The sequence below is a fragment of the Dipodomys spectabilis genome, unplaced genomic scaffold, assembly GCF_019054845.1.
Source record: "Dipodomys spectabilis isolate Male_0828 unplaced genomic scaffold, ASM1905484v1 ptg000067l, whole genome shotgun sequence".
NCBI classification, from domain to species: domain Eukaryota; kingdom Metazoa; phylum Chordata; class Mammalia; order Rodentia; family Heteromyidae; genus Dipodomys; species Dipodomys spectabilis.
In genome coordinates, this window is record NW_024870744.1 from 4,258,778 (window position 1) to 4,466,161 (window position 207,384).

Sequence of the window (207,384 nt, forward strand, 5' to 3'; positions counted from 1 at the left end):
AAGAGAATTCCGGAGTCAGAGGGCAGGGCGGCTGTAAGCCTCTCCATCCCCGGCCCTGCTCTGGCCTTGCTCCCGCCGACTCCCACCTTCTTTCCCACACCGTGTGGAGCCCCGTGCCGTGGGAAGGCGCGGGCCTTGGCCTCCCAGAGCTCCAGGCCCTGCTTGCCTGCCCTGCCCTGGAGGATGTGGGGCAGCCTCCAGTCCAGCACCCCCGGGCCTGGCCTACACCAGCCAAGCCGAGAGGGGCACGCAGGCAGCTGTGAGTGAGTGGATGAATGAATGACTCGCTGACATTCACATCCAGCAGTCCAGGGAGTGCTGTGTGACAGGGGCAGCTTGTCACTGCTGGGGAGCAGAAGTGAGGATGGGACAGGGATGCTGCCCCCTGACTCTGCCACCAAAGGTCACTCGGTCCCAGCAAACACCTTTCCTGCAGAAGCATCATTCCTACCTGGAATTTCCAGTCTGAACAAAGAACAGCAAAGTATTTAGCGTATTGGTTATCGAGTGCTGCGTAACAAATTGCCCCTAATATGTAACAGCTGAAGGCAATAAACCTGTATGGCCTCACCCTGTTTATGGAGGTTGGGAATCCAGGAACACTGCGGCCGGTGACTCTTGCTCAGGGCTCCTTGGAGGGCTCTACAGTCAGATGTCAACGGAGGTGCATCTGTCAGCCCTCCTGGAGCCGGAAGCTCCACTTCCAGGATGGCGCACTCATCTGGCTGTTTGGTTCATGATGTTTGCTATAGGGAAGCTTCAGTCTCCTCACCGCATGGCCACAACCTCCTCCCGAGAGAGCAATCCTTCTGAGAGGAAGAAGACAGAAGTCAGGATCGTTCTTGAGCTCTTCTCGGGAGTCACAGTCCAACGTACCCATCTCGTGCCGTCCGTTAGAGGTGAGCCCCACACACAGGCCACACTGGAGGAGGTAAGCTTGCTCTGGTGTGTGTGTGCGCGCGCGCGCATGCCAGGCCCAGGTGCTATCCCTTAGCTTTTTGCTCCAGGCTGGCAGACCAGCCACCTTGGGCTTTTTGCTGTTAATTGAAGGTAAGGCTCTTGGACTTTTCTTCCTGGGCTAACTTTGAACCTTGCTGGGCACCAACAGGCACCTAGGTGGAAAAGGGGGTGAATTTGACTTATCACATTTCTTGTGACTGTCCAGCACATAGGGCCCTCTCTGCCCCTAGGGCACCATCAAAGGGCATTTCCTAACCAAATCTGCCTCCCTGTTACAGCCCCGATTCTCATCCTCAACAGTACAAAGCCCAGAGAACAATCAGGTTAGCACCAGCCCCAGCCAAGCCCACCTACCCCTCCTTCCAGGCCAGGGGTCTCCTGTCTCTGCCACCTCCTCTCTACATCGCCCCCTGTTGGGCGTTCACAGCACTGCAGCCATTTCTATAACCTGCTCAGCATGGCCGTCCTGTCCCCTGCTGAGGCCTGAGGCCACCTTGCCCGTCCACTGCCAGGACATGGCCAGATCCCTGTATGGCCCCAAGGAGCTGACCAGTCTCGCAAAGACCTCTCAGTCCCACTGCGGCTTCTGGAGTCCCGGTGTGGTGTGAGTGCTCGGTGAGAATGCAGGGCACCAACGCGGAAGTGATGGAGCCTGGGGAGACATCATCACCATCACCATCACCACCACCATCATCGTCATCACCATCTTCATCATCACCATCACCACCACCATCATCGTCATCACCATCTTCATCATCACCATCACCACCACCATCATCGTCATCACCATCTTCATCATCACCATCACCACCACCATCATCGTCATCACCATCTTCATCATCACCATCACCACCACCATCATCGTCATCACCATCTTCATCATCACCATCACCACCACCATCATCATCACCATCATCACCACCATCATCACCACCACCACCATCACCATCACCACCACCATCATCGTCATCACCATCTTCATCATCACCATCATCATCACCATCACCACCACCATCATCACCACCATCATCTTCACCATCATCACCACCATCTTCATCATCACCATCATTATCACCATCACCATCATCATCACCATCATCATCATCACCATCATCGTCATCACCATCATCATCACCATCATCACCACCATCACCACCACCATCACCACCATCATCGTCATCACCATCTTCATCATCACCATCATCATCACCATCACCACCACCATCATCTTCACCATCACCACCACCATCATCTTCACCATCATCACCACCATCATCATCACCATCATTATCACCATCATCATCACCATCATCACCACCATCATCATCACCATCATTATCACCATCATCATCACCATCACCATCATCACCACTGTCTTCATCATCACCATTATTATCACCATCATCATTATTGCCACCACCATCATCATCATCATCACCATTGTCACCGCCATCATCACCCCTGTCTTTGCCACCACTGTCACCATCACCGATCATCACCATGACCACCACAGTCACCGATCATTACCCTACCATGTCACCACACCACGCCACCAGCACCCTGTTATTAGTATGGCTACCATCCACATTACCACTTCTGCTACTTCTGGGGACTGGGGCACCTCCTGGGCCTCTACCCCTCCTCGGCCTCCTCCCTTCCATGGTGTCAGGCAAGGCTTGGCAGTGAAGGGGACTGCTCCCCGGCTCCACGCAGAGCTCTGGGCATAGAGCCCCACAGCCCAGGGCTCCCCTGGTCCCCTCCAGGACACCCCCCTCCCGTGCCCGGTCACCCCAGGCCCCAGCTCCAACCTGCTGTCCCCTGGGGCATCGCTGCTGTTGGCTTTCTCCTTGGGCACTCACCTTAATGCCACACCCTGATGCTGGGGGTGGTGTCAGGAGGAGAGCAGGGCCCCCAGAGCGCCCCCCAGATCACGGCAGCGGCTCTGCCCTGCCTGGAGCTTCGTGTCGGAGCCTCCGCTCAGAGCAGACAGCCATGCTTAATCATGTCCCGGACTGGTGGCCGCCCCCACCGGGCCGGGCAGTGCCACCGGGAGCTGATCCCCATGCGGCCGGCCCCCATGTCCCCAGACAAGGCAGCTGGCGATGGAGGAGATTCACGGAAGGGGCGAGGCGGGGAGAGAGGCTCATCAGCCGTCCTGATTGTAATTGTCCAAAGGTGCTGGCCTTTGTCGTACACATGCCTCCGGACCGGGCCTGCCGCGCGGCTCTGCGCTCGGCGGGGGCCTCTCCCTGCTGGGACTGTGCTGGGCAATGTTCTTTCAACAGAACTCTATTTAAATTCACATTTCCATCATCCCCCAGAGGAGCGGGGCGGGAGCCGAGCTGCGTGGTATAAGCCGGGGAAAGGATTAGATGGGGTGGGTGTTATTTTTCCTTTTATTTTTCCCTCAGCCATAGAGATGGGGTGGTGGGGGTCTGTGCTAGCATCCTTCCCTCTCAGGATGGGGAGAGCTACGAGAGGCCGTCTAGATGGGAAACTGAGGCCCACGGGAGTGGTAGGGCCTCCGTGTGCCTGGCTGGGCCTCCCTTTCCTGGTGCCTTCTCTAACACGCCGTGGGACAGGTGTGGAGGAGGCCGAGGGGAGAGGGAGGTGGGACAGGGCTGGGGGGGGGGATTTGAGGCCCAGAGCTGGGGTTTGGCCTCTCCTGCTTGGCTAGTTGGCTCTAAGTTTCCTCTAAGCCAAGGATCCAGAGCGGCAGAGGTCCCCAGAGACCACCTCCCTTCCCCGTGTGTCCCCTGTGTCCCGGCGGGCGGGCACGGCCTTGAGCTCAGAGACCTCATTTCCTCTGGAACCGCACTGTGTCCTCCACGAGGCCCCTGGGGCTGGCCGAGGCCGTGGCTTCTGGGGGTGGAGGGGCAGGCGCTGGCTGGTCATCAGGCCGGTGATCAATCTGCCAGGCCGGGCTGGGCGGGCGGGAGGCGGCGGTGGAGAGGAAGCGAGCGCCTTGGACAGGAAGCTCCTGCTTTCGCCGCACCGGGGATGTTGGAAGAGGCATCTGGTTCTGTTTTTCAATCTCTCCAGCAACAGCTTGGTGCTGCGGAGGGGGCTGTAGCCCAGCTGGATCCCCTTGGCCGAGCTCTGGGGCTGCCATGACAGCCAGGTGAGTGTGGGGTTCCCGTTCCCCCCACGACGCAGCCAGGGCCAGCCGCGGCGGTGTGGAGCTCGGGGGGCTGGCTGACCCCCGCAAGGGTGCTCATCCTGGACCAGAGGACCCGCGGCCTCTCCTGGAGGCTCACAGAAGCTCTGCCTGTGCAGACGAGCGGGCAGCCCGTTCAGCACGGCCCTGCCCTGTGTCTCTGCCGGCCAAGTTCTCCTCGGGCCACCGCTGCGGGGAGTCCTGGTGGGCTCAGGGAGGCAGAATCGCCTCGGGTTACACAGCATCACCAGACTGCCACCGCCATTACCACCACCACCACCATTGCCACCAGCACCTACCACCACCACCACCAGCACCACCACCATCACCACCTCCACCGCCATCACCACCACCACCATCACCACTACCACCATCACCACCACCATCACCACCACCACCACCACCATCACCACCACCACCATCACCACTACCACCATCACCACCACCATCACCACCACCACCACCACCATCACCACCACTACCATCACCACCACCATCACCACCACCAACACCACCATCACCACCACCACCACCATCACCATCACCACCACCATCATCACCATCACCACCACCACCATCACCACCACCACCATCACCATCACCATCATTACCACCACCACCACCACCATCATCACCATCACCACTAACACCACCACCACCACCACCACTACCACCATCACCACCACCACCACCATCACCACCACTACCACCATCACCACCACTACCATCACCACCACCATCACCACCACCAATACCACCATCACCACCATCACCACCACCACCACCATCACCATCACCACCACCATCACCATCACCACCACCACCATCACCACCACCACCACCACCACCACCACCATCACCACCACCACCACCACCATCACCATCACCACCACCATCATCACCACCACCACCATCACCACCACCACCATCACCACCACCACCATCACCATCACTACCATCACCACCACCATCACTACCACCACCATCACCACCATCACCACCACCACCACCACTACCACCACCACCATCGCCACCACCACCACCACCACCATCACCACCACCACCATCACCACCACCATCACCACCACCACCATCACCACCACCATCACCACCACCACCATCGCCACCACCACCACCATCACCACCACCACCACCACCACCACTACCACCACCACCACCACCACCACCAACACCACCATCACCACCATCGCCACCACCACCACCATCGCCACCACCACCACCATCACCACCACCACCATCACCACCACCACCACCATCACTACCATCACCATCACCACCATCACCACCATCACCACCACCACCACCACCATCACCACCACCACCAACAACAACACCATCACCACCACCACCACCACCATCACCACCACCACCATCACCACCACCACCACCACCATCACCATCACTACCATCACCACCATCACCACCATCACCATCACCATCACCACCATCACCACCAACACCACCACCACTACCACCATCACCACCACCACCATCACCACCACCACCACCATCACCACCACCACCACCACCACCACCACCACCACCACCACCATCACCACCACCACCACCACCATCACCACCACCACCACCACCACCACCACCACCACCATCACCACCACCACCATCACCACCACCACCACCACCACCACCACCACCACCACCATCAACACCACTACCACACCTCCCCACCACTTTTACACAAAGCCTTTATGCCCCTGTTCTCGCTCCTCAGTGCCCTCTCCACAGACCATCACAGACCCCCCTCACCCACCCACCCGGCCGGCCCAGGGCAGGCCCCTGGGCAGTGCCACTGAGCTTAACCTCCCCACCTAGCTCACGGGCTGAGCGTTAATTCCTTGATTACCAGATTCCAAAGCCATCCCAGCTCGGCCCACCTGTGGGGCCTGATTATAAAGCAGGTGCCTATTTTTGGCCCAGATTTGCTGCTGGAGGCCCCCAGTTGCCACTCTCCCCATAAATGATTGACGTCAGAGCCAGAGGGCTCACCGGGGCCCTGCACACAATGCATGGAGGACAGAATGCCCCGCAGTCCTCCCATCTCTGGCTCCAGCTCAGCGGGGTGAAATGATGGTGCTCCAGGCAGGAGCTGGGCCGGGGAGGGGTAGGCTGGGGATGTGCTGGATATGGACGGGCAGGGGCCCTGGCATCTTTCCCCAGAGCCCAAATACCCCACCCCTGAGCAGGGGATGGGTTCCAGAGAGGATCAGGGTGAAGAGAAGGTTCTAGAAGGTTCTTTAGCAACCTCCATGTAGGGCTAAAAACATGGGTGTAAACTGGGCAGACAAAAGCGTCTCCTGTGAGTCTTTCCAAGCCCCTGAGACTGCAGCCCAGGGGATGGGGCTCTGGGAGACAGGGTGGACGCACTTGCCTTGCTTCCTGCAGGGGCCAGCACCGGACCGGCCAGCCAGCCCCTGCGGGAGTAGGGGCAGCGTCAACCCCAAAAGGAAGATGGCAGCAAGCTGTGGAGGTGAGCTCTGGCAACCCCAAGCCCTGAAGCAAGAAGGCCCACGCGGGGTCCGCGGGACAGGCCTCCACCTGCCTCGTGGTGGTCACCAAGCAGGTGTTTTTGTGTTGTTTTTTGCTGTCAGTCATGGGGCTTGAACTCTGGGCCTGGGCCCTGTCCCTCAGCTCTTCTGCTTGAGGCGAGCACTCAACCACTTGAGCCACAGCGCCACTTCCGGTTTTCTGGGGGTTCATTGGAGATAAGAGTCTCACGGACTTTTCCTGCCCAGGCTGACTTTGAACCGCGATCCTCAGATCTTAGCCTCCTAAGTAGCTTGGATGACAGGTGTGAGACACTGGCGCTGGGCTTCCAAGCAGGTTTTGAACCCTGGCCCCAGAAGCCAGCAATTGGGGTCTTACCCCCACACTCCCCTTCAGCCCCCAGGCCACACAGCCCAAGGGCACAGCGGACATGGCCAGACATCCCCCCCCCAACTCCCCACTCCTCAGATTCTGGGTGCTATCTCCAGCCCTGAGAATCTCCTAAGCCCAGAGTCTCTGACTGCAGCATGTTCGAATGGGGACACCACAGGATGGTGGGGAGAATATTGTTCTAAGAAGAGAGATAACAAATGGCAGAGGAATGGAAAGTGCTTCCCACTCATGAGGCTGAGTCCTTGGTGCCATCTTGGAGGGCGGTGTGGGTGGTCTGCTGGGGTGGAGACATGGATGGGGCTGGGGAGACATCGAGGCTGCCAAGACGCTGCACCCCCTCCCCAAGGCAGGACACGCTGCTCCGGAGGTGACCAGCCCCCTCCACCATGCCTTCTCCTGAGGCCTGCCAGCCTGGGCCTGGCTGCTACAGTTGGAGACTTCTGCCTGGAGCTATGCTGTCCACAGCCAGCAAAGAAGCTGTCTGAGTTTGACTTTAATTGCTCCTGGTGGAACATCAGAGAGCCTCTGGGTTGGGGGCCGGTTCTAGGAGGGTCTGGGGGAGGGGGCACTGCTGGCCTTTCAATTCCTCCCTGAGCCCTCTTGCCTTCAGGCTCCCCCAAAGTCACCCCACAGATCCTGCGGCTGCAGACACATTTTTAAGCAGCCGAGGCAGATGGGGGAAAACACTGGGCCCCGCATAGCGCCTTCAGACCTGGTGATTCCCAGCGGCCCAGCCCCGCGTGGCCCGGCCCGGGGTTCTGCGGGTTCCTAGTGGTGAGGGCAGAGCCAGTGAGCAGGTGTCAGCAGACCAAAGTGACCAGAGGAAGGGGTGGCGGGTTGACCGCAGGCTCTTCTCCTGCCTTGGGACACTAGGGTGACACAGCATTACGTAGGGGTTCAGGGACGGGGGGCGGCACTCATGTGGGGGGTGTGGGAGTGTGGGAGTGGCTTGTGTTGCAGGGCTTTAGAGGGCTTGGAGCCCTTGGAGATGCCCTCAGCGGTGGAAGGTGGGAGAGGTCAGGGAGGGGCTGCACCGAGCCGGGAGCCAAGCCTGGACCACCGAGCTGGGAATGGGTTTGGGAGAGGTAGGCACCAAGGAGGTCTGAGCATGGCCACAAGGGGGCGCTGCCCGCCTCAGCAGGGAGGCCTGGGGGGAGCGGGGACCCCACGCGAGGCCGATCTGGAATCCTGGGCTGGGCAGGCTTTGAAATGCCCCGTGGGGGGGTGGATTGAGAAGACAAGGGGACACCAGAGTGTGGGCGCGACCCCCTGGGCTGCCGGCACCACCTAGGGCAGTGTCTAAGGGCCGTGCGCCGCATGGACATCGTGTAACCCAGGACCAGGCCGCGGTGGGGAGCACTCAGGGATGGGGGCATCCACTGTCCAGTAGCTTCAGCAGGACACCACAAGAGCTGGTGGTGGCAACAAGCCCTCAGGGCCCCCCTGGAGGTATCGGGATGACCGAGAACAGAATGGAGCTGAAGTCTTGCAGCCAGAGGTCCTGGGCAGCACAGGACGCTTCCTTCTCCTGCCTGATGAGGCTTAGACCTTAGAACCACCCGCTGCGGCCACCGTGGTCACCGTGGTCACCATGGCCAGAGCCTGGCAGCCTCTCCCCCGTGCTGACCATGAGCCCTTCCTGTCTCCCAGTGACCCCAGGGTCAGGGGCCTCCTTGTCCCAGAGCCCCAGGGTGGGGGCAGACAGAGTCCCTCCTCCATCCTGGCTGTCTGCAGGAGGCACCCCTGCCATGGGTCTGGGGAAGCGGAGGGGGCAGTGGGGGGCAGCCTGAGCTGTCCCTGGGAGGGGGTGGGGAGCAAGGCGGGGGCGGGGGGCTCTTGGAAGGGGTCCTGGCAGCCCGAATCACAGCTGGACAGACATCCTCACACTATGAATCATGAAAGCGCATGCCGGGCTCTGGAAGATGCTCAGAACACCAAGTTGTCGCAGAGACGCAGAGATGGGTCTGCACATGGAGGAGGCAGGCGGCTGCTGCGCGGGGCTGGGGCTGGGGCTGGCCCAGCTGGGGCTGGGGCTGGGGCTGGGGCTGGCCCAGCTGGGGCTGGGGCTGGGGCTGGGGCTGGCCCAGTTGGGGCTGGGGCTGGGGCTGGGGCTGGGGCTGGGGCCGGCCGGGCTGGGGCTGGGGCGGGCCGCGCAGGGCAGCGGGCCGGCGGCCTCTGGGGGGCTGTCTGCGATGTCTTTAAGGATGCTTTGTTAAGCGTCATTAAATATGCATTGGCCCCCATTAAACTTTAATGACCCACTTTGAGGTGTCACATTTTTCACCTCCTTCTGGGATGGGGGAGGGGACACAGAGCTCCAAGGCTGGCACGGGGAGGCTGGGTCAGCGTGCCCAGGCCCAGGTAAAGCCAGCCTCCTGCTTCTGTGGGGCCATTGGCTGGAGGGTCACGCCCTCTCTGTCACACCCGTCCAATATCTAGAAAGGGCCCAACAGTCTCTTGGACCTTGCATATTCCTATCTGGATTCTTTCCACAACCCCTTAAAAATACAAGCATCAGGTTTGGGAAGGTGGCTTCGTGGTAGAGTGCTTTGCCTCGCATGCATGAGGCCCTGGGTTCAATTCCTCAGTACTACATATACAGAAAAAGCCTGGAAGTGGTGCTATGGCTCAAGTGGTAGAAAGCTAGTCTTGAGCAAAAAAAGCTCAGCAACTGACAGAAGAAGATGAGGAAGAGGAGGAGGAGGAGGAAGAAGAGGAGGAGGAGAAGGAAGAAGAAGAGGAGGAGGAGAAGGAATGAGCATCATTCTTTGCTCAGAGTTGAACAAAAGATTTGGCCAGAGTGCTACCGTTTGCTAACGTGAGGTAGACGACCTGAGAAACTACACACCCGAGCGTCCCTGGCTCCGTGGAAGACAGGAGTGTGTCAAGAGTCTCTGCTCTGCCTGACTGGCAGACTCTGCTGTCAGGGAGCCCGGCACCCAAAGTTGTCAAAGGAATACACAGATCAAGGCCAAGTTGTGTTGCTCAGCCCTCTGTGCATCCTCCTGGATTCTTGAAAACACTGGATTCTTGAAAACACCTTGAGAAACACACTCAGCTGTCCAAAGGACTCCGGACAACTACAGCGCAAGGGAGATTTGAATGGCGGTCCTGTGGACTGGGCTTCTGTCCAATGGCCGGTGCACACTCTGAGATGTCAGCAAGCAACGTGGGGATCCCCCTCCCCAGTTCCTCACTGGTCCGAGCCCTGTGGGGTTCACAGTCCCTCCCAGATGTCACCTAAGTTAGGATCCTTTCCATTGGGTAATTCTAGTACATGTGCCTTGAGGTTAGTTGAATTTTAGAAGTGAGCTATTTTTATTTATCATTGTTTGCCAGTCCTGGGGCTTGAATTTAGGGCCTGGGTGCTGTCCCTGAGATTTTGTGCTCAAGGGAAGTCTCTGCCACTTTGAGCCACAGTGTTACTTCTGGCTCTTTGGTGGTTAATTGGAGATAAGAGTCTCGTATGTTCCTGCTCAGGCAGGTTTCAAGCCGGATCCTCAGATCTCATCCTTCTGAATAGCTAGGGTTACAGGTATGAGCCATGGGTGCTGGGCTTAGGAGTGAGCTATTGCTGCCTCCACCATTTTTGCTCATTTGTGGGGGGAGAGCTGTTCTGGGTGTGTGCTTTCTGAGACACACGCACTTTCTACCCACTTCCCATTCTCCGCTGGCTAGGCTTCTCCTTTTAATCCATCCTGTTTGTTTATAGGATTTCAGTGCAGAAATGTCCAAGTTGCTATGCAAACAAGTTACTGATGGTTTTCCACTCAGGGTCAAAGGCTCATCTTGAAAATGAACTAGCATTTCTGGCTAACATCCTTAGCCAGAAAGAAAATGTAAGTCAAGCTGGGTACCCGTGGATCATACCTGTCATCCTAGCTACTCAGGAGGCTGAGATCTGAGGATTGTAATTCAAAGCCAGCTGAGGCAGAAATGTTCGTGAAACTCTTATCTCCAATTAACACCAGAATATTGGAAGTGGCGCTGTGGCTCAAGTGGTAGAGCGCTTGCCTTGAGCTGAAGAGCTGAGGGACAGTGCCCAGGCCCAGAGTTCAGACCCCATGACTGACAAAAAAAAGCCTATATATGTATACATATACATACATATATACATATATATACATACATATAGACATATTATATATGCACACACTTTTTTTGTAAAAGGAGGAGAGGAAGAGACTATAAAAGAGGCAGTGAACTTGTTCAAAGTACCCAGTCTATTATGAGAATTCTACTTTTCACAGTGAAACCCCTTGTATAGTAATATAGGCTAATGGAAATGACTTGATGTCTAACACAACCCAGCGAAAATCTTGACAAGCAATTTAATAGCTAGATGATTAATATCCAGAATATACAAAGGACAATATATGTATGTATGATATAACAAGAAAGACAGGTAACCCCAATTAATAAATAGTCCATGCAAGTCAGACAGATAGTTCTTAGAAGAAATACAAGCACTAATAGACACATGAAGAAATGCTCAACATCCTTAGCCAGAAAGAAAATGTAAGTCAAGCTGGGTACCCGTGGATCATACCTGTCATCCTAGCTACTCAGGAGGCTGAGATCTGAGGATTGTAATTCAAAGCCAGCTGAGGCAGAAATGTTCGTGAAACTCTTATCTCCAATTAACACCAGAATATTGGAAGTGGCGCTGTGGCTCAAGTGGTAGAGCGCTTGCCTTGAGCTGAAGAGCTGAGGGACAGTGCCCAGGCCCATAGTTCAGACCCCATGACTGACAAAAAAAAGCCTATATATGTATACATATACATACATATATACATATATATACATACATATAGACATATTATATATGCACACACTTTTTTTGTAAAAGGAGGAGAGGAAGAGACTATAAAAGAGGCAGTGAACTTGTTCAAAGTACCCAGTCTATTATGAGAATTCTACTTTTCACAGTGAAACCCCTTGTATAGTAATATAGGCTAATGGAAAACAATGAGGGGCTGGGAAGGTGGCTCAGTGGTAGAGCACTTGCCTTGCATGCATGAGGTCCTGGGTTCGATTCCTCAGCACTACATAAGCAAAAAGAAAAAAGCCAGAAGTGGTGCTGTGGCTCAAGTGGTAGAGCACTCGCCTTGAGCTGAAGAGCTGAGGGACAGCGCCCAGGCCCAGAGTTCAGGCCCCACGACCGACCCCCCCCCAAAAAAAAGAAAGAAAACAATGAAACCAAAAGAAGCTATAGCCCAAGCCACAGTGAGGCCAACAGCAGCCTCCCAACAACTCCCGGCCGGCAGGAGGGGGAGGACGGGGGGAGGCAGCCCCCTGTACCTCAGGCGGTGAATGTGAGCCAGTACGACCAGAGCTCCCCTCCGAGTGCACACCCAAAGCGCATGCAAGACTGTGCACTCCAATGCCACAGCCATGGCCAAACCACATGTCTGTCCATGGCGAACGGACAAGCAAAATGCAGAGGACAGTAGAGGCGAAGCAGTTCTGAGGAATGGTGTGTAGTGTGGTGGCGTTTCTAGGAAGTGTCCAGAGCAGGCAAATCCTTAGAGAGAATCGTTAGTGGTTCTCAGGGATGGACAGATGGACAGATGGACGGGCAGACAGATGGATGGGCGGGTGGGCCGGCGGAGGAGTGGGGGAGGCTGACTGTTCAATTGGTCTCCTTGGGGTGATGAGAAAGTTCTGGATGTAGGCAAAAGTAATGGTTGCAAAATACTGAGTACTCTAAAGGTCCATGCATCATAGACTGTAAAATGGCTGCATTTATCATGCTGACAGCAGTAATGAAATATTACAGATAAAATAAGCTATTATTTTATATAATCAAACGGTATATCCCAGCTTATGCAATCAGAATCTATTGTGAGAAACTGAGAAGCGTGTGTGTGTGTGTGTGTGTGTGTGTGTGTGTGGGTGTGGGTGTGTGTGTGTGTGTGTGTGGGTGTGGGTGTGGGTGTGTGTGGGTGTGTGGGTGTGTGTGTGTGTGGGTGTGTGTGGGTGTGTGTGTGGGGGGGGGTGGGTGTGTGTGTGTGTCCGTGCTGGGGTATAAACTCAGGGCCTGGGCACTGTCCCTTAGCTTTTTTGCTCAAGGCTAGTGCTCTACCACTTGAGTCACAGCTCCACTTCTGGCTTTTTGGTAGCTAATTGGAGGTAAGAGTCTCACAGACTTTCCTGACTCAGTGGGCTTTGAACCATGATCCTCAGATCTCAACCTCCTGAGTAGCTAGGATTACAGGTGTGAGCCACCAGCACCTGCCTATGGAAACTGGATTTTTGTCTCCTGGGTAACTCTGGTGTATAGCCAGCCACGGATGCTGCCCAATGGGGTGGCGGCCAGGTGGAGGGGAAGGTCGGGGTATGGAGATGGGACAAGTTAGGCTGAAAATGCTCCCCCCCTCGGGGGCAGCCACTGGCTTTGGGTAGGGGGTCAAAATAGAGCATCATGGGTACTGGACAGGCCTGGGCTGCTGTACTGGGCCAGCAGACTCCCGAGGGGTGAGCACCCTAGGGTTCCACGCCCGCCGTGACAGAGGTTGTGTGGTTCCAGGGGTGCGAGAAGCCTGCAGTTCAGTGATGGCGGGCGACGGGAAGGATGGCAAACTGAAAGAGCTGGCCACACCTCATTACAGATTTTTGGTTATTAATAATTTACCACAGCCAGACATTGGACCAGACAAGTCACACACGTGAATTGTGAATTGAAGGCTCCAGGAAGAGGAGGAGAGAGGAAAGAGGGAGGGAGGGCTCCCTGCCTGAATGGGAGCCTTTCCCCATTCTTAACAAGGACAGGGCCGCCTCTGAGGCGCGCCCAGGGTATTGGAAGTGTGGGTTTCAGAGTTGAGTGAACGCTGGGAGCTAGTTGCTCTCATCTGTCATCCTAGCTACTTGGGAGGCTGAGATTTGAGGATTGTGCTTCAAAGCCAGCCCAGGAAAGGAGATGATATGAAATGCTTAACTCCAGTTAAGCTGGCAAAATGCCAGCAATAGAGGTGCATCTCACGTGGTAGAGTGCCAACCTTGAGCAAAAAAAGAAACTTAGGGAGAGTGTAAGACTGAGTTCAAGTCCCCGTATCAGAAAAATGATAGTAAACAGAAAGGCTGGCCCCGCTACATGAGGGGAGTCCATCTTGGGAGCTTGCTGGTGGGCACAGTGTCCCTTCTCTACACAGCACCCTGAGGACAGGGGCGTGGCTTCCGAGGGAAGGGCGTGGCTTCTGAGGGAAGGGCGTGGCTTCCGATGGAAGGGCGTGGCTTCTGAGGGAAGGGCGTGGCTTCCGAGGGAAGGGCAGAGGCTGCCTTGGCCTAGCCTGATCGGAGCAGGCATAAGAAAGGTGGCACCGATCCCTCAGCCCCTCTCACCCCAGCTCAGAGAAGCTTCTGGAAGAAGCTTGGCTCGCAGGTGCCTCCCAGGCCTACTGCCCTCCCAGGGCCTTGGTCTCTCTTTCCCTTCCACAGACCATCATGCAGCCTGGCTGGTTAAACGCTATTATTTCTCAGAACCTTTGTCTTTGAAATCTCAGCAGATGGACGAGCCCGGGCCAGCGCTGTGGGCTGCCGGGAACGCACAACCCTGTCCTCACTCCGCAGATGTCAGACCTGAGGGCCCCAGGCTGCTGCAGCCGGCCACGGTGTCATTGCCTGCCATGGTGGCCGGCGGGGTGGAGCCATCCCTGCCTGGGTGGGAAGGTTGGGCAGGGAGAGGGTTGCTGAGCCCACCACAAGGCTAGAATCTGGTGTGCCAGCCATCCAGGGCTGAATTTCCTCCAGATTGTGCCAAGCAGAAGAGGAATTAGCTTGGCTCTGTGGGTACCTGGGGGTAAACTGAGGCACTACAGCATCCAGCAAGGCTAACACAACACGGCACAGAGGGCTTTCCTTCGTGAGGGCAGCCCAGCCTGTCCCCTGCAGCATTCCCCCTCCCGGCTTGGTCTCCTGAGTATCTGAGGAACAGGGTTCGAAACCAGGCTGAGAAGGAAAAGTCCATGAGACTCTTACCTCCAACGAACCACCAAAAAGCAGGAAGTGGAGCTGTGGTGCAAGTGGTAGGGCACCGGCCTTGAGCACAAAAGCTCAGAGAGAACACCCAGGCCCTGAGGTCCAGCCCCAGGACTGGCATAGACCTTTTAGCAGCACAAGCTGGGTGAGGACCCCAGCGTCTGATCTTCACACTTGCCGCCTGTCCATCTGTCCAGCTGTCCTGCTGTGGCTCTGGGAACCAGGCTGACAACAGCCCTGCTGCTCAGAGCAGAATCAGAGGCCCCCGTGCCATGCTTTCCACCCCTCACCCTGGCCTCATGTCTTGCCGGCTGACACACATCACTCATTCACACCGAGAGAGCCGGGAACCCTGAGGGAGGTTCCGTGAGCCCCACTCTGTCAGGTACGGCGAGGTGAATCAGAACAGGAGGAGACCACCCCTTGGGGCTCTATGCTGGCCTTCCCTCCCTTGCCCCCTCCCCCAGGACCCCAGCTCAGTCCCTGCCCACCACAGGCCAGGCCAGGCCAGCCACCGAATCTCCTTAAATCAACTCAGTGTTTCCTGGTGGCTTCTTTGTCCCACCCTGGGAGCAGGGCCCTAATTCAGAGGCCTCCACTCATCCCTCCCTGCTTGGAACTGGGCCTGCGGGCGCCTGCATAGCTCATGCTGCCCCAGGCACCCAGTCCCTTTGCATGAATAATCCATGAGATGCCAGGGCCGTATTTTCCACCGCGAGACCACATCACAGAGCACAGAGTAAGACAGAGATCGTCATAAAACATGCAGCGCATGCATGCGTGTCTGCATGCATGTTTGTGTGGGCCTCCTGGCTCATCCATGCTCTCTCTCCTCTCTGGTCCTGCCAGGATGGGGTTTGTAAGCCCTACGGGGTGCAGGCTCAGCTAGGCCTCAGAAGCCACACAGTGGGACTCAGCCTCCTGCAGGAAAGAATCCTCAAAGCTGCCCTGGGCTCCTGTGCGCTTGAAATGGAAGATGAAGTGCTCTGCTCTGCCTGCTCTGCTCTGCTCCCCAGATTCTGCCCCCCCCACCCACCAAATATACCTTTATTTATTTATTTGTTTATTTATTTTGTCAGTTGTGGGGCTTGAACTTGAGGCCTGAACATACTCTCTGAGCTTTGTTCAATCCCCACAACTTCCGGTTTTCAGGTGGTTCATTGGACAAAAGAGTTTCACGGACTCTCCTGCCTGGGCTGGATTTGAACCACAGTCCTCAGATCTCAGTGTAGCTGGGATGACAGGCGAGAGCCACAGGGACCTGGCCAAAGGCAGCTTCTGTCACCAGGGGGAAATCCCAGCAAGATGACATCTGTCAACCAGAGGGCCAGCAAGACCACCTTCCTGCCACAGCGCCAGCTCTGGGGTGGAAGCCCCGGTTGCAGGCGGGCGCATCGGTCCGCTGGCCGCAGAAAGCGACCAGGCCCGCTCAGCTCCCTGCTGAGGAGCTCATGGAGCACGGAGTGAGTGAAATCCTCTCTGCTGTGCAAAAGCTCAGTCACGCTGCCTCCTCTGCTGCCTCCTGTGCTACTGGTGGCTCAGTCTGCCCGAGCCGGCATGGCGCCCCTGGCCCTGGGGTTCTGGGAGCACCCCCACCCTGGCTTCTTCCAGGGCAGTGGCCATGTTTTCCTCCCCACCACACCATCGTCTTTGCGGTGACCTCAGAGCTGTCCCAAAGCCCTGGGAGGTGCAGAGAATGCAATCAGCTGTCATTAAATGTTCTTAGCTTCTCCTCGTTTCTCCCGGCTGGGAAAGGAATTTGGAGGGTGCAGGGCAGAAGGAAGCAGTAAACGGATTAGCTGAAGCCAATCAAGTGGAGGAGGTTGGGTGGGGGCCTGGGGTTGGCCAGTAGGCAGGGAGGAGGGAGGGCTTGGGGCCAGGAGCCCCTTCCCTACTGTAAACTGGGCTCCATGCCCACCCTCCAGGCAGTGGCTGGCAATGAGGGTAGGGGTGGGGGGCTGGCCGGGCCACAGTGGCTGTGGGAGCCAGCCGGGGAGGTAGAATGCATTGCATGGTACGTTAGCATCTTTCAGCCCCAAGATGGCTTAGAAGGAAACGTAAATGTGTTTGGGAGAATGGAGATGGTAACACGGGAAGGCCCGTGTCTCCGTGTACACGCTGAGTGCTGAAGGCGTCTGTATAGCCCGGGAGCCTTGCTGGTGGTGCCTGGTCAGCCTGGGGAGCCCGGAGCTCTGCTTACTCTTGCTGTGGATGTGGGATTTTGAGCTGTGTTCTGTAGTTCCTATTTGTGAATGCGGCAAAAGACATTCCTTATGCCAGGGAGAGGCTGTTTCCTCTGTTGGGCCCTTGAAGTACCTAAAAAGAAATCCAGATATATTTTTGTTTATTTGTGCAGTTTAACGTGTTTAAAGAAGCTTGATGAACCAGTTGGGCAAACAGGACTGAACAATTAACTATTCCTCAAAAGGGATTGTGACAATGACGCCGGTGGCTCTCGCCTGTCATCCTCGATACTTGAGAGATGGAGATTTGAGGATCCAGGCTCAAAGTCAGCCCACGCAGGAACATCTGTAAGACAGATCTCCAACTAGCCAGTGAAAAGCCGCAAGTGGAAGTGTGGCTGAAGCAGTAGAGCACCAGCCTGGAGTAAAAAAGCCATGCAAGAGAGTGAGGGTCTGGCACACCTATAAAAAATTATCCAGGCGATGGAGTTGGACCTTGGGCCAGGCTGGGCACAAAGATGGAGCAAGGTAGGGCCTGGAGCATTGATGAAGAGGCTGTATAGGAGCTGGGCACTGGTAGCTCACATCTATAATCCCAACTACTCAGGAGGCTGAGATCTGAGGATCCCAGTTCAAAATCAGACCAGGCAGGAAAGTTTGTAAGATTCTTTTTTCTTGGGGGGGGGGGGTCTGGTTGTGGGGCCTGAACTCTGGGCCTGGACGCTGTCCCTCAGCTCTTCACCTCAAGGCTAGCGCTCTACCACTTGAGCCACAGCGCCACTTCCGGCTTTTTTGTTATGTGGTGCTGAGGAATGGAACCCAGGGCCTCAGGCATGCAAGGCAAGTGCTCTACCACTGAGCCACCTTCCCAGCCCGTTTGTAAGATTCTTATCTCACCAGGCACCAGGTGTGGCTCACGCTTATTGCCCTAGCTACTCAGCAGACTGAGATCTGAGGATCGAGGTTCAAAGCCAGCCTGGGTAGGAAAGTCCTGAGACTCTTATCTCTAATTAACCACCAGAAAACTGGAAGTGACAGCGCTGTGACTCAAGCAGTGGAGCGCTCGCCTTGAGCTGAAGAGCGCAGGGACAGCGCTCAGGCCCAGAGTTCAAGCCCCAGGACTGAAAGAGAGAAAGAAAAAAAAAAGATTCTTATTTCCAGTTAATCAACAAAAAGCCAGAAGTTGTCTCATGGCTCAATTAGAGCACTAGAGCCTGGAGCAAAAAGAGCTCAAAGACAGCACCCAGGCCCTGAGTTCAAACCCCAAGATGGGCAGAGAGAGAGAGAGACAGAGAGAGAGGGACAGACAGACAAACAGACAGACAGCAGAGAGAGAGAGAGAGAGAGAGAGAATGCATGGTGGGAAGAGGCCCTCTCTCCTTGTCAGGCCGACACCTCCAGCCCACCACACTAGCACTGACTGAGGTCTAAGGACCCCCCCGGCCTGATCTGCAGCATGGGGACTATGTGGCTGCAGGGTCCCCTCAGTGCGGGCTGCATAAACCGGCCTCCATTGCCCCCCACGCCTCCAGGCCTGGCCCGGCCCGGGGTGCCCTGGCAGCGACCCACGCCTTCTAACTGGTCCCGCAGGAATGAGGGTAATTCGGTCTCTGCCTTTCCCCCCCGCCGCCCGCGCCTCTGAATCTTTCATCTTGACTGCTGACTGTATCAAAATTCCCGTGGTAATTGGATCAGGTGTAGCGTTTCCCATGAAGATATTAAATCAGGCCTTCTGCCCGCGTCCACAACGATCCGTTTCAGAATATAAAGACGCGGGAGATGGCATTACCCAAGGTATTTTTCCTCCTCTAAACTTTCTCCCCCCCCCCACCCCCCCATCCCCATCTTAATCACAGCAGCTCTTTATTTGTTGCCAAATAAATTGGGTCGTCCTCCCCCCCCCCCCCCGCCCCCAGCATGCTGCCCAAGGAAAGCGAAGACTCTTGTGGGTGGAAGGGGAGAGGCCCCCGCTCAGTGGTCCAGCAGGGAGAGGGCTCAGCCAGCCACAGCCCCGCTTCGTCCTTTCTGGATAGCGAAGATGGAGGTTGGGGCCCATGGGGCACCCATGGGGTGGAAGCGTTGGTCAGCCAAGCTGGCCCCTGTGGCCTGTCCTGACACCCAGGGGTGGAGAGAAGTTCGCAGGTGCTGGTCACCAGGTGCCAGTGGCTCACCCTTGTCCCCTCAGCTACTTAGGAGCCTGAGATCTGAGAGTCACGGTTGCAAGAGACTCTTATCTCCAATTAACCGGCCAAAAGCTGGAAGGGGAGATGTGGCTCAAGGGGTAGAGCACCAGCCTTGAGCCAATGGAAAGCCCGAGGCCCTGAGTTCAAGACCCAGACCAACACACACACACACACACACACACACATACACAGAGAACCAAAACAGAGAGATGTTTGGTTGAGAGAGAGGGAAGGGAGACTATGAAGGGGCATCAGAGTTGACAAAGCCACTGTCACTTGGAGACCGGGGAGTGGTGGCTCAGCATTAGCTAAATGCCACCGTGTGTACTCTAAAAGTGGCTCCTCTCATGCCACTGAAGGACGGAGTGGCTCTTCCCGGCATGCCAGCTTGCCCGACTTACCAGGCTGACATCTCACAACCACCCAGGCACTGACTCCGAGGAGGGGACCCCAGGTAACAGGGAGAGAGATGGAGGGGGAAGGAGCAGGTGCGAGAGTCCTCGATGCAACATGTCACAGCCACGTTGAAGAAGAACAAAATCGCAGTCGCGGGTGGAGTGAGGCACACAGCCCTCCCACGACCTACAATAGTTTGGCCGTAGGCCGGAGACACATGAGCCTGCTGGTTTGTGGCAGTGCTGGGGCTGGAACTCAGGATCTACACTTACTAGACAGGTGCTCTACCACCTGAGCCATGCCTCTAACCCTTTTTTTCTTTTTTTTTCTCCTGCCAGTACTAGGGGCTTGAACTCAGGGCCTAGCTCTTGCTTGGCCTCACTTCCAGCCTCCTCAGTAGCTAGGATTATAGGCATAAGCCACGAGCACCTACCACATGGGTTATTATAAGGTGAGGTCTTGCTTAATACCCAAGCTAGTCTAGACTGCAATCCTCCTATTTGTGTTTCCTGTGTCCCTAGGACGACAGACATGTGCCACCTGAGATTTAGTCTCCTCCATGCCTGATCACCTTAAACTGCAACCCCTAGTCTCCCCCCTCTCCCTCCCCCTCCCCCTCCCTCTCCTTCCTCTCTCCTTTTCCCCCTCTTCCTCCTCCTGCTCCTCCTCCTTCTTCTTTTTTTTTTTGGGGTCCAGTCGTGGGGCCTGAACTCTGGGCCTGGGCGCTGTCCCTCAGCAATTCAGCTCAAGGCTAGCGCTCTACCACTTGAGCCACAGCGCCACTTCTGGCTTTTTTTTCTCTGCTTATGTGGTGCTGAGGAATCGAACCCAGGGCCTCAAGCATGCAAGGCGAGCGCTCTACCACTGAGCCACCTTCCCAACCCTCCTCCTTCTTCTTCTCCCTCTGCTTCTGCTGCTTCTTCTTCCCAGTCCTGGGGTTTAACTGAGGGCCTGGGCACTGTTCCTGAGCCTCTTTTGCTCAAGATTAGCGCTCTTTCATTTGAACCACAGCTCCACTTCTGGCCTTTTGGTGTTAATGGGAGATAAAAAGTCTCAATGATCTTCCTACCTGGGCTTGGCTTGGAACTGAGACCTTCAGATTTCCTTCTTCTTCTTCTTTTTGTGCCAGTCCTGAGGCTTGAACTCAGGGCTTGGGTGCTGGCCCTGAGCTTCTTTTTTTTTTGGTCTGATGGTGGGGCCTGAACTCTGGGCCTGAGCGCTGTCCCTCAGCTCTTCAGCTCAAGGCTAGCACTCTACCACTTGAGCCACAGTACCACTTCCGGCTTTTTTATTTTCTGCTTATGTGGTGCTGAGGAATCGAACCCAGGGCCTCATGCATGCAAGGCAAGCACTCTACCACTGAGCCACCTTCCCAGCCCCTGAGCTTCTTTTTGCTAAAGTCTAGTGCTCTACCACTTGAGCCACAGCACCACTTCTGACTTTTTCTGAGTAATTTATGGCAGAGAAAGAGTCTCCTGGATTTGCTGTCCAGGCTGGCTTCCACTACGATCCACTGCGATCCTCAGATCTCAGCCTCCCGAGGAGCTAGGATTATAGGTGTGAGTCACTGGCACCCAGCCTTTCTTCTTTATAACTGAGTTCTCTGAGGGGCTTTGTCACAGGGTCAGAGAGCTGTCTCAGTGAGTGGTGGCTGGCACCACTCCTACCCCAAACACAGAGCAGCTGACAGAGGTGGCGGCTCCAGCCAGATCACAGTGTGGTCAGTGAGCAGAGTCCTTTCCTGGACGTCCTGTCACACCAGCCCCTCTGGCCTCTTCTCTGGTCCCTGGTCTCACCGAGTGGGCCAGCCCAGGCACGCAGATGCCTGTCTCCGCGGGAACAGGTGGTCTGGGGGGGTGGTGGTTATTTATTGGGGGGGGCGCCCTGCGTGTCGGGGGGCGGGGCTGGTGAGCAGCGTCGAGGGACTGGCTTCTGATTATAACTTCATCACGGGCACTGGCAACTCGGGAGGTACTGATATTTATGGAATAAATACAGTGCGATTTATGGCCGTATCTCCCTCTGATGTCCCATCTGATATGCAATTCAATTTCTTTTATTGTTTTTGGGCCTTTGCCACAGAGGAGAATGCATAAATAAATAAATATATGGGCAAATGGCAGCCGGCAGGCCAGGCCGGAGCTGCCAGCCGGGCGTCTCTTACACCCTATTAGACCCATCGATCACTCGTGATGAAGCCGGAGCCTGTCCCCCCACCGGGATGGGCAGCAGGCGGACTGGTCACTCCCTGTTATTTAGGGGCCTCTGTTGGCAGGCCGCCCTGCCTGTCCTCTGCCTGCCATGATGTGCCCGCTCTGTCCCTCACTCCCTCTGCCCAAGGCCCAGGAAGGGGGGGCATGGCCTCTGCCACCTGCCTGACTTTCCCCTTCCTGCTCCGAGACCACGCCTCCAGCCATCGGCTCTGCTTGGGAGCACAACCACACCTTCAGAATGAAGTGCAAAGCCAGGTGCTGGCGCCTCACGCCTGTCATCCTAGCTACTCAGGAGGCTGAGATCTGAGGATTGTGGTTTGAAGCCAGCCTGGGTAGGAAAGTCTCTGAGATTCCTATCTCCAGTTAACCAGCAAAAAAAAAAAAAAAAAGTGGGAAGTAGAAGCATTACTCAAGTGGTAGAGTACCAGCCTTGAGCGAAAAAGCCAAGCGAGAGCTCCCAGCCCTGAGTTCAAGCACCAGTACCTCCCTAATGCGATGTTGTGTGTGTGTGTGTGTGTGTGTGTGTGTGCGTGCGCGCGCGTGCGCACACATGCATGTCGTGAGCTCAGATCCTAAGCTGCTTTCATTAAGGCTGGAGTGCTACCAATTGAGCCTCAGCTTCTTGTAGCTAATTGGAGATAAGTCTCACAGACTTCCCCGTCTGGCTTTGAACCATTGTCTTAGATCTCAGCCTCTGAGTAGCTAGGCTTATGGGCGTGAGCCGTCCGCATCCCTGCCCTATGTCGTGTCTTAAAGACAGATCTGATGACTTTGTGTAGGGGGTCCCAGTGGCCCATTCATGGGGGTGAGGCCGAGGGGCCCAGGTCCTCCAACCCCGCTGGCCCCGCCTCGCCCGCCCCCTGGCTCCCCCGCTGGCCCCGCCACGCCCGCCCCCTGGTTCCCCAGGCCCAGGCCCAGACCCCCGCCCTGGGGTTTCCTTTTCTGAGCTCGTCGCCGTGTCTCTCTGGCAGCGCCGGAAGGCGGGCATCCATTTCCCGTGGCCGAGCCCATGAGTGACGCAGGGAAGGCCGACGGGGCCCGGGGTCCCAGGTGAGAGTCCGCCTTTCCTTGACATTTGTAAAGTTCACCTTCTCCAAAGAAAGCCACGTGAAGGGAGAGGCACACTCCATGCTCATACATCACTTCCTGTCGTGAGCCCGCCCCTCCGCTCCTGCCCTGGCCTGCACTTCCCCCAGAGGGCAGGAGCCAGGCGCCTGGCTGCTTCTTGCTCTTGGGGGAGGGCAGAAGGGAGTCTAACCCTCTCCCCACTGGGGGGGGGGGGCAGAAGGGAGTCTAACCCTCTCCCCACTGGGGGGGGGGGGCAGAAGGGAGTCTAACCCTCTCCCCGCTGAGGGAGGGGGGTCAGAAGTCCAGTGCTTATGGTGATCCCAGGTGTCCTGGCCATGCAAAATGTGGTCTATGTGGACCTAGAATCTTCTGGGCGACTGACGGACCTCACAGGAACTATGCAGAACATTGGGTGTCAGAGGTAATGGCCGTGGGAACGAGCAGGGGCCAGGTGGGGATCCCGCTTGCTGGAGAGAGGATTGCCTAGGCCCCCAGGACCAGATGGGCCTCAGGGGCTTTCCTCTGACCCCACCCACACACTGTTCCTTGTACAGGTGGGAAACTGTGGCCCAGAGAGGGAGAGGAACTTGCCTAAGGACACACAGTACAGAGGCCTGAGGCCTGCAGCCTCCATCTCCCAGGTGATTGCTGGTCAGCAGACTGTCCATCTGCCTTCCCCATACCTGTACCCCTATCTCCAGGTGGGGTCCCCTGCCACCTTCCCCCATCCCAGCACCCCCCCAGTCTCGCTGTGAGCTCCCCTTGCCTGCCCACCGCACCGCCCCTCTGTTCCTCACTCGCCTCCCTCTGAGCCTTCCACAGGCTGTTCCCTCCGCCTGCCATGCTCTTCCCGTCTTCTCATCCTCCAGGGCTCTACGGAGACTCCTCCGCTTCCAGGAAGCCCTCCCAGATCTCTCCACCTGGGCCAGGCACTTCCTCTTCACTGTCACCCTCTATGCTGACTCTGATTCCCCTGCCTCACCGCGCCCGGCGCAGGGGTCACTTGCCCACCATTCATCCCTCTGCCCCCTGTGCCAGAAAATGCCTGGCTCCGAGACGGACGGGTGGAGGGAGGGATGAAGTGTCCCCCTCACCGGTGCGGCCCTGGCCTCTTCACCCCCATGAGGGCCTTCCTGGACCCCACCCCTCCTTGACTCCAAGTACTGCGCAGCAGACTCCTGAGGTCCAGTCCTAGCTGGGGCTGGGGCAGCAGAGGGGCTCACACATGTGCTGGACGGAGCGGTGACCGCCCCAGGCCAGCCCTGTCCCTCGGCCTGTCTGAACGTGTTACCTCCCAGGAAGGAGAAGCTCGGGGAAGCTTCCATCAGCAGTCACCTTCTGTCAGTGTGTCCCTCGCCTGCCTCCCGTGTCTCCGGTCTCCTCTAGCAGGGCTGGAGCCCACACCTGCCCCCTGGTGGCTCCCTGAGTGATCTGTCCACGCCTAGTCCCTCCTTTCCTTCCTGGTCCTTTCTGGGCCCAGACACCCCAGGGTCTGAGGCCTGCTTTGTTGTTCCCGGGGGGGCCCCCACATCTGGGACAGAGCCCAGCCAACTTCCTGTCCTGCGGGGCTGGTGGCATCCTCCCACTTGTCAGAAGGGCAGACTGAGCCCCATATAGGGAAACTGAGTCACAGCCTCCCCCCCCCCCACTTCCCCCTCCTCCGAAAAGCCACAGTGACTCAGGGCCCTGCCCTGGGCTGGGGCGGGCTGCTTTCCCCCTCTGTGGTGCCACCCCCACCTCTAGGCTCCACCTTCCCCCCCCCCCCTCCCCGCCCCAGAGGAGCTGTCAGGAGGGATCAGCAGGCCCTGGCCCATCTCCCCAGATTTAATTAACAGGCCTTTCATCTCTGTCCTGCAGGAATTAGCTATCTTCTGTCTCCTTAATTAACGTTCATTAAGCAAATCAGAACAACAGGGATTTTCTCTGTCCTCCTTGCAGGGAAGGTTTTAACCCTTCATAGGTGGGCTTTTGAGAGGAGAGCCCAAGAGGCCAGAGCACTGCCCAGGCAGAGGCTCCAGGCAAAACAAGACCTGTGCCCCACCCACTAGCTGCTCCATGCTGGCCCCCTGGCCTCCACACACAGCATTTTTTTGTTGTTGTTGGTCCTGGGACTTGAACTCAGGGCCTAGGCACTGTTCTTGAGCTTCTTTTGCTCAAGGCTAGCCACAGCACCACTTCCAGCTTTTCTGCGCATGTGGTACTGAGGAATCAAACCCAGGTAGGTAAACACTCTACCACTAAGCCACATTCCCAGCCCACCATCTCTCTCTCTTTTTTTTTTTTTATTTGTTTGTTTGTTTTGTTTTGTTGCTGGTCATGGGGCCTGAACTCTGGGCCTGGGTGCTGTCCCTCAGCTCTTCAGCTCAAGGCTAGTGCTCTACAACTGGAGCCACAGCGCCACTTCCGGCTTTTTCTGTTTATGTGGTGCTGAGGAATCGAACCCAGGGCCTCATGCTTGCAAGGCAAGCACTCTACCACTGAGCTACCTTCCCAGCCCCCCCCCTTTTTTTTTTAATGCCAGTTCTGGGGCTTGAACTCAGAGCGTGGGGCCTGGGTGTTATCTCTGAGCTTTTTGGCTCAAGGCAGATGCTCTACCACTTGAGCCAGAACTCTGCTTCTGTTTGGCTTTTTTGGTGCTTTCCTGCCTGGGCTGGAATTACACCATGATCCTCAGCTCTCAGCCTTCTGAGTAGCTAGGATGACAGGTGTGAGCCCACAGCGTCCGGCAGATGCTGGTGCTGTCCACCACGGGGCTGTTGAGCACACGGTCATATAAATGGTTGTACAAACCACTCTCCCTCCCAAGGCCTCAGTTTCCCCATTGATACAGGGCACCCTGGGCCCAGAGACACTGACAGCCAATCCTCCTGGAAGTGTGGGAGGTGTTTCTCTGCCAAGTCCTCACAGAGGATGGACGGATGGAAGTCGCCCAGCCTTCCACACACCTGCCCCAAGCTCCCTGGGGAAGAGTTGGGTCCCAGCTCTACCATCTGCCCCACAGAGGCCTCCCCTGGCTGAGGCCTCCCTGGCCCGGCCTGGGAGTGCAGGCTGGGCTCTCCAGGACAAGTGGGCTTGAGTGGAGGAATCGAGAAGGAGTGGAAAACCTGGCTCTCATCCTGGCTCTGCGCTCCCACCCCCACCCCAGCCCGTGGGGTCTTGGGTGTCCCTCCCCCTCAGGGCTCCCATCAACCAGCCATGCGCAGCCCCTGCTGGGATCCCGTATGGGGAAAGGGCTGGCAGGGGTCAGGTGTGCCTGAGCTCCGTGGTCCACTCTCCAGGCTGGTGGTCCAAGCTGGAAGGGGCGGCACCTGAATGCCAAGGGCTTTGTTGTACCTCCAGGCCCATCTTTCCTGTCAGTGCCGCTCTGGGACACGTCCTTGTCCACCAGGGGGCGTGAGAGGCCAGGCCCTGCAGTGAGTCCCCTAGGGGACCGGAGCAGCTGTACTTGGAGCCCAGAGTGAGACTAACCTGTCCCCCCCCCCCCCCCACACACACACACCAGTCTCCATCGTGCAGCCCCTGCAGCTCCTCTGCAGGACCAAGCCCAGCTCACTGCTAGGAGGCCACACCCCACCACACCCCACGCTGTCGGACTGCACCCTGCTCCAGCCAGGCCTGCAGGCCCGCTCCCCGCCAGCCCTACCAGGATACAACACACTAGCCTACTCACTCACTCCCCGGGCCCGGGCAAGCTCTCTGACTCCTGCCAAGATCCCCATTTCTCTGGACAACGCTGACAACTCAGCGCAAAGGCCGCCTCTTCTGAGAAGCCCCCTCTGACTCTCCAGGGCCAGCCTCTCACTCTGTGTGTTACCCGCTGTCAGCCGGCTCCGCCATGCACCCTGGGAATTGGGCTGGGAGATCTCACTGCCTTACACCCACCAAGCAAGCATGGTTTACCGTGCAGTGCACACGGAAAAGCCTATGACCAGGGTCCAGTCTTAGGAACAGGTAGGACCAACTGGGGCTGTCACCAGGCTCTTTGCTAGCACCTTCTCCCTCCATCTGGGCTACGGGCTTGTAAGCAGACAGCAGGACCTTGCTAGAGTCTCGGTGAACATCTGCCCGCCCTGGGTCAGGCGCTTGATGCTCAGGTATTTCCATCAGAAGGTGGTGAATACAGAGCATTATAATGTGCTCAAGCACTATTGGCCTTGAACTCTCCTGCCTGCCAGTGATCCAGGACGCCGCTGCTCCTGTTGCCTGCCACACAGAGAAAGAAGCACACGGGGGACCCCCTCCTTCGCTGTCACCTCCCACGTGCCAAAGGGGCAGAGGTGCCCTCCTCCCGCCAGCCCCCCCACCTTCTAAATCTCAGGGAAGGCCATCCAACTGGCAGGCCTGTTTTGCAGCTTGGGGCCTGGCAGCAGAGGCAGCTGGGAGGAGTGGCTGTCAGGAGCAGCCTCCACCACACAGGGCAACGCATCAGGGAGGTGGAACCGAGGCTGTGAGCCCGGGTTGGTTTGTGACCGAGGACTCTTGTGTCACACCGCGTGAGTTCCTCTCAGGCAAATCCATGGGAAGAAAAAAAAAAGCCTTGTAGAATCAAGATGACCAATTAATTTCCTCAAGCTGAGTTCTTGATTGGAAATTATTAAAGGTATATGGGATGGAGTGAAGGGTGTGCTTTGCCTTGTCCCAGTGAGAATGAGCAGAACAAAGCTCACCCTTCTGCTCCATCCACATGGCCCTGTGCCCTGGGCTTTCCCATGAGCCCTGCTCACACTCACGCTGCTCACCCCTGCCACGAGGTTCTCAATACAGGGGAAACTTTTTTTTTCTTCTTTTTTCTCCTTCCTTCCTTTCTTTCTGTTGTGGGACTTGAACTCTGGGCCTGGGCGCTGTCCCTCAGCTCTTCAGCTCAAGGCGGGTGCTCTACCTCTTGAGCCACAACACCACTTCCCTTTTTCTGGTGGTTAATTGGAGATAAAGAGTCTTGTGAACTTTCTTTCCCCAGGCTGGCTTTGAACCGTGATCCTCAGATCTCAGCCTCGTGAGCAACTAGGATTACAGGTGTGAGCCATGGTGCCCAGCTACCCTTCCCCCCCCCCCCAAGAGTTATTTGGCTATTGATGACCTCATTCCTGGACCACACAGAATTATCACTACATGCAGTTGGCATGGGCAGCCAGTGAGAAGCGTGTACATCTATCTGGTCATGTGCCAAACGATGCTTCCAGCGTTACATAGCCCCCCACTCCGATAAATCTTTCCCAGGCACACAGATGTTGCACGTTGGGACAGCCATCATCAGGGGCACCAGAGTCGGATGGAAGCACCATAGTGGCCCTTCAGGGTTGGGGGGAAGAGCAGGAAGGCCTCCCCAAAGTGATGGGTTTTTGTTTTTGATGGAACTTGGGATTTGAACACAGGCTTCCTACTTGTCAGGTTGGTACTCTGCCACCTGAGCCATACCGTCAGCCCTGCTTTTTGCTGGTTATTTTGAAGATAGGGTCTCTTGGGCTTTTCTGACCTCCAACCCTTATCCTCTGAATTTCAGTCACCTGAAGAGCCGTGATTACAGGCGTGAGTCACCAGGGCACTCACTACTTCCCAGGTGTCATCTGTGCACTGTCAGATGTCTGCTTGTCCAAATTCTAGGTTTTAATCTAGGTGCCTGCTACCAAGCACTGGTGGCTCATGCCTGTCATTCTAGCTATAGGAGGCTGGGATCTGAGGCTCAAGGTTCAAAGCCAGCCCAGGCAGGAAAGCCCGTGAGACTCTTATCTCCAATGAATCACTGAAAAGCTGGAAAGCTGGAGCTGAAGATCAAGTGGTAGGCCAGCCTTGAACAAAAAAGCTCAGGAACAGAGCCCAGGCCCTGAGTTCAAGCACACACATGATCTCTTGGTTTGGGGAACAAAAAGATGCCAGCAGCCAGACCTCTTGGGGGTTACCAGAGACCTTGACTAGGAGGCACTTTGGGTAAGGATGCATTCTTCCTTCCTTCCTTTCTTTCGGTTGTGGGACTTGAACTCTGAGCCTGGGCACTGTCCATCAGCTCTTCAGCTCAAGGCTAAGTGTTCCACCACTTGAGCCACAGCACCACTTCCTGTTTTCTGAGTGGTTTATTGGAGCTAAGAGTCTCACCAACTTTCTTGCCTGGGCTGGCTTTGAACCATGATCCCCAGATCTCAGCCTCCTGAGCAGCCCGCGAACTGGGGGCCCGGCCCCGGAGGGCGTTTTCTGCCCCCACTTTCCACGGTCTGGGGGGCGGGGGGAGGAGGAGGCGGGGAAGGAGGAGGAGGGCGGTCAGTCCTGGGCTCGTCTGCCGGCTGGGGGTGAGCGCGAGGGGCCGGCGCTGTCCGGGCGCGGGGTGCTGGCGGCGGCGCGGGTCCCTCCTCCAGCCCGGCGCTCCCCGCCCCGCGGGCTCGGGCAGTCGGTCCGCGCGCACAGGGCGGGGCCGGGCAGAGCGCAGGGCGCTGGGGCAGGGGCCGGGGCGGCGGAGCGCAGGGCGGCGGAGCGCAGGGCGGCGGAGCGCAGGGCGGCGGAGCGCAGGGCGGCGGAGCGCAGGGCGGCGGAGCGCAGGGCGGCGGAGCGCAGGGCGGCGGAGCGCAGGGCGCTGGGGCAGGGGCCGGGCGGAGCGCAGGGCGGCGGAGCGCAGGGCGGCGGGGCCGGGGCCGGGCAGCGTGGCCATGGCCACCCCCGCGGCGGCGTTGGCGCTGCTGCTGGGGCTGCTGGCGCGGGCGGCCCCGGGCGCGGGCGCGGGCCCCGGCGCGTGCTACGACGGCGCGGGGCGGGCGCGGCGCTGCGTGCCCGAGTTCGAGAACGCGGCGTTCGGGCGGCGCGCGCAGGCCTCGCGCACGTGCGGCCGGCCGCCCGAGGACTTCTGCCCGCAGGTGCGCGCGGGCGGCGCGGGGCCGCCGTGCCAGCGCTGCGACGCCGCCGACCCGCGCCGCCACCACAACGCCTCGCTGCTCACCGACTTCCACAGCCCCGACGACAGCACCTGGTGGCAGAGCCCCACCATGGCCCGCGGGGTGCAGTACCCCCACTCCGTCAACCTCACCCTGCGCCTGGGTAAGCTCGGGGCTGCGGCCCGGATCACGGCGGTCGCGCCGAGCGCGGGCCGGGGGAGGCCGGGGGCGGCGAGGACTCCGCCGCGCACCCCCGGGGGCTCCGCGAGGCCGGCCGGCGCCAGGCGCCACGGGTCGGCCGCCCCGGGCAGCAGGGGTGGCGGCCAGCCTGCCGTGACCGCCTCCGCCCGGCCTCATGGCCCGAGCCTCCCACGGCCTCCGCCCGGCCCCCCACGACCCCGCCCCAGGGCTCCCTCCCCGCCCCTGCGCCCCTGCGCCCTGCGCCGCCCTGCTGTCCCTTCTCTTCAACCTAAGACCTCCCAACGTCTTGACAAGTCTTGGAGGTGGGGGAGGGAGGGAGGGCCGGGGCTTGAACTCACGCCTTGTAGTCTTGCTTGGCGGCATCATCTCCTCCTCCTCCTCCTCCTCCTCCTCCCCCCCTCCTCCTCCCCCCTCCTCCATTTTCCTCCTTCTCCTCCTCTTCCTCCTCCTCCCCCCCTCCTCCTACTTCTCCCCCTCCTCCTCCTCCTCCATTTTCCTCCTCCTCTTCCTTCTCCTCCCCCTCCCTCCTCCTCCTCCCCCTTCCCTGCCAATCCTGGGGCTTGAACTCAGGGCCTGGGCACTGTCCCTGAGCCTTTCTATTCTATGCTCAAGGCTAGCGCTCTACCACTTGAGCCACAGCGCCCCTTCCGGCTTTTTCTGTGTATGTGTTACTGAGGAATCCAACCCAGGGCTTCCTGCATGCTAGGCAAGCACTCTACCACTGAGCCACCTTCCCAGCCCTCCTCCCCTTCCTCCCTGCCAGTCCTGGGGCTTGAACTTAGGGTCTGAGCGCTGTCCTGAGCTTCTTTTGCTCAAGGCTATCACTCTACCACCTGAGCCACAGTGCCACTTCCGGTCTTTTTCTGTTTAGGTGGTACTGAGGAATCAAACCCAGGGCTTCGTGCATGCGAGGCAAGCACTCTACCTCTTCCTCCTCCTCCTTCTCTTCTTCCTCCTCCTCCTTCCCCTTCTCTCCTTCCTCTTCTTTTTGTGCTCAAGGCGGGCACTCCGCCATTTGAGCCATACCTCCACCTCCATGTTTTTGCTGGTTGAGATAAGAGACTCTCAGATTCTTCTGGCCCAGGCTGGCTCTGAGATCTTCAGATCTCAGCCTCCTGAGGAGCCCAGGATTTCAGGCAGGAGCCACTGGCTCTCAGCTAATTCTTCAGTATTCTTATAACTCGTTTTGGCTGCTAAACCGTCTGACCTGAGGTTATTTATAGAGCTTGTTTATCCTGTCTATATTCACACATTTTGCTAGGGAAATGTCAGTTGAATACAGCCTACCACCCTGGAAAGAATGAATGGGATAACACAATATATAACCCAAGGCCTGCTACCCATCTGAATTCCAGAACACACCCAGCGCCAGTGAGCTTGAATACGAGACGGTGGAGCCGCCATGTCTGCATTTTTTTTTTTCAGATGAAAAATGTGGGGCTCTGAGAGGTTAAGTGCTTTGCTCCTAGGCGCACAGCTGTTGAATGACAGTCTGGATGCGGACGGGAGAGCTCATCAAGGCCAAGGCATAAGGAAGGAGTGGAAAGGGTGAGGGAGGAAGTCGGTGCGGAGGGCGCTGGGCCGACCCCTCAGCAGAGTAGGCACATGCTGGCTGTCCCCCAAAAACTCACTTTCCAAGAACCGCAAGGTGGGGTGAAGGCCTCTGGTCAGGCTGGACGCCAGTGGAGCCAGGCGGGGCTGGCGGGACCCCAAGGCCACAGGGGGAGGGGTATGGGCAGGGAGGGAGGGAGGCTGTGGGGTGAAAAGTGGCACAGGAGCCCATGGAATCAGACGCCAAGGAGGTGTCTGGGCCCGGGCACAGACAAGGGGGCAGCCGTGCGCCCACCCTGTGTGCCCTAGCCCACCCGCCTTCACCCATCCCAGGCACCAGGCACGAGAGAGGGAGGCCGGAAGTAACTGTGCACTGAACAGAGGACAAAGGAATGGATGGGTGGATGGATTACTGAATGAATGAACAAGGGCTAGCCACTGTCTGGGCATGACGGTGGAGCCTGCCTCAGTCTCCGTGTCTGTAGCATCGTCCCTTCCCTGGGGACAGTGATGCTGCTCCAGGAGCTGAGGTGTGGCGGGACGCCGGTGTTTGTGCTCAGAGTCCCTGGCTGAGTGCGGCTCGGGCTGGCACTCCTGGTTGTGCCGTAGGGAGTTGAAAATGTTGGCCCTGCCAGGCCCCAGTGGCTCACACCTGTCATCCTAGCTCCTCAAGAGGCTGAGATCTGAGGATCAAGGTTCAAAGCCAGCCCAAGCAGGAAAGTCTGTGAGCTGCTTATCTCCAGTTAACCAACAGAAAAAAAAACCAGAAATGGTAGAGCGTTCACCTTGCGCACAGAAGCTCAGGGACAGTACCTAGGCCTTGAGTTTAAGCCCTACAACCAAAGAGTGGGAGGGGCAGAGAAAGAAGGAAGGAAGGAAGGAAGGAAGGGGAAAATGCCAGCTTGCGTCAGGGCCCTGGTGACACAAGATGGGCCCTGGGAGTCACTGCAGCATCAAGTCTGGCTTGTTCCAGGGTCCACAGGACTTAGACTGGCTGCAGGCTACTGTGGATTGCATGGTTTGGGGTTCCTTAACCACTAGCCTGTGGCCTAGGGGGCCTCTGCTCAGTCCTCAGGTCACCCCTGCTTTCCCGGCCCCCTCCTTGGGGTCTCCTGGGAGGGGCCCAGGGTCCCGTGAAGGGAGTGGGGTGAAGGGCAGGAGAGGAAGAGGCCTCTGGTCAGGCTGGGATGGAGGTCGCCGCTTTCCCAGCCCCCTGGAGCTCCTGACATCTGTTCCAGATCCCGGGCTTCAGCTGAGCCTTCCTGTCTGGGATGAAAGGCCGCAGCGGGGTCTGGCGGCTCCCAGCCCTCCACAGGGCCTAGCAAAGCCGCCAGGGCTGGGGCCGGAGGGCAGGGGTGGGAGGGAGAGGGGAGTGGAGGGGGGTGAGGCAGGGGCGGCCGTGGGGTAGACACTCACAATCATCCAAGGGACAGAACCATGCTGTTTGCTTGCTGGGACAGCAGCCCAACCTGTCAGCTTCGGTGCTTATACAGGTGGAGAAACTGAGGCTCTGGGGATGAGATCAGCAGTCGGGGGGGTGCAGGGCTCCTGGGTCAGGCTGGTCTGAGCTTTCCTGCTTCTTCCCTGCGAAGAGCTCTGGTCTCTTAGGCTCTTTTATATATTTATTTGGGTGCTGATCCCAGGGCTTGAACTCAGGACCTAGGCACTATTTCTAATCATCTTTCGCTCAAGGCTAGGGCTCTGCCACTTGAGCCACAGCTCCACTTTGGCTTTTTTTGGTAGTGTATTGGAGATGAGCGTCTCGCAGACTTTCCTGCCCGGGCTGGCTTTGAACCGCGATTCTCAGATCTCAGCCTCCTGAGTAGCTAGGAGGACAGGCGTGAGCCACCGGCGCCTGCTTTTACGGTGGCTCTCAGGGCTCAGAGTCCCCTCCTTCCCTCAGTGACCTGAGAAGAACACCCAAATGAGTTCTGAGCCCCCCCCCCCCCCCGGCCTAACTCCGACCTGGGGTGGGGCCGTGAGCCGTCCAGGGCCCGAGGCCACCTGCGGACCAGGACGGCCTGAGGCTTGGGCTCTGCGGGCACACGTCGGGGTTCGCCAGCCTTGTTGGGGGCTCTCGCTGAGGCCTGTGGCAGATCAGGGCTGAGAAAAGAGGCCACGAGGCCACTCAGGGACCCACAGGGTCCTGTGGCCCCCGCGGAGGGAACGAGAAGACAATGGTAACCAGCCACAGCGCGGAGCCAGGTCTGGGTGGGCTGGATGTCCGGGAGACACTGCCGGCCTGGGAGGAACCGGGGACCAGCTGGGTCTCCTGAGCTTTGGCTCCATTGTGCTTTCCTGTGGGTGGGCAGCCATGTTTGCCTTGGCTGGGGCTGGAGCTGGGGGGGGGGGGGTCAACTCCTCTTTCTTTCTCCCTGGGGACTCTGGCTGGAACACTGGGGCCCAGACAGGTCAAGGGTCAAGGCAACAGCCTCGGGCAGCCTCCACCCACCCCCAGAAGTGGGCTCCAGGAGTCCCTGGAGCCAGCCGGCCTTGACTCCCTACTCCGGAGGGCCGTCCAGGGCTGGCCCAGCAGGAGCCGGGATTGGATGGTGTTGCCCGTCTGGGCCTCAGGGTCACCCCCATCCACCTCACCTCTGTTCCAGCCGCAGCCCCTGCCCGGAGCAGGCCCCAGCTCTAGACCCTCACTCTGCACGAGCCCCCGCACATGCTTTCCCTGCTGCTGACTCGCCTCCTCTCCCAGCCTGATAGCCCCTGCGGCGTGCCAGTGCTCGACCAAGCCCCAGGCCCAGGCAGAGGACACGCCGCTGTCTGCCCGCCATTCCAGGAAGCCCTCGGCCTCCGAGACTGAGCAGAGGGCTGCCCTCGCCTCCCACGGCCGCCCCCACCCTCCAACCTCCTCCTTCAAGGCCCTGAGGTTTGCTTCTCCATCCTCCAGCTCCCAGCTTGTGGGACTGTTTACACGGCTGCCCCCCAAAAGTCAGCCCAGGGCCCCCTGCACAGGTTGCTGGAGCAGCAGAGAAAAGGGAATCACGGCTCCAGTTCAGCCCGGAGCCTGGTGCTGTTCAAAGCACTTTGTGGGTATTTGCATATGTGTGTGTGTGTGTGTGTGTATTAGCAATCCTGAGATTTGAACTCAGAGCCTTGTGCTTGCTGGGCGGGCACTCTACCACTGCAGCCACATTCCTTGCCCTTTTTTTGTTTTTGTTTCCCTTTGTCATTTTTCAAATAAGGTCTCATGTTTTCACCCAGGCCAGCCTGGATCTCAATTTTTTAATTTAATTTTACTTTTTGCCAGTCGTGGGGCCTGAACTCTGGGCCTGGGCGCTGTCCCTCAGCAATTCAGCTCAAGGCTAGCACTCTACCACTTGAGCCACAGCGCCACTTCCAGCTTTTTTCTTTTTGCTTATGTGGTGCTGAGGAATTGAACCCAGGGCCTCATGCATGCAAGGCAAGCGCTCTACCACTGAACCACCTTCCCAGCCCCTTTTCTTTTTTTTTTTTCTTTTCTTTTCTTCCTTCCTTTCTTTCTTTTTTGTCAGTTGTAGGGCTTGAACTCTGGGCTTGGGTGCTGTCCCCGCACTCTTCAGCTCAAGGCAAGTTCTCTACTGCTTGAGCCACAGCGCCACTTCTGTTTTTTTAGTGGTTTATTGAAGAGAAGACTCTTACGAGGACTTTTCTGCCTGGGCTGGCTTTGAACCATGATCCTTACATCTCAGCCTCCTTAGTAGCCAGGATTACAGGCATGAACCACCAGCGCCCAGCTGGACCTCAGTTCTCTTATGGATGAATACCTAGTAGCTAGAATAACAGGTGTGAACCACTATACCCAGCTTTTTATTGGTTGAGATGGGTTTTGCTAATTTCTTGCTTAGGCTTGAACCACTATCCCCTGCTTGTGTGAGCCTCCAAGCATCTTTCTTCCCTCTTCTCTCAGCGGAAGCAGGAATTCATGTCAACACCTGCTTTAGCTCCATGACTCCAGAATCTACCAGGTTGCTAGCTCAGTCTCTGGAACCTTCTTTTCACTTGCCCTTCCCCATGGGCTCCTTGGCCTTTTATCTATTATTGATATTCACTTATGATTTATAGGTAATGGCCCTGAGTGCCCACTTCCTCCCTTTGCAAACTTGTGGTCTGTATAATTCCCTAATTGGTGCAGAGCTTGGAATTCTTCTTACCACAAAGCCCCAGGTATCCATCCGCCAGGGAAATGTGTTTATTCTCTCCAGGTTAGGCAGTGGACTTGACCTTCATTCTCATTGGGGGATCCCATGTGATCTGGGGATGGAGGATCCCCACTGGGCCCAGGCCTGGTACTGCCAGGCTTGGGGGGCCTTTGGCCTCTACTCTTGGGGACACCCCCCCCCAGCTCTTCACCTGCATCCAAAGCTGGGATGGGGAAACAAGGCCAGGACTCGGCGTGATCTGCCACGGGCTGGTTCTAATGCCCAATGGGCGGCAGCCTGGCCCACAAGACCCCCCTCCCCCACCCCAGCTCTCTTCCCCAGATGGCTCCAATTAAAGGGCTTTTGTTTTGTTTCCATTTTCCCAAAATAAGCCTCCAGTTTGGAGCTCCCTGGGCTTGGTGAGTGCCGGATGTGGGCTGGAGTGGTTTTATGAGCATGCCTGGGTGGATCCTGACAGGCTTCGGGACCCAGCTGGTGGGGGGCCAGGTGACAGGGCTTTGGTGCTGCTGAGCCTCCGTGGGCATGGATGACCCAGGAGGTGAATGCTGGGAGCAGCAGGCTGCCCCGCCCCGACTCCAGAGAAGTCCCTTCTATCTGGAGACCCTGGCAAGGCAGCTGGCTCCATGCTGCAACTTTGGGGGCTTGAGGTCAAGTGGGGACTCAGCTATTTTCTCTCTCTCTCTCTCTCTCTCTCTCGTTGAACCCAGGGCCTGCCCTATGTTAGGCAGTGCTCTACCACTTGAACTACGCCCCTCTCCCCCCCCCCCAGCCCTTTGAGTTCTGCTGAGATGGGGCCCTCCCTAACTTTACTAGGCTTGCCTGGAACCCCCATCTCCTGTCTCCATCTCCCAAGCAGCTGGAATCACAGGCATGTGTGGCCCCGCCTGGCTGAGCCTCAGCTGTTTCTGCATGGAGTCTGGGGATCTTTTCTCTTTTCTCCTTCCCAAGCTTTACATTCCCCATCTGTGAAACGCGTTGTGGCTCTGCCTGGGTCTCTGGTGGGCAGCGCACAGAAAGCACTCAGCAGCTGCTGGACACACAGTAGGTACTCAGCCCCACGGGGTGAATCGGGATGCTTGGGAGCCAAGTAAATGCGGAACAGTGTTCCAGGCAGAGGATGGAACAGCATACTGGATGTTAGGAGGGGAGGAGGAAATGCCCAAGCAGCAGCATTCCGCACTTAGCAATCAAGAGGGGTGATGGATGACTCTTTGGACCAGGCTTCCTGCCCCGACACACTTGTCTGCCTTATTCTCGTGGCTTATTGGCCCCTGGAGTTTGTGGGGGGTCAGGGCTATGGCTGTGGATTTGATCCTCACCGTTTAGAAGTTGAGGTGGCTTACTGGTGGCTCAGGCCTGTAATCCTAGCTACTTAGGAAGCTGAGATCTAAGGATCACGGTTCAAAGCCAGCAGGGAAGTCCGTGAGACTTGAACCTCCGATGAACCACCAAAAAGTTGGCAGTGGAGCTGTGCTCAAGTGGTACAGTGCTAGCCTTGAGTGAAAAGGCTGAGGGACAGAGTTCAAGCCTCAGGATTGGCACAAAAGGTGATAGATGGATAGATAGATAGATAGATAGATAGATAGATAGATAGATAGATAGATAGATGGATGGATGTGGGCTGTTTCCTCTCTCATCCTCTGGCAGAAACTTCTGCAGACTTCTGCATTATCTGAGCCCCGGGTGCAGCCTTCTTGACCCTTCTAATCCCAACGAACCATGGCCCCGGGGCACTGTGATGTCTCTGCGTCTCCCTTACCCCCCTGGCGTGGCAAGGAAGGAGAAGGAGAAGCAGTAACGATTGCCAGCGCGTGATGGGCTTTGTTCGCATGAAACCCGGTGACAGCCTTTTTCCAACAGTGCCTCTCGCTGCCAACTACCTTTTAAGTGGCTGCCAGCTCCCGCCCCAGAGGTGTCTGGCTGTTGTGTGTTTACCACACAGTACATCCCAGCCAACTTCCTGCAGCCTGTGCTGGCAGCTTCCGAGAGGCACGTCTGGGCACCCTGATCCCGCACTGTGGGTGTCACATGCTTCCTTTTAGAACACTAGGAGCCAGGGTGCCAAAGCTATGCTTCCAGAACTCCAAAAAACATCTTAAAACAGAACATGGCAAGGCGGATGCCTTTTTTTTTTTTTAATTATTTTGTAAAATTGTGTTTTCTCCAGATTTAAATTAGAACAAGCTTCTTGAGAGAAAATTGGGGAAAATACAGAAAAACTGCAAAGGGAGGAGAAGCTGCTGCCGGCCCTGACGGATAAACACACTACCCACTGGAGGGCTCGCATTTCCCTTATCCTTTTTTAAACTAAATCAGACATTTATTTCCCAAAAAATACTCTTTCGAACTTTTGTTTCTCTCAAGTTTTAATGACTAGTGACTTTCAAATGCTAAAAATAAAATCAAGCTTCATTAGCTTTGAACTTGAACTCAGGGCCTTGCTTGTGCTAGCCACTCACTCAACTACTTTTCTACCACTTTGTTCTAGTTCGTTTTCAGGTAGGGTCCATACTCCCTCCCCCTTGCCCTTGGGAGCCTGGACCTGACACTCTGTGTAGCTGATACTGTAGGTGTGAGCCACCACAGCTGGCTTATGAAATGGAGTTTTGTTAACTTTTGGCAATCCTCCAGATCTCTGTCTCCCAAGTAGCCAGGATTACAGGCATGAGCCACTATGCTCAGCTGACTTCTTAGGGATCTGGAAATATACAATCCGTATTCTACACATAGAATCCTGTCCTTTTCTTTTTTTCTCTCAACGTTTGACTGCAGCTTTTCTCATATAGTGAACTGTCTTGGTGGCTTCAGGAATTGTGAGAATTTATATCCTGTCATTTCTTCAGCTTTTCCCACACGGTCCTAATTTTTCCTTGGGTACACAGCGTCTTGTGTAGTTCTCGTGTGAATCCCCCCAGGCAAGGCTCCTCTATCCAAGGCTGGGAAGGCTTTTGTGACTTCTCGTCCACGACACCAAGCAGCCTCCCTAAAGGACCAATAGATTTATGTGTCTACCCTTGCTCTTTTATTGTGGTCAAATGCACCCACAGTCTCCCAGACCCCTTTTAAGTTGGCATTCGGTGCCATGGAGCACATTCGTGTTGTGCAACCTTGGCTGCCCTCCAGCCACAGGGCTTTGCCTCTTGAGAAATGGAAATCTGCCCCCTCTAAACACTGACTCCTGTGGAGGGTCTCCAGGGAGACTCTGTGGCCACTATCAGCCACCTCCATCCCCCTAAAGTTTCGTCCTGACCCCCTAGGCCCTGGCAACCACTAGGTCACTTTTGTGGTCCTTAGTGACTCTGTCCTGGCATTCAGTGTGGCCATGAATGGCCGTGTGGTCTCTGGTTGGCTTTTGCCTTGCCAGAATGCTTTCTTCCGAAGCCTGAGAAATAAGGTGGGGGGCGAGGGGAGGGGGAGTTTCTGGCTGTGGCCACAAAGGACTGTAGGTGGGTAGGGGGCCCCGGCTTTGGCCACAAAGGACTATGGGTAGGGGGCCCTGACTGTGGCCACAAAGGACTGTGGGTAGGGGGCTATGCAAGATCCCTTTCCCTGCGGTGGCTGAGCTGCTGTTTAATGTGTGGAAGGCTGCACTGGACGCTGTGATGCTGGTCTAGACCTGTGTTGGGAAATCTGTATCCAGAAAGAAGTTAGAAGCTTGGGAAGATGAGGGGTACAGAGATTTTTGTTAGGGCTGGGGAAGCATGGTGAGGGGTCCGTGGTCATTGTAAGGGAGTCCGGGTAAAGGCACAGGTAGAAGGGTGGGCTTGGTTGGGCTGTGGTAAAAGACAACTTTCTAAAGGTAGAACAGCTTTTCCCACATGTGATCACATCCCATTGCTAGAGATATTTGGCAGTACCAAGGCTCTTTACTCTAGGCTGGCACACTACCACTTGAGACCCTAGCTCTTAAGAGCCACGCCCCTGGCTCTGAGGACACGCCCCTAACACTTGAGCCACGCCCCTACCTCTTAGGGCACGCCTCTAACGCTTGAGCCACGCCCCTAGCTCCTAAGCTGCTCTATCTTGTCCACTGGTACTTGAGCTATGCCCTTGCGCTACGAGATTCATGCCCCTGAGCAGTAAGCCACGCCCACGACACTTAAGCCACACCCTGACACTCGAGCCACGCCCCACGCGATTAAGCCACGCCCCGTGGGCCACGCCCACTGGAGCTCCTTGGGCAGAAAGCAGAGGCTGCGGTGTGGTGCCATGCGGGTTCCACGCGGTGTCGCCGGGCTGTGCCAGCTCCCAGCTGGCCTCACCAGCCCGCGGCCGCGCCTGAGCTCCTGGCAGCCTCCCATCGCGCTGCCCTGGGTCCGGGATGGCCGCTTGCCCTTCCTTCCGTAACATGGGCCCGCACCCCCTGGTCGCAGGGAAGGCCTACGAGATCACCTACGTGAGGCTCAAGTTCCACACCAGCCGCCCCGAGAGCTTCGCCATCTACAAGCGCAGCCGCGCGGGCGGCCCCTGGGAGCCCTACCAGTACTACAGCGCCTCCTGCCAGAGGACCTACGGCCGGCCCGAGGGCCAGCGCCTGCAGCCCGGCCAGGACGAGCGCGTGGCCTTCTGCACCTCCGAGTTCAGCGACATCTCCCCGCTCAGCGGCGGCAACGTGGCCTTCTCCACCCTGGAGGGCCGGCCCAGCGCCTACAACTTCGAGGAGAGCCCGGGGCTGCAGGTCAGAGAGGCGGCCTTGGGGGTGGCCAGGGCCGGGTGGCCGGGCTGGGGACAGCCAGAGAGTCAACCCTGGCAGGACCCCCGAGCCCTGATGATCTCACGGTTTGCATGCCTCAGGCCTTCCAGGCTTAAATCTTCTCCGAATGGTTAGTCGTGGATAGATGGAAGCGAGCAGGTGTGGTGGTTGGTGCATGACTGTAATCCCAGCACTCACTGGGGAAGCTGAGGCAGAAGGATTTCCTGTCAGGGCTGGTTTCCAGTCTCCGTCCTCACATCTCAGCCTCTTGACTAGCTAGGGTTACAGGGGTGAGCCACCGGCACCGGCCTAAATCTGGGAGACTTATCTCTCATTAATCAGCAAAAGGCTAAAAATGGAGCTATGGCTCAAGTAGTAGAGGGCTATCCATGAGTGAAAAAGCTAAAGGACAGTGCTCAGGCTCCAGTATCAGCCCAAAAGAAGAGAGAGGAGAGAGGGAGGAGGGAGAGAGACTGCTTCAAGGGCTGATCAGGCAAGGAGGTGTGCCTTTCCCCAGCTCCCTTGGCTTCTCTTTACATGGGGGGAGTGGGAAGAAGGCCTAGACCCCTCCCCCAGCTGGAACTGTTTCTAGAACTTTCTGCAGTGGGACAGCAGTGGGACAGCCTCCATGTGCCTTCTGGGCTTTTAGGAGGGTCAGCTGGCAAGGACCAAAGCCATCAAGTCATGCAATGAAGGACTCGTAGTTATAGAGTACGTGGAAGGGGACTGGCTTGCTGAATTTACCATCTGACTTTGTTTTCCTGATATCTCACAGCAGTAGGCACCTGCGGCTTACTAAGAGAGCCGCACAGCTGCACAGAGTAGAAGGGGGCTTGTCTCCACTTTGGGGTTTTGGCAGTACTGAGATTTGAACTCAGAACCTGATTGGTAGGCAGATGCTCTACTGCTCAGCCACGACCCCCCCAGCCCTCAATACCACTTTGGAGATCAGCTCTGGTCCTCATGATAGCAGTATGGGTCCCCCCCTAAACACCCCCCCAAGCCCCAAACCCTGGGTTTGTGGCCTTGGGTTTGGGTCCAGACAGGCCTCAGTCACACGGTCAGAGCCTCCAGCTGGGACATCAAGTGGTTCACATTCTCTGGGCGACACTGCTGCACAGAGGTCCGGGACGACTCTTGGAGGTGGGGGCTTCCAGGCTGGGGGCTGCTGCGAGGTAAAGCCCTCACACAGCATGCAGGGGACGCTGGGCTGACCGAAGTGCTGCAGAAAGCCAAATGGAATGTGCCAGTGTCACCCGCAGCTTCTCGGCGAGAACCTGCACTTACCCGCTCTCCCAAGGTGCCGTGACCTTTGCAGAGCCGGCCTTGGGTGAGCGCAGGAGTGACAGCCGCACAGGGCTGCGCGCAAAGCCCGGCCAGGCCTGCGTCATGCTGCGATGAGAAGACAGACTGGGCCAGGAGCTCATTTTCTGTTCTGATGGCCTGATTGCTTAGCCAGGGGCTCCTGGGCTGAATTAAAATGCTGATTAATATTCAGCCGGAGCTGGCTCTGATTATAACAGCAGGCGGATGGAAATGTCAGCCTGCACGTGGGCCCTCACTTCCTCACCACGCTCTTCCACGAGGAAGTGGCTCAGCCAGCCCTCAGCAAGTATTTACCAAATACCTGGTGTGTGCCAGGCAGCGCTGGGTGCGGGAGGCGGCCGCGGTCCGAACAAGGGCTCCAAGGCCTCCCTGGGCCAGGCTTGCCTGCTGCTGAGACACCTGGGCCACGGCCCTCGGAGCAATGAGGGTGTGGGCCCCAGAGGTTGGAGATCGCAGCTCCCCTACTGCTTCCCGGAGCAGGTGGCAGGCCTTGCTGGCGTCACCACCCCCCCTCACCACCCTGCACCCTCTCTGTCTGCACACTGTCCCTGTCCCAGCTCACTGCTGGGGAAAGAGAGGCACCAAGACATGGAACCACATCCCCAAAGTGGCAAGCAGCCCCTCCCAGGCCAGCATGACCCAGAGGCCTGGTTCCTTGCAACCGGGAGCCCACCCCAGGGACACCAGGCTGGCAGCAGAGCCTGGGGCACCTGCTGAGGGCACCGGGTCCTGTTCCCCTAGGACTGGGTCACCAGCACGGAGCTCCTCATCTCCCTAGACCGGCTCAACACATTTGGGGATGACATATTCAAGGACCCCAAGGTTCTCCAGTCCTACTACTATGCAGTGTCTGACTTCTCCGTGGGCGGCAGGTAATCTGGGTGGAACCCAGGAGTGGGGTGGAGTCTGGGCGGAGGGCGGGGCAGATGGGGGCGGAGCCCAGAGCGGAAGGAATAGCTGATGGCCCAGCCAGAGCTGGAGAGGCAAGACCCTGGTCCTCAGCTCCCAGCGTCTTTCTGCCTTCCCAGCCCACCGCCACTGAGTTCCCCTGTCTGTTCCCACACTGAGCCTCACCCAACGCAGGGGGCCCTTGTGCCTTCTCTTCCCTCTGCCTAGGGGTCCTTCCTCCTCCTGGATCTCTTAGCCCCAGAGCTAGCCACCAGCAGTCACTCTGTCCCCCTCCTGGGGTCTCAGACCATCTCTGCAGGGAATCCAAGGGCCCTATGGTAGATGATCTCTCCATGGTCTACTGTGGCCAAGAAGTGGGGGAGGGGGGAGGGTCCCTTCTGTCTCTGGGCTCCCAGAGCCTGGTTGGAGCAGTGGAAAGAAACAGGCAAGGCGGAGGCTCAGTTTTCTTCTTGAAAGGTGAAAAGACCATGTTCCCACCCCAGGTCCAGTAGGGCAGCCTGCAGGAATCCAGTTGCTCCCAATAAACCCATCAGTACCCCCCACCCCCACCCCAGTACTAAAGGACAGGAAGAGCCCGCACCAGTGACTCATGCCTGTAATCCTAGCTAAACTGTGAGACTCTTTTTTTGGGGGGGGGGTTTGGTTGTGGGGCCTGAATTCTGGGCCTGGGCGCTGTCCCTCAGCTTTTCAGCTCAAGGCTAGCGCTCTACCACTTGAGCCACAGTGCCACTTCCGGCTTTTTTCTTTTTTCTTATGTGGTGCTGAGGAATCGAGCCCAGGGCCTCATGCATGCAAGGCAAGTGCTTTACCACTGAGCCACCTTCCCATCTCCAATGAACCAGCAAAAAGCTGGAAGTAGAGCTGTGGCTCAAGGGGTAGAGCACTAGCCTTGATCAAAAAAGCTCAGGGTCAGCACCCAAGTCCTGAGTGTAAGCTCCAGAACAGGTGTGCACGCATGCATGCACACATGCACACACATACACACACACAAGACAGAAGAAGATCAGCATTCCAAAGCCAGGGAACAGCTCTACAGAAGTGCTGGAACGGGGTGGGGGAGACTATAAGGGGTCCAGGCAAAGCCCCAGCCGGTGGGAGACCAGGCTGGAGAGAGGGCCAGGGCCACAGGTTCCAAGGGTTCCTCTCCTGTGGTCAGTGAGAAGCTGAGACACGCAGCCTTGGCCAGCCACGGGAGAGTCAGCTTGGGCCATGGGGGTGTGTGTGTGTGGCCCTGAGAGCAGTTCAAGACAGAAAAGCAGCCTGTCGTGGGGCGGGGGGGGGGGGGGTGGCAGGTAGGCAGTGAGACAATGCCCAACCATGGACTCAGGACGCTGAGAGGTGGGGAGAGGCTGTGGCCCCGCTGCTGTCCCAGCCCCGGTGGACCTCGCTGGAGCGGGCTCTGCGAGGATGGCGAGGCCTTGATCCCCAGCGCCTGAGAACATCTGGGCCCCAGCTGCCGGGACCAGACCACCCTCAGACCACAGCTGGTGGGAAGTCCGTGCCCCGAGCTGGAGGCCACAGGGGCCACTCCGGACGGGGATGGCGGCCAAGGAGGGCCAGGCTGTGCCGCGCATGCCGTGTCACCGCCACATTCCTGCCCCACTCCACCCGTTGCTTCATCCTGCAGGTGACGGGGACACAGACCAGGGTTGCCCTCAAAAGCACAGATTTAATAGGTACCAGTGACTCACCCCTGGAATCCTAGCTGCCCAGGAGGCTGAGATCTGAGGATCACGGTTCAAAGCCAGCCCAAGCAGGGAAATCTGTCTTTTTTTTTTTTTTTGGCAGTCGTGGGGCCTGAACTCTGGGCCTGGGTGCTATCTCTCAGCTCTTCAGCTCTACCACTTGAACCACCGCGCCACTTCTGGCTTTTTCTGCTTATGTGGTGCTGAGGAATCAAATCCAGGGCCTCATGCATGCAAGGCCTGAGCTCTACCACTGAGCCACCTTTCCAGCCCTCCGTGAGACTCTTACTCCAATAAACCACCGGAAAACCAGAAGTGGCGCTGTGACTGAAGTGGTAGAGCGCTAGCCTTAACCTGAAGAGCTCAGGGACAACGCCCAGGCCCAGAGTTCAAGTCCCACAACCAACAAAAAAAAACAACAAAACAGAGACTCTGAGGATTTGGGATAGGATGGGAAATGTTCCCTGTACAGGCTACCTCTGTGTGTGCACACATGTGTGTATGCGCGTGCACACACATGTGCATGTGTGCCCAATCTGGGGCTTGAACTTGAGGCCTAAGTGCTATTCATGAGCTCTTTGGCTCAAGCTACCACTTGAGCCACAGCTACTTCTGACTTTTTGTGGTTAATTGGAGATAAGGACTTTTCCTAACCTGTGCTGGCTTTGAACCCTGATCCTCATGTCTCAGTCTCTTGAGCAGCTAGGATTACAGGTGTGAGCAAGCTCCTGGCAAGGCCGCCTCTCAAAGAGAAAGACTTGCCCAGGGCAGCCTCCCGGCCCTCCTTCACTCATTGTGTCCTACCTGCCCTCTTGTCACTGGGGGAGACCCAGGGGTCCACCTCCTGGGTTCTTGGCCCTGGGAAGGCCCTGCCCAGGCAGATGGCAATGTGGGGTGGCAGTCTCCTTGATAAATCCATCAGCAATGGGACAGGGAATATGGTGGGGTTTCCTGTGTCATGTTCTCCTCCCTCCTGTCTGCCTGTGTTATGTTTTTATTTGTTACTGGTTGTGGGGCTTGAACTCTGGGCCTGGGCCCTGTCCCTCAGCTCTTCAACTCAAGGTGAGCACTCTGCTACTTGAGCCACAGCGCCACTTCCGGTTTTCTGGTGGTTCATTGGAGCTGAGTCTCACAGACTTTCCTTCCAGGGCTGGCTTTGAACCATGATCCTCAGATCTCAACCTCCTGAGTAGCTAGGATGACAGGCGTGAGCCACGGGCCCCAGCCTCTGCATTCTTTTGTTTCCTTTTGTTATGGTGGAGACTGGGTTTTGAACTCGTGGTTCTGTGCTCAGTCCAGTCTGTTTGCCCAGTCTGTCTCTAACCCCTCGGGCCTGGCCTCTGACCTTCCCCCAGGTGCAAATGCAACGGCCATGCCAGCGAGTGCGGCCCCGACGGGGCGGGCCGGCTGGCCTGCCGCTGCCAGCACAACACCACGGGCGTGGACTGCGAGCGCTGCCTGCCCTTCTTTCAGGACCGCCCGTGGGCCCGGGGCACCGCCCAGGCCGCCAACGAGTGTCTGCGTGAGTGTCCCCCAGAGTCAGGGACCCCGGAACCGCGCAGCTCCGGGGTGGGTCCCTGGGCAGCTGCGGAGGCAGGGGAAGCGCAGGATGGGGGAAAGGGGGGGTGAGCCTTGATCCCCTCCCACCCGTCAGTCCCCCAAGACAGTCTTTGATGTAGCTGCTGAGTCCCACCAGGACCACCCCCCCCCCGCCCGCAGTGGGGGGCTGAGCCTGCCCCTCGGCCCCCACCCCCACCCCCACTCTTCCTCCTCCTCCCCTTTGATGTCCTGACTAGCAGGGCTGCCCCTCCCCCGCCCCAGCTGTGCACAGCGCCGCGCCTGCCCCGCCCCGCGTGGGTCCTGGGTCCAGAGCCCCGCCCGGCCTCCCCACACCTCCCCAGCCCTCATCTGCTCTGACTGGGTCACACCCCCTCCGCCCCTCCCACCCTGCCCCACCCGGCCGGAGCTGCCAGGCTCTGGGCCCTGCTGTCCCGGGCTGGACCCCTGGCTGCCAGAGCCAGGACAGCGCGGGCCACTTGTCCCCCCACCAATGCCCCTTCCCCCGCACCACAGGGTCAGCGGCCCTGCCCGCAGGTCGCCTTCCTTCTGTATTGCTCCCTTCCCCCATGTCACGCCCCTCAGGGCCTGGCCCTGCCATCTCCTGCTACTGCCACGCCCCCACCACGCCACGCCCTGCTACTGCCACGCCCCCACCCTGCCACACCCCTGCTACTGCCACGCCCCTGCTACTGCCACGCCCCCATCCTGCCACGCCCCCATCCTGCCACGCCCCTGCTACTGCCACGCCCCCACCTGCCACGCCCCTGCTACTGCCACGCCCCTGCTACTGCCACGCCCCCATCCTGCCACGCCCCTGCTACTGCCACGCCCCTGCTACTGCCACGCCCCCACCCTGCCACCCCTGACACACCACGCCCCCTGGCATGCCCCGCCCCGCCCCTGGCATGCCCCGCCCCGCCCCTGGCATGCCCCGCCCCCTGGCATGCCCGGCCCTCCCTCCCCGCTGCCCAGCCCCGCGGCTTCGCGGCCCGCGGCTTCCCCCCGCCCCAGGCTCTCGCCGTTGTCCGTGGTGCCCGTGGTGCCCGCGGTGCCCTGGGCAGTAGCCCGTTGGGAAACCTGGAGCGGTGTCCTTGATGGAGCCGGACCTGAGCTCCATCCTGGACTCGTGCCGGTCCCTGCCTCCCCTCTCCAGCCCCAGGAGAGTGAGTGGCGCCGGCCGCTCACCGCCCCCTGGCCGCCCACAGCCTGCAACTGCAGCGGCCGCTCGGAGCAGTGCACCTTCGACCGCGAGCTCTTCCGCAGCACCGGCCACGGCGGCCGCTGCCACCGATGCCGCGATCACACGGCCGGGCCCCGCTGCGAGCGCTGCCGGGAGGCCTTCTACCGCTGGGACCCGCGGGCTGCGTGTCAGCCCTGCGACTGCCACGCAGCAGGTGAGCCGAGGGAGCCAGGCCTCCAGCCCTCCCTCCCTCCAGCCCTCCCTCCCCTCCCCCTCCCCCCAACCCACCCTCCTCTCCCTCGCTCCCTCCCTCCCCCAGGCTCCCTGAGTCTCCAGTGTGACCACGAGGGAATCTGCTCCTGCAAGCCCACGGTGACCGGCTGGAAGTGTGACCGCTGCCGGCCTGGGTTCCACTCGCTCAGCGAGGGTGGCTGCAGGTGAGGGGCCGGGTGGCGTCCGGAAGGGGCAGGGGCAGCGAGAACAATGCAAGCTGTTCCTGCCTACCACCAAGGCCACAGAGGGACCCGGGGCAGGGTTCCAGGTAGGGGTGCCAGGCAGGGCTGAGAGACAAGCTCCCAGTGAGGCTCCCTGCCTGAGCAGGGAGGGAGGAAGAGGGAGGAGAGGGCTGGCGCAGAAGCAGCCTAGGGAGCAGCTGAGGACCAGGTGGTGTGGGAGGGCTGAGACCAGAGGCGGTGGAGGTTCTGATCTTGGAGCTGCAGGGGGACCTGGCCTTGTTTGAAGAGGGAGGGGGAAGGGAGAGGGATGAGCATATTCTAGACCCGGGGGGGAGGGGTGTAGTATGAGGTCACAGGAGATGGAAGTGGAAGAAGGAAGATGATCTTTGGAGTTGTGCCTTTTCACTCAGACTGGTGCACTACCACTTGAGCCACACCTCCAGTCTGCCCTAAGGGTTCTACCCAGGCCATTTGAGCAAGTAGGGGGCTGGGAAGGGAGATGCAGAGCTTTGGGTTCGTGCACTACATGTGCAGTACCCAGAGAACCAGCCAAAGGGTCGGGTGGGGGGAGGGGGCCGGGAAAAGGAGTCTAGCACCCCCGCCAGGGCGCAGCGAGAATGCGCAGGACCACAATGGAAAATCAAGCTCCTAGTAACTCCGAAGTGCCTGCGTGGGCGCCTGGTGACAGGGGCGGCAGCTTGATTCTAGTCACCGAAATGAAATGACCCGTGCTGCTCACTGGTGGAGCACTTGCCCAACACGTGTGCGAGCTCCAGGTTCCATTCCAGCATCACATACGTGCACACACACACATTCCTCATCTTGTGCATGGATGCACACTTGCACCCACATAATGCACAGAGTGACCCCGCTGCTCCCACAGGCCCTGGCCTCTGGACATTTGCACACGCCATTCTTCTGCCCTGGAGTGTGCTCCTTCCCCACAAGCCCTGCCTCCCCCAGGCTGTCTGTCAGACTCCTACTCAAGCCTCTTCCCAGCTCAGGTGGCTCCCCCTCAGGGGTCTCCCCTGACCCTGTGACCTCTGTCCCCAGCCCCACGCCAGGCCTGAGGCCCCTCTGCAGGACTGCATCCCTGTGCACCTCCCCCACAGCACACTCCTCCTGTAATCTGTGCTCCCGGACTGATGGGTGGATAGGAGGATAGATGGGTGTATGGATGATGGATGGATAAATAAATGGATAGATGGATGGTGGATGGATTAATGGATGGATGGATAGATGATAGATGATGGATGGGTGGATGGATGGATGGATGGGTGGTGGATGGATGGATGAATGAATGGATGGATGATGGATTAATGGATGAATGGATAGATGATGAGTGATGGATGATGGATGGATGGATGGATGGGTGGATGGATGATGGATGGATGGGTGGATTAATGGATGGATAGATGATGGATGATGGATGGGTGTATGGATAGTGGGTATATGGATGGATGGATGGATTAATGGATAACTAGGTAGAAGATGATGGATGGGTGGGTGGATAGATGAATGCATGGGTGGATTATAGATGGATTGGTGGATGGATGATGGATGGATGGTGAAGGGATAGATGAATACGTGGATGAATGGATGGATGACAGGTGGATGGATAATAGATGGGTGATAGATGTATGGATGGATAATGGGTGGATGATGGATGGATGATAGATGGGAGATGGGTGGATAATGGGTGGATAGGTGGATGGATGATGGATGGGTAGATGGATGAGTGGGAGGATGGATGGGTAGATGATGGGTGGATGGTGGATGGATGGTAGATGGGTGATGAGTGGATGAACGGATGGATGGATGGCTAGGAGGATGATAGATGGAAGGGTGGATGGATGAGTGAGTAGGAGGATGGATGGGTGGATGGCTGATGGCTGATAGATGAGTGGGAGGGTGACTGGGTGGATGATGGGTGGATGATAGATGGGTGAGGGAAGGATGAAGGATGAATAGATGGGTGGGTGGATGAGGGATGGAAGGACGCAGGGTGGATACACACCGGAGGGGTCATGCCGGTAGAGGGGTGACTGGCAGGCATAGGCAGAGGAGTCCTGTTCCCGGGTGGACGACTCACTTCCTGGCAGGACTGGGGTAGCGAAGGCGGTTGCAGGCCCAGCCGTCCTGCACTGGGCTCCGGGAGCGGGGAAGGGCAGGGAGCTTGCCAAGGGCGGGGCTCTCCCTCTGGAGCCTCGCAGGATCCGGGCCCTGACGCCGAGTCTCGGTCAGGCCCTGCATGTGCAGCGTGGCGGGCAGCCTGGGCACCTGTGACCCCCGCAGCGGACACTGTCCCTGCAAGGACAACGTGGAAGGCAACTTGTGCGACAGGTGGGTGAGCCGATCGCTGATCGCCCGGAGCTGCTGGGAGAGACCTCGGGGGTCACCAGTGAGGCTCCGGGGCTGAGCAGGTGGGGGGGGGAGGGCGGGGGCAGGGGGAATGGGCAGCCCCATCAGCCCACTTCCTTCCTGGACTGCCATGGAGCTGCCCTGCAGGAAGCCCCCCCAACCCCAGGCTGTAAGGCAGTGTTAACACCCTACCCACATGCCATCGATGCTTCGTGAGCTGAGAAAATCTTTTTCTCCAACTCAGAATCCTGAAAATAAAAAGACAGACTGGAAAGAACGTGTGTAGCCCAGGCAGAAAGGCAGGGCATGCTGGCCACTACTCTCCCATCTCACCTCAGGGCAGACATAACTAATGGAGCCATGTACTCTTTACAACCCTCCTGTCTCACTCCAGGACAGACATAACTAATGGAGCCCCATACTCAGGGCACACAGTAACCTCAGCATCCAACTGAGTTGAGATCTGAGCCATCCCTGCAATCACCAGGCAAAGGTTACAAGGTTCTGGAGGCCGCCAGACAAACCTGGTTTTGCCTCCCAGGGGACACAGCCTCCTCCTGGCTCTGGGTCTGACATCAGAAGGGCTGTACCACACCAAAGCCGAGTGTCTGGCCCCAAGTCTCGAGTCTCGCTTGATCTGGGCTGCCCAGATCTCGAGTTGGCAGGGTCTAAAAAAAAAAAGTCCCAGAGAGATTGTAAGAACCTAGAAAGAAGCCAGGTGCCGGTGGCTCACGCCTGTCATCCTAGCTACTCAGGAGGCTGAGATTTGAGGATCACAGTTCAAAGCCAGCCTGGGAAGGAAAGTCAGTGAGACTCTCATCACCCATAAACCACCAGAAAACTGGAAGTGGCTCTGTGGCTCAAGAGGTAGAGCGCTCACCTTGAGCTGAAGAGCTGAGGGACAGAGCCCAGGCCCAGAGTTCAAGCCCCACGACCAAAAAAAAACCCCCAGAAAGACAGAGGCTGTCACAGCTGGGAGGAGGGCTGGGGAGGTGGCTCAGTGGTAGAGCGTTTGCCTTGCATGCATGAGGCCCTGGGTTCCATTCCTCAGCACCACATAACAAAAAGAAAAAAGCTGGAAGTGGCGCTGTGGCTCAAGTGGTAGAGCACTAGCCTTGAGCTGAAGAGCTGAGGGACAGCGCCCAGGCCCAGAGTTCAGGCCCCACGACTGACAAAAAAAAAAAAAAAAAAAACCACAGCTGGGAGGAGGCGGGAGCTTGTGAGTTCCTGGACGTGAGGCCAGCACCGGGGGTGTGGGGTTGCTCTCATACCCCTTCTGCCACTCCCAAAGGGAAGCGTTCATTTCAGCTGCCCCCCCCCGCCCCCGCCCCCCTCTGGCCCCGCATCACCGCGCCCTCATGGGCTGGTCCTGCCTTCCTTACAGATGCCGCCCGGGCACCTTCAACCTCCAGCCCTACAACCCCACCGGCTGCACCCCCTGCTTCTGCTTTGGCCACTCTACCGTGTGCACCGTGGCCCCCGGCTTCCAGACCCAGCCCGTCATCTCAGACTTCCGCCAGGGTAAGCGGCCCCTCTGGTGGAGTACTACTCACCTGTGAAGATTAGCGGGGGCCAGCCACTCACATATATAATCTTAGCTACTCAGGAGGCTGAGATCTGAGGGTCGCAGTTCAAAGCCAGCCCCGGCAGGAAAGTCAGGGAGATTCTCACCTCCAATGAACCACCAGAAAACTGGAAGTGGCGCTGTGGCTCAAGTGGCAGAGCGCTCGGCTTGAGCTGAAGAGCTCAGAGACAGTGCTCAGGCCCAGAGTTCAAGCCCCACGACAGACACCAACAACAGAACAAAAAAGATTAGCTGCCTTGAGCACCCCCACACTGGGGATTTGGGCCCAGCCCCTTGGTGTCCCTCATTCCCTGAGGCCCCCTGGGGTACCTGAGACCTCCTGAGCACAAAGCCTCTGTGGGGGCCTTCCAGGGGCTCAGCCACATCTGCCCCAAATCAGAAACAAGCCCCACCCAGCGCCCCCACCTGCGGCCTCTCCTTCGGGAGACTGGTCCCGGGCTCCAGGGCCCAGCGTGGGGGGGAGCGCGCCCTCTGCTGGAGGCTGTGCAGAAAGCAGCTTGGTGCCAGGGGCTGGGAGCGTGAGCCGGGAGCAGTCATGGGTCCCGCTCGGCCACGCCCACCCCCGTATGACTGCGCTGGTATTGACCCAGGCTTGTGCCTGCTGTGTTCGGCCACAGAGACACCTCTCCAGCCCAACCCTCCCATCTTTTCTGTTTTTTTTTTTTTTGCACTGGTCATTGTGAGACATAGTTTTGATTTCTGCTGGCCCCCTCCCTGCCTGGACGGTGATCCCCCAGATCTCAGCCTCCTGAGCAGCGAGGCTTACAGTAGCTGACCCAAATGACTTGCTCTGAAAGGGAAACAGATGTGAGAAGCATGTCACTTTATTTTTTGACGGTCGTGGGGCTTGAACTCGGCCTGGGCGCTGTCCCTCAGCTCTTCAGCTCAAGGCTAGCGCTCTACCACTTGAGCCACAGTGCCACTTCTGGCTTTTTCTGCTTATGTGGTGCTGAGGAATCAAACCCAGGGCCTCATGCATGCAAGGCAAGCGCTCTACCACTGAGCCACCTTCCCAGCCCCCAAGCACTTTGGGCCTGCTACTTTAAGGTCTGGCTTAGCTCCTCAGCCCCATGTGTCATCATCGGTGGGATGGCATGCACCATGCAGGCCCTGGCGGCCTGCTGCCTGCCTGCCCTGACGGCAACAAGACGAAGGCTGCAAATCGGTCCTGATACAAGGAAGAGGTCATCTGCCAGGCTTGGTGGCTGACACCTGCAGTCCCAGCTGCTCAGGAAGTGAAGATCAGGAGGGCTGTGGCTCAAGGACAGCCTGGGCAAAAGCAAGACCCTCATCTCAAGCAGACTTGGCAGAGCACTTCCTGTCTGTGGCCCAGCTGCTGGGAGATGGAGGGAGGAGGATCAGGGTCCAAGGCTGGCTAGGGCAAAAAGCTTCCCTACTGGGAAACTAACTAAAGCAAAAAGGTGAGCGGGTGTGCTGGCTCACGCCTGTAATCCTAGCTACTCAGGAGGCTGAGATCTGAGGATCATGGTTCAAAGCCAGCCTGGGCAAGTTTCCTTGGGACTTCCTTGAGTCCAGGAGACTCTTATCTCCCATGAACCACCAGAAAAGCGGAAGTGGTGCTGTAGCTCAAGTGGTAGAGCGCTCGCCTTGAGCTGAAGAGCTGAGGGACAGCGCCCAGGCCCAGAGTTCAGGCCCCACAACCGACAAAAAAAAAAAAAAAAGAAAGGTTCAGGCTCAGAAACTTTAAGTAACTTCCCAGAGTCACACAGCCCCGGGAGCCTTGCTGACCGTCCCCTTCTTCCCCTCCCCCTCTCCCGGGAGGGTGCCACAGGGCCTGGAGGGCACGGGCTCTGGGCCGAGCTCAGTAGTTAACTGCCACACTGAGACCAGGGACCAGAGGCCTGGGTTTCCCTCCTGACTGCGCCCTCCCGGGGCACAGGGACGCTGACGCTTGTGCCTGGAAGGGGAGAGAGCTCCAAACACTGGGTCAGGTCTGGTGTTTTTCTTAGAGGTGAATGACCTCAGGTCTCAAGGCCTGCCTCTTCACGTGGACTCAGAACCCTTCTGAGGCTGAGTGTGGTGGCTCACACCTGTAATCCCAGCTACTCGGGAGGCAGAAACCAAGAAAATCATGGTCATAGACCAGCTTGGGCAGAAAAAAAACAAAAGCTATTGAGACCCTATCTCAACCAATACGCTTGGTGTGGCCCTATACTCCTGTCATCCCAGCTAGTAGAGACATAAGTAGCATCGTGGTTCAGGCCAGCGCAGGTATCAAAGCAAGAGCCTATCTGGAAAATGAAGTGAAAAGGCACAGGCACGAAGCCCAAAGTCGGCTGGGGGAGCCGAGCCGAGCCGGCGGACGCCCGAGTTCCCACTGCGGGGCCTCCTCCCTCCCCTCACGCGGCTCACGCATGTGTCCTGTGCTTCTGCCTAGGAGCCGACGGCTGGCGGGCCATGGGCAGCGAGGGTTCGGAGCGGTCCCCACGATGGAGTCCCAGTGGGGTGCTCTTGGGCCCCGGAGACGAGGAGCTCAGGGCGCCAGGTACCTGTGCCTGGTGGGGTGTGTGGGGACACAGGTGGGGAGGGGGGGAGGGTTCGAAGCCAGCCCGGGCAGGAAAGTCTGTGAGACGCTTGTCTCCAGTGAACCACCCAAAAGCCAGAAGTGGAGCTGTGGCTCAAGTGGTAGAGCACCAGCCTTGAGCATAAAAGCTCCGAGACAGCGTCCAGATCAAGTTCAAGTGCCAAGGATGAGTGAACACACACACACACACACACACACACACACACACACACACACACACACACACACACACACAAAAGTCAGCGTGGTGGAGATCCTCACACGCTCCTCTCTGGCCTCCAGAGCGGTTCCTGGGGGACCAGCGGCTCAGCTACGGGCAGCCGCTCACACTGACCCTCCGCGTCCCCCCCGGGGCACCCCCGCCCCCCGTGCGGCTGAAGCTGGGAGGAGCCGGCCTGGACCTGGCCCTGAAACCCTCCAGCTCCTCTGGACCCCCGGGGGCCGGACAGCCGGGGCTGCTGCAGCTCCACTTCCTGTAAGTGTGCCCGCCCTTGGCCTGGGCTGGGGTGGGCAGCGTGCTCTTCCCGGGGCGGGCACTGGGCCCAGCCCCTGCGTGGGGGGAACTTCAGCACCCATGGCTTCCCCTCTAGCCTGCAGGAGACGTCTGAGGACGCCAGCCCCCCACTGCCTGCCTTCCACTTCCAGAGGCTGCTCACCAACCTGACCATTCTGGGCATCCGGGCCAGCGGCCAAGGCACGAGCACTTCCGGTCAGTAAGATGGCAGCCAGCCTGGCCCTGGCTGGCCCCCGTTGTGTATGGCCATGAAACCCCACTGAAGTGGGCATGAGGCTCAGATCAGCACACAGCCATGGCATCGGGGCGGTGGCCGGGGACAGAGCTAAGGTCGGGCCATGGGGGCGGGGGGTGGGGGGGAGAGGGGCAGGCGGGGGGGGGCAGCCTGCGGCTAGGACTGTTAGGTCCAGCACGGATGGCTCTGTGCCCACATTGTCCCCTCCTGGTCACTGGGGGTATTGCATCCCAGCCACCCTGGAGCAGACCTCCTTTGTCAGCTCCCAAAGGAACTTGATGTGGATGACCTTTGACCTGTCCATGGTTATGGCCCCCCCCCCCCCGCCCCTGCATGCACAAGTACACACCTGTAACCCCACTACATGAGAAGCATAAATGGAGAATTGTAGTCCAGGCAGGCCTAGGTTGAAATGGGAAACTCTACCTCAAAAATAGCCAAAAACCAGCCAGACACCGTGGTTAAAGCCTGTCAGCCTAGCGACTCAGGAGGCCGAGATTGGGAGACCATGGTGTGAGACAGGACTCATGGTGGTGGTCAGGCACAGAGCGACCCCCTGGCTTGAAAAGAATCCATTTCAGGGCTGGGAAGGTGGCTCCGTGGTAGAGCGTTTGCCTTGCATGCCTGAGGCCCTGGGTTCAATTCCTCAGCACTACATAAGCAAAAAGAAAAAAGCCGGAAGTGGGCTGTGTTTCAAGTGGTAGAGTGCTACCCTTGAGCTGAAGAGCTGAGGGACAGCGCCCAGGTCCAGAGTTCAGGCCCCACGACCCACCCACCCCCCCCCCCCCAAAAAAAGAAAAGAACCCATTTCAGAGGGGACTGGTGGAGTGATTTGTGATAGAGTGCCTACTTTGCCAACAGGAGGCTGTGAGTTCAAAGCCCAGCACCACCCCCTAAAAAACTCAGATACCTCGTTCCTGTGTGTAAGGCAAAGTAGAAGGCTGAGTGTGGTGCTTCATACCTGGAATCCCAGCAATGTAGAAGGCAAATAACTAAGTGGAAAAGGGCGGGTGGGTGGGACACCTGTGGCTCACCCCCTCCTGGTTACCAGGAGAAGACAGACCAGGCGGACAAACCCTAGAGACTCTTACCTCCAATTAACCAGCAAAAACAAGAAACTGGGGTGTGGTTCAAGTGGTAGTGTTTTACAGGAACTAGATCAGCGAGATACAGAGAAGCTACGTTGTGAGAGGTAGAGTCTTTATTTGAAAGCCGGTGACTGTGGTCTCCTGCCCAAAGACCTGCAGCCCCAAGTGCAGTTATTACAGAACTTACAAGCCAAAAAAAATACCCACACCCAGGGGGCTGGGAAGGTGGCTCAGTGGTAGAGTGTTTGCTTAGCATGCATGCAGCCCTGGGTTCGATTCCTCAGTACCACATACACAGAAAAGGCTGAAAGTAGGCTGTGGCTCAAGTGGTAGAGCACTAGCCTTGAGCAAAAGAAGCTCAGGGACAGTGCCCAGGCCCTGAGTTGAAGCCCCAGGACTGGCCAAAAAGAAAAAACATACAGCAAAGCAGATGTCACATGGTCTAGGGACTAGCAAAGCATCTCCTACGGGAGAAAGTTATCTAGGAGGAGCAATCTAGGACAACCAAGGGCAATTGTTCTCTGGGGCAAAACTTTCCTGGAGCTAAACAACTCTGAAGCACCTGCAAAGTAAAGAACACCACCTCGGGGGCTGCTTACCCACCCACCACACCACTGCAGATCAAAGAGAGTCCTCTGGAGTGCTGGGAACGGGGCGGAAATTCCCCAGCATCTGTTAAGACGCCTGTCCACTGTTGCTGAGCTTTGGCTCTCAAGGCTAGCTTCTCTACCACTTGAGCCACAGTTCCGCTTCCCATGGACTTTTCTCTCGGGGCTGGCTTCAAACTATGATCTCAGATCTCAGCCTCCTGAGCAGTTAGACGAGCATGAGCCACTGGCTTTCCCTCTCCTCCTCTTCTCTACCCTCCCCTTTCCTCCACTTCTCTTCCCCCTCCTTTCCTCTCTTCCCCTCCCCTTCCAGCAACTTCTGTGGATGGAAGCCAGGGACTGGAATGCTAAGCACACGTTCATCCGCTGGGCCACGCCGCAGCCCCGTGTCTGTCCTTGTGCTGCCCCTTGCTCTGACGATGGATTCTCGGGCTGCCTGTCACCCATGCCCACGGGCCCCCCTTGTGCTGCAGGCCAAGTGTTCCTGACAGAGGTCCAACTCCCATCTGTGCAGCCCGGGCCCGGGCCTGCTCCACCGGCCGCCTGGGTAGAGGCCTGCTCCTGTCCCCGGGGCTACACCGGCCAGTTCTGCGAGTCCTGTGCTCCGGGATACAAAAGGGAGATGCCCCAGGGGGGCCCCTACACCCGCTGTGTCCCCTGCACCTGTAACCAGCATGGCACCTGCAACCCCAACACAGGTGAGTCCCCCAAAACCTAGCAAATGGCTCCGCTGGCCCCAGCATCAGCCTGGCACGGGCACCGCGCCCCTGGCACCAGTGTGTGGACTCACCGTCCACATGTCCATCCCCCCATGTCCAGCCCCTGGCCTTGCCACATAGCTGTGAGGGAGGGCAGGGCACGCTGGCAGAAGCTCCTGGGCATCACCCCAGAGCCACCAACCTGCCACGCTTACCCCCAACCCGTGGACAGTGCTCACACCACCTTGAGGACCAGGCTACCCGGAGGTCAGGAGACACCAGGCCCAGACTGCCACTAGCTGGGAGCTTGGGGTATCAGCCTGGGAAATGTGGGGGCACAAGTCCTTTCCGTCCAGGGCCTGGGGAGATCATGTGACACTGCCACCCCCCTTTCTGGTGGGCTCTGCTTCCCTCCAGGCTCTGCAGACCCCGTCTCCTGAGTTGCAGGGAGGCTGCATGGCCACTAGGTGGCAGAGCTGTGCCTTCCACCAGCCAGAGCATGCTGGTCTCCACCTACAGAGGAGTGGACTGATAGAGACGGGGCCTGGAGGGGGTGGTGGGCAGGACACAGGCTTCTCTCCACCTCTTGCACCTTGGCCTTTCACACCAAGTCACTTGCTGCTTCCCGAGAGCAGATGGAATCTCTGGTACTCCCAGCCCAGGAAAGGCCTCCCTTGCTGTACCTGTGTCAGACATCACCAGTGGAGCCCAGAGGAGGCCTCCCTTCCTATGCCCATGGCAGGCATCACCAGTGGAGCCCAGAAGAGGCCTCATCATCTTTCCCAGACAGTGCTCAGACAGCCTGTACAGCAGAATGCAGCACATCCTCTCTCATGAGATGGGACTGTTACTTTTTGTGTTTTGTTTCTGTCCCCAGAGCCTCTGGCTCTGCCATGGCCACCTGCCCTGTAGATAAGCCTTTATGTATACAATGAGAGCAGCTAGGACCAGGATTGAGCCCTGAGTGCCGACCTCTCGGCTGCCACCCTTGCTTGTCCAAGGCCCTGGCCCCTCTGTCCGCCTCCGCCCTGGGTGCTGGGTGCTGCTGGGAGCTCCTGCGCTGGTGGCTCAGGCAGCCCCACAGTAGGCCTCCCTTCTGGGCACCCCAGGCTCTAAGCAGATGCCAGGTGCTACAGGACTGGAGAAAGGGGGTGCAGAATCCTCTCTTTTCAGACACCAGGCAGGCTCTGATACCCAGCACAAAGGACGGGTGAGCTCTGCGGGCAAGCAGGGGCTGGATGCCAGGGTCTGTGCTCGGGGAGGGGGAGGGGTTTCCTGTCTCCCCCTTGTAGGAGAACAGCAAGAACAAGGCCACCTGTTGGCTCAGAGAAAGGCTTGGCACACAGTCTATTAGTGACAGTAGAAATATTGCCAGGTGTCCGTGTCATCCTAGCTACTCAGGAGGCTGAGAGCTGAGGATCTCGGTTCAAAGCCAGCCCTGGCAGGAAAGGCTGTGAGACTCTTATCTCCACTAAACCGCTCAAAACTGGAAGTGGCGCTGTGGCTCAAGTGGTAGAGCGCTCGCCTTGAGCTGAAGAGCTGAGGGACAGCGCCCAAGCCCAGAGCTCAAAGAAAGAAGGAAATATTAGCCACGTGTGTCAGGAATGTGTGGTACCTTGAACACATGACCTCAGCAAGTCTCAACACAACGGTGGGGGCAACGGCACTGGTATCCCCGTTTTGTAGGGGAGGAGAGGGCAGGGGGAGGGCGGAGAGGTTGGGGAGGAGCGGGGAGAGGGCCGTGTGCTCCCACTCCAGGCCCGGACTCTGCATCTCCCACCGAGGCCCGCCGGCCCGGGGGACTTCCCAGCGGAGGTGGCACTGGGCTGGTGCTGGTCTCACCCTTCAGGGGTCTGCCTGTGCGCCCACCACACCGAGGGCCCCTCCTGCGAGCGCTGCGCGCCGGGTTTCCATGGCAACGCCTTCACCGGCCGAGCGGACGCCTGCCAGCCCTGCCCATGCCCCGGACGGTTGGCCTGCACTGTCGTCCCAGACAGTGGGGAGGTGGTGTGCACCCACTGCCCCCAGGGCCAGAGAGGTGAGCGCTTTGTGGGCAGGGTGGGGGGCTGCCCGGTGCTCTGCCCCTGCCCTGGGTCCAGGGGTGATGTCCTCGGTTTCGTTTCTGGCACGTGGGAAAGGAGCCCAGTTTAGGGGTGGCAGGCATGACATCTGGTGGCCCCGAGCCCCCCAGTCACGGCCCCCAGCCTGAGCATGAGTGGGTGAGCTGTGAGGAGGCCCCGCAGAGCCTGGAGTGGCGGCCTGAGGTGGAGAGGAGGCCTCCATGCTCCCGCTGAGTCCCTGGAGATCCTGACGCATGGCCGACGCCGGAAACCAACCATGGTGGAACTTCTGTTAAGCTTTAAGCTTTTAAAACGTCCTCCAGCCGGGCGCTCGTGGCTTGTGCCGGGATCCTAACTCCCCAGCAGGCCGGGAGCTGAGGATTGCCGAGCAGCGGCAGGCAGGGCTGAAAAGTCCCTGACACCCTTCTCTCCAGTGAAACAGCAAAAAGCCAGAAGTGGAGCTGTGGCTCAAGTGGTAGCGGGCTGGCCTGGAAGAAGGCTCAGGGACAGCACCCAGGCCCTGAGTTCAAGCCCCAGTCCCTGCAAACACACACGCACATGCTCGCGTGCACACACACATACACACCCAGGAACCCGACAGCGTAGGCAAGCGAGGCAACCCACCCTACCTTTGCTGTTGCCACTCCGGTCCTGTGTGGCTCTTGGAGCCCGGAAGGCTCTGCTCTGTGTGGATTTGTGCAGAGGTGGGCCTGTGTGCAAAGACAGGCCAACGCCGTGCTGTACAAGTTTGAGTTCAGCTTCTGAGTCCACGCTGGGTCCCCCAGCTGCCACCACACCCCACAGCTCCCACAACAGCCGGAGGCTGGAAGGGGCCGCAGTGGCCCTGCTCAGCCAGGGCAGGGAAGGCGTCCACGTGACCCCGAATGACCCACTCGAGGGACTTCAGAAAGCTCAAGAAATGGGAGGCAGAGGGGACAGGAGTGATGAGGATAGGATGGGGGAGGGGAGGGGGACGGGGGAGGAAGAGGATGGTGATGAGGGTGAGGGGTGATGAAGAGGACAGTGGGAGGAGGAGGGTGAGGGGTGAGGAAGAGGACGGTGGGAGGAGGAGGGTGAGGGGTGAGGAAGAGGACGGTGGGAGGAGGAGGGTGAGGGGTGAGGAAGAGGACGGTGGGAGGAGGGTGAGGGGTGAGGAAGAGGACGGTGGGAGGAGGACAATGGCGATGGTAGGGAGGAGTGGGGACATGAAGCTGCTCAGCATGGTTAGGTGAAGGCAGGACAGTGACTCAGCGGAGCAGAGGCGGAAGACGCCCTCCATGGTGGCCAGATGACCCCGAGGGAGAGAGGCTGGTGAGGAAGACGGTGATGGAGACAATCAGGATGGTGGCCTGGGTAGCAAGGAGAAGGAGGCGGCGGCATCTACTGCGCCTTCTCTGTGGTCCTGCGAGGTCACTGTCTAGTCCTCCGCTTTACAGACAAGCATGCTGTGTCTGGAGAGGCCCTGTGGCCTGCTGAGGGCAGGCAGCCGCACCCAGATCCTGTGTGGGAACCTGGAGGAGACTAAGGAACTGGCTCAGTGTCAGGCTGGGCTGTCTGGGAGGGGGGCTGCAGGAGGCACTGGTGACCATGTCATCCCCAGGGAGTCCTGCAGGGGGCGCTGGTGAGCATGTCATCCCCAGGGAGTCCTGCAGGGGGCGCTGGTGAGCATATCATTCCCCAGAGTCCTGCAGGGGGCGCTGGTGAGCCTGCCACCCCCAGGGAGTCCTGCAGGGGGCACTGGTGAGCCTGCCACCCCCAGAGCCCTGCAGGGGACGCTGGTGAGCCTGCCACCCCCAGGGAGTCCTGCAGGGGACGCTGGTGAGCATGCCACCCCCAGGGAGTCCTGCAGGGGGTGCAGGTGAGCCTGCCACCCCCAGGGAGTCCTGCAGGGGGCGCTGGTGAGCCTGCCACCCCCAGGGAGTCCTGCAAGGGGTGCAGCCCAGGCCTCCCCCAGGGTATGCTGGTGGCCACCTCTCCTCACCCCTGCTCCCTCCATCACAGGGCGGCGCTGCGAGCAGTGTGAGGATGGGTTTTTTGGAGACCCTCTGGGAGTCCGTGGGGCCCCGCAGCCCTGCCGCCCATGCCCATGCAGCGGGAACGTGGACCCCAACGCCGTGGGCAACTGTGACCCCCAGTCCGGCCGCTGCCTGCGCTGCCTGCACAACACCACGGGCCCCCGCTGCGAGCGCTGTCGGGAGGGCTTCTACGGGAGCGCCCTGGCCCTGCGGCCAGCAGACAAATGCACGCGTGAGTGCCCAGCACCCCAGCCACAGGGGGCGGGGGGCTGGAGTGGGGTTCCTTAGTCTTGTCCTGTCCCATGACCCAGATCAAGTGGCTGAAGACGCCACCAGAACCAGCTAGCCGCTCAGCACCGCTGTGCAGCCCTGCTCAGGTCCCTCTCCTTCTCTGTCTCCTGGACAGAGACTGATGTGTTAGAAGCTCCAATCCCCGACTCTTCCTCTTCTATGCCTTGGTGACATGCTCTTCCCATGGAAGGCGGAGCGTGAATCTGGGATCCCGGATGTTTTTTTCACTGAAGGCTGGCGCTCTACTACTTGAGCCACAGCTCTACTTCTGGCTTTTGGTGGTTTGTTGGAGATAGAGTCTCATGGACTTTCCTGCCCAGGCTGGCTTTGAACCGTGATCCTCAGATCTCAGCCTCCTGAGTAGCAGGGTTTGCACAGGTGCACAGCTTGGCTGTCTCTTTAGCTGGGTCTTTACCCCTTCTTCAGGAAGGGTTGAGGAACATGGGCCCCTCTCAAGGTCTTGGGCTCCCCCAGCTTCTTGGCCTCTGCTGGACCCTAAATGTTAAGCAGATGCATGGGAAAATGTCCTAAAGCCTTTCCTGCACCCCATAGCCTGCGGCTGCCACCCAGGGGGCTCCGTCAGCGAGCTGAGACCCTGCCACCCGGTGACCGGTCAGTGCACCTGCCTGTCTCACGTGACCGGAAGGGACTGTGGTCACTGCTGCCCTGGTTTTTACGACCTCCAGCCAGGGAGAGGCTGCCAAAGGTGAGCGCCAGACGGGTGGGGGGCCACCACTGGCTGGCATTTTTGGGAAGTGCCCACAGATGGGCAGCCTGGGGGAACAGTGGTGGACTCAAGGGAAAAGACCAAGGAAGGCAAACAGGTTTGTCCCTTGTAGGACTTCCCAGAGCCTTTGGTGTGCTCACGCGCTCTGGCGTGTCCGCCAAGGCCTTGGGTGTCCGGTGTCCGTGGCCTGGGCTGGGCCGGGCGTGGCCACGGCAGCTCACGGCCGGTTCTCCCCACGCACACAGCTGCAAGTGTCACCCACTGGGCTCCCAGGAGAATCGGTGTCACCCTGAAACGGGCCAGTGCCCTTGCCGCCCGGGGGTCACCGGCCAGGCCTGCGACAGGTGCCAGCTGGGCTTCTTCGGCTTTTCTGCCAAGGGGTGCCGGGGTAAGCGAGCAAGGTTTTCCCGTGTGCGCCCGCCCTTCCTGAGCTCGGGTCTGGGGGACACTGAAGCATGGCCATCTCCACTCTGATCTGATGGGAGGCCCCAGGGAAGGGCCGAGGACTCTGCTCTTGGGGCCGTGGGATCCTGGGGGCCCCCCAAGGCATCCGGGAGCAGGACAGCCCATGAGACACTCACCCCCCCCCCCCCCGCAGCTTGCAGGTGCTCCCCGCTGGGCGCCGCCTCCGCCCAGTGCCACGAGAACAGCACGTGCGTGTGCAGGCCCGGCTTCGTGGGCTACAAGTGTGACCGCTGCCAAAGCAACTTCTTCCTCGCTGCAGACGGCAGCCACTGCCAGGAGTGCCCGGCCTGCTACGCCCTGGTGGAGGAGGGGGTGAGCTGCCCGGGCTGCCCCGCCTTCCCCTGCATTCCACGCGCCCCTTCTGTGAGCGCCAGCCCCGGGCGGGACTCGGAGGCCAGCATGCTCACCCACGGCCCCTGGGCCTCCTGTGCCTGCCGGCAACCTCGCCGCTGCTGCCCACCCGCCACCTCTCTCTCCTTCCTCGGCCCTTCTCCCCTCCACCTGCCAGCTCCTCCCTGGCCCACCCAGCCTCTGGGCTCTTCCCCATTCCCAGTGGGCAGGACTAAGGGAGGTCCTGACCTCCTGGGCCTTCTGGGTTCAGTGGGGATGAGGTGATGGATGACACTTCACAGAGAGGAGACACCATTCCGGATGCAAACCACTGTTTTGTTTTGTTTTGTCGGTCATGGGTCTCGAACTCTGGGCCTGGGCACTGTCCCTACGCTCTTTAGCTCAAGGTGAGCACTCTACCACTTGAGCCACAGCGCTACTTCTGATTTTCTGGTGGTTTATTGGAGATAAGAGTCTCGCAAACTTTCCTGCCCAGGATGGCTTTGAACCACGATCCTCAGATCTCAGCCTGCTGAGTAGCTAGGATGACAGGCATGAGCCACTGGAGCCTGGCACATACAGCGTTTTGAGCAAGAGGAGGGAGGGACCAGATTCAGAAGTTTGAGCCTGGCCCCCACCCATGGACTCTTCCCCCCAGCCCTGCCCCACCCCATGGCTGTCCTGTGCATGGCATGGTTTGCTTCCATGTCCTCTTCCTAATCTGTATCCGAGGTATCTTGGTTCCCCAGCCCCTTCTAGGACTCCGGTGGGCTTCCAGGATGCAGGGTGCTGTAGAGACAAGGTGCTGTGTGCTGAGTGCTAGTGCCACCCGCAGGGGTGAGCGCAGCCCTGCAGCAGCCCTGACACTGCAGAGCGAGCTTATTTGCACAACTTGCATCAGGAGCTGACACCCTCCTGTGTGCCTGAGCAGGTTCAGGGCAGATTTTGCCACGGAGAAAGGGAGGGGGGCTTAGGGTTATCAGAGGAGTCAGGACTCTGCGGCCTGGCCCTCGCTTAGGCCCTTGTTTAGGGGGTTCTGAGGTGAGCAGGGCTGTGGCGGGCATCTATGGCTGGGCAGACTGCTGTGTGCCCCACTCCTGTGGTTGCTGTGTGTGTGGTTAAAAGCTGGGGTTCGGAGCCAGGCACTAGTGGTTCGTTCCTGTAATCCTAGCTACTCAGGAGGCTGAGATCTGAGGTTCAAAGCCAGCCTGGGCCGGAAAGTCCGTGAGACTCTGATCATCAGTTAACCACCAGAAAACCAGAAGTGCTGCTGTGGCTCAAACTGGTAGAGTGCTCGCCTAGAGCCAAAGAAGGGACAGCGCCCAGTTCTTGAGTTCACATGACTGACCAAAATAAAAAGAGTGCAAGGCCCTGAGTTCAAGTCCTAGCATCAGCACAAGCAAGCAGGGGCTCAGGACAAAGCGTGGCAGACTCATGGGTGCCCGTGGCAGCCGCTGCGCCTCAAGTGTCGGTCTGCGGAGGGCTGAGAAAGGACGAAGGGAGGCAAGGGGGGAGGGGCTCGGCCCTGAGATGGGAGCCGTGGGGAGGGCAGGCTGGACAGACCCCAGGAGTGGGTCCCGCAGGGCTTCCCGGACCTCAGCCCCACACGCCCGCACCTCCGGTCCCCTGCAGGTGGCCAAGCTGAAGGCCAGGCTGGCGCTGGTGGAGGAATGGCTGCAGGGGTCTGACTGCAGCAGTCCCTGGGAGCCCCTAGACATTCTTCAGGAGGAGACCCCGCGGGGGGACGCCTACCAGCGCCACCTGCTGCCAGGTACGAGGGTAGCAGCGCGGGAGGCCGGGGAGCTGCCTGGGGAACTGGAGGCTTGCACGGCGCTCAGTCTTTTTTTGGGGGGGCCAGCCCTGGGGTTTGAACTCAGGGCCTGGGTGCTGACCCTGAGCTTTTCTTTCTTTTTTTTTTTTTTTTTGGGTCCGGTCATGGGGCCTGAACTCTGGGCCTGGGCGCTGTCCCTCAGCTCTTCAGCTCAAGGCTAGCGCTCTACCACTTGAGCCACAGCGCCACTTCCGGCTTTTTTCTTTTTGCTTATGTGGTGCTGAGGAATCGAACCCAGGGCCTCATGCATGCAAGGCAAGCGCTCTACCACTGAGCCACCTTCCCAGCCCCCTGAGCTTTTCTTTTACCCAAGGCTGGTGCTGTAGCACTGAGCGGTCCCTGGAGGCCTCTCTGAGAGCTGGCTATTTTGAGATAAGGTCTCCCTTCTTGTGCATGCCTGGACTGCAGTCGCCTGTTTTAAGCTTCTGTCATAGCTGGGGTGGCAGGTGGGCCCTGCCACACCCAGCTTGCTCGATTGAGAGGGAGTTTTGCAGACTTTCCTACCTGGCTGGCCTTGAGCTGCTCGCTTCCTGTTCTCAGCTTTCTACAAATCTAAGATGATGGTCAGGCCCCATGGTCGAGACGGGATCTCTCACATGTCTGCATCACTGGCCTCAAACTGTGGGCCTCTTATCAGCAGCCTCCCAAGAGCTAGGATGACAGGCTTGAGCCAGAATAGGCAAATCTGTAGACAAACAGTGGATGAGGAGTTGCTGGGGGCTGGATGGGTTAAAGGGAAATGGAGGGATGCTGGAAACGAAACAGATGCTGGGGTTTAGGGATAATAAACATGTTCTAATAATAACAATAAATAATAATAATAAACATGCGATTCTGGAAAGGTACAGAAACCACTGAATGGCACAGCTGGTGCGTCACTCCAGGGGCGGGCGGGGCCCAGGGGCATTGTTCAGAGTCTCCGCTGCTCTGTGACCCAGGCTGTGGTGCTTTTCCGCAGGGGCCCGGGAAGCCTTTCTGCACCAGATGACCGGCCTGGGGCGAGCTGTGAAGGCCGCAGGGGAGCAGCTGCGGGTGCTGGACACGAGCGCCCGCTGCGATGGGACTGGCGACGGGAAGACCTGCAGCCAGCTGGCTGACCTCAGGGTGGTGCTGGCGTCCTCCGAGGAGGAGATTCTGCAGGCAGCCTCCGTGCTCACCTACCTGGTACCCGGGCCCCAGGCCCTCTGAGCCCAGGCGCAGATCCTGGCCTGGCCCTGCCCTTGACCTGCTGACCTCGGGGTGCCTGGCCCTTTAGGGGAGACCTAGTGTCCCCTTCAAGCAGGGGAGGGGGAAGGGGGTGGAGAAGGTCTCACGGGCGTCCCTCCCTGGCTGATGAAGGCCTTGTGTACAGACAGAGCTCGTTAGCCGCAGCCCGCGAAGGCCCAGTGACTTTCTCTACATGCCCAGCTCCAAACCCACTTGGTGGCTAGTGTGGCATCATGTAAAATTCCTGGCACCTCCCGATTCTGCCCAGTGTAGCCAGCTGTGGCCTGACCTTCGAGGCTGGGCTTCAGCCCTCACCACCCGCCCACCCCCCCCACCCCGCATCCTTACAGGTGAGGCTCCCGGAAGGGCCTGGCCACCCCACCAACTGGAGCCACCTGGCCACAGAGGCACGGGCCTTCGCCAGGAGGTGAGCCCCGGGGCGGGGCGGGGCAGGCCCTGCCCCTCACTCCCCAGGGAGATCTCAGAGGGGCTTCAGGGTGACCAGCAGCCCACAGGAGCTGCCCAGTGGGGCACAGATGTCAGGGGAAGCGGGCGTAGAGGTGGAGGCCCAGGCTCCTGAGCACCAACGGCATCTGCGCTTCTGATTGCCTTTCCAAAATCACAGCTTTAGGAGGCCGGGAAGGTGGCTCAGTGGTAGAGCGCTTACCTGGCATGCCTGAGGCCCTGGGTTCGATTCCACAGCACCACATAAGCAAAAAAAGCTGGAAGTGGCACTGTGGCTCAACTGGTAGAGCGCTAGCCTTGAGCTGAAGAGCTGAGGGACAGCGCCCAGGCCCAGAGTTCAGGCCTCCGACAGACATAAACAAAAATCACAGCTTTAAGCTGGTCACCCATGGCTTGTGCCTGGAATCCTAGCCACTTAGAGGCTGAGCTCTAAGGATCATGTTTCAAAGCCAGCCCAAAAGAATAGTCTAGGGGACCCTTATCTTCAATTAACTACCAAAAAGCCAGAAGTAGAGGTATGACTCAAGTGGTAGAGCTCCAGCCTTGAGCAAAAGAGCTAAGCCAGAGCATAATACCCTGGATTCAGGCCCCAGTGCCAGTAAGAGCGTGCACACATGCACACGCGCGCACACACACACACACACACACACACACACACACAGAAAGAAATGATAGAAAGGCTCGTCCACATTGTAGCGTACATGAGTACTTTGTTCCTTCTTCTGGCTATATAATATTCCAACCTATGAATGTAGCTCATTTTGTTTCCCCTGTCATCCAGAAGTCGATGTTTAGGTTGTTTTTATCCACTGCCTATGAGGGTTGGAGGCATAGCTCAGGTGATAGAGCACCAAACAATGAGCAAAATTATTAGATCAAGAGTTTGAGTCTCAGTCTTAGACAAAAAGAAAAGGAAGCAAGCAATTTTTATCTTCACCTCTAGGAACTTCACAGTCATTTTACAGATGAGGGAACTGGCTCAGAGATGTCAGGTGTCTTGCTTGAGGATGCACAGCTTTGAAGTGATAGAGTCAGGACCGCCCCCTCCCCGTGCGGCTCTCTTGGCCGCTCTCCCGCACTGTACATGAGAGTGACCTTAAGATCTGTTGGCCCAGCTGTGATGCCTTCAGGGGTGGTGAAAGCCTTGCCTGTCCCCGTGCTGGGACAGAGGAGGGCTGTGGGCGGCCCCGGCCGGTCCCCGCCATGTGGCAGGCAGAAGGGAGGCTGTCCAGAGGAGGCCCGTGGAGCGGGGTGCGGCCCGGGCTCTCGGTGAGGCTTGGGGTGACTCACAGCCACAGGGACACTGCGGCCCAGGCGGGGGCCGCCGCGCAGCGCGCCCTGCTGGCCTCCGACACCAGCGCCCTGCTGCTCTGGAGCCTGGTGGACGATCGCGAGGCCCTGGAGGCCCGGCGGGAGCTGGAGGACAGGTGAGGCCTCCCCAGGAGAGGGTGGAGGCTTGGGGTCACCCTGCAGAGCTCATGGGGCCCAGCCAGCAGCTGCCGGTCCTACAGCCAGCTTCCCGTGAGCCCCGACGATCGGGGTGCCGGACATCTACGGCACAGTCCCAGTGAGAGCATGGCGTCCCGGGATGGAAGGGCTGAGAATGATCCAGAGCAGCGTGCCTCCTCCCTCTGCCCCCTGGCGGTCCTGTGTCTCCCCTCCCAGACCCGCACCCCCATGGCCGCCTTCTCTGCTCTGGAGGGCTTCCTCAGTTCAGAGGCCAGCGATGCCCACAGCATTGAGAGAGTCTGATTGGCCCTCTGGGATTGCATGTCCATGGGGCAGGGACTGGGCCGGGCCTGCTGTGGACAACTGGACAGCACAGGGGACACACCCTGCTTGAACCCCTGCTTGAACCGAGGGCTGAAGGGCCCAGCAGGGTCACGCAGCCAGGGCAAGCTCCGCCATCAGCTAGTGATTACGACATGGCTGAGGTCACCAGCAAGGGCCTGGGCACGTCCCCCCCCCCCCCCTGGCCACTGGGCCTCCCGTTTGCTGCCCTGCCCATCCTGACCTCTGACCTCTGTTGCTTCCCAGGTACCAGGAGGTCCAGGCGGCCCAGCACGCACTGGACACAGCTGTGGCGGAGGTGCTGCCCGAAGCTAAGCGGGTGCTAGCCACAGTACAGCACCTCACAGTTGATACGGCTCTACACCTGGCCTTGCTGGCTGCCCCCGGGGTGCCGGTCAGTTGGAAATCCTCAGAGATCTGCATGACGCAGGGTGGGGGTTCTAGCAGCTGCGGGAGAGCCCCCCACCTCCCGCCTCCAAATTAGAATTGCTCATTTTAATGACAGGCCGCTCTGGCCCCTTCTCTGTCCCGGTGACATTAGCAAGGATGCCAGAGGGACGGATGCTGAAGTCCCAGCTCTGTGACCGTGGCCCGAGCCACAGTGACCTTGTGGGCATCAGGGACCTCACTCACCAATGAGGCTGAGCTGCTCCAAAGACACAGGGCTCATCCTGTCAGTGGTTTAACCTGAAATCCCCACGCTTAGAGACTCCGCCGTGGGGGAGCCCTAGGCTGGCTGGAGCGGGGGGTGCTAGGCTGGCTGGGGGTGCAGCTCCACGGCAGAGCGTGTGCTGAGTGAGCACCGGCTGCTGGTCCCATCCCTGGCAGTGGAAAACCAAACGCGGCAAGCTTAACCAAATGCATTCGGGACGCAGCTAGCATGGAGAGTGCAGCTCACAGGCAGATTTTTGCACGGTTCCACACTTCCAGAGTGTAGGAAATTCTGATTGTGAAGAGCATGTGCCAGGGTTTCTCGGGAGGGAGACAGAGGAAATACGGGTTAGGCAGATTGGCTGGAGTGGCCCCAGGCCACCTAGAATTGATGAGGCTGAGCCTCCCAGCACAGCACCCCGCTACATGCAGCCACAGCCTCCCCGTCTGCCCCTCGGAGGTGCCGGGGAGCATAAGGAAGTTGTCCAAGTCTGACAGAAATGGGGATTTGGCCCCCAGGACTTGTCTGAGCCCATGCCACATTCTCCCCCCCCAGCCTCAGAAGTCACCAGCCAGAGAGCTGGGGTTGAAAGTTCGGGCCTTAGAGCGAGCAGCCACCAAGCGGGTAGAAGCCTTGCAGGCCTCGGCTCGCGCGGCCCTGCAGAAGACGGAGCCGCTCACACGGGTCAGCTCAGGTCCTTTTCTTCTTTACTGTTTGTTTATTTCTTGTTTGTTTGGTTGGTGGGTTTTGCCCCTGTTGGGTTTTGAACTCAGGTCCTCATTCTTTTGTGTTTTTTTTTGGTCTGGTCGTGGGGCCTGAACTCTGGGCCTGGGCACTGTCCCTCAGCTCTTCAGCTCAAGGCTAGCACTCTACCACTTGAGCCACAGCGCCACTTCCAGCTTTTTTCTTTTTGCTTAAGTGGTGCTGAGGAATCGAACCCAGGGCCTCATGCATGCAAGGCAAGTGCTCTACCACTGAGCCACCTTCCCAGCCCATCAGGTCCTCATTCTTTTGAATGACTCTTTCCTCTCAAGGCTAGCTCTCTACCATAGCCAAACTTCCGGCTTTTTGATAGTTAGCTGGAGATAAGAGTCTTTCCTGCTGTGGCTGGCTTTGAACTGCAATCCTCAGATCTCAGCCCCCTAGGTAGCTAGGATTACAGGCAGAAGCATCAGCAGCTTTGTCTTTGAAACTGACACCAGGAGGCAGCAGGGGCTGCCCCAGAAGAGGATCTGGGCTCAGAGGTCAGGGCAAAGCCAGGAACGAGCTCTCTCTATTTCTTTTTTTTTTTTGGTCCAGTCGTGGGGCCTGAACTCTGGGCCTGGGCGCTGTCCCTCAGCTCTTCAGCTCAAGGCTAGCACTCTACCACTTGAGCCACAGTGCCACTTCCAGCTTTTTTCTTTTTGCTTAAGTGGTGCTGAGGAATACAACCCAGGGCCTCATGCATGCAAGGCAAGCGCTCTACCACTGAGCCACCTTCCCAGCCCAGCTCTCTCTATTTCTTCCCAAACTCTAGAAAACCTAAGAGGACCAGGCGCTGGTGGCTCACGCCTATAATCCCTAGCTACTCAGGAAGCTGAGATCTGAGGATCACGATTCAAAGCCAGCCCAGGCAGGAGTGTCTGTGTGACTCTTACCTCCTGTTAACTACCAGACAACCTGGAGTGGCACTGTGGTTCTAGTGGTAGAGCACTCGCCTTGAGTTAAGAGCTCAGGGACGGAGCTGGGAAGGTGGCTCAGTGGTAGAGCGCTTGCCTTGCATGCAGGAGGCCCTGGGTTCAATTCCTCAGCACCACATAAGCAAAAAGAAAAAAGCCGGAAGTGGCGCTGTGGCTCAAGTGGTAGAGTACTAGCCTTGAACTGAAGAGCTGAGGGACAGTGCCCAGGCCCAGAGTTCAAGCCCCATGACCGACAAAAAACAAAACAAAACTTCAGAGGACAGACAGGTGGACAGGTAGCTGGGTGGATAGGACCCAGGCCCTGACCCATCTTAGGATCGGCGTGAAGTGACACAGCCTGGTGTTCACAGTTGAGGAGAGACCCCTGTTAGATGATTAGACTTTGCCAGAGAGCCACGCAGACATCCAGGTGCAGAGAACAAAGAAAGTTTATTGCTGGGAAGGGGACCGGCAAGACCCCTTCTCACAGGGAGGAATGAGAAGCAGCGCAGGCTATTGTCTGGGGTGACCTACATTACCTAGGAGGTCTAGGAGGGGCTGGAAGGGGCTAGGAGGCGGAGACCCTGGTGTGGACGCATGGGCCAGGGGCTTCATCATGGTGGACTAGGATTTATGGCTGCTGCCCAAATAGTAGACAAGGGTCCTGCAGCTGCCCAGAGCTGAAGGTCACTCTAAGGGGCTCTTGCTGCCTTCAGTGGTGGAAGCTGCCCCAGAGAAGTGCCATCCCGAGGTAAAGGGGGCTGGCGGCTGTGATTTATTGCCTTTACTACAGGGGCCTGGTGTTGCCTAGGAAGGGAGCGTGCCAAGCTGTGGGGAGGGGAAGGGGACTAAGCTATGGGAAAGAAGCGCATTGGGCTAACAACCCCTGTATAGTCGGGGATCGGGGAGAATAGCACAGGGATTGGATATGGGACAGTCTCTCCTTCCCTTCTTAAAGCAATTTCCCGACAGGTTGCATTGTTCTGTTTTTTGCATTTTTTTGTTTTGTTTTGTTTTTGTCGGTGGTGGGGCCCGAACTCTGGGCCTGGGCGCTGTCCCTCAGCTCTTCAGCTCAAGGCTAGCGCTCTACCACTTGAGCCACAGCGCTACTTCCAGTTTTCTGGTAGTTTACTGGAGCTAAGAGTCTCATGGCTGTAGCTCAAGTGGTAGAGCGCTAGCCTTGAGCTGAAGAGCTGAGGGACAGCGCCCAGGCCCAGAGTTCAGGCCCCACGACCGCCAACAACAAAAGCCTGTCCTGGCACGTGGTGGCATGGGGCCGCTGTCTCCCTGAGGAGGGGCCGGCTAGCCTGGGCGGGCCCCGGGGCTCCTTCTGCCTCTGAGCTGCTATGGGACGGGTCTTCTTGGTAGAGACTTAGGGATTTGAACTCACATAGCGAGACACTCCAGGTGGTAACTGGTAGCGGGCCCCTGCTTTCTTCCCTCCAGCTGCGCCAGGAGGCCACAGCGGCCCTGACCCGCGCGTCCGCAGCGGTCCATGCCGCCACAGTGACCGTCACCGGAGCCAGGACCCTGCTGGCTGACCTGGAAGGTATTGGTGCTTCCCTGGGGCTGTGGGCTGTGGGCTGCATGAGCCTGGGCCCCCTGGCACACCCTGGCTCTAGGGTTCAGTTACAGAGCACCTTTGGGGGACTGGCCCCCAGCACCTCCAGACCACGCGCAGAGCCCCTGGGGACCCTTGGGAAGAGAAGTCACAGTGCCGCTGTCCACACTCAGACGAGCCCCTGCTGGCTGGGAGCTCGGTTCCCTGAGCAAATATGGCCTCCTGACTCCTTTAGAAAGCAGCTCGGGCTGTTCTGAGCTGTCCTTCCATGTTCTAGATGGAAATGAGCCGCTTTGGTCCTGCTCCATAATCCACACCAAGAGTAACCTCCAACCACAAACCCACACCCCCTCCTCCCCTCCACCCGGCTTCCCAGACACCTTCTCCTCTGCCAGCTCCCAGATGCCACATAAAAATATGGAGCCGAGGCTCACGCCTGTAATCCTAGCTACTCAGAAGGCTGAGATCTGAGATCGAGGTTCAAGGCCAGCCTGGGAAAGTCCCCATGATACTTTTTTTTTTTTTTTTTTTTGTCGGTCGTGGGGCTTGAACTCTGGGCTTGGGCACTGTCCCTCTGTTCTTCAGCTCAAGGCAAGCGCTCTACCACTTGAGCCACAGCACCACTTCCAGTTTTCTAGTGGTTTATTGGAGATAAGAGTCTCACAGACTTTCTTGCCCGGACTGGCTTTGAACCGAGATCCTCAGATCTCTGCCTCCTGAATAGCTAGGATCACAGGTGTGAGCCACCGGCGCCCGGCTTCCCCATGATACTTTTATCTCCAATGAACCACTCAGAAAACCGTAAGTATGGCTGTAGCTCAAGTGGTAGAGCGCTAGCTTTGAGCTGAAGAGCTGAGGGACAGCACCCAGGCCCAGAGTTCAAGTCTTATGACCGACCAAAAAAAAAGAGAGAATGCCAAGAGCTGAGAATGTGGCTTAGCCGTAGAGTGCTTGCTTAGCCCTGGGTTCAATTCTTCAGCACCACATACACAGAAACGGCCAGAAGTGGTGCTGTGGCTCAGTGGGTAGAGTGCTAGCTTTGAGCAAAAACAGATGCTCAGGGACAGTGCCTAGGCCCTGAGTTCAAGTCCCAGGACTGGTAAAAAAAAAAAATAGAGCCAAATAGAATGTGGTGGTGCCTACCTTTAATCCCAGCACTTAGGAGACAAGAGGATGACAAGTTCTAGGCTGGCCTGGGTCTTCTGTGGAGTTTTCTGACTTTAATAGGTGATAAGCATATTACGTAGGCCTTGCATATTGCCTGTCATGCGTTTTACTGTATGTGCCCTTGGAATACAGTGAGCATAGTGTCACGGTTCTCCGGGGGCATTGCAGGAATGAAGCCGCGGTTTCCACAGCCCCGGGACCGGGCCACACTGCAGAGGAAAGCAAGTGTGGTCCGGGGCAGGGTCCTCGCAGACACAAAAAAGAAGACCAAGCAGGCAGAGAGGATGCTGGGAAATGCGGCATCTCTCTCCTCCAGCGCCAGGAAGAAGAGCAGAGAAGCGGAGCTGCTGGCGAAGGACAACGCCAAGGTCAGGGGCAGGGCGACAGCCAAGGCCACATCTTCCTGCGTTCCAGGCCATAGAAGGACTGTCACTTAACATCTGCCCTCCTGTAGCTTCAGCACCCTGAGATCCGCCCCCACCCAGTGACCAGGGCTATGGCTAGGGTCTCCACTGGCAGCTCATGAACTAGTGCCATTGCTGTCCTCATAGAACACAGTGGACACACAGGCCCAGCTAAGTTTAGCTTTATTAGCAAAACCTTTCCTTCCTTCCTTCCTTCCTTCCTTCCTTCCTTCCTTCCTTCCTTCCTTCCTTTCTTCCTTCTTTCCTTCCTTCCTTCCTTCCTCCTTTTTTCTTTTTTTTCTGATAGTCCTGGGGCTTGAATTCAGGGCCTGGGCACTGTCCCTGAGCTTTTTTTTTTTTTAATGTATATTTTATATTTTTCTATTGTAAAGATCCTGTACAAAGAGGTTACAGTTACAAGAGTAAGGTAATGAGTACATTTCTATCAAGCATTGTTACTCCCTCCTTTATTTACCCCTACCATCCATCCCCTCCCCCCCCCACCCTGGGCTTTTTTTTTTTGGGTCCGGTCATGGGGTCTGAGCTCTGGGCCTGGGCTGGCTTTGAACCACAGTCCTCAGATCTCAGCCTCCTGAGTAGCTAGGATTACAGGCGTGAGCCACCCATGCCGGACTTTTCCTTTTTTTTTTTTTTTTAGCTTACATTAGTTATACATAAACTTCTAGTTTTTTGTTGTTGTTGTTTTCTTCTCCTTTCCCCTTCCCTCCCTTCTTCTTTCCTTCCTTCCTTCTTTCCCTCCTCTCCTTCCCATGGTACCGGGCTTTGAACTTGGAGCTCTACACTTGAGTCACACCTCCAGCCCTTTTTACTTTTAGGTTAATTTTCAGATAGGTCCTGGCTTTTTTTTTGCCCGGGCCAGCCTCAGACTACACCCATGCCTCCGTTGTAGCTGGGGCCACAGGCGTGAGCCTGTGTCCAGTCCAGGCTTTTCTCCCAGCCCTGTTGCTGGCTGTGTTACCCCAAGTGAGTTGTCTTTATGCTTGTCTAGATTTTGAATAGGCTGTGTGTGTGTGTGTGTGTGTGTGTGTGTGTGTGTGTGTGTGTGAGAGAGAATATTGGGGCTTGAGCTCAGGGCTAGGGTGTTAGTGCCTTAACTTTACTGTTCAAGGCTCCACTTTCAGCTTTTTGCTGATTAATTGGAGATAAATAGGCGCTGGTGACTCACACTTGTCATCCTAACTACTCAGGAGGCTGAGATCTGAGGATCAAGGTTCACAGTCTGCCTAGGTGGGAAAATCCATGAAACCTGTATCTCTAATTAACCACCAGAAAACTGGAAGTGGAGCTGTGGTTCAAAGTGGTAGCACACTAGCCTTGAGCAGAAAAGCTCAGAGACAGCACCCAGACACTGAGTTCAAACCCATGACCTACAAGAGAGAATGGGAAGGTGCCTCAGTGGTAGAGCGCTTGCCTTGCACGCCTGAGGCCCTGGGTTCCATTCCTCAGCACCACATAAGCAAAAAGAAAAAAGCCGGAAGTGGTGCTGTGGCTCCAGTGGTAGAGCGCTAGCCTTGAGCTGAAGAGCTGAGGGACAGCGCCCAGGCCCAGAGTTCAGGCCCCACGACCGGACCAAAAAAAAAAAAAAGAAAGAGAAGAGGCAGAGAGAGACTCTTAGGACTTTCCTACTTAGGCTGCCTTCAGACCATGATCCTCAGATCTCAGCCTCCTGAGCAGCTAGGATTATAGGCGTGAACGATCAGCACCAGGCAAAATAGCAAGATTTCAAGATGCCCTGGACTTGCTTTCTTGTCCTGCCACTCACACTTTGGCTCTTCTATGCCCTTGTGCCTCAGTTTCCCCATCTGGAAAAGAAGTGGAATTTCTCCTCTAGAAAAAATTGCAGATTGATGCCCAGGGCATGTTGTTTGTACATGAGGAAGACTGAATGAACAAATGAATGAATGAGTGAACGCGGGCAGACGACTGCTCGCCCTTGTTGCCTTCAGTGCATTCCCTCCAGAAGGACTTGCTCTGCTCTCCGTCCTCGCAGCTTTCCAAGGCCGTGCTGAGGGCGGGGAAGCGAGGGCAGCGCCGGGCGGGTGGGCTGGCCAGCCAGGCGCAGGCCACCCTCCAGCAGGCCTCTCGGCTGGCGAGAATCTCCGGAGCTCGTCGACGGGAGCTGGAGGCAGCTGAGCAGGTAGGTGTGCCAGGGCCCTGTGCCAGTGCCCCCGTGCCTGGCAGCCAGGCGGGTGCCGCTCAAGCTGCCCCTTCCCTCCCAGGTGAGTGCAGGGCTGAGCTCTCTGGAGCGCCACATCCGGGCATCGCACGTCTCCCTGGAGAAGGACATCAAGGCCTTATCCGAGCTGCTGGCCAGGCTGGGTAAGGCTGAGACCCAGACCCAGATCCCAAGTCCCTGGGTCTCCTTCTCTGCCCACATCCATGGCTCCCTACCCATCCTATGGTCAAGTGGAGCCAGACCCTGCACATAGCAGGCAGTGTCTAAAATGAATTCCCTTGGAATAACTTTGTCTGTTTGTCTGGGGCTTGAATTGATAACCTGGCACTGTCTCTTAGCTCTTTCACTCACGGCTAATGCTCTAGTGCTTGAGCCTCAGCTCTACTTATGGCCTTTGGGTGTTTAATTGAAGATAAGAATCTCTCAGGGGCTGGGAAGGTGGCTCCGTGGTAAGAGTGCTTGCCTAGCATGCATGAAGCCCTGGGTCAATTCCTCAGTACCACATACACAGAAAAAGCTGGAAATGGCATGGTGGTTCAAGTGGTAGAATGCTAGCTTTGGACTAAAAGAAGCTCAGGGACAGTGTCTAGGCCTTGAGTTCAAGCCCCAGGACTGGCAAAGAAAAAAAAAAGTCTCCTAGAGCCAGGCACTAGGGGCTCACACCTGTTATTCTAGCTACTCAGGAGGCTGAGATCTGAGGCCTAGGGTCCCAAGCCAGCCTGGGCAGGAAAGTCCATGAGACCCTTATGTTTGATTAAATAGCCTAAAGCTAGAAGTAAAGCAGTTGTTCAAATAGTAGAGCACCAGCATTGAGGGAAAAAGTTAAGGGACCGCACTCAATCCCTGAGTTCAAGCCCCAGTACTGGCACACACACACACACACACACACACACACACACACGTACAAAAATCTACAAAATACCAGGAACAGCATCTACAGAAGTGACTAGCCCCCCACAGGGGCAGTTCCAAAATCTGTACATGAGCCCACAGGGAATTGGGGTCCTGATGCTGTTGGGGTGTGCGTGCGTGCACGCGTGCGTGTGTGTGTCTGTCTCTCTGTCTGTCTAGCTGCTTGAGCTACACCTCCACTTCTGACTTTCTTGGTGGTTCACTGGAGATAAGAGTCTCACAGATTTTCCTGCCTGGGCTGGCTTTGATCTGCGATCCTCAGATCTGAGCCTCCTGAGTAGCTGAGATTACAGGCGTGAGCCACTGGTGCCCTGCTGAACTTGACTTCTACTGAGGCTGTTTGTGCTCCACTGCAGGGTCACTGGACACAGACCAAGCCCCTTCCCAGGCCTTGAACGAGACCCAGCGGGCACTTGACAGCCTGAGGATGCAGCTGGGCTCCCAAGGGGCCCTGCACAGGAGGCTGCAGCAGCTGGAGCAGGAGTCTGAGCAGCAAAAGCAGCAGATCCAGGACTTTGAGAGCGACCTGACTGAGATCCGGGCTGACAAACAGAACTTGGAGGCCATTCTGCACAGCCTGCCTGAGCCCTGTTCCAGCTGGCAGTGAGGACCCCAGGCCCCTTGCGTATGCTCCTCCCCGAGGTGTGTGTGGACATGGCGCCGTCAGAACTGGCAAGCCAGGGGCCCCGAGTGAATGCTCACACCCCCTTCTCAAAGTGTGCAGATCTCCCTGGCTGCCCTGTGTGTGAAGCCCTTGTGGTGTGCGCTCTGCAGGCCCACACATACGCATGTGAGTGTGTGGGAGGGGGAACACATATGTGCATGCTCCCGCAACGGGCCACAGCTGTGTGCTGGGCGCCCTGTGCCTGCCGGACGGACCCTGTGCTGTTAAATTCTCTACAGTGCTGAAGCTCTGAGCAGGGGCCCAGGCAGCCTGGGCATCTGGGAGGCTGAGGGGCAGGGGCCCTCGTCACTGAGGGTCCCAGTGGCCCAGCTGGCCTACTGCTTCCGGGAGCACAGATCACATGGAAGCCATGGCCAGCGGGGCCAGTGCCTGAGGGAGCAGACAGACCAGACAATCCAAGGGCCCGGGAGGGTTCTCAGTGGGGGCATCAGCGATTCCGGGGCTCCGGCCGCCAGAGCACGCCTGCTAGGCCATTGGGGCAAGGTCCGCTCCTGGCAGGGGTGTCTTCTTTCTCCACCTTCTTCCCAGGATCTGAGTGTGCAGCAGACTGACTTACTGAAGCCACTTTCTGCCCTGGCCCCAGGCCCCTTCCATCCGGTGACCTGCTCGAAGAAGCCAGGCTCCCGGGGGTCTGGAGGGGCCTGAGAGAGGCCACCAGGAGCAACCCTATGCCCCCTGCTGACCCAGCCAGCCTTGGATGGACACTTCCTGAACTGGTCCTGTTGCCTCACCTGCCACCAAGGCAGCCCCGGGGGCTGTGCAAGCCTGGCCGCCCTTCCCGTCTAACCTTGCCCGGGGAATGCTCCTGTGGCCAGGCCTGTGGTGGGGCCCTCTTCCAGGATTCCCCCTGCATTTCCTCCCGTGCTCTTCTCCCCTTTCCTGGGGCCTCTTCTAGCAGGCCAGGGCCTTGGCCTGGGTTGACAGGCCTCTCTGGACCCAGTTCCTCCCCTGAGTCCAGGGAGGGACAGGCAATGAAGAGGAAATAAAGGCTTCCTTTCTGAGGTGGGCGTTGTATCTGATCCTTCGCAGCTTTGGGTAGCCAGGGCCTTGGCTGTGGGTGCACACGGGACACACAGGTGAGCCAGAGATCCCTCTGGTCCCTACGGAGAGGGGTGGGGCCAAACCTGGATGGCTAGCAGACTCCACCCTCCTCGCAGCAAAGTCTCCACCCAGTACCTGCGTTACCTAGGCAACTGAGACACCTGGAAGAGGTCACATCTGCATCTGCTGAGGTCACATCTGAATTTGATGTGGCCACACCTTTCCCCGCCCATACCCTACATAAGGCCTAGCCCAGGCCCAGACTCTCTCTTTTTCTCTCTCTCTTCTTTTCTAGCTCTTGCTCTTCTTTTCTAGCTCTCTCTGCTCTGTCTGCTCTAGCTCTTTCCTCTCTCTTTCCCAGCCACGTGGAGTGCCAACCTTGCCTGGTCCCAGCAGGTCTACTGAATAAACCTACCCCTTACCTGAATACCACGTGCGTGGTGCAGTTCTTACTCGGCCACCTCTTTTTAAAAACCTAACACGATGTACTATACCATGTCTGCAGCTTGGCTGGGGTCCTGTGGCTACCGACACCCCCTTTCCCTCTTATATCCAGACTAAGTCTAGGTGCCAGAGGAGCCTGAGAGATGGGGTACAGAGAGGCCTTCAGCTGACCTCTGGAGACACAGGCTGGAAACAGTGACCAAAGCCTCAAGGCTGGGTGTGGTAGTTTATACCTGTAATCCCAGCATTCCAGAGGCACAAAGATAGAGGGTTTGAGGGCTGGTGCTCCGTAGTGAGATAATGTTGAGAAACAAAATAAAAACAAAAGTGCAGCATACTGTACTGCAAAGTGAAGCAGGGAGGGATCTGTCAGGAAGGCTTGGGGCTGGCCTTGAAGGGTGGGAACACAGAGGAGGGGACAGTTCAAACAAGAGGGTTGGCGGTGGCCCAGAGTTACCCACTGGGGGGCCTGGTCAGCCCAGGGAATGTTTGAAAGGTAGATCGTGGAGCATCTTCTGTCTGGAATCTTAGCCACAAGGCCAAATACTTCGTGAGTTGGATTGAGCAGAAAAGGGGAGTTGGTTGGGAGGGTCTCTCGGAAGCCTGGGAAAGGTGGCCAGGCCTTGGAGATAGCCTGGGGCCCAAGCTTGAGCCTCTGGGATGGAGGACTGCCTCTTCCTCTGCGTGCTCCCCCCAGAGGCTTGGCCTCCGCTCCCCTCTCCCTTTGCTGCAGTCTTTCCCTGAAGAGCTACTTCCTTTGTCTCACCTGCCCCCAGGCCCTGGGTTTATACGTCATCAGATCAAATGCCAGAAGCCAACTAGACACTCAGGCTGACCCCAAGCTCCCCAGGGGGAGGTGGTGTCCAGCTCTATTTAGGATGGTGTGCATCTTTGGGTCCCAGGTCATACAAAGAGAGTGACCTTTGCCTCCCCGGCTAACTAGTAGAGGACAGCGTTGGGAGAAGAGATGAAGGGGAGAGGCTTGGTAGATTTTTTAGGGCGAAGGTAGTCTATATTAGGATGTGAACTCAGGGCTTGACTGCTGTCCCTTAGTTCTTTCATTCAAGGCTGGTAGTGCTTTACCACTTGAACCACACTTCCACTCCAGTTTTTTTTTGTCGGTCGTGGGGCCTGAACTCTGGGCCTGGGCGCTGTCCCTTGCTCTTTAGCTCAAGGCTAGCACTCTACCACTAGAGCCATAGCGCCACTTCCAGCTTTTTCTACTTATGTGGCGCTGAGGAATTGAACCCAGGGCCTCATGCATGCATGGCAAGCGCTCTACCACTGAGCCACCTTCCCAGCCCAGCCACACCAGTTTTTTGTTGGTTAACTGGAGATAAGAGTCTCATGGACATTCCTGCTCAGGTTGAGCTTGAATAATCTTCAATTCTCAGCCTCCTGAGTAGCATGAGTGGTATGAGCCACTGGAGGGGCCCGCAAGCCAGGTACCCTATTCTTCAAAGACCTCTGGCTATTGGGCCCCAGCTCTGACCCCTCGCTCCTCTGCTGGTTAATGCTCTGGTGCCTGCTCATCACGCTCAGTGGGAGTGGGAGTTCAGTGCAGCCCAATCCCAGCCCAGTCCCCACGGGGTGGAGACTCTCCATTCCTCGGTGATGAGCCTCCGGCCTGACACAGGACACAGAGGCTTGGTCACGCCCGCTGCGTGCAGAGCTCCACTTGTCAGCACAAGAGGTGGAATGTGGCAGCTGCTGAACATCTGGCCAGCAATGCAGCCTAGCAGCTGAGCAATGGAAGGTGGGGTGCCCTCCACCCACTTGACGGCTGACCCGGGCCAACAGCCAGGGCAGCAGGGAGGTGGGGCCCCTGTGCTCTGTCTGTGCGCCTCCTTGGCCTCCTGTCACCCTCCACGCACTCAGGATCTGCTTAAACCACCCAGGAACTAGTCACTTGTTTTTTTTGTTTGTTTGTTTTTGTGTTGGTCCAGCGGTTTGAATGCCGAGCCTGGGCTGTCCCTGTGCTTCTTTTAATTTTATTTTTTGTTGGTTGTGGGTCTTGAACTCTGGGCCTGGGCATTGTCCCTGAGCTCTTCAGCTCAAGGCTAGCGCCACTTGAACCATAGTGCCACTTCCGATTTTCTGATGGTTCATTGGAGATTAAGAGTCTCACAGAGCTGATTGCTGGTGGCTCACGCAGGTAAAACTAGCTACTCAGGAAGCTGAGATCTGAGGATCGAAGTTCAAAGCCAGCCCCAGCAGGAAAAGTCCCTGAGACTCATCTCCAGTTAACCACTAGAAAACTGGAAGTAGCGCTGTGGCTCAAGTGGTAGAGCGCTCACCTTGAGCTGAAGAGCACAGGGACAGCACCCAGCCCCAGAGTTCAAGCCCCATGACCGACTTTCCTGCCCAGGCTGGCTTTGAACCGGGATCCTCCGATCTCAGCCTTCTGAGTAGCTATGATGACAGGTGTGAGCCACTGGTGCCCAGCAGAAGCAATCAATTTTAATGCCTTATCTATCTCCCCCATTCTGCAGATTTAGAAACTGAGGCTCAGATGACTTGTCTTGCTCCGGACTGTACAGCTTGGCGGGATGCAAACCTTAGGGGTGTGTGGGGTGGAGGGTGATGTGTGGGGGGAACCCGTGGAGGGGGGGGAGGAGGTAGCCAACCCTCAGCCCCCTTGGACTGCGCCTCGCTCCTCCCTGGGGTAGCCTGGCCACTTCCGTTCCCAGGTGCCCCTGGAACCAGAGAGGGACAGGCGGGGTGGAGGCAACCTCGGTCCAGATCCACACCCTGGGCAGCCGGCCTTTCCTCATGAGTGGGCCCAGGGGGGCGGCTCACTCTCCCGGGAGCCCCGGTCGGAGCCCCGCGGGGCGCCGCGCTCGCAAAGCCGCACTGCGTGGAGCCCAGAGCCAAGACTCGAACTTACGAATGGACTAGGGGGGAGGTTCGGGGGTCCGAGCGGCATCGCCGCCGCACCAAGGCCACGAGAGCCCGGCCGCGCTCCGGCGCCAGGGCGCGCGGGGTCCCGGGGTCCCGGGGGTCCGGGCCGGGGCGGGAGGGCCGGCCCCAAGGTGCATTTTCCGCGGCCTCCAGCAGAGGGGCCGGCGCGGGCGCCGCTTCCCGCGGAAGGGGCCGGAGGCGGGAGCGGGGAGGGGAGGGGAGGGCGGGGGAGGGCCGGGGCGGGCCGCCAGCCGGGCAGGGGTGTGTCCCGCGCCGCGCGCCTCCCCGCCCCGCCGCCCGCCCGCCACACGCCGCGCGCGCTCTCGGAGCCGGCGGTCGGCGCAGCTTTTCCCCGGCGCTGGCCGCGAAGCCCCGAGCGGCGGGAGCCCGGCGCGCACCATGTCGGTCGCCGTCAGCAACAGGTTCCAAGGTAGGCGGCGCCGTCCGCACGAGCCCCGCGCGGTCCCCGCGCTGACCCCCGCGGTCCCCCGTTGTTCCCCGCGCTGATCCCCCGCGGTCCCCCACTGTTCCCGCGCGGTCCCCCGCTGTCCCCGCGCTGTCCCCCACTGTTCCCGCGCGGTCCCCCCGTTGTCCCCCGCTGTCCCCGCGCTGTTCTCCGCGCGGTCCCCCGTTGTTCCCGCGCGGTCCCCCGCTGTCCCCCCGTTGGTCCCCCGTTGTCCCCGCGCTGACCCCCCGCGGTCCCTCCCCCGCGATCCCCCACTGTTCCCGCGCGGTCCCCCCGTTGTACCCCCCCGCTGTCCCCGCGCTGTCCCCCCGTTGGTCCCCCGTTGTCCCCGCGCGGTCCCCCGCTCTCCCCGCGCTGTTGTCCGCGCGGTCCCCCGTTGTCCCCGCGCGGTCCCCCGCTGTCCCCGCGCTGTTCTCCGCGTGGTCCCGGTCCCGCGTCCCGGGGCCGCCACCTGTGGGTCCGGGGAGGATGGCGGGGCGCGCGGGGCGCGGGACCCTCCCCCCCTCCCCTGCCCGGCCGCCCTTTGTCCCCGCAGGAGGGAAGGCGTTTGGTTTGCTCAAGGCCCAGCAGGAGCGGAGGCTGGCGGAGATCAACCGGGTAAGCCGCCTCGCCGCCGGGGGCCGCGCCCCCTCCGGCCGGGGCGCCCCACAGCCCAGCCCTGGGTCCCCTCGCCCCTCTCCCTTCTCCCCTCCCCGCTCCCCCGGTCGCCCCCCGCCGGGTCTCTGGTTGTGTTGTTACCCTGGGGATGGGGTGCGGCGCCCCGGGGCTCCCCGGGGCCGGGCTTTGGTGCAGGGGGACCCCCAGGCCGGGGCCTCCCCAGGCCGGGGCCTCCCCGGCCATCTCCGCCCACAACACGCAACTTTTAAGAAACTTCTTTTAGGAAACTTTCAGAAAGGTGGCCTAAGGGACTGGATGGGACTTTGGCTAATCCTAGGGAAGGGGGCACGTGCGCTCGCACTTGTGCAACACGTACTTGTGTGTGCGCTCGCACTTGTGCAACACGTACTTGTGTGTGCATGCTGGCCTCGGGCTTGAACTCAGGGCCTGGGCGCTATCTCTTAGCTTTGGTGCTCAAGGCTACAGTGCTCAACCACTTGAGCCCCAGCTCCACTTCCTGCATTTTTGTGCTAATGGGAGATGAGTCTCACAGGCTTTTCTGCTCTGGCTGGCTTTGACCTGGGATCCTCAGATCTCAGCCTCCTCCTGAGTAGCTTGAATGACAGGCGTGAGCCAGCTGTGCCTGGCTTAGCCCTGGGTAATTTATATGAAGAAATCCTTCCTCTGGTGCCAGGCCCACACAGGAGCTCCAGAGATTGGCTTAATGACCTCCCCACACCCTAGGAGACAGGGCCCTCTCCAGGGCCCCTGGATGGGTGGAACCCAGAAACAGCACAGCTAGCCTCACCCTCCCAGGGTCCCAGACTTAAGGCCTCACCTCTGCTGTGTACCAGCTCCTCTGTCATCTTCAGCAAGGGCTATTCCCTGCTGAGGCCACCCCATGGAAGGAACTAGAGCCAGCTCCTGAGGAGGTGACATCCTCTCTGCCCAAGGAACAAGGCAGGACATTCTCCCTGTGGACTCCTTCAGGACACTGGACTGCCCAGGGGCAGAGCCGGGCTCTGGGTGCTGGGTGGGTGGAACTTAAGCTGTGGGAAGTTGGAGTAGGGACTGCTACGGGGGATCCCCTGAAGGGCTTTGGGCATCTCGCTGTCACCCTTTGCTTGGCTCTTGGTGCCATCTTGAGTGAGACTGTGAGGTTGCCTGGACCTTTGGGCTGGACTCAAGGTCCAGGCCTGCTGGTCCCCTTCCCAGTTCCCTCTGCCCCAGCCCCGCCCCGGTCCTGGCTGCGCTGTCTCTGGACAGAAGCCTGGGTCCCTGACCTCACACAGCCCCCCTGGGCCACTTGGCTGGGCACAGTTCCCAGCTGGCCAAATCCAGGACCCTGAGCCAGAGACAGCTGGAGATGGGGAGGGTGGGGGGAGCTGAGAGTTTGTGGGATTTTCTGTGCCAGGCCCACCCTCGGGGAGGCAGATAGGGGTGGAGGATGTGTTTGGGGGAGTTGAACTGATTTGGCTCAGAAAAGGGGAGAGTCTATGGCTATCAAGAGCTAATTTGGAGAGCACTGGAACTGGCGTGAAAGTTCAGGAAAGGGCTGTGGTCTGGCCAGCTCAGGAGCCCCAATTCCCAGAGAAGACAGGCAGCTGACCCAAGGCCCCACAGGAAACCAGGGACAGAAATTGCAGTCTAGAGTCCCTTCCTGGCCTGGTTGCAAGTCTGAGACCTATTCCATGAGCCCAGGCCGCTGGAGAGCTGTGGTCCAAGGCATGGCCCCTGGAAGAAAGAGCCTGAAGGACAAACGCTGAAGCTGGGAGCTGCTTCCCGTCCTAGCAGATTCGAGATGGCCTTACTGTCATTTAGAATCCTGAGGCAGGTAGTCAGGGACCCACTGTGAGACCCAAGGCAAACTGGTTCTCTCTGAGCCCGCCTCCCTGCCCGCAAGAGATCATGAGAACTGTCATCTACAATGGACCATCTAAGGAGAGCTCACAGGAGAGCCGGCTGCCTTCATGATCACTACTGGTTTGGGGGGAGTGTCTCCAGAGTCAGGGAGTAGGCCTGAGATATATGGGGGCCCATCCTGGGTGCTCTCCCTGCCACAGCCAGTGTTGGTTGGCAGGGGAGGGGCGGGGTGGAGAGTAGCTCTGCTTGAGTGGTTCAGCCATGGCCAGGACTGTAGGAAAGGTGGCCCAGGATGGCATATTCTGGAAAGAGCTGGCTTGGTGGCCTTGGAGTACAGTTTTACTGACCAATGGAGCACAGGTTGGGGGAGGGGAATAGGTGGGTGTAGAGATGCAGGACCAAGCATTGTGACTCATTGCTTCGGGTCCCTTGGCTGCTGTCTTGGACAGCAGCTTCAGGGCTTCTCTGAGCCAACATTCCAGTTCCCTGGGGGGTCTTTCTCCTCCCCTGGTGCCAGCCAGCGTGCAGAGGGCAGCGTGGTAGCTGAGTCTGAGCAATTGTTGTCATAAAGTATTCAAGACTTAAGGGTCGAGGGGGCTGGGAAGGTGGCTCAGTGGTAGAGTGCTTGCCTTGCATGCATGAGGCCCTGGGTTCGCACCACATAAGCAGAAAGAGCCCCAAGTAGTACTGTGGCTCAAGTGGTAGAGCGCCAGCCTTGAGCTGAAGAGCTGAGGGACAGTGTTCAGGCCCCACAACCGACCAAAAATAAAAAAGATGTAAGGGTCGAACTTGAATTGGTGGGTCTGGTGAGGTTCCAGGGCAGCTCTACAAAGTGCCACTTTTTTTTTGGGGGGGGTGCCAGATTTGGGTCTTGAACTCAGGGTCTGGGTGCTATCCTTTAGTTTTTCTAACACCCTCTCTTAGCCTCTGTTTCTGGCTTTTTGCTGTTCAGTTTGGATATAAAAGTCTTAACAGACTTTGCCTGCCCAGGCTGGCTTTGAACTGTGATCCGCAGCTCTCAGCCTTCTGAGTAGCTAGGAGCCACTGGTACCTGGAAATGCAGCTTTTTGAGGGGGTTCTTTTTAGTTTCTGCTGTTGTTTTCTGGGCACTTGGACTGTGCTGAGATGCCGAGTGTGACCCTGTGGAGAGGCTGCACTCCCATATCTCACAACAACCCTGAGAGAAGTGAACTGCCAGGCTTGAAACAGCAACCACTTGAAGCTGGACTATTCATCTGCTCCATCTCTTTTGTGGGTACACCCCCCCACATACACACTGTATGTGTGTGAGTGTGTGCGCGCGTGCGCGTGTGTGTGCACATATGCATATCAGTGCCTCCTACTCCCTTCACATAGCTGGCATTCCCCGCGTCCTGATGGCTTGGGAGGTGACCCCAGGCCAGCTAGGCCTGGCCTTATATGGCAACAGGAGAAATTATCTCCAGCTTTCCATAGGGACCTAGAGAAGCCGAGGCTGGGCGGGCTGCACTTTAGCACTGCTGTGCCCCAGGGCCAAGCCAGGAGGTAGGCAGCTGGCAGAAGCTCGAGCTGTTGGCCACCAGGACCTTTAAACACCATGACGTGAACTGTCTGGTGGTCAGGACTGTGGGTTGCAAGCCTGGCTCCAGTGGCTCACCCCTGTAATCCTAGCCACTTAGGAAGCTTCTGGATATGGTTCAAGGCTAATTGAGCTTGAAAGTCCCTGAGACACTTGTCTCCAATGTATCAGCAATAAAGCCAGAAGCGGAGGTGTGGCTCAAGTGGTAGAACACTAGTATTCTGTGGAAAAAGCTAAAGGACAGTACCCAGGCCCTGAGTTCAAGCCCTAGTACTGATGTGTGTGTGTGTGTGTGTGTGCACTCACATGTGCACGCTCACGTACACAAGTGTGTTGCACCTATTCATGAGTCTGGGGTTTGACATCCTTATCCCAAGATCTCTAGCATCCTACTTATGAGTGCTGCAAGAATCTCAGACATCCCCGTGGGGCAGAGATAATGATGATGCCCTCCGGTAGAGGGAAGGAAACTGAGGCTCAGCCTGATGAAGTCACTCACCCAAGGTCACCCATCCCTGAAATAGCTGCAGAAGCAGGTTTCCAACCAGACTCCGCCCAGAGCCTCGCCCAGCTCCCAAGCACCCAGTGGCCACAGCGTAGAACTGAGGTGCCGGCCTCTCCTGCTTACACGGATAAAGATCTCTGGCTTCCCTCCCTGTGTCCCAGCCCTCCTGGGTCAAATGAAGGACACCCATTATTCCCGGTCACATTTAGGCACCTGATGGGTATTTTGGTACCCCAGGTTCCATCTCTGCAGGGATGGGCAAGCTGGCAGGACAGACTCAGGATCCCTGCCTGGAGGGGTGTGTGTGTGTGTGTGTGTGTGTGTGTGTGTGTGTGTGTGTGTGTGTGTGTGTGTGTGTGTGTGTGTGTGTCCTCTGTCCCTCCCACAGTCACGAGGGGCCCCTGAGACCCTGTCCCTTTCCCTGTGTACCTGGCGGTGCCATTCACTCCCTGTGGGTGGGGGGAGCAATGCACCTGGTTGGCATTGTGGGCACCTCGTCTCTCTTGCTCATCCTTAATATATAATAAGGGCGATGTCGATAAGGGAGCACGTGAGCCCCGGGGATTCAGTGTCCCCTGCAGGTCCAGCCAGTTGGGACCAGCTCTGGCCATGTCACAGGCAGCTGGAGATGGAATTTCCGCAGGGCCGCTTCATTGCTGTGGTCACCGGGGTGTTTTTTTCCTCCAGCCGCCCCACCTATTGGCCAGGACGCTTTGTTCAGCAGAGGCCCTGGAGCTGCCCTGGGGAATGTGAGCCTGCTGTCCCCTGGGGTGCCGGTTACAGGCTCCGGCCACTCACCAGGTGCCGGGCCAGGCGTGTGTGACCTGTCCCTGGCCTTTTTACAGCCTGGGGGCTGCGTCACAGGCCTGGCAGTGCTGGCCCGCCCGGTGTCTGTCCTTGGAGTTCTTACCGGATGAACTCCAGCATGGTCATATCTGCTCACCCCAAAATTCTGCTGCGGCTGATATGTAAGGACAAGCCCGGAAGGCCAGGAGCAAGAGGCATGAGAAGGTGCTCGAGGTACTAGACCAGAAAAGGGAGTTAAGTCAGGCAGTTGTGACAGGTGTCAGGGCGCCTGAGGACAGGACACACTGCGATCCTTTGCAGTTCCTGGGATCTTGGTGGTGGGGGGGGGGGGTGGTATGATCTCCTGTGCACTAGCTTTGACGACCACAGGATGTGGCAGGAAGCAGGGATGGGTGGGGTGCCGCACTCAGATTTGAGTCTGAGGCTGAGTCCTGGTGTCTCACTCCTATAATCATAGCTACTCAAGAAGCTGAGATCTGAGGATCGCCGTTCAAAGCCAGCCCAAGCAGAAAAGTCTGTGGGACTTTTTTTTTTCTTTTTCTTTTCTTTTTTTTGGTCATGGGGCCTGAACTCTGGGCCTGGGCGCTGTCCCTCAGCTCTTCAGCTCAAGGCTAATGCTCTACCACTTGAGTCATGGTGCCACTTCCGGCTTTTTTCTGCTTATGTGGTGCTGAGGAATCAAACCCAGGGCCTCATGCACGCAAGGCAAGTGCTCTACCATTGAGCCACCTTCCCAGCCCAGTCTGTGGGACTTTTATCTCCAATTAGCCACCTAGAAATAGGAAGTGGAGCTGTGGCTCAAAGTGGTAGAGTGCTAGCCTGGAGCAAAAGAGCTCGGAGACAGTGCTCAGGCTCCAAATTCAAGTCCCATGATCAACAAAAGACAAAAAGAATGGAGACTGGAATACAGCACTCTGCCCTATGTGATTGGCTGGGGAAGAGAAGCTTTCCTTTGGGAAGAGTGGCCAGAGGGGCCAGGCTCCCCAGGGACTCCGTGGCATCTTGTTTGGGCAGGGAACTGTGGGGTGGACCCTCTTTTGCATAGCTTTTCTCTCCATGTGACTTGAGTCTGGGCCTCCACACACAATAAGGATGATCCACACGAGGTATGGGTACCGTGCTTGAGCCCAGGGTCTTCCTAGACAATGAGCTGGCCTAATTCCTTACAGCACCTTAATGGAGAGGCCCAATCCTTGCAATTCCATTTTACAGATGAGGAAACTGAGGCCCAGAGGTACAGCGAGTTGTCCAGGGTCACACAGCTCCTAAGATCTGAAGTTGGAGCACTGTTCTAACTGAGCTGATCCAAACCCCCCACCCCTCTGCCCTGCACCCCTGCCCTTGGAGGTCCTGGGGGCCCCTGACTGCCCCATCCACAGGAGGCCCTGAACCCTGAGCAGAAGCCATATGCTCTGAGGGCTCTACTCCCGGGCCTGAGGCTGGGGGGGAGGGGGTGGGGGTTCAGCAGCTCCGCCACCTTTCCAGGCCTCACCTGCAGGCGCCCTCTCTCTGGGGACTGACTGGGGGCTCCTAGCTTTCTGATGGTCACCTCTACCCTCTCCTTTTTGTTTCTAACAACAGCAACAGCAACCCTGGTCTTTCAGGGCAGTTGGTTGGATTGGGAGAGCCGGATAGGGATAACATAAACCATCTCCCCTCTACCCCAAGGGTTATGGAAGGCTCTCCAGCTGCAGGAAAGGTAAAACCCAGCACTGACTTTCCTTGCACAGAGGCCTGTGGCCTGGCCCGCGCCCGCTTCAACTAAAAAAAGAGGAGGGGCCGAGAGGGTGGAGGAAAATAGACAGGGAGTTGCCACAGCTTTGTAATCTTGAACCTGTTGGTGACCCAATCTGTCAAATGGGGATATAGAAAGAGCCACAGGAAATGCCAGTGGTGTAAGTCAGGGGTAGGCCGGCTCCAACCAGTTTAATGATTGCTGCTGGTTACGAGCTGATAGTGTGGCCAGGAATGCTAGAAATTGGTAAGTATTTGTTTACTAGCGCCTCAGGCCCAGCAGTTAGTGCTTTATCTAGCTATCTTATCTATCTCTATCTATCTATCTAGATATACTAAAATTCTGTTATGCTAAGACCTGCCGAGAAGAAAATAGACCTTTTTTTTCTTGTCTTCCTTCCCTTCTTCCTTCCTTCCTTCCTTCCTTCCTTCCTTCCTCTCTTTCTTTCTGTGTGTGTTGGTTGGTTGGTTGGTTGGTTGGTTGGTACTAGGGCTTGAACTCAGGACCTCAAGCTCTCTCTTGATGTTTTCACTCTACCACTGAAGCCACAGTGCTGCTTCTGGCTTCTTTGCTGGCTAATTGGAGATAAGAGACTCAAGAACTTTTTTGCTCAGATTGGCTTCCAACTGTGATCCTCAGATCTCAGCCTCCTGAGTATCTAGGCTTACAAGTATGAGCCACCAGCATCAAGCTAAAATAGACCCATTTTATTCTCCCTTACGTGGGGAACTCAAGGCATGGGCGAAACGATGTGATTTTCACACAGCTAAGTGGACTCAGTCTTAGGCATTCTGGCTCCACCTTGCTGCTGCTGCTTGTTTTAACTACATCGCTTTTTCCCCCAGGCTTCTGGGGTAGCTGCTGGGGTAGCTCCGCCCCAGGTCTTGGCTAAACAGGGAACCTGCCCCCAAACAAAACCATGCTCCCAGGCTGAGCAGGGATGCGGAGGCAGGTACCTGGAGGGGACAGCTGCTGTGCACATGAGTAAGAGCCAAGAATCCAGAGCTTGGTGACGGGGTGGGAGCTGGCAGCCCTGCCCGGGCGCGCCTGTCCACCTGCCTCCCCTCCCTGCCAAGGGCACAGCTGTCCCGAGGCCTGGGCCTGCGAAGGACTGGACACCCACACACCAGGGGGCCAGCCACGTCTGCCCTGCTCCCGCCGGAAGGGAAGAGGTGGGCCTGTTCCGAATGTCCCCTCGGTCACACCCAGGCTGCTGGGCCAGGCTGCTCCACCGATTCGTGGGAGTGGAGCAGAACACGGCCCCTCGCCCGCACCTCTGGGCGAATGCTCCACGGGGGACATGGCTCAGGGCCAGGCGTCCCGGGACACACATACAAATGTGTCCTCCAGGACCTCTTAGTGGAATCGCAGCCTCTTTTCCTCCTCCTCCTCCTCCTCCTCTTCCTCCTCCTCCTCAGCTTTTTTTGCTCAAGGCTCTCTACCACTTGGGCCTCAGCTCCACTTCCAGCATTTTGGTGGTTAATTGGAGATAAGAGGCCCATGGACTTTCCTGCCTGGGTCGGCTTTGAGCTATAATCCTCAAATCTCAGCCTCCTGAGTAGTGAGGATTACAGGCGTGAGCTACTGGTGCCCAGCTTCTGGCCTGGCTTCTGCTCCAACGTTGTGTGCTGGCAGGAGCCCAAGCTACATCACGATGGAGTTCATTTCCAGTTCGACCATGTGCTAACCATGCGCGAATCTCCCTTTCATTCATTCCCCCTGTTGCTAGATGTATGGAACACCCACTGAGGATCCTGTCTCCTAGCAGTGGGGAACAGTAGACAAAACATAATCAGCAGGGCCACACCTAGAATCCTGGCTACTCAGAGGCTGAGCTCTGAGGATCATGGTTCAAAGCCAGCCCAGCCAGGAAAACCGAGGAGACATTGGATTGTGGACAGTGGACAGTCGGGGGGGTGGGGGGTGGGGGGAGTCTCTGATGCAAGTCTTGAAGGACAGGAGGGAGAGAACCATGTAAATGTGTGAAAGCAGGAGAGCACAGCTGGAGCAAAGGTCCTGTGGTTGGGTGAGGCTTGGTGTATAGAAGTCAGGGAAAAGAGTCTCAGGGTGAGGGACATGCCTGTGCCAGTGGTGGAGGGTTGGGAGAGGGGGAGCATCAGGGAAAGCGCCTGTGGGAAGGTGATCTGTGGAAGTATGAGCTTCCTTAGCATCAAGGTGGCCCTCCAAGCCCCTATGCCTGCCGAAAGCCTGGTGGGCAGAGAGGAGGAGGTGTCCTGTCATCTCCCTTTTGTGCTGAGCGTGGAGGAGGAGGGTCTCTGTCTCTGAGCTTTTCACCTCTTACTCCCCAAGGTGTACAGGTGTGAGCCACCAGTGCATGGCCAGCACTGGTTATTTAGAGGTAGGGTCTCTCTTTATGCCTGGATCTCCTGGGGACTATAGTCCTCCTATTTGTGCTTCCCCACGTAGCTGGGCGGACGGGCAGGTATGACTGAGTCTAGCCATTGGTTGCCAGCTTTTATTCCCTATCTCTGCCTTCCAACTAGCTAGGATAACAGGCTTGAGCCAATGCACCCAGCACCCCCTCCCCTTGTGGCTCTTGTCTGCAAAGTCTGGGAACCCCTGACCTAAGTGTCATTTGCTGTAATGATAAGAGATCCAGGGATCCAAGGAGGTGCTCAGGGCCATAGACAGCGAACTGTCCAGTCTGGAGTAGGATGGGGGTGTCAGGGGAGAGGAACTGTGAGCAAGATCCCAAAGGAGCTGGCCTGGAGGGGAGACAGCTAGCGCCCCGCCCCCCCTCCCCCCCCAGGCAGCTCCAGCTGCACAGAGGCAGGGCTGCCGCAAGACCATGAGGCGCCGAGCAGGCCAGACCCAGATCAGTGGTCTGTGGACTTGAGACGTGTTATTTACCCTCTTACCCCCCCCCCCCCCCCGTCTTCATGTTCTAACCTGTAGCATTGGAGTAAGAGTGGCTGGGGCAGAGCTTTACCATGGGCAGGAGGCGGGGCGAGGGTGGAGGTCAGCAGACTCGTGTCCCCAGGAGCAAATCTAGGAGCAAGCCCGGCGGCACTGGGTTATGGCTGGGTGCACAAATGGGGCAGGTGCCGAGTTACCACCCAGGAACATGAACTGCAGGAGCTGGGCTCACATTCTGGGCTGTGCTCACAGTCAAACCTCTTGTTACTGAATACTACCACGCAGCCCAAGGGGAGGAGGCACTCTGCCTCCCTGCCTTGGCCCCATGTGTGGAGGAGGGACTGCAGCACCAGGCAGGAGGGTCCCAAGGTCGTCACAGACTGCTTTCTCTTCATCTAGAAATGTTCTTGTCAAACTGGGCGTCGGTGGCTCAGGCCAGTCATCCTAACTACTCAGGAGGCTGTGATCTGAGGATCGCAGTTCAGAGCCAGCCCAGGCAGGAAAGTCCGTGAGACTCTTACCTCCAATAAACCACTCAGAAAACCGGAAGTGGCGAAGTGGCTCAAGTGGAAGAGTGCTCACCTTGAGCTGAAGAGCTAAGGGACAGCGCCCAGGCCCCAGAGTTCAGGCCCCATGACCGACCAAAAGAAAAAGAAATGTTCTTGTTAGGCTGGGAATGTGGCTCAGTGGTAGTGTTTTTCTAGCATGCATGAAGCCCTGGGTTCAATTCCTCTGTACCACATACACAGAAAAAGCTGGAAGTGGCGCTGTGGCTCAAGTGGTAGAGTGCTAGCCTTGAGCAAAAGAGGTTCAGGGAGAGTGCCCAGGCTCTGAGTTCAAGCCCCAGGACTGGCAAAAATAAAAAAGAAATGTTCTTGTCAGTCTACAATAGACTGGGAGGTAGCAAGTTCCCCATCCCAGAAATAGCATGGTGTAATTGGAGGGACAACATCTAGTATATAATTTTTAAGCCTAGACTTGCTATCGTATTTGTTGTTTGTTTTTGGTCAGTCACAGGGCTTGAACTCGGCCTGGGCGCTGTCCCTGAGCTCTTGCTCAAGGTTAGTGCTCTAGCACATGGAGCCACAGCCCTCCTTCCAGCTTTCTGGTGGTTAATTGGAGATAAGAATCTCACAAACTTTCCTGCCCGGACTGGCTTTGAACCGTAATTCTGGATCTCAGTCTCCTGAGGGATTACAGGTGTGAGCCACCGGCACCTGGCTTTTGCTATCGTTTTAAGCTAAGGTCTTTACCTGATTCACCTTGGTGTCTCCTGATCCTTTGTGCGAGTGTGCGCAAGCCTGTCATCTTCATCCCTGCTATGGCAGAAAGCATAAAAACATGAGCTGCAATCCAGGTATACAAAACAACCAGTACAGAAAAGGGCTTCTGACTTCAACTTTCAGACCTCAGCCTCGGGCTGGGAAGGTGGCTCAGTGGTAGAGCGCTTGCCTTGCATGCATGAGGCCCTGGGTTCGATTCCTTAGCACCCATAAGCAAAAAAAAAAAAAAAAAAGCCGGAAGTGGCGCTGTGGCTCAAGTGGTAGAGCGCTAGCCTTGAGCTGAAGAGCTGAGGGACAGCGCCCAGGCCCAGAGTTCAGGCCCATGACTGGACCCAAAACAGACCTCAGCCTCCTGAACAACTGAGAGGACAGGTGTGAGCTTCCAGCCCTTAGCTTCTTCGAACAATTTCAATGGGTTTCCTTGCTCTGTTTTCATACATGCAGACAAATGACACAGACCACATTCCCTGTCAGACCCCAGCTTCACAGCGGAAAAGCCAGAGAGAAGGGAAGTGGCCTCCCAGCAATGTCTCTAATCCCTAAGCTGTGTTCTGAGATTCGCGCAGCCAGGCTCATTCACCCTCAGATTCAAGAAGTAGCTACAAGCTGGGTGTGCTGATGGCTCAATGCCTGTCATCCTTGCTACTCAGAAGACTGAGATCTGAGGATCGCGGTTCAAAGCCAGCCCAGGCAGGAAAGTCCATGAGACTTATCTCCAATGAACCACCAAAAAGCCAAAGTGGAGCTGTGGCTCAAGTAGTAGAGCACTAGCTTTGAGTGACAAAGCTCAGGAACTGCGCCCGGGCCCTGAGTGTAAGCCCTAGTACACATACACACACACACACACATACACACACGAGAAAAAGAAGTAGCTACTACAATCCTCCAACACCCTCTTGGATGTGGAGTTCCCTGGGGGCCACATGCATACTTCTCTTAGTCCTGGGTGGACCGTGCAGCTGTGCCTGTGAAGGGTGGCTGGATATCAGCCAGGACCGGTGCGGGACAAGCCCTGCCCTGCTCGGGCCTGGTCCCCTGGGCTGTGGGGTGAAGGACCTGCGTCCCTGACTCCATCTGTGCCCTGTCTGTCGTCTTTGTAGGAGTTCCTCTGTGACCAGAAGTACAGCGATGAAGAGAACCTACCAGAAAAGCTCGCTGCCTTCAAAGGTGAGCCAGAGTTGGCTGTGCCTCCATTCCTGGAAGAGCCAGGCCCAGCCGCTCAGTGCCTGGTACATGGGACTCCACAGGGCTGGGCTGGGGCCACAGTTCATCCAGAATGTTCCTCTTCCTGGCAGGCTGTGAGACAGGGGTCCCCTAGGAGGTATCTTTGCCCCTTCCCCCCCGCCTGTGGTCCCTGGCCTGGCCCTGTGCTGCCCCTCTCTCCCCCCAGCTGCCCGGCGGGGCTCAGGTTGGCTTCTGTCCGCCCCCGTGGGGACCCTGATCGTTCCTGGGGCCCCAGCACACAATCTGGCCTTTGTGAGAGGCTCTGCCTCTCCAGCCCCATGGAACAGCGTCCAGGAGCCCCTGTGGAGAATGGACGCTTGTGTCCCCGCCGAGGGGCAGGGGGGCAGAGTTTCTGCCTATTGAATCCCAGCAGCACGGATGAAAAGAAAACAGGGCCCAGGAGCCCGCGCAGGGAGAGGGGCAAAAGAAAGGTCCTTCTGTTTGGGGCCTGGCGCTTGGTTTCCAGCCAGTGGCTGGAAACGAGAGGAGCCATGCACACAGGAGCGGGGCACACCCACCTTTCCTGCCCTACAGATGCACTTGGGGTGCGGGCTGGGCACGGGAACGCTCCACGGTCCCCTCCGGCATATCCTTTCCAAGCATTTGCAGTGTGGGCATCCTCTGGGCTCCAAGGTAAACTCCCTGGTCAGTGTTCCTCCCCTCACCTGCAGCCTACCAGCCTTGGGCAGGATATGAAGTCTTGGCAGTAATGTTAGGAACGGCTGGCCGCTGGGCAGAAGTCCTACTCCAGTGATGGCCATCATAGCCAGTTCCCCAAACCACCCCTCCATAAGGCTCAGTTGTTAATTTACCAAAGAATAAACTCAGGTCTGGAGAGATCATTGACAGCAGGTCGCAGCCCACCTATGGCAGAGTGGAGACTTGAACTCTTGTCAGGCTGCAAAACCCCTGCTTTCAATCAGGATGCTATGGTGCTTCTAAGATCACCAAAGAAGCCGGGCACCGGTGGTTCATGCCTGTAATCCTAGCTATTGAGGAGGCTGAGATCTGAGGAGTGGTTTGAAACCTGCGTGGGCAGGAAAGTGGTGAGACTTATCTCTAATTAACCACCAAAACACTGGAAGTGGCGCTGTGGCTCAAGTGGTAGAGCACTAGCCTTGAGCATAAAAGCTCAGAGACAGTGTGCAGGCTCTGAGTTCAAGTCCCAGGTCCAGCACACACACACACACACTTTTTTTTTTTTTTTTTTGGAGGGGGAGTCCGGTCATGGGCTAGCTCTTCAGTTCAAGGCTAGCGCTCTACCACTTGAGCCACAGTGCCACTTCCAGCTTTTTTTTTCCTGCTTATGTGGTGCTGAGGAATCGAACCCAGGGTCTCAGGCATGCAAGGCAAGAGCTCTACCACTGAGCCACCTTCCCAGCCCACACTATTTTTTTTAAAAGCCTGGCACTGGTGGTTCATGAGTGTAATCCCAGCTACTCAGGAAGCTGATATCTGAGAATTGAAGTTCAAAGCTAGCCTGGGCAGGAAAAGTCCATGAGACTTTTATCTCCAGTTAACTACCAAAAAGCCAGAAGTGGAATTGTGGCTCAAGTGATTGAGTGCCAGTCTTGGATAGAAAAGCCAAGCAACAGCACAAGTCTCTGAGTTGAAGCCCCAGTACCAGTACAAAGAAAAGGAGGAGGAGGAAGAGAACTAGAAAAAACGACATCCTATCCTCAGGTGGCCCAGCTGCCTACAGAGAGCTGTGCAGGACACCGCATGAAGTCATTATGGGGTCTCTGCAGAGGAGGGGCAGGGCCTTGGTCTGGTGCACCCTGCTTGTCTTCATCAGAATGTAGGGTCTGCTGTTGGCAGGTGGCTCACACCTATAATCCAGGCTAGTCAGGAGGGTGAGATCTAAGGATCACAGTTCAAAGCCAGCCTGGGCAAGAAAGCCCATGAAACTCATCTCCAATTAACTAACAAGAATCCAGAAGTGGAGCTGTTGCTCAAGTGGGGTAGAGCACTAGCCTTGAGTAGAAAAGTCAAGTGAGAATACAAGCCCCTGAGTACCCAGTACCAGCACATTAGAAAAAAAAAAAAAGTGGCCCAGGCCTGTCCTCCTAGCTACTGAGGAGGCTGAGATCTGAGGATCATGGTTCAAAGCCAGCCTGGGCATGGAAGTCTGAGACTTATCTCCAATGAACCACCAGAAAACCAGAAATGGTGCTATGTCTCAAAGTGGTAGAACGCTCGACTTGAGCAAAAGAGTTCAGGGACAGCGCCCAGACCCTGAGTTCAAGCCCCAAGACCAACTAAAAAAAAAAAAGGAAAGAGAGAGAAAGATAGATCCATTTGGGATCTAGGACTAGAACCACAGGAAGTTGTGTTGGAAAGGAAGAGACTGAAATAAATATCTCTCTTCTGTCTGCCAATGTGCACTCGCCCTGCGGCCTTGGGGCACAATGCCAGCACAGGACTATGTGTTTAGAGGTTGGGGTGAGGTCCAGGTCAATGGGGTGTGGGTGCTTTAGAGAGAAGGTAGCAGTCCTGTGTGTGTGTGTGTGTGTGTGTGTGTGTGTGTGTGTGTGTGTGTGTGTGTGTGTGTGTGTGTCCATTCAGAAGCCGTGAGGTGTGCTGAAGGTGTAAGGAGGTAGCTTAGATCAACTAAAGGGCCTTCCAGGAGGAGGGCAGCCAGGTGGGCCAGGTGGGGAGTGGGTGGGTAGCAGCCTTGAGGCCAGCGGGCTGGGAGAGAGGGAATGGGTCACTCGCAGGCCACTGGAAAGATGTGGCCTTTGCGTGCTTGCCAAACGGCTCACCAGTCTATGGTGCAGAGTAGACCCAGAAGAGCCGCTGGCCGCTGGCCGGCCACAACTGTTCACCCCTGTGCTTGAACCGCCCACACCACAAGATTTGCTGACATAGCACTGGCCTTGGGACCAGAGCCCACTGTCTGTCCAGTCAATTGATAGCATGTTCAGGGATGCCCTAAGCACCCGGGAGGCAGCAGCTGTCCTCCCGAGAGGGTCCTGGTGGCACCTGGCCACCTTTCCTTTGTGGCTTCTGAGGGCCAGTGTCGTAGGCAGGAAGGACTCTCTCCAGAGCCATCAGCTGAGAGAGGACAGGACTTGAACTGAAACGGGTGGTGAGCTGGGAGGCTTGAGGGCTTCAGGGTCCCCCACTCAGCCCCTTCAGGGGGTCACTGGGCCTTCAGGGAGAGGCTAATACTAGCTTTTTGCTTTCCAGAGAAGTACATGGAGTTTGATCTGAACAACGAAGGCGAGATTGGTGAGTGGGGTGGCAGGGGGAGGGGGGGGAGGATGGGTAGAGAGGTGGGGCACTGAGTTCCCCTGGGACACTCCAGTGGGGCTGACAGCCAGGCCAGCAGAGCCCACCTTGGGCCCTCTGCTTCCCATCCAGGCTCCACTGCCTGATCCTTCCCCTCCTCACACAGCCTCCCACCTCTGGGCCATGGGACTCGGGCGGAGGGGGCCATCTGACCTGTCCAGGGGTGGTGACTTCCTGGCCCAGGAGGATGGCACTTCCGCTGTCCCAGGCCAGGTGACAGGTGCCTGGTCCCAGGGTGCTGGGGGAGACCACACCACAGCTCACTCTTCACCAGCAGAGCGAGGACAGTCGGGTGGCTTAATCATATCTGGTTGGCAGATGAGGAAACCAAGACCCAGTGGTAAAAGGACTGGCAGGGGCCTGGGGGCAGTGATTGAGGGGGGACAGTGGATGGGGGGTGGGCCAGGCCTTTGGCTTCCAGACAGAACGTCCCGCCTCCCTCTCACCACCCATCACTTCCCATTGTAGGAATGGGCTCTGTGATCTATTCAGCCGCTGTTCTGATGGCTTCCAGTTTTAGCCGTCATTGATAGTCCCATGAAATGCTCCTTTGTACCCAGTTCTTGGTCGGCTCCCCGGTTATTTCTTTAGAGTAAATCTCACCAAGCAGACAGACATTGTGGGTTAGAAGACTCTGAAGCGTCTTGCCAAATGCCCTCCGGAAAGTCTTGCTTAGTTGCCAGTCTGGTGGGCAACTTGTGTCCGTCCTGCGGCTCTTGGCCACAGGAGGTCCTCTCAGAAGAGGACCTGGCAAGCCTGCCACCTTTGGGCCTGGCTCCAGTCCTGTCTGCCTCTGCAGCAAGTACTGGCATCACCCTGCTCTAAAATCAACCCCTGTCCAGCCAGCCTCCCACCTCCTTTACTACCCCATTCTTTCGGGGAAACAAAGGCCCAGGAAATTGCTCAGATCTTGGCTGGAGCTGAGAGGGTACAGGCAGACTCCTGGGGAGTAATGATTGTGTGTGTGTGTGTGTGTGTGTGTGTGTGTGTGTGTGTGTGTGTGTGTGTGTGTGTGTGTGTGTGTGTGTGTGTGTGTGTGTGTTCGTGTTCCTCTCATTTTTCTTGACTTTTGTTCTTTGTTTCGTTTTTCCTGCTCTAAGGGATATTTTGGGTGCCCTTTTCTGTTCTAGCCTGGGTGGAGTTCTAGAGCGGCAGGATGCCAAAGGACAGGTGGCAGTCCTTGATGCCAAGAGATTGACTTTCATATTTGGAAGGGTTGGAGCCATTTACTGCCCCTTCCCTCTTCCCTGCAGGGAAATAACCTCCTGGGGATCAGGAGAGTAGGGACTCAGCTCCCCTAGGTGCAGAGAACACTGAGGACTTGGGGTAGGGCTAGGAGTAGCAGGCTTCGTTCCAACCCAACTCTGAACAGATTCAGACATCCAGGGCCCTACCGACCAGCCTTTAAGATGGGGGCGGGGGGAGGGGGACTCTTCCTCCCTGGAGAAGACACACAATTGGCTGCAGACTGCTGGCAAATGACATCCCACAGACCCAATGGGAATGGCGCATCCTTGACTTCTGAGCTCCACCTTAGCAGCCTGTGTCCACTAAGCAGATGCGCTTCTCCTCCCGCAGACCTGATGTCTTTAAAGAGGATGATGGAGAAGCTGGGGGTCCCGAAGACTCACCTGGAGATGAAGAAGATGATTTCAGAAGTGACAGGTGGGGTCAGCGACACCATCTCCTACAGAGACTTTGTGAATATGATGCTGGGCAAAAGGTCAGCTGTCCTGAAACTGTGAGTACCTCACTTCTGGGAGCCCAGTGGGAGGGCCGCTGTCATTCTATGGGGAAAGAGGCCCCATGCATTCCCCTGCTGCATTCCCTGGCCTGCAGGCAGCTCTTTGCCTGGAACTAGCTGTGTGAGGTTTGATTTCTCTGAACTCTCTCCTTAATTGTCAAAGGATCGTGCTGGCGGGAGCCTTGCCGAGGAAATTAGCAGAGCAGTGGCCAGGAAGTGGCAGCAGTGTGGCGGAGGTGCATGGTGACAGATCCACTGTCCACATCTTCTAGGCCTGTTTCCTTGTTTGTCAAGGCAACTCTGCTATCTCCATCGGGTTGTTTTGTGAGCATGAAGATAGAGTTGAAAATCAGCTCTAGGAGCCAGGCACTGGTGGCTCACACCTGCAATCTTATCAGGAGGCTGAGGGTCGAGGTTCAAAGCCAGACCGAGCAGAAAAAAGTCCAAGAGACTCTTATCTCCAATTAACCATTAAAACAAAAAAGCTGGAGGACGTGGAGGTTTGGCTCAAGTAGTAGAGTGCCAGCCTTGAGCCAAACAAGCATGAGTCCTTGAGTTTCAGCTCGAGTACTGACTCTCTCTCTCTCTCTCTCCCTCCCTCTCTCTCTCTCTCTCTGTCTCTCTCTCCCTCTCTCTCTCTGTCTTTCTCTCTCTCTCTCTCACACACACACACACAAAATCAACTCTTAAGGAGTTTGAATCTTGAAACTATTACTACCTAAATGATCCTGGGCAAATTAGCTCAATTCTACAAGCCCCAAATCCCAGTTTTCTCCCTCCTTCCCTCCCTTCCCTTCCCTTCCCTTCCCTTCCCTTCCCTTCCCTTCCCTTCCCTTCCCTTCCCTTCCCTTCCCTTCCCTTCCCTTCCTTCCTCCCTCCCTCCCTTCCCTCCCTCCCTTCCTCCTTCCTTCTTCCCTCCTTCCTTCCTTCCTTCCTCCCTCCCTTCCCTCCTTCCCTTTCTCCTTCCTTCTTCCTTCCTTCTTTCCTTCCTTTCTTCCTCCCTTCCTCCCTTCCCTTCAGTCTCACTTTGTAACCCAGGCTGGCTTCAAGCTGATATCCTCCTGCCTCAGCTTCCCAGGTGTTAGGATTACAAGGCGTGCACACCCCTGACTGAGCTTGTTTCTTCCACTGTAAAATGAGGTTGATCATACATATTCTCCACAAAGCACTATCCAGATGCAACAACTTGTGATTATTTCAGCCTAGTGCCCGGCTGATGAGCAACATTTATAGATGAGCCTCACATCCTAGGTACTCCTCCTTAGAGAGGCCCTGGTGAAACTTGTCATTTGTCACAGCTGAAAAGGACACGTCTGGCTTTTATGGAAAAAAAAACCTCACTTGTTTTTCGGTACAAAAGTGGACAATGTCTATCTCATTTTACAAAGGGGTTCATTGACACACAAGGAGCACACATTTCGGCCTGGGAAGAGCTGGTAGCATCCCCATGAACACAGAGAAATGCTGAGGATCAGAGAGGCTATGTTTGGCTTGAGTTACCCAACTGGGAACTGGGAAGCAGCAGGGCTGGCATTTGAATTTGGGTCATCCTCCCCCGACTCCAGGCTCCTTTTTGAACCTTTATTTCCTTCTCCTTAGACTGGGCTTGCCGTGTTGTGGGGAGGTTTTTAAAGGCTTGTAGGGGTCTTGAGCAGAGCCCTGGCCCAGCCTTGTTTAGTCTTTTCCAGGCAGCGTGTCTAGAAGACACAAGGGCTGGAAGTCAATGCCTGGAGCATCGTCCCTGTCTCTGCCCGGGACTGTGTGTGTATTTCTTGGAACCCCTTTGCCACTCTGTGCCTCCATTTTCTCTTCTATAAAATGGGAATCACAGCTCCTTCCCCATACCACTCCCTTGGGCTTTAATGAGGAGCAGTGCGAACAGGCTCGGGCCATACGCTCAAGGACAAAGTCAACAAGAAGGCTGGGACAATCTCTCTGAATGAGGGCAAGAGTCTTAATCCCGATTTGTTTTCTTTCCTCCATCTCCACACTAGAGTCATGATGTTCGAAGGAAAAGCCAACGAGAACAGCCCTAAGCCAGTAGGGCCACCGCCAGAGAGAGACATTGCCAGCCTGCCGTGAGGACCTGTGGGCACCGCTCCGCCTCTCATTCCTGCCCTCGCTCCTCACTGCCCTTCTTGATTGGTCTTGTTTGGTTGTTGTGTGTTTGTTTGATTCAACTCTTTGTAAAGCACAACTTATCTGCCTTAAAGGGGGGGAAGGGTCTGGGCTGGGACACAGCCTTGGGACCCCTTCCTCATTTCTCCCTGCCTCTTCTCTCGCCTTTCCCTATGCAGAAGGACTGACAGCAAACCAAAAATCAACCAGGGTAGCGGGGTTGGAAGTATATTCCCATGCTATGAGACTGTCCTGTCCATCTTTCTAGAAGGCCTCTGAAGCCAAGTTCAGGCTGCAGCTTGGCCTTGGCAAGGACCCCGGCTCCCACTCAGAAGACTGGAGTAGGAAGGTTGCAGGGTGTCCTTGGACAGTTCCAGGCTTTCGGCATTTCTCTCTACCCAGGATGCGGGCACTCAGTGCCCTACCGTCCCAACAGATGCCCCGTTGTGCTTCGCCTCTGCTCAGGCTCAGGGACATGACAGAAGGAGGGGGAGGAAAGGTGGTTGAACACTGGAGCCCTTTCACAAGGCACTCTGTGGCCTTGTGGTCACACCTTTAAAGGCAGCTCAGGGGAACCGTGTAGCTGCTGTCACTTGCCAGGACCCTGAAGGACCTCTGAGGCAGAGGCGGGACTAGGATGAGAGAATGAATCCGACGTTCTTGGCACGATGAGCTCCCTGGGGCAGCTGGGCCCTGAGCAGTAGGCTGCCTTTCCGATCGCAGTCTGCTGCTTCTATTTGCCTTCCTACCCTACTCCTACCTTCCATGCATTTACTCATTCATCCTCACAGTCCACAGATATTTATTGAGAACCTCTTACAAGCTTTAAGTCCTCCCACTTTGTCCTGACTGTGATGTGTCCACGGTGTTTTCTCATCTCTCCTTTCCCCTGTTGCTCAAAAGCTTGACTTAGAGGTTGGATGGAGGTCATCTGTGTCCTTTCTTCCAGCCTCACAGGATTTAGGAGCTCTGCGCTGGAAGTTGGCTAGGCCAGGCTTTCTGTTTCCGCTGTGTTGGTCTGGAGGGATCCAGGCAGGGCCTTCCAGGGTCAGGTGGTTAATGTGGAGATGGAAGACCCAGGACTGGAGCCACGTGGTCAGATACCCCACCTGCACCTCATCTCTCCCCTGCCTTAATTAAATCAGTGGTGAGAACCGGAGGGGCAGTCTCCCGGGAAGGGATCCTGTACTCTGAAGGTCCTGGGCATGGACTCACTTTCCCAGTGCTCCCGAGACAACGTTAGGTCCGTGCCTCTGTAATGTGCCTTCTCTGTAGCTTCTGAAGCGAAAGCCTTGATGGAGACCAGCTTCTCAGAGCTCATACGGGAAGGTGTCCAACTTGCCCACATCTGGGCTGAGCAGGAACCTCAAGAGTCCTTTACCCTGATGTGGACTCAGGACTCAGAGGTGCTCACTCATTGAAATGTATTAAGTGCCTGCCATAAGCCAGACAGATTCATGGGATTCAAGTCTAGTGGCACAAGTCAGATTCCCCAGACAAATGAATTGTTGGGAAGTAGGGGTGATGGCTCTACAGTACTGGGAGGTCTGGCTTGGCCCCACACTGGGCAGGAATCTTCAGGCTGTCTTTTCAGAACCTTAAGTTGGAGAGGACTGGGGACTGGAAGCTCCTGAGAGTCTCAGTCATCAAAGGCACAGTGTGCTGTCCCACAGCTGCTTGGGGGGATGAAGTGGGCAGGGTGTGAGGACATGGCTGGCTCAAGTTAATCCTCTGGTCTCAACCAGTTTGGGAGTGAGATTGGCTGTGACTGGCTGACCTTCAGCCTTAGGAGCTGCTTCAAATGTACAGATCTAGTTGCAATTTAAACCCAGGAAAATCATTCCTTCCTGTAAACATCAAAACCTCCCTGCTTCCCACTAGCTTGTCTGTCTTTTCCTCGGATACCAGATTAGCCATTGCCTGTTCCAGCCCCGCCTCCCCTCTCTGGATGGGCTGGGACTTCTGAGGATGATATGAGCTGTGTCTGCTTCACTAAGGAGACCGCACCAGCCGGGCTTATTTCAGTGTGCTCCATAGGAAGGAGATGGGTTTCTCCAGCCTCTGGGAAAGGCCTGTTGCAGGGGATGGGGGCACAAGCCCCATCACTGAAATGTAGAACTTAACAGTTTTGGGGGAAAGGGGGAGAGAGTCTAGACCCCCTGGAAGTGGGTCTGCATGTTATTTCTAGCTGCGGCTTTTGGCTCTGGGACTCTTCTTTGGCCAAGGGTTCAGTGTTAGGGACATGTATTGTTTCTGAAAAAGACCAAATCTAACTGTCGTAACTTGCAACACAGGGACTGCCAGGTATGGCTTTGTCCCTAAGACACAAAAGGAAAGAGTAATTCAGTTGAATGAAGTTGTGTGTGTATGTGTGTGCATGTGTGTGGGGTAGGATGTCATGGATACAGATTGAAATAAACCAGATGAAGCTTACCAATCAATCAGTGTCTTCCTTGATATGTCTTGGGGATTATTATGGCCTTAGCAAATTCAGAAGAGCTGGCTACCACAGTAGCAGATTGAATGCAGGAGTCCTGTGTGTGCAGGTCAAATACAGCCTCACATTACAGCCGTCCCAGAGGCTGGTTCAGTGCTGTTCTTATTCTGTATTGCACCCGGGCAGGCTGGAGTAGATAAGTAGCCAGCAGAAAACCAAACAGTAAATAGCAGAAATGTGTTTCCCTTGAGTAGGCCCATGAGTTCCAAGGCAGGAACCTAGAGCATTTATCATCTACTACATGAGTTTCTGCTGCGTGAGACTGTAAAATTCTTAGTATACCTACATGATCTCATTTTTTTAAATGAGGAGTTGAACTTGGGGCCTTGCACACTTGCTTAGCTTTTGTACCCAAGGGTGACACTCAACCACTTGAGCCACACCTCTACGTCCAACTTTTTGTGATTAATTGCAAATAAAAGCCTCTGGGATTTGTCTGCTCCTGCTGACTTTCGACCAGGATCCTCAAATCTCAGCTTCCTGAGTAGCTAGGATTTACAGGCGTGAAGCATTGGTGCTTGGTCTGATTTCTGATCCTGCCTCCACTTTTTGGCTGAAAACTTCTCTGAGGTTTCCTTTATACCATCAATTAAGTGTTAATAAATCCCCAGGTGACCAGTCTTGAAGGTTAAATGAGCTAACATGTCTAAAATGTTTTTGCACAGCATTCAGCACAAATCCACTGGTGAGACATAGACATGGATCTTGCCCTCGAAATGGCAACCTTTTTTTTTTTTTTTTGGAAATGGCAACCTTTAAGGGAGGGAAAGCTGGCCTTGGCTTTTGTCCTCAGATGGTTCTCTACTTCCTTTACTTCCCCAATACCCCCCCCCCCCCAAAAAAAAAAACTTGAATCCCTCTTGAAAGAAGTCCCTTGGATGGGTTTTTAAATAGTTGGAAGTTAGCAATAATACTGAGTCAAAAAGGCTATGAACCAGGCACTGGTGGTTCACATCTGTAATCCTAGCTGCTCAGGAGGCTGAGAATTGACGACCTACATTCAAAACCAACCCAAGCAGTAAAGTCTGAAACTTTTTGGGGGGGGAGGGGGCAAGGGGGCCAGTGGTGGTACTTGAACTCAGGGCCTGGGCGCTGTCCCTGAGCTCTTTTGCTCAAGGCGAGCACACTACCACTTGAACTACAGCGCCACTTCCTATTTTCTGGTAGTTACTTGGAGATGAGTCTCACAGACTTCCTGTCTGGGCTGGCTTTGAACCGTGATCCTCAGATCTCAACCCCTTGAGTAGCTAGGCCTTAGTCGGTGAGATTCTTACATCCCATTAACCAGCCAAAAGCTGAAAGCAGCACCGGCGCCGGTGGCTCACGCCTGTCATCCTAGCTCCTCAGGAGGCTGAGACCTGAGGATCATGGTTCGAAGCCAGCCGGGGTAGGAAACTCCAAGAGTCTTATCTCCAATAAACAACTCAAAAAAGCCAGAAGGGAAAACCAGCCCAGAGCGCCCAGGGCGGCGCCCCGCAATGAATGAAACTAAGCTAAGCCGCGCACTGTTTGAAAAAACTACGCGTGGCTCCAGTGCGCAGGCGCGCTGCCGTGGCCACGCCCACAACCCTGCGACCCGCTCACGGGGGCCGGCGGCCTGGCGCGCCCGCGACTGCGGAGGACCCCCGAAGCTTTCCCGGGCCTCACTACTGACGGGGCCGCTTGACGTCATCAACCGGTGCCGGAAGTGCGCGTACGTCGCGCGCCGCGGGCGCTGGAAAAAGGAGGTTGGCTTCCGAGCGGCCCAGGCTGGGTGAAGAAGGCCGCAGGTGGTCGCGGCGGCCGCTTGGACAAGCTGAGGACGGCGCGATGGGAGACGAAATGGACGCCATGATCCCTGAGCGGGAGATGAAGGTTAGCGATTGACCGGGGCCTCCCTCCCTTCCTTGGTCCTGGGTTGAGGCCCCGCCTCCCACTTGGACGGTTTCCCCGGAGCGCGGAGCGCGCCGCGAGCCTCGAGCGGGTCCCGCCGCGGGCAAGTGCCGCCCACCTGCCCCAGGGGCCTTGGACACGCCCCGGAGTTATCCTGGCCCCTCTGGGGTGGCGGTCGGCCTAGAGATGTTAGCTGATCCTTATGGAGCGTTTATTACAGCCAGGCGCTTTGGGAGTCATCGCCAGCAAACTGCTTGATCCAAAGTTACAGTTGACAAGGGGTTGACAGCCAGGTTCATGTAAGACTCCTCCTCCTCCTTCGCCGATCCTGGGGCCTGGACACTGTCCCTCAGCCTCTCTGTGCTCAAGGCTAGCACTCTACCACTTGAGTCACAGCACCACTTCTGGCCTTTTCTGGGTATGTGGTGCTGAGGAATCGAACTCAGGGCTTCATGCATGCTAGGCAAGCGCTCTACCACTGAGCCACCTTCCCAGCCCAAGACTTGCCTAAAGTACCCTGCAAAATCCGTTATTTGGAGGATTTGGCCACCAGAAGTCAGCCTGAAGTTCAGGGGACTAACAGGAGGATCAAGTGTTCCCAAGGATGTTCCTGTGATCGTTATGTATGTTCACTTGTAACCTTGTTATAACATATATAACCTTAATTTCATTGTTAGATTTCCACATACTCCAGTCCGTCTGACCACCTCTGACACTCTGTCCACTTTCTCACATAATTTAGTAGGTTTCATTGTTACGTTTTCATGGTTGCAAATAATCTATTTAACCCATATCCAACCTCCATCCTTATTAGCCTCACCCTCTCCAGCCAGTACCCACACACAATTGAGTTTATGTTATTTTCATATATACTTGCAATATATTACAAAAGTTTTTTTTTTTTTTTCTGTGCCAATTTAGGGGCTTGAATTCAGTCACTTGTGGGCTTGTTTAGCTTTACCTGCTCAAGGCTGGAACTCTACTGCTTGATCTACACCTCCATTTTTTGCCAGTTGATTGTAGATAAGTGTCTCATGGATTTGTCTGCCAGGGCTGGTGTCAAACCAGGATGCTCAGATCTTAGCCTCCTGAGTAGCTAGAATTATAGGCATGAGGGCTGGGAAGGTGGCTCAGTGGTAGAGCGCTTGCCTTGCATGCCTGAGGCCCTGGGTTCCATTCTTCAGCACCATATAAGCAAAGAGAAAAAAGCCGGAAGTGGCACTGTGGCTCAAGTGGTAGAGCGCTAGCCTTGAGCTGAAGAGCTGAGGAACAGCGCCCAGGCCCAGAGTTCAGGCCCCACGAATGGACCCCCCCAAAAAAAAAAAAAAGAATTATAGGCATGAGCCACTGGTGCCTAGCTCACCCTTTTTTTCATCTCTTTTTTCCCCCCTTCCCCTTCTCTTCCTATCTATTAATAAGTCTCTCAGTTTAATTAATAGAGAATGAGCTATTTTAAGAAAACAGTTAAAAGCAAGTTTCACCAATACTTTAGGCACTTATAGGAGCAACAGATTGTAAAATGCACGTGGGGATAGTGATTGGTACCATTTTTAACAGCGTTTATCTCTTCCTTTTGGGCTATACTGTTGGTGGGATGTCTCATATTACTCAGATAGTCTAGGGAACCACAAACTGAAGGTGGTAATTTCAAAAAGGGAGTTGGAGGAATAGCTCAGTTGGCAAAGTGCCAGCCAATGAACAAAACATCAGGTACTGAGTTTGAGTCCTGGTCTTGGAACAACATAAAAGAGAATCTCTTTTTTTTTTTTTGTAGGTCGTGGGGCTTGAACTCTGGGCCTGGGCGCTGTCCCTCAGCTCTTCAGCTCAAGGCGAGCGCTCTACCACTTGAGCTACAGCACCACTTCCAGTTTTCTAGTGGTTTATTGGAGATAGGAGTCTCACGGTCTCTCCTGCCCGGGCTGGCTTTGAACTGTGATCCTCAGATCTCAGCCTCCTGAGTAGCTAGGATTACAGGCGTGAGCCACCAGCGCCCGGCAAAAGAGAATCTCAAAAAGACGAAAATTTGAGTCTCTGAGGAAACCATAGTAATGGTCTCACCTGAAAAGTTGAGTGAGTTGTTCCTATCATAATCAGCTGGGATTAAGAATATTTCATTTGATCTTTAGCAGATGTAGAGTAAACAGATCGTTAGGAGAGGTGGCTCAAGCTTGTAATCCTAGCTACTTGGGAGACAGAGATTGAGAAGATTATGGTTTGTGGCCAGCCTGAGCAAAAAGTAAGACTTGATCCCCTTCACCCCCAATGAAAAAGCTGGGAGTGGTGGCATGCACCTGTCATCCCAGCTTCTTGGGATGTGTGTGTGAATAGGAGGATCACACATAGGAGGTCTGGACATGGAAGGTAAGACCCTACTTGAAAAGTGAGGAAAGCACAAAGGGCTGGCATGGCTCAAGTGATAGAGCACCTGCCAGGTAAGTAAAAAACCCTTCAAATTCAGGTACTGCTAAAAACCCAAACAAAACAAATACAGAGTTGGGCTTGGAAGTTGGCTCAGTGGTAGAGTGCTTGCCTCATATACATGAGGCCCTGGGTTCCATTCCTCAGCACCACATAAGCAGAAAAAAGCCAGAAGTGGCACTGTGGCTCAAGCAGTAGGACACTAGCCTTGAGCTGAAGAACTGAGGGACAGTGCCCAGGCCCAGAGTTCAAGCCCCATGACAAGCAACAACAACCAGAAAAAAAGATTTGAAGATGGGACTGGGAAGGTAAGAGTTGAAGAAAAATAATGCTATATAGTATGGCTCAGTCAAGTGATGGGTAAACTTAAGTTGTTTTTTTTTTTTTTAATGAAGGGTCAGTACACACTCAGAATTGTTCTTGAAAGCGTGTAGATAAATTTGTAAAAGCCAGTGTGAGTAGACATTGGTAGGAGGCCAAGGAAGATTGAATATTCAGTTCAATTAGATTTGATAGCTCCAAGGTGCTAAGGAACTTGAAAATGTAGGAAATGGAAACTGAAAGTCAGTAATGTAAGGTGGCAGAGGCAGTGGCCAGCTTGTGCGAACTGGAGCATTGTGAGCACAGAGATTCATGGGGCAAACCGCACCTGGCCCTGTAACCTGTGGTAAGGGTTTTATACTTGAGTTTTCAACACTGAGAGATTGGCCATATCCTCTTCTAAGATATGATTTTGTTACGTTTGATACAAGGAATCCAGATCTTGGGATTTCTGTGTTTGCTGAGGACTGCACTGGAAATTCCAGTGATGCCTTCAGAATATAACAATAATTCGTGTAGACCTGCACCAGGTCATGAGGCAGTGTAATACCATGGACAAGGACATGATTGTAAGTTTGGTGATTCAGATAAGAAATACAACTGGGGCCGGGCACCGGTGGGTCACGCCTGTAATCCTAGCTATTCAGGAGGCTGAGATCTGAGGATCACAGTTCAAAGCCAGCCTGGGCAGGAAAGTCCGTGAGACTCTTATCTCCAGTAAACCACTAGAAGACTGGAAGTGGTGCTCTAGCTCAAGCAGTAGAGCGCTTGCCTTGAGCTGAAGAGCTGAGGGATAGTGCCCAACCCCAAGACCCACGACCGACCAAAAAAAAAAAAGAAAGAAATACAACTGGGAATTCCGGAAAGGAAAAGAAGCGGGATTAGTCCAGGAAGGCTTCCTGGAGTTTTTTCATCATTATTTCATTTAATAGATACTAATAAACATTATGCCAGGTGTTGTCAGAGCACAGGAAGTCTAAAGAGTGGAGATACTCAGTTGCCTGGGATAATAAGCTTATTTTTATTACACTGAAATTGAGTCCATGGAATACAACATTAGACATGAGTTAGTTTCCTCTGTCCCCAAATTGATTTTGGTTTGATCTCCAAAACAGGATTTTCAGTTTAGAGCATTGAGGAAGGTGAGAATCTTCGACACCCCAGAAGAGTTACCCAAGGAGCGCTCAAACCTGCTTGCCATGTCTAACAAGTATGGTCTGCTCTTTGCTGGAGGAGCCCGTGGGTTGCAAGTTTTTCCTACTAGAAACCTTCTTATTCAAAACAAACCTGGAGATGATCCCAATAAAATAGGTAAGTTCCTCGATTTATGTCACATATCTGAAATAGGGACATGGTGGCATCAAATGGCTCTTCCTGAGGCCTGCTGAGCTCCAAGGTGACTAAGGGCCTGGTAGGGTACCAGAAGCTTTCCTAGTTTTTTCTTTGCTCTTCTGAGCTCAGAGGAAAAAAATTAACTACTATGTGGTACTTCCATTTTGCTCATTGGAGCTTGAGCTCTGGCTCTGTAGGAGAAACCTTTTGTTAATCTTTTTAGTTGGCATAGCAGAACCTTCCAAGCAAATGGGAATGTGTACTATTCATAGCATTGTTGCAAAAACATTTTCAAAAAAGTCAACAGTCACAGTTGCCCCCCTTTTGTATGAGGAAGAGTGCCTGAGACACTCAGTGTCAGAATAAGATTTAGCCAGGCATCGGTGGCTCACACCTGTAATCCTAGCTACTCAAGAGGCTGAGATCTGAGGATCATGGTTCAAAGCCAGCCAGGCAAGGACAGACTGTGAGACTCATACCTCTAATTAACCACCAGAAAACTAGAAGTGGCACTGTGGCTCAAGTGGTAGAGCACTTGCCTTGAGCTGAAGAGTGCAGGGACAGTGCCCAGGCCCAGAGTTCAAGCCCCACGACTGACAAATATATATAATATTTACCAGGTGCCAATGGCTCATACCTGTAATCCTAGCTACTCAGGAGACTGAGATCTGAGGATTGCAGTTTGAAATCAGCCCAGGCAGGAAAATCAGTGAGATTATCTCCAGTAAACTACCAGAAAAAAAAGGGAGCTATGGCTCAAGTGGTAGAGCACTAGCCTCAAGTAAATAGCAGCTCAGGGACAGCACCTAGGTCAAGAGTTCAAGCTGCAGGACCAGCAAAAAAAAGGGGTGAAAAATGTGATTTATCTGGATGCCTGGGCATCTACGGGTATCTTTACAAGAAGCAAAAGTTATTTCTCATTTAAATAAAAGGCTTGAGACTCTACACTTTGTCTTTTTTTTTTTTTAATTCTTTCATAAAAGTTGATAAAGTCCAAAGCTTGCTGGTTCCTATGAAATTCCCAATCCATCACCTGGCCCTGAGCTGTGATAACCTTACGCTGTCTGTGTGCATGATGTCCAGTGAATATGGCTCCATTATCGCCTTTTTTGATGTTCGCACATTCTCAAATGAGGTAAGAACTGGCAGCCTGAATTACCAGCATGAGAGCCCAAGGAGATTTCTTCCTGTGAGTTAAATTTGCAAGTTTCTCAAGTTTACCCTCGGAGTCATTCTGTAGACTTGAAAACTAAGGGTGGAAAAATGGTTTCCTGGAAGTGGTGCTGGGGTCAAGTGGTAGAATGCTAGCCTTGAGTACAAAGAGGCTCAGAAGCAACGCCCAGGCCCTGAGTTCAAGCCCTATAACCACCACCACCCAAGGTTTCCTGTAGAATCATAGGTCTTTGAGATTGAAGGGACTTCAGTAAACTCTGTGATTTACTGCCTTCCCTGAAGTGGCGTCATTAGTCATTTTCATGGACGACAACCACACAGACAGGCTTAGGTGACCTGCCAAAGGCCCTAGAGTTAACGGACAAGGTAAGAGGCCCTATGTTTTGGTCTTTGGCTTGCTGCTGCTGTGCTTCCATTTTATGGAGTTTAAGAATGGCGCCAATGGTGTGAATACTGACTGTGCTCTGGGCTAAGTGTTCGTGTGCCTTATCCTTTCCCATGCCTACCGTAGGCTCACTTAGTAGGTACAGTTATTTTCCCTTGCAAGCTACTGTTCAAGAAGCAGAGCCACGATTTTAGTGTTGTACCTACTAGTTGCCGAGTGTCCTCCTTGGTGCATTTGGCAGCCAGAAGTTCCTCTGAGCAATGGATTGCCATTTTCCAGTTTTGTTGAAATTATCTATAATAGATTGCTGTGATTTAAGAAAACTTGTAGATTCACTAGTTCACTTTGAATATTAAGTGCCTCTGTATGCCTAGTAATTTGTCAATGTATTTTGCTTTTGTGCATTTGTTTTAAAAGGCAAAACAGCAAAAACGCCCATTTGCCTACCATAAGCTCCAGAAAGATGCTGGCGGCATGGTGATTGATATGAAATGGAACCCTACGGTCCCCTCCATGGTGGCCGTTTGTGTGGCTGATGGCAGCATTGCCGTCCTGCAAGTCACAGATGCGGTGAAAGTGTGCGCCACTCTCCCTCCCTCAGTGGCAGTTACGTCGGGTAGGTAATAACACAGCCACACCATAACATGCGGTTATGTGATCCATCTGAAAATTAACTTCTGGAAGTAAAGGGAATGGTTTTGGATGGGGAGTTTTTGACATAGAAGGGGGAGGATTCTTTATTTCCATAGTTAATGTTCTTGAAGCCAAATACCACACGTGAACTAATTTGAATGTGCTCGAGTTATCTAGAGAAGAAAATACTTTATAGTGAAAAAGCTGTTACCACACCCTCATTTAGAGTTGTGTTTCTGAGAGCAATTGTTTCTGAATCTGAGGTGAAAGTCATTTTTTTACCTTCATGGGAAAAGCATTAGAAAGAAATAGAACCACCAACAGTTATTTCTAGACATTTCCAGACCTTCTCCATTCTCCTCATGTCATCTAAAGATGACGAGTTTATGCTCCGCACTCTGCTGAAAAAGCCTTTGTAGCTTCCATTCAGTGATCCAGTGACAAGGCATAGTAAATTGGTCATTAAAATGTTTTTTCTCTGCTCCCTTTGCTGATGAGCTGATCGTCAGTCCTGTGTCCTGACAGAGGAATGGGAAATGATGACTGGGAGGCTGTAAAGCGCTTGGGTTCACTGCCTTGCTCCGTTTTATTTTCTTCTGTCTCAACAACGGCCTTCTCCTCTTCTCCAGTGTGCTGGAGCCCCAAGGGAAAGCAGCTGGCAGTGGGAAAGCAGAACGGAACTGTGGTGCAGTACCTTCCTGTAAGTCCGCTCCTGAGACTTCAGAACTTCTTTTCTGGTTTCAGAGCGTCTTTGCTGTTATTTTCCTCTCCCCTCCGCCAGTACTGTGGTTTGAACTCAGAACTATACATACTCTTTACCACTTGAGTGACAGTACCCAGGCCCAGAGTTCAAGCCCTAAGACGAGCAAAAAAAAAAAAAAAGGAGACATTAACATCTAAAAAGGTTTTACTTTGTTTTTTGGCAGTACTATGTTTTGAACTCAAGATCTTGCCCTTGTTAGGGGGAGTGTCTGCCATTTGAGCATACCTCCAACCCTTTTGGTGGAGTTAACTTCCCAAGAGAGTCTTCTGTTTTTTCGTCTGAACATTCCTGGACTTTACCCTGCTATATATGCTTCTCATGTAGCTGGGATCAGGCATGTAGTTTATTGATTGAGATGAGAGGGAGTCTAGCTAACTTTTTGCCTAGGCTGGCCTCAAACTTAGCTCTTCTGGAGTAATGGAATACAAGTACAAAGACACAGTGCTTTGGTTTTCATTCTAGTTTTGCTATTTCCCTTTTTACTTTTTTTCTATTGAGGCCTTTTTTCAGTTTACTGTATCTAGAGCCACTTTATTCTCTTCGCTGGCTATGCAGTAGTTCATAGCATAGATGGCTCCACAGTCCATCTCATTATTGATGGTCTTCTGCAGCACCATTAACTTTGCTGCATTGAACGCCTCCATTATCTGCATCTGAAGATGTTTCTGCAAGTCTTCTCCAGGATAGGACCCTAGGAGTAGACAAGATTCCTGTTTGGTTTTGTTGAGACAGGGTCTGTTTGGCCTTGAACTTACTATGTAGTCCAGGCTGCCCTCAAATTTGTGATCCTCCTTCCTTAGCTTCAGTGAAGGGATTACAAGCCTGTGCCACTACACCTAGGATACTCTGTTTCAGATTTGACAGTTTCATTGGTTTAGGGATTGTTATATTTATTATTTTTTAAAATTTCTTTCAGACTTTACAAGAAAAAAAAGTCATCCCTTGTCCTCCATTTTATGAGTCAGATCATCCTGTCAGAGGTATGTACCACTGTTTTCCTTATTGGCTGACCTATCATGTGATGCTGTGTCTGGTAAAAACAGTCAGATCAGCCGGGTGCTGGTGGCTCACGCCTGTAATCCTAGCTACTCAGGAGGCTGAGATCTGAGGATCGCGGTTCAAAGCCAGCCCGGGCAGGAGAGACCGTGAGACTCCTATCTCCAATAAACCACCAGAAAACCGGAAGTGGCGCTGTAGCTCAAGTGGTAGAGTGCTCGCCTTGAGCTGAAGAGCTGAGGGACAGCGCCCAGGCCCAGAGTTCAAGCCCCACGACCGACAAAAAAAAAACAGTCAGATCATGAGATGTACCCCGTATGTGTGGAGAGTACTGGTGCCCACCTACCTCATGATGCTGTTGCATGATTCTATTACGCATCAGCTGGTTAAGTCAGTGTCCCCTGTAAGTGACTTGAAATGGATCCTGACTTTGTGAGACTTTTATTCCTTGCCCTGATTATAATCCAGCAGAAACGAGCTGCAGCTTTAAATGAATCTGGGCCTCTTTATTGTTTGTATCTGCATTAATATTTGGTTGATAAAATCTGGACCCTTACAGTATTGACCCATTGCATGTTAACTTTCAGAGCAAAGGGCAGCTATTCCGATGTCAGGTGTGTGACTGATTACTGATTAGACGGGATGGGGTCTTTTCAGTTTTAGATGTGCTCTGGATCGGTACCTATGTCTTCACAATTGTATATGCTGCTGCGGATGGCACCTTGGAAACATGTCCAGATGTAGTGATGGCTCTGCTTCCGGTAAGCAGATGACAAGATCACCTCTTCACAAAGTTAGACCTCAGTTTCAGAGCCCTTTCTCATGTCTGTGACGGTGCAGCTTCAGATGTAAGGTCTAAGGGCTGCACATGGGCCAGGGGACCCAAATCATGGTGTCTACTTAGAGCTAGTTCAGATGTAAAAATATGTAAAACAGATTTCTTTTGTTTGTTTTTTTTGGGGGGGGGGTCTGGTCATGGGGCCTGAGCTCTGGGCCTGGGCGCTGTCCCTCAGCTCTTCAGCTCAAGGCTAGCGCTCTACCACTTGAGCCACAGCGCCACGTCCGTCTTTTTTCTTTTTGCTTATGTGGTGCTGAGGAATCGAACCCAGGGCCTCATGCATGCAAGGCAAGCGTTCTACCTCTGAGCCACCTTCCCAGCCCCTCTTTTGTTTGTTTGTCTTGTGGTACTAGAGATGAAACCCAGGGCCTTGTGCATGCTCAGCAGGTGCTCTACTCTGAGCTACATCCCCAGCCCCTAAATTGTGAGGATTAGTTAAAATGATGAAAATATTTTAGAAAAGCAAGAGAGTATCTTGATTTTTTTATTTTTTTTTTTTTAATCCTTACACTTATTTGGGCTGGAAGCATAGCTCTCAAGTGGTAGAGAGCTTGTCTTGTGTAACGCCCTGTGTCCAATCCCTAGCACCACAGACTTACTTCATTTATTTGCCAAATGTCTAACCAATGTATACAATATATTAGGTATTGCTTTAAAACTGAGCACGCAGAGGTGACCGAGGAAAAGGCTTTGCTTTTGAGGCTGCCCCATGCTGATGAATGTTGGCTTTGGTGCTGGTCCAGGGGCGTGAGGAGCAGAGTGTGGGACAAGAGGGACTAGACTTGTGGATGTGGTCACTGCGGCCACTCCCGAGGTGTCACTTGAGCAGAGAACCAGATGGAGTGAAGGAGTGAGTCATTTTGAAGATAGAGGATATAGCAACAAGATCTAAAAAACATTACTAAATTACAATGGCATCTGAAAAACAACTGATGCACAATTGGCTTTCAAAGTCCAGTAAAACACTTGAAAACACAGGAAAAAGACTCTAAAGCCATCTTAAAAAAAAAAATCCCAGCTAGGCACCAATGGTTCACGCCCTCTATTCTAGCTACTCAGGAGGCTGAAATCTGAGGGTCGCGGTTCAAAGCCAGCTGGAGCAGGAAAGTCCATGACTCTCATCTCTAATTAATAACCAGAAGTGGCACTGTGGCTCAAGTGGTAGAGTGCTCACCTTGAGCTGAAAAGCTGAGGAATAGCGCCCAGGCCCAGAGTTCAAGCCCCACGACCGACCAAAAAAAAAAAAAAAATTCTTTGGCTCCTTCCATTTAGAAATTACTTGATATTTTAGAACAGAATTTGTCAATAAATATACTGGTTGCTATGCATTGCCACCTTGTTTTTAAATACTTAGTGAATTGGAATCTTTCTCTTTTTTATTTTGCCAGTACTAGGGCTTGAACTCAAGGTCTGGGCACTGACCCCTTAGCTTTTTCACTCAAGGATGACACTCTACCATTTGAGCTACAGCTCTGCTTCTGGCTATGTGTGTGTGTGTGTGTGTAAGAGTAAGCACACGTGTGTGTATGCATGCATGGGGTTTGAGCTCAAGGCTTGAGCACTGTTCCTGAACCTTTTTTTCTTTTTTGCTGTATTACTTGAGCCATAGCTCCACTTCTAGCTTTTTGATAGTTAATTGGAGACAAAAGTCTCATGGACTTTTTTGCTAGCTTTGAATAATGATCCTCTGCTTTCAGCCTTCTGTGTAGCTAGAATCACATGCGTGAGCCACCAACGCCTGGCTATGAATTTTTAGTAAGCTTTTGTCAACATTGCAGTGGTCTCTTTTAGGCAAGTTATAACTGTTTATGCCAACATGATGTTAGTACATAGCGGTGTCATCTTTGGTCTTGATCAGTTAGGTAGAATGTCTTGTAGTAACTGTTGAGTTCCTGATAAGGTCGAATTTAACATTGTAATCTTAGGGGGTCCTTATTGAATACGGATGTTCGTATATGGTGCTATAAGCCTTCTATGAGACTTCCCTCAATTCTCATTGAGCACCTGCTCTGTAGGCTTGATAGCAGAGAGGATCTGCCCTGCTGGTCCTGTAGCCGGAAAATGACAGAACAGAGTGTGAATGTGGTGTGCTCAGTGGCTAACGCCTCTTCGCCCTGTGCTACTCAAAGCTGCCATTAAACCTGGTCTGTTATTTGCACATAGATTTCTATACAACGTAAACAGGTTTTCTCAATTCTTAATTAGATTTTCTCACAAAACTCCATTTTACCTTTTGAGGTGAACTATCTGTGATTCAAGAAAAATTGCACATGAGCTATTTTTCTCACTGTGTTGTTTATAGAAAAAGGAAGAGAAGCACCCAGAGATATTTGTCAACTTCATGGAGCCCTGCTACGGCAGCTGCACGGAACGACAACACCATTACTACCTCCACTACATCGAAGAATGGTGAGCGCAGGCTCGCTGGAGGCCTTGGCCTGCGCCCGCGTGCTGGGTCTCACCAGGAGAGCACGGCTGGGATGCCCTGGTGTTTTCAACAGACACTTTCTCATATCTTCTGATGACTGCTTCTCTTTCCTCAGTCTTGACTTACGTAGAATATGTACTTTCCTAAAAAAAAGAAAAAAGAAAAATTTAAGTGTTTTGCCAGGCACTTCTGGCTCACGCCTATAGTCCTAACTACTCAGGAGGCTAAGATCTGAGGATCTTGGTTCAAAGCCAGCTCAGGTAGGAAAGTCTGAGATTTTGATCTTCATTTAACCACCTTAAAGCTGGACGTGGAGCTGTGGCTCAAATAGAAGAGAATGCTAGCCTTGAACGAAAAAGCCAAGGGACGGTACCTAGGCCCTGATTTCAAGTTCCAGTACTGACACACAAAAAATCCACTTTTATCAGTATCTTCAGTGATGACTCTGAAAAGTACTTACATTTAAAGGACCTTCTAGAGGTTTCTTTCTAGAACAGGTTAAGTTTACTCCCCTGGCTAGGCTACCCTGCTTTGGGTGTTCTGTTTGTTGTGGACCTGACTTGATTTTGTCATGCGTCTCCCAGGTGGGCAGTGGGTGGATTCCTCAGGCCTTTACCTCAGGAAATAGAAAGCTCAGGTGTACATGTAGAACCTTCTCCTTTCTTCAGTCAGATAGGAAGCCTGGCTCTCTCGGGGATTACTGTGGACCCGGGAGCCTCAGCGCTGTACATGGGCTTGACTGTAATTGTCTTCTCGTTGTATTCCTAAGGGACTTAGTGCTGGCAGCGTCTGCGGCTTCCACAGAAGTTAGTATCCTCGCTCGCCAGAGCGATCAGGTAAGTCCCCCCTTTGTCATTTTTCTGACCATGATTTGCAGGGTTTAACTGTGTGGCCGAGTGTGAGACAAGGCCTCATCCTTATTCATGGGCTTCTGGGTGAGCGCAGAGCCCCACAACACAATGCCTTAGACCAGACGGTGCAGCTGTTGCAATGGAGAGACGTGGGTGTCAGTGGAGTCCTTCTGCGTCTTTAAAAAAGCCCTCTGGTGCCGGGCGCTGGTGGCTCACACCTGTAATCCTAGCTACTCAAGAGGCTGAGATCTGAGGATCGCAGTTCAAAGCCAGCCCTGGCAGGAAAGTCCGTGAGACTCATCTCCAATTAACCACCAGAAAACTGGAAGTGGCGCTGTAGCTCAAGTGGTAGAGGACTAGCCTTGAGCTGAAGAGCTGAGGCACAGCGCTCAGGCCTAGAGTTCAAACCCCATGACCGACAAAAGAAAAAAAAAAGCCCTCTGGCCAGGTACCAGTAGTAGCTTACCTATAATCCTAGCTACTCAGGAGGCTGAGTTCTGAGGATTAGGGTTTGAAGCCACCCAGCAGGAAAGTCCATGAGACTTGTCTCCTATTAGCCACCAAAAAAGCTGGAAATGGAACTGTGGCTCAAGTGGTAGAGAACCAGCCTTGAGGAAAAAAATCAGCGATAGGGAGCATCCAGGCCCTGAGTTTAAGGGCTAAGACCTGCACAAAAACAAATGCCCTTGGTTCTCTTCAGATCCATCGGCGACCTCTAACCCGGTGCACTTGGATGCTCAGGCTTTGCTTTGTTCTGTTTTACCATCTGTGTACAATAAACGGTCCTCAGTTATGGAAGACAAACCTGTGAAGATCCTGTCAGATCTTATTTGGTCAGAAATTAGATGCTTTTTAGTTTATGATTTGTTACCCAATAAACTTCGGTATTGAAAATGCACTTAATGCACTCCAAGTAATTTGGAGCCTGGTTTTTACTGACTGCTTATCACTTTCTCACCATGGTGATGATAAAAACCAAGAGAGATGTTTTTTCTTCTCTCCTATCTAAATGGTCTGGAAGGCTTCGGTGCAAGGCTCTTAACCAAACATGTATGTTTATTTTCCAGATTAATTGGGAATCTTGGCTACTGGAGGATTCTAGTCGAGCCGAACTGCCTGTGACAGACAAGAGTGATGACTCCTTGCCTATGGGGGTGGCCATAGATTATACCAACCAGGTGGAAATCGCCATCAGTAAGTGGCATGGCGCCTGGGCAGCAAGGCTTTCCCATGGTAGCAGTCAGTGCCCATGAAAGCCTGGTGTGTGTGCAGCTCCTCACCTGCAGCGAGGTCCGGTGTGTACTGTAAGCTGCTTTGAGCAGACACTTGTGATGAAACCAAGGCCAGACACTGTGCTGTTTACGTATACACGCACATGTCTGTGTACTTTAGAAGATGGCCGAAGAGCCATATTCTATACATTCGATACTGTAGCTTGGTCTCTCTGCCCAAGTTCCCCAGTGGCTGCCCGGGGAGTGTTACTCTAAGCTGCTACTGCACATCAGTACTTGGTTACAGCAAGATTGAGAAAGTAGTTACTCCAAGCCCTTGAATCGACTTGCTGCCCTAATCATCCTCGTTTTCCTTTTTGACAGATGATGAAAAGACTCTTCCTCCTGCTCCAGTTCTCCTGTTACTTTCAACAGATGGTGTACTCTGTCCATTCTATATGATTAATCAAAATCCTGGGGTTAGGTCCCTAATCAGGACCCCGGAGCGGCTCTCATTAGAAGGGGAGCGACAGCCCAAGTCCTCAGGTACGTGCCTTTGCCTGCCCAGGCTGGCACCCTAGGTGGCCCAAGTGTGTCTCCAGTAATGACCATGTAAGGTGCCAGGGGCACGTGAGGCCGCCCTCACCAGCCAGGACACCTTCTCCCACATGCATATACAGCCTGGCCGTCTTTCACTTCCAGGGCCATTCTCCAACTGTTACTTTTAGAGAAAGCCCACAGCTGATACTCTACCACTTGAGCCACACCTCCACTTCTGGCATTTTGCTGATGAGCTGGAGGTAGATTTGTCTGCCCAAATTAGCTTCGAACTGCAGTCCTCTGATTTCAACCTCCTGAGTAGCTAGGATTATAGGCTTGAACCATTGGCCCCCTGGTGGCATTGCTTGTAACTAATGTGTGGAGGTGGGGAGCTGAGTGAGCTGGGGGGGGGGGAGTGCCCTAACTGCCAGCACAGCAGTGTGTGTGTTGCCTTTCCACCAGTTTGCAATGCCACACTAACTGCAGTGTATTTCTGCATTACTTGGTTGGGCGTTCATGTATCCTACTAGTCAGATAGCGTTCTCTGCTTCCTTACCCTGCAGAGTTTCCCACCTCTTACCCTCTGGGAAATCCAGCATCAACTCTGTTCCTTCTTTTTTGGACCATTTCTTCTATCACAAACCCCTTCTTGAGTGCTGTCTGCCACATGGACTGCCGGGCTCAGTATTAACCTTTTCCTTCCTCTTCTCCTTGGTTCTTGTTGCAGGAAGTACTCCCACCACCCCAACCTCCTGCCAGGCCCCACAGAAACTGGATGCCTCTGCAGCAGCGGCCCCCTCCTCCCTTGCACCTGTGGCCCCTGCTGCTCCCATTGCCACTTTCCCTTTGTCCTCTGTTGGGGGACCCCCAGCCATCTTCTCCTTTGGCTCTTCATCCTTGAAGTCATCTGCTTCTGTCCCAGGGGAGCCCCCTCCACATCTCAGCGGCTCTGACAATCCCAAAGCGGCCCCAGGGCCTGGTGCTCCCACCTTCTCCTTTGCTCCTCCTTCTAAGGCCCCCCTCGCCCCAGCCCCTGCAGCCTCACCCCTGGCCCCATCAGCTGCCTCCTTCTCCTTCGGATCATCGGGTTTTAAGCCCACTTTGGAAAGCACACCAGTGTCAACTGCGCCTGCTCCCAACTCTGGAATGAAGCCCTCCTTCTCACCCTCAGCCTCTGCTGTCAAGGTCAACCTGAGCGAAAAGTAAGTCATGTCGAAGCTTTGATTTTTCTGTAGGATGAGTACTTGCTGCAAATGTCACCCACTATGAGTGGGGTGACTGGATAGATTTTTTTTTCCCCCTGAAGAAGTGGTTAACACTTGACCAGTATAAAAGATTTGTATTGTCTACATAGAGTCCTGAAAGGTCTCTTAGATAGTTTTTGTTTTGTTTTGTGTTTTTTGTGATTGTGAGGCTTGAACTCTGGGCCTGGGCGCTGTCCCTCAGCTCTTCAGCTCAAGGCTAGCACTCTACCACTTGAGCCTTAGCACCTCTTCTGGTTTTCTGAGTGGTTTATTGGAGATAAGAGTCTCACAGACATTCCTGTCCAGGTTGGCATTGAACCATGATCCTCAGATCTCAGCCTTCTGAGTAGCTAGGATGACAGGCGTGAGCCATGGGGCGCCTGGCTCAGCATTTTGTATTTTTGACCACTAGAGATTTACATTTAAATACTTGTTTTGCCCTTTCAAGTATAGAGGTAGGAGCTGGTCCTTTTTAAACTTAAATATAATTTTATTGTTACTGTTAAGGTGGTAAGCAGCCTGCTGTGTGCATCCTGGAAAGGAAGTAGGTCTCATTGTCCCCTCCTGTTTACCTTTACTCTCAGCTTTCGTGATGTGTCCCTAGTGGCTTCTCATTGCTTTTCAAGCAAACTCTGAGCATGGTGTCTCATTTCCTCAGGATCTAGTTCTGAACAGCTCACTCATATCTTATTTAGCTACCTTTTTATCTGTTTGCTCCAGTCTTCTCACTACCTGAACTTCTTGGGGGAGAAAGTCTTTTATGTCTTACAGACCTTCCCAATAGCACCAGCCTTTTGTACTGTGTTTGTATGCTTTGTTTGTTTTTGACATCACTGTGGCTTGAATTTCGACCTCACACTTGCTAGACAGGTGCTCTGGTGCTGGAGTCACACTCCCAGCACTACACTCTTGTTACAGGGTGTGGCCTTGCCTTTCTTGTTAATATTGAGTCAGTACACAGCTACTACCTAGCGTTCCATTCTGTGGGCTACATTGTAATTTCTTTGGCCAATCAGTGAATGCTGGAGAGTTGCCTTGCTTTGTTTTTGCAACACTGAGGTTTGAACTTGGGGCCCCACACTTGCTAGGCTGGCACTGTACCATTTGAGTCATGCTGCTAGCTTTTTTTTTTTTGGAGGCGGAGTCTAGCAAACTTATTCTGCCTGGGGTTGCCTTAAACCATGATCCTCCAAGTCTTAGGTTCCTGAGGAGCCAGGAGTACAAGGGTGATGAACCTAGCTCCTGGCTCATACTCAGGCTTGTTCTCAGTAGGTAGAATTGACTTTGTATTCTCCTTAGACTGGAAGCATCCTAAACATGATGATCTCTTTCATTTTCACCTCCTAGAGGAAGTGATCACCCCAAAACTAGTTCTAATGACCCCCTCACGCCCTTTCTCCCTTAGCTTTATGGGCTAGGAAGTCCTTGCTTCATAGCATGGTAAACTTAGTTTTGCTCGCACATCAAGTACTTCCTTGGAGCTTTAGTTGAAAGGTCATTGCTAAGCGAGCAGATGACAAATGTTTCCTTGCAACTCTAAGCTTCTATATGTGAATAACAACTGAAACGTTTGTGTTCGTGACCAGTGTGGAAGAATTTTCCAATAGGCTATTGTGACACAGTTGGCACTGGTTTTCAGGTTCACCGCTGTGACCTCCAATGCTCCTGTTCATAGCTCCTCTAGTGCACCCTCCGTGCTGCCATTCTCTTCTGCCACCAAGCCAGCCGCTTCCGGTCTGCTCAGCCACCCTACACCTCTCCCAGCATCATCCAGCTCCTTGCCTTTGAAGTCCTCAGTCTCTCCCTCACCATCAGGTATGACTTGAAGCCATAGGCTTTAGTTCTCAGTCCTGGAGCTTGAACTCAGGGCCTAAGCATTGTCCCTCAGCTTCTCCTGCTCAAGGTTAATGTTCTACCACTTGAGCCACAGCACCACTTCAGGACTTTTCTGAGTAGTTTATTAGGAGATGAGAGTCTCATGGATTTTCCTGCCCAGGCTGACTTCAAACCACAGTCCTCAGATCTGAGCCTCCTGAGTAGCTAAGATTATAGATGTGTTGTGGATTTTGAGGGAAAGTCTTGCTATATATCCCAGTCTGGCCTAGAACTCAAACCGTGTAGCCTGACTGGCCTAAAATTCTCAGTTCTTCTTTTTCTTCTTCAGTGCTCTGTCTGATTAAAGGCATGCAGCACTACACCTAATTGTCACTCTTCAATAAAGGCTGTCATGGAGAATGGGAAGTGTATATCACCTACGTTCTTAGGTTTGGGAAGGGAGTTTGTGATGAAATGATGGGAATAAATCCTGTTTGGTGTAACTGACTTCTACCAGCAGGGCGATCAGCTCAAAGCAGCCCAAGTCCAGTACCCTCAATGGTTCAGAAATCTCCCAGGATAACCCCTCCAGTGGCCAAGGCAAGCTCTCCCCAGGTATGCTTTCCTTGCGGAAAATGCTCTTGTCTATTGATTGACTAGTCAGCCTCAAGCACCTGTGTTAATAAAGTGTTAGAATTCAGACCTTGGAACTGACGGTTAGGACTGTGTGGCAGAAAATGCCAGCATATGTGACTTGACTATTTGTAATGTCCGCATACAACCAAGTCATATGTTTCCTATTTTCTTTTTTTTTTTTCTGTTTCCTATTTTCATCAACATACGGTTTCCATAGAAAGCATGCGTGTAATATATATACACCTCAGTGGCTTGTCACCAACTGAACAAAGCTTGCGACTACCACTGAGGAACAGAATGATCAGCAACGTAGCCAGGTGCCAGTGGCTCACACTTGTAATCCTACCTACTCAGGAGGCTAAGATCTAAGGATCGCGATTCAAAGCCAGCCCAGGCAGGAAAGTCCATGAGACTCTTATCTCCAATAAACCACTAGTAGTAGAGCACTTGCCTTGAGCTGAAGAGCGCAGGGATGGTACCCAAGCCCAGAGTTCAAGCCCCACAACCGACAAAAAAAAAAAAAGAATGATCAGCACCCACAGTTCCTCCTCTGCTTTCTCCAAAGTCACCCGCCATCCTGATATCTAACAGCATGCTTTAGGTTAGCCTGCTTGTACCTTCTATCAAGTGGGATCCTGTAGCATGTTTTTTGTTTTTCTTTGTTTTTTAGGGTTTTTTTTTTGCCAGTCTTGAAGCTTGAACTCAGGGGCGGGCACTGCCCCTGAGCTTCTTTTGCTCAAGCTATTGAGGAATCAAACCCAAGGCATTGTGCATGCTAGGCAGGCAATCTACCACTAAGCCACATTCCCAGCACCTGGCATGTTTTTTTGTTTGTGTGTTTTTGGTGCCGGTTCTGGGAATTAAACTCAGGTCCTGGGTGCTGTCCCTGAGCTTTTTTGCTCAAGGCTGGTGTTCTTTCACTTGAGCCACAGTTCTACTTCCAGCTATTTTGGTAGTTAGTTGGAGATAAGTCTCACAAGCTTTTCTACGGGCTGGCTTCAAACTGTGATCCTCAGATCTTAGCCTTCTGAGTAGCTAGGATTACAGGTGTGAGCCACCGGTGTCCGTCCAACATGTCTTAATGGCTGGCTGTTTTGTTTAGTGTGATGTATCAGTACATCCCCGAGCACTGGGACATGTCTGTCCTGTACCTTTCTTCACTGTGTGGAATATTTTATGCACAGCAGACCTGGTAAACTCAGCCTGAGTGACAAATGAAGGGCTCTTATGAGAACACTACTCATGGTGATAGATACTCATGTGATGGCCTCTAGCCATAACTTGTGGTACAGGATCGAGTTGTAAACACTTACCTTCCATTTCAGGTGAAGTCCCTTCAGCCTCCTGTCACAGAAAAGCAAGGACATCAGTGGAAAGAGTCAGATCCTGTGATGGCTGGAATCGGAGAGGAGGTAAATTGTTTCTGAGGGTGTCTAGACTGGCCATGAGTGCCGCCATCCATGGGTACGGATTCCACACTGGGACCTGGCCCGCTCCAGGAGTTGTGCACTCAGATAGAGTCATTTCCTTATTGGCTCCTGCAGATCGCCCACTTCCAGAAGGAGCTAGAAGAGTTGAAGGCCCGGACTTCCAAAGCCTGTTTCCAGGTGGGCACTGTGGAGGAGATGAAGCTGCTGCGGACAGAGTCAGATGACCTGCACACCTTCCTGCTGGAGATTAAGGAAACCACAGAGGTTTGTCTTTGTGGGTCTTTGGTCCTAGGTAGAACTGTACTTTTAGAATTGTTCTCCAGCTAGGCGCCGGTGGCTCACGCCTGTCCTAATTACTAAGGAGGCAGAGATCTGAAGATCAGAGTTCAAAGCCAGCCCAGGCAGGAATGTCTGTGAGACTCTTCTCTCCAATAAACCACAGAAAACTGGAAGTGATGCTGTGGCTCAAGTGATAGAGCGCTAGCCTTGAGCTGAAGAGCTGAGGGACAGTGCCCAGGTCCAGAGTTCAAGCCCCACAACTGACCAAAAAAATAGAATTGTTCTCCTGTTATTCCAAGGCTGTTGGTCTTCCTGTGGCCCATGCTGCTGTGGTTGTGTGCTGAGTAGTTGACCGGAGAGTGCCTGGATTCAGCTGTTCCTTCAGGGTTAATGACAAATCAGATACTCCTCTAGGAGTCAGCCTACTGCTCTGTTTCAGTTTCCTCATGTGTGAAGTAGAGTAATGATCTCCACTCCTTTAATATATTTAGGATTCCATAAAAGTTTACCATCTTTCATTTAATGTAACTTTTTTTTTGGGGGGGGGGGCGCTATACTGGGATTTGAACTTGGAACCTCATGCTCTTAGCTGGCTTATTTGTTCACAAGTTGGTATGTTACAATTTGAGCCAGGCCTCTACATCTGCTTTTTGCTGGTTGATTAATTGAAGATGGAGTCTCTTGAACTTTTTTCCCCAGACTAGCTTTGAACTATGATCTTCCAGATCTCAACCTCTCAATCAAGTAGAATTATAGGCATGAATAATTGAATTGGCCCTTTAGGTATATTTGAAGTTTTGTTTCATAGTGTCAGATTTAAAAAAAAAGCATATGCAATATAAAAATATCAAGTATTCATTTACTGTAACTGCTGTTTCTACTTAGTACTTACTACGCTTTCACCTGGATTATCCTCACATCTTTGTTGTATACAGTATACTTTTCCTTCCTCATTTTTCATGCCATTAGAAGGAGGTTTAGAAAGGTAAAAACTATTTTTTTTTTTTTTTTGGCAGTCCTGGAACCTGAACTCAGGGCCTGGACACTGTCCCTGAGCTGCTTTTCTCAAGGCTAGCAGCACTCTACCATTTGAGCCACAGTTCCACTTCCAGCTTTTTCTGTTTATGTGGTACTGTGGAATAGAACCCAGGGCTTCATGCATGCTAGGCACACATTCTACCACTAAGCCATCTTCCCAGCCCCAGTAAAAGCATTTTCTGAAAAGCCCTATTTAGCATTGATATGCCAGGATCCCATTTTGGACTATTCTGGACCTAAATAATAATGCTTAGGAAAAGAAAGGTCTCAGGCGTGAGCAATGATTGTCTTCAGGGAATGGGGTTATAGGTACTTTGAGGCCTGGTCTTACTTAAGTGTCCAAAATCACTTCTGTGATTTTTTTTTTTCCCTAATCACACACAAAAAACATTTTTAATAAATGCCTGAGCACCTTTCTTTCCAAGGAATGACTTCTTTCTCTTCTCAGAGGTTTCATCAGGTTAAATATTTAAGAAACTCCTTTCTGGGCTGGGAAAGTGGCTCAGTGGTAGAGCGCTTGCCTTGCATGCATGAGGCCCTAAGTTCGATTCCTCAGCACCACATAAGCAGAAAAAGCTGGAAGTGGCACCATGACCGGCAAAAAAAAAAAAAAAAAAAAGAAAGAAAAAGAAACTCCTTTCTTAATGTACACAGAGAGGTTTTATTTGAAAAGTCAGCTTCTGTGTCCACCCATCCGGATCTCCTTTCTAGTCTCTCCATGGAGACATAAGTACATTGAAGACAACTTTGCTGGAAGGATTTGCTGGTGTGGAAGAAGCCAGAGAACAGAATGGACGAAATCACGACTCTGGGTATCTCCACCTCCTCTACAAAAGGCCTCTGGATCCCAAGAGTGAGGCTCAGCTCCAGGTAGGACGAGTGACACAGCACCCTCTGCTGGCCTTCCGTTTGTTCAGCCTCTCGCTTGTCAGTCAAGTGCAGTGTGCCACAGAGCCACACCCCCAGTCCTTTCCATGTCTTTCTTAAGGTGTAGAGTTGGATGATAGCCCCTTAGAGAGCTGTTGATTTTCTTTCTCTCTTTTTTTTTGGGGGGGGGGGTCCAGTCGTGAGGCCTGTACTCTTGGCCTGGGTGATGTCCCTCAGCTCTTCAGCTCAAGGCTAGCGCTCTACCACTTGAGCCACAGCGCCACTTCCGGCTTTTTTCTTTTTGCTTATGTGGTGCTGAGGAATCGAACCCAGGGCCTCAGGCATGCAAGGCAAGCGCTCTACCACTGAGCCACCTTCCCAGCCTGGGCTGTTGATTTTCTACTAATGATATATCACACGCTTCATAAAATTCCTTACCAGTAGCAAAGACAATGACACACTTTTCAACTTAATGTTCTTTTGTTTTTTTTTTGTGCTGGTGCTAGGTCTTAAATTCAGGGTCTGGGCGCTGTCCCTTAGCTTTTTTTTGCTCAAAGCCAGTGCTCTACCACTTGAGCCCCACCTCCACTTCCTGTTCTTTGGTGTTTCATTGGAGATAAAAGAGTCTCATGGATTTTCCAGCCCCATGCTGGCTTTGGGCTGTGATCTTCAGATCTCAGCCTCCTGAGTAGCTAAGGATTACAGATGGGAGCTACCAGTGTGTAGCTTATAATAAGGTCTTAATGACTGTATTGAGACCTGTTATGTTCTCCTTGTTATAACTGTTCTCACTATAGAAATACCATAAAATTATTTTGACTGTTTTGATACATCTTCCCTCAAGCCACTACTAGAAAGATGTGTTACCTAATTTTTTTTTCTTGTAGGAAATTCGGCGCCTTCATCAATACGTAAAATTTGCGGTCCAGGATGTGAATGATGTTCTAGACTTGGAGTGGGATCGGCATCTGGAACAAAAAAGAAAACAAAAGTGAGCACGGTTTCTCATCTCCCACACGGTGTGGCAGAGCTGTTACTGTGTCAGGAGCTGCTAGAGAGACCCAGCAGCATGGCCTCTGTCATAGCTCTCACTCCCCACGCCTGCGGAAAGAGATCCACAGTGCCCCACCGTTTCCCATGGCGTAAACACCCAATCTCCTTACCTGCAGGGCAGGGATTTGCAGGAAATGCTTTCAGGTTACATAAAATACAGAAACTATAATTACATCACTCATTATTAGACATAGCATATCAAATACTATAAGATGATAAAAAGGTATTTAGGGTGATCCCAATGTGGAGACGCGGACGTGGGACATGAAAGAATCTGGAAGTATTACTGCATATCCATTTATTGATATATTCAGATTTCCTACTTGTCTGAATATTCCAAATTGTCTTTTTTTTTTTCTTTTCTGCTTCTTGCTAGGCAGGTGCTTTATCACTTGAGACACACACCCTTTTAACCTTTTTTGTTGGTTTATTGCGGAACTGGGTCTTTAACTCAGGTCCTAGGCCATGTCCCTGAGCTTCTTTTGCTCAAGGCTAGCACTCTACCACTTGAGCCCAGCTCCACTCTGGCTTTTTGGTAGTTTAGTGGAGATAAGAGTCTCATAGGTTTTCCTGCCCAGGCTGGCTTTGAACCATGCTCAGCTCTCAGCCTCATGAGTAGCTTAGGTTATAGGCGTGAGCCACTCGAGCTCAGCCCCTGCTATCTGGTCTTTTTGCTTATTTACAAGGCTGTGAGATCATGGGGCAGAACTAGAATGTACTTATATCCTAATCGGCAGAAGTGATGAAATGAGGAAAACACCAAAGAGCCTCTCAGGGGAGCAGAGGTACGGAGTTAGGGTGAGCTCTCCCCCACTCTTGTCCTCCCACTTGGACCCCATTGGAGATGTCCCAGCCCACAGTGCTAGTTGGTATTCCTGTTCATTGGTGTGTGTTGTCCTCCTGCCTCCCTCCCCGCCCAACAATGTGGCCTCAGCTGGTTGTGGGGGCATTCTGCCCTGCTTGTTAGCAATAGGCTTGCACCAAAGTGCACAAGGCTAGGGTAGCCAGCTCCCTTTTCCTTTGTGGTTTCTCCAGAGGCTCTCATCTCCCTTTCTGTAGTTCACATCCTCAAATGTGTGCTGTTTTCTGTTTTTTTCTTTCTTTTTTTTTAATGTGCTAATACTGGTGCTTGAACTTGGGGCCTTGAGCTCTCACTTGAGCTTTTCCAGTTAATCTCAAAAAAAAAGACAGGCTGTTCTCTGCTACAGGTGCAGCCTGAGTAGCCTAAGCTCTTTTCCCCATGCCTCTCTCCATTGGCCTTCCATCCCTCTTCTGCTTTCTAATACCTTCTGGCCATTTCTTTTCTTTCTTTCTTTTTTTCTTTTTTCTTTTCTTTGTCAGTCGTGGGGCTTGAACTCTGGGCCTGGGCACTGTCCCTCAGCTCTTCAGCTCAAGGCTAGTGCTCTACCACTTGAGCCACAACGCCACTTCCAGCTTTTTCTGCTTATGTGGTGCTAAGGAGTTGAACCTAGGGCCTCATGCATGCAAGGCAACCACTCTCCCATTGAGCACCTTCCCAGCCCTGGACATTTCTTTTCTAGCGGTGTTTTTCACTGTTAAAATTGTAATCCTATTGGGGAGTCTAGTGGGTTTCTTTACTTGAGTTGTTCATGTGTAATTCTGCCAGCAGGCGCCTGCTCGTGCCAGAGCGAGAGACACTGTTCAACACGCTGGCCAACAATCGGGAAATTATCAACCAACAGAGAAAGCGGCTGAATCACCTGGTGGACAGCCTCCAGCAGCTCCGCCTTTATAAACAGACATCCTCCTGGAGCCTGCCCTCCGCCCTTCCCACGCAGAGCACCACTGACAGGTGTGCAGGGCTTGGAGCAGAGCAATCCACCTGATAGGGGAAACACATGAGTAAAGACCTGGGAGCAGCCTGCGGTAGACTTGGTATGGTTCCACATGCAGGCTTGAAAGTGACCTCTGACGAAGCTGGGTGGTCAGGTCCTTCATCCCTCTGCACCTTGCTTTCTTGGATGGCTCACTGAGGAGTTAGGTGTAGAATCCACCTAAGCAGTGAGCCTGATGACACAGTGCTCAATAGGCCACAGTGGTTACTATAGCAATAGTGTTGTTATATTGCCAGTTTGCTACCAGGGTTAGTGGACTGCTTTGTCTGAGAGGCTCACATTTGCCATTCTGCTTGTGGGAGGGAGTTTCAGGTCTTTGTAGTTAGACTGTTTGCCCTTGAGGTCACCAAAGTGGCTTCGTGTTCCCCCGGCTCTGAGTGGGTTTCAGTCCCTGTCCACTAGTGTGGAGTGGTGTACAGTACTGAGCTGTCCACCTCTCCATTTACACCAGTTGATCAGATGGCATGTTTAAATATTGAATGTGCCCTTGTCGCTTGCACTTAAATGTAGGAGGGTCATGTACCCCACGTAGCCTCAGGTTTCTCGGCCTATAGTGGGTTGATGTGTAATGCTGTTCTGTCTCAGTTTTGACAGTGATCTGGAAAGCCTGCGCAACGCTTTGCTAAAAACCACCCTCGAATCTCACTCCAAGCCTTGGCCCAGAGTACCAGGTAAACGCATCTTCCCCTCTCCTGGATGCACATTCTCATTCAGCTACTCACATCTTAAAAGCTGAATGGGGCACTGGTGGCTCACGCCTGTAATCCTGGCTACTCAGGAGGCTGAGATCTGAGGATCATGGCTTGCAGCCAGCTCGTGCTGAAAATTCCTTGTAAGACACTCATCTCCAATTAACCACTCAAAAACCTGAAGTGGTGCTGTGGCTCAAGTGGTAGAGCGCTAGCCTTGAGCTGAAGAGCTGAGGGACAGCGCCCAGGCCCAGAGTTCAGGCCCCACGACCGGACCCAAAAAAAAAAAAATGCTGAGCCATAAGCATTTATGGATTCATGAATTTCTTTCAGCTAAACTGTCCCCAGTGAAACAGGCCCAGTTGAGAAACTTCTTGGCCAAGAGGAAGACCCCACCCGTGAGGTCCACAGCTCCAGGTAACATTTTTAGTTAGAACCATGAAGGACGTGGTGTTGGGGGTGTGGTTCTGGGTATGATAGGGGATCACCATTTGGTCTCCTTGGAGATACTGCAGCAAGTGGCGGCATCATTTTCTGTGGCAAGCAACGCACAATAGCTGTTGGAGCTCTGCCCTGCTCTCGGCTGGCCCCACCCACAAAGCCAGCAGTAATGAGCAGCCTTTCCCACAGGCCAAGCTGCGTCCTAGCCTCCTCTTTACACTCCTGTGCTGCATTGTTTTGTGTTGTACTGTATTGGAGAAAAACAAGGCTTTACCTTTTTTGTGCTAGTACTCAGAGCCTCACGCTTGCTCTGCTTTTGTGTTCACAGCTGCTTTTCTGTGATAGGTAGGAGAGGACTTGAATGGCTTGTCCTTAGCACAGAACTCACCATTTATGTCTCAGCTGCAAGTGTCAGAGCCACATCACTGTGATCGGAATAAGCTTTCTGTTAGGGCAGTGTGCGCTGGGTGCATCCCCAGATCTGGGAGTGCAGGCCCTGCCACAGTGTGGACTTCCTTTTCCTTCACATGCAAGAGGGATCTGCCCAACTAGGACAGCCTCCACTGCTCATGCACCGCTCAGAGAGCCCCCTGAGGTCAGGGGGTCAACTTTTGGTGGCATACAGGGCCTCAGCTGCACAGGATGGACCTGCTGCATTCTGGAGAAGGCCTCAGGGTAGCAGCAGGGTCACCTTGAGCTGGTCCCAGGTCCCTGTGGCTGCCTGTAGTAAATGGTAGATTGTGCATTCACCGTTGGTTTTCTTAATGAAATTGTGGCTTTTTTCCTACAACTGATACCTCTACAGCTTGCTTTTCTCATGTGTGTATGCTTGAGTGTGTGTGTGTTGCACACACATGTGTGTATGCACGTGCAAGGTACCGGTACTGGGCCTCATGCTCTCTGTCACGTAGCTTTTTTGCTCAAGGTTAGCATTCTGCCACTTAACACATAGCTCTATTCCCATCGTGTAACATTTTTACTTTTAGAATTATGAAATGTAATGCATATTTTGTGGAGAATACATGACCAGAGACCCTGTGACCCAGAGTTAGAAACTGCACTGCTGCTCCCACCTCTTTTCTCCCCACAGGAGACATGTGACAGTTAGGCCTTTACTGGTTATTATTTCACCTTTTTGTTCCTGTCTTTTACTTATTACTTTGGAAAAACTGAAACCTCCACTTGTAAGAACACAATGAGCACACGTATGTACTTGTCACACGTGCAGGATAGCTCTTGACGTACTGCTAGGTTGACTCATGAGCTTCCACACACGGTACAAAGGTGGACCCATGCCATCAGGCATCCAGACTCACTCCTGTGATCCCCAGGACCCCGGAGGTGGAGAGCCAGAGGATTATGATTGAAGGCTGGTACAGATTTACCTAATCAAGGTTTTAGCCAGGCTGATCTCACACCTGAAGGCTCTGGAGAAAATACCACCTCCAAATCATTAAAGTTTTGGCAGAACACAGTCCCCTCCGGTGGTGGGATGGGCCGTTTGTCTCTGTGATCGCCCCTCACCCCTCCTCTGCAGGCAGCAGCGCACAGGCTTTCTTCTCTCGCTCACATCTCTGGATATCAGTCACATCTCTGCCCTCTGAATTTTGGTTATGTATTTTCTTTCTTCCCGCCCCCCCTTCCCTGAGGTAGAAAGTAATGTGCCCTAAAGTCTGACTTCATAGTTTAAAGGAGGGGGAAAAAACGAAGCAAGAGAACAGGCTAGGATTAAATGTGTGTTTGTAAGCCTAGTTGAGTCTGAAGAATCCTTGGGTTGTTGGACTCGGGGCTGGGTCGCTGTGGGGACACTCCGGCAGCAGTGTGACTCCACCCTGCTGCTTCCCTCCTATTCTTTCTCTACCAGTGAGCTGACAGCCCCCATACTTTTCCAGCAGCAGGAAATTCATCTCTCTCTCTTTTTTTTTTGGCCAGTCCTAGGGCTTGAACTCAGGGCCTGAGTGATGTCCTTGAACTTTTGTGCTCAAAGCTAGCACTCGGGCTGAGAAAGTGGCTCAGTGGTAGAGCGCTTGCCTTGCATGCATGAGGCGCTGGATTCGATTCTTCAGCACCACATAAGCAGAAAAAACCAGAAGTGGTGCTATGGCTCGAGTGGTAGAGCCCTGGCCTTGAGCTGAAGAGATGAAGGACAGTGCCCAGGCCCAGACAGAGTTCAGGCCCCATGACTGGTAAAAACAACAACAAAGCTAGCGATCTACCACTTCAGCCACAGCTCCACTTTCTGCTTTTTTGGTGGTTCATTGGAGATAAGGGTCTCACGGACATTCCTACCTGGGCTGGCTTCGAACCATGATCCTCAGGTCTCAGTCTCCTGAGTGGCTGGGATGACAGGCATGAGCTCCTGGCTGTCAGCGCTCATCTTACTTTTTCATATACTTCTCTTTGACACTTAGGATATTCTTATTGTCTCTAGCTCAGCTCCCAGGAATAATTAAATTGGCTCCAGGAAAGACGACATAGCTCTTAGACATCCTATGAGTTGTCTAACTTATGCTTTGTTGGGTTTCTATAGCCAGCCTGTCTCGCTCAGCCTTCCTGTCTCAGAGATACTATGAAGACTTGGATGAAGTGAGCTCGACCTCCTCCATCTCCCAGTCTCTGGAGAGCGAAGATGCCCGGGTTCTCTGCAAGGACGAGGAGGCGGTGGTCCAGGTCCCTCGGCACGCGCCCGTGGTCCGCACTCCTTCTATCCAGCCCAGCCTCTTGCCCCAGATGACTCCTTTTGCCAAGTCTCATCTGGCCCATGGCGCCTCCCCTGCCGCCATGGGAACTTCCAGTAAGTCAGCAACAGAGACAGGAAGCATTCTTCCCTGGTAGGTTTCGGACTACCAAAGGATCTCTGGGTCTTAAATAGTTACACTAGGAATGCTCCAGCTCATTTCATCTGAATGTGGAAGAGTGATTTCCACCCTGAAAGATGCAGGTAGACCACTGTGAAGAGTAACAGCTTCCCTGGCATTGTGCTCTGCACCAGCTATACTGTGGAGCAATATCCATACTCTGGCCTTTCAAATCCAGCTCACTCCAGCCTTTAGTACATTCCTCCCCAAAAGCACCAACTCCAGTGCTGTTCAGAGTTGCTCATGACGCAGCCTTCCTGTGCACCGGCTCTCAATGCACTGGTGGGCTCTGCGTGCAAGCTAAGCGGTGATCAGGGCTTTGGTCTAAGCTGCAGTAAAATCCTCTGGTGTGTGACAGGACAGACACATGCGCTTCTCGTATTCTCACAGCTGCCCTGCCTGTCTTGATAATTTTGTTGGATCCACAATGATGAATATCCAGCAACCCCGGTACAGATAGGAAAATGATCTCCTGTCAGTCACAGAGGACATGGGTGGGTCAAGTGTTCAGCTGATAGTGGATGGAGATGAGCAGGCACACTGTGTCCAGTGTCAATAACAGTTTCAGGTGCCAGCCTGTCCGTTTACTGTGAAAGCTTAAGAATGATTTTAGCATAGTCCCTAGGCCACCATGGAGACCTGACCATTTAACTTTGCTGTGCTCCCTCCCCCTAGCCCAGTCTCACCTCACATATGTTCCTTTGCCCTCAGTGTCTACATCCACCAGCAAAATCATTCCTCAGGGGGCAGACAGCACGATGCTGGCGACGAAAACTGTGAAGCACGGCGCCCCCGGCCCTTCCCACCCCATCGCTGCCCCCCAGGCGGCCGCCGCTGCAGCCCTGAGACGCCAGATGGCCAGTCAGGCGCCAGGTAAAAACTGTGCCCCCCAACCTGTGGCACACTGGCTGTGAGCCGTCCGAGTCGCAGCCGGGACAGCAAGTGGCAGGGAACAACTGGCTGTCTTCTGTGTGGCTCAGGAGAGGGGTGTGGTGTGACCACCTTCATCCTATGGGAAAAGAGCCCCTCTGAGACGAGCTATGTTTGAACTCCTTTCCTTTTGAGGGGAGGTGTTAGATCTGCCACCTTCAGTTAAGTGGGAAGACAGTGAGCTTTTAGATGATGATGGTAAGATCCTGCTTTTGAATGGTGTTTGTTTTGAGTCCTAAACAGTTTCTTAATTTTTTTGTGTGCCAGTCCTAGGGTTTGAATTCAGAGCCTGGGCACTGTCCCTGAGCTAGTGCTAGTGCTCTACCACTTAAATCACAGCTCCACTTGCAGCTTTTTTGATGTTTAATTGGAGATTAGAGTTTCACAGACTTCCCTGCCCAGGCTGGCTTTGAAATGTGTTCCTATCAGCCTTCTGCCTAGCTAGGATTATAGATGTGAGCCACTGGAGCCCGGCTCCTAACAGTTTCTGAATTTAGACCATGTGGTTACACTAGCACCATCTCCTAGATAGTGTCTCAAAGACCCTAGCCACCCTAGGAGTGTGTCCATTTTGTGTTTCAGTAGCATCAGAGTCAGAAAATGAAGCTTGCAGTCAGTAAGCAGCAGAAGCTCACTCCAGCCCTGTGCTGTTTTCAAAATAGATTTTCCATAACATTAACAGTTTAGCCTCTGCGAAGGAAGTATTAGCAGGCAACTCCGCATGAACATTTTAAGTTTGTGGTTATCCAGAGTCGTCTAGGTTAGAATTCTTTTTTTTTTTTTTCTTTTTTTTTTGTCGGTCGTGGGGCCTGAACTCTGGGCCTGGGCACTATCCCTGAGCTCTTCAGCTCAAGGCTAGCGCTCTACTACTTGAGCCACAGTGCCACTTCCTGCTTTTTTCTGCTTATGTGGTGCTAAGGACTCAAACCCAGGGCCTCATGCATGCAAGGCAAGCACTCTACCACAGAGCCACCTTCCCAGCCCCTAGGTTAGAATTCTGCAGTCCAGGTAGTTGGCCTCAAGGACTTCCATTGTCATCGGCTATTAGCCGGACAAGCCAGTGGTTCCCAGTGGCAGCTCCCATCCACTGCTCCCTCAGAAGACTGGTCACAGGTTAGGAGTGCTACCAAAAACCAAAAAAAAAAAAAAAAGAAAAAAGAAAAAGGTTCTTTGTTAACAACAAAGGGTTATCCAGTCCCAAAATGTCCATAGTGCCAAGGTGGAGAAACCAATGAGAAGCAAATAGTTTCCTTTTTAAGAATGCTAAAAAGAAGCCGGGCGCTCTTGGCTCGTGCTGTAATCCTAGCTATTCAGGAGGATGAGATCTGAGGATCACAGTTCAAAGCCAGCTGGAACAGAAAAGTCCCCATGAGACTCCATTTAACCTCAAAAACTGGAAGTGGTGCTATCGCTAAAAGTGGTAGAGCACTATCCTTGAGCAAAAGAGCTCAGGGACAGTGCCCAGGCCCTGAGTTCAAGCCCCACAACCACCCCCCCCCCCCCCAAAAAATAAAAAATAAAAAAAAAAAACTCGAGATATGTTATTAGATACTGGGAAGTAAAGACAGATAGGATAATGTTTTGAAGTTTTTGGGTTTTTTTGTTTGTTTTTGGTGGGTCCTAGGGCTTGAACTCAAAGCCTGGGTGCTGTCCTGAGTTTTTGTACTCAAGGCTGGTGCTCTGCCACTTAAGCCATAGCTCTATTTTCAGTCTTTTGCTAATTAGAGATAAGATTCTTAAGACTTTCCTCCCTAGGCTGGCTTTGGACCACAATGCTCAGATCCCAGCTTCCCGAGTAGCTAAGATTATAGATGTGAGCCACCAGAAGCACCTTTGAGCTCTCAGAACATATAGTTTTTCCTGTTCTCTTTGTGTGTTTACCACTGAGAATCTTGGCATTGTACTGATCAAGCTCCAAGCCAGGCAATGGGATCTAGGGATGTTTTGCCCAGCAGGAGGTGCTGTGGTCTCCATTGTCCAAGCAGAGCACAACTTTCTAAGGTGTAGACATCTTGAATGTGAAGGCAGAATCTGTACAGTTGTAGTCAAGATTTTCTGGTCACTCCTCTGAGAAAGGAAACAGTCAGCGCAGACACTCCAGACCACTTGGGCTGTGGGCAGTTCACCTGGGCTGAGATGTGACTTTCTTACCAGCTAGTTGGAGAATATCCTTGAGATGAGACACAAAGCGCTGTAGAAGTTGATGGGTAAGTTAGGTAGCTAAGTTGGCGGCCAGGGTGTTCCTGTGTTGCCTCCCTCTCTGACCTCTGTTTTCCACATCTTATTCATTGACTCAGTCAGTCTGTCTGTCTCACTAAGCTGTGAACTCCCCCGGAAGCAGCTGTATTTTAGAACAGTGATGCATTCTCGGGGAAGAAAGGAAACAGGTCCTGAGCCAAAACTGCTAACCGTTGGGCTCTGCTGGCCTTTCCTGAGATAAACCAGTAATGTGGCGGTACCCAGTGCCGTGTGGCAAGGCTGCCCAGAACCCCGCCTCTGCACTATTATGCTTGGTTAGCTGCGTGTAGCCTCTCTCCCTGACCTTGGACAATGGAGTGGCCCGGTGTTCCACTCATCACATGCTGAGCCCTTTTTCTCGTGTAATAAGTCTGCGTGAGTTCTCATCCTAGTTACAGGGCTAGACTTGGTGATCCTCTCTGGAATTAATGCCGCCCTCTCTTCTCTACAGCTGTGAGCACTTTGACTGAATCCACTTTGAAGACTGTCCCTCAAGTGGTGAATGTGCAGGAGTTGAAGAGTACCCCTGCAGTCCCGTCTACAGCCCTGGGGTATGTTGCGGCACGCTGGGCTGGGGCCAGCGGGTGTTTGTGAAGTGGAGGACCACCTAGGGAGGGCACAGTGCCTGTCACAGACGCGTTTTGCCGGCTCAGCCAGGAAAGGACATTGTCCTTTCAACCTGCCAGGACCAGACACTGCCTCATCGGCCTACAGCCTGTCTTGGTATCCATTTAGATTCCTCCCTGCCCTGTCTAAGTCTGCAGAGATTAGTAGCCTATAGGGTGTGAAGTCAGGAGTGGAGTTCAGTTTGTTTATTTATTTAATGTTCTCAAGTTTTCCAGAAGAGTCTGAATCCTCTGATGATCTCAAGACTTCACCGCCATTGGCGCTGTCAGCACTTGGCCATTGTGATAGGCAGGTGACCCAGCCTGTGTCACCCACAGGCAGAGGGCCCCCTTCCCTCCCTATAATTGTCCTAACAGCCACCTTGAGCCTCCAAGGCCACGTCCAGACAGAACCTGTTTCACTACCCTCAGGACTTGATGTTCACATTTACAATTACGTTTTCGTCATATTGATTGTTGTAGTTATGGCTAAGGCTGCCATGTAGAACCACATACCTTGTTCAGTCTGTGTGGACAGCTTGCTAAGGATAAGTGGAAACTCAAGTCTAGCCTAGGTTCTCCTCATCGATCTGAACTCTCACGCCTTTACCAATGTACACAATGTCTAACTAGCGTGTGGGTTCCCTAAAAGCAGAGAGCATTCTAGTCATTTATCGTACACCATCTGAACAGTATGTCTTATTGAAAGGTTCTCAGTAGTATCTTTCTTGTACATGTGTGCCAGTACTGGGGTTTGAACTCATGGCCTGGGGATTGTCCTGTAGCTCTTTCACTCAAGGCTGGTGCTGTATCACTTGAGCCACATCTCCACTTCCACATTTTGTGGTGGTTAGTTAAACATAAGAGTCTCCCAGACATTCTTGGCTGGGCTGGTTTCAAGTCTCAATCCTTAAATCTCATCCCCCTGAGTCAGTTAGGATTACAGGTGTGAGCCACCAGTGCCTGGCTCAATAAATATTCTTTTTTTTGGGTGGGGGGGGGGCGGTTGTGGGGCTTGAACTTGGCCTGGGCGCTGTCCCTCAGCTCTTCAGCTCAAGGCTAGCACTCGTTACCACTTGAGCCACAGCACCACTTCTAGCTTTCTTCTTTTTGCTTATGTGGTGCTGAGGAATGGAACATGACCTCATGCATGCAAGGCAAGCGCTCTACCACTGAGCCACCTTCCCAGCCTCTCAATAAATATTTTTTTGCACTGAATTGCAACACGCTTTGAGACATTCAGTTTTGACAAACTCCATCATTTTTAATGTTCTTTATTCAGTTAGACAGGAAATCAGGAAGCAGTTTGACTTTACACTCTCTTAAGGATTAACTACAAAGTACAACATTGTAGGACTATTTAGTAGAGATTTGTTGGCGGTGATAAATGACCCTTGCTTGGTTTCTATTTTTCCAATCACATTTTCTCATCTATTTTTTTATGATCCACTAAGTTTTATTATATTTTATCTTCCAAAGATCTTAAGTGCTTTTGGTGCTCACACACGTAATAAATTTTAAAGTTTTAGTAATTTAAAAAAAAAGAATAGGGCTGGGAAGGTGGCTCAGCGGTAGAGCGCTTGCCTTGCATGTGTGAGGCCCTGGGTTCGATTCCTCAGCACCACATAAGCAAAAAAAAAGGAAAAAAAAGCCGGAAGTGGCGCTGTGGCTCAAGTGGTAGAGTGTTAGCCTTGAGCTGAAGAGCTGAGGGACAGTGCCCAGGCCCAGAGTTCAGGCACCACGACTGAACCCAAAAACAAGAAAATAAGAATTTTGGGGCTGGGAAGGTGGCTCAGTGGTAGAGCACTTGCCTTGCATGCCCGAGGCCCTGGGTTCGATTCCTCAGCACCACATAAGAAAAAAGCCGGAAGTGGTGCTGTAGCTCAAATGGTAGAGTGCTAGCCTTGAGCTGAAGAGCTGAGGGACAGCGCCCAGGCCCAGAGTTCAGGCCCCATGACCGGACCCCAAAAAAAAAAAAAAATAGTCACCTCCACTTTCCAGTCATTATACAAAGAAAGAGTGTTCTAGAAGCTAGCAGCTGTGTTTGCAGACCCTCCCTCTCTCTTCCATGCCTTAGAGAACAGGATCGCTGCTGCTAGAGCTCTCTGTCTTTAGTCTACAATAGGGCTCAGGAGGTAAGGGACCAGCATTTTGTAGCCACAACCAGCCTCCCCTGTGCCTAGTGGGGGCAGGGCAAGGGTCTTTTCCTGGTTTGTGGATCAAGCAGTGTCTTGCAGGGAGTTTGTGTCTGGGACTCAGAGTTCGGCAAGACGAGCAGCCATGGGCCCTGGGGCTGGTTATGCCGGTTGTCCACACCAGCTGCCCTTCTGTGCTCTGTGGGGTAGCTCTACTTCCCTGCTCCTCTTTCCATTATCATCCACTTACCAGCACTGCCTGTTGTAGAAAATAGTTGGGTTGTCTCAGGGCCATACTAGCAGCCAAAAACAAGCTTGCCATCTTTCCTATCACAGGATGACCTTGGAGCTGTGGAGTACTATGTAGACACTTGGCCTGGGCCGCACCTCCGCCATTTCAGCAGTGCCCAGGCTGCGGCTACCTCTGCACTTCTCGACCGCTGCTTAGGCTTGGTCTTTCCTGGTGTATCCGGCCTGGTCTCTGATAACAGCGTTGTTCTAGCAGCACCATTGTTGGCTCTTTTTCTAAAAAGAGAAGTAGAGTAGATCAAGATTGAAGGAGAATCCTGAAGTCACTTTCTTTTTTTGGGGGGGAAAGGGGGTCCAGTCATGGTCCCTGAACTCTTGGCCTAGGTGCTGTCCCTCAGCTCTTTAGCTCAAGACTAGTGCTCTACCACTTGAGCCACAGCACTACTTCTGGCTTTTTTCTTTTTGCTTATGTGGTGCTAAGGAATCAAACCCAGGGCCTTAAGCATGCAAGGCAAGCGCTCTACCACTGAGCCACCTTCCCAGCCCCAGTTACTTTCTCTTCACCCAGCTTGGTGCCTGAGACATAGTTCCTTTTAGAGAATCATTTGCTCAATACTCTAAATGTACTGGACAAGTAAAAATTGTATTTTCCAGATTCAGATTCCTTGAAGGACTTGTTTTCTAAGTGCATTGCATTTTGTATTGAGCATTGTGTTTAGCCTTTTCTGAGTGTGTCTTAGGGACACTGCAGGACAGACTTCCATGTTTGTGTCACAGGAGTATGCTCACTAACATCACCGTCCTGTTAGTGACTGGCTGCCCTGTTTTACGCATGCGAGGATCTGGGGCAGACCCTGGCTCCTGGGTCTGTCATGAGCTCTGTCGCGCTGTCTCCTGCTTAGCAGATTCCCGCTCACTGGACATCTGTGATGGGGATTAGGGAGAGGGCAGTGAGAGGCCAGGCCTGGTCCTGCTCCCACAGCACTGAGAGCCCAGCAGAGACACAGCCCTGAAACTGCCCCATTCCCACTTGCTTCGTTGCAGGTTAATGGAGCAGGAGGGCTAGAAAAGCAGAGACCTGGCAGTCACTCAAGGCTGCTGTCTAGAGGGAGCTGGAAAGGAGTTGGAGTTTCAGTAGTGGGAAGAGTGAATACCCAGAGTGCTAGCCAGGGTTGCAGAGTGTGTACAAGCCACCACTGAGAATGGGCCAAAGTACACCAGACAGATGGTTGTTTTCAGAACCTTTGGCTTTGAACTCAGGGCCTGGGCACTGTCCCAAAGCTCTTTTGCTCAAGGCTAGCACTGTACCACTTGAGCCACAGCTACACTTCTGGCTTTTTCTGTTTATGTGGTACTGGGGAATCAAACCCAAGGCTTCATGCATGCTAGGCACTCTACCATTAAGCCACATTCTGAGCCCCCAGGCTGGTTTTGAACCACGATCCTCGGATTTCAGCTTCCTGAGTTGGTAGGACTGCAGGCATGAACCACCAACACCCGGATCTTTCATGATTTTTTGCTCTATAAGTGCTTGAGATAAAGCAGTAAGAAAATAGATGGAAAGGCAATGCTCTGGTCTTGGAGAGACAAACAACCAGCAAAAGAAGTAATACACATAAAGCCTTGGGTGCTGATAGGTGGAATGGAGGAAGGCAATGCAGGGGAAGGGTTAGGAGCCGGTGTTGGGTGCAGGTGACAATTGTAAGTAGAGTGGCCAGGAAGGCGGCATTTGAATGAAAACAAAACAGCCAACGTGCAGCTCTCTTGAACAACTGAGAGAAGAAAGCTCTCAGCACAGGTGGCCGGGGCAGAGGAAGCGCAGGGGCACAGCGGTGGACACCGTCTGCTGTGAATAGCTGTCCTTGTCCTTTGGAGTATATATTTGTGAGTGGAATTTCATTCCATACTGAGCTTAGTTCGGACTTTTCCAGTGGCTGCATTCCAGTTTGCACTGTCCCAGCAACAGTTGCTCCCCACTCTGTTCACACTCGTGTGGTGGTTGTGATTTCCACTGCCCTCGTGCCTCAGGACCCTATCTTTTTGTGTACCTAGGGGCCATTTCATTCATGGTTGGACAAATGTCTAGTTGGGTCCTTTGCTGATTTTTTAAATTAATGCTATTTTAACTATACATTTAAACAGTTAACTTTCAGATTTTTTAAAAATCTAAAATTTTTTATTATTTTTTGTTTATGTGGTACTGAGAATTGAACCCAGGGCCTCATAGATGGTAGGCAAGTACTCTACTAAGCTACCTTCCCAGCCCCTACATGGTCTTTTTTTTTTTTTTTTGGGTCTGGTTGTGGGGCGTGAACTCTGGGCCTGGGCGCTGTCCCTCAGCTCTTCAGCTCAAGGCTAGCGCTCTACTACTTGAGCCACAGCGCCACTTCTGGCTTTTTTCTTTTTGCTTATGTGGTGCTGAGGAATCGAACCCAGGGCCTCATGCATGCAAGGCAAGTGCTCTACCACTGAGCCACCTTCCCAGCCCAGATGGTCATTTTTAATATATGTATTTAACCATTAAAAGTAACCTTAGGTGGCTCAAACCTGTAATCCTAGCTACTGAAGGCTGAGATCTGAGGATCACAGTTCAAAACCAGCTTAGTTAGGAAAGTCCATGAGATTCTTACCCCCAATTAACCACCCACTCCCCCCCCAAATAAAAAACAAAAAACTGAAGTAAACCTGTAGCTCAAGTAAGTAGAGCATGAGCTATGAGCAAAAGACTCAGGGGACAGTGCCCCGGCCCTGAGTTCAAGCCCCAGGCAGTAGCCTTAAAATGCTCTTCTTGAAGCAAATAGTTGGTCCTTACTTTTTTGTAATTCTGTCTGACAGTCTGTGATGTTTCACTGGCTGCTTAGGCCATTTAAGTCTGGTGTATAAACATGTTGAGGTTTATATCTACACATCGCTGTTTTTTCTCTCTTTGTGTTCCTGTTCTGTTTTTCCAGATTGCTTTTATTGTTGTATTGGGGATTGAATCAAGGCCTTGCATTTGCTAAGTAGGTGATCCACCCCCAGTCTTTTTGCTTTTAGTTAGTTTGGTTTAGTTTGGTTTTTCCACCGAAGGTCTTGCTGAGTTTTGCTTGGGCTATCCTCAAATGGTGATGATCCTCCCATTTCTCTCTCTCTCTCCTGTAACTGGGATTATAGGAATGTTTCACCACACCCAGCCTCTTCCTTTTTTTTTTTTTTTTTTTTTTTTTAATCGGTCGTGGGGCTTGAACTCTGGGCCTGGGCGCTGTCCCTCAGCTCTTCAGCTCAAGGCGAGCGCTCTACCACTTGAGCTACAGCGCCACTTCCGGTTTTCTGGTGGTTTATTGGAGATAGGAGTCTCACGGTCTCTCCTGCCCGGGCTGGCTTTGAACCGTGATCCTCAGATCTCAGCCTCCTGAGTAGCTAGGATTACAGGCATGAGCCACCAGCGCCCGGCTTTTTTTTTCTTTTTTTGGGGGGGGGGGGGTGGTTAGTAGTGGGACTTGAACTCAGGGCCTGAACACTGTCCCTGAGCCCTTTCACTTAAGGCTAGCTCTGCCACATTTTTTTGTACCTTTTTTTTGGTCGGTCATGGGGCCTGAACTCTCGGCTTGGGTGCTGTCCTGCGCTCTTCAGCTCAAGGTGAGCACTCTACTGCTTGAACCACAGCACCACTTCCAGTTTTCTAGTGGTTTATTGGACTTTCCTGCCCAGGCTGGCTTTGAACCGTGATCCTCAGATCTCAGCCTCCTGAGTAGCTAGGATTACAAGTGTGAGCTACCAGCACCTCTTTTTGTTGACTTACTAACCATCTTGCTAATTGCACTTGTCATATACATCTTTAACCTAGTCTGTCTTCAGGTGATATTACACTACTGAAGAACAAGGAGAGTCTTACTTTGTGCTGCTGCATGTTGTATTTCTGCATGAAATTCAATGTCTACCGTACATTGTTCAAGTACTGTATCTAGACGTTCGTGTAGAAACCACAGGGTGAACCAACTTTGGAAAAAGCTTGAGTCTTCAAAGACACTAAATTCACCAGCAGGGGACAATAGCAGGCAGAAATGGCTCCATTGATGGACTCCCCAGAGTGAACTGTTCTCATTTTCTACCAATAGAAATAATATTCCCTATGCCTATGTGTCTTTTCCCCCTGCTTGGGTTTTCCTTTTCTTTACTCTTAGTAGATAGTCCTCTTTCCTTCTAGTTAATGCCAAATACCCACTATTCGTGGGATGATTTGAATGTAGTGACATGTGCACTTCAGGTCTGACCTGCCATGTTAAAACATGTGTGGTAATAAAACCTGACTGGGCCTCTGTCATTTAAGTCCTTCCTTCCTTTACCACGTGGAAATAGATGACAGACCCTATTCATGACAGTGGAGTCAAGTTCATGCATACCAATGGGACCATGGAGGAAGCCTTCACTGTGCTTCCAGTCTAACAGCTCAGGGGAGTGGCTGTAAGTTGGTAGGAGGATTTTGATTTCAGGGACTCGTGCCAGTCAAGCAGATGATCTGCCACTTGAGCCCCATCTCAAGTCCTGTCTTGGCTTTGGTTATTTATACTGAGATCAAGTCTTTCTTTTTTTCCCAGGGCAGCCTTGAGAGCAATCCTCTTATTTGCTTTCTAGATGATATGACAGATATTTGCCACCACATCCAGCCTTCTCTGTTGAGATGAGATGAGACAAACTTTTCTCGCCTGGCCTTCAGTCCTGAAAGTAGCTAGGCTTTTAGTCGTGAGCCACCACACCGGCTCTGGCGACTCCAGTTTTTGAATTGTGTCATTTTCTGCTTATGCTCCTCTAGTACCTGTTTTATGTTGTAGAACCGAGTATGCAAATGTTCTTGTGCTATCTTTCAGGTCAGACTAAAGCTGCTCCTGCTGTGCTAACTCTGACTTTGGCTTTCCCTCTCATGGACACTGTAGCCAGTGACTGCCGCTTATTATGCATGCCTGGGGCACGTCTCCTTGTTCTTTTCTGTTTTGCCTTTTGTGTTGTGCTGGGTGTTTCTTGAGCCTGGTTTATCAGCTGGCTTACTGGCTGGTTGTGCTGAACAGCCCTGCCCTGAACGCTGCCCCCTGGGATGGAGTGTTGGTACTGTGAATCTTTGCTTTGTGTGTTTGGGATTCAGGATACCCAGGAGATAGATACACAGCACCATCACAAGTCAATAGAACAGTAATTATGCTCAATTAGTGCTTGCATGATTTTACTTAAATCACGTTGTAACTAAATTTCAGGTATGAGAAGCTTCCCAAGATGGGGGTAAATTGCTAGCTTATCCTTATTTCTAGTTTTTTTTTTGTCTTTGAGAGAGCATAAGAGCTTCATTTCCCTTGTGATTCTTGCCAGCTCAGACTGTTTCTCTCAGCAAATCTGTGTCTGCCCAGGGATTGCTCGGATCCCAGCAGTCTGCTTTTGCACATTCCTTCTCTCCTCGGAGACCGAGCCGAGCAGAGGGCGGTCATGGGTCGGTCGTTGTACCTGCCATTCCTGCCACCTGCCGATACATGCCGGCGGGACACAGGAGCTCTCCTCCAGAGGCATGCGCAGTTATTACTCCTGCAGCTCTCATGGAGCGCAGCAGTCGTTTTATTAGAAATAAGTCCCTTTTTGTTTGTTTTGTTGTTGTCTTAGTCTAATAAGGTCTATTTGGAAGGGTCCTGTGTTATCCCAGAAGAGAATCACATGTGCTTGTGAGAATCAAGACATTTTAATGGACTTCGATGTGACATGGACCCCTTTGTTTCTCCTCATCCAAGTTAACTTTTTGATTGAAAGTGTGTGTGTGTGTGTGTGTGTGTGTGTGTGTGTGTGTGTGTGTGTGTGTGTGTGTACGCATGCAACAGTTCCAATTCACTCAAGGCTGACATTCTACCACTTGAGCCATAGTTCCACTTTTGGCTCTTTACTGGTTAATTGAAGAATCTTGAAGATTTGTCTGCCCAGGCTGGCTTTGAACTGTGATCTTCAGATCTCAGCCTCCTGAGTAGCTAGGATCACAGGCACAGGCCATCGGAACCTGGTTTGATGGAGAATTTAATAATCCTCCTTAAGTCTGGAAAGAGCTCTGAAAAACAAAAGGTGATCTCTACCTCTTACTGCAAATAATAAAGTAACAGCTCCCCCCATATGGTGCTCAGGTGAGCTGAAGATCTCTGAGTAGGAGTGCGCTTTGGGTACGGCAGCACAGGGTCAGCTTGGAAGCAAACTGCATGTTCTGACCTGGGAGCCAGGGCTCTTGGGGATAGCCGCTTCTAGAAGCGCTGATCTCTTTGGGTATAACACCTTTGGGCTGCTTGTGGCAGCAGGTCATTTATTGCATCCATGCTGTTTTTTAGGTTTGGAAAAAAGTATCAGAAGTCCACATGATCCAGAGTGGGGAGGGGATAGGAAGTGGGAAGTCTTTCTTCAGTTTGGCGAAAGATCCACTTCTAAACAGGACATGTGTCTTAAGGTTGCTGCTTTGAATTTTATGGTAAAAACCCAAATGTTGTCTAAAAACTAGTCTTCCACAAAATGTCTAATGCATTTAGGGGGAGCCCCAGAAGTCTGTCTTGTGCTCCCCGCTGGTATTGTGTGCGGCACCAAAAGCAGGCTTGGGGATGTGTGTGCTCTTCTCCAGTCTGCCTCCTTGTGAGCCCATGCTTTGTGTTTTTCAGTTCTTCAGTGCCGTGCTCCGCAGCTAAAGCTCCTCACCCAGTGCTAGCCCCCGTGGCTGCCAGCCAGGCCAAGCAGGTAACCTGCCGACTTTCACTTTGACAGTCACACGCGCTCTCTTCTTTGTACTGGTTTAGTCCTGTCTCTGTCTCAGTGAGCCACAGTTTTATTGAAGACTTGTGGCCATTTTTCCTAAACTTTTTTTTTCCTAATTACTTGATTGTTGTTTTAGAGGTGGTAGACAGCAGGGTTACCTTAACATATGTCAGTGATACATACATTTCTTTCCTTTTGCTTAATACCATCTATTCCCTCATTCTCTCATATTCCCTCCCTCCAGTCTCCACCTGTGAATCGTGGGTTCACTTTCATCAACATCCAGTGCAGCCGGTGGCCCTGCTGTACTTTTTCACCCATTTTCCACTGATTCTGTGCCCTCCCCCCACCTGCCCGGGGGGGTGCACGGGTAGACACCCTATATGAGGTAAAGAATACAGAGTCAGAGAAAACCAATTAAAAAAAGGTCCTTTGTTCCTTCTCTTGGGAGGTGGTTCCGTCTGTACATTACTTTGTATACCTGCGAGGAGGCGCTTGGGCCTAGACATTTTCTTGCCATGGTTAGCAGAGCAGCCAGGCAGGACCCGCTGCGTCTTCACAGGTCCTCGGTCATTCTACACCAGCTGTTGGCATTCTAATACTCTATATTTGGGTGAGGAGTTTTGGTTTTCAGTTTATTCCACTTCACATTATCTCAGCTGATCAAGAGCACGAGGTGTCTAGATGTGTCTCACTGATGAAGCAGCCCTGGTCCAAGAGACCCATGTGAGCTGTGCAGTAGTCAGTGGCTGGGTGCGCCAGAGCTGGACCCCAGCTACAGACATCCAGTCTTTGCTGGCTGCTGTACTGTATAAGTGACCAATGGGTGGATGGCTCGTGTTTTCTCTTAGTCTCTTCTTAGCGTTTGCATATTTCTAGTGATATTATGTCTAGCTTTGGCCTTTTGAATAATAAAAACACACTTCTACAAAAGTAGGTTACATAACTGTAAACAGATGCAACCACACTGAAGAAAATAACAGGAGATGGCTGGAAGGTAGGTGGCACTCCTTCTGAAACTTCCCTTAAGGAATCGTGGTTTCTCCCAACCTACATTTGTCTTTGATACAAGGAACTTCAGATTGTGTTTGAGATCAGAGCTTGAGACGAACCTCAGAACTTGGCCACCATGCGTTCTCAAGCATGACCCCCATGCCTTGGTTTGCCGTGAGTTAAGCACGCGGCATAGGACATCCTTCTGGAGACCATGTTTACTGCGGAGGATGTGTGTGAAGGCATAAAGCGTGACAGCTGCCTGCAGAGCCACTGGCTGGACACAGAGAACCTGGACAGTTTTATCATCTTATCATGAACTCCTCCGGAGTTCATCCATCTCCCTCACTTGCTCACTCATTCATTTCCTCCACTCAGTATTCAAGGGCCTTTTGTGTGCCGTGCACAGTACTAGGCACTGGGCAAATAGCCATGTGCCAGACTGCCATGCCTGCCTTGCCATAGTTCCTAGAGCAGTCCTTCTGTCTCCCTGCATGATTGTACAGGCAATTTCTTTTGTCTTCTTTTTCCTTGCTTAATTAAGTTGAGTGAACCTAATATATCACTTCTTACTTTGGCTTGTTTACTTTGTTTTCACGTTTACATTATACTTGCTCCTGTATTCCAAGAATGACTAGTGCTTTAGCCTAAACAATTTTCTTGTTCTGTTTCAGGGCTCTCTGATACCTTCCCTAAAGCCGTCAGGTTCCATGCCACCACCCGGTCACTTGTCCTCTGGTGACAAAGCCTCAGGTCAGTTCGCGTTTGTGTGTTAGTGCAAATAAAGGTGAAAGAATTGTCTTCTAGATCTCAGAGACATCTGGCACAGGAAATAAAAATGGAGGTTACCTTCAAGGCCTTACTGATGAGAAACTTCTAGGAAGTGAATAAGGCCTTCAGAGCAGCTTCTGCGATTTTGAATTGAGTTTGAAAAACTCCAGGACTAGGAAAAACTTTTGACGTTCTCTTTTTTTTTTGGGTCCAGTCGTGGGCTGAACTCTGGGCCTGGGCGCTGTCCCTCAGCTCTTCAGCTCAAGGCTAGCGCTCTACCACTTGAGCCACAGCGCCACTTCCGGCTTTTTTCTTTTTGCTTATGTGATGCTGAGGAATCGAACCCAGGGCCTCATGCATGCAAGGCGAGCACTCTACCATTGAGTCACCTTCCCAGCCCCTCTCTCTTTTTTTTTTTTTTTGTCAATCATGGGGCTTGAACTTTGGGCTTGGGTGCTCTCCCTGTGCTCTTCTGCTCAAGGTGAGTGCTCTACCACTTGAGCCACAGTGCCACTTCCAGTTTTCTGAGTGGTTTATTAGAGATAAGAGTCTCATAGATTTTCCTGCCCCGGCTGGCTTTGAACCATGATCCTCAGATCTCAGCCTCCTGAGTAGCTAGGATTACAGGTGTGAGCCGCTGGTGCCTGGCCAAAAAATGTTTCTTATATGCAGGGGGAACAAAAATATACATATTATTGTGTGCACAAGGGTATACTCTAAAATTTGGATTAATGTGGAGCCACAGTTGGCAGCCTCACACACCACTCATGTGAGAAAGGAGGAGGAAGAGGAAGGGGGAGAGATGGAGGAGGTATGTGGACTTCTCCACTAGTGTGCCTTAAGTTTAATATGGACCGGAAAAGCTTTGTGGTATCAATAAGACTTCAATTATTTAAGAGTCAGTCTATTTCTGGCTACTATTTTAGGAAAAGTTTGGCAAAGTCATATATCCTAAATTCTTTTAAAGACTTGATTGGAGAGCTCCTTGTCACTCTGGAAGTTAAGAATCAGGCAAGCCTGAGGGACTGTGCTTTCCAGTGCCTGAGGCATGTGGTTACTGGTCAGTGATGCTCACTGGTGCTCCTTTACTTGCTCTCACTTGCTGGACAGCCAAGGTTTAGAACAGAACCTTTTTCTCCTGGGAGGAAAACTTCACTTAAAAAGGCCATCTGAGGGGCTGGGAAGGTGGCTCAGTGGTAGAGCGCTTGCCTTGCATGCATGAGGCCCTGGGTTCGATTCCTCAGCACCACATAAGCAAAAAAGAAAAAAAAAACGGAAGTGGCGTTGTGACTCAAGTGGTAGAGCGCTAGCCTTGAGCTGAATAGCTGAGGGACAGCGCCCAGGCCCAGAGTTCAGGCTCCACAACTGGACCCAAAAAAAAAAAAAAGGCCATCTGAGTTTGTACAGTGTTGGTTTTTTTTTTTTTTTTGGTCAGTCACGGGGCTTGAACTCTGGGCCTGGGCACTGTCCCTGAGCTCTTCAGCTCAAGGCGAGCTCTCTACCGCTTGAGCCACAACACCACTACCAGTTTTCTGGTTGTTAATTGGAGATTAGAATCTCACAGACTTTCTTGCCCTGGCTGGCTTTGAACCATGATCCTCAGATCCTCCTTAGTAGCTAGGATTACAGGCGTGAGTCACCGGCGCCTGGCTATACAGTGTTTCTTTTTTAAAAAATCCAAAACAGGACAGTTCTTATATTTGTTAGTAACAGAACTACAGAACTGAGGGACAGCACCCAGGCCCAGAGTTCAAGCCCCACAACCGAGGGGAAAAAGAAGGTTCCATACATAGTCATAGAAATAATGCCTGTGTTGTAGAGATGTGGAATATAGCAAGTGCCCCTCACGGCATTACAGATACATAGTTTGAAATTGCCTCTTTTTTTTTTTTTTTTTTTAAACCAGGTATGCTCTGCTCATACTGGTTTTGTTCCCCGGCTCCCTCGTTTCTCTCCCCGTGCAGTGGGTGTCCTGTCTGTCTTGCTGGGTCTTGTACCCGTCCACTGTGTGGTTTTCATCGTGTAGCCCATTAGGTTTCACTGTATTTTACTCACAGTTCACAGGGTTTCTCACTGTGTGTTGAGCTGCACTGAACATGCTTACAGTACTATATTATGCTCCTGTCATTTTGAAAACTTCTATTAACATATACCCCATATTCCTTTAAAGAAAAAGATTTTTATGATTGCTCACTTGGATTGGGGCTTTTAAAATAGTTTCCTTTTCTCTTCCCTCCCCCCACTAAAATATGCCAGGAAGTAGATTGGAGATTACACCCTAGACTATTAGTATGTAGATAGTGGGGTTGAACATAGGAAGGATGACAGCTTTACATTTAACTTCCTACATGTCTCTGTACTATAACAGGCCTTCCCATGCAATAGAAAAAAATGAAAATGATTCTTTTTGTTCAATACAAAAATCTATGAAAAATGCAGAAATGTATCAAGAAGTCACTACTCGGAAATGTTTAGCCTATTAATCTATTTATCTTTGGAGTTTTTTCCCCTTGGTCCCTTTGGTATATGTTAGTTTCAAATACTGAAAAGCTGCACCTCCAAGCACATAGGGTTAGGCTGTGAATTGAAGTGCACTGGAGTCCTTTTCTGGAAAGGCAGGTGTGGAGCATATTGGAAAGGCAGGTGTGGAGCACATTGTGTTGGACGGACTCAGAGCTGACCAGCAGGCTCTGCCCGGAGCCCACATTAGGCAACATGCCAGCGCTCACCTCCTGCTTATCAGAGGGTGTCTGGGCTTCTCAACCTAAAGGGGTGGCTTTGAGCCCACCTACCTTGTCTAAGAGCAGGGAATTACAAATTGGAGCTTCAAGCCAGCTTTTTGAAATGGCCTCATTTCCTGTTCTGTTTTGTTTTATTTTCCATCATTTTCAGGGCCAGCCAAGACAGAAGCAGCTGTGAGCTCCACGCCGTCTGCCGCGGGACACTTCAGCAAGCCTTTCTCCTTCACTCCCTCTGGGTCAGTGGTGCACTTAGGTTTTGTGGTAGATCACAAAGAGCTCCTCCAAGTCTTTGTTCAGATCAGCAGGGCTGTGCACATGTTTATCACATGTGCTTGTGGCATACCACATGTGCTTGTGGCACAGCTTGGGGCAGCTTCTGCCAGCAGTGGCCAGCATGCTACGCACTGAGTGTTCTGAAAGCCCGTTCCCCTTTCCCTTTGGAGCTGGGGCTCTCTGCGTGCATTCCTACCTATTCGTTCGTTTCAGTTGTTCACCTAAGCCCTTTTTTGGGGGTACCAAGTCCTTTAAATTATCTAATAAAATTCTAACCCTGGTCATCAGGTTTCTCACACTGAAGGTATTTTCATTCTGACCCCTTTAAGGGCTGTACATAACACTTGAATTGGCTTTTTTTCTTTCTTTCTTTTTTTTTTTTTTTTGCCAGTCCTGGGGCCTAAACTCAGGGCCTGGGCACTGTGTACTGTCCCTGAGCTTCTTATGCTCAAGGCTGGCACTCTACCACTTGAGCCATAGCACCACTTACAGCTTTTTCTGTGTATGTGGTACTGAGGAATCGAACCCAGGGCTTCATGCATGCTAGGCAAGCACTCTACCACTGAGCCACATTCCCAGCCCTTGCTTTACTTCTAATCACTGTCCTGCATAGAGAGTGCAAGGGAAGATGGCCACTATTTCATACTTTAGTTTTCATATCGATTGGAGGATGTGTTTCATTTTGTTAAGAAATACTTCCAGGTGTCAATGGTTCATGCCTGTAATCCTAGCTATTCAGGAGGCTCAGGTCTAAGGATCAAGGTTTAAAGTCAGCACAGGCAGGAAAGTCTATGAGACTTCAATTACCCACCAAAAAGCTGGAAGCGGAGCTGTGGCTCAAGTGGTAGAGCACCAACCTTGAGCATAAAAGCTCAGAGATAATGCCCAAGCCCTGAGTTCAAGTGCCAGGACCAAAAAAAAAAGAAAAAAGAAATACTGATGGCTATATGTGTAAAGCTGAGTCACTCAGGACGGACTCTTCTAAGCCTTACAAGGTAGTCTTGTTCACTGTGGAGCCAGTGCCAGCTCTCCAGCCATATGCAGGTGCAGTTAGATAGATTGAGATCACACCTGTCCCTACATTCATTGCCATTCCCTGGTTGTGTGTTCACTTCCATTACCAAAGCCCCTTCAGAACCAGGTGCTGGTGTCTCATGCCTGTAGATCTAGCTAACTCAGGAGGCTGAGATCTGAGGATTGTGATTCGAAGCAAGCCAAGGCAGGAAAGTCTGTAGTACTCTTCTCCAATTAACCACCAGAAAACTGGAAGTGGTGCTGTGACTCAAAGTGGTAGAGTGCTAGCCTTGAGTGAAAAGCTCAGGGACAGCACCCAGGCCCTAAGTTCAGGCACCACAGCTGACAAAAAGAAAAGCTGCTTTCAACCACATGGTGGCTTTCATCTGTAATCCTAGCTAACTGCTCAGAAAGCTGAGATCTGGCAGATATGGTTAGAAGCCACCTAGGCAGAAAAGTCCTCGAGACTTCATCTCTAAAATAACCAGCAAAAAGCCAGGCTGGAGTCATGAATCAAGTGGGTAGAGCTCCACTCAGCCAGCCAGAAGCAAGCGCAAAGCCCTGAGTTCAAGCCCTGTACTGAATGAATACCCTTGAGTGCTTTCAGTTTTTTGTTGTCTGGCTGGAATCGTTAGCCACACCCCTTTCCCCTGACGTCAGTGTTTTTCAGGAATATCCTTCAGCCCAACAGGGGGAAAAAGGAGGGAGGACTTTTTTTTTTTTTTTTTTGGCCAGTCCTGGGGCTTGAACTCAGGGCCAGGGTACTCTACCACTTGAGCCACAGTGCCACTTCTGGATTTTTCTGTGTATGTGGTACTGAGGAATCAAACCCAGGGCTTCATGCATGTTTGTCAAGCACTGTACCACTGAGCCACCTTCCCAGCTTGAGGGAAGACATTATGTGTTGTCTGTAGTTTTGATAGAATTCCACCACTTCTGTCAAAGCTGCTGAGGCAAGGTTTCCGTTGCATTCCATCCAGCCTCTGTCTCAGTAGCATGGGGCTCACTTGGCCTGCCCCTTGACCATGGGAGGACTCTGAGAGGACTCTGACTCTAGTCTGCTGCTGCTGGCCAGGTTTCTCCCCCACTCCCACACTGGCCAAGCAGCTTCCCTAATTTCTGTTTCTGGTACACATGCCTGCTGTCCTACTGCTGCTCCTTTGCTCTACTTGGAATCAGTCTCCACTCAGGCCTCTGCGTTGAGAAGCCACCATGCTTCCAAGGCCTCCCCCTGCTGCCCCTCTTCCCTCCCTGACAAATTGCCTCTCCCTCCTTGAAGATATTGAGGTGGTTGCATTGTCCCTAAGATATGTCCTCAGGGGCAGATGGTCTGAAGGAATTGCAGTACTAAGAGGAAGATGTGCCTTTGGTTTGTTGCTTTTTAACGTCTCTTTTTTTTACTTGGCAGAGCTGGCTTTAATTTTGGGATAATTGCACCAACACCGTCTTCTAATTTCACTGCCACCCAAGGTATAGTCTCTGCATTGAATAGATCACTTTTGTGTTTCCTTAAACAAACGCAGTTATTTTTGTATAGATAAGACTTACTTAGCATTTGGCGTAAGGGCTAGGTACGTCAGCAGGCCGCTTGCCGGTGTGTGCTGCTATGCTTCACTGCAACACCCCCAGGGTTCTGTATAAGAAACTAACACAGCGGGCTCTGCAGTTCAGATCAAGGAGAGAATCTGCTTCTGGAAAGTCAAAGCTACCCATTAGCATTTAAATGTTAACATTAAGATAGAACTAGTCAGGCGCTGGTGGCTCATGCCTGTAATCCTAACTACTCTGGAGGCTAAGATCTGAGGATCCTAGTTCAAAGCCAGCTGGGGCAGGAAAGTCCGTGAGACTTATTTTTTTGGTCGGTCATGGGGCTTGAACTCTGGACCTGAGCTCTGGCCCTCAGCTCTTCAGTTCAAGGCTAGAGCTCTACCACTTAAGCGACAGCACCACTAAGAATCTCACAGACTTTCCTGCCTGGGCTGGCTTTGAACTGGAATCCTCAGATCTCAACCTCCTGAATAGCTAGGATTACAGGTGTGAGACCCTAGTGCCCAGCTTTTTATTTTATTATTAGGTAGGAGAATTCTATGTGGTCCAGGCTGGTCTCCAACTCCTGGGTTCAAATGATCTTCCTGTGTCCATAGCTGGGACTGTAGGCATACACTATAGTGCGCCACAAATACTTTTCTTAATGCTAGTTAGAATACTCAAAGTGTTAGAGGGGCCAGGGGTCTGAAACCATAGTAGACATCTTGACCCTGATCCAAGCGTGACCCAGAAAAGGTCAGGGATTTCATTCCTTTCTCTGATGAGCAGAAATTTGTAAGGTCTTCTTTTAACCTTTGACAACTGAACTGTGTCAATACACCCTGAGGCCTGCTTTCTCCCCCATTTGTACAGGAAAGCACCACCGCGATATAAAAAATTGGAAAGGAACAAAATCATTGTCAAAAATAGTGAGGAAAATGAAATAGGAATAAACAGTGATTCCACATCACCTTTTAGCTAATGTGAGAAGAGACAGCAATCCATAAAGAGCTCAGTACAGCACCAGTGGTTAGTCAGGAGTAGCTCCTGCGTGTGTCAGTGTGGTCTGTAGTTGGCATTTTGTGCCCTTGAGCAATAAAGGCAGAGCTGTCAGGTGTTGCCAGGCCGGGCTGGGGTGTATGAGGCAGAGCACCCTCAGTTCAGGGCTGAGGTAGCCAAGGTGCCTTTTCTGTTTTTCTTTGGTTCATAAAAACCATACTTGTTTGTTCCTACCTAGTGAGATGCCTGGGCTAGGTTAATGCTTCCGTGGGGAAGTTTCCATTTATCCCCTCCGGCCCCCTGGGAGGATGCCACTGTTAAAACAACTTGTCTACCCTGGAGGAGAGAGAAGCCAGTGGAAACTTGTTAAGTGGTATTTTGCGGAGTCTAACCCATCTCTCAATTTCTGTTTCTTGCCTAGCGGTGACACCAGCCACCAAAGAGTCAAACCAGCTGGAGACGTTGTCGTTGGGCGGGGGAGGCCAGCCTTTCTACGAGCCCATCCCAGAGGGCTCCTCCCCTGCCGAAGCCGAGTCTCCGGCGTCCAGCAGCAGGCCAGCCGCCCCGCCCGGGGCCGCCCTGGCCGCCACCACCTCCTCCAGCAAGCTGGAGACGCCATCCAAGTGGGGAGAGCTGCTGTTCCCAAGCTCTGCGTCTGGGGAGACGCTCGGCAGTTTCTCAGGCCTGCGGGTGGGCCAGGCCGAGGACTCTGCCAAGCCACCCAGTAAGGCTCCGCCCGCCAGCCTGTCCGGTGGCCAGCCAGCCAAGCCCAGCGTGTCCTCGGGCTTTAGCTTCCCGGGCTCTGCGGCATTAGGGAAGCCCGCCGAGCCCCCCACCACCTCCGCGCCCACCAGCACTGCAGCGCCCAGCACCAGCGCCAGCGGTTCCTCCACTGCGGTCTTTGGCAGTCTCAGCAGCACGGGACCTGCTGGGGTGGCCAGTTTTGGGGGGATGTCTCTGGGCAGCAGCAAGTCTAGCTTTTCATTTGGAAGCCCGCAGATCAGTAACCCAAGCTCCTTGCCTGCCCCCCTGCCAGCCTCCTCGGCCCCTGCCCTCCCAGCGCCCTTCCCCACCCTGTCCTTCAGCAGCCTCCTGAGCTCGCCCACTGCTTCCCCCCTGCCCGGGTCTTCTGGAAAGTGCCCTGAAGAGCCCCAGGCATCGGCTGCACCTGAGAAGTCAGGCCACGGTGAGGCCTCGGCGCCCACAGCCTCACTCCCAGCACAGCCCGCGGCGGCCCAGCCTCAGCCCCCGCCTCCGCCGCCAGCCTCCGACACCAGTAAAAAAGAACCCGTGCTCACGCAGCCGGCAATCGGGAGTCCCTGCACCACGGCATCTGCCGCCAGCCACACGGCCCCCTCTGCTGAGGCCACCCCAGCGGCCGTGGGGAGCCCCGACGTCAAGACGGAGGCAGCCTCTCCCGCATCCACCTTCGCCGCCCCCACGCAGGCCGCCGTGGGAGCAGCTCCGCTCCCGGCTGCGGGCCCAGGGGCCGTCGAAGCTGCAGGCACCCCTACCAGCAGCAACACCGTGCCCAGCACTGCCCCAGGCCCTACCACAGACACAGCAGTGTTTGGCACTGTCACTTCGGGCTCCTCAGTCTTCACCCAGCCACCCGCCGTCAGCTCGGCGTTCAGCCAGCTCTCCAGCAGCACAGCCTCTGCCCCTGCGCCCAGCCCGGTGTTTGGTCAGGTGGCGGCCAGCACCGCACCAAGCCTATTCGGGCAGCAGACGGGCAGCATCGCCAGCACTGCCGCCACCACACAACAGGCCAGCAGCCCAGGGTTTGGCAGCCCTGCCTTCGGCACTTCTGCTTCCGGGGCCTTTGGACAGGCGACATTTGGTCAGGCCCCGGCCTTTGGACAGGCCACAAGCAGCCCAGCTGGCGGCTTTTCCTTCAACCAGCCTGGGTTCGGTTCTGGGCCCGCCTTTGGCCAAGCCGTGTCCTCCACCCCCTCGTCCACCACGGGAAACGTCTTCGGGGCTTCCTCGAGCGCCAGCAGCTCTGGCTCCTTCTCATTTGGACAGTCTTCTACCAACACGGGCGGGGGGCTATTTGGCCAGAGCAACGCTCCCGCGTTCGGCCAGAGCCCCAGCTTTGGGCAGGGAGGCACAGTGTTCGGCGGCACCTCGGCCACCACGTCCACAGCGGCACTCTCGGGGTTTAGCTTCTGTCAAGCTTCAGGTAAGAGTGTGCAGCGGATTATTACTTTGTTCCTCCCTGGACCATCTGGAGCATTGGCAGCAAGCTTACTGCTGTGTCATTGAAAGAAAGGGAGAGGGAGCGAAAGAGAACGTGTCAGATTGAGAAGGGCGCCGGGAGCACCCGCAGTCCTGGGAGATGCTCCGGCCGGGTCGGAGCTAGCAGGCCCGGCCTAGCTCCAGGTTTCCTCCCCAGCAAGCTCTACTCTGCTAGCTACCATACTGCCAATTCCATGGCGAAAAACCAACTATCTTTAATTCAAAGTCATGGCAAGTAACTTGGTGGCTCAGAGTGGTGAACTTTTCCATTGGAGAGGCTTGTTAAAGGCTGGGAGTCCCCACGAGGGCCCTGGAGGCCGAGCTCACGTGAGCCAGAGCTGGCTGTAAGTCAGAGGAGCAGCGGGCTCCTCACCGCCTCCTCTGTAGGCCTTTACTTATTTCCTGTGGCACCATCTTACTTGTCTGAAGAGTGGATCCTACCATTTGAGGAGCTGAGTTCTACTTGTTTTCAGTATCATAATGTTTTTTTAACAGTTTCACTGTGTTTCAAAGAACAAAACCTGCTTCAGCATCATATCTCCAATTTAGCATCTATGTTTACTTCTAAAAGCCACCAGTAGACAGAGCAGTGCCAGGACCTGTCCTAAGCGTGGCTTCTGATGCTTCCATAATGAAAGGCAGCCCTTCAGCAGCTAAGCTCTGGGGGAAAATAATGAAATGTTCATTCATTCTGAGGATGATAATTCAAAAGTGGCTTAGGATTGATTAGGATGGAAATGTTTTCCCTCTTCCAGTACATGTTAAGCTGTTACCAAGTTCAGCTGTAAGGAGGACACAGTGGTAAAGAGATAGTTTTGAGGTTCACCTGAGGCCTGAGATGGGCTGGTGTGTCCCCTGTGGGGACAAATAGAAGGCTACAGGGTGCCCTGCACTGCCCCCGTCTCTCATACACTTGCTTCTGCAGTCAGATCTCAAAAAAATCTGCCTAGCAAGCCAGGTGACCAGATTCAGAGCCCCCGAAGGGCTGGCCCTCTTCCCTTTCGTGCTGTGTGGAGGGCTGCGCGCTGCCCTCCAGCCCTCCGCGCCAGCTCACCTGCTCAGTCAGTATCAGGAACGAGCACAGATCTCCAGCTCTTTGCTGCAGTGTGTCATTGTGCCAAACTATCCTGGCCCTCATCAGCCCGGCGTCTCCACCATGCGTTCTGTCACCTGGGAGGTTGAGGTGCCGGTGAGTAGGGAGGAAAAGTATCTATAATGCTAGTGATTGGAAAGCATTCTTGGTGGCTGAGTCCCAGGAGAAGCTTCTCTGAGACTATGCCATCTTACTGACCCACATCCACTGGTAAAAGAAGGATTATTACAAAAAGCTATGAAGTCAGGCCTCTGAATTCCACAGTTACAGATACAGCCACAGAGCGAAAATAACTGACCAAAAACCAGACTGTGCTGACATATGCAGAGTTTTTCTTATCATTATTGCTTAAATAATACAGCAATTACTTAGGTACCATGTATGTTGTACTGGGCATTGTAAGTAATCCAGAGATGAGTTAGAGAACATGGGGGCTGGGCAGGCATTTGCACTGTACTGCGTGCTATCAGCAATCGAGGTGATTTACAGAGAGAAGACGGCGGGAGGTGCAGCCTCTGTGCAGGCGTGCTGCTACCTCACAGGGTCTGGAGGACACAGGAACTGGTGTGCTCAGTGAGGAAGCAGTTTCACTCAAGTTGATTGGTGGCAGGGTAACAGCACACTTGCGTGCCTTTTTTTTTTTTTTTTAATGTCTTTACTGTTTAAGACTCATCCAAGTTGAACTTTCGTTTTCTTTGTGTTTTGTAGGTTTCGGATCTAATAACACTGGTTCTGTGTTTGGTCAAGCCGCCAATACTGGTGGAACAGTCTTTGGCCAGGTAAATACATTCTGTCTCCGTGCGTGTCCACATCTCCCCCCATTCTCCCCAGTGTAACTGAGTCAGTTTATGCTGTGTGGCCAGGCCAGGCCCAGCAGACAGCCATGCGTGCTGCTTAAGCTGCCCTGAGGGCAGACAAGCAGCTGCCACCTTGCATTACAGAGAGCCAACCACCAGGACTTCATCTGTTGTCAGTCCTGGGGGAAGGACTTGCTGCCTTCAGTCAATCTTCTGCCTGTTTTATTAGGCCAAGGGTTGTCAAACTGCAATCCTCAGGCCAGGTCTACCTGTAGGCCTTGTTTCCTTTGAAGACCGCAAGCTAAGAATGGTTTTTACATTTTTAAGTGGTTGCTGGGCTGGTGGGAGAAGGTACAGTGGACACTACATGCTGCCACTGCGCTGAGCTGTTTGCAGTCCTGGGCCTCCTCCAGTGCCCTGAGCTGCTATTCTTGATCCAGCAGCATCCCCGGCGTGCCAGCAAGGCCCGCGCATCCTTGTAAGTGCCTTGTTGAATGACTCAAACTCATCATCACAGCTACTCTAGGGATGGGAGCGGTGGTTGCTCCCATTTGAAAGCTGAGAACAGTGAAGTCCAGCATGCACCCTGGCTGCCTCCTGAGAAGCCCTCCCTTCAGAAGGAAGGTGTCTGTGGCATGGAAAGAGGGCGCGGCTGTAAGGGCAGTTAGGGCGCATGACTACAGAGCAGTGAGTACGTAACTGGCAGGCAGCGTGATCTTCCTCAGAGGTTTTTTTGTTTGTTTTTTGTCCGTCATGGGGCTTGAACTCCGGGCTTCGGCGCTGTCCCTCAGCTCTTCAGCTCAAGGCGAGCGCTCTACCACTTGCCACAGTACCACTTCCGGTTTTCTGGTGCTTAATTGGAGATGAGTCTACTTTCCTGCCTGGGCTGGCTTTGAACCGCAATCCTCAGATCTCAGCTTCCTGAGTAGCTAGGATGACAGGCGTGAGCCACCGGCGGCCGGCTCCTCAGAGGTTTTATCAACCCCTGGCTTGGCAGATGGGCTCTGCCCTAGTCAGTGATCTTTTTTTTTTTTTTTGCCGGTCCTGGGCCTTGCACTCAGGGCGTGGACACTGTCCCTGAGCCTCTCTGTGTTCAAGGCTAACACTCTACCACTTGAGCCACAGTGCTGCTTCCAGCCTTTTCTGCTTATGTGGTACTGAGGCATTGAACCCAGGGCTTCATGCGTGCAAGGCAAGCACTCTACCACTAAGCTACCTTCCCAGCTCTCGGTGATCTTTCTCAAAAGAGAGAAATGAAACTTCTGATTTCCACATCTGGTAATGGGAACCTAAGTCATTCAAACCAGATCACGACGAAAACTATGAGATGAAACCAGAAGTCATATCTTCAAAGCTAATATGGTATTTCACCAAGCCAGATTCACAGGAAAACGGGAACCTAGAGGAGGAAAGTAAGCACAGACGCCATTTCTGGCCCAAGGACTTCGTTAACCTGAGAAACTTGGAACTTTGTATTTAAGGAGCCCCACGGTCAAAGGAGCAGAAAATACTAAAATGCATACAAAGGTGATGTTCTCCCACACTTAGGGGGGACTCAGATTCCTGGAGCTCACCCTGTGTACATGGCCCCCCGAACAGTGGTGCCTCCAGATGTCTGACAGGACATTCATTCGCTCTAAACTCCCATTAGACTTAGGAGTGACCCTTGGGATGCCGATTCTCACAGCAGCCACGAGCCAGAGCCAAAATAAACACCAGAAACGACTTGCAGAGACTGTTCGACTCTAAAGCACAACTGTTCTACATGCTTAAGAGAAATGAAAGGCAAACTTCAAAATGCCTGTAAAGAATAGGAAGCTGTACAAAGCATATATAACAACTTTGAAGACAAACCAAGTAGAACTTGTAGAGAAGTATAATAAAATTTCAGTGGGTCAGTGTTCGGGGCTGAGAACTGTGTTCAGTTTCTTTCACAGCTGCTCAGCCCTGGCTGCAGCACAAAGCAGCCTCATCTCACAATGTACAACACAGGTAAAGTTTCATTTACAAACACAGGTTTACCAGTAAGCCAGAAGTGACTCTGTGGCTCAAGTGGTAGAGCTCTAGCCTTGAGCTGAAGAGCTCAGGGACAGCGCCCAGGCCCAGAGTTCAAGACCCACAACTGACCAAAAACAAAAAAACCCAAAAGAAAAAAAAAAAAAAAAACAGAAAAAACACAGATTATATAAGATTGGGCCCCAAAACTGTAATTCACTGGCTCTTGAAAGAGAAGAAATACACTGAATGCTTCAGAGAGAGAAAAAAGGAAGCACCAAGCAGAAAATCTAACACATTTAGCCAGAGCCCCAGAAGAGAAAGGGAGAATATGTATTGCTGTATTAGAAGAGTGAAGGACTGAAAATTCCCAAAGCCAGCACATGTCAGAGTGCAGGGAAGAATATCTGCTATCACAGTGAGAGCACAGGCTGGGCTGACAGGCTGACTTCTCTCAGTTATAAAGACAGGCAGAAGACAGTTGGACCACTGCATTTACCAGTCCTAAGTCTTGAACTCAGGGCCAGGGTGCTATCCCTGAGCTTTTGTGGTTAAGGCTAGTTAGCACTCTTACCACATGAGCCACAGCTCCACTTCTGGCTTTTTTTTTTTTTTTATTGGGGATAAAGAGTCTCATAGGCTTGCCTGCCCAGGCTGGCTTCAAATTGTGATCCTCAAATCTTAGCTTTTTGAGTAGCTAGGATTATAAGCATGAGCCATCAGTGCCCAGCTTGCAATCAGATTTTTTTAAGTCAGCAAGTAAAACCTCGAGATAATCCAAATGTTAGAACTAGAGACAACAACTTAAAAATAGCTGCTATGCTCTAGGATTTACAAGAAAATATTGGAAAAAATAGTTGAGTATAGCATCTCTGCAGAGATTTGGAAGTTTAAAAAAGAAAGTGAAAAGTGGTTGGAAAAGTGTAACAGCACAGTGAATACGACCAAAAAACTGAACTTTCTGTGCACTTGTTCAGTTTGCTATAACTTCAATTTTAAAACGCTGTTGTTTATTTCAATCGCAATGGATGGGGTTCTGTTGAGTGCGTTTATGAGGATGCAGTACCTGCTGGACTCATTCACTCGGTGAAGGACGCTCAGTACCCGCCCTGATGATGCCTTAACTGCCCTGTGCTCAGTACCTGCCCTGAGGATGCCATAACTGCTGGCTCCTTCTGCCTCATGAAGTATGTTCAGACCCACCCCTGCTTGTTTCTTTTTTTTTTTAATTTTATTTTATTTTATTTGAGAACATACTGTACAGAGGGGTTACAATTACATGGGCAGGATAATGCATACATTTCTTACCAAGCATTGCAGCCTCCTCCTTTGTTTACCCTTCACCTCCCTTCCCAGCCTCCCCCCTCCCCCCCCCACCACCCTGCTTGTTTCTGTGGATAGCTGTAGAAGGCCGGGCTGGTCCTCGACATTGCCCGGTCTCACACTATCCATGAGTTCCTCAGTCGTCATGGTTTCCTGCTCAGCCCTTAGCAAAGCTTTGGCTTTCATGATTGGATTCTAGTTGTGCAAAGCTCCTCGTCCCCGAATGGCTGCTGAATTCCTGTCATTTTTAAAGAAGTCTGAAGAGACTAAGCCAGGCGCTGGTGGCTCATGCCTGTCATCCTAGCTACTCGGGAGGCTGAGATCTGAGGATCACAGTTCCAAAGCCAGCCTAGGCAGGAAAGTTTGTGACTCTTATCTCCAATAAACCACCAGAAAACTGGAAGTGGCACTGTGGCTCAAGTGGTAGAACACTAGCCTTGAGCAGATGAGTTCAAGGACAGTAAGAAAGAGAGATTGAAAACACATTAGAAGGGCTGGGAAGGTGGCTCAGTGATAGAGCGCTTGCCTTGCATGCCTGAGGCCCTGGGTTCGATTCCTCAGCACCACTTAAGCAAAAAGAAAAAAACCAGAAGTGGCGCTGTGGCTCAAGTGGTAGAGCGCTAGCCTTGAGCTGAAGAGCTGAGGGACAGTGCCCAAGCCCAGAGTTCAGGCCCCACGACTGGACCCAAAAAAAGAAAAAAGAAAAAAATGAAAACACATTAGAACTCTGGCTAAGGCAAGAGTTTGTTTTTTGTGTTTGGGGTCCAAAAGACAGCTAGAGTGCTGGCACTTCTTTGGTGTGGCAGAGGTGAGTCAGGGAGGGATCTTGGCACTTGTGAACAGAAGTGAGGAGCTACCCCCGACTCGTTACATATTGCCTTAGTCTCGGCCCAGGGTGACAGCTGGGTGTGCCAGGCAGAGCAGGATGAGACAGAGTCCCTAGCACAGGGACACTGCCGTCCTTTTAACCAGCAGCCAGGTTTCTGAGCAGGTGACTTGTTCAGGCACTGCTGTGTGAGGCAAGTTCATCTCTGAGCTCATTGAATTCACTCTCCAACCTGAGGTGGGCAGTGTAATAACCCCATCTTACAGCACCACTGGTCCCCCGGATGGGCCATCCACAGGCTCCTGCGGGGCTGCCCATTTCTAAGGTCAGCTTTCATCAAAGGGAACACCACCCTCCTGGATGTCCTTAAAGAACCAGTTTCCACAGAAATCCAGTGCGGTGCTTGGAGCAGCTCGGAGTTGACGCGTGGTGGAGTCGGCGTCCAGCGCCAGAGCTCCCGCCACGTGCGCAGAGCTGTCCGGAATCCCATGTGCACATTAGAGAAATGACAAAAATCACTCGCCACCAGCTGCCAGTGAGTTCAGCCAAAGATTAGAAGGAACAACAAGTGCTCGAGAGGTCTAAATCATTTTCCAACTTCTTTATTTGGTGAAGCTCTTGGGGGATTGCTTTGCCCACCCCTGGCATGGTGTCAGACACCACAGGGCAAGAGCAACACAGACAGTCCCCGCCTACCACGCACGAGCTTGGGAACCGCTGTGTACAGGAAGCCCCGGCCAGGGCCCTGCTTCTCCCCTTCCAAAGCTAATCAAGTCCTCTTGCTTTTTCCATGTGTGCCCTCCTGCCACGGACGTGGCCTGTCGTTCCACGGTGACCTCTCATCCTGCCTTGCTTCCTGCCCCTTTGTTTTCTAGCAGTCCCCCACTTCCAGCGGGAGCGTGTTCGGGTCTGGAAACGCTGGGAGAGGGGGAGGCTTCTTCAGCGGCCTTGGAGGAAAACCCAGCCAGGACGCAGCCAACAAAAACCCGTTCAGCTCGGCCAGCGGGAGCTTTGGATCTACAGCCACCCCAAGTAAGTAGGGAAGCCTTTCCCCAGCCCCTGCTGCCGGTGTCATCCTCCTGGCATTGGCAGAGCTTCAGGGACAGATACACAGCGGGTAGAGGACCCAGCAGGCCCATTTAAAATCCTACCACAAAGCAGTGCGGTCATTTGGGTTGGGAGGGGAGGTTGTTGTTTTGTCGGTCGGAGGGCTTGAACTTGGGGCCTGGGCACTGTCTCTGAGTTCTTTATTTTTATTTTTTTATTTTTTGTCAGTCATGGAGCCTGAACTCTGGGCCTGGGCACTGTCCCTCAGCTCTTCAGCTCAAGGCTAGCGCTCTACCACTTGAGTCACAGAGCCACTTCTGGCTTTTTCTGTTTGTGTGGTGCTGAGGAATTGAACCCAGGGCCTCGTGCATGCAAAGGCAAGCACTCTACCACTGAGCCACCTTCCCAGCCCCCTGTCCCTGAGTTCTTGTGCTCAAACCTAGTGCTCTATCACTTTGAGCCACAGCGCTGCTTCCAGTTTTCTAGTGGTTAATTGGAGGTAAGAGTCTGATGGACTTTCCTGCCCAGGCTGGATTTGAACTACGATCCTCACATCTTAGCCTTCTGAGTAGCTAGGATTATAGGCATGAGCTACCAGTACCCAGCTTTGTTGGTCGTGGTGGTAGTCATGGGGTTTGAACTCAGGGCCTAGGCGATGTCCTGAGCTCTTTCGTTTGAAGCTAGTGCTCTACCACTTTGAGCCACAACTCCACTTCTGGTTTTCTGGTGGTTAATTGGAGATAAGAGTTTCACAGACTTAACTGCATGGGCTGGCTTCTACCCGCGATCCTCAGATCTCAGCCTCTTGAGTAGCTAGGATTACAAGCGTGAGCCACCAGCACCCAACCGGTGTGGTTTCTAATAAGATACCCTATATAGTCATGCAAAGACACAAGAGCTGCGGGGAGAGGCTTGGTACGCTGAAATGGCCTGTCTTCTGTCTTCTGTCCCCACCTCTGTCTCAGTGTTGAGGTGCCCTGAAGCAAGTGCAGGCAGGCCGCAGAGGCCAGGCACACAGCAGGGCTTGCATCTGCATTGCATGCTGCGTGTGCTTTGAACTCCAGCTGTGGGGAAGCTGGAGCTCTTAGTTCATCTCAACTTCTTTTTTTTATTGCTTTTTATCAGAAGCTGTACCTCTTGGCACTTTCTTCTGCTGCTGATGTTTGAAACGTTTTTTTGTAAGTGTTCATTCTGCTGCTGAGGCTGAGATTGAGAGTTTGGGCTGTCATTTTCCTCTTAACTTCTCTGGTGTCATGTGCTGCATCTCCAGCCACTTTGCTGAGCCAGACCTTAGCAATCCTGAGCTCAGTCTCCCACAGTGGTGGGTGTGACAGTGAAACTCTCCACCCTGCTTTGCTCTCTGATCAATAACCCATCCCTGTGACGTCCGCTCCAGCGAGCTCAGAGTGAAAGGTTGCCTGCTCTGAGATGCATTGCTCTGCCCTCGTGAGTTACATAATCAGAATGTGTTGCTCTTCAGGTCGTAGTCTGCAGGAGAGATTTAGAACTCTGGAATGAAGGGATCCAAGAAATCACATCTAGTTGTTTTCAAACACTGTTTAAGCAGAATCCTGATAAGTAAAACAAAAGCAGGTTCTTGCCGAAGCAGAGGTCAAGAACCCAAAGGTTCACAGGAGTAGTTCGCCTGGCTGTCAGAATGAGAAAGTGGCTGATCCGAACCCCACCTCCCTCACATGGTAACATGCAGCGCTGCGTCTGCCACGAACGGACACTCGATAGCATGCGCGAGGGTGTCACGGCTCTCCTGGCTCGCTCCTCTCTAAAGCCATGGCTCTCGCGCTCTGGCTGTGCATGCCCCCAGCCCATGCCCAGTGCCACCACCTCAGTAGCCTCCAGTCGGGTGGGTGTGGAACAGCACTGTACCCCAGGACTCCCCCTGTCTCCAGACTCTCTAGTTCTTAGCCAGTCTGGTCTTCATCTCCTAAATGATCACTCGTAATTATACTTGATACTCTTAGCTGACTTTTGAAGGGATGGAAGACAGACAGACATCTTGGGGCTTGAACTCAGAGCCTAGGCTTTATCCGTGAGCTTTTTGTGCTGAAGGATAGTGGTCTACTTTAAGCTCCACTTCCAGCATTTTTGGTGGTTCATTGGAGATAAAAGTCTCACAGACTTTCCTACCTGGGCTGGCTTTGAACCACAGTCTTTACATATCAGCTTCCTGAGCAGCTAGGATTACAGGCTTGAGCCACCAGTGCCCAGCAGAAAAGACAGGCCAGGAGAAATGGATGAGGAGCCCGGGGAGCCCAGGGGCGCGGTGTCCCTGTCCTGTCCTGTGCCGTCTGCTCCATCACGAGTCTCAGCTTTCTTGTGCTAGTAGGTGAGAGCATCACTGCAGTTCTAGACTCTGAGAGCCCATGTTCCAGCTGCGCCCTGCTCCCAGCCACTCATTCTCCCCGTTCTCTGTGCTCCCGCTCCTCTGTGCTCCCGGTTCCTCAGAGCTCCTGGCTCCCCACTGTCCCTCTCATGGTCCCTCAGAACCATCTTTTGCCGAGAGTCATGCTGGTCCTCACCCTACCTCCCCTCCGACCTTTGACACCTTCCCCTCCCCCCCATCAACACACACACACACACACATATGCACGCACGTACACACATACACAGTGTGTGGCCAGGAATCCATCTTAAGTCCAGGATTTTTCAGCTGCTTTTACTTTCCACTCTTCCTCCCCAGAGCCTCTGTCGCTTCTTGCTGATGACTGCAGTATAAAATCCAGGCTGGAGACCCCAGCGCCCCAGCCTGCCCCCCCACTTCAGCCAGCTGTCAGCTGCTGCCCTCCCGGCGTCTGCCGCTCACCCCGGGCCCTGGCCACGGGAAAGCTGCAGGCCTTGCAGCTGGGTGCGGGGGGAACAGGAGGCGGGGGCGAGGTAGCAGCTCGTGCCGTGCGCCAGGCACTGCACACCTGGGCTAGTCAGCTGCTGTGGCGATGTGGCTGGCCCCACTTGACTGGTTTTGTTCTCGGAGGACAGGAGGGTAGGAGATGCCTGGGTACTACGTGGCACAGCAGGGTAGAGGTAGGGTCTTTCCCAGCCCTGCTCCTCTCTGCCTGGCAGTCCTTGTTCTGTGCACCTGCTTATACAGATGCCTTGTGGCGGCCATGCGTGGGCCACTGGCCCTCCCGCCGCCCGCTTCAACCTTGAGAGGAGTGACTGGGCACGCCAGCGCATAGCCAAGGGCTGTCTTGTCAGGGTTTCCCCTGCTGCTCCTCTGTAGCCCCTGCATGGTTACAGTTCAGCCCCCGCGGGCTGTCCCCCCGAGGGGCCTGGCACTTCCCGATCCTGTCCTGGGGACACTGAGGCAGCCTCTGCACACCCGTCCTCTCCCTGCGTCAGGAGGAGGAGGAAGCCTGTCGGTGAGCACCCCTGCCCACAAGGCCCACAGGAGGCGCTGGCCAAGCTCTGTGGAGGCCCTGCGAGAGGCCCTTCCCAGGGCACAAAACAATCCTAGCTACTCAGAGGCTGAGAGTTGAGGATCACCATTTGAAGCCAGCCCATACAGGAAAGTCTGGTTAATCCCCAATTAACCACCAAAAAGTCAGAAGTAGAGCCGAGGCCTTTAGTGCTAGAGTATGAGGCTAAGCAAATAAAGCCTCGGGACAGCACGTGGGCCCAAGCTCAAGTCCACCCAAGACAGGCAAAAAAAAATGTTTTTATAGCTGAGTGCCAGTGGCTCATGGCTGTCATCCTAGCTACTCAAATGCTGAGATCTGAGGATCCTGGTCCAAAGCCTGCCCAGGCAAGAAAATCTGTAAGACTCCTATCTCTAGCTAACCACCAAAAAGTCATTAAGTGGAGCTGTGGCTCCAATAAGTGATAGAGCACCAGCTTTGAGCAGAAACAGCAAATGAGAGCATGGGGCCCTGAGCCCTGAGCTGAAGCTCTGGCAGCTCTCTTTCGCAAGGGAGGGCATGCGCTCCTGCCTCCCCTCCGTCAGCCCGCAGTGCGCGAGGGCTCTGCTCACTTGGGGACCGGGGCTGGGCACCTTGACGTGCACACCAGTGGCTTGGGCATCCACCCACTCTCCGGATAGCCTCTCCCTGTCCTGTCACAGGTGGGAATGAATTTTAACAAAACTCTCGAGAAGATAGAGTGAGGTCTGAAGTTAAGTCCCGGTATTTCAAGTGTGAGACAGTCCTCATTTCTGCAGCAAACAAGAGTCCCCGCCCTCATCCGAAGAGAATCCCTTCCTTCTGCCCTTCCCTCCTTAGAGCACGTTCAGCACCTCTCCCCGGGCAGGAGGGATCCGCTAACCCAGCATCAGAAAGGTCCAGGGCCTTAGTGAACCTCTTAGAAAGAGGAGATGAAGCCAGACGTCAGTGGCTCACACCTGTCATCCTAGCTACTCAGGAGGCTGAGATCAGAGGATCATGGTTCAAAGCCAGCCTGGACAGGAAAGTCCATGAGATTCTTCAATAAACCAATAAAACACTGGAAGTGGCACTGCGGTTCTTCACGTGGTAGAACACTCGCTGAAGAGCTGAGGGATAGCACCCAGACTCAGAGTTCAAGCCCTGTGACCAACAAAAACAAAACTGAGAGCAAAACCAAAGTGCCCCTGTGGCTCAAGTGGTAGAGCGCCAGCCTTGAGGTCAAAAAATCTCCGGGTCAGCACCCAGGCCCAGAGTTCAAGCCCCATGACCAACCAAAAAAAAAAAAGATGAGCTGCAAGGCCTCGCTGGGCTGGGCCCCAGCGCCGCTCACTCCTGCGGACCAGAGCCGGAGCGCAGGGCTTCCCTCCACCCGCGCCCTCCGCAGCCACTCAAGCGTTCATGTCACTAACACAGGGAGGAAGGCAGATGGTCTTCCAGGCCCTAGACCTGAGGTAGACCTGGGGCTCTGAGTGCCCCTGGGGGCGCGGGGCCTCCCGCAGACCCTCTCCAGCAGGGCCTCCTCTCCCCTTTCTGTGGCGCTGGTGGAGTGAGGCCAGCAAGCCGCCATCTTGGCTGTGCCGCCCAGGCCCTCTGGTCCCTCTCTCCCCAGACACCTCCAACCTGTTTGGAAACAGCGGGGCGAAGACCTTCGGCGGGTTCGGCAGCTCGTCGTTTGGAGAGCAGAAGCCGGCCGGCACGTTCAGCTCTGGAGGCGGAAGTGTGGCGTCCCAAGGCTTCGGCTTCTCCACGCCCAGTAAAACAGGTGCCGGCATGATGTGCGCGCATGTGCTGCGTATGCCTGGATATCAGGAGGGAGAAGGGGACCGCAGAGGGGAGGACGTCTCTGCTCATTTCATTGAGCTTCTGCTTCCTTCCCAATGCGTGTGAAGTGGTTAAAAATGGGACTGCAGGGACTGCAGCCCGAGGAGCACGCAGTCTTCTTAGGAGACTTCCTTAGCAGTGTCCACTGTCACAGAAGCACCCAGAGAGGAGTACGTCAGAGCTGACAACTACAGCACACACAAGAACACACCTGATTGCTCCTGGTGTTCACATACATAGTTTTGCGTGTGTGTGTGTGTGTGTGTGTGTGCGCACTAGGGACTCGAACTCAGAGCCTAGCACTGTCTCTTAGCTTTTCTACTCAAGGCAGGCACTCTCCCACTTGAGCCATACCCTAACTTTTGGCTGGTGAATGGAAGTAAAAGTCTCCCAGACTTTACTGTCCCACCTATCCTCAAGTAGTGATCCTTTTTTTTTTTCTGGATCCGGTCGTGGGGCCTGAACTCTGGGCCTGGGCGCTGTCCCTCAGCTCTTCAGCTCAAGGCTAGCGCTCTACCACTTGAGCCACAGCGCCACTTCCCGCTTTTTTTCTTTTTGCTTAGGTGCTGAGGAATCGAACCCAGGGCCTCATCCATGCAAGGCAAGCGCTCTACCACTGAGCCACCTTCCCAGCCCCACAGATAGTGATCCTTAGATGCCAGCCTCCGAGTGGCTAGGATGACAGGTGTAAGCCACCAGGACCAGCTGTCTGGCTTCTTACATCTGTGGTATTTTGCCCTCTACCAGGCATTGCCTACACAGCATGCAGCTCTGTTCTTTGGCACAGGTGAAAAGCACGTTAATAGCACAGTGTTTTAGCCCCACATAACTTGAAGTGTTTGTTCTACACATCTGCAATTAAAATCTCCGAGGGCAGGCTAGGAATGTGGCTTAGTGGTGGTGTGCTTTCCTAGCATGCATGAAACCCTGGGTTCGATTCCTCGATACCACATAAACAGAAGAAACCAGAAATGGTGCTGTGGCTCAAGTGGTAGCCTGAGCAAAAGAAGCTCAGGGTCAGTGCCCAGGCCCTGAGTTCAAGCCCCAGGATTGGCCAAAAAAAACTCCAAGGGCAGTAGATGTTTAGATACAAGAACATGACTTGCTCAGCTGGCATTCTGCCAACCTGAGCTACAACTCCAGCTTTGCTTATTTGGAGATGGAGTCTCACAGACTTCTGTCTGGGTTAGCTTTGAGCTGTGATCCTCAGATTTCAGCCTTCTGAGTAGCTAAGTGTGAGTCACCAGTGCCCAGTGAGAAAGCCCCTCTTCAAAGCAGGCTCTCTGTGGTGGCATTCATGCTCAGAGGGATGGGATATTTTGAGCAAGACCCTTCCTGAGGGCCAGGTGTCTTAAGTGGCTGTGGCTAAGGCCTAGGCCTCCCTAAACCAGAAAGCAGACTCTTGCTTTTAGAATCTAATTTCCACAGGAGAGTGTGCTTGTTCTCGTAGCTTTGGCTTGGTGCCTGGTCTTAGATTGGAAGTTCTTAATTCTTTTCCTAGAATTTAAAAGGGACTAGAAATGAGATCCCAAGCCGAACACTGGTGACTCACGCCTACAATCCTAGCCACTCAGGAGGCTGAGATCTGAGCATTGTGGTCCAAAGCCAGTCCGGGCAGAAAAGCCCATGACTCTCTTTATCTCCATTGAACTGCCAGAAAACCGAAAGCTTGAGTTGCGGCTCGAAGTGATAGAGGCTAGCCTTGAGCAAAAGAGTTCAGGGACAGTGCCCAGGCCCTGAGTTCAAGCCCCAGGACTGGCAAAAAGACACAGAGGTGAGAAGTGAGGGGTGCAACGGAGCGCCATAGCAGCAGGGCCGCAAGTTCACCTTGGAGCTTTACACCAGGTGTCCAGCCTCCCTCTAGCATACGCGCCTCTGAAGTGACACTGCTGCTGGCCAGGAGGGGACACAGACCAGGATAGCCTGCCCCTGGGCTCGGGGGTCTGCATCCCTGCTTCGTGATCACCAGAGGTGTTGGGCACAGTGACCGCGAGAGACTGGCGCGTGCCAGGTGAGAGCTGGATTTGGGGTCTCGCAGACCTTCCAGTCCCAGCTCCGCCGCCGCTCGCTCAGAGCAGAGAGGCGGATCCCGAGCCTCCAGTCCTCCGGGAGGAGGTTGCGAAGCTCCCAGTAAACCTGAACCCCAGGCACACCGTGAGGCATAGGTCACCTGACTCCAGAGCTAAGCCCGTAGTGACTGCCACGCTGCCACACGGCGCGTGCGTGCGTGCGTGCGTGCGTCCGTCCGTCCTCCTGCCCAGGCGCTCTCTGTGTTGTTGTGACTTCTCACTTTTCACCCCCTTCCACCTAGAGGAGGCCACCGAGGCGGGCCTGGGTGTCTGGAAGAACGCGTAACCAGATCGGTGTCAGTCCTCAATAATTCAGCCGCGAGGGGTTTGGCGCTTTTTGTTCTTTCCAGCCTGTTGTATTTGTAATGCGCCCGTTTTTCCTCTCGGGGCTTGGAATTCACGTGAGGGCTTACGCAGGCACCTCCGTGCAAGATAGCAGCTCACTTGAGTTCAGCGGGCAGCTGTGCACACCCGGTGTGTGGTCCTTCTGGGTCAGGTGGTGGTGCGGTGACACCCCAGAGGCTGAGAGAGGTCCCCAGAGAGCAGGATCCTGGCGCCATGGTCCTCCACTGGCTCTGCGGCGGGCTGTATGTAGGTTTGGGGGTGAGGGGCCTGGGGATCAGGGGAAGCTCAGCACGCCTCCACCCCCTCCCCAGAACCTGGCCCCGCCCCCTTCTGTGGCCACCCGCTGCAGCCCCTGCCCAAGGGCGCCTGGCGCTCATGCGAGTTGTCCCACAGTTGAGGGTCAGTGGGGGCGGCACCCGCCGCAGAAGAGGAACATCGCTTTCCGCGGATGCCTCTGACTGGAGGGAGCGAGCGTTTTTAGGAAGGCTTCAGTGCCAAGAAAGAGGGCCGCCGGCGCACGCGTGCGCGGGGCAGCCACCAGGCTGTAAACACATCAGAAGCCCCTGGCCGGGCGCCAGGCAGGGCTCACGGCCGCCCTGACCCAGTTCGTGGGTTCTGGCGGGGCGGGGATGCCAGCCTCCAGTCTCACAGTTTGGGCTTCTGTCCAGTCTACAGCCGGCCATGGTGGTACACTTGGCATTTTCGCCACCAGGTTGGGACCCCAGCATTGGAGGGCCATGCTGTAGTGGGGTCCACTCTCATGAGCCCCCAGAAAGCAGGAGTAGGGCTGGGAGGGGCTGCCACATTCTGGTTTAAGTGGGGGGCGGGCAGCATGGCCCTGTTTGCATTGTGTTCATCTGTAACGTGCTGTTTTCCTCTTTCCCTTCCTTTTTGCTTTGCTTTCTGACCGCTCACGTCCTCTCCTCCTGCTCCTTTCCTTCTCCCCGTTTCTGTTTGTTTGCCTCTGTTTTGCTCAGGTGGCTTCGGTGCTGCTCCAGTGTTTGGCAGCCCTCCTACTTTCGGGGGATCCCCTGGGTTTGGAGGGGTGCCAGCATTCGGTTCAGCCCCAGCCTTTACAAGCCCTCTGGGCTCGACGGGAGGCAAAGTGTTCGGAGAGGGCACTGCGGCCGCCAGCGCGGGAGGATTCGGGTAAGCGCCCACCCGGGACGGGGGCGGGGTGGGGCGGGGACATGGCCGCCACAGCCTCGCAGCCCGACAGCCACCTTGCTCTGCGAAGTAGCTTCTCACACTGTCAAACTCCGGCCCGAGAGCGCAAGGCCCTGTCTTGGAACAGAGGAGCCAGGCTGTGTGGAACACACGGTGGCCATCAGCTCATGGCTGACCGCTGCCCTCAGAGCCCTGCTCTCCAGAGTGCCTGTGTTAGGGGGTAGCGCAGGGGTCGGTTCCTGTTTGCCTCCCGAGGCCCAGTGTTGTTGCACACGACTCCTGTGTCCTGTCCCCCCCCCCCCCCCCCATCCTCAGCGAGGGTTTCCAGTCCCCCAGGGCCAGCTGGGTCGTCCGGGTGCTCTCTGCGTGGGCCTTGCCCCACACATCCCCACTGGGAAATGCGGGGGAACTCTGGGGACCCCAGAATTCCAGTCCGGTTGCTGGAATCCGAAGGAAAACCACAGCCTTTGCCACAGCCAGATGTGTGCAGTTGTTTGAGAAGCCACGCCCTCGGCTGGCTTAGGCCGAGAACTGAAGATTTGGGGCGATTGTAGAGGGACCATGGCAGAACCCGGGTTTGAACTCGGGGCCTTGCTGCTTGCCAGGCAGACACTCTTCCACTGGGCTGTACCTGCACCCCCTTTTTGCTTTTTAAGAGTTACGAGTTTTTGCCAGGGACTCCTCTGACATCTGAGATGTAGCTGGGATTACAGGTGCACACCACCACACTTGGCTTATTTATTGAGGTGGAGTCTTGCTAACTCTTGGCCTCAGCTGGCCTCAACCCACATTCCTTCCCATTTGTACTCCGAGTGGCTGGATGGCAGGCGTGTACTACTGCCGCGTCTGGGTTCAGGTGTGTTCTCACCCTGCCGGCCACAAAGGTGCTGGCTGCTGAGGAGCCAGCAGTCCTTCCTTCCATCTTTGACTGTTCTCTCAGGAAACCCCAAGAATCAGAATTAGGGAGTAATTGGGTCGGCGTAACGAGACCTGGGGCGGGCGGGTGGACTCCCGTCTGCATGGCTGCAAGTCCTGGGGCTTTGCTTACTTGGTAGAAGAGAATCCTGATCCCAGGGCTGGGAAGGAAGCTCAGTGGTAGAGTGCTTGCCTTGCATGCATGAGACCCTGAGTTCCATTCCACATAAGCAGAAAAAGCCAGAAGTGGTGCTGTGGCTCAAGTGGTAGAGCGCTAGCCTTGAGCTGAAGAGCTGAGGGACAGCGCCCAGGTCCAGGGTTCAGGCCCCATGACCAACAACAACAAAAAAAGAATCCTGATCCCACATCAGTCCTGACTGGCCAGTTCCATCTTGCAGAACAGGCCCAAGTACCAGCCAGGCACTGAGTATCTAGAATCCGCTGCCGCTGTGGAGGCCCCTGGCAGTGTCTGGTGGGCTCTGGTGGGGTCTGAGGCCGGAGTTGCACACTGGCCTGGCTGGTGCACGCGTGGAGGCCCCGCCTGGGTCCTGCTGTGCTCTGGCTTTTTTCTGTAGCTGTTCTCCCACTTGCCTGTCTGTCCCCAGTCATGAACTCCTCTCCAGTCTGGTCTCCCCAGAGCCTTCCCCGTCCCAGCCAGATCCCTCTGACACAGGCCGGCACGCGCGCACACACACACACACACCCTGCACGCCCAGGGGTCATCCCCAGGTAAGGACCGAGGAGAACACTTAATGCTTCAAAATTCCAAAAGAAATGACTTGAGAACTGCTTCCCTATCCCCTCCGCCCACCAAAACAAAGATACCTAAAGTAGTGATCTTTGTGTGAGAAAACCTGTGCCTCATTGCAGGCAAATAGAAGCCTGCGCCAGTGCCCGGCTGTCATCATAGCTACTCCAGGGGCTAAGCCCTGAGGATTGTGGTTCAAAGCCAGCCCTGGCAGGAAAGTTAGAAACTCTTAACTCCAATTCAGCATCAAAAAGCAGGAAGTGGAGCTGTGGAGCACCAGATGTGAGCAAAAAAAAAAAACTCAGGGACAGTGCACAGGCCCTGAGTTCAAGCCCCAGGATTGGTACAATAAAAGGAAAGCAAAGAGAATGTCCAGGCATGGCAGCCCCAGCCCTCGAGGCCGAGGACAGCCTGGATGGCAGTGAGACTGTCTCTCAACAAAAAGTCAGCAGCACCAATGTGCAGCAAGAGCCAAATGATGCCCGAGCTGATAATGAGAAATCGTAGGTAATGGAGTGAGGACTGCGGAGCGCCAGCCAGCAAGAAGTCATTTTGGGCACCGGAGGAAAAGCCCCACACCGCTGCCTCTCCCTGGAATCTGTGCCAGCCCACATCGGGCACATCCCGGGCGGGCGGGGGCCAGGGCCACACTGACCACAGCCCCTTTGTGGCCGGTGCACAGGTTCGGGAGCAGCAGCAACACCACGTCGTTCGGCACGCTGGCCAGCCAGAACACGCCCTCCTTCGGATCGCTGTCCCAGCAGACATCAGGGTTTGGGGCCCAGAGCGGCAGCTTCTCCGGGTTTGGATCGGGCTCTGGAGGTAGGCCGCCCTTCCCCCTGCCCGTCCCTGGGCCCAGGTACCGGACTTCTGCCTGGCTGCTGGTGTAGTGGTATGGATGCAGTCAGTGATAAAGGAAGCATCCTGTCTATACTTGCAGTGCTGGGCCATTTCTGAGCAAATAATAGAAATGCTGATGTCATTTCCGCTCAGGGTTTCAGCACTTGAAGCCAGAGCCTTAGCAGGCTGGGTTTCCACAGCCGGGTGCGCTGCCTCCAGCGCAGGGCCTGGGAATGTGGCGGATCGCATCTGCATCTTCACTCATGACACATGGGTCCCTGTGTCCTCGTGGGGGGGGGTGCGCACGGGGGCTGAGCTTCCCCTGACCTTCCCCTCCCTCTTTTCAGGCTTCACCTTCGGATCATCCAACTCGTAAGTGGCATCTCCCATACTTACTAAATAAGTTGGGGGGGGGGGGGAAGGGCTGGGGCGTGCAGAGACTGAGCACGCCAGTCATTCTGCCGCAGCTTGGGGAGGGGGTCCCTCCTACTCCCCCAGTCCTCCCCTGTAGTGTCTGAAGCTTTCCCGTCCTGTGCTGTGCTTCTTGAAGTGTGCGGTTCTGGGGGTCTGGAAGCCTGGCCGGGGGTGGGCGCTGACGCCGCGCTTCCTGCAGTTCTGCCCAGGGCTTCGGCGGCTGGAGAAGCTGAGCGCCGCGGGCATCGCCTCCAGTTCTGCGACCGGCTGCGGGCACCACGGAACAGTCTGAACCAGACACACCCCGAAACAAGAGACCAAAGCTGGGAGATGCCTGGCTGTCCTATGCCTGTTGGGTTTTTCCCTGCTATTAAACCATGCGGGCTGTTGCTGTTCAGAATGGATGTGAGTTTATTCAGGTCACAGCCCCACAGAACTTTCTCCATCCCTGTGGTATCTTCCCCAGGCCCCTGAACCAGACACCCCCACCCGAGAGGAGGTGGGTGGGTCAGAGGCTCAGGGTCTCCCTCCCACAGCCTCAGTTCTGTGCCGGAAGTAACAGCGGCACGGCCCGCCATGGGGCAGGCATGGCAGCTGGCCACGTGGCTGGCTGGGCGCTGGCCGCGGCTGCGCCCTGCCTCCCATGGCGCCGCTGCCTGTCTCTGTGGCCCTGGCGCCGTGCCCACAGCTCGTCTCTTCCGTGTTTTGAGGGGTCTCCTCCATATCCCGTCTGTGACAGCGAGCAGGACCGGGGAGACCTGGCTGTGACGGGATGGCCCGGCCGTCGGTGGTCGCCGGTCCCCACACACACACACAGAAGAATGCAGCGCTTCCTGCTGGAGCCAGCAGCAGGGGCCTGGGCCGGGCCTTGGCTTAGAATCTTACACCCTGGGAAGTTGTATCTTTAAGGTTTTAATAAACATTTGATACACGGTCTATGGTGTGGGCAGTGTGACTTCCTGGCTCTGTGGCTTATTTGGGGTCCGGGGACCATGGTGACGTCCCAGGACGCCACGGTCTGCCCTGAGGGTGCCTGGCTCGCCTGGGGTGTTGTGAAGAGCGGATCGCAGTCCTCCGGTGGGCGGGACTCCGGCCGGGGCCACTCAGTGTGCTCACAGCCTCATCTGCGTCGGTGGGCGGGACTTTCTCACGCTCAAAGCCTCATCTCTCATCCGCGCGCCCGTCTGGGCAGCCGCCAGCAGAGCCGGCACCTGGACTTGAGCCACAGTGTCCGTGGGGACTGTCGCCTGCTGCTCATCCTCACATCCTCTGGTAGCACGTTCGCTTGCTCGCCAGAGGCCTGTGGGCCTCTGTGGTCCCCTCCTCCCACACGCATGTCTGTTGGTTTATATATGGGGGTCTTGGTTTGAGCTTTTTTTTTCTTGTCGGTCATGGGGCTTGAACTCTGGGCCTGGGCACTGTCCCTCAGCTCTTCAGCTCAAGGCAAGTGCTCTACCACTTGAGCCACAGCACCACTCCCAATTTTCTGGTAGTTCATTGGAGGTAAGTCTCACGGACTTTCCTTGCCCAGGCTGGCTTTGAACTGTTATCCTTAGATCTCAGCCTCCTGAGTAGCTGGGATTCCAGGCATGAGGCACTGGCGCCCGGCATGGCGCTATGGTTTTGAATCAGGGTCTTGATATACAGCTAGGCTTTCCTTGACCTCAGCAGCCTCCCGAGTGCCAGAGGAAGAGCGCACTACCACGCCTGGCTTGCGACTCTGTTTTGATGGGGAAAGTCGCAGATCAGGAAGCCATGGACCTGGATGGCCCTTCCCATGTCCTCCCCCGGCACCCTCCTGAGCAGCCTTCTACCCTCCCTCACCCTCTGCTGCTTTCACAAATAGAAACTGCTTCCGTCAAACCCTTGACCTCAGATCCTGCTAATCCTCCACTGAGTGGCATGTGACATTTTTGCACAGCACCCTATCAGCCATGCCCTGCGGAGCCGCCCCACTGAGACACACCAGGGCCTCCGGAATGCGCTGCTGGCATCTGAGCCTCTCCTGGTTCCTCGGGTGGGTGGGTGGCAGGGCCTCACTGGGCCAGCTCACCCCCTGGGCAGAGGGCTTCCCGGAGGGTGCCTGCCCTGCTCAGAAGCTGGAGGAGAGCATGGACGCGGGGAACTGGGTGCACCATCCCCAGGTCTCCCTCCGAACTCGTGAGGAGGCGCGCGCGATGCACAATGCCTGCACCCAGCGCTTCCAACCCAGCTTCCTCCTCCTCCGCCTAGAATAGAAGGCACCACTCCTGAGCACTGGTGACACTGACTCGTCAGGGACTGGCTCCCCGGAACAGGGCTCCCCCTTCAGCCCGGGCTGGCTGCCTTAGGATCGGGCCTGTGTTCCCCCAGGAGCCCCACTGCCTTAGAAGCAGCCCCTGCCACCTCCCACCGACCTCCCCCCACCCACCCGCAGCCACATCACAGCAGCGCCTCACCTCCTCCCACTTCCCCCCATGTGTGGTTCCCCAAAAACTGCTGCCCTGGAGGGAGGTTGAGGGCCGAGGCCACGCCTCGCAGCAGCCCACACAGGTGGCTGGCTCAGCGCTTTCCCAGGGGTGATGGGGCCCTGGGGAGAGGAGCCGGCCCCCACACCTTCAGCTGTCTGGCCTGCCCTTCCTCTGCCCTCTCCTGCAGGGCTTTCCGGAGCCCCCCCAGAGTCTGCAGTGACCCACAGGGGCCACAGTTGCTCCAGCCCCTCCTGCCTTCTAAATAGAAGCCGTCAATACCGCAATCCTGGCCGGAGATTCTCTGCATTGCTTTGGGGGCTGGACTGCCAGCTGCACAGCAAGGCCCATGGGGTGGACGACCGGAAGGAGCCCCTGCAGCCCCTCCCCCAGCCCCGCTCCTGCTCCTGCCTGGCGCCTCCAAGGACGCAGACCCAGCTTGTGTCCCAAGTACTTTAGATACTGTGGCCCTGCCCCTCCCTCCCCCCCCCCCCCGCCATCCCCCCCTTCTGCTCCTCAGAAGCTCCGGTGTCTTCCCAGGGGTGCAGGTCTAGGCCCCCCACCTTGCCCTGTGCTGCAGCCCAACTACTGGGAAGCACACAGCACAATTACTCTTTTTCTGATTGGTCGTGGGGCTTGAACTCTGGGCCTGGGTACTGTTCCTCAGCTCTTGAGCTCAAGGCAAGTGCTCTACCACTTGAGCCACAGCGCCACTTCCAGTTTTCTGGGTCTCAAGGACTTTCCTGCCCAGGCTGCCTTTGAACCTTGATCCTCAGATCTCAGCCTCCTGAGTAGCTAGGATGACAGGTGTGAGCCACCAGCACCTGGTTAGCACAATTACTCTTTTGCTCTTAGTTACTAGTTTTATCCACGTACTGTGTCTTCGAGCTACCTGGAGTGACCATCCTGCTCTGTCCTCAGCCCCCGACCACAGCCTAGACAGCAAGAGTCAGGGCGTGTGAGGAGTGACTGCCGCACCCCTGCCCAGGACACCCCACATGCCTGCCCCACACACCTGCCCCCCACATCTGCTCCACGCTCCTCTAGTAAGAAGGTGCGGCCGCCCGGGGCCTGGGCTCAGCAGCACCAACACCCCACGCACAGACCGGGCCCACAGCCCATGCCCTGCTCCAGCCACACACCCACTGCTCCGTCACCTGACCCCAGGCCTGGAAATGGGGCTCCAGGACCCAATGGGGAGCACCTCCTCCCTCCCCAGCCCCTGCAGTCCACTTTAGGACAGACCTTCCACGACCCTGACCACCTGTGTCCCTGCGTGGGCACGCGGGCGGAGCAGGAAGAGCACGACGCTGAATCCCGCTGCGCTGCGGAGCTCAGGCAGCCAGCCTCCCCAGAAGGAGCTGGAAATCCACCCCCGGGGCTGTTGGCTTTCCTGTTGCTTTCATTTCATTACAGGGAACACGGATTTGCCCTGGTGTGGAGCGATGAGCCTGCTGGACTTCTGTGGGGAGCATCTCAGTGCCGTGCCGATGGCCCGCAGCGCAGCCTGAGCCTCGGCACCCCTCGGGCCCTCCTCCTCACCCCCCCACCCCCATCCCCCCTCCCACGCCCACCACACCTCCGCGGACAGGTGAGTCCTGGGCTGCCTCCCGCGGCCTCCCCTGCGGCCTGGGTCCTTCCAAAGCACGCACTGCTGGCTCTGCTGTCCCCTCTGAAAACAGCCATAAGTGCCCCAAAGGACCCCAAGACATTCCCACCAAGTGGTACCAGCTCCACAAATGGCAGGACTGGTGCTCACCTTTCCCCCAGCGCTTCCCCACGCACACTTCCCCGGCCCCACCCCTGTGGGCGCAGGAGGCAGCGTGGGGTTGGACGGCCTCCCCCACAGCGCCGTGGCCCCCACCTGTACACAGCGGAGGCCATGAGCCGGGGCCAAAGCGTCTCCATCCAGCTCCAGCAGGCCATTTACTGGTGAAGATAGTGGAAGGCTGGTGCTGGTGGCTCACGCCTGTAATCCTAGCTACTTGGGGAGGCTGAGATCTGAGTTCGAAACCAGCCAGCCCAGGCAGGAGTCTCTGAGACTCTTATCTCCAATTACCAAAAAGCCAGAAGCGAAGCCGTGGCTCAAGTGGTAGAGCAAAAAAAAGCTCAAGAAGTCACCCAGGGAGGGAATAGGGGAGCTGGGCTGGGGAGGGGAGGAGCCGCAGCGCAGTTCTAATCAAGCAGCACAAGTTCTAATCAAATAGGGGTCCAGAGGCTGCTGTGCTGTGTGTGCGGCTGATTACAGATAACACTAACGTACTGTTTTGTTTTGTTTTTTAACCAGTCCTGGGGCTTGAACTCAGGGCCTGGGTCTGTCCCTGAGCCTCTTTGTGCTCAAGGCTAGCACTCTACTACTTGAGCTACAGCACCACTTCTGGTTTTATCTGTGTATGTGGTCCTGAGGAATGGAACCCAGGGCTTCATGCATGGTAGGCGAGCGCTCTACCACTGAGCCACCTTCCCCGCCCCACAGACTGTCTCTTTAGAAGAGCCAGGTGAAAGGGTAGTGAATGTTTTCCCATCCAGAAACGACCATTGTTAGAGGGAGCTGGTGTTTGATTTAAACATTGTGTACCTATGTCACAGCATCACACCGTACCGCCAAAGTATGGACAATTTTTCTATTTTTCTGCGTAAGTTAAAACACTAAGACAAACCATAAGCTGGTGACTCAAGCCTGTCATCCTAGCTACTCAGGAGGCTGAGATCTGAGGATCGCAGTTCAAAGCCAGCCCAGGCAGGAAAGTCCCTGAGACTCTTATCTCCAATGAACCACCAGAAAACCAGAAGTGGCACTGTGGCTCAAGTGGTAGAGCGCTCACCTTGAGCTGAAGAGCTCAGGGACAGCGCCCAGGCCCAGAGTTCAAGCCCCACGACTAACGAAAAAAAGACTATGCATAGCAAGTATTGGCCAAATATGAGATCACATCTATGATACTGGTTGGATATTTGTAGTTCAGAATCAGCTAGGGCCGGAAAGTTTGTGAGCGCTTTGTCTCCAATGAACCAGCAAAAAGCTGAAGGTAGAGCTGTAGTGAGCGTTTTCATTCACGGCTAGGTCTCAACCCCTTGGGCCACAGCCCCACTGCTGGCTTTTTGTTTGTCAATTGGAGATAAGGGTGTCACAGGCTTTTCTGCCCAAGCTGGCTTCCGGCTGTGATCCTCAGATCTCAGCCTCCTGAGTAGCTAGGATGACAGACAGGAGCGCCAACACTCAGCTTTTATTTTCTTCCTCTTTTTTTTTTTAAGAAGACACCAGGCATCTGGTTGAACCACTACTAAATATCCTCATGCTGCTGATCACAAATATGGTATATAACATGTGAACACTGTTATATATTACAGACTGTGGTAGACAATTTGCTCCAGGGAAGTTAGAATGAACTTGTGACTTTGAAATTATGTAATCATTTAATCACAATCAAAAAAAAAAAAAAAAAAAAAGAACCTCGGGGAAGGGAGGGAGGGAGGGGATGGTAGGGGGAAAACAATGGAGGGGGTAACAATGTTCAAGAGGAAGTGTACTCATAACCTCACTCATGTAACTGTAACCCTCTGTATAGTAGCTTTACAATAAAAAAAAAAAAAAAAGAAAAAAAAAAAAAAAAAAGAAGACACCAGGCCTTCACTTCACTCTTTAGGAAATTGTAATCTGGTTGATCAGATTCAGGGCGGGTGAACGTGGGTCTGCGTCTACCCCTCTGCCTTTCCTCCCCCCTGAGGCTAGAGATTAGGAGGTGACCTGCCTCACCTCACTCCGCAGGACAAGTGGCAGCCGAGAATAGCACAGCTGGGCCTGTGCGTCGCCCGCCAGCCAGGCCACCCTTCATCTGTCTGCTCCAAAACGTCTGATAAAATAAATCGCAGCTGGCGAGCTAATCCTGTCTCTGCATTCCAAGCCCACTGTCCCAGGGATGATGCGCAGAGCTGGGCCGGGGTGAGGCCTGTGCTGTCAGTTTGGGGACTGACCTGTCAAAAAGCAAGTTAGAAATGGAGTTCAACCCCTCATTGTCTTTCCTTGTATTTGTTTCCAGTGCCCAGTGCAAGTGACTCACGCCTGTCATCCTAGCTACACAGGAGGCTGAGGTCTGAGAATCACAGTTCAAAGCCGGCCTGGGCAGGAAAGTCTGTGAGACTCTTGTGTCTAATTAACCACCATAAAGCCTGAAGTGGCGCTGTGGCTCAATGTGATAGAGCACTAGCCTTGAGTAGAAAAGCTCAGGGACAGCACCTAAGCCTCGAGTTCAAGTCCCACAACCTCATTAATTATTTAAAAATTTCTAGTACTTGCCATGTGCCAGGCTCACGCCTGTAATCTTAGCTACTTGGGAGGCTACGGTCTGAGGTTTGAGGTTCGAAGATGACCCAGGCAGACTTTTCTCTTCAATTAACCCACCTCAAAACCAAAAGTGGAACTGAGGCTTGGGTAGTAGAGCACCAAACTTGATTTGAGAAGTTCAAGTCCCAGTACCAGGGTCCAACAATGGGAAGTCTCTAGCGGCAGGTGGGGCTGGGCATCCCGGGTGGCAGGTGGGGCTGGGCATGCTGGGCAGGGCCTCTGCGCACCCCGGGCAGCAGGTGGGGCTGGGCATGCTGGGTAGGGCCTCTGTGCACCCCGGGCCTCGGGAGGCCTGCAGTACAGAGAGAAGCTGGGTGGGCTGAAGGCCTGGCGCTTGCTGCCAGCCCCGCTCTGCAACAACTTCCCAGCCTTGTGGCCTTGAAGCAGGCCTTTAGTCCCTTCTGAGGTCAGTTTCCTCATCTGAGAAAGGGACAATGCAGCCCTAGCTACATCCACAGCAGCGGGAATAAGGCCGGGCAGGCTTCTCAGCATCCAGGACCATGACCTTGGTGGACAGCTTTTTTGTTTCTGTTAGTCATGGGACTTGAACTCTGGGCCTGGGCGCTGTCCCTCAGCTCTTCAGCTCAAGCTGAGCGCTCTAACACTTGAACCACTGCATCACTTCCAGTTTTCTGAGTAGCTTATTGGAGATAAGAGTCTCATGGGATTTCCTGCCCGGGCTGGCTTTGGAACTGTGATCCTCAGATCTCAGCCTCCTGAGGAGCTAGGATGACAGGCATGAGCCACCAGCACCTGTTTTGATAACTTGTGAGCCACCTCAAATCCTGACCTTAATCAAGTGCCTGGACCCCACACAGGTAGAAGCAGGGTCTGTAGAAGATCAAAGTGAGCATGACCAAGAGGTAGATAGCGCCGATGGAAAGATCCAAGTATTTGAGAATTCCCTGGCCAACACTGTGCCCACTGGCCCTGTCTCCTTGTGGGGCCCTGTGGGCTTTTCGCTGGGACCCTGTGGCCTAGCCCACAGTGAGGCTTTGTCCCCTTTGAAAAAGGGCCAGGCCCCGGGGTAGCCGGCAGGAGCGAGCGACCCTCGGCGGGACAGGCGGTGCAGGGTCGAGAGGCAGCTGTTTCCTGAAGACAGCCACCTCACGGCGCCCCACTCAGCGCCCAGACAGCTGGGCCCCGGAGCAGGGCACCTGGCACAGCCAGGCCAAGCTGGTGTCTGTGTCTCCCAGCCCAGTCTGAACTGCTAAATTTAACCCACTATCAGCTTGCAGGGCTGGAGAATTTCCACTGCGAGACCAGAGGCCTCCATGCTGCGCCCCGTCCCGCAGTCTGCTTCTCAGCTCTTGCACAGCTTCTTGGTGCAGCGAAGATCTGGCTCCATCTCGGCAGGATTGAACCTTTTCCCGTTGGTACATGTACACACACGCATGCATGCACATGTGTGGACAGACGCGTGCACACATGCACACACACAGGTACATCTTCTAAACAGTGCTCGGGAGCTGACTCCTCCACAGGCCACTCATGCTGGTGGCGCGCCCCGCAGATGCCTTCCGGGTGGAGGTTGTGGCGAAGCCCGTGATGTCACTTCCTGCCCTGGTGTCCTGTAGCAATGTAAAGAGCCAGAGAAGAAACCAATGCTGGCACCCAGCACGCGTGGATGGGGACCTCCCGTCCCCCATGGGGCTGCAGGGGACCCCAGCGCCCCTCCTCCAGCAACGAGCCAGGCTCTTGGTGAGCCCGGGAGCCCTGTCAGCAGACTTCCGGGAAGTGGGTGGGGAGAAAGGCATTTCCTGCCTGGAGGACCCAGGATGGGGGAAGCTATAGCTTCTTAGTCATAGCAACCAGTACTTATGTACCCCACAGTTACCCACTCAGGCTGGGCCTCAGCTTGACTCTCATCGTCTACTTCCCACTCTATCAAGTGGGGTGACACTCCTTGTGGGTTGTGAGAACTCAATGCGTTTTCTTCAGGAATTGGCAGAACATATCCCAAGTTCGTGTGTGTGTGTGTGTGTGTGTGTGTGTGTGTGTGTGTGTGTGTGTGTGTGTGTGTGTGTGTGTGTGTGTGTGTGTGTGTGTGTGTACCAGTACTAAAGAACTAAAGCTTGAACTCCAGGTCCTCCTGTGCTCTTGCTTAGCTTTCATGCACGATTCTGGCACTCTGCCACTTGAGCCATAGACCCACTTCCTGCTTTGGGCTGGTTAATTGATGATCATCTCATGGACTTTTCTACTCATGGCTTAGAACCTCACTTCTCAGACTTCCGCCTCCTGAGTAGGATTGCAGGCGTGAGCCACCAAGGTAGGGCTCAAACTCTTATTGGGCTTTGAGCCTGCGATCAGCCCTTACCTGAGCACATTCTGATTACCAGAAGCCATTGTCACCTCCCCATCCTCTCCCATCTTCTCCAGCTGCCAACAGAGCCCCGTTCCTGGCATCCCCGAGATCCCCCCCAGAAGACGGGAGCAGACCCACAGGGGAGGCAAATTAGGGAGCAGTTTCTTACTTTCAAGCCAGTTCTATTTGTTAAAAAGCCAAAGGGCCTCGGGCCCAGCTTCACTGCCAGGCATGACCTGGGGCATGGATGGGCAGGGCACTTCTGGGCGCAGGACTTCGGTCCCAGAGCTGGCCTTGGTGGAGACAGCTGTGAACAGGGCATGGCACTAGCAGCCCGGCAGTCGCCAGCACCAAAAGGCTCCCAACACCATCTTCCTTCTGGAGCATATGCGTACTGCACCTGGGCAGCCACCCGCCCAGGCCCAGACCCTCACACATCATCTCAGAGCCAGACCTCTCTTAAAATTAATTTTATTTCCTTTTTGTGATTTTATTTTAAACTTAGAAAAACAACAACCACCAGGTTCATTGTCTGCGGGAGCCTGGCGCCTCCTGGTGCGGCACCGGCTCCATTCACAGTACCATCCCCGGCCACGGCCACGGGCGGCCATGGCTTCTTATTGCTGGAAAGGGTGAGTGTCCACTGGGTTGGGCGTGGGGGGGCGTCACAGGAATTGGGGCCCCAAGCAGGAAGCTTTGGGGTCAGTGCTCTGACATCCGGGGTGCTGAGCAGCCTGAGGTAACCCACAGTCTCTGGGGTGCTCCCTGCCCCGTCCCTGCAGTAAGGTGGAAGGGAAAGAGGCGGGGTGGCCGGGTGGGCGTGGCCAGGCATGCAGGGGGGCGGAGTCTCCAGAACGGCTGGTGTAGGCTGCCCTCGCAGCAGCCCCTCTCCTTTAGTGCAACTTAGACCTGAGTAGAGAATGGGCTCTCGAGAGGGGGACTGGGACCCCGGCATCCCCCAGGCCAAGGCTTCCGAAGCAACCCTTCCGTGGCTCATTGCAGTAGAAATGGGTTCTTTTTCTCTGAGTTTTTCTGTGCTTGATTCTTACTGGTTGGAACAAGGGGTCTGAGGCTGGCTAGCGGGAGGGGGTGTGGGGTCCCCACAAAGCCGCCGCTGACCTGGGTCCCCTGCCGGCCCTGGGCCAGGCTTTTAGAGGACAAGCTGATGGGGGGGGGGGCATCAACTGCCTCCCGACTTCCTGGCCACAGTGTGGCTGCCACACGGGGGCTGCGGCAGTGCGGTGCACGCCAGCAGAGAAACGCAGAGCCCGCCGCAGCCCTCCCCGAGCCGGGGAGCAGCATCCCCTGAGAATGATCTGGAAGCCCTGTCCTGGCCCCGTTTCAGTGCACCAGAGAACAGCCAGCCCAGGGGCTGCAGTTCCGGATTCAAGTCTTCACCATGCAGGCTAAGATGGGGAGACAGTAAAGCCTTCTTCCCCCACAACTCCAGCCTCACGGGCCAGCCCCTCCGCACGCAGGACCCGCAGGGCTGGAGAGGGAAAAGCTGTGAGCTCACAGGGCCCGGTCCCCAAGGGAAAGGGAGGTTCCCCCCTCCCCCCTCCCCCCACCAGAACCACCTGGGCAAGATAAGGCTGCAGGGGGGAGAGGGAAGGGAGGGGAGGGGAGGGGGAGGGGACGCAGCTCTGCCTCCCAGCTCACAGTCTAGGGCTTGAGCCTGGGATGGAGGAAAAGCTCTTAGAATGGCTGTGGTTGTTTTTCTGCCAAAACAAAGGAATCAACAGCTGGTTTGAGGCCTAAATCCTCCCCTCGAGAGCCCTCCCCCCTCCCTGCCATGGCTGGACAAGCAGGAGGAGGGCTCCCACGGGAGACGGAGAGTCCGGTAGGAAAGCGATCCCCTTGTTCGTCTCCTTTTTCCTTTTCAACTCAGCTTAAGGCAAAAAGTTAGGCAAAGCGAGAATACATAAGGCCGCGTGGCAGAGGTCGAGGGGAGGCAGGAAGGGGAGGCCCCACCGTAGCGGCCGGCCAGGTGAGGCCGATGGACGCCAGGGACCCCCTCACGGTCATGCCTGAGCCCCAAAAAGAGGAGCTAGGGGGAAGGACACGAAGAAAAAGCAGTGTGGCAGGGAGTGGGCTGCAAGTGATCGGCTGAGCCGGTGGCAAAGGAGAGGAGGGCGCCCCGGGGGAGGGGCGGGCGGTTAGCACAGTGAGACCCGCCAGCTGGACAAGGTAGAATGGTTGTATTTTGCTGAATGACCGGAGTGCGTCGGGGCTGCTCAGAGCTGTATTCTTTGAGTCTAACCTAGCGGGGCGCACTGGCGTTACCGGTGCTTCGGCGGGATGACCACGAGCGGCTGGCCGTACTTGGGCCGCCACATGAGGACCTGGGCGTCGTTGGCGTTCGGCTTGACCAGGGCGCTGGGTGGGATGGGCTCGTTCTTGCTCAGGATCTTGGGCTGGTCCTGGGCGATGGGCTCCCGCAGCCGGGCACGCTGGCCCAGGGGGCGGCTGGGGTTCACCTCGATGCTCAGCTGCATCCGCCAGTGCAGCGTCTGCAGGATGATCATGTCGTTCGTGGAGGTGTTGGTGGCCACCAGCCACGTGGTGAAGCTCTGGTCCCGGTAGATGTTGGTCAGCTTGGCCACGTTGCTCTCGCTCACTGGCACGGCCCACGTGACGCTGGGGTAGAAGTTATCGTTCATGCTGATGATGAACTTGGAGTCTCTCTTGGTCGGGCCCACAATGGTGCAGGTTTCGGTGGTGTTGCCGTACCAAGGGTAGTTCACCCCATCCGAGTCGCTGATGGCCTCGATTTTGCCCTCCTGGAGGTCGGGAAGCTCCCAGCTGGACCTGTGAGAAAGGCAGGCAGGTCACTTGATTGGCCATTCCTATGGGCTTCCATTGCGTCCGGCTAGCGAGCTCGGGACCAGGCTGGTCCTCAACCCTGCGAGAGCCAGTCCGCTCGCTCGAGGCGTGGGTGGCGTTGGAGGTCCCCCCACGCCCAGCCTGGCTCTGCAGGGCTGTGAGGCGTCTGGACGGCAGAGGGTCAGCCCTGAATCTCAGGGGCACAGGCTTCTGCCCGCCCAGGCTGTGTTTAAGAAGGTGCCCCCCCCAAATCATTACATCTGCTGGACAGGAAATTTTTGGTGATTGTTAGTTTTTTTTTGGTGACAATGGGGTTCGAAATCAGTCTCATGCTTCGTTGACTCGCTTGCTCAGCTGCTACTCTACCACTTGAGCCACACCCCCAGCATGGCTTTTTTTTTTGAGTCTCACAGGCTTTTCTGCCCAGGCTGGCCTCGAATTGTGATCCTCTACACCTCAGTCTTGGCATTGTCTCAGGCTTGTACATTTTTTTTTTTTTTTTGTCAGTAGTGGGGCTTGAACTCAGGGTCTGAGTGCTGTCCCTGAGCTCTTCAGCTCAAGGCTAGTGCTCTACCACTTGAGCCACAGCGCCACTTCCAGTTTTCTGGTGGTTACTTGGAGATAAGAGTCTCACAGACATTCCTGCCCTAGCTGGCTTTGAACCATGATCCTCAGATCTCAGCCTCCTGAGTAGCTAGGATTACAGGCATGAGCTACAGTGCCCAGTCTCAGTACTAGTGTTTTTTAGTGTTTTTGTTTGGACAGCCCTGGGGATTGAAGCCCCAGGGCACTTTGGGCTTCTCCGGTAAATGCTCTAGCACTGAGCCTCACCTCAGTCTGAAAATGTGTTTTTCAAAGACATAAAGCAAACTTGCAAAAGGTACTTTCTTAGCTCCAGCCTCAGTGCCCCCTCCATTTGTAAGGAGCTGGCATTTAAGGGAGCAAATCTTCACTTTGGCCTAGCCACAGACCGCAGCCCCCCAAGCCCGAGCCCCGCCCAATCACAGACAGGTGACAGTCCTCATGAGCTGGCAGCCAGCAGTGTCTCACAGGTGAGGTTACTCAGGCCCAGGGACCAGCCCAGAGGAGGATTCTGGATCACATGACCTGCTGAGGCAGGAGGGGCGTGGCCAAGGACAGTGTGAGCTACCCGGCCACAGCCCTGACCATTCATTCTGTGCACCTAAGCAGACACCGGCTCCTGCCTGGCTCCAGAACTTGATAATACTCCCACCTGCCACACAGACAGAAACTTCTGGAGGTCATTAGAGCAAGCAGCAGCAGCTGGAGGAATGGTAGCGAACTTAACAGATGGAACCTCTGAGCTGACCCTAGAACTTTTGCCAGTACTGGGGCTTTAACTCAGGGCCTCCCGCGCTCTCCGCTGGCTTGCTTGTTCGTAGCTGGTGCTCTACCACTTGAGCCACATCTCCACTTCCAGCTTTTTGTTGGTAAACTGGAGATGTATGAGGCTCACTGACTTTCCTGCTGAGGTGAGATCTTTGCCTCCAGATTTCAGCTTCCCAAGCACCTAGGCTTACAGGTGTAAGCCACCAACGCCCCACTACTGAGGTCTTATTTTTTAATGTCATGTTTCATATTTCCTATTACACAAGCTTTCTACGTGACGAGTCTCGCACCGTGATGCCTCCCATGTTTGTTCTGAGCAACCTTGAGAGGTAAGGCAGACCTCTGGTCTCTGCTCCAAGGGCAGAGACCTGAACTCGGACCACAGCCCTGCACACGCTGAGCCTTCACAGTGTGTGCACAGTCTTGCACACAATAATACGTCTTGATGTGTGCACTATGGACTCCTACCCCACAGCTCCCACGTGTACCTGCCACCAATAGTGCTCACGCCTGCAGGCCCCACAGGCCTCCAACCCACAGGTAGTGTGCAGCAAACAGGCTCCTCCCTGAAGTGCAGGAGCAGTGATCCCATCTCCCCAGACCCCGGGGTGCACCAGGCCTGGCACTGCTGAGGGAGGGCACCGGTCCCCCCGCTCCCCCTGCAAGTCACCCTTCACTGGCTTCTGGTCTTTAAGGCAGGACTGATGGGCTGGGCAGGTGGCTCAGTGGTAGAGTGCTTGCCTTGCATGCATGAGGTCCTGGGTTTGATTCCTCAGCACCGCATAAAGAAAGCCAGACGTAGCTCTGTGCCTCAAATGGTAGAGCACTAGCCTTGTGAAGAGTTCAGGGACGGTGCCCAGGCCCAGCGTTCAAGCCCCATGACAGATATACATACATAAGGCAGGACTGGTGACTAAACTGTGGACTCCCTGCAACAATGTAACACCCTTCTCTCAATGGAAACATCTAGTGTCTACCTAGTCATATGCCCTGCAGACAGCCCATAATAACCAGGAACCTGGGAGTTGCGCGGGGGCTCCAGGTTCTTAGCAGCAGTGCAGAGACAAAACAAACAAGGCTGTCCCAGCAACTTGCCCATGCATTCGATCATTCACTCGCTGGGCAGGTGACTCTGGGTGGGTGGTCCAGCCAGGCCCAGGGCTGGGCATGAACACTGTAAACCCCCATCCGTGGGCAGCACAGCTGGGCCTAGAGGCCAAGTTCACCTAGCGGAAGCTGCCTGCGGGCCAAGGCCCTGGATAATTTTCTCCCGCACGCCAGCCAGCCAGGACTCTGCTGCTGGTACTCCTGGAGCTGCAGCTTTTGTTTGCTGCACTGGGAAGTGGGGAGGTGGAAGGCTCAGCCAGAGCTGGCCCAGGGCTGGGCCATCCCCCACTACTTCCTCCACCACAGAGCCTACAAACAAGGACTTCCTTCTCCCACCCGCCCACCCTGGCCTCTGGCTGCAGCCTAGGCCCCGGCCAAACACACTGGGGAAGCCGCCTTCCGGTCCCAGAGAGGAAGCCTCAGCCTCAATTGTTCTGTGCGAGTGCCTCAGGAAAAGGCCACGTGGTCAGCGGGGACATTCCTGCAGGGCCTGTCCCCAGATCTGCAGACACCCACAGAACGCCTCAGCCGCCCAGCTCTGAGGCAAAGGAAGAAGACTCCCAGCCTCGCCTTCAGGCTCTCGGCCACGCGTTCCCCCAGCACAGCACAGCCTGTGGCCGTGTATGTGGCCAGCAAGCCCTACACGAGGCCCCCTGCTCTCCTACCACCGAGGGAACCGGAAACAAAGGGGGAGGACCAAGGCCACGCCATAGCGGCACAGCGATCTTGATGCTGCCAGGAATGGCAGAGCGATGATCAATCACGAGTGATCAAGATTCACAGCCACAGCACCGTGAGCTGGGCACGGAAAACTAAGCACTCCATCCACACTGCGCAAGGTGATCTGACACGGGACCCTCTGTTCCTGCCACCACGCCTAAGGAGGGAGCTGCCGGCCTGCCCGGTCCACAGGAGGGCAAGCCGACAGCTCTGACAGGGTAAAAGACCGACCCAGAGCAGGCACTGGGCTCACACCTGTAACCTAGCTGCTCAGGAGGCTGAGACCTGAGGATCACGGTTCAAGTCAGCCTGTGCAGCCAGGTTCCTTGGGGGAAACTAGGGATAAACGGCGATTTTCCCACCGTGGCAAGAAACTGGGACTCGTCACGTGGAGGGCTGAACAGCAGCTGGCAGGTGGTGGCCGCAGCAGGTGTCTCCCACAGTTCCCAGGGAGGTTGACTTCAAAAGCCATGGGGGTTGGACCCCAAAGTCTAAGAGTTCTGTGGGGCGGGCGGAGGAATGCCATCTTGCAGCCCGCTATGGAGGGCTGTGGCTGCTGGGGAAGAGGCGCTGGCTTTGTTTTTCCTTGTTGCATTTCAAACCCCAGAATGTCATGCTAACAAGTTCACCTCCTGGCTTAGAGATTAATTTCGAGCAGGGATAATGTTTGGGGATATTAAGGATTTCAGTTAAGTATTTGGAATTAATATTTTTAATACAAGCCTATTTTCAGAGAACACAAGCCTTAATCTAGCCTCAGCCGCCTATTTGTCCCCTCTCCAAATGGCTGGTGCCTGGCCCCCGGGGTTTGACTTCAATGATTCCAATGATCCAGAAGTGGGGAGGGGCTCAATCTGGTGGTTCTCAACCGGGGTGAGCTTGTGCCCCTTCCAGGGGGGCCCTGGCCACATGCGGAGGTACCTGTGGAAATGGCCCTGCTCCTCACCCCCACGCAGGCCAGCCCCTACAGGAAGAACTATCTGAGGCCAGGCAGGGCAGGTGGAGGGACGCGGCTGGCAGAGTTTCTGGTTAATGTCACCCACACAGGAAGTCTAGGGTAGGGAAGACAGGAAGGCTTTTAAGTCCCATCTAAAAGCTTTCCATTTGCATTCAGAAGGAAGCCACCATCAGGCTGCACGTGGCTTTCACGTCCTCGGGGCCTGGTGGCCACAGAGGTGGGCACACACCGGGAGGAACGGCACTGGTCCGCCAGGCCAGAAAGCAGCTTCCCGCTCTGTTTCCCCCCAAAGGATGGCCGCCTGCCCCGCCTTGTCCCACATCCTCAGGACCGAGGGAGATGTCTGCTCATCTCCACCTGCAGAGGATACAAAGGCACCCAGCCACTCCAGGCTGGTGGCCCTTGCTGCCCCAGCTGGGAGCCTCCATCTCTGCCCATCCCCCTCGTGGGTCCGACCCCCACACCTCAGCACACCCTGAGGACGCTCCCGCCAGGGCCCGAGCCCCAGGGAGCCAAGGAGCCATCGGGGCAGATGGACCCAAGGAAAATGGGTCCGCTTTTAGTCACTTCAACCAGCTCTGGATTGTGCTATTTTTTAAATTTCAAAAAATGACTGCATGGTGCCGGGCTCTGAGAGCTCAGCCTGTAATCCTAGCTACTCAGGAGACTGAAATCCCAGGATCATGGTTCAAAGCCAGCCAGCCAGACAAATCCATGAGACTCTTTATCGCCAATTAACCAGAATAAAAAGCCAGAAGTGGGAGCTGGGGTTCAAGTGTGAGAGTGCCAGCCTTGTGAGGAAAAAAAAAAAAAAAAAAAGCCAAGAAAGAGCTTGAGGCCCTGAGTTCAAGCCCCAGTCCCAGCACACACACACATCCACTATGTATGGGCCTCGCTCTGTGGGCTGGGGAGAAAACTCACTGCAGGATGTCAGCTGTCCTGTCTCAGACAATATCCTATGTTACCCATTCCCTTGCTTCTGACAGTGACAAAGCTGGCTTCAAGACGGGTGGCCGCCTGCACTTCGGCCTCACCTGAGCCTGGCTGGCCCTGGGCTGGTGGAGGAACGAGGTTGTCGGAGTTAATTCCCGCACTCGGCGGCGGCCAGGGACTCCGGTCAGACCACAGTCACGCCCTGGGAAGTGGCAGAGCCTGGCAGGCGGCCCAGGTCGGCTTGCCCGCAGTCTGCGGTGCACCCGGCTCGGCTCGGCTAACCAGCGCTGACGGCCGGCACAGAAGGTGAGGCCGCCCTGCTCCCCGTCTCGCCGACAGCTGAGCAGACACCGCGCAGACACCGCGCCAGGCACGGGACGCAGCCTGGAACCCAAGGAAAACTTCTGCTTTTCAACAACTGCCCTCGGTGCTGTGCATAGCCCAGGAGGTTTCTGGTTGAAAGGCTTCTTGGGGAGAGTTCCCCTCCCCCAAATAACAGAACCCCCCGCCCCTACTTCCCTCTTCTTGGAACAGAAAGAGAGGCCTCCACCGGCTCTCTCTCTGCACAGAAAGTAAGGCTCAACGGCGAACACCAGCCGCCGTTTGGGGTTTTTTTTTGGGGGGGGGGAGGTGTCTCTAACAGGGTATCCACCTGTTTTGGGGACCTTGGTGACAGCCATGTTTGGTCCCGTCTTCCTGTTTCCCTGGGGATTTAGAGTTTTTTAAGTGAGGAAGGCCATACTCCTGAGCCAGATGGCCCAGAACATTCTTCAGTCAGAGCCAAGACTCGGCCTCCTCCATACGTGGAGCTTGGGCGTGACGTTGCGCTGGGCTCTGGGACAGGGTGCAGGAAGCATGGGTGCCACAGGCTCCATGGGGAATTTCCCTGGAGACCCCAGAGGGCTCCCAAGCCCGCTCTCTCTCCCTCCCTCCTCTTCACCTCCCTCTCTCCCTCTCGGGGTCCTGGGGCTCGGGAAGAGCTGTTTCACAGCCTGCCTCACATTTGCCCTCCCTGTGGCTACCCAGCCTCTGCCATTCCACACTGGAAATGTGCCAGAACAGGACCCAGGGTCCTCCACGTCCCAGGAACATTCTGGAGACCAGGCTGAAGAGAACAAGCCCGCAGACCCCTCTAAGCTATTCCGGGGAGGGTCCCCTGGAGGGCCCATGGCCCCTGGCCTCTGACAGTGTCTAGAACCCCATTCCACAATTCAGGAGTTTCCCCCCCCCTCCAGACACAGCACCGCCATTTTCCACAATAAACACCCCCTAGCCACCCCCAGAGACAATCTCAAGCCAGAACACAAAGCCCAGAACAAGGAAGTCTGAACACCTCGAGGCCCCACGTGTGCCCATGGAGGCCTGGGGGGGGAGCCTGGGGGTGGCAGGGCCTCTCTGTTGACCCTGATGCTCTCTTCAGGCCCAGGGCAAACTGCATCTCCTTCAGAAACAGGAACCCCTGGCGCAGACAAGGCCACGAACCCAATTCTAAATCAACAAGTAAGACTGGTGGCTCAAGCCTGTCATCCTAGCTACACAGGAGGCTGAGATCTGAGGATCACGGTTCAAAACTAACCCAGGCAAGGAAACTCTGAGACTATCTCCAATAAACCACCAGAAAACCAGAAGTGGGGCTTTGGCTCAAGTGGTAGAGGGGCCAGCTGTAATGAAAAGAATCTAAGGGACAGCCGGGCACCAGTGGCTCACACCTAGCTACTCAGGAGGCTGAGATCTGAGGATCATGGTTCAAAACCAGCCCTGACAGGAAAGTTCATGAGACTCTCATCTCCAATAAACCGCTAGAAAACCGGAAGTGGTGCTGTGGCTCAAGCAGTAGAGCGCTCCCCTTGAGCTGAAGAGCACAAGGACAGAGCCCAAGCCCAGAGTTCAAGCCCCACGACCGACAAAAAACAAAAACAAAAGGAATCTAAGGCACAGTACCCAGGGTCTGAGTTCCAGTCCAACTCAGGCACAAGACAACAAAACAACTCACAAACCAAGTAACCCTCCCAGTAGGTTTTCTTCCTGCCTGGAGAAAGCTCCCGGGACCCCCAGCACCCCCCACCCCACTGCTGGGCACAGCTCCCCCCTCCCCCCGGGGGCCGGGGTGCTCACATGCCCTGCTCCCCGTACTGGTTGTAGAACTCCATGTGGCTGCACGCCTGAATCCAACCCACGATCCACGTCTCCTTCTTGGGGATGGGCGGCATGACCACTTGGGCCGAGGCCCGGAAGTGGGGCGTCCGGTAGCGGAGCACCACGCTGGAGGACTCGTCGATGCTGGTGGGGATGGGGTCGATGGAGGCCTTCACGTCGATCACGGTGATGCCTTCCCGGAAGACTCTGGCTTTGCCTCCGATGCTCTGAATACAGCCCATGGCACACAGGAACGCTCGGATCTCCAGGGAAGGCCAGCAGTCCCAGGGCAGACAGGGCATCGAAAGGGCAGAGGCTGCGGGACCCAGTGTCGACCGGTGCAATCCAACCTCACACCTCAAGGCCGAGGCCCAGGCCACGCGCGGCTCCGGGGTGCAGGGCGCGCCTATAAATAAGGATCTCGCTGCATCTCAAGAGCCCCGGGGGCTCCCGTCTTCTCCTTCGCAGGGGACAAAAATCGCCGATATTCTTCGGGTTAAAGAAAAGGGAAGTGTGCGGTCGGCGGAGTTCAGTGGGTGAGCACGTCGGGACATCCAGCCGTGCCGAGTGCTGGGGGGCCGGCAGGCGGCCGGACGCGTCGTCGGCGAGGAAGGCCGGGTCCCCGCGCTCGGGCCGCCCCGCGCCCGCTTCCTGCCCCGCCGCCCGGCGGTCCGCACGCGCGGGCTCCCGTGGGGGGCCACCCGCGCCCGCCCGGCGGGGACCCGAGCCGCCGGATCGCAGGTCCCGGTTCAGCCGGCCCCGGGAACCGGCGCCCACCGCCGCGGGCGCGCCGCGCGTCCCTCGCCGCCGCCGCTGTGGCCGCCGCCGCCGGCCGCCGTCCGGGGGACCCGCGGGGCTGCGCTCGGCCGCCGAGGACCTGCGGGGAGGTGGGAGGGACCGGGCGTCAAAGTTGAGCCGAACTTCTGCTGCGGGGGGGAGGGGGCGCGGAGGCGGCGACGCGGGCGCGGGGCGCGGGCGCGGGCGCGGGGCGCGGGCGCGGAGCTCCCGGCGCGGCTCTGGGCGGTCTCCCCGGAGGCGGCGCCCCCGCCCGCCCGCCCCGTCAGGGGCCGCCGCGCCGCCGCGCGCTCCAGCGAATAATCGTCGCCGTGACATCGCCGCCGACGCCCCGCGGGCGGCCGGGGCGCGGGTGCGGGGCCGCTGCGGGGGGGGGGGAGCGGCCCCGCTTCTCCGCCCGCCCCAGCCCGCGGCTCCCGGGCCCCGTCCGACCCGGCGCGCGCGCCTCCGCGGAACGGGATCGCGGTGCCCCCCGCCCGGCCGGGCCCCGCTCCGGGGACCCCCCCGCCCCCCGCTGCGGGAACTTTGGCGCGCGCGGCCCCGCCGGGCGAGCCGCAGACTCACCTGCCCGCCCCGGCGCACGTTCCCGGGGGGCCGCCCGCGCTGCGCCCCGGGCCCCCCGAGGCGGCCGGGGGGCGGAGGCCGAGCTCGGGCTCTATTTGACGGTCATCGCGCGCGTGCGGCCGCCGCCCGGCCCCGCCGCCGCGCCGCAGCCCCGGGCGCGCCCCGCGCCGCCCCGCGCCGCTGCGGCATCGGCCAAGCGACCGGGTCAAACTTTGCCGAAACTCGGCCCCCGACGCCGGCCCGGGCCCCGCAGCCGCCCGCAGCCGCCGGCCCGCGGGAGGCAGGTCCGCAGGCGGCAGCGCGGGGCGCGGGCGCCGCCTCCTCCTCCCCGCCCGCCCGGCCCGCACGCGGCGCGCCCGCCCCCTGGCGGCCCCGCTCCCCGCTCCGCGGCGGGGGGAGCCGAGCCTCCCCCGGTGAAAACGACATTTCCTTTATGGACAGCCGGGGATTGTGGGTAGTGTAGTTCCGCGGCTGTCGCGGGGCCCGGGGAGGCTGCGCCCTTTGACCTCTGCAGCCCAGAGGCCTTCCCAGGATCAAGGCGGGGGGGGGGGGGGCGGGGGGGGGCGGGGGAGGGGGGTGAGCCGCCTGGAGAGCCCAGGCCTCAGGGGCTCTGGGGGAAGCTGGCCCCTGGGCCCTGTCCCTAGAGAGGGGCATTGGCACCGGACAGGTGGCCCACAACCTACAAGGTGGTGGCTGTGTGTGATGCTTTGTGCAAGTCCCATCGGGCCATGGGGGGGGGGGGACGGGAGGGGGCAGACATCCCACAGGGGAGGCCTGCCGTAGAGCCCCCCCTGCCCACTGTCCGCTGGACACTGGGCCTGGTGGTGTCAACTCCAAAAGGGCTTTGTGCCCAGTCGGCAGTGAGAGTCGCCTTGTGCAGGCAGCCCCCTCCCTACCTGTCCCCCCTCCCCACACACACACACAAGGCCAACTGATTTGTGACATCAGAAAACAGGAGGGGGGCTGGGAAGGTGGCTCAGTGGCAGAGCGCTTGCCTTGCATGCCTGAGGCCCTGGGTTTGATTCCTCAGCACCACATAAGCAAAAAAGAAAAAAGCCAGAAGTGGCGCTGTGGCTCAAGTGTTAGAGTACTACCCTTGAGCTGAAGAGCTGAGGGACAGCGCCCAGGCCCAGAGTTCAGGCCCCATGACCAGACTAAAAAAAAAGAAAGAAAGAAAACTTAGGAGGGGGAGTAAGGCTCAAATGGTAAGAGTGCCAGCAGCAACACTCCGAGGTCAAATGCTGGTACTGCCAAAGAATAATCGAAAATCTGGAGGCCACATTAAAACCATGGCCTCCACCTCCCCGCACCTCCATGAGGGTGGTTTCCAAAGCCCAGAGCATGCTGGGTGCTCTGGGGTCTCTTCTTGGAGATGGCCAATCAGGGCAGGGGCACAGGTGGCTGCCGGTTCCCCTTCATGCCCTTGCTTTCACCCACGTGGCCTGTGGCCCACATCCCTTGGTCTATGAGAGAGCACTCTTCTCCCACTCAGTGAGGATATAGCTCATTCCCAACCCAGACCAAGATTGGCAGGGTGGCCAAGCCAAGGCCACAGAGATGGCCCTGGCGGACAGTTTGCTAACCACATGAAGGAACCGCAGACACAGCTCAGGGGTCCCCCAGGGGCCCTTTGCAAACTGATTTCTAGAATGTCATTCTTGGAAATCCCGGGAGCCTTCACCATCTCCTGTGCCAGCAGATAATGATTAGGCCACTGTGTGTAAGGAAGACATTAATTCTGAAGATGCTTGTCCCAGCTGCTGCCCCCCATGACCCTAACTGCCTGGCACAGAGCCAGACCCCATGGCCAGGGTGGCAGCGCTGCCACCCTGGTAATGAAGTTGGAGACATCAGCAAACACTTTGGGGAAGAGGCGGAGGCCACGGCCCCAAACTGATCAGCAGAGAGGTCCCTAGAGGTGAATTCTGGGGTGGGACGGGGGGTCCCTTCATGGCGAGCGTTTATCACTGCCCGGGAACCTGGGCTTGGTCCAGGCCTGTGGGGGGGAGATAAAGCACTGTCTATGTGGTAGGTGCTGACTAAGCCAGCATTGTGTCCTTCACCCTCATCTTCATCCAGGGTGGTCAGAAACAAAGGACAAAAAACAACAGGGATAGAGACTTCTCAGAATCAGATGCAGCCAACACCAAAGCCTATACAACTCCCCAGCCTAACAAATGGCCCTAACTTAGGGGGATTGACCCCTTCTAGCTAGGGAAGTCCCCCTGGAACAGGTGCCTGGGTGTCTACCCATGAAGACTAGAAGAGCCGAGAATTCACTCACCATTTTTTTGTTGTTTTTGTTTGGCTTTTGGTTACAGGTTTGAACTCTGGCCCTGGGCGCTGAGCTCTCTTTGCTCAAGGCACCTGCTCTACTACTTGAGCCACAGCACCATTTCTGGTTTTCTGGTGGTTAATTGGAGATCAGAGTCTCATGGACTTTCCTACCCAGGCTGGCTTTGAGTCTCAATCCTCAGATCTCAGCCTCCTGAGTAGCTAGGATTACAGGTGTGAGCCACTAGTGTCTGGCACTTTCTTTTTTTCTTTTTGATGTCAGTCATGGGGCTTGAACTCTGGGCCCTGTCCCTTAGCTCTTCAGGGAGCATTCTACCACTTGAGCCACAGCGCCATTTCTGGTTTTCTGGTGGTTTATTGGAGATAAGAGGCTCACAAACTTTCCTGACCAGGCTGGCTTTGAACTTTGATCCTCAGATCTCAGCCCCCTGAGTAGCTAGATGACAGGCACTGGCACCTGACTTACTTCCTAGTTCTTAAGAGTTTGAAAGCTCTTTAAAAATGAACTTGATAATGATTAGCTGTGAAAAAATATCCATCCTCCCTCCTCTACTCCCCTAGACTAGATTCAACCACGCTGAATTGTACTGAGCCAGACTGGAGAAGGTTTTCCTGCTGCTATTCTGCCCATTTTTTTGGGGGGGGGTTCCTGTCGTGGGCCTGAACTCTGGGTCTGGGCGCTGTCCTTCAGCTCTTCAGCTCAAGGCCAGTGCTCTACCACTTGAGCCACAGCACCACTTCCAGCTTTTTATTTTTTCTGCAGAGGAATCGAACCCAGGGCCTCATGCATGCAAGGCAAGCACTCAACCACTGAGCCATCTTCCCAGCCCATTGAAGTGAGTAGCTAAGCTTACAGCAGGCACCCAGCTATGACTGGCTTTCACATGAAGAACCTGGCTGTGGTGTGCAGGGATCAGGCCCAGGGCTGGTGTACACCAGGCTGCAAGCTGAGATCAGCTCTGTCAGGTAGCTCAGACAGACTGGGGGTGGAGCAGACGGGGCTGTGTCGTGTGGCCCCTGGCCCAGCTCTTGGAAGTCGCTGTCTCTTGGGTCCACCTGCATCCACATGACCCTTCCTCCTGCTCAGTTGTTGAGAGACTGGCATGGGGTGGGGGGTAGGGTGAGGGGGGGGAACCTGTGGGGAAGATGAGCAGTCATGAGGCACAGACTCTAGCTGTACATCACTAGCAAATTGCTGATCAGAAAAGGTAGAGAAGGTCCCTGTGTCCCTCCATTCCTGGTACTTTGGCACAGAGAGGTTGTGAAAACAGCCCAAGTTTACACACACCGTCTTCATGGCTTTGTCACAATGTCATTCTACAATCTGCAGGTCAGGACATTGAGTCCCCATGGGCGGAAACAACCATGTGCGGAGCCCCAGGGGCTCGAGGCTGGGGCTTATATGCAGCAGGCACCCTCACCACTGCTCCCCAAAGATGGAGGGACATGTTTAGGGGTCACCAGAGACAACTACGAGTCATCATCTCTTGTGCATCAACCTGCACCCAGGACCATGGTGGGGGGGCCAGAAATCTCACCACCTCCAAAAGGGAAGTTATCTTGTAGCCAGAAAGGCTTTTTTGCAAATGAAAAAGGCCCTTCATCTGCAGAGGAAAGCGTTCAGTGCTGAGCTTCTGTTGTCCTGGGCAACAGGATCCTTTCCCCCAATTGTGTGGAACCAGGTGGAGAGCCAATGGCAAGGCTTGGAATGTCCACCTGGGGGACAGGTGGGTGGGGGCAGAAGACAGGGCAGGTGGCCATAAATCTCAAGGCTTGGGCCAGCCCAGCCCAAGGTTCAGGCCCAGTTAGACTCGGGGTGCTTTTACTGGCTTCCCTATCACCCCCAACTTCACTACTGCTTTACTATGTTATGTTTATGTGTGCTGGTCTTGAGCTCAGAGCCTGGGTGAGTTTTTCTACTCACAGCTAAAGTTCTACCACTTGAGCCACAGCTTTACTTCTGGCTTTTTGGGGGTTTGTTGGAGGTGAGAGTCTCACAGGCTTTCCTGCCTGTGGCTGGCTTTGAACCATGAGCTTCGGATGTCAGCTCTCTGAGTAGCTGGGATTACAAGTGTGAGCCATCACACCTTCTTTACTATTTTTGTCAGTGATGGGGCCTGAACTCTGGGCCTGGGCACTGTCCCTCAGCTCTTCAGCTCAAGTAGTGCTCTACTACTTGAGCCACAGTGCCACTTCTGGCTTTTTCTGCTTATGTGGTGCCGAGGAATCAAACCCAGGGCCTGGTGCATGCAAGGCAAGCTCTCTACCACTGAGCCACCTTCCTAGCCCCTTCTTTAGGATTGATTGAACATCCCAGTGCTGGGCCCCTGTGACCACAGCCCCAGTCAGACAAGCACCATTGCTCAGTTCCCTCAGTGCCAGCCCTATACTAAATGAGCAGCAGAAGGGATGAATGAAGGCACGACGTATAAATAATGAATAGGTGAAATCAATCCCAGAGGTGGCCAGGAGGAAACGTGGATGACTCTAAATCAGGAGGTAGATGAGTAAGTTGTTTGGAGCTGTGTGTTCAGGGTTGCTGAGGGAGGAGGGCGTGAAGGTGTCCAGGGAATGTGGTGTGAGCTAGTTGTGTCTGTGTGAACCCATGTGTTTTGTCTTTGTCTCTGTTCAGGAGGGTGTGCAGAAAGTGTGTAATGGTGTGAGTAAACACAGGCTGTTGTGCACTCACAGTATGTGGCTGTGTGTGTGATGTGAGGGTGTGTGGCAGGGTGTGTGTGTTCTAGTGGTGTGTGTGTGATGGTGGGTGTCATGAGTGTGCACAAGTGTGTGGGCGTGGGTACAAGGGTGTGAGGTGGGGCAGGAGGGGGCTTGCCAGGCAGAGGCTGAATCTTGATGTGTCTGACTCAATTTCTACATCAGTTTCTGCAGGGCCTAGTTGTATGTGTGTGTCTGTGTGTGCACACACGTGCGCGCACGTACACACACGCTCAAGGCTATCACTCTATACTTGAGCCACAGCTCCACTTCTGGCTTTTTTTGGTGATTAACTGGAGATGAGCGCCATGGCTTTTCTGCCCACATTGGATTTGATCCCTGATCTTCAGATCTCAGCCTCTAGGGTGGCTGTGATTATAGGTGTAAGCACTGGTGCTTGGTGAAACTCAGCGTCCTCAGATCTGCAGTCCTGAGTGCAGGTGGTCTCGGGCTGGGGAGCATGTAAACATGCACTCACTGCACTTCCCTGGCCAGGCCCCGCCCCCCCAGTGAGTCAGGTGCCAGCACTCGTATGCCTGCTTCATTCTGCACCCCTCTGCTGGCCTCCGTACCTCTCTCTTGCCCCCCCTCAACGGGGTGAGGGTCCCACATGTAGGCAAAATAGGGGTCACAAGTGTTTCAACCTGGAAGCTGGAAGAGGTCTGCCCCAGTCTGGGGTGCACACCAGGGGACCCAGGGGCAACAGCCACTGGGTGCGGCTAGATCATGAGCAGTGGGGGTCAGTTCACCAAAGGGTTAAAATGAATGGGCGAAGCATCAGGTTTCCCAGACCAGAATAACCAGGGGCGGCCTGAGAAACAGGAGCAGAGAAAGCCATCCCTGCCAGGGCCAGGCACAGCAGGCTGCAGGAAAACAGCTTTCCACCAGGCTCCCTGCCTCCCTCCCAGCAAGGACCCCAACTCTGCCCTCCTGCCTCTGCCCTCCAGCCTTTCACCCACTCACCGGGCTGTGAAGCCAGCCTGGGCAGGAACAGTAAGAGAGACTCGTATCTCCAGTGAAGCACTAAAAAACAGAGTGGAACCGGGTCTCAAGAAGTAGCCTTGAGTAAAAGAGCTCAGTGACAGTGCCCAGGCCCTGAGTTCAAGCTCCAGAATTGGTATACACACAAAAGAGCTAGAAGTGGAGGTGCAGCTCAAGTGGTAGAGCACCAGCCTTGGTTGAAAAAACTGAGGAGAGCATAATGTCCTGAGTTCAAGCCGCAGTACAGGCATAAAAACTAAACCAAACCAATCAAAATGGGGCTGTGGCCATGTTTATATTATCAAGTAAAAAGAATGATTTATATTTTTAAAAGCTGTATAATGGAGACTAGGAAGGTGGCTCAGTGGTAGAGTGCTTGCCTCACATGCATGAGGCCCTGGGTTCGATTCCTCAGCACCATATAAATAGGAAAAGCCAGAAGTGGTGCTGTGGCTTCAGTGGTAGAGCACTAGCCTTGAGCTGAAGAGCTGAGGGACAGCGCCCAGGCCCAGAGTTCAAACCCCACAATGGACAAAAGAAAAAAAGTGTGTAATGTGTAATGTGGTTGTATTTTCTTCTCTTTTGTGTGTGTGTGTGTGTATGTGCCAGTCCTGATGCTTAACCTCTGGCCCTGGGTGCTGTCCCTGAGCATCTTTTGCTCAAGGATAGGACTCTTATCACCTGAGCCACTGCATTAATGTCAGCTTTTTCTGAGTAATTTATTGGAAATAAGAGTCTCATGGATTTTCCAGCCCAGGCTGGTTTCTAACTGCAATCCTCAGAGCTCAGCCTCTTGAGTAGCTAGGATTACAGGTGTGAGCCACCAGTGCCCAGCTGCGATGTATTTTCTAATATGTGGTTGTGTGTGTGGATATGTGTGATATACATAAATCTTGTTTAATATATAGTTCCATAATTAAAAATGAGACTGTGAATCCCTTTGTAACTTGGCTACCCTTGCCTTATACTATTGGTTTTCTCATGGAAGGATTATAATATCATCTGTATTAATTTTTTTTTGCAAAACAGGTTGCCTTTATTGCTGCAACACCCAAAGACATATTTGAAATATGAAAACTTTCCCAGAGCATTTATGCCACTAAACACAAGGACATTATAAAGATATATGTATATATCTATAATATATAACGTAAATCCTGTGTGTGTGTGTGTGTGTGTGTGTGTGTGTGTGTGTGTGCACATGCACAAGCACTGTATGTGCTGGTATTACAGCTTAAACTGAGGGTCTAAATGCTGTGTCTTAGCTTCAGTTCCCTCGACGCTGGCACTCTACCACTTGAGCCATAGTTCATTTCAGTTTTTTTGCTGCCTAATTGGACATAAGAATCTCATGGACTTTCCTGCCTGGGCAGGCTTTGAACCATGATCCTCAGATCCTCAGCCTCCTGAATAACTATGATTACAGGCATGAGCCATCGGTGCCCAACACATTTCAGTTTTTTTTGCTAAGCTAATTGGAGATAAGAATCTCATGGGGCTGGGAAGGTGGCTCAGTGGTAGAGCGCTTGCCTTGTATGCCTGAGGCCCTGGGTTCGATTCCTCAGCACCACATAAACAAAAAGAAAAACACTGGAAGTGGTGCTGTGGCTCAAGTGGTAGAGTGCTAGCCTTGAGCTGAAGAGCTGAGGGACAGCGCCCAGGCCCAGAGTTCAGGCCCCAAGACTGCATCCAAAAAAAAAAAAAAACTCATAGACTTTCTTGCCTGGACTGGCTTTGTACCAAGATCCTCAGATCTTAGCCTCCTGAGTAGCTAGAATGACAAGCATGAGCCACATTAAATCCTTTGCTAATTAAATCCTTTGCAATAAGAAAAAGCATTTGGATAATATGAGAAAAAAATAGGGTTATTGGTGACATTGCTAGCTGATAATTTCAGGGCAGCAGGGAGAGATCAATAGCATTGAATGAATGAATGAATGAATCTGAAGACTCAGCAAGTAGGACTGAGGGTTTCTGGCAGGCGCCCTTTAAGGCCTACGGTTGAGGAGTGGTACTTGCCTCTCAAGTCCCCTACAAAGAGGACCAGGGTCATCCTGGTTGACAAGAGTGTAGCCAGCCTCAGGTCACAGGGATGCTGATGCAGCACGCTGGGCTGGGTGGAGCCACATGACCGCTCACCACAGCCCCTCCCCCCTCCAGGAGACAGATCAGGTCGGGAGGAAGGATTGACTTGTGGTGGCTCCACGGGACTTCTCAGCCAGGGTGTGAATCTCTGCAGAGCCTGTGTCTTAGCCACAGCTGGCCTGGAGCTAAATCAGACCCCATGGCCTCCCCAGAACTCGCTGGTAACTTGAGCCAGAGTGAAATGCTGACTGTACCTCTGAGTATTAATAGTCCCAGGGGCACTGCTGGGGCCAGCTCCACCCAGGGAGGGTAAGGTGACCACCCCGGAGAAGACCTGAGCAACCCTTCCAGCCCCTGTGACCCCAGCCTCAGAGGGGCTGAGTCCTCCCTGTCTGATGGATGTCTAAGACTCAGTTTCCTCATCTGTCAAATGGGGTCAATCACAACTCCTTGGAAAGTACAGCTAGGCCAAAGTCCCAGCATAGCATCCTCCCTGCCTTCCACCCATCCGTGTCCAGGGGTCACCTGTCTGGAGTCCATGGTGAACTACATGCGTCATTACACATAAGAGGGAGATGTGGAACAGTTTTCCCTCTACCTCCTTAGCATGAGGTGGAACTCTAGAAGAAAGAAGGGAGGAATGGGGCAGCATAGCCTGCTGTTAACTCGGGTAGTTACAGCAGCCAGTTCCCTCCCTCCCTCCCTTCCTTCCTTCCTTCTTTTCTTCCTCCCTTCCTTCTTTCCCTCATTCTTTTTAGGTGCTATTATTGAGGCTTGAACTCAGGGCCTTCCACTCTCACTTGGCTTTTTCTGCTTAAGGCTGGTGCGTTTCCAGGGCTCTGGATTCTGGTCTCACCTGAGCCCTGTCCTCAGGAGGGAGAGAAAACTGGGCTTTGCCATCAAGTGGTGGAGTCAGTTCCCAACCCACAGGCCTGGAGGAGCGTTTTTAGGCGGCAGGGAGGGGACCCAGCTCAACTTCATTTTTCCTTTGGTGCCCGTTCTGGGGCTTGAACTCAGGATTTATTTATTTACTTCTGCTCAAGACTGGTGCTCTACCACTTGAGCCACCACACCTCCACCTTCTGGCTTTTGGGTGGTTCGTTGGAGATAAGAGTCTCCCGGATTTCCTGCCTGGGTGGGCTGGCTTTGAACCGCAATCCTCAGACCTCCGCTTCCTGAGTAGCTGGGGTGCCCAGGCGTGGGGCCCCGCCCCGGCCCAGCCGGCCTCCCCCGGGCACCAGCCACCGGGGCTTCCCGCGACGTGCACCGGCACCCTCGGTGCTCTCCCTTGTCCAACAAGCCGGCCGTGACTCCGGCCCGGGGACCGGCTCCGCGATCGTGATCGACGGTAGCTCCCGGCGCTAGCGGTCATCCACAACCCTTCACTGAATCCCCAGTGAGTGGCGATGTCCCGGGCGGCCAGCGGTGGGCTTCGCTCCGCAGCGCCCGGCGGGAGGCCAGCTCCGGCACAGCACCCGGCCCTTGGTAACCGGAGGCTACCCCGCAGCTTCAGGAGCACTCCGGCACCCGGGGGCGGCCTCGGGGAGACAGACCGATTAATTAGCCCTCCCTCGAACGGAAAGCCAATCTCACCGGACTGCCGTTTGATTGGATCGTGATGCGTGACACCCAACTCAAGCCTGGCTTTTAAAAGACCGTGACGAGCCGGCCTGTCAGTTTAGGGGATCCCACCACCGGGGGAGGAGCCGGCCTGGCCAGGGAGCCGCCGCCGAGCCTCCGGGTGACGTCGGGAACGCCCTCGTCCCGTGCCCCGAGGAGGCCTCCGGCCCGGGCCCCGCCCTCCCCTAGTCCCCGGGGCTGGGTCCACGCCGCCCAGGCCTGGATCCCTGGGGCCCGGTCCGCTCAGCGGGCAGCCGGTGAAAACCACGGGCGAACTCAGGGGTCCGTGTTTGCCTGGGCCTGAGGCCTCCCCCACCCCCACCCCCGGAGGCGGGACTACATTTCCCAGCGTTCCGCGGG

At 54.6% G+C, this 207,384-nt stretch overlaps 4 protein-coding genes across 10 annotated transcripts; 3 read left to right on the forward strand and 1 right to left on the reverse strand.

The window, feature by feature from the left end:
• The first annotated feature begins 29,691 nt into the window (after positions 1-29,691).
• On the forward strand, positions 29,692-78,680 carry Lamc3 (laminin subunit gamma 3). Its single transcript, XM_042680876.1, has 29 exons — positions 29,692-30,076; positions 40,190-40,494; positions 42,577-42,707; positions 45,785-45,951; positions 47,195-47,383; positions 47,489-47,606; positions 49,869-49,967; positions 51,370-51,506; positions 53,969-54,076; positions 54,398-54,590; positions 54,706-54,824; positions 57,034-57,258; positions 59,108-59,296; positions 61,320-61,565; positions 62,177-62,330; positions 62,597-62,739; positions 62,950-63,128; positions 64,779-64,917; positions 65,936-66,141; positions 66,534-66,610; positions 67,941-68,075; positions 68,686-68,833; positions 69,647-69,775; positions 72,196-72,298; positions 73,646-73,845; positions 75,893-76,039; positions 76,122-76,221; positions 77,347-77,632; positions 78,204-78,680. The coding sequence occupies exons 1-28, from the start codon at positions 29,692-29,694 to the stop codon at positions 77,595-77,597; spliced, it is 4,722 nt and encodes a 1,573-aa protein (XP_042536810.1). The 3' UTR covers positions 77,598-77,632; positions 78,204-78,680.
• A 3,695-nt stretch (positions 78,681-82,375) lies between these two features.
• Positions 82,376-104,563, forward strand: Aif1l (allograft inflammatory factor 1 like). The gene is made up of 6 exons (XM_042681240.1): positions 82,376-82,491; positions 83,063-83,124; positions 94,853-94,919; positions 98,166-98,207; positions 99,846-100,008; positions 102,006-104,563. The coding sequence occupies exons 1-6, from the start codon at positions 82,461-82,463 to the stop codon at positions 102,091-102,093; spliced, it is 453 nt and encodes a 150-aa protein (XP_042537174.1). The 5' UTR covers positions 82,376-82,460; the 3' UTR covers positions 102,094-104,563.
• A 1,785-nt stretch (positions 104,564-106,348) lies between these two features.
• On the forward strand, positions 106,349-177,234 carry Nup214 (nucleoporin 214). 5 transcript variants are annotated; one of them, XM_042681123.1, is made up of 36 exons: positions 106,349-106,480; positions 110,353-110,548; positions 111,553-111,704; positions 112,545-112,743; positions 113,390-113,460; positions 114,440-114,503; positions 115,177-115,280; positions 117,660-117,766; positions 118,555-118,621; positions 119,704-119,830; positions 120,232-120,393; positions 121,115-121,589; positions 123,271-123,446; positions 123,964-124,061; positions 125,408-125,494; positions 125,627-125,776; positions 127,541-127,699; positions 128,584-128,687; positions 130,380-130,562; positions 131,191-131,276; positions 131,628-131,711; positions 134,266-134,529; positions 135,305-135,466; positions 138,213-138,312; positions 147,401-147,476; positions 149,162-149,240; positions 152,151-152,235; positions 154,695-154,756; positions 156,234-157,994; positions 159,852-159,922; positions 164,960-165,116; positions 170,136-170,288; positions 173,739-173,910; positions 176,274-176,413; positions 176,779-176,803; positions 177,045-177,234. In XM_042681123.1, exons 1-36 carry the CDS (start codon positions 106,436-106,438, stop codon positions 177,076-177,078), a joined length of 6,237 nt encoding a protein of 2,078 aa, XP_042537057.1. In that variant the 5' UTR covers positions 106,349-106,435; the 3' UTR covers positions 177,079-177,234. The 5 variants fall into 5 exon arrangements, with proteins under 5 accessions (XP_042537057.1, XP_042537060.1, XP_042537059.1 ...); XM_042681126.1 differs by having other exon boundaries at positions 164,963-165,116; XM_042681125.1 differs by having other exon boundaries at positions 123,967-124,061.
• A 9,163-nt stretch (positions 177,235-186,397) lies between these two features.
• Fam78a (family with sequence similarity 78 member A) lies at positions 186,398-196,614 on the reverse strand. Of its 3 annotated transcripts, XR_006147657.1 has the most exons (3): positions 195,949-196,614; positions 187,204-188,750; positions 186,398-187,170 (listed from the first exon to the last, which is right to left on the reverse strand). XR_006147657.1 is itself a non-coding variant. In XM_042681259.1 (2 exons), exons 1-2 carry the CDS (start codon positions 196,269-196,271, stop codon positions 188,222-188,224), a joined length of 834 nt encoding a protein of 277 aa, XP_042537193.1. In that variant the 5' UTR covers positions 196,272-196,614; the 3' UTR covers positions 186,398-188,221. The 3 variants fall into 3 exon arrangements, 2 of the variants coding, with proteins under 2 accessions (XP_042537193.1, XP_042537192.1); XM_042681259.1 differs by having other exon boundaries at positions 186,398-188,750; positions 195,967-196,614; XM_042681258.1 differs by having other exon boundaries at positions 186,398-188,750.
• Positions 196,615-207,384: the final 10,770 nt, after the last annotated feature.

Excerpts from the sequence above, each read along its gene's own strand:
- Lamc3 (XM_042680876.1), top strand. The coding sequence starts at position 29,692 with ATGGCCACCCCCGCGGCGGCGTTGGCGCTGCTGCTGGGGCTGCTGGCG. Across the intron at positions 30,077-40,189 it reads CAACCTCACCCTGCGCCTGG|GGAAGGCCTACGAGATCACC; the intron begins GTAAGCTCGGGG and ends CCCTGGTCGCAG. Across the intron at positions 47,607-49,868 it reads CTCAGCGAGGGTGGCTGCAG|GCCCTGCATGTGCAGCGTGG; the intron begins GTGAGGGGCCGG and ends AGTCTCGGTCAG.
- Aif1l (XM_042681240.1), top strand. The coding sequence starts at position 82,461 with ATGTCGGTCGCCGTCAGCAACAGGTTCCAAG. Across the intron at positions 94,920-98,165 it reads AAAGCTCGCTGCCTTCAAAG|AGAAGTACATGGAGTTTGAT; the intron begins GTGAGCCAGAGT and ends TTTGCTTTCCAG. Across the intron at positions 100,009-102,005 it reads AGGTCAGCTGTCCTGAAACT|AGTCATGATGTTCGAAGGAA; the intron begins GTGAGTACCTCA and ends TCTCCACACTAG.
- Nup214 (XM_042681123.1), top strand. The coding sequence starts at position 106,436 with ATGGGAGACGAAATGGACGCCATGATCCCTGAGCGGGAGATGAAG. Across the intron at positions 114,504-115,176 it reads GTCAGATCATCCTGTCAGAG|TTTTAGATGTGCTCTGGATC; the intron begins GTATGTACCACT and ends GGGTCTTTTCAG. Across the intron at positions 138,313-147,400 it reads GTCCCGTCTACAGCCCTGGG|TTCTTCAGTGCCGTGCTCCG; the intron begins GTATGTTGCGGC and ends TGTGTTTTTCAG.
- Fam78a (XM_042681258.1), bottom strand. The coding sequence starts at position 196,271 with ATGCCCTGTCTGCCCTGGGACTGCTGGCCTTCCCTGGAGATCCGAGCG. Across the intron at positions 188,751-195,948 it reads CAGTACGGGGAGCAGGGCAT|GTCCAGCTGGGAGCTTCCCG; the intron begins GTGAGCACCCCG and ends CCTTTCTCACAG.